Here is a 288,358-nt window from a genome sequence, read left to right on the forward strand (position 1 = left end):
GCCCGACAGCCTTCTTTGCCCGCGCAGTGCTTCGGCCGTCCAGTCTGTGACTTCACCAGCGTCCCCGGGCCAGCGGGGCACCGGAGAGCCCGGGGCGCCGCCCGCTCCCCTAGCCGGCAGGTGCCGGGAGCCAGCCTCGCCCAGCCGAGTGGCGTCCGCAGGCCCGAAGGAGTTAAGGCCGCGGACCCGGGCGCCCGTCCCGGCTCCGGGAGCGGCAGTGCCCGGCGGCCGGCGATCGAGCGGGAGGCGCGGGGCACGGCCGCAGGCGGGCTGCGCTTCCTCCTCCTCCTCCCTCCGCCTCCTCTTTTGTAGCGAGTTCCCGGCCCCTCTTCCTCCCCCCGCCCCCCAGCCCGGGCCCTCTCCCTCTCTCCCTTTCTTCCTGCCTCGCCTTCCTGCGGCGAAGGAGGCTCATCTATTATAAATGCACATTCGGGGCTGACATCAGCGACGAGCGGCGGGCGAGCGCCAACGAGCGGTCCCTGCGCGCTGCCCGCCCGGAGCGCAGCCCCCAGGCTCGGCCGAACCGCCGGCGGGGCGCGGGGAGCGCGCCGGGAGCTGCCGGACCCCCTTCCCGCCGCCTCCCCTGGCCGCCGCCGCCCCCGCACGCCGCGCCCGCGCCCCCGCTCCGCCGCGGAGTTTCTGCATGACTGTCACAAAGGTAAGCGCAGCTCGCCCGCCGCGCCCGGGACCCGCCGGCGCCTGCAGCCCCCGGGCTGGGCAGCGGGGGGCGCGGGGGTGTGGGTATGGGGAGGGGGCGCCGGTGCTGAGAAGGTGCGGCGCGCGCCTCTCTTGCTGCGGGATCCGCTCGAGTCACTCTGGCCCCCAAAGACTGCGGAGGCCAGAGGGAGATTGCCGCTCTGGCAGCCCCGGCGGTTTGGCCAACATCCCTCCGCGCCCGGCCCAACCCCGGGACTGCATTTTTAACCCTTGTTTGGGATGCTGCATTTTTAACCCCTAGAGAGCTGGGCTGGGCGGCTGGCGGTGTCCCTCCGGGGAGTGCGCGGCGGGGAGCGTCGCTGGCAGGGGCTGGTGCTGAGCAGTGGGTGTGGGGATGGGCCTGCCGCCCCGAGGAGGCCAGCGGAGGGGAAACCCCACCCCACCTGCCAGCCTCCGCTGCCCATGCCGGGAGCGCTGGCTCCACTCCAAAGCCACTCTGTGCAGAAGGCACTGCCCAGTCCCGGGGAGCCGCTACCAGAGACAGGGCAGGTCCAGGTGGTTGACTTGAAAATGTGGGGAGGGAATGTGACAGGGGAAGCAAAGGTGGGCATCTTGGCAGCCCCCATATTGGAGGACGATTGTTGGGCCTTGTCATAGGGGCCCACGTTTATTGGAGAGACTTTAGGGGCTTCCTAGTTGTAGGGAGGAAAGAGTTAAGAGGAAAGATGATGGGGCAGTGGAAAGTGTCAGGGTCAAGGGACCAGGGAGACCTGAGTTCAATCCCCAGCTCTATCCCAAATCCCCTGGATGACCTTGGTCGGGGAGGGGTCCACTTTGGGCCTCAGTTTCTTCTTGTGTGCTGTAAGGGTGATAATATGGGTCCTGGGTGGTAACAGGCTGTTAAAGAACCAGTAAAATCAAGGGTGTGAACCCACACTCTTCAGAGAGATCTGTCTGGGTACTGAGCTCACAGTCTGGCCGTGGCCTTGGGCTTGGCCGTCCATTCAAGGGCCAGACTCCACCTTTTCCAGCTGCCCAGCTGGGTCCCAGAATTGGGGAGCTGGAGGCCAAAGTGGGACCGGAGGCCCACTTGTGGTCAGAGCAGTGGGGCCAGATGGAGGGTTGGGGTGCAAGTGATGGAGGTGGGGTGGTTTGGGCCCCTTCTGCTAAGCCAGGGCCTGCCCATGCCCTCCTCAAGTGTGCCCCAAGACTGAATGTTTGTGCGGATTCTTGGGCCCAACTCCAAACTTTGCCATTGGCCCTGGTTCTGGGACTTGGGAGCACTGCGAGAAGATGAACTTGACGGTGCAGGGCCTTCCTCAGCTCTGGCTACTTCTGGCAGGGCTGTTGTGACCCACCGCGGGTAGGATGCTTAGGGTTTTGAAATGATGCGCATGCTGTTCAGCTGGGAGGGATATTAAGGTTATTAATGTCAAAGATGCAAGTGGGCTGAGACAGAGGAGTAATGGATGGACCCGGCTAGAGAGAGAAAGGATGTGAGGTTTGAATAATAGCGCTGAGGATTAACTCGGCGCCTCCCCTGTGTCTCTTTATGTGCGTGAACTCATGCAGCCTTCCTTCCCCGGAGGCCTGCAAGGAAGGTGTGTTCGGTTCGCTTTAACAGTGGAAGGAGCTGAGGCTCAGAGACGTGAAATGACTTGCCTGAGATCACACAGCATGTATGTTGCAGAGCTGGGGTTTGTCCTCAAGTCTATCTCAATCTATGGCCAGTGATCTTTGCACTGCTCTGCTCTGTTGGGCATCCTGGCTACTGGGGGACTTCCATGGCAGAGGAGCACTGCTTGGAGGCCTGAACCTTGAAGCAGGGATGGGACAGGGAGTCCATGAAAGTGGGTGCTTACCTGTTAAGCCCGCTGGCAGGCCTAGCTTCTTGGTATCCAATGACTATTCAACACTCCTCCACCCTGGTACCCAGCCCCCAACAAACCCTCCATGTCGCTCACCTCCTGCTCTAACCAATGTGGCTTTGGCTTAAGCCAGCTCAGAGGATTAAATAAAATCCCCACCTTAACCCTATCTTCTCTCCCCTTGCTGGCCCTTCACAGACCGGCGTGTTCTTGTGGGGAACAGATAGCAGGAGGGGTGCAGGAGAGGTCCTGGGGACTGTCTTGCTGTCTACAAGCCTGCTGGTGGTAGCTCCTCCAGTACTATAGGGAAAGCCACCATGCTCTGAAAGTGTGAAGGCCTGGCCTCTAGTCCTAAATCAGCCACCAACAGGCTGTGTGACCTTGGACAGTCACTTCCATCCTTGGGCCTCTGTTTTTCTGTCTGTCAAATGTAAGACTTGATTCCAGTGATCTCTAGGGCCTCTTCTGCTGAGCCTTGGTGCAGCTTCAGTTCTGGCAAGAAAGTCACCTCTGATGGAGATTGGGAGACTCTTTGTTATCTGGGGGGTGGTCTGTTTACAAGACGGATGTGAAGGAGAACCCTAAAGAGAGTGTGAGAGGTAAGATCGCTGCTGACACACTGGGAGCGGTAGGTAGGGGAGGGAATGGGTTCGAGAGTGAGCTCCCAGGGCAGTGTCTAGGGCTCTAGACTTCTCTGCTGTTGCTTCTCCAGGCAGAGGGTCATGGCTGGGTCCCAACTTCCTGCCCCTTGGACGAATGCCTTAGTCCTTGTACCAGGTCCCCTGAGGGCAGAGTCCTCTGGTTCAGGGTTAGGTATGGACTGCAGGAGCTCTGAGCTCAGAGAGGCCTGGCAAGTGGAGAAGAGGAAGCCAGATGGCAAGTTGCTAGATCCTCAGTAGCACTTCCACAGAGGAGGTCAGCCTGTTTTCCGTTTTCTGCCTCTCTCATACATCCCCTTGCCCCCTTAACCATGAGCTACACTGCTGAAGCTGCAGGCAAACCCTGTGGGTTTCTGAAGGACTCCTGCCCTAACCAGCCTTAGGAACACAGAGCCCCGGAAACCTTCTAGCCCCATGACATTTCTCCTGGTTATGTTTTAAAGGCTATTTGATTGTATATAATTTAGTAAGTTACCTTAATTTCTTTCGGGACGAGAAAGAGAAGAAAGCCAGCAAAAGGGAAGAAAGAGCGGAGGGAAGGAAGGCTCTGATGCAGAGCCCTGAGCATGCACTGGAGGTCAAGGTGCTGCCTTCTCTCAGTCTTAGTCCAACGTGCTTCCTAGGGCAGCTCGGGGTGAGGGAGCCAAGGCTTTCCCTGAGACAAGTAGCTCCAGCTGATTTTATTCTTCATGTTCTTCTAACTGCTTTGCACAGTTTTTCTCTTTGTGTTCCATCTCAGTCATATACCAGACTAGCAGTGCTTCTCCAGTTCTAAATATCTGTTTCTACATTGCTATCAACTGGAAAAGCAGAGGACAAAGTACATTAATAGAGTTGTGTGTAAAGTACAAGTTGATGGGCTATAAGAAAACCTGTGAGCTGAAGTGTAGGCCCTTGCAACCCGCTTTGTCCTGCTCAAAGGCCCTTTGAGGGATTTCCTGGCTGCTGGCTGTGATGTGACCAGAGGTAGGTCTTCCAGGTAAGGGAGGAGGTGGCTTACAGCGATCAGGCTCCCCTGTTTTCAGGTGTGCCGTGTTAAGTTAGATGCTATGAGCTGAATGCTTTTTACCTTCCTGAGCCTGGCTCAAGGGGTCAGTGGTCCAGGAACCAAGTGCCCTGAGCAGCAGAATTGCCTGCTGCACCCCAGAAGGCCTCAGGAGAAGGAGTGTGGGAAAAGAGAAGACCTTGGTTGCCAACATGCTCCTCCCTGCTAAGCAGATAGATTGTAGGTCCGTGAGCAGCACAGTCAGCGGTACCTTGGCCCCTCTTTCTGTGGGCAACCTTCTCTCTGCTGCCCCAGCTGCAGCAGGGCACAGACTGCTGATAGGAGCCAGTGGCTCCTGCTGAATGTGAAAGGACTGAGGATGATGTTATCCTGCCCAGGTAATAGCAGGTCTGCATTTGCCAAAGATCGTGTGTCTCTAGGGCCCCTACAGAGTCACCCACAGGAAAATAAAATTTTGGAGCAGGCACATCCCCCAACCCTTTCCTTGAGAAATGAGGGAGCTGAGACCCTGGAAGCAGAAGTTGTGACGTTGTGACTTGCCCAAAGTCATTCAACAAGTTTGAGGCTGGAGGGGCTGGCACGTCAATCCTCCTGACTGGTGGTCAGTGCTCTTTCCACCTGGCTGCCCTGGGAAGGGGTCCTGGGGCAGCCTGAGCAGGCACAGGTGTTTTGGCCCCACTCCAGTTACCCCACTGCATCGCCCCTGCCTGTCCTGCTGGTGCCTGGATTTCCCTCTGTGGGATACCCTCTGCCCTAGATGGAAAAAGCATTGCGGGGATGGGAGGAGGGACAGGATGTGGGGCAGGGGAGCCAAGTCCATGGGAGCCTTGCTATACCTACAGTCAGATGGCGAGGGGGATTATAAGGCCTCTCTGCCTCCGGTTCCCTGACGCAGAATCTAGGTATCTGGGAGATACCTGAACCTCCTGGCATTCTACATCCCAGCACCTTGTTCCTATCTGGGTCTCCCTGGGAGAGGAAGTGAGAGAGCCAGCACCTCAGGAAGCCTTGGTGAAGAGGAAGCGGGGGAACCAGCACAGAGCCAGCTCCCGGGTGGGAGCCCACTTGCGGGTGGGCAGGAGCTCTGCCTGCTCTGCCCACACACCCTTTATGCCTCCTCTCCCTTCCCGGGCTTCTTCCAGATATCCAGCATTCTCATGCTGGGAGGTGTGCGGCTAGGAGTCATTCGTTCCTTTAGCCAGTACCCTCTGAGCACCTACCCTGGGCCAGACCCTGTGTGAGGCATTAGGAACACAGTGGCATTAGCCACAGTCCCTGGGATCCAGGGCCTTAGAGGAGAAGGACATGGAAAGGCCAAAGCCCTGAGTTCAGAGTCTCGAGGTCCAGTGGGCACAAGCTGGGAGATCTCTTGTCTTGCCTGCATACTGTAAGTGCCTAATGAATGCAGGCTCTTTCCTTCCTTACTGTCTCTCCCTCTAGGCAATGAAGCTCACTCTCCAGAAAAGCACTGTCAGATGCTTTCTTCCTGACTGTGCCCAGAGGCCCTGTGTTCCCCTCCCCCCAGGCACTGCCACCTTGACACCTATGGCAGCTCTTAGAAGAAGCTGGGCAGGGTGTGAGGCTCTCCAGGGCTCCCAGAATCACCCCACACTGGCCAGCCCTGTGAGGTTGGCACACACGAGTTTGGCTGGTTGGGAGTGTGGACGCTGGCTGGGCCAATGTCCTGGCAGCTCAGGGATGGAGTGAGTTTTTCCACTGCTCTCCCAGGCCAACTAGCTGGAGCAGACACGGCCTCCGCCAGGGCCAGTGCTGGTGGAGTCTCGGCTACTGGCACCCGGGCAGCCCTGATTCTGATTTGGATATGCCTGGCCACAGAGATTATCTTGTGTCCAGGAGATGAAAATGTGTGCAAATTCTCTCTGCGCCCAGCCCGGTCTCCTTCCCTCTTTTCCTGATCAGCCCCATTGGGTTCCCATTCCTCCCCCGTTTGGTCCCGCAGGCTCAGGCCCAGGGTCCTGAAGCACCCTGCAGCCTGGGGAGCTTGGAGCAGCTGGCATGGGGCAGGCCCTGCCAGGGAAGGACAGATGCAAATCCAGTGGCTTCCACATGAAAAGAAGCTGTTTAGAATGAGCCTCTCCTTTGTGGGCCTGGAGTGCAGGACCAGCTGCTAAGGAGGCACAAGTGGGGTGGGGGTGGGGAATGGGGAGAAGCCACCACCGCCCTTCCTCACCCCTCCTTTTTGCCCCCGCAGAGGCCCCTGGAGGGATTTTGTAATTGGTTTCTGGCTGGCACCCTCCTTCCAATTAATTAATGTAGCGATGGGAGGCTCCCAGGTTTGCTCAGGCTGTCTTTCGTACAGAATACATCCATGGGTTACTGCCCTGAATCCCATCAGCTTTCTCATGGTGGGGAGGGTCCCCTCTATTTAGGGATGGATAAACAGTGTCTGAGTGGAGAGATGACCACACCCCGGTCCCAGAGCTAATGTGGGTCAGAGGCGGGATGCATGCCCAGATCTTCTGGCTTTGAGCCAGAACCTTTTCAATCCGATCACATAATGGTCCACAACCCGTGAAGATTAATCACCATCATCACGATAATGACAGTTATCAAGCAGGCGTTGGGCATGCATGATCGCATTTACTCGGCACAACCATGGGGTAGATTCTATTATCCATCCCATTTTCCAGAGGAGGAGAGTGAGGCTTAGTGAGAGTAGGTGAACTGCTCAAGGTCACAGGTTGAATGAATGCGAGGGGAGCAGGGATTTGTACCTGGGCTGTCTGACTCCAGAGAACACTTTCATCTCACTTCTAGGCCTTTGGTCCTGGGACATGATCCTACTCTGCTTCCACTCCCCACCAGCCCCCCACCTACAACACAGTGGGCTATTATCTGTTGTGTCTGTGGTCCAGCCACTGAGGATGTGCAGGACAAATGCTGGTTGCCTTGAGGGTGATGCCTATGGTTGTGTCCTGCTTAGATTTGCCTGTGGTCTTTACTGGAGCTGGGAGTCATGTAAATAATTCGGGGAAGGGTGCTGGGGGAGGAGGGTGTCCTATGCATGGTGTTTGACATCAGATCGGGCTGCTTGGGCAGGGCATTCAGCCCAGGGCAGAACAAAGTATGACAGAGGCAGAGCCGCCTTCTCCATTTCCATGAGGGTAGCTTGGTTCAGAGAACGCAGGTCCCTGGTCCAGGCTTGCAGCCCTTACAAGAAGCAGCCTTTTCTCGAGATAGCCCCTGATGATTTGGGGTGCCACTGGCTAGGAATGCTGGCTTTGAAGTCAAACACATGGCAGTCTGTCATTTACTTTCTGTGTATTCTTGGGCAAGTTGCCTCACCTCTCTGAACATCTGTTTCCTCATCCATTCATTGGGATTGATAATAGTAGCACTTAAGAGGATTGTTATTAAGATAAAGTGAGCTGGTCCATGTGAGGCACTTACCATATGCCTGACATGTAGTGTTAGCTGTTATTCTCAGGAAGACAGAAAATTAATGAGTGTCCTGGGGCTTATGAAATGAGCAATACAGAGAACTCTGGGAATAGCAGGGGGCCTGATATAGTCAGAGGGATCAGGAAGTGACTTTAAGTTGAGTCATGAAGGATGAGTGGGAGGTAGCAGGTGAAAGGAGGGGAGCTGAGGAGGGAGCAATAGGCCAGGGATGAATGGGCAAACGTCAGGAGTCAAAAACCATGGACCTTGATCGCTTCCTGCATGCCGGGCATTGATGAGAGCGTGGTACAAGTATCCACTCATTTAATCCTCAGAGCAACATCATGGTATAGGTTACTGTTATCATCCCTGCTTTACAGATAAGGACGCAGGCACAGAGAGGCTAAGTCACCTGTAAAAGGTGGCCCAGTGAGGCAGGATGGAACTGGTCCATGTCCGGACCTCTGGATTCTGGCCTCTTTCCTTCCCCTTGCCTGCTGCTTGGTGATAGGGATGGTGACCTGACCCTGGATGCTTCTAAAACTAACCCAGGCAGGGGGATGTGGAAGTTCCAAGTTCAGTTGCCCACCCCGATGCCTCACAGAGCCTCCTTGGGCTGTGTAAGGAGGCCAGAGGCTCTCCTGGCTCTCAGGCAGGAGGGAGAAGTCATTTATTTTTCCAAAAGGAAACTTTGCTCTGGCAGGAAAATTTCCACCTTATATTTGTAGTGGGCTCAATTATGACCATTTTTGTTCTTTAGATCTTTCTTATTATCTATATTGGGCCTTGGTCTTTAAAGTCAAACTATAGGGAGATATGTATGCGCACACACACAGGCACACATTTTTTTCTAAAGTGTTAAAAGTCCACACCAATAGTCCCAGCTACTCAGGAGGCTGAGGCAGGAGGATCAGTCTGGGAAACACAGTGAGACCCCATCTCTAAAACAAACAAACAAACAAAAACCCCTAAGTGTCTGCAGTTTGGTGTCTGCTTTGCCTGAGCTCAGAGAAGGTGAATGTTTTACGTGGTGTTCATGCCACAGGCTTAAACTTACTGGCCCCTGTATGAGACAAATGCTAACACCCCTGGAGGCTCTGGCTGCCCAGAGTGGTGGTGTGTGGAGGCTCACCCCGGGTAGGTGCTTATGCTAATTCCTGGGAAGCCTCCATGATCGGTATTTAACCCCGGAGATGTCTGAGGTCATCTGGGCCGGCCCTCTGCCTGTACAGCACTCTACACTTTTTAGGAATATGAGAATGATTCCTAATTTTAATTTAGATTAGTTTTAAAAATACTAATTTACTAGTAGGCAGTTCCCAGCCTTTTACCAGTTGCTAGGTCCCTGCTTTCAAGGGACCAACAGGCAATAACAATAACGATGATAACAGAAGCGGCTAACCCTTCCAGAGCACTTAGTTTATGCCAAGCGTATACAATCTGTTTTATATGTATTAATTCATTTAAGCTTCATGACAGTCTATGAAATCTGTGCTATTATTATCCCCCTTCCTATGGTTGCAGAAATGGAGGTCCAGGGAAAGAAGGGAGGTAACTTTTACAATGTTCCCACAGCCAGTCAGGGACTCAGCCTGCCTCGCAGGCCTTCTGTCTTGCCACTTTGTCAGGCTGGTGGGAATGACCCGGAAACATGTAGTCCAGAGCACGGGACCTGGAGGCAGAAGACCCAGGCCTTGCTCTTGCCTCTGCTCCTTACTGTGTGACCTTGGGCTAGTCCCTGGATGTCTCTGAGTCTCTGTGAAAATGGAGTTAGTAGTCTATCTCTGTAGGGTGCTCTAATATTCAAGTAACATGGGAAAGATGTAAATAAGGCGCTTTGTAGATGTCATGGAAGGAAATGGTTTATTGTGATGTCTAATCTGTGCCCCCTCCTTTCTTCTTCCTCACCAGTATTTCAAGGCCCTCAGATTTAGGCAGTTCCTTCCAATAGCTAGCCCACTTCTCCCCTGCTGTAGTCCTTATTTCAGAATTGATTCATACTCTGTGGGTGGAAGAGAAAAGTTCGTCTCTTCCAAACAGCCTCTATCTGTTTTTACTCTGTCAGGCTAGTTTGGTGCGGATGAAAACTTGCTTTTCTCTCTTCCTGTTCTGTCTATTTTGGCTGTTTTAATATGCTTGGGACAAATAATCTGGCTATAAAAATGTGGTGTCCTGCTTTCATTTGAAAAGTGAGCCAAATAAAGCATCCAAACCTTGATCTGTATCATCCCGGCTCTCTGTAGATCAGAGCTCCCTGTGGAAGGCGAGGAAAGGTGGGTCCCAGAGCACAGTCCTACCTGGGTCCCTAGGCAGAGAGACCAGGTTCCCACTGTCAAATGACCTTGATCTTTGCTCCAGATACATCCCGATGCCCTCGGGACTCAGACCTGCTTTTCCTTTAGGTTTATGGAGAGGAATAGCCTCTACTAGCTTGAGGCATTGCAGCAAATCATTTAAACACCTTGAGTTTGATTTCAGAACTAACAGTTTTATAATCTGGAATCTGGTAGAATTTCCAGGATGTGGAACGGCTGATGGAAAGAAAGGTGTTGGTGGAAGGCGACAAAGGGATTTAATTCCTGAGGATTTTTATTTAACTCCCGAAGAAATTGCTGGTTATGCCTGCCTTGCTGACCTCCAGGTGAAAGACCAGCTTGCAGAAATGCATGGGGAAATTTGGGATTCCGAGAAATTTGGAATTCTGGGAAAGGGGATTTCTGCATACCTGAGTGGCCAACTAATGACTTTATCTTCACAAATCTGTCTTCTAGAGACCCTGAGTCTGCCTTCCTGCCTTACTCATTAAAAGATCTGGGAACAAACTCAAGTTCTTATGGATTGAGGCTGTTTCAGGGCCTGAGCTGTCCTGTTAAACTGACCTTTTCAGGGTCCGGATCCACATTAATTTCTCAATCCTTGGAGCTCCTGTAGCATGTGATCCCTGGTATACCAGCCAGCAGGGAAAGGCCTTATGTGCCATGTTGTTTGCCGATTATCTTATGAGCATGATCTTTGGCTCCCTAACTTGTGAGCTTGCTGAAGCTAGAGATCAGGTCTGATTCTTTTTAGTAGCTTTCACAGCGCTCATCAAAGGGCTATGCATGCCAGTAAGAGTGTGCTGTGGATTTTTGGAATACCAGGTATAGACATACAAGATTTGGCAGGATTTGGAGCAAGCCTAAAACATTCCCTGTTGCTGCTTGGGCAAAATCTTTACTATTAGAGATCTGTGGACTGCTGGAGCCGGAAGGGACTTTAAAGATGTAAGTAGACACCCCCATTTTGCAGAGGAGAAAACTGAAGCCCCAGAAAGTTTTCCCAAGGCGGTATAGGGAAGATGTGACTGAGTGGGGACTGGGGCTCCCCCAAGTTACTGGCAGGCTCAGGTTGGGTTTTCCAATTCTCTGGGGTTTTTTTTGTTTTGTTTTGTTTTTCCTAGGCTTCTAGTAGTTGCCCAATGTTGGCAGGCCAAGGAATGATTCAAAAGTGGGGAATGGGAGAAAGTTCCAGAAAGGAGACTTTGAGAACTTAACCTAGATGGGAGGAGGCACCTGGTTGGAGAGACTTGGCTCACCAAGTGACCAGCTAGGAGGGCCCTGACCAGAGGCCCGGTTTGGTGGTGGCAGAGGCAGAGGGAGCAACTTTGGAGGCCTTTCTGCTCAACCATCAGGCTGCGGCTGCCCAGGCCTGGCAGTGCATGCCCTACGTTCCTGGCTGCCCCCCTGCCCTCCACAGTGACCCATGACCCCCGGCTCTCCCTCCTGGAAGCTGGCCGTCCTGGCACACTGGGCTGCCAGCAATCTTTCCCTCCTTTGTTTCTCTGAAACCATGAGAAGGGCTGCTGGGTTGGGAGCCTGGGTTGCTAAGAGCTTTCCTCGGGCCAGACCTTATCACCAGCTTGAGAAGTCTCCTGGCCAAGATTTCCCTGGAACTCTGGCTCTGAGGGAGGGAGACTGGGTGGAGGGAAGGGGAGGTGGTACTCAGGAGCCACAAACAAAGCTGCCCCTCTGTGCCACCGCCCCCCCTTCCAGGACCAGCGTGTAGGAGCAGCCTGGGAGCCACAAGCTCAGTGGGCCTTTGCTTTTTGAAGAGCAGCGGGAACAATGGAACCAGAAAGCTCTTCAGAGGCTGCCCCCCCCCGTGCCCAGCCTGGCACTTCTATTCTCTCAGGTACCCCCATAACTCTGCTGTTACCCCCACTTTTCAGAGGGGGAGACAGCCTCTGAGAGGATGGCCTGCCCTGCTTCACACAGCAGGAAGGAGCAAACTGGACGGTAACCCCCTGACTGCACCGCCCCATGCACAAGCAGGAGATGCGGGCCAGCTGGCCTGGCAGTGGATGGCCGAGGGTGCTGCGGGGCCGTTGGTTTAGAATGTCTTCCCCGACCACCTCGCTTAGAACCCACCATAGAATTCCCTTCCTTTGGGTCTTTTAGGTGTTCTTAAAAATACAAATCCCCTTGAGGGGGTAATAATGCCCTAAGTGGTTGTCATTGACTAGACCCAGCTTCCTGGGAGGAAAACACTAGAGTAGGTGCAGGAGAGAGGTTGCTTAGAGGCAAATGAGGCAGGAGGGAGAGCTGTTACTGTGAGTGAGCCAGTTTTGCCAGGGAAGTGAGTGTGGAGTGGAGAGGACAGCCAAGCTTATTCTGTGTTCCTCTCCACTCTGGCGACCCTGTTCTCCTGTGCAGGGCCGCCTTCCCCACCCCTACCCTTGTGCAAATAAAATGAGGACTGAGATGTATTCAAAAAACATTTGCTGAGCCCTGTGTGCCAGGCCCTAAGTGGCACTGAGGGTGCAGGGATGAACCAAAGCAGTGTCTCTCCCCAGGAGGATCCTGGTCTAGGGGGGGACACAGGCCACTCAGTAGGACACATGGCTGCAGGGATGTTGGGGAAGGGAGGCTGATGGGTGGAGGCATGGAATGGCAGTGACAGGGACATGTGCACAGAATTGTGAAACTATGAGAGATGTGGCTGGATAGGCCAAGGAAGCTCTCTGGAAGGAGAGATCTTCCCTCAGTCTTCCAGGATGAGTAGGCAGAGGCAGATGAAGCGGCAGGAAAGGCATTCCAGGTTGAGCGGGCAGCGTGAACAAAGGCATGGAAGGGGAAACATGTTTGGCTTATTCTAGGAGAGACCAGTTGGTGCTGGGTGCTGCTGGGCTGGAAAGGGAGGGGCTGTGTGTGGTTGAAACAAGGCTGGACAGGCAGGCAGGGGCCGTGGGGAGCTTTGGATGCCAAGCTAAGAAGCTCGAACTTAATTGTGTGGTGATGCTGGGAGCCCTAGAGGGGCTTTAAGCAAAGGAGTGATGTGATCCCCTTCACACTTTAGGTGGTCTGCCCCTACCAGCGTTGCCCTAGAGGCAGAGAGGTGAGTGGACATTCTCAAAGCCTATGTACAACGAGACAGGGAAGGGGTTTTTGAGCCTCCGGCCCAGACTTCCTGAAAGTCTCTCCCTGTGCCTGGGAGCTGAGTGTCACATGTGCCCCACCCCCTACCCTAAGAAGGGAGTTCTGGCCTGGACCACTCCATGGTGTGGGCCTTTCCCATCTGCCTGGGCTGCCAGATGGTTTGATCTAAGGGTTGAGAACATGGAGGGGGGGCTGGCAGAAGGCCAGAAGTTTTATTCTAGGAAAACGTGGTTATAGCATGGCGAGAAGAGCACTGGAGTGGGATTTCAGGAGCTCCTGCCTCAACCCCAGCCCTGACCCTCCCTGGCTGTGTGATCTTGGGTTGGTCACTTCCTCCTCTGGTTGGGGACTACTTCACCTGGTCTGAGGCTGGGTGCAGAAGTGAGCTTCTGGATGTGAGTTTATGCCCTGATGCTGCCCAGCCTTGGGCCCTGTTTCACCCTCCTCCCTTCCTCAGTGTCCGCAGACCCTGCAGCCAGTGTGTCTCCTTCTGCGCCATGTCTTCCAACCACACATCCACTCCAGACTGCCAAGAGTTGTGATGAGTTCATGAGACTTGGGGGTTGAGGACCAGAGTTTGAGTCCCGCCAGCTTGCTTGCTTGCTTCCACTTGGAGGAAGTCTCAACTTTTGTGTTCATTGTCATACATTTGGTGTAAATTCCAGCCCTTGGCACATACAAGGGAATTTTCTGAGTCAGCATCTTTCATGTCTCTTGGATATACCCCACCTGTGCTTATTCTGCCTATTTCATTGGAAGAGCCCTCATCTGATGGAATTCTGTCCAGTTTTTATTGGTTACCTGGGGTGGGGATAGGGGTAGAGTATTAACTGAGGGAGGGTATGAGAGAAACTTCTGGAGTGATGGTGGTTACATGAATGCATACACGTATAAAAATCTATCAAGGCAAACACTTCAGATTTGTGCACTGTAGGCATGTTACATATATATTTTACATCTCAATTAAAAATAAATAAATGAAAAAAAGATTCTTCCCAGCTTTCTGGTTCAAGTTCCACCTCTCTGCATCTATTCATATGTTCATTCACTCTATAAATATTTATGCTCCAGCCAACCCAGGCATACAGAGATGGAGAGGCTGGTCTGTGTACTGTACAGTATGTACAGAATGTACAGTATTCTGGTCTGTGTACTGTCATGGGAGCTCAGAAGCACAGAACCGTCAGGGCTCATGGGGACATTGACCGTGGTGGTGGTTCTCAACCTGGCTGCAAATCACCTGGTGAGGTTTAAATGCCTGTCTCCAGGGCCAGCTTCATGTATGTTTTAGTCCATTTTCTGCTGCTGTAACAGAATACCTCAGACTGGGTAGTCTATAAAGAACAAAAGTTTATTTGGCTTATGGTTCTAGAGACTGAGAAGTCCAAGAGCGTGGCACCAGCATCTGGTTAGGGTCATCTCATGGCAGAGGCATCACATCGTAGTGAGTGTGTGAGACAGAGAGAGGAAATCGGGCCAAACTCATTCTTTCATCAGGAGCCCACTCCCAGGATAATCACATTAATTAATTTGTGAGGGCAGAGCTCTCATGACTTAATCCCCTCTTAAAGGCCCCATCTCTTAATACTATTACATTGGCAATTAAATTTCAACATGAGTTTTGGCAGAGACATTCAAACCATAGCCATGGGCGTGTGACCTGTGCCACATTTGGTTTAATGTTCTGTTGTCACTTGAAATTCTTCAAATGTCTTGAAATTCTTCAAAATTTTTGGAAAAAGGGATCTGCAAATGAAATAGTTGGTCCTCCCTGTCCTCCTTCCCTCAGAACAATAGAAACAGAATCTCTGAGAGGTGGAGTCCAGGCATTCACATTTCTTAAAAACTGAGCTTCCATTCTCTAGCAGCCAGGTCTGGATGTAGCCCTACTCCTAGACACTTGCTGAAACACAATCTGGAGTTTCTGAATCTCGTTCTCTGAACACTTGTGACTGAGCTGGAACAATAAGACTTCACACATGAGAGTGTTAGAAGAGCAATTCCTGGGCAACAGTGGCAGAAAGCTACAAGGGAGCTCAGGATGGAGGGGAAAAAGACCCTCTTTGGTTTTTTTTTTTTTTTTTTTTTTTGCAACTCTGAAAAGAGCTATCAGTCCAGTTTGTCTGCCCCTTGATAGTATTTCCAGAAGTGGATGAGCCATGAAGTGAGTTTGCTCTGAGGCAGCGAAGTGGGTGTAGGATGCATTGCACCATGCAAAGGTCCCATTGTGGGGTGGGAAGGTCAAGGAAGGCTTCATGGAGGAGATGGCACATGAGCCATCCTGACCTGAGAAAGGTGAGAGAAGAGAAGAGGAGACAAGGCAAAAGGACAAATGCATTTAAGAAGGGGAAGGGCTCATTTGGGGGAAAGGGAGGAACTAGGCTAACTGGAGTATGACTTGAACAGAGAGAGATGTGGTTGGGTGGCACAGGAAATGACAGTCTGAAGTCAGAATCCTGTCGGCAATGGGGAGCTGTTGAATGTTCTGGATCCAAGAATAACGTGCTCCATAAATGTCTGAATGAATAAACAAAAGGGGTGTTTGGGGGAGACATAAAGGGGATTGGCCCTCTAAATCGCTGACATTTGCTGCCAGAACTCTGGTCCACCTGGCATGGAAGGCTCTGCACCTCTTCCCCATAGGTGGTGCCTGTCTGTGCAGGAACCTGGTGTCCCCTGAAATACAGTCCAGGGGCAGCAATGACTGAAGCATCCCCAAGAATAGCAGACATGGAGCAGACCATTTCCTCCCATTTCTAGGAACAGCAAGCAGTGGGTGGATGGGTAGGTGGAGGCGCTTTTGGTACAAGCTGAGCTTGCTGTCCAGCTCTCACCAGGTTCCCCAGCCCAGGTGAGCAGCCCTGACAGGAAGGTGCTATCTTGTATCTCCCATGGCCTGGGGGACACTAATTCCTTGGGCGGGGTGGTCCCTGCTTGGCATAGAGGAGCCCCGATTTCTAAATAACCAGCAGCAGATCAAAAGCGGATCTGTTTGTTTCTGTCTCCTGAAATATTTATGCAGGAAGATGAGAAAGGGGCTCTGTTTATTGAACTCATCCTCCAGGGAAGAAGCCGTGGGGAATGAGCCACTTCCCGTGTCTGCGAGCCAATGAGCAGAGATGGAATTTCTTTGGGTTTGAAGCCAGACAGAGCCTGTGTGCTTGCAGAAAGAAGGGGGGTGGGATTCCTGGAGAGGACAGAAAGCCCTCTCAACCTCTTGCCTCCAGTCCCAGGAAGGCTTTTCAGCACATACTTTCCTGGCGACTCCAAGTAATAACAACTGAAATCTCAGCCTTGTTTCTATTCTGGGGTTTGCCTCTATCACGCTGTGTGACCTTAGGCAAGTTATTAACCTCTCTGGATCATTTTTTCCAATTCTGAAAAAAGCAAACTATCAGTCCAGTTCTAGCTGTCTGTGCAGTTCTAGCTATCAGTCCAGTTCTGTCTGCCCCTTGACAGTATTTTCAGAGTCAGTTGAGTTGTGCAGTGAAGTGGGTTTAGGAAGCATTGCACCATGCAGAGTCCCAATTCTGCAGCATTCAAGGCCAGAGAACTGGCTGAGTGGCCAGCTAAGTGGCAGCCAGACTTGTAGGGTCAGGCCAGAGGGAGTGCTCTCTTGAGCCGGGCCCTGTGCTGCCTCAGGTTGGGACAAAGAGGCCCCCTCCCTCTTTCCTCCTCCAGCTAAGCCCTGCTGTCCTGTGTCCCTGAGAACACTGGCAGGATTTCCTCCCAGGAAGGGGGACGTGGATGTCCAGTTTACATCCCTGGGAGTTGCAGAGACCAGAGAAGCAAGGCAGCACTTCCCCATGACAGTGGGATATGCCTTGTCATCAGATGTAGAAGCCGGTGGCTCCAGGCCCTGAGCCATGCAGCAGGCCTCATATCATCTGCTGTCCTCCCTTAGGGGACTGGGACCCCCTGCCTTCAGTTCAGCCCCTTGGGCAGGGCTTCAGGGACTTCTCCCAGGGGTGGGTTCTGTTCTCAGCTCTGTGACTGGCTTGCTCTTCCTGTTTCCCATGGTGGACCACATGAGTGGTAAAGTTAATAACAGTTATTATCACTAGACCAATCCAAATCTTAATACAAAAGACCATCAATTAAGCACCTGCTCCATGCCAGGCTCTGTACTGGCTCAGGGAACACACAAAGGGGACCAATTTCCCCAGCCTTTAAGGAAGTTGAATTCTGCTTGGGAGACAGACGGGCAAACAAACACAGATGAAGCGATTGGCCCAGCATTGAATGCGAGTCCTAAAGGCCGAGGGACCCTGGTGAGACTGAGCGTGCATCTGAGAGGAGGCGGTGTTAGAGTGTGGCTCTGAAGCTAGGTGAGGGGAGGAGCAGTGTGAGCAGGGGCCAGGGCAACGACGCCCTGGGGTGCTTCTGAGCCACGAGGGTGCCCAGTGAGGTTTGAGTGTGGGGGGTCAGGGGCTGGGAAGGTGATGAGGGCTTGGGGGTGGCTGGCGGGGAGGAGAGAGTTGTGCAGGAGTGCCGTTCCTGGGCCTATGTGTATCAGTCCGTCCATGAAGAGCCTTTGAGTAGTGATGATGTCATTAGATTCCACAATAATAAATCTTCATTAAGCATGCACTGTGCCCATGACCCTAGGTGATGGGACAGTCCACATGGGTGAATAAAACAGGAACAGTCCCTGCCCTTAGGGACAGGCCCAGGAGGGTGGGGAGACAGGACAGAACACAATCCTGACATCAGTGGTAGAAATGCTGTTAAAGAAAATACAGGGGCATGGAGGTTGTGGGGTGGGGGGTTGTGAGAAGGGGATCCCCTGTGGAATGAAGGGGGGATGGAGCCCCATGGGATCTAGGGGGATCTTTCTGGCTGAGAGAGAAGCAAGTTTGAGGCTCCAGCAGGAGCCTGCCCGCCATGGAAAGCACAGTGAGCAGGCCTGGTCTGGTGGGAAAGGAAATCGAAGAGGAAGCTGGGTTCTGGCTCCCATGGGGCTGGCCTGTGCTAACTGCTCACTAATGTTTCTTCACTGACTGGGAGGACAGATAGGTGAAGGGTAAGACTGGAAGCCTGGAGCCAGCAGCCATGTTGAGGTGATGAGGATGGAGCCAGGGCAGAGGCAGCAGGCACAGGGAAGATGTATCTTCAGGCCTTGGGGATGGTGTGGGAGGAGAGGGTACAACACAGCAGCCAGGGTCTTCCCGGAGTTCCTGGGAGAAGATCCAGATCCACAAACCCATGGGGAGAAATGGCCACACATCACCGCCGAGCGCTCCCCACGCCCCCTCCCACAGGCCACCCCCGCCACTCTGGCCTCCTGACCTGGGGCCCATGGAGCCCGTACAGTGGCTGTCCTCCTGCCTGCCTTCTGGAGGGTGCTTCAAACTGGGTCGTCTCCTCCTGCAGGGCCAGCAGGGCTCCACAGAAGGCCTCAGGGACCGCCCTCCGCTGCCAGCCTCACCTCGAGTCCAACCTCATTAGTATTTTGAGCAGAAGCATATATATCTTTTTTTTTCCTGCAGGGAATTGGTGGCCTGCTCATTTCAAATTGCGTAAAACCAAAGAGCAATTAAGAGGCACAGCCTCCTCGGGTCAAGGAGAAATGACAGAGAGAGGTGGCTTTGCTTGCCTGGCTGCTGGCACATCTTTTCCAGGCTGGCCTGGTTTTGGGGTAACAGGGAGGGGAGATGCTGTAGGATTTTAATTCACCAGCAACCAAATATACTAATGAGTAGGACAGAATCACTAATGCTTGTTCAGCTCTTACCATGTTCCAGGGGCAGTCCTAATTGTTTTACACGCATCTCATATCACCCTTTCAATACCTAGAAAGCACAGGGAGATGGCTTCTGCTACTATGCCATTCTGTGAAACTGAGGCTCCAAGGGGTTAAGCAGCACGCCCAAGGTCACACAACTAGTAAACGGAAATGGAACCAGGGTTCTGTTGCATCCACAATACGCTCCAGAGCCCATGCTGTTAACTGCCTGGCTGTTTGGCCTCTCGAAAGCATTGCTTTTAGCCAATCACTTCTCCCTAATTTCTGTTTCCCTCCCATAAAGAAATTTAAAAAAAGGCCAAACAAACAAAATGCTCCATTGCTGTGGAGCTCAGAGACTTCACCAGGGTTACTGTGATGAACAAGGGCAGAGAGGAACCTCAGGCAAAAGTCCAGCCTGCGGCTCCCATCCCTGTTCCTCTCCCAGGGGCCTGCACAGTTAGACCCATTGCTCTTGGCGGGTATGGAGGCATCTGACCCATTAGGGGGCCACTGTGGTGGTCCACGCGAGAGGCCTGAGTTGGCCAGGGGGAACCAGTGAGGGCTGAGAGGAGGGCAGGATGCAGGGTGATGTTTTGGAAGTTGATGAGTCTGTGGGGGTGGGTATGAGTTAGAAGTCAGTGGAGAGGCAGTGACTGAGAACCCAGGAGAAAGAGGTGGTGCTGATTTCTCCACTTTGGTTTCAGATACAGACCCCCTCCACCACCTGGATCATCCACCTTGTTCCATAGACTGGACTCTGAGAGCATTTTCACTGTTTCAGAGATCAGATCCCAGAGGCTGTAGCTCAGTGCCCTGGGCTCTGTAGGCAGCCCCTGGAGAAGAGGGCGGGCAGTCTGGCTGGAATTGGAGCGTCCCGGCTCTCAGGGAACTGAGCTGGTTCCTGGCCCAGGCCGTGTGGGTTTCAGGATTTTAGCCTTGCTAAACCCTTCTAGAACTGCTGTGTGTGTGCACGTGAGGGTGGGCATTGGTAGGGGGTGGAGACAAACTGGAAGTTTTGCTGTCTCTGCTTCTCTATTATGCGTGGTCAGTGATTTTTACTAATAGTAACCTTCTGGGGAAAAAATGATCCAAGGGCAGCAGTCCAATTTTCTCTAGAGAGTAGGCCTGCTTTCTAAAAAAGGCCTCAACCTGAGAGAAGCCAGAAGGAGTTCATACCCTAGACTAGAGAGGCTAGTCCCTGGTGAGCACCGGCATGCTTGTCTCCAGACTCCATTCCTGCCCTGGAGCCCACTTGGCCTTGAACGCCCCTCTGCAGCAGCCTAATCCCCCCAGCTCCTTACTTTGGACTTCTAATTCTTCCACAAACCTAGCTCTCCTCTGTGCCTTCCCATCTCTTTACTGGGCACCAAGGAGCTAATCTGCTAACTGGACTTTGTTTAGAAATCTGGGGGTTTGTACAGAAATGTCGCCAAAAGAAAGTTTCTGTTCTGTCCAGACCCTCCTGAGGCCTGGAAGAGTGACTCTGCTTGCAGGAAGCTGGTGGGGATGGGAGCTGGGGCAGCCATGCTGTGAGTCTGTCCTGGGAACAGGCCCAAGCTGGGTCTGGAGCTGGTCTGGACTAGGCGAGTAGGACTAGGGGTTAGGGGATCCACCAGCCTGTATTCCTGGAGCCCATTGCCCCATCCTTTGGCTCATCCCAGCCCAAGCCACTTGGCTGGGCATTCAAAGTCTTCACTCTCTGGCCACTGTTTACCTCCTTGGCCCCTGCCCAAACCAGACACTGGTCAGCTTGGTGCCCCCAAACTCAACCTCTGCTTTTCTGCTCCCTACTTGAAAAGTCTGATTCCTTCTTTCAAAGCCCAGTCAAAGTGACACCTCCTCCACAGAGCCTTCTCTGATCTCTCCTTGCTCCAAACTCCATCCTTCTCATGCCACTGCCCTGATGAGATAGTTATATCTGAACATGTCCTATCTCTCCTGCCAGAGGGCAAGTCCCATGCCCTGAGTGGGAGGAAGCGTGTTGTACCACAGATCCCATTGGGTGCTCCTGCCATGCCTGGCCCTATTACAGATTTTTGAATGATGTATTTATATTCTTTTGCACGGATATAAGAATCTATTCTGTACATGCATCATAGCTTCAGCCATATAAGATGCATTTGTTGGCAAATTCATCAGAGGGTACAGAATAAAGCCACCCAACTCTGTCCCCACAAGGACCTGGGACAGATACAGGGAGCTTATTCTTCCTTTCTTCAATTGCCCCCACCCCCATGCTGCCCAGACAGATCTGGGTTGCCCTTGAGGAATTCTAAAGGAGGGAACGCACTCTCCACTGCCTCTCAGACCTCCCACCCAAGAGAGGCAGTGCCCTGGTGACCTCGTGACAGTAGTGTGCCCTCCCCTGGCTCTGCCCTCCCCTGGGAGGCTGCCATATGCTTTCCGGACGTCCGGGTCTCATTATGCTCTGACTCAAAAATTAATCTTGTCTAATTGTGCTCGAGGCCTGAGTGAATTCAGGGACTATTAGCCAGGCTCTGTGGGCCTGGGGTCTCCATGGCAACAAAGGATGCATCCTAATGAACTGCATCCTTGGAGACTGGCTAGGAGGCATGCCCCTCCCACCCCTTGATGTGGACTGCTGCTGCTGTCCCTGCTGCTTGGGGTCGGCTCCCTCCAGAGGGGACCTGGAGCTGGCAGAGGGAGTAGAGACAGTTTCCACGTGTAGCCTACAGTCTGTCTCAGTACTTCAGGGATAAAAGATACTTGCAGATGAATGATCCCACAGCCTTATTGTTGGCCGAAGATTTCTTCAACAAACAAACAAGGCCCCATCTAAAAACCACACACATAGCACATCAAATTCCAATAGCCTAAGTGCTGCTTGTTTTGCAAATCTTTCTAAAATGTGAAAATTGCACTCCTCCATGGAGAGCTGGCTCCAGTGTCACCTCCTACAGGAAGCCTTCCTGAATGTTTGTTTCTTTCCCAGCCCCATTCTGCCACCTTGCTTGGTTTGTGACCCAGGGACATTTTTCAGCACAATCTGCCCAGGAGTGGACTTCCCTGAGTACGCACTATACTCCCTTCCCACCAGCAGACAAGCTTCTCCAGCATGGGTAACCGCCACTGCCCTCCTCTCTGGGCATACAAGAAGAGGGTATGTAAGACTTAGTTCGAAAGACAAAGGGGTCTTTGTTAACAGCCTCTGTCTGAACTCCATCCCACCCCTGGACCTAGGCTGGGGGGCTTTTCTGTGGATGTGGCTTCTGGGGCCTTCAGAGGCTCTCCTGCCCACTATGACCATAGGTGCTGACCAGTGGGCAGACACTTTGCCTTCTCTATCTAAGGAAGAGGGGATGCCCTAAAACCAGGCCTTTGGGGAAGATGTGGAGAAGAAGAGGACATTTGAGGAAATGGAAACAGTAAATGGGACACCCCTGGCCCAGCCTCCAGCTTCCTGGCCCTTGAGCCCCTCAGCCTGGTCCCCCATAGGGAGACATGAAGCGTGGGAGGAAGGTGAGGAGGGAGAGATGCAAACCTGGCAATTTCCCCACAACCACAGCACCTTCTTCCCAGCTGTCCTGCTGATTCTCGGTTTCTAGAAATGACCGGAGAGAGAGGAATGAGTAGGGAGGAGGTTGCCTGTCTGACTTTTAATTAAAAGGGAGAGGACACCTCCTAGCCAGCCTTTAAGGCAGGGGCACTCCTGTGGTGTGTGTGCCTCCCTCGACGGGGACGGGGTGGCATGCAGGTTTTGTGGGTGTGTGAATGGTTGACAGGCAGAGGTAGCCATTGGAAAAGCTGTCCAGAAAGCTGCGTTCTCTCCTCACTCCTCCACAGCCTCTCCCCTTAGTGCAGCAAACGTTTCTTGAACATTTCTTGGCTTGAGTGCCAAGCTCTGTGCCAGGCCTTGGGATATAGAGATGGTTGAGATACTGCCGCTGGGCTCCAGGGAAGTAGGCGGGGACAGGATGGGGTTGGTGGCACTGGGAGGATGAGGGTCCCACCTGTCCCTGGGCCTCATTCAGCCAGCATCCTCTGAGTGTTGTCAGGTGCCATGCTTTTCGGTAGGCACCGAGGATAAAACAGTGAGTGTGGCAGAGGCCTCAGCCCACACGGAGCTTACAGTCAAGAGTGGTGTGAGGTGGGGAGTGCGGCCTTGAGCGCACGGTGTGAGGAGTGCTAGGATTAGGATGCCTGTGCGGGCCTGGAGGAGGAGCAGCCACACAGTGTCGGGGCATCGGAAGGCCTGCCCCAGGGGTGACCTGGAAGCAGAGATGTGAAGGAAGAGGAGGATTTGGCCAAGAGAACAGCTGGGAAGCGTGACTGAGGTCGAGGGAATGGCTGTGTGTGCGAAGGCTGGAGAAGAAATGAGGGCTTTGAGGAGCAGAAAGAAGTTGAGTGCAGCTGGGGCTTACTTAGTGGTGCTGGGGCAGGGCCCAGGCTCGGGAGGGCCATTGCCTTAGTCCCTCCGTGCTGCTATAATAAAACACCTGAGCTGTTTATAAAGAACAGAAATTGATTTCTCATAGCTCTGGAGCCTGGGAAGTCCAAGATCAAGGCACCAGCAAGTTCGTTTGTTTGGCAAGAGCTGCATCCTCCAGAGGGGAGGATCACTGTGTCCTGGCATGGTGGAAGGCAGAAGACCAAACACCATGGGAAGGGTATTTTTTTTTTAAATAAGGTCCTTAATCCCATTCACCAGGGAGGAGCCCTCATGGCCTAATCACCTCTGAAAGGACCTGCCTGAATACCATCCCATTGGCACCATCTGAGTTCTGGTGGAGACACATTCAAATCACAGGAGCCATCATAATCCCATTTGCAAGGACCATGGGCTTGGTCCTGAAGTGGGGGTGGAGGGAAGTGTTGACTGGCTTTATTCGGGGGAACGACAACTAGGTTTATGTTTTAAGAGACCACTCTGACATGTATTTTTTTGATTAGTAGAAATAATTTTTAAAGACACTCTTGGTGCTGTGGAAGGGAAGAACTGAGAGACAGGAAGGGTTTTGCCATGATTGAGATATTTGGTCCTGCCCAAATCAGGGGCTGATCTCACACACACACACACACACACACACACACACACACACACACACACGTTTTACCTACATGTTGTAATTCACTTTGATATGGAAATTTTAGGTCACTAAGAGAGAGATGAGCAAAAAGCGCTCTTACTGTGTCTTTAACCGCCTCTCCCTATCGTGTACTCTGTTAAACAGGATCCAGCTGTAACCTCCACAGTTCTGTAACCTCCAGGGCTCTGATCAGCCTGGCTGGTGGGAGCCCCATAGCTCTGCCTGCTTTGGGGTTTCCCTTCCTTTTATTGCCCCTCTTGAGGTAGAGACAATAGATGTGAGGTGTGACTGCCAGTTTCATAGTTCTCTACTTCAGTGAAGGAGGTTCTGTGCAACGTGCAACACCCACTTTCTTCCTGAGAACACTAAGAAGCAATTCCTTTCTGTTTTCTAATAAAAAAGTCTCATGGAAGCAAGCCTATTTCCTGGGCAAAGAGGGACTGCCTGTACAAATCTTGCAAGCACACGTGTTTCCCTTGTTGGGATATGTATAATTTTGTTTTCTTGGGGCAAGGGGTGGACACACAGCTTTGCAATCCCTTGCCTAGAAACAGCTTCCACATTGGCTTAACACCATCTGTTTCCCCTGAGCAGGAAGGTGTCAAAGAGCCCCCTGCTCAAGGAGGGATCTGCCAAGGGTCTGTTAGGATAGGAGGTGAGAGAGATTGGTTGCCTGGGGTGAGAGAGTAAGACAGATGGAGAGAGAAGTGGGTAGGTTGTTTGGAATTAGGATGCAGAATTGTCTGCTGTGTCTTATGCACCATGGAAGTCCCAGGGCTAACACAGTGCATGATTGCAGCAGGTGCTTACTAAACTAGTTGCTGGATGACTGTGTTGTCAAACAAATAAATGAACTGAATGAATGAATGAGTGGATGGATGAGAGGGTATGCACAGATGAGTGAAAGTTGGCCTGTAACCTCCAAATAATTATTATCTTACAAAAACACACTTACTGATAATACTAGTGTGAGGCATGAGACAGAAGAGCCTTCGTGGAGGACAAACTGCAGCAACAGTGCAATGTCATCAGCAGATGTCAGGGAGTCCATGTGTTTAGGGCAGAGTTGGGGTGACATGGTGCTGTGGGCTGAATTGTATCCCCCTAATTCATATATTGAAGCCCTAACCTCCAGTGTGTTTGGAGACAGGGCCTTTAAGGACATAATCCAGGGTAAATGAGGTCATAAAGGCAGAGCTCTGGCCCAGTAGGACTGATGTCCTTATAAGAAAAGAGACACCAGAGAGCTCGCTGTCTCTCCATATGTGCACAGAGGACACAGCAAGAAGACAGCCGTCTGCAAACCAGTAAGAGAGGCCTCACCAGAAACCAACCCTGCTGGACCTTGATGTCGGACTTCCAGCCTCCAGAACTGTGAGGAATAAATATCTGTTGTTTAAGCCTCCAGCCTATGGCATTCTGTTAGGGCAGCCTGAGCAGTCTAATACATAGGGGATGGTGGATCTGAGTTTGGAGCTCAAGACAGAACATGCCACGTTGTAGAATTCAGAAGGACATCTGGTCTCCTTCAGAGGCTCATACTAGGACATGTGCACCAGGAGGTTCAGCATAGGAGCCCAGGCTGTGGAGTCAGACTGCTGGAGTCCAAATTCTTACCCCATAGAAGTGTTGTGAGCACTGAGTGTATTTCACATACAGAAAGCATTTGGCACAGAGCCCGGCACACAGTCAGCACTCCACAGGCATGAGCTGCCCCTTGTCATTCTTATTCTCTTGTTATTCTTTGCTTGTCAGTATTGTCACTCTGGGCCCCCTTCCCTTGACGCGTACTCCAGGGCTCCAGCATTGCTCAGAGTTTTGGGACCTTTCTGAGAGCAGCTCTCAGTAGCAGCTTCTACCATCAGGAAATTGGTTCCATTCTTCATGGTCAGCCCCCACCCCCAAACCGCCTTTCCCACCATGAGCAGAACAAGTGTGTTCCTGAATGATTTGGGATTATGGCTGAGAGGACCCTATTAACAAGGGCGAAGATTGCCATCACTGAGGATAGCCCTAAGAATGCCTTGCTAGTCCTAAGCAGAATTTCATACCAGGAAATTTAAAAAGGTGGTTTTTTTTGTTTGTTTGTTTTGTTTTTGTTTTTTTTTTTAAAGGTGATTTGATCTCAATAGCATGGCTAGAATATGTGCGTGTCCTCCCCAGTGGACCACTCTGGAAAGGCTGGAGTCCTCTCTATGTATAAGTTGTGATTTAAAAAAAAAAAAAAAAAAACACCCTTCTGTGTAAATTCAGCCCCAATCCCTCATCCCAGCATTCCAACAATCAGAAATCACACCTTCTGAGAACCTATGGAAAGGTGGGATTATGGGTGCTTTTGTTAACATGGTTATACTTTTCTTTTTGCCTTTGTAGATTGTGCATTTTTTACTTTAATAATTAGGAGAAAATTAAGCAAGCTGTTAAGAAGCTTTGAGGCCGGGCACGGTGGCTCACGCTTATAATTCCAGCACTTTGGGAGGCCAGGGCGGGCTGATCGCGAGGTCAGGAGTTCAAGACCAATCTGGCCAACATAGTGAAACCCTGTCTCTACTAAAAATACAAAAATTAGCTGGGCATGGTGGCACATACCTGTAATCCCAGCTACTCAGGAGACTGAGACAGGAGAGTCGCTTGAACCTGGGAGGCAGAGGTTGTGGTGAGCTGAGATCATGCCACTCTGCTCCAGCCTGGGCAACAGAGCAAGACTCTGTCTCAAAAAAGAAAAAAAAAAGGAGAAGTTTTGAAAAGAAAAACTTCAGTCTCCCAGCTGCTTAGCACTGCCCTGGGTCCTATGGCAGTGTTGTCCAAAGTTGTATAAGCCATTATCAAAGACACATAAAGTGGTATCGCCCTTTTGGAGAGCAATTTGGCAACAGGCACCACAAGCCATAAAAATGTCCATATCCTGTGACCTAGTAATCCCGCTTCTGGGAACCTGTCCAAAGGAAATAATCCAAAGGCGGGGAAAAGCTGTATGCATCAAGATGCTCATCACGCCATTATTTATAACAATGAAACATTGGGAGCAAAATAAAGGCCTAACGGTATGAGACTGGCTGAGTAAATTAGGAATCTTTGATTGAATGGAATATTCTGCAGCCATTAAAAATTATAATACCAAAATGATATAGCAATGTTGGAAAATATTTTTGCTAAGTGAAAAAGGTGGGACATAAAGTTTTACGCATATCATGATTATAACTGTGTAAAAATTATTTGGAAAGTACAGATGCTTCGAGACTGGAAAGTGAAGGGAGAATGGACAGGACCTAGAAATGGGCTGGGAGGAGTCACAGAGGGCTCTTGGGGTTTTTTTGTTTTTGTTTTTGCTTTTGTTTTTTTGAGACATAGTCTCTTCTGTTGCCTGGGCTAGAATGTACTGGCGCAATATTTCAGCTCACTGCAACCTCCACCTCTCGGGTTCAAGCAATTCTCCTGCCTCAGCCTCCTGAGTAGCTGAGATTACAGGCGCCCACCACCACACCCAGCTAATTTTTGTATTTTTAGTAGAGATGGGGTTTCACCATGTTGGTCGGGCAGGTCTCGAACTTCTGACCTTGTGATCCGCCCACCTCGACCTCCCAAGGTGCTGGGATTATAGCAGTGAGCGACGGCACCTGGCCAGCTCTTGGGTTTTGAGGGTGAGCAGCTGGCTGGGTGAAGCCTTGTTTACTGAAAGTCATGGTGGCAGAGAAGCAGACTGGGGTGGGGGGAAGACCAGTCGTTTAGTTCCACCATGTTAGGTCAAAGGTGACTGCAAGAATCCAAAAGGAGGGTCCAATGGCCAAAAAAGAGGCCTAGACCAGTAGTAGGAATTTTGGAGCCATCAGCTTGTAGATGGTGTTTAAAGCCCTGAGAAATGAATGACCTCAGGCAAAGAGAGTTAGGGTGGTGGGGCTTAGCCAAGCAAACATATTAGAGTCACCTGGAGATCCCTCCAGGCCAGTGAATCACAGCCTCTGGGCTGTGGTTGGGCATCAGCATTTATTCCAAGCTCCCTGGATAATTCCAGTGAATCTAGGACTGCAATGATGGTCCCTGTGGTCCCCAGCATAAGGCCTTACATCTGGGCAGCATGACTTATAGTACACGTAAGTACTGTCCTGCTGCACTGAATGGTGCAGTTGTTGCTCAGGCGCTTTCCTTAAAGTAAACATTTTCCATACCCCAAATTCTGGCACGTGGCCTGAGAGCATTTTTGAGCTGCTTCTGAGTGGAAGAGGCTGTGTCGAAAATACAGTTTGGATACAGAAACATTGAAAGGATGGGGATATTTTGCTAGCTCATGGGTAGAGTGGGGCAGAATATTTGAAACTGGGACAGGCACAGAAAAATCCACAGCATAACTGAACATGGAGTTATGTTTGGTCAGCTTCTGATGGCCCCAGATAGAGGGTGAGTTTCTTGAGCATGGAGGGGGGGACATGGAAGACATTACGGGACCCTTGGAGCTGTTGGCACAGGGCAGGTACTTCGTAGGTGCTCAATACATCCTCTGTTTACTGTGGGTTGACTCGGAACCAGGGAAGGGGCAAGCCAGCTGGTCAGAGCCTTCACCCCCAAAGCTGGAGAGTACTATAAGAAGGAGCCTTCTCCAAACATCTTGAGTCTCCCCTGGCTTTCTCCCTGGCTCACCAGGCTTGAGATGGATATTGGACTTTTGAAGTAGGTGGACGGGTTAGCAAGGGGCCTCAAGGATTTTGTAGGCCAAGCACAAAGGGGATAGTTTGTCTCTGTTCCACAATGTCTGGGGTCTCTGCTAGGAAGACCTAAATGACTGGGGTGACATCTGAGGGACTAGAATCATCTGGAAGTGTCTTCACACTCATGTTTGGTGCCTGGACTGGGATGACTTGAAGGCTGGACTGGGCTGGGACTGTTGACTGGAGCATCTACACATAGTGTCTCCACACGGCTTGAGCTTCCTCATGGCATGACCGCCTCAGAGTAGTCAGATGTTTTACATGATGACTTGGGGCTCCAGGAACAAGTGTTCCAACAAACAAGGAAGAAGTATGATCCCTTATGACCTAGCCTCAGAAGTCACATAGGGTCACTTCCACACCCAGATTCCACTGGAGAGGACATGGAACCTGCCTCAAAGTCTTTTTTTATGAAGAGCTTCTTTGGGCCAGGTGTGGTGGCTCATGCCTGTGATCCCAACACTTTAGGAGACTGAGGTGGCAAGATCTCTTGAAGCCAGGAATTTGAGACCAGCCTGGGCAACATAGCGAGAACCCATCTCTACAAAAAATTTAAAAATCAGCCTGATGTGGTGATGTGTGCTTGTGGTCCCAGCTACTTGGGAGGCTGAGGTGGGACGATTGCTTGAGCCCAGAAATTTGAGGTTGCAGTGAGCTAAGATTGTGTTACTGCACTCCAGCCTGGGTGACAGAGTGAGACACTATCTCAAAAAAAAAAAAAAGCCCCTTTAACTCTCATTTTTTCACTCCTCTCTAAGAGAGGTCAGACCAGGACTCCGGGAACAGATGCCATGAGACAAGACCCCAGGGCCTTTATCATCTTCTGGTCAAAATCACATGCCCTTGGGCATAGCACCTCATGAAACAGGACCTTGGGAGTGAGTGGGAGTGAGGGGTCTACATGGGCTCAGCTGCAGCTGCCAGACCACAGCTTGGCAGAGGGCTATGTCCTTTCACACCGGTGAAATGCCACCAATGTGAAAGAACATATCCCACTTTTTCTGCTACCTACCTCTGGAGCAAGGTTTCCTTCCCTTACACTTAGGCAACCCAAACCAGACCTGGGGGCCTGAGCACAGCCACTGCAGGCCCAGACGCTTCCTTTGTGAAGAGCTAGGCAGGGGCCCAGGGTGATGTGATCAGGGCTTGGCCTCCTGTGGCTGGCTGCGCATGGCCAGCCCAGACCCGAACATTGGTGGTTACAGTTTCCAGGCCTCCTGGGAGAAAAGCCAGCAAGGCAGGTTCTCCCTCCCCCACACTGTGGTCCCCTGGAGGACTTCAGCCTGAAGGACAACTCTTCTGGCCAGGCCGGGCAGCCCAAGCTGACCCACTGGCTGGCCGGGAGCCCAGCTCTCTCCCCCAGCGAGCCCCCATCCGTTTCCTGGTATTGCTCTGTGTGAGTGTGCACGCGTGCGTGAGTGTGTGTGTGTTGGGGGACATTCTGTTTTTCAAGGACCTGGCTCTGTGCAGTGAAGGGATCTGTTGGAGAATGATGAGCGACCCGTGGGTCAGGGAACATACTCCCCTCTACTTCCCAGTTCCTCCTCTCCTAGGGAGGGAACTCCCCATGAACAAGCATTCCTGCATCCTGAATGGTTGCAGCCTCATGGCTTTGTTCTCTGCCCCTCCCCTGCCCAGACTCCCGAATGCCCTTTCTCAGGCTTGAAGAATTGTGGGACTCCAGGAGGGGACTTGAAATTCCGCGCCGTCATCATCAGTATCATCATTCCCTTCCACTGTGTTTGCTATTTCAGCCTCCATCCACCCATTCAACAAGTATTTACCAAAACCTCCACTGGGTACTAGGAAGAGAGAGAGAGAGAAAGAGAATGAACACTCAGACTCAGACCCTATCCTCAAGGTGCAGCAGAGAGGAAATCAACTTGTGATTAGAAGCCACGTGCCTGGGAAATGCTGAGGCCAGGGCTCCCGGCTGCCTGCACCGTGCACTGGGTTCCAGGAAGGAAGGAGCAGCATTGGAACTGGGCCTCCGGGGACGGTTGGGATTTGGGTTAGGCAGATGGGCAGAGAGAGGGAAAAGGATTGTAGGTGACAAGAGCAACATGGGCATGGGGCCTTGTGGGGGGAGGGGATGGTCACCTGAAAGGGACACATTTGCTGTCAAGATAATTTGTCCTCCCCCATTGTTCCCTGTCTGAGCCTTATCTAGCAAAGGAGAAGAGGATCTGGTGAACTGAGTCACACCAGGCTGTTAGTGACCATCTTATTTCTCCCGGCAGGGCCTGTATTTTAGAAGAGGGCTGTGGCTGTGCAGGCTTTGGGGCAGGGCATTGGTTTGTGGTCCACATCAAGCATCTAAGTGTGAGGAAATGAGCTTCTGTCCTAGACTTGGATGGAGAGGAAAAGGAAGGGAAATGTCTGAGCTCCAGGGCAGGGGCCTTCCCTCCCAAATCCGTATCTCCCTTGGAGTTGAGGGCATAAATGGGGTTTTCATCTCTCTTTGCTGCTGGTCTCCCAGCTCCTTCCGCTGCCAGGCCTAGCCCGCTGTCCCCTCCCCACTGCTCCCTCACTGCCATTCTTCTCCCAGGACGTCCTGTGACTTAACCAAAGGCATAAAAGCTACTGATGGAAGGCTGTTGCTTTGGCTGCCCAGGGGTGAGCTGGGGTCAGCCCATGCCCTGGGACTGGAGGGCTGTTTTCCACCGTACAGCAGCCTGTGGATGGCCCTTTGGGGCCGTGTCTCTGACTGTGACGGCAGGCAGGGTGGGATGGGGTAGGGGAGCACACAGCGGTCTGGTTCAGTACACTAGCTTGACCTGGAATCCGCATGAATCATCCACATTGGCCAGCTAGCCCATCCCCAGGGGACCCTGTAATTGTGCAACCAGCCTCTCCCCTCTACCCACCCTCCTTCTCTTGATAAAACCTGGCCAGAAACTCAGGCACAGAGAGAAAATGGATATGGCGATGATTCCATGTGTTATTCAGAATTAACTAGGTGAGTATCACTGAGCTCCTCTTAGGTAGTAGGCATTGAATGACGCAGAGATCTTGGGGAAATGGGCCTTATCCTCAGGGACCCTGCAGCCCTCTGGTTCCAGTGTCAGCAGCCCTCACTAAAAGTCAATGGATGCAGCCCAGAAGAGGAGCTAGGACTTCATAGGAGGAGACAGGTTCTCCAGCACCTCATTTACAAAGCAAATGGTTGAACCACTCCCTGCCCTGAAGCGCTGCGCTGGCCTCAAGGCCTAGTGAAGGGCTAGGGGCTGGCTTGGGCCCTGCATGCATCCTTTCCCCGTTTACCCCCCAATTTAGCATCTAAGACCCTTGCTGCCTGGCCCCAGGCTTGTCTTCCTCCCTGATCTCCAGAGCCCCTTGTTCCAGGAACAACAGACCCCTTGCTCTTTTGCTCACATCCCCTCCCTCATACATCCTCTATCCCCTCCTGTTCTCCCATCCTTCCATCACCAAGCCCCTCCTCCAGCATCCTGCGCATTTAAATTTGTAGAAACCTGGTCCCAGACTAGATCCTACGTCTGCCTTCTATACCTGAGAATATGTTACTCCCAAGGCATTGATGTGTTGATTTCACTTATTAAAATGGCTTATCACCTTGCAGAGTAGGATGCTCTGGGGCCCAGCCAAATAATTTCCGTTTCTGTGAGGCGGGTTTGGGAGGCCAACAGGGCATCAGGCTAGTCCAGAATATTCACATAGAGGAACAGAGCATCAGCGTGGAAATGAACCTTAGACACCACTCTGTCCCTTGACTCCCACTCACAAAGATGTGAACTAACACCCAGTGCTGATGGCAGGTAGCACCTTCCATTCCACACCCCGGAAGCGGTCGAGGAAAGAATCCCGGGGGAAAATAAAAGAAGTACTCCGTACAAAGCTTTGTTTGTGTTAGCAAAACAATTGGGAAACATTTCACGTACTGAACAACAACTAAGCTAATCCAACCTCGGTTCATCAACATGAGACAATGCGCCTCACCACTGAGCCACTGAGCATGACTCGTGGGAACCAGTTCTGTATATGTACACGCATGTTGGAGATAATGGAAAAGAAGAATGCAGAGTCTGGAGTAACATGCTCCATGATTCTCTTGTTCCGTTGTATCCGTTTTTATAGATTAAAAAAAAAAATAACAGTGTCTATTTCAGATTATAAAAATGATCTATGTTCATTCTGGAAAATTTGAAAAATCAGGAAAGTGTAAAGATGAAATTTTGAAATCACACTTTATCCTACCCTCCCAAGATACCACCCTTTGCATTTGGTGTTTTCCTTTCACTTCTTTGTTTTTTTCCCCTATGACCGTATATGACAATTTCCTACCTTTTGCTTTTGATGTTACAACATTGCATCAGGAGCATTTCCTCATTGTATTATTCATCCCGTATTTTACTGATTATGATGTTTCAAATTTTTTATCTCTGATTGGATATATCTTCAACTGAAAGCAAGTCACAGTTAATTACTACTTTTTTTTTTCCTAGATGAATGTAAAATAACAGTCAGTTCTACAGTTGATTGAATTAGATTTAATAAGATATGGAATGTGCTTCAAAAGCCTGATTTTTATGCCTATATAATAGTTTATCATATGAACATAAACATATTTTATTAGCCTCTTATATTGGACTTTTAGGTGGTTCCAACTTTCTACCTTTTTTTTTTTTTTGAGACAAGATCTTACTCTGTCACCCAGGCTGGTGTGCAGTGGCATGATCTCGACTCACTGCAGCCTCAACCTCCCAGGCTCAAGTGATCCTCCCACCTCAGCTTCCCAAGTAGCTGGGACTACAGGTGTGCACCACCATGCTGACTAATTTTTGTATTTTTCAAAGAGACTGGGTCCTGCTATGTTGCCCAGGCTGGTCTCAAACTCCTGGGCTCAAGCCATCCACCCACCTCCACTGCCCAAAGTGCTGAGACTATAGGCGTGAGCCACTGCACCTGGCCTCAACTTTCTACTTTTAAGAAGCATCTCTGAACACGAAATGTGTCCACACTGCTCATTGTTTACTGGGGTAGATTCACAGGAATAGATAGAATGAGACAAAACAAACGAGGATCTTAGAAGCTCTGGATGCAGATGCATGTACACATTGAAAAGGTCCAAAAGTAAATATGTGAATATGGAGGGATAGAGATGGGCACTATACTGATTAAGCTCTTATTTTCTGTGGCATTCTTTGTGTATAGACTTTGAAATGATGGTCATAAGGACAAATCAGTAGTGAATGACTGCACTTATGTATGAGAGGAGGTGTGCATGAGAAGGGGCAGAGAAAGGAGAGACAGAGAAAAAGAGAAGAGAAATGTCCAGCACTACAGAGGAGTCCTGGAATACTGGTATGGATGATGTGGAAGTGAGAGCTCTGAGGTCTGGGGTAAAGCAGGAAAACAGAGAGCTGTTGGGTTGAGAGGAGGTTGTTTGGTAAGATTTTTCACACTCTTGAGTTCCTGGGAAATGTGCTGTTCAGCAGTTGGAGCACAAAGTCTAGAAAGAGTACTGAACTGGATGGGGCCAGGCAATCTGAGTTCACACCTTGGTCTGCTGATGATAACTTGCTGTCTAACTGGCCTTGAACTCATGACTTCACATGAAGAAACTCATGATCCTCACGCCGCAGTCTCCTCTTCTGTAAATGAGGCAATGGGGCTGGAAGATCTTTAGGATTCCACCAGCTCTGCAAATCTGTAGCTTGCGAGTTCCCAGCATTTGGGGAGAGAAAGGTGACATTATCTGGTTTGTAACTAACCCCAGCTCCCCTGCTCCTTGTGGCTCATTTTTCCTTAGGGCCTGGAACAACTTTCTAGAATTCCTTTCCCAGGTCCAGGACATCAGAGCCATTCACTCCCATGGGACTGCATGGGGAATCAGTACAGCCAGGTTCAGCATGACATTGGACTCCCCTCTCTCACTTCACCAAAACTCCTGATGGCCCTTCAGAGAAACCTGCTGCTTTCTGTCTTTCCCGAGAGTTCCAGAAGAGGCATGTAATGGAAACAGCCTTTAGTCTTAGTTTGTGTGCTTTTATCTTAAGTGGCTCCTTTCAAAATCAGGGGTCAGAAGTTCTTCTCCCTGCCTCCCATCCTGAGGGTGATGGAAGAGCGAGAAATAGGAGTTTAAAACAGGGCTTTGGTGAGGATATGGTTTTGGCTGCTCTAATAAAGACCCAAAATGGCATAAACGAAATTGAAGTTCATTTTTCTCTCCCATCACAGTCTGGATGTAAGCGTCTGGGCTGTGAAGGTGGCTCAGCTTTTCCAAGTTGTTAGGGTCCCAGGTTCCTTGTCTTGTTGCTCTGTCGTCTAAGATGGCTCCCCACCATGTCCACGTTTCTACCTGTGGAAAGGGGGAAGAAAGGAAGGGGAAGGCTCCCCCTTCCTTCATAGATGACCGGGAGCTGCCACACTATACTACAGCTTACATCCAATTGGCCAACACTTTATCACGTGGCCACATACTAGGTTGCAGAGGCACCTGGGAAATGTAGTCTTTTTCCCTGATAAAAACTAAGACTATTACTGTGTGAGAGAATAGAAGAACAGAATCCAGAATAGAAGAATGGGAAATGAACAATTTCTGCAAAAAACAGATCTTCAAACCTGGAGCTTCAGGACTCCAAAAATCCATGAGACAGTAGTAGCAGCATATCAAAATGGCTTATCAAATTGAGGTTCATCAAAATAGATTGAACTTAATTTCTTTTTTTTTTTTTTTTTTTGAGACGGAGTCTCGCTCTGTCACCCAGGCTGGAGTGCAGTGGCCAGATCTCAGCTCACTGCAAGCTCCGCCTCCCGGGTTCCCGCCATTCTCCTGCCTCAGCCTCCCGAGTAGCTGGGACCACAGGCGCCGCCACCTCGCCCGGCTAATTTTTTGTGTTTTTAGTAGAGACGGGGTTTCGCCGTGTTAGCCAGGATGGTCTCGATCTCCTGACCTAGTGATCCGCCCGTCTCGGCCTCCCAAAGTGCTGGGATTACAGGCTTGAGCCACCGCGCCCGGCCGATTGAACTTAATTTCTTACCCATCTCAACTGTCAGGACTTCCCTTCTTTCTTTCCATGTGGCACATCTTGAAGGACCAGTCTTCAGTTCCCTGGTGGCTGGCAAGGCTCTCCCTGAAGAATTGAGAACAGATTTGGAATTGCAAGCACTTCCTTGGCTTGTTAAGAATCAATGACGCACAATGCCGTAGACTTTTATTTTAATATACAACCAAAAGCTGCTTACAGATATCCTCCTGAATTAAACAGGGGTTATCAAACCATGTCATTTTTAAACCTAAATTAGCACATCGCTAGAGTTTTTCAGGGCCTTGAAATCAGTATTCTACTAAGATGGCTGGCATCTTTGCAGTCCTTGGCAAAGCTCCTACTGTGTGCACCTGTATAGATAGCTGAAACTCCTGAAAGTCTTAGTAAGAACACTTTGTTTTCATTGTCATCTTAGCTCCAAAGTCCATTTGCTGCTATTTTTGCTTTTCAATTATAAATTGCTGTGAGTTTAGCTTCCTTATTATAGATTTAGTTTGTTGTGGGTTCAGTTAGCCACCAGTGTGTCGTACCTATTTGTATATTTGAAGCCTGTAATTTTTCATTCGCCACTGTGCCTTAAAGGTGTCATCAGTGGACCACCTGCATTGGAATCTCCTGGGTGCTTGTTAAAATGCAGATTCTTGGGTTCTCACACAGACCTCCCAAATCAGAATCTCTGGGAGTGGTCCCTAGAATATATGCCTCTGTGCCAGTGAGAACTCGTGAACACATCTTAATGTGTTATCAGAGTGGTTCAGAAACAAACCATCCAGACTTTTACTGTTAAATCAGTTACACATGTAAGTCCCCAATTCTGCTTCTGTAGAGATAGTTGCATGTGGATTTGTTCTATTTAAATATCTTGCAAAAGGAGGGTGCCGTATTATCACATCAAATTGTGCATAGCTTCTTTTAGGAAGTACCTGGGAGGTGATTCATAATGTCCCTCTCTTATTCTTCTTTATTGTTTTCCCACTGATGCATGGGTATGGGTAGATTAGGAGCCTCTGGGCCAGCCAAGATTAGAAACCACCACTAAGACACAAAGGAGCATACCAGACCCTGCCAAGTCAGTAACTTGCTGGAGAAACTATTTTAAAGAAGAGACATAGGGACTAAGACAAGGAGAGCTCCTGAATGACTTCAGAGGGTTATGAGAGGAAAGCGCCCGAGCCCTCACGGTCAAGGATGTGTCTGGAGGCTGTGCTGGAAAGTGCCTGGGAGGATTTCAGGACTCCCAGGAGCCCTCTGAGGAAGCGGCTTCCTTTCCATTCCTGCCTTGTGTGCTGGGGGAGGGGCTGGATCCAGGGCTGCAGCGGGCCCTTTATCCGCTCCTCTCAGCTCTGACTGGAGTGCTTTGTGTCCTGGCTGTGCCCCTCACAGCCTCTTAGTGACGGGCCTGTTGTCCAAGATGGTCCCGAGGCTGGTCCGGGCCTGCGCCCATGTATTATGCAGCAGCAGCTGGGACAAAGCTCCTGTGTGTAGAAGTGGGGTGGGGTGGGGGCTTGCTCCCCACAGAGTCCTGTTTACCAGGCACTGGGATGCGAGAGGGTAGGATGGTGGAGATGCTGTGTACAGGAGCTGGGCTTCTCAATGCCGCCTCTGAGAGGAGAGAGGTGAGGGCATTGTGGGTGCCACAACAGGCTTTCCTGGCTAAAGCAGGAGTGATGGCTTAGTTCAGGTTCAGGGCAGCCAGAGAAATGATCCTCCACCTCCCAGGGCTCCTAGGCCAACTCAGGATGCACTGCCTGGTCATTAACTGGGGATCTCTGACTAACTGTGACCCCAATTAGTTAGTAATTCCCTAGGGCACTCATGAGACAAGACTAATGTCATCCTTCCTAATCAAAGTGGACAGAGAATCAGTCATTTTCCCTGGACCAGGACTCTTGAGGGGTGCAGCCAGGTCTTGCTCCCCTCTGCATCCTCCTAACCCAGGGCGCCTGGTGTAGGCCAATCACACAGTGAATGTGTGTGGGATGCAAAAGGGTTTTCAGGTATTTGTGATGTGCCCATTCCTGAGCCAGTGGCTGTGGCTTAGGCTTAGATGAGAAGCACAAATGCTGTGGTTGAATGTTTGTGTTCTTCCAAAATCCATGTTGAAATCTTAACCCCTAAAGTTACTAAGAGGTGGAGCCCTTGGAGTGATTGGTCATTCACCAGTCACCTTTATGATAAATCATGAAGGTTGAGGCCTCACGAATGGGATTAGTTCACTTATAAAACAGACCCCTGAGAGGCCCTTGCTTCTTCCGCCATGTGAGGATGCAGCTAGAAAGCCCATCAGTGAATCAGAAAGTGGGCCGTCACCAGACACCAAATCTGCCAGTGCCCTAATCTTGGACTTCCCAGCCTCCAGAACCATGAGAAATAAATTTCTGTTGTTCATAAGCTACCCAGTTTATGGTATTTTGCTACAGAAGCCTGAAAGGACTGAGACAAGAAGGAAGACCATAGCCTTCCTTCCTAGATGCTTACTGCTTGATAGAGACATAGACTTCGCCCAGATGAGCAGGGTGGAGGAGGCTGCCGTTTATAGAACACCTACTGTGGGCCAGACCTGCTGGGTGGTTTACATGCAGCGGCTCGCTCCCTCCTCCCAGCAACCCTGTCCAACATGAAGCCTTTTCTCCATTCTGTGATGGAAGAACCCAGCTCAGACTGGTTGAGTAATTGCCCAAGGACTGACTCTATGGCCTGTGCTTTTGTAGTAAACAGTATAATGATGGGCATAATTGGGTTGCTGTTGGGGACATGGCTAATCAGAATTATCACTGGAGCCTTTTCAAAATAATACCTCTGCCTCTTCCCCATCACCTCAGATGCACTTATTGGGGGGATGAAGGGTTAAGAATCTTGGGCAGGAAATGTATAGCTTTAAAAAGCTCTCTGGTCATCCTAGTTTCTTCTCAGAAAAGTACTTAGTGTTATTTTTAGTCTTATTTATAGATTTTGGAACTTTACTATGACTCCAACAGAAGGGGAAGGTCTTGCTCAAGGTTACGCAGCCCCACCAAGGTCTCTTGCTGCCCAGCGTGCTGGCCTTAGTGCCATGCTGCACTCCCTTAAAAGCAGGCAGCTGCCCTGGATCCAGATTCAAACCGCCTGCTGGGTGCCGTGGGCCATCGTGCAAGTCTTCCAGGCCGCGGTCGAATGATTCTGACAGGCGGTGAGTACAGCTGTGTCAGCGCGTGGGCCCCAGCGCAAGCAGGCAATCCCATGTCATCTGCGAGATCTCCCATGGGCGAGGGCCTAGCGTTACCAAAGGCCTCGAGAGCTGGGTCTTGCCTCTTGGGTGCACATGGTCTCATGGGGGAGACAGACAGGTGTGCGCAGAGGGATGGCACTGTGTGCCGAACTGGATTTGGTTCTGGAACCAAACACACACAGCCAGACTAATTCCAGCTGCATGGATCTGAGAAGCCTTGCTGAATCAGAGTTTTGTTTTATTTGGAAGACAAGCCTGAGGATAAAATAAAGGGTTTCAAAGGAAGAAGGGAAAGGAAGGAAGTAAAGTTTGCAAACACTAGGTATTTAACTTGCCTTGTCTCATTTAATTTTCCCAAGAACCATGTATATGGAGAGTAGTAACCCTGGTCACTAGATGAAGAAGCAGGGCTCTGAGGGGTCAAAAAAATGGTCCAGGAGTTGTTGAGACTGAGACAGAGCCAGATCTGTCAGCCTTCAAGCCCGTGCTTTCCAACAACATTGGCTTTCTTGGGCTCCACGGAGCAGGCCGAGTGATATCCTGACACTGGTGGCTGTGGGGAGTGGGGACTGGGGATGGGTGGGAACCCAGAGGCAATGAGGAGGAGACAGGTGCATCAGCCACTGTGGCCTGTGGCCTGTGGCCTCTTGTCTCTGCAGATCTTGGAGCTAGGCTCACACCACTTTTCACTCTTCTGTGTTTTTCAGGCACTTTTCTGTTTAATGTATCTTTTGTCCTCCCTTCACTGGTGATCTGGGAACCAAAGGACTTGGTTCTAGTCCCAGCTGTGCTACTCGCCAGCTGTGTGACCTTGAGCAGGTCACTTGCCCATACTGGACCTCCACATTCCCACCTATAAAATGAAGGGTAGTGTGTGTGTGTGTGCATGTGTGTGTCTATGACTATATATGTGTTGTTGGGTGTATGTGTGCGTGTGTGCATGTGTGTGTCTGTGACTATATATATGTGGTTGGGGGTGTGTGTGTGTGTGTTCATTCTCAGAAAACTCAGTGTGGATAGTAGGACCAAATAAACTCTCGGTCTTTCCTTGCTGTGTTCTCCCCCTGTTGGGTGGACAATGCTGGCGTCATCAGTCTCATTTTATGGAAGATGAAAGTGGAGTCTTAAGAGGGAGTCCTGGGTAAGCAGGGACTAAGCCATACTATGCTCTTACACTCACTTCTAACAACCTCAACTTGAAATCCCCAGTGGGTGGTTGTTATCCCAGTGGGGGAGTCCTGTGCCTGAATGGGGCCCTTAGAGATTGTGGCTGAACATGGGGGTTTGCATTTGAATCTTAGGCTACTGGAATGCCGTAGTAACATGCCATTCTGGATCACTAGATTTTTCAATTCACTTCAATAAATATTTATTGAGCATCTACTATGTCCCAAGCTTCCTACTAAGTGCTGGGGACGAAGTTGAACAGAGTCAGTCCTTGCCTTCCAGCAACCCAGTTAGTGCTGTGGCTTTCAGACTTTTTTGCTATAGTTGCTAGTGAGAAAAATCATTTTGTTGTGACCCAATACACACACACACACACAAATACATGTTATGTATACAAAACAAAACCAAAGGTCATGATATGCATTCTATTTTCTAGTCTTTTCTACTCTGCTTCATTTTTTTAAAATGCTGGTAGCAGCCTACCACTTTGATTTCATAACCTACTAGTAGGAGGTGACCCTCCAGTGTGAGAAACACAGATTGAGCACTGCATATATTACACATGTTGTATTACATATAAATTATGTGCTATGGAAAAAAAGCAAAAAATGCATTAATTTGGGGAAATCACAGAAGGCTCCCAGTTCAAGTGGCACTTGAGCTGAGTCCAGATGTGTGAGAAGATTTGAGTAAACAGGAAAAGGGGAAAGGCAGCCAGATGGAAGCAACAGTGCGATCAAAGGCTGGGAGGCGTGAGTGCACAGCTGAGGAGATAGCACTGATGTGCCTGGCACATGAGCAGCGCTCTTCCTGGGTTATCACACTTGGTTCTCAATAATCCTACAAGACAGGGACTTTCTAGTTTATGTACTGCTGAGGCGAGCACAAGACAGGGACTTTTTATCTCTTCATGTTGCAAAAGAGGAAAATGGGACTCAGAGACGTTATGTAACTTGCCCAAGGTCACATGGCTACTAAGTGGTGGAGCCAGGATTTGAATTCAGGCAGTTACACTGTGATCTCAATATGAGGTTCCTAGAGATGTGGCCCTAAAAATACTTTGAGCTAGTTCAAGGGGATGTTTGAATACAGGCCTGAAAATTTAAAATTTCATTCTGTAGAGAAGAGGAAAACATTTTGCGATTTTGAGAAAGGGAAGTGACGTGGTCAAAAATTTATTTAGGGGAGGGTCACAGCAGCATCAGCATAGTAGATGGGCTTAAGGAGAGGCAGGGATACTTATCAGAAGATGGTAACAGCATCTCCCTAGTCAGGTCAGCAGCCCCAGATACCATTACATCATATTTATCTTTGGGATGCAATTGAGGATGTTGCTCATATAACACATATTAACAAGAATGAAAGGAGGATGAATCATGTTTTCCTTTTTACTTTGACTGCTAGGAAGCTCGGAGCCCCAATCTGTGGTACTCTTCCAGGGAGCATTCAAGAGCTATTAGCCTTCTGTATACTCATTTTGCTTTGCCTTAGTTCTCCTACCCTCACCTTCCTTTAGCCTGAATTTTATCACTTAGATTTTCATCCTGCTGCAACATATGCATTTTAGTATGATGCCTTAGAGCAGGATTTAAATAAAAAACAAATAAAACACACTGAAGCAATTGGAGAGCATTTTTTGTGTGTGCAAGATTGAAAGGTCTTAGAGGGCTAGACTGTCTTATCATCCCCCGGGGCTTCTGTCGTGGTGCTGGTGCCAGGTGTGTGCATCACATGGATGTAAACCTTGGACTGTTGGTGCTGGAAATGTTCCACAGGGTCCTCTCTCCCTCTGCTTCTCAAAAATGGACATAGACCACCAGTAGTACACAAGATAGTTTCAGTGGGGCCTGAATAAACATGGTTGGGTGTAATTGTAAATGCTGGGTGTAAATGTGTGTGTGTGTGTGTATATATATGTGTACACATACATATATGCACGCATACATATATATGTACATATATATGAGTGTGTGCATGCATGTGTGTGTGCACGTGTTCATTCTCAGCAAACTCAGAGTGAATAGTAGGACCAGATAAACTCTAGGTCTTTCCCTGCTGTGTTCTCTCCTTTTTGGGTGGACAGTACTGGCATCATCACTCTCATTTTATAGAAGATGAAAGTGGAGTTATATATTTTCTTATTTTTTCTTTTGAGACAGAGTCTCACTCTGTCACCCAGGCTGGAGTGCAGTGGTGCAGTCTTGACTCACTGCAGCCTTTGCCTCTCAGGTTCAAGTAACTTCCCTGCCTCAGCCTCCTGAGTAGCTGGGATTACAGGCATGCACGACAACACCCGTCTAATTTTTATACTTTTAGTAGACATGGGATTTCACCATGTTGGCCAGGCTGGTCTCGAACTCTTGACCTCAGGTGATCCGCCCACCTTGGCCTCCCAAAGTGTTGAAATTACAGGTGTGAGCCACCATGCCCGGCCTAATTGTTGTGTATTTATTTAATGTGTTTTAGGAAAAACATTAGCTGGGACATCAAACTGTGATGTCATGACTTAAATTGCTTAGAATGATGTTTGTACCGATATTTAAATGTTAGAAAGAGCCAATTTAAAGAAAATTTTAAAATAGATATGGTTCGGGTGATTTGTAGAAATGGCAAGAACATGTTGGCAGTGGTACACAAATTATGAAGTTTGGAAAACACTGATAACACTGATTCCATTCAACCTCTTGTTTGACAAATGACTAAACTGAGGCCCAGAAAGGACAGAACACTTGTCCATGAGTCTGATAAGCTATTTTAAGCCACAGGAGTAAAGAGGGTCTTCCCCTTCCAACCTCATTCAAAAGTCTGCGTTTAGGGATCACCTGGTCCCATATCTTGCTTTTGAATCAGTTTTATATTTCCAAAATGCCTTCTCTGCTTTATTCTCTCGTTCCTTTTTTTTTTTTTTTTTTTTTAATCTGAGTCTTATCAAGCAGCTATAGTAGGGTAGTTATTTCTTTGTTTTGCAGATAAACAAACTGAGACCCAGAGAGGGAGTGTGCCTGCCGTCACTCAGCCAGCCCAGGCAGGACCAGGGCTAGAAGGTTTCCAGGCCTTCCTACTGTGCGTGTCAGGCAGGGTTGGGCGGGGAGCCAGTTTCTGTGATGAAATCCCCCAACAAAGGGTAGAAAGTCTTCTGGGGTAAATGCAAGGCAGTCTGCTGGCCGAGCTCCACTTGGGAGCACAGGGAACGGTACAGGGCCTATTATACGCTGCTCCACTTCCGGGAAGCTATTACTTTCTGAAGGAGCCACAGATGTTCTCCTTGCCTGCTGATTAACGGGTGTGTTACTCAGCTTGGAGTGGACAGATGAGATCAGCCGTGAATATTCTCAACTGTGTGACCACCATAAACTCTGCCAGTGCAGGTGTAGGGACCCTGCAGGCCATAAGCAATTTAGCCACAGCGTTTAATGAGCAATCGAGCATCTTGGAGGTGCCAGGACCTGTGCTCGTGGCTGGAATGGAGGCGCAGACAAATCAGACACTGCCCCCGACCCCATGGGACTCAGTCGGCTAGGGGAAGCAGACACATAAACAATTAGCCACGGAACAATGCAGTGCATGCCAGCATGGAGGCCTGGAGCAAGCACGATGCAGGGAGTGCTGAGTTCTTTCTCAGGGACCAGAGAGGCTTTGCAGCACAGGAAGCATTTGAACTGTACCGTACTATTGAATAGAGTTTGGCAGGAGGAAATGAGGAGGAGGCATTCCTGAAAGGGGACCTGCCCAGAGTTCCACACTGGCCTGAACTGGAGACCAGCACATGTGCACCTGGGATGGGAATGAACTGTGGCTCTGGCTTCATAACTCTGCCTTTCCAGATGGGTGGGTTACCAGAGCCTTGTGAGAACAGATTGGCCTTGCTTTGGTTTGGTTGTTGGTTTGAGATAGGGAGGCAATGTGACTCAAGAGGACAAGCTTTGGGATAATACAGACCTGGGTTCAAAGTCCAGTTCAGCTCCTTGGCAGTCATGTGACGTTGGGCAAGTTTCGCTTTTTTTTTTTTTTTTTTTTTTTTTTTTTGAGACAAGGTCTCACTCTGTCACCTAGGCTGGAGGGCAGTGGTGCAATCATGGGTCACTGCAGCCTTGACCACCCAGGTTCAAGTGATCCTCCCACCTCAACCTCCCAAGGAGCTGGGACTATAGGCACATGCCACCGTGCCTGGCTAATTTTTCTGATTTTCTTATTATTTGTAGAGATAGGTTCTCACTATGTTGCCCAGGCTGGTATCAAACTCCTGGGTTCAAGTGATCTTCCCACCCTGAAGTGATCCTCCCGATCCAAAGTGCTGGGATTATAAATGTAAGCCACTATTTGACCTTCTCAGTCTTGGTTTTCCATCTTTAAAATGGGGATAATCTCTTTTGCTTAGGAGTGAAAATTAAATGAGATGAAGTTGGAGAAGGACTTAACCCATAGCCGGGTTTGTAGTTGGTGCTCCGTACATTAATGACAATTATGGCAATGCTGCTGGGTGAGTGACTGCATGTGGAAGTGGAGTGTGTGGGGGCATGGGCGTGTTTTGAGACCGCCCAGGTGGGTGGACTGTGTGACTGCAGTGTGAGGATGTGAGGGTTGGTTGTACATTCCCTTGAGTGTGAGCTGACTGGGCAAGACATGCCTGAGGCTGTTGAAGGCCACGGGGATTTGGTATGGGGTGAGTTAGCCTGTAATTCACTCTGAGTTGGAAAGGATTCTCCAGTGTCATTCAGTTCCACCTAAACCTGCTATGTGAGTCCCATCCCTGACACCTGTGCCAAGTGACCTCCAGTTTCTTTAATTGCCTTCAGCAATGGGGAACTCACAACCTCCAAATGCAGCAAATCCTATTGTTGGACCTCACTGACTACTCGCTAGAAACAAAAGCAGCTCAGCCCTTTGGAGCACCTTCAGAATCACTAGATTCACCCCCACACGCCATTCATTCATTCATAGATATTTGCTGGGCACCCCTACTACCAGATACTATTCTGAATCCTGGGGATGTAACAGAGGACCAAGGCAGACACAGGCTCTGTCCTCTCAGAGTTTATAGTTTTGTTGACCTTAACTCACAACGCCTCTGTGAGGTAGGCAGAAGAGATTAGGATGAATCCCATTGAACAGACTGGGAAACAGGATGGTGGTGGTGATGGTGATGGCTGATATTTATAGATACTTAGCATGTGTCTGGTGCTTTGTATACTTTAGGGAATCTAATCTTCACATCAGCCCTAGGAGGTAAGCCCTATTAATATCGCCCCTCTTTTAAAGATGAGAACCATAGCCGGGTGTGGTGGTGGGCACCTGTAATCCCAGCTACTCCGGAGACTGAGGCAGGAGAATCACTTGAACCTGGGAGGCGGAGGTTGCAGTGAGCCAAGATCACGCTACTGCACTCCAGCCTGGACAACAAAGTGAGAATCTGTCTCAATTAAAAGAAAATAAAATTTAAATTCAAAAAAGATGAGGAAGCAGAGAAGTGATGTTTCTTGCTTAGAGTCACACAGCAAGGAACCGGCCTGGCTCTTTTAACCCCAGGCCCATGCTGCCTCTTGAATCAAGTCATCAAGACTTGCCAGAGCGATACAGCAGGGGCCTTGACTGAAGCTGCTGGACGCAGACCCTGGGTGCTTTGCACCACCATTGGAAGGTCACGTGGAAGCCCTGGCAGTGTCCATGCATGTGGAAGCCTAACATGAGTGACCTCCAGTCTGCCCCACCCACAGCTGTGTTTACACCACCTCCTCACCCCCACCCTATCCCATCCCAAAGAGCCAGAAGTGAGTGAGGTCAGCCTCTCCCACCCTGCACGTAAACAGAGGCTGGAGGACCAGAAGTCATCTCAGGGCAGTATGATAGTCCCCTGGTGGGACAAGCCAAGGGCAGCTTCAGGTTCCTTTGCTCCAGAAATCCTGTTGGGCGTCTCCATCCCAGCATCCAGTAGCCTGTTGCTCCCAGGAGCAGCAGCATCGGGTGGGAGGGCAGGCAGGGCTGGGTGAGGATTACCGCGTGCTGGATGACGGCTCCTGGGTAATCCCCGTTTGTGCCACTTGCAAAGCGTGAGGTTGGAGGCGGGTGTGTTTGAGCAGCCCCAGCCCCTCCATTGTCGACACCACGGATTACAGCAGCTTCTCTCTGCAGCTCAGCATGGGTCGCACAGATTCCTTGACTGCTCTGTTGGGAAGACGCCCTTTCTCATTCCTCCTGCTCTCTGCCCAGCCCTCCTCAGTTCAGCCTCCAACAGGAAGGAGGATTTTCAACCCTAGAGACTGGGTGATGGAAAGAGACTTGAGATGGACTCAAAGGACTGGGGTGGCAGGTCCTGCTCTTGTGCTGTCTTGAGCAGGTGACCTAACCTCTAATTCTGTCTTCTCATCCCATAAATGAGGATAAAAAATAAAGCCAGCTGCCCAGCTTAAGTCAGGTAATCCATGTCAGGGTGCTCTGTAAACTAGCGGCACCACTCTACCAATGTCAGATATTAGAATCGGCCATGGCACAAGACTTGCAGTGGTGTGAGACTGCAGTTCCATCTGCTCAGGAGGCTGAGGCGGGAGGATCACTTGAGCCCAGGGAGTTTGAGGCTGCACTAAGCTATGATCGCCACAGCACTCCAGCCTGGACAGCTGTGAGACCACGTCTCTAAAACCAGCGACAACAACAAAAATGATATTCGAGTCAACAGTGAGCACAACTACCAACACGAATAACAATGGTGATCAGCACCACATGAGTCTGTGAAAGGTACTGTTCAGTGTTTCCTCCAGCCTGGAACTGATGTTAGGAACTACTGTCTCTTGGGCCTAAAACTAATATGTGATGTATTAGTTGTGCATTCAAATAACCTTAGGGGCTTTTCAAACATCAGACCCAAAGGTTCTTGGGGTCCATGCCCAGAGATTCTAATTCACTAGATCTGGGGTGGGGCTGGGCGTCTGTTTGTTTTGTTTTTTGGCTTTTTTTCTTTTCTTTGAGATGGAGTCTCGCTCTGTCACCCAGGCTGGAGTGCAATGGCATGACCTCGGCTCACTGCGAACTCCACCTCCTGATTCTCCTGCCTCAGCCTCCTGAATAGTTGGGATTACAGGGGCACGCCACCACACCCAGCTAATTTTTGTATTTTCAGTAAAGACGGGGTTTTGCCATGTTGGCTAGGCTAGTCTTGAACTCCTGACCTCATGATATGCCCGCCTTGGCCTCCCAAAGTGCTGGGATTAACAAGCACGAGCCATTGAACCTGGCCGTGTCTCTGTTTTTAACTCCAGTGCTAGTGGTCAAAGACCACTCCTGCCCAAAGTCAAGGACACTGCAGGACAAGTGACTGTATGCCCAGGGTCCCTTCCTCTGCACCACACTCAGCTGTTCCTGAGCCTCCTTGCAGTGGGCGGCCCGAGCACGCTGCTGCATTATGCTGAGGGAACCCAGTCTTCTCAGCTGCCTGCAGGGTTTAGGAATCTCTAAACTTGAAGCTTCTCCACAGTTTATTTTATGCAACTTTCTGTATCTAGAACGGGGACAAATGTTTCTTCAGCTAATTTTTTTAAACTCAGGTTCTTCAAGGTATAATTTACATGCATTTAAAAAATCATCTTTTTTAGTGTCCCGTTCTATGCATTTCACAAATGCAAACAATCATGTAACCACCATCACTATCATGATACAGAACATCTCCACTGCCTCCTGAAATCCCCTCCTGCCCCTTTGTGATCAGGCCTTCCTCCCACCCCCAGGCCTTGCCACCATTCATCCGTGTTCCATCTGTAGAAGATGTTTTTTTCCGGAATATTATATCAATGGAATCATTGGGTATGTAGCCTTTGAACCTGCTTGTGCACTCCGCTTACAGGTTTTTTTCTTTTTTGTTGTTGGGTGTTTTTGAGACAGGGTCTCAGGGTCTTGCTTTGTTGCCCAGGCTGGAGTGTCTGAACACAGCTCACTGCAGCTTCCAACTCCTGGGCTCAAGCAATCCTCCCACCTCAGCACCCCAAGTAGCTAGGACTACAGGTGCACACCACCACACCCAGCTAACTTTTGTATTTTTTGTAGAGACAGGGTTTCACCATGTTGCCCAGGCTGGTCTCAAACTCCTGAGCTCAAGCACTCTGCCCACCTTGGCCTCCCAAAGTGCTGGGATTACGGGCGTGAGCCACCACACCCGGCCCAGCTTTACTATATTTGAGAGTCATCTGTGGGGTTGTGGGTATCAGTAGTTTGCTCCTTTTATTGCTGAGTTTGTGTTTCATCCTGTGGATGTGCCATAGCTTTTCTTCCTGGGGTAATTTAATTGTTTCTAGCTTTCATCCAGAAATGCTGTCTAGCAAGAATTGCAATTTGTTTGATTCATATGTAAATCTTTCTGCACAGGCTGCTTCAAAAGTCAAAAAGACTCATTCGTCAGCAGTTTTTAAAAAATTTTCCTACTACGTGCTGCTGCGAGGGCACGTAGTTCCAGTGCTTACAGGGCTCAGATGAGAACCGTAATGCAGGAGGGGGCTTGGGTGTAACTGAGCATCCCCTCCCCTCCTGAAGGGGCTGCAGTGGGGATGTGGGTGCATAGTAGTTTCTGATTTTTTATTTTTCAACAAAAGAAAGAAGTCTGAGTTTTTCTTAAAGATCCTGACTTTTAAAAAATGTTGGCAACTAATTTAGAACATGCTTAATCACTGTGCTGGCTGCTAGCTGCTGGCTAGATTGAGTTCTGTCTCATGACGTGTGGCTTATGTGGTCCTGAGTGCTAGAGATTCAGACAGATTTTCTCCCCTGTGCCCTCTGGGGACAAGTGATGTGGACAGAAGGGAGAAGCCAGGGACTTGGCTGACACAGATGCAGGACTCCCAGCCTTTGAGTGAGGGGAGGAGGGAGCAAGAGACTCAGAGTCTTCCCGGGAATCACTGCTTCGAAAGCAGTGGCTTTTCATTCTCCCTGTGGGGAGCTCAAGAATACAGAGGCTCAGGCCCCATCATCAAGTCCATTTTGTTGGCTGGGGAGAGACCCAGGTGTCAGTACTTATGAAAAAACATGTCTGCGGGCAAATTTAAGCAGTGAGGGCTGAGAACCACTGCTCCGGAGAGGCCAGGAGGTCTGGTCAGAGGCTGAGGCCCCAGCCCCCAGGCACCTCTCCCTGCCAGTTTCCCTGGGGAAGTCATGAGTTTGAAGAGTAGGCAGAGGTCAGGTGTCATCACTGAGTCACTCATCAATGGCCAATGAGAGTGCAAAGGGTAGCTCTGAGCACAGGATGTGTAGTGAGACTCCTGGGTTTAGCTCCCAGTCCCACCACTGCCAACTGGGGGTCCTTAGCAAGGTACTTACCTCTTTTCTGCCTGTTTCTACATCTGCAAAATGGGCACAATAATGTCAAATTCATGAGGATAATGAGGACCAAATTAGGTAATTCCTATAAGCTGCTTCTAAATGCATTACCTATAAAATTTTATTTTTATTTGTTTATTTGTTTTACTTTACATTTGTGTATTCATTATTGTATTGATCTTGTGCTGGTCTCATATGAGAGATTCAGAAATGACTTAAGACATCATCCCAACCATCAAGGAGTTTAGAGTTAGACCTGAACACAGGAAAAGCAATGCACCAGGGCAGGGCAGCTTGCCCTCAGTGCCTGAGGGTGGTTTATGGACCTTCAAGTGCAGATGGGTCCCCAGGAAGAAAGAGTGTGTTGGTGGGGGGTGGTCAGGGAAGGTGTGTGTTGGGAGAGAGATGAGTAAAATTCCAGGGTGCGGAGAGAAGAGGGCAGGCATCTCTTTGGAGTGTCTTGGGGTTGGGGAGGTGGAGGTAACCACGTGCCTGGGACAATAAGGAGAGCCTGGCTATAGCATAAGGAGCTCGTGGGAGAGGAGACTCTGCATCACGGTGGAGTGACAGGCACTGTGACAAGTGTGGTCTTCATCTGCAGGATGGGATGGGGAGATGTGAGCAAGCAATGGCTTCTGCTCTGAGCCTGTACGATTATATTAGGTGACTCGGTTATTGGCTGAGCTGAATCTTGCAGGGGCAGCCTCATCTCCCTCTGTCTGCTTACCTCTGCCATAGACCCTCAGGCTTACGGGTACAGCCTCCTTCCTGCCCCACACACCCTGGTGTATCCCCATGTCCACGCCTCCCCATATTGTAGCTAACATAACTTGCTGAGCTTCTAGTGTACCAGTTCGATGAGGCTCTGTGCTGAGGGAGTTTGCTCACTCTTACGTCTATACCCAAAATCTTCCCTCCCTGCCCCCAAACTGGAAACACAGCCTTCCATAAAGACACCTCCTCCAACCCCACCACCACCCAAACCAGCAACGTCAGTGCTGGAGAGAGGAAGAAAAGGGGAAGGGCCAGCATAATTTGGGTGGGGCTTTGCATATATTAGTAATAACAATTACAAATATTCAACAATAATGGTACATTACCATAATGACCAAATCTCCGGTGCCTTCTACGTGCCAAGCACTTAGCAGGCATGACCTCATTTAATTCTCACAAGAGTCACAGAGAAACCCCATAGCCCAGTTAAGCACACACCCTATGGAGCGGAAGGCCTGGGTTTGAATCCTTTCTCTGTCCCTTCTTGCCTGGATGACCTTGGGCAAGTTACTGAATGCCTGTGCCTTAGCTTCCTCCCCTGTGATATGGGGAAGATAATAGCGTCTGCCTCACTGGGTTGTGATGAACACTAAGGAAGGCAGTATTTGCAAAGTGCTTAGAATAGTACCTAACATGTAGCAAGTACACCACTAACTGTCAAATACATTAAAATATGTAACATATCACTTTATCCATTTTATAACAAGGGGATAGAAACAGGTGAGTCAAAGGACTTTACAATAGTTACGTGTATTAAGCCCATGGTATGAGCCAAGTAATGTTACAGTCACTGTACATGCATTTTCATTTAATCCCCACATCAGCTCCATGAGGAGGCACCATTATTATCACCACAGTTGATACACAAATGGGGTCCTAAAAGGTAGATCAACTTGCTCACGACAGTAGCTAATAGAGAAAGGCCTTTTCCCAGGGCTTTTCCTGCCTCCTCTGGAGTCTACATGGGCTCACCCAGCCTCTCCATTCATTCCCTGAGGCTAAGCATTGCTGGGTACAAGAGACTTTCTGCTGAGAGGGATGCCTTCAGTTTCCCATGTGATGTGGAAGATAAGGCAAGCTGGGGAAAGGGCAGGATGAGAATGTGGGAGGGAGGGACCAGCAGGTCTCCTGGGACAGATGTGCCATTTGCCTCCAGATGGGGCAGGGAGGAATGAATTGTAATTGGACAGCAGAGATGCTGTAACTTTATTTAGAGTTAGCAGAGGAGAGGCAGGAAGGTGAGGCCAGCGAGGTCTGCTGGGGGAGCCATGGGATCATGTTGGGGAGTGCTGAATGTGTCTTGGAGTTTTGCAAAGTTGTTGCCCCATCAGCGGGGCTGGTCCACATTGGAAATTCTGGAGTAGTTCTGAATGAGTCAATGTCTGAGAAAATCATTTAGTTCAGAAGTTCAGGAGAATAATTGGAAAGACTCCATTGCAGGTCTGCTGTGTACGGTTGTCTGAGTTGTGCCCTGCACAAAGGCCCCTGGCAGGGGGTAAATGGGGTCTGAAATCCAGTCCACATTCCACTCCCTGAGCCTGGAGCTGATTCTGCTGGAGGAAGAGGCACCTTTCTCTATTCTCATAAAAGTGCCCTGTGGACTGGAGTGGTCCTGACTCGGTGGAAGAGGTGAGGAGAGAGACTTTATCCCCGGAGGTGGATTGACAGAGGCCGGACTATGCCAGTGGTTTGGTACTCAGGCAACCACAGCTTTGACTTTCACAGAAACCAGGAGGGCCCAAACAAAGAGCCCAGGTGCTGGGGAAGAAACGATGTGCAGGGAAAAGCTGTGCACTGAGCAGCTCCCAGGGCCTCCGCATGTCCTTATGAAATGGACAGGGGACCAGCAGGAGGGTCAGTGACAGGAGCAGCCTCAGTGGGGATCAGATCAGGAGGACCTGGATGAGGCTGAGGCAGAAGCTAATTGAGAACCCTGACCTGATGACTGGGACCCAGCTCGCTGTGGAGTCAGGAGCTTGGGCTCTTAAACCAGCGTGTGTGTGTGTGTGTGTGTGTGTGTGTGTGTGTGTGTGTGTGTGTTCATGCGTGTGTGTCTGTGTGTGCTGTGTGCATACACATGCACTACGTCTAAGTGGACACCATGAAGGAAAAGCACACCAGTAGAAAGAGTCCTTTAAAAACCAGGAATCCAAAAAGGTAGGTAATGCCCCGCCAGAGGCACCGCTGCCCTGGAGGAGTTGCCTGATGCTGTGTTCTGTCACCCAGCATTGCCATCATGTTGGAAGAGAAAAGGGAGGGTGCTGGTGTTTGCTCAGTGCCCACCAGGCACCGTGCCAGATGTTCTGCATCCATTACCTCATTTTCCTCTCCACCCCTCTTCCTCATGGCTTCTGTAGCAATGACATCATTCAGTGGAATAAAGAAAGAAAAAGAGGGAAAAAATCTCCTTTCAAGGCTCGGCAGTGTTGCTGGACCCAGGGGATGCTGTGTGGGGTGGTTGTGTGCAACGGGCAGTATGAACCTGATTATTGCTCCCCCTGACCCAAGTGGTCATTGTTATCATCCCCTGAGCTGTGCAACTTTTCCAGCAACTGCATGGCAGGCACAGGCAGCTGCATCAGCACACCCCAAGGAACTGTGCTGAAGGATGAGAGAAAACCTCGAAACGAAATGGTTTTCTTTGTTCCTGGCAGGAGCAGGCCTGCTAGGCTTGAGTGGGGCTCTGTGGTCTCTGGGCCTCCTTAAAATAGCAAAGTTCTTTGCTGTGGGGGCAGAGAGACCTCATGGGGACAGGTCACAGGCAGTGTCCAAAGACTCAGAGATCTGCTACCCTCTCCCTCTCTTCTTTATTTCCATCAGTTGAAATGCTTTAGGCTGCAAGTAACAAAGAAAGCCAAGACTGACTCAATCTATAGGATTTTCATGGTTTTTCAAATAAGAGTTGCAGAGGAAGGAGGTCCTAGGTTTGGTTGGTGGCTCCACAGTGTCATCAAGGACCCAGGCCTCTTCTGTGCTTCTGGTCTGTCTTCTCCTCATTTTGGCCTTTTGGTTGTAGGCTTGTTACCTCTTGGCCACAAAATGGGTTCCAGAACGCCAGGATTTACCTCCTCAAATGCAAGCAAAGGCAGGAAGCAAGCAAAGGTGTGTGCCAGTATGCCAAGAAAGAACTTTTCTTATGTCTCTCTCCTTAGTGAGACAAAAATCTTCTCAGAAGCCCCCTAGGGGACTTCCTCCTATGTCTCACTGGCCAGAACTGGGTCTTGGGCCCTCTCCCAAGGGTGAGGGGTGTTCCTGTGGTCGTGCAGGGCAGTGGTGGGGGTGGGGCTTGGAATGGCAGGTACAAGTCCAGTCAGCAGGTCTGCCTGCTCCCTTCTCCAGGAGCTTGTCCCTGTGCTCCCAGGGAACACCTGGATGTCCAGGTTCTGAAGTGGTGAAAGGCCAGTCACTTGCCCGTCAGTGGGTTATGGACAGTCTCCATGTATAGGGCATTGTGAGGAAGACCAAGAGGATGGAGGTTGTCCTGAGAAGGAGACAGTATTACCCCCATTTTTATAAATGAGAACTCAAGCTCCAAAAAGTTAATGAACTTGTCTAGGGCTTGTTATACATTTTATAATATTTTATAGATGAGAACACAAGCTCCAAAAAGTTAATGAATATGTCCAGTCGATACCTAGTAAATGGTGGCACTAGGATTTAAACCCGTATCTGTCTGTGAAGCCATCCTGTGTTTGGCCCACTTTGGAACAGTGTCCTCTCTCCTTCCAGAATCTCAGCCAGGAAGTTGGCAACCTTTAGAGTTCCTGTGCATTCCAGCTCTCAGAGCTGACACCAGGGCCCAGCTTACAGCGTCCGGGAGAAGTTAATCTCAACACGTGTAAAGAGAACCAGTCAACCCTGAAGTACACACCAGGTGCCAGGGGGCAGGGTGGCAGCCAGGAAATGCCGCAGGTGTTCAGGGGAGGGTAGGTCCCTGGGGATGGGATGGTCAGAGACCCCGTAGGGCCAGTTCATTTACCGCTTGACATCAGTAGCCACACCAGAGAAGGTGCGGACGCCTGCACACAGACAACCCCTCCTGAGTTGCCAGGAGGAGAGGAGGAGATGCTCCTGGCAGTCAGTGTAAACAGGCTGCTGGAATGGCCCTGATGGCCACCAGGGAGGGCCACATGCCACCCCTCAGCATCACTGGAGCAGGCTCTCTGTTGGTTGCTAGCAACGGATTCTGTTGACCTTTAGTAAATGAGGGAGTCTGGGCTAGAGAGTGACCAGCAGCCAGGCCGCCCAGGCTCTCAGGCCTCAGATGCCTGGAATTTCAGAGCTAGAAGGTACTCAGATTTCCGTTATCTTGACTGCCGCAGTGGGGTCTCTGGGGTGGTGATGTGAGTGCCTCCCGCACCAGCAGCCCCCATGTGGCATAACTCCTTGGGTGCTATTCATCCACACGGCCCATCTGTGCAGGGTACAGCCCTCATGGTCTTAGCTGGCAGCCCTGACAACTTGGATGTGCAAAGAAGATACAAGTTTATTTCCTCTGAAGCTTGTCTGGTGTCATCCGGGAGCCCCACCTGGTAGGTAGCCGTGATAAAACGCATTCAGCTCGGTCCAGTGGAGTTGGTCTGATTCAGTAACTTATGATGTAAAGGCTCACCCTTTGGGGGATAATTGTTGTTGTTGTTGTTGTTGTTGTTGTTGTTGTTGTTTGAGACGGAGTCTCGCTCTGTCGCCCAGGCTGGAGTGCAGTGGCGTGATCTTGGCTCACTGCAACCTCCACTGGTCCCAGGTTCAAGTGATTCTCCTGCCTCAGCTTCCTGAGTAGCTGGGATTACAGGCGTCTACCACCATGCCCAGCTAATTTTTTATGTATTTTTAGTAGAGATGGGGTTTCACCATGTTGGCCCGGCTGGTTTTGAACTCCTGACCTCAAGGGATCTACCCACCTCAACCTCCCAAAGGGCTAGGATTACAGGTGTGAACCACCGTGCCAGGTGGGGGTAATTTGACATCTGCTTGGATGACTCCAAAGGCATCACCTTTCAGAACTCCTCCTCCCCTGGCCTCTGTGGATAGAGATGGCCCAGGCTCATGTGACTTCAAGGGTTGGAGGAAAAGGGCCCTAGCTCCCCAGTGGACCTTAAACATGTCCTGACTGATGCCCCTGAGGTGTGGCTGGTCTGTCCTCTCCCAGAGCATTCTTTGGGCATCTCCTGCTGATGTCTGCAGCTGACGAACTCATGCTTCATTTTGTTCTTGGCCCTGATAGTGGGGTGCATCCCAAGTGGGGCCCTGGCTGGTCTTGCAGATTTCAGAACCCGAATCTCATTACATCTTGCCCAGGCCTAAACTGTCTCCCTAACAGCCTCTGAGCCCGCACCTTGCCCCTGCCCATGCCAACCTCGCACTAGCTTGTGGCTCTCAGACCTTCCACACCCTGCTTCGGGGCTGTGAGGAGACTGCTGCGTCCTCTCCACCAGCCAGGCGCCAAAGGAGGCTCAAGGGCATGCTCCAGGCTCTCTGGCCACACCCCTCACCATCTCATTCAGTGAAGCCAACTTCTGTTTGACCCACTGCTTGTAATAGTGTCCTTTCTCCTTCCAGAATCTCAACCAGTAGGTTGGAGAGACACTCCTGTGTTCTCAGAGCACCCTCAACACATTTTCCCCTGAGGTTCTGGCCCAAAGTACAGGAACTCCAAGCACACTCCTGAACATCCATGTATCTGTTTCTGCTTCCCTTATCCCACAGTCCTGCAGGCTGCAAGGGTGAGACTTCCCCTTCCTCCTGGTGTCCAGCCGGGACCTCCCTGTGATGGAGTCAGCCAGACAGGACTCTTCATTTGCTAACATGGAGAGACGGGAGTTAAGAAAAGTCCTCTGTCAACAATTCTGTCTCTTAAGATATTTTGTGGCTGCAGAATCCTCTCTTGGAAGTCGGAATGTAACTTTGTTTGAGTCCTGCTTTAACAGTCTGAACTCTCCCTGGATAATGGATATCATTTATTTATTTTGTATTTTTGTAGTGTTTTGGAGGCAGAGTCTTGCTCTGTCATCCAGGCTGGAGTGCAGTGGCATGATCTCGGCTCACTGCATTCTCCATCGCCCGGGTTTAAGTGATTCTCATGCCTCAGCCTCCTGAGTAGCTGGGACTTTAGGCGCACGCCAGCATGTTTGGCTAATTTTTTTATTTTTAGTAGAGATGGGGTTTCGCCATGTTGGTCAGGCTGGTCTCAAACTCCTGACCTCAAGTGATCTGCCTGCCTTGGCCCCCCAAAGTGCTGGGATTATAGGCGTGAGCCACCATGCCTGGCCAATAAATGGATGTGATTTAGAGGAACAGCAGGAAGGTCACACCTAGTAAATGCAGAACAGTGCACTAACATTATTTTAAAAATTGCAGTGATCCCCTTTACATTCTTCTCTGACCTCTTCTCCATCTCGCTTCCCTCTGCTTATGGCTTCTGCCTCTGCCACCAACTAGTGGTGCAATGTAGCCCACATTTAAACCCTTCAAGGGGAGGAGCTGGCTGGTTTAGCTGTCACCATTGAGTGTGGATCACTCCTATGGAGCAGAGCTGTGTGCTGGACAGTCATGTGGAATGCTACGCGACCACCTAGAATGAGGTGGCCTCCCTTGTGAATTGGGGGAACAGAAGGCGTTGTAGGGCGTCGTAGGGGAACTGTTGGTCACAGATCCCAAGAAGACTCCTCTTTCCTTGCTGCATCCTAAATTAACTACTAGATTCTTTTTTTTTTTTGAGACGGAGTCTCGCTCTGCCGCCCAGGCTGGAGTGCAGTGGCCGGATCTCAGCTCACTGCAAGCTCCGCCTCCCGGGTTCACGCCATTCTCCTGCCTCAGCCTCCCGAGTAGCTGGGACTACAGGCGCCCGCCACCTCGCCCGGCTAGTTTTTTTTTTTTGTATTTTTTAGTAGGGACGGGGTTTCACCGTGTCAGCCAGGATGGTCTCGATCTCCTGACCTCGTGATCCACCCGTCTCGGCCTCCCAAAGTGCTGGGATTACAGGCTTGAGCCACCGCGCCCGGCTTACTGGATTCTTTTTACAAGGCAGTGAGTGAGAGGTGGAGAACATCATGAGACAGTCATCACGGATGTTTTCAAACAAAACCCATTGATTTCCTCAGTAACATTGTTTAATTTAAAAAAACAAGTTTCTGCTCTGGTTTCTAGACCCTCAGCTGGTGAGGCCCCTTGAATTGTTTCCAGAGTCCTAGAGGAAATAGTTACTCCTACACACACACACACACACACTCTCTCTCTCTCTCTCTCTCTCTCTCTCCTTGGGGACAGCACAGGGTGGACAGTGCAAAGGGTTTATCTCCAAATAAGCTCTGTGCATGGGGCCTGGGATCTATTTATTTATGGGCAAGTTGATTTATTACCCCTTTTTATACCCAAAATGATTAGCAGTAATATAAAGAACTTCAGCTTCTCCTTTCTCATTTGGGGCACTGAGAGATGGGCCTCCTTTTATTTGAACAGAGATACTACAACAAAGCCAGCAGACGGTCCTTCTCTTCCATGCCGTCCCCTGGCTGTAATGTAGATAGATTATCTCTTGGGAAGGGGAAGGCCCATCACCAGTTACCATATTCCCCTGGGGACAGTTTATCAGTCCATCTTTTTCTGCACTGGCAGGTGACAGGGAGCAAGGTCTTGGTCTGTGGACCAGGGACCAGGCCAGGCACTCTGAACACGGGATCCCAGTTATCCTGAGAGTTGGTCAGGGCATGTCACAGGCAGGGAGCCTCGGCAGTGGCAGCTGTGCCTGGCATCTCCCCAGCTCAGCCTTTAGCCTTGACTATGAAACAGCCTTTTAAAAAAGTTGGTCAGCCTCGCCTACCAAGAGGCTAGAGGCCATGAAGGAGGATGTGAGAAGTAGGACCTGCTGTGGAAAGAGAATAGGGCTGAAAACCAGAAGTCCTGGGTTGAATTCCACCAGCCCTTATTAAGCACTTGCTGTGTGCACGATCTTGTGCATGACAGTCTAGAAATACAGAAGAAAGCCCTCGAGGGATGCATTAGGCCCAGCTCTTTTACTCACTCGCTGGCCGGCAGGGTGGTTGTCAAGGGCAAACCCAAAGCACTTTTGAAGGTGCAGATTGATCGATAAAATAATCTTTGTTGAGCAGTCATGGTTAGCAAAGCACGTTCACACACAGTATTATTTCACTAGATCCTCCTAACCATCCTAGGAAAAACATGAATTATATCCATTTTTCTGATGGAGGAACTGGGAGGTAAAGGGACAGATGCAAAGTCACAGAGCTGAAGCTTCAGAGGGCCCAGTGCTCCTTGCAGTGCCGCTCAGGGACCAAAGTCTGGTTCCGGGACCAGTAGCTTCAGCATCACCTGGCAATGAGTAAGGGATGCAGATTCTCGGGCCCCACCCTCGACTTCCTGAATCAGAAACAATGGGCCTTAGCAATCTGTGTTTTCACAAGCCCACCAGGTAATTGTGATGCACGTGCAAGTTTGAGAAGCACTGAGCTGGAGAGTGATTCTCAATTTAATCATCTGTGTGAACCACCTGGACCACACCATGTTCAACCGTAGATTCTGATTTGAGTCAAGGGTGGGGCCTGGGATTCTCCATTTCTAACCAGCTTCCAGGTAATGCCAGTGCTATTGGTCCACAGGTGGTCCATTGAACAGCAGAGATCCCAAACAGCAATCTCCTGGTGGGCTTGGTTAAAATGCACATTCCCTAGCTCATTCCCACAATGTGTGATTCTGCAGGCTGGAAGTGGGGCCCAGGAGCCTGCATTTCCACAAACACTTCAGGTGATTCTGAGGCAGATGATCTGGGGCTCACACTCCAAGGACCTGTTCCCTGGAGCTCGAGCTTGCAGACCATCCACGCTGGCCTCATTTTCAAAGGTTTTCCACCTTCACTCCTCTCCCCACTGGACTTGAACCACCCATTTGATCTCCTGCCAGACTTTGGGCTGAGGGGGTGCAAGTTGGAGGCCATCTCTGAGCCAGCAGGGCCCTCAGTTCCTCAAAATAGGTCAGGAGTCTGGCACAGACCAGCCTCAGTGGCTGCAAATAGAAACCATCTGTTGGGCCTGTGTTTTGAGCTCCACCGCCCCTCTCCGCCTGGTCAGAGAAACACAGAACTCAGAACCCCAGCGTAGCGTGGATCCTTCCCAGCAGGCCTGGGTTCTGCTCTGCCACTGCCTGCCCGGATAGACTCCCATGGGATCTGCCTGCAGGGAAGAGGTGGCGGCACCAGATTCTACCACCCCAGGGCAGGAAGCTGGCAGTGTGGACCGGCCATCCAGAGACAATACTGTGTGACCTTGGACGAGTCGCTCCTCCTCTCTGGGTCTCTGAAATGAGAGGCTGGATTTAGGGGACCTGTGAGTCCTCTTCTGCTCTGACAGGATACAGTTCCTTCAAACGCCTTTTTGTGTCAGGACCACATGGAGGAAAAGTTAGGCCCAGAGGAGGCAGACATTTCCTTTTCCTGGCTCTCTGTGCAGAGTGAATATTGTGGGATCTGGTCCTGTGAACATGGGGATGGACAAGGTTCGCGATCTGGAGCTCCAAGGGGACTTTTGTAGGCCCTGAGGCAAAGACTTGGGTTGCTCTTCCTTGTCCCTGCCCTCCGATTCCTTCCCTCACTCGTATATTTCGTAACCATTTATCAAGATGATGTTAGGCCCAATGGGAAGCCCGGAAAAATGGGAGGAATGAGGTGCAGTCCCCGCCCGCAACAACAGCCAGGATAGTTGGGGAGCAGACAAGTAAAGGAGAGACCTCGGTGACAGGTCTGAATCAGATCCCAGCTCCTCCACTTCAGTGACCTGGACAAACCCAGTCACGTCTGGAAATGGGGATAATAATTGTACCTGTTTCTCAGGGTTATTTTAAGGATTGTAGGATATAATGAAGGTAAAATGCTCAGCTCATCGTGAGCACTAAACACACATTGGCTGTTGTCAGTGTGGTGAACCAGGAGCAAGGGGAGCACAGCATGAAATCTGGGGGCCTCGGGAAGGACTTCCCAGTGCCCGTCTTGGGGGAGGTGGGAAGCTGTCTTGAAGAGACTGAGGCAGAGGAGGCTACAGCCTTCTCCTTACATGTCCGGCCTTGTTCACCGGAGCAGGAAAGGCTGCCGGGATTCGGGGCAGAGGCCTGGTACAGAATAGACCGTGTCTCTGGCTGGGCTTGCACTGGGTGGTGGATGCATGCTGCGTATCCTCCCCTCTAGAGACTGTGGAGAAGGCGCCGTCCCAGCCCTGCCTGTTCCCACTTGGCTTTGATCCGCTCCCTGATAGCATGAGGGAGGCAGGACAGAGCTGGGTGGCGAGGAGGCATTCCCATTTCCTGGGTGAGAAGAATGAGGGGCTTGCCCGAGAGGCCCTGTGAGTTGGTGGGAGAACTGGTCTGGAACCCAAGAATTCCATGTTTGCCAGAGATGCAGAGAAAGACGGTGGAGTGACTCCAAATTGTAGCCTTCCTAAGTCCCTGTACACCCCACCCAGGAACTTCCAGGAGTGGCGGTTTGGATTGATTCTTGTCTTCTAGGATTTAGGACTTTTAGTAGCTAACTGATGACTTTTAGGAGCTAATTGATGTCTTTTCTCCCAGTGCTGTCCAATGGAACACACTGCAGTGATGGAAATGCTCTGTAATCTCTGCTGTCCCATATGGTAGCCACTAGCCACATGTGCCTATTGAGCTCTTGATATGTGGTTAGTCTGAGGAAGAATTTTCCATTTAATTTTAATTCATCTGAATTTCAACAGCTGCCTGTGGCTGGTAGCTACCATATAGGACAGTGCAGTTTCAGCCTACTCTAAGGTACACAGGCAAGAGGAGATACTCCCAAATATTGGTTCCACAGATCCATGCCTTCAAAACACATTTCCCAGACGATTCTGATGCATAACCGAGTTTGGAAATGGTCAGGGCAGGGGTCTGAGAGATGCTATGCTGAGGGAAATGGCACAGTTCATGCATCTCCCATTGTCTGTTTGGCTTTCTCATTTTACAGAGGAGGACACTGAAGCTTGAAGTCCACTGGGAATTACTGCCCAGGCTGGCGAGCCCCTCGGGACTGTGGGCTGGTTCCCTCTGCTCCCTCCAGTTTGGAAATATTCACTGTGTTCCTCCTGTGTGTCCAGCCTTCCTGGGTGGAGGAGGAACAGATGATCAGCTCTCCCTCACGACCCAGAATGCTGTGGATGAGATGGAGCTGTTGATAACCGTGTCTTTCCTTCATGACAGTGCCACATGATTTTCTCTTGTGTTCTCATGTTCCATCCTCATACAGATTCCGGGACCCAGGTCAGTTGATACCCACATATCACAGAAGAGGACACTGAGCCCGGAGAAGGAAGGTGGCTTGTCCCAGGTCACACAGCTAGTGACCAAACAAGATGGAAAGTGCCAGTCTTTCTCTGACAGCCCATGACCCGGGAGTGGCTCTGTCATATATCGTGATGGGCTGCCCCATGGGAGCTACCAGGGCAGATCTGAGAGGTCTCCTGGGCTCCCCACATTACACAGCTCTTTCCCAGGGGGCTTACTCCCAGCCCTTTGATGTGAATGTAGCCACATTGCCCCTTCACCTGAGTCAGAAACTTAAAAAAAAGTGCTCTCTTACATGTTTGTGTTCCAGTTAAAAACTAAATTTTGCTCATGTCATCATCTAGAAAATGCACCCGCTGTCCACAATAAATCATTTTTGAGATCCGAGGACAGGATACAATTTGCTTCCATGTGGAGTATACATAGTGATTATCTCAGAAGAGGAAAAAATGCTATCCTACATTTCTTGAGAGGCTATAAGGGCCATTTAGCTGCAAAATGAATACTTCTTCCTTCCGGGCCCTCCCCATCTGGGAGGGAGACCAGGATGGCCCTGGGCCCAGGGAGAGGCTGCCAGGGAGCAGGCCCAGCAGCTGTGCACATCTGGAATCCAGAACCTCTCCCTCCCTCTCCTGACCCTCAGACCAGCCCAGCCCAGCCCTGTCCTCCTCCTCCTGGCAAAGCCTGACCTCCCCAAGTAAACATTTGATTATTTGAAGTGAGAGACTCTCCCTCACAGGAGAAGGAGAGAGGGTAGAGCTAGTGTGTAGCAAGCACCCGTCCTGGGCCAGACACTTTGCCAAGGAATTTGTATTTGGTCACTTCATTGTATCCAGTGAGCTGGATGACATTATTCTCATTTTACAGTTAAGAAAACTGATATTCAGACAGGTTGAGTAGGTAGTCCAAAGTCGTACAACTAACAAGTAGCAGAGCCAAGATAGAAACCACAGGATTCTTTCTGACTCCTAAAACCCTTCCTGCTATACAGTTTCTTTACACTTTTGTGTAGGGCCGTGGATTTATGGAGCTATTGGGGAGGGGTAAGAGTTGAGGTGGAGAGGCTGAAGGAGGAGAAGATGCGTGTTGTATTGGAAAGAGAAGTAGACTAAGAGTCAGAAGTTCTTGGCTGAAGTCTTGGCTATACCATTTTGATAGCTTGTGACTTTGGACAAGTCTCTTAACTCCTCCATTAGCCACACAGACACTCTATGTTGTAAATGGGATTGTAGCACCTGCCTAGCTCTGCCTGCTGGACAGCAGCGGGGCTGACTGAGGCGGTGTCTGGAGAGGATCATGACTGCGGGTGGGCTTTTCAGGGTGGTTCTACGGGCACTGGCCCCTTGCTGATTCTGTGCTGTCAACAGCAAGGGACTCGCTAGGCCTCAGCCTGACAGCAGTACTGGGTTCCGAGGCGTCGATATTCTGGTGACAGGGAGCCTATTGGAGACAGGGCTGCATGACCAGAAGGAAGAACGTGGTAGAGGGAGGGCTCTTGAGGGAGGGTAAGGACCAGCCCCTCATCCTGTGGGCAAGGGCAGCACATCAGCCTGAAAATAAAATGCAAAACCACAGCAGGCTGAAGTCACAGCCCTAGGGTGAGTTCCCTGAAGGAGGCACCTCCTTGGGCCTGACCTTGGCTCTTGCCCCCCTACTGTACTGAGAGATGATTCAGCCAGAGTCACTATGAGGCTCAGCTATAAGGGAACCCTGAACTAGGCATGGAGTGGGGTGGGGCTGTGCAGGGGCCAGAAGGAGTTGGATGATCTGGTAACTTACAATCCAGTAACTGGAGACAGAAAACATGCATATCTAAAGCTTGAAATAAGTGCCAAGCATTAATCAGCTCTGTGGGACGCCCTAAGAGGAGGTGGCTATTGCCATGTAAGAGCTGTTGTCATTCAGGGTCACAGCAACCCAACTGGGGTAGGGAAATATAGAGGAGGAAGACCCCCAGCCAGGGAGGGTGGTAGAACCAGGATGGTAGACCTCAAAGCTCCTCTCTGTTCCAACATCATGTGTTTAATAAAGTACAGGAACTCTATTATCTCAGGGCTGGAAGGCGATCTAGTTCCACTCATTAATCCACATCGTCCTTGGTCGGAGGTCATCCACCTCAATCTTGAAACCCCTCCTCCCCCCAGGGATAGGAAGCTCATTACCTATCAGGGTAGCTTCTTTTTCCAAGTTAGGCAGCTCTAACCATTAAGAACGTCCTTTCTTTTACGGAGTTCAAAACCAATCTTGAAACCCAGTCTCAAAACCAATATGTCCCAATCTTGTGTCTTGTGCTCATTTGTCCTAAAAGATTCAGAGACAGTGTGTTCTGCTCTCACTAGAACCAGTCGGGGGGAATCTACTAGTATCTGGGCAGGGCTTCAGGGGTAAAGGCAAAGGGTCAGATTTTCAGGTCACCTCTTGGCCGCCCCCACTGATTTCCCTTTGAGGTCTCGGCAGGGATGAGGTCAGCCCCTTAGTAATGCAGATCCTTCTGCAGACACCCAGCTTTGGCCCACAGTGTGTACTGGTGCCTGGCCTGGCCTTCCAACCTCTGTCCATCACCTTCCAGAACAAACCTTTGGCACTGGCCAGGTGGCCGCCTCACTGCCACCAGCCAGACCAAGTGTGTGCTTACACATTCCCTCTGCCCTCTCCTCTCCTTTCTCATGCTTTACCAAAGCCAAGTAACTAATAATGGAGACATTGTAACCTGAATCAAATCAAGGCCTTAGACCTAACTCTTAAAGTTTACAAGGGATACAGGAACAACTTTAGCCATGCCCTGAAGCATCATGAGACAAATCTTTGGAACGTTTTATAAGACGACTGAGCTGATATCTTTCAAAAGGCAATGCCATTAAAAAAAAAAAAAATACGGCTAGGAGTATTTTAGGTTAAAGAAGGCAAAAGAGAGTTCACAACCAAATGCAATACGGGAACCTAGGATTCACTGAATCTTAGTTCAGAAACTAAAATAGCTGTAGAAGGTATTTGGGGGAAATGTAAACACGGACTGGGCATTACATGGTATTGAGGAATGGTCAGTTTTCTTGGATGCGATGATGGTGATGTGCTAAGGAAATTGCCCTCCTTTGTAGGAAATGCTTAAGGAAGTAAAAAGGAGGCAGGAGTCATGATTTTTGCAAGTTCTTTTCCCATAATTCCACAGAAGTAGAAAGAAAGAGAAGGGCTGAGGTAGAGGGGGAGGAGCAGCTGGTGCTTGGAGCAGCAAAATGTCTTTCCCAAGGTCAGTAGGAGTCTGAATGGGGCGCGGAGCCAGGACTGCAGACTCCCAGCTCAGGGTCCTGTGTGAACACCTGTGCATAGGTTCACGTGGCATGGAGCTCCAGGCCCAGGGATATAGAGCCATTGATCAACAGCAGCCCCTGACCTCCCTTCCCCTGGCCCTTCCAAAGGCCCAGCAGAGAGAATCTCCATGGAGATCCAGCCCCAGCCTACCCGCCACGGTGGAGAGGCCAGCCCAGGCTTGCTGAGAGACAGACACTCTCCATTCTTCCCAGGAAGCAGGCCTGCCTCATTCTAGGGCCTGCCCAGGCCCATCTCCGGGGAACATGCTCAGTGGGAGAACATGCCTGCTCGCCCCGAGCCTGAGCGCTGTGGTCCCCTGGGATGCAGCATCCAGTTCAGAAGTGCTAGCTGGGCTGTGGGGGCAACAGGAGATGGATAAGGAGTCATTCAAGAAGACCGCAAGTGTGCACACCAGAGCCTTCACCACAGATGCTTCCTTCCTGTGTCCACACCCTGAGGACTGGGGAGATGGGGAGATGGGAGAGAGAGGAAACAAGGGCAGAGAGTGGGAGGAAGCAGAAGGAGCAGGGAAAAGGAGAAGGGGGAGGGTGGACGAGGAAGAGGTGAAGTCAGATGGGAAAACAGGCACAGAAACTGCGGGCCGCTGAGCGCTCCACCTGGGGAACCTGGGGTACGTGTGGACTTTGCCAGGTGGGCTCAGGAGAGCCTATCAGGTCAGCATGTCCTGTGCTGGGCACATGGCAAGCAGCTTGGCATTGGCTCCTCCCAAGCCCTTGGAGGTGATGGGGATGATTAGCCACCTTTATTTTTTTTATTTATTTTTTTTGAGACAGGGTTCAGCACTGTCGCCCAGGCGGGTAGTGCAGTGGTGCAACTCAGCTCACTGCAACCTCCACCTCCCAGGCTCAAGCCATCCTCCCACCTCAGCCTCCCAAGTAGCTGAGACTATAGGCGCGTACTACTATGCCTGACTAACTTTGTATGTTTTTGGTAGAGACAGGGTTTAGCCATGTTGCTCAGGTTAGTGTCTCTAACTCCTGGGTTCAAGCGATCTGTCCTCCTCAGCCCCCCAAGGTGCTGGGATTACAGGAGTGACTCACCTCACCCGGCCTAGCCTCTTTTTTTTTTGAGACGGAGTCTCATTCTGTTGTCCAGGCTGGAGTGCAGTGGTGCAATCTAGGCTCACTGCAACCTCTGCCACCTGGGTTCAAGCAGTTCTCCTGCCTCAGCCTCCCAAGTAGCTGGGATTACAGGTGCCTACCACCATGCCTGCTAGCCTCTTTAATATGGGAGTAGATGGAGGGGCATAGAGAAGTTAAGTGACTTGCCCAAGTCACATAGCAGGGTTGGGATTTGAATCTAGGTCTGCGTGGCTTTCAGTCCAGTTCTTGTGACCCTTCCCCTTGTTGTCCCCCAGGGAGAGCCTGCGGTGAAGTCTGCACTGGGAAGAGCACAGAACTGGGCACTCAGTCTAGAAACAGGCCTTGTGCAGACCATCCCCGGTGCCCAGCCACAGGCTGTGCTGGGGTTGGAGACAGAACTTGCCATCCCGGTGGCTCCCTGAGCCTTGGGTTCTGGTGGATGCTGAACTGTGTCGTCTGTCTCCCCACTGAGCTGGACTCCCTTCATGGATGGGCTGGGCCTGCCACCAGGTCAGTTGCCCAGCAGGTCTCCCCATGGCCTCCAAGACTCACCTAGGCTGCCTGGGAAAAGTGCACAGTAGTCTTCAGTCCCTTTCAGAAGACCCTGGTATCACCTCCTGCCATCACAGAGCAGCAACACACCCCCAGGATGGGAGAGGCTAGGACAAGCTCTAGACTAGGAGCCCGCCCGGGGAGAGGTGCCGGCTGTCTGCGGATTCTGAGGAGGTCACTGTGGGCTATGCAGATCAGAGTGAGTCCGGCCTTAAAGGCTGAGAGTTGGCTGCCCAGAGAAGACATTCCAAGCTAGAACTGCACTAGCAAGGAAGAGGAGGTTGGAGTGAGCAAGCTCAACACCTCCTTTCTCTTGTGTGGAAACTGTGGCATCAAGAATGTTCCGCGTGGAAAAGGCAGAGCAATACCTAGTGTCCTCACTTCAGATTAAACTTTTGCCAGGTCCACCAACCACCCATACTATATTTTTCATACTGTATTTTTCTTTGAATTGATTCACTTTTTGAAACTTAGCCTCATTAGCAGTAGTATCTGTGAAACCATGGATTTGACACGCAAGTTATATTTTTTCTAAAGCAATTTAAAATAAACGCATGACTGGCTAAAATTAACTTCATCTCTGTAAACATGTAAAGGACCACCTGGGACCTCACTTTGGGAATAGTTGGTGTCCTGATGAGGAGCCAGTGCTTGGGGAAGGGAGAGCCTTGCCTGCTCTCCCTTCAGCTTGGGGAGGGAGGGGAGAGGCTTGCCTGAGGTCACACAGCCTGGGGAGGAGAGGGGAAGGCCTTGCCTGAGGGCACACAGTCAGCCTGGGGAGGGGAAAGGGCAGTGACCCACCAGCCTCCCAGCCAATGCTCTTGCCTCTCCAGCATGACTTTATCCAGACAGTCTGGGGGAGAACAGAGAGTCAGCAGAGAGAGAAGGCAGGAGGGACAGGGACACAGCGTGGGCAAAGACAGGGAAGTAGGGAGGAGTAGAGAGCAGGGAGACTGGCCCAGTGGGATGGAGGGCAACCTTGGGAAGTGGAGAAGAGGCAGTGGAGAGGCAGGAGTTGGGGCCCAGAGAACTGGTGGAAGAGGATTTGCCTGAAGGTGAGGAGTGACTTCCCTGGGATTCTCCTTCTGGATTCTGAACTTCCTCCTTCAATAAAGAGGCCTTTGTGACTTAGCTCTTGGCTTGATTTAAATCAGATGTAGGCTGGGCGGCACCATGGCTCACGCCTGTAATCCCAGCACTTTGGGAGGCTGGGTCAGATGGATCAGCTGAGGTCAGGAGTTCAAGACCAGCCTGACCAACATGGTGAAATCTGTCTCTACTACAAATGCAAAAATTAGCCGGGCATGGTGGTGGGTCTCTGTAATCCCAGCTACTCAGGAGGCTGAGGTGGGAGAATCACTTGAACCTGGGAGACAGAGATTGCAGTGAGCCGAGATCACGCCATTGCACTCCAGCCTGGGTGACAGAGGGAGACCCCGTCTCAAAAACAAACAAACAAAAAGAAACAAACAAACAAACAAAAAACTGTACAAAGTATATCAGTTAGAACAGGCAAGGATATGCTGTAACAACAAATTAACTCCAAAATCATAGCGGCTTATATAACAAAAGTTTGTCACTCATGCAAAGTCTGCTATGGATTCTGTAAGTGCTCCAAGACAGCAGTGCCTCATGTAGTGACTCAGCAATCCAGATCGCTTTAATCGTGTGCTTTGTCATCACATGAGACTCTCTAGCTGTGATGGAAAAGTACTGATTCCTGGGCTGCATCCTCAAAATATTGGATTCAGTAGGTCTAGATTGGGACCCAGGAATCAGCATTTCTTACGAATGACATAGGAAGCCCAGCGACCTCCCCCACCCCAGATGACTTTGATACAGGTGATCTGTGGGCCACATGCTGAGAAACCTTGCTTCAATGGGTAATCTGGCATAGGAGGAGTCTCGGATTTCCAGTCAAGAGACCTATGTTCATGGCCCTACTTAGCTGTGTAGCCTTGGACAAGTCACTTAACCTCTCTGTGCCTGATGATGTGATGATAACATCCAGGACTCAGAGATTTCTGAGGGTGTATCTGTGGATTAGAAATGCTAGATAATCCGAGGGGATGACAGTGGGTGGGGGGTTGCCTTCTTGCACACGGAGAGACATCTCCCCACCCCACTCCTGCTGTGGGCCTTGTCCTCAATCTTGGTGAACACTGGCCTCTGCTGTCCGCACCTCCCATACTGAACCGAGCACAGTTCCGGATACTCAGGAGGGAGTCTGTCTGTGTTCTTGCTTTGCTCTATCACATGATAGGTTCCTGGGTAGTAAAAGGACCCTACAGCCTTTCTAGAAAGTGGGGTGGGCCTGTGTACCAAAAGCCCCTATGCCAATCTTTGTTCTTGTAAGACTTTATTCAAAGATTAAACCCACTAGAACGGGCTGGGCCTGTGAGTGTGCCCAAATTCTTGGATGCTTCTTCCTTCCCACCTCTTCCTGACGGGGGACCCAGGACCTGCTCACCTGCTGCACGTCTGAGCCGCAGCTTCCCTCCCCCCAGAGCCCAGCCCAGGCCCTTCATGGCACAGGGCCCAGCCTGACCCTTGTCTCTCCTGACCACTTACAGATGTCCTGGCGTCCGCAATACCGTAGCTCCAAGTTCCGGAATGTCTACGGGAAGGTGGCCAACCGGGAGCACTGCTTCGATGGGATCCCCATCACAAAGAACGTGCATGACAACCACTTCTGTGCCGTCAACGCCCGCTTCCTGGCCATCGTCACTGAGAGCGCAGGGGGCGGCTCCTTCCTCGTCATCCCCCTGGAGCAGGTAGGTGGCCCCTACCTTCACTCCACGGGCAGCTCCAGGGCAGAGGAGCCCTCCTTGGTCTCTCTTAGGCCTGTTGACCCTACTTCTCTCTGAGTTCCTACCTTTTACTTCCTCATCAAGCATCTAGTGGCTATGCCTTCTCCAGGATTTTCCTGAGATTCAACAGAACAAGTACAGGCCCTGGATCTGGGAGACCTGAGATCTCTTTCCAGAGCTTGCCTAAAGGTGTGCACTTGGACAAGCCACTCCCTTGGTGTATACAAGGTTTCATTCCCTGAAGGAGTGGGACACTCTGATGTCCAAGACCAGGTCTAGCTCTATCACTCTGTGTCCTGAGTGTCCTCTTGGTTTGGAGCCAGAAGGGATGGAGACCCAGCCATAAGTATTATACACTGAGCAACTGCAAAAATTATACACTTTTTTTTTTTTTTTTGAAATGGAGTCTTGCTCTGTCGTCCAGGCTGGAGTGCAATGGTGCGATCTCGGCTCATGCAACCTCTGCCTCCCAGGTTCAAGCAGTTCTCCTGCCTCAGCCTCCCAAGTAGCTGGGATTGCAGGCGTGTGCCACTGTACCCGGCTAATTTTTGTATTTTTAGTAGAGATGGGGTTTCACCACGTTGGTCAGGCTGGTCTCGAACTCCTGACCTCAGGTGATCTGCCCACCTCGGCTCCCAAAGTGCTGGGATTACAGGCATGAGCCACTGCGCCCGGCCCACTCATTTTTTTTTAAATTGCTCTCCACTGAGAGACTGGAAATAATTTACCTTCTTCCCCATCCTCCACCTCCTAGCTAAAGATTTCCCCTTTCTGCAGCTGCTTACGTGAATATAACAGATTAAATCTGCAAAGCCTAGATCATGAAATTTTTAAGCCAAAGCCATTCAGGCGGAGTCCCTGGAGGCCTGTGGGAGGTCACGCGCTTCAGGGAAAGTGCTCGCTGTCAGTCCCACTTGTTTATGGCTGAGTTCCCCCTTCCCAGCTTGACTCATCCCCACTCCCACCCTCCGCCAAATCGCTCAGGGGGAGGAAGAGGTGCATGTGGAAGGAAGCCTTGGTTCTCAAAATTCACTGTCAGCTGGTGGTGGAGGATGGATTTTTCCAGTCTCTCCTACCCACAGTGGGGGAGCACAGATTTGGAAAAGGCTTAGACCAGATCTTCCTTTCCACCAAAGGGGCAGCTGCAGGGACGCTGAGGACAGAACCTGATGCACAGAGAGGTCCGAGGAGCGTGCACTTGGTGGTGGGAGGTCTGGGTTCTGCACTTGCCAGATTTGGGACCGTGCGCATGTCACTTCACTTCTCTGACCTTTATTTTCCTGTAATGGTAAAAGCAGGATCAGAAATCCTCCTCTGTCTACATCTGCCATGTTGGCCTTAAGTGAGATAATAGATGTGAAGCTTCTAGTGAACCACACAACATGTTAAGGATGTTTGGTTACTTTTTTGGGAAAGTTATCCACTCTGCTGGTCAACCTCGCAAAGGCTCACAGCTGCTCTAACACAGTCGGAAGGATCCTCAAGTGCAGCTTCCCTTCCCTCCTGAATCAGATGGCCTCAGGTCACTGTTGCCTCAGGCGCACACTCAGCTCCATCCACTCAGGCCTGCAGGTCCCCAGGAACATGTGGGCTGGTTCTTACTGAGGCTCAAACCTATTGCCGGCACCCTGCCATACTCCACATTAGGCTCACAAGGGTCAACAGTCAATACCTCACACCATAACAAAAATTAATTCCAGATGCATTAAAGATCTAAACATTTAAAATAAGAAAAGCTACAAGTGTTTTAGAGGAAAATGGAGTGCATGTTTAAAATCATGCAATGAAGAAAGATTTGCTAAGAAAGACAGGAATCCCCAAAATCATAAACGAAATGAATAGATTATAATAAATTTTTAAAAGATAGTTTCTGTACTACAATGAGACACCTAAACAAAATGAAAACTCGAGCCACATACTTGACTACAGTATTTGCAATATAGAATAGACAAAGTATTCCTGTGAAGAGTATATAAAGAGTTCCAGAAAAATCAACAAGAAAAAGAACGTGGCCAGGCGCGGTGGCTCATGCCTGTAATCCCAGCACTTTGGGAGGCCAAGGTGGGTGGATCACCTGAGGTCGGGAGTTTGAGGCCAGCCTGACCAACATGGAGAAACCCCGTCTCTACTAAAAATACAAAATTAGCCAGGCGTGGTGGTGCATGCCTGTAATCCCAGCTACCTGGAAGGCTGAGGCAGGAGAATCACTTGAACCCAGGAGGCAGAGGTTGTGAACTGAGATTGTGTCATTGCACTCCAGCCTGGGCAACAAGATTGAAACTCTGTCTCAAAAAAAAAAAAAAAAAAAAAGAAAAGAAAAGAAAAGAAAAAGAAAAATGGGACTAGGGCCGGGTGCCGTGGCTCACGCCTGTAATCCCAACACTTGCATTGCTTGAGCCCAGGAACTGGAGGCTGTAGTGAGCTGTGATCACTCCACTGCACTCCAACCTGGGCAATGGAGAAAAATCCTGTCTCTTAAAAAGACAGACAGAAAGGAATGGAGGCTGATCAAGACCATCCTGGCTAACACAGTGAAACCCCGTCTCTACTAAAAATACAAAAAGAAAATTAGGCAGGTGTGGTGGCAGGCGTCTGTAGTCCCAGCTACTCAGGAGGCTGAGGCTGGTGAATGGTGTGAACCCAGGAGGCAGAGCTTGCAGTGAGCCGAGATCGCCCACTGCACTCCAGCCTGGGCAGCAGAGCGAGACTCTGTCAGAAAGAAAGAAAGAAAGAAAGAGAGAAAGAAAGAGAAAGAAAGAAGGGAGGGAGGGAGGGAGGGAGGGAGATATGAATAAGCAATTCATAGAAGGCAAAATATATATTTTAACCTACTAATTGGAAAGGATTTAAAAGAGTAATAATCATCAGTATTGCCAAAAGTGTGAGAGAGCAGCTGCTCAAATACACTCTTGGTAAGATGTAAACAAGGCAAGTTGGCAATTTCTATTAATATTTAAAGGTGCATGTCTACTGACCTAGCAATTCCACTTTAGGAATCCATCCTACAGAAATATTCCCAAGTGTATTTAAAAAATATGTGTGCAGCATTTTTTAGTACTCGATTATTTTTACAAGCCTCAATTTTTAAATTATATTCAATAAAAATAAAGTTTCTCTGTCAAATTGCTTAAACGTTTCTAAACGCTTCCTCTCAATTTCTGTAATGGTAACGAAATGTTTTACACTGTCAGTAGCACTGGTCTAGAATATGAACACATTTTGTAAACACTTCATGGACAGCAGAAAAGAATGCTCTTTACAGAGTTTGTCTCTCTATGTAGAAATATGCTCTCTATATACACATACAAGGTGTATTTGATATACATCTTTTTTCAGCTTTATTTGTTCACATGCTGTAATACATTTGGTTTAACTTGATTAATCATGCACTCATTGTGACAACTCACACTACCAACTGATTTCTGTTGTTTTCTCTCATTTCAAGAAGTTTTCATTTTACATGAGTACTGAATGTGCAGCATTTTTATGATAGTGAAAGGTTGGAAAGAACCTGCAGGTCCATCAATCAGGAAATGCGGTAAACAAATGAGGGAAGAGCCACACAAAGGGACACTATGCAGTCATTAAAATGATGCTGCAGAGCAGTCCCGTTCTCCAGCGTTCAGTCTCAGGATCACTTTCCACTCTTAATGATTATGGAGGAGCCCAAAGAACTTTTGTTTATATGGGTTGTATCTATCAATATTTAGCATATTCAAAATAAAAATGAAGGAATTAAAAAATATGTATTTATTAACTTACATAATTATAAGTCTATTTCATGTTCTCCTGAAAAACATTTTTATTAAAAATAACTTTTTTTAAGACAGAAAAGTTAATGAGAAGAATGGCATCATTTTACACTTTTGCAAATCTCTTTAATATTAGTCTGGCTTATTAGAAGACAGACTTCTGGCTGGCTTTGCATAGCACACATTATGCAGCCTTTGGAAAACCCCACTGTACACTCCAGAGAGAGAAAGAGAGTGAAATGGCAGATAATGTCCTATTATTAGGAAAATACTTTTGACCCAGTGGACTGCATAAAATGGTCTCGGGGATCTCCAGAGGTCCCCAGACCATACACTGAGGACCAGAGATGCAGAGTAATATTTAACAAAACTATTTATATGATACACTGTTACGTGAAGAAATGCAATATATGATTAATGATTAATCACATTACAAATATTTATCCCCTGTAATCCCAGCACTTTGGGAGGCCGAGGCGGGCAGATCACCTGAGGTCAGGCATTCGAGACCAGCCTGACCAACATGGAGAAACTCCGTCTCTACTAAAAATCCAAAATTAGCTGGGCATCGTGGTGGGCGCCTGTAGTCCCAGCTACTCCGGAGGCTGAGGCAGGAGAATGGCGTGAACCCGGGAGGCGGAGGTTGCAGTGAGCTGAGATCCGGCCACTGCATTCCAGCCTGGGCAACAAGAACGAAACTCCATATAAAAAAAGAGAGAGAGAGAGAGAGAAGGAGAAATTGAGACATTCCTGGCCAACATGGTGAAACCCCGTCTCTACTAAAAATACAAAAATTGGCTGGGCATGATGGCGCGTGCCTATAATCCCAGCTACTTGGGAGGCTGAGGCAGGAGAATTGCTTGAGGTTGTAGTGAGCCGAGATCGCGGAACTGCACTCCAGCCTGGCCACAGAACGAGATTCCGTCTCAAAAACAAAAACAAAAACTATTTACCTATCTGGAAGCGACTGAAAAAAATATACATCAAATGTCAAAAGTTATGTTATCTCCCAAGTATTGGGAGCATGAGTGCTCTGTAATTTTCTTTTCCCTTAGCTATATGATCTAAATTTCTTACGAGTACTTAACGTTTTGTACTTTGGAAAAAATAAAGGCGATTCGCTGATGTGAAGAGGGAGCCCCTGAAGTTTCAGAGGCCCTGCAGGCCGGAGAGGGGCTCAGTGTAGTGTGTGCACCGGTATGGACAAGAGGGGCCCCATCCGCTCGGTTTGCCTGCTGCCCTCCGGCCAGATGAATGTCTTCATCTACCTTGAACATCAGCCCTCCCTAATGTATGTAGCAAATGTTTCCTCCAGAGTAACACCTGAATCTGGGCTCGCTGCAGAAAGTTGAAACAGAACTGCGGGACCCATAATGAAGGCATGGCGAGGGGTGGGGTGGGTTCTTGACTCCGTGGGGGGGGTAAGGCAGCTCCTTGATCTGCGAGGCTCAAGTAGTTTCAGGCAGGACCCCGAGTCTGGGGACTATGGGACAAAGGGTCCCGCCTCCAAAGTGGAGTGGATTAGGTATTGGAGCCAACACCGGCTTTCCCTGCCGCCCAGGCCACGGCCGTCCCTCTACCGCCCCCTGTGGCCAGGGCTGGGCCTGCAAGCATGGGACAGCCTCCCGGTTGGTGCAGGGGGTGCGGGGAGAGGGAGGCAGTCAGTCCCAATGCGGAACCCTTCCTTGATTTGGCAGCGGTGGAGATGTTGTTCCATGCTACCCGATTTTCTAGGAGGAAGAAGGGTCAGATTATTTTAGCTCCAGTTTTCACCCCCTCAGTTTGATAGAAATTTCCCTGAAAACAGTTTCCTGTATTCAATTCAAACACAGAAGAGATTTTGGCCATTTCTCGGTGACTGCAAATCATCACTTTGAGCGTTAGTTATGAGCTATTAACTGATGGTGGGGCAGTCTTGTCCCTACGCTGAATGGCTCCAGATTTTTGTCTTGAGCAAACAGCAGGCCGCAGAGAATTGTCTTAGTTCTTCTCTAAATTTTTTCCCTCTACTATCATCGAGTGTCTCCTCTCATTCCTTGCTTGCTTTTCTAAGAGATGTGGGCCAGAAGCGAATAGCACCTGCCCAGGATGCCCAAATCCCTGCCCCGAGGCCACACCTCCTGAGGAAGGCTCAGAACCTTCCACAGAGCTTTTCTCTCCTTGCTCCGTTTCCTTCAAAACCAGCTTGCTTGAGATTTCCATATTTATGATTAAAAATTCTTCTGCAGAGTAGGAAGCCATGTCCACAACAACTACAAACAACAACCGCGATGATGCTTTGCCTTGGTACAGCACTCTCGAGTTCCAGCAAACTCTGTGTTCATTGATCCTCTCAGCAGGTGGGTAGAGCCGGGCATACAGTGTGGACCCCAAACCAGCTCACTTATTTCTGAATCCACGATTCTTTCCGCCGCCCATGATGCTGGTAAACAGATAAGTTCTGGCTGGCAGATCTCGAAGGAGTGGCTCTGTCTTCCCCAGGTCTCTTATTCACGCTGCCGTTGTGAAGGCCAGTGCCTGCTTTTTCCCCTAGTTAACATTCAGCCGCCAGCTCTCTGGAGTGGAATGTTAAGCTGCAGATGGGGGAGCAATCAGCACCCTGATTGCCTGGCACAGCTGGAGGGGCCTTATGAGTATTCCAGAGAGCAGGCACTGTGCCCAGCAGCCTGATTAACCACCGGGGCCTCCCCAGGGGCGCCACCCCTTTCCGGCTGCACTTCACCAGGACTGCCTGCCACTTCCAGATCCAGGCCACAGGAAGACCAGGGCTAGAACCAGAGCTACCTGCTACCCCAACTGGCACCTGGCAGAAAGAGAAGAAACCTGGCCTAGATATCAAGAGTCTGGGTTCTCCCTATAACCCAGCCATTCTCAGTCCCAGCTGTACACCGGGTCTCTGGGGCTGGGGTGGTGCATTCTCCCTCCCCACCACAATAGTGTGGCCTGAGGAAATTTTGAGGATCTAACGTACCTGCTCTGTTTGAATCTCACCTCAAATTCTATGATGAAAGTATACTTATTCTCCCCGTTTTACAGATAAAGAAACAGAGGCTCAGAAAAGTCACAGCCCACAAGTAGCAGAGTCAGAATTTAGTCCAGGGCTCTCCCAGTCATGTGCCTGCCCACCTTACAGTGGATTAGAGGGGAGCATTTCTATAAATGTGCCTTGTATTATTATTACTGCCATTTGGATGTCTTAGAGGATTTCCTTGAACGTTGATTCAGCCAACACTTTAGTACACCTCTCTGATGAGCTGACACCCCATGTGTCCATCTCTTTTGGAAGCCAAGAGCATAGATGTTTCCAGACTCCATACAAGTGCAGCAGATCTTGGGGAAGCTTACTCTCTGAAGAAATGAAGCAACAATTCTAGTTGGCAAGGAGAAGCAGGGGTGGGGTCCTGGAGGAGAGGTCCAGACAAGATAGCATGACTCCAGAGGTCAGGAGGCAAAACTGGCCCACCGACCCGCCCATCCATCCAACAGATGGGTGTTGAATGCCTGCTAGGTTTCAGTCAGAGTTCCTCAACCGAAGAGGAAGCAGTGAACAACACCAAGTCTTGACCACCTGGAGTTAGCCCAGTTGGCTGCCTGTCTTGGACTGAGAGCCCCCAGGGGTGGGAAATATATCTGGTTTGCACGGGGACTGGCTCACAGTAGATCCTCAGCCAAGGGGCCATTGGGCTGACCTATGGCCAAGTCACAGAGGCAGGTGCCCATCTACCCTGAGATGGGGTCTCTTCTTTGCTGATCCTGGCAGCTCATCCCCACCAGATCCTAGGGAGAATGCAGCACCCTACAGGGGCTGCCCGGACCGAAAGGGGCTGCATCCTCCCCTGAAAGCCCTTAGAATGATATTGCATGGCCCAGCTGTTCTTAACTCTGGAGTTGAATCTAGAAGTTGGTGGATCAATTAGCTCCATAGCTCACAGCATGTCTTAGGCCTAATATGAAAAGAAGGATTGGGAGGAAAGGTGCCCAGCTCAGTGCTGAGGACTGTAATAAAATAATATTTTGTTTGCTCACCCAAAGCCTTCATTCCCATTCCAGATTTCTGTAACACCCCATCACTCCCCCACAATCAGCACTGAGCTCCTCAAGCCTTCTCTCCCTCAGAAAAACAAAAAACAAAAAAAAAGCCTGAATCTTCATCACTGCTCTGCAGTGAGGTCTCCGCCTCTCCAAGGGAATTCAGAGAGCCTTTTCCAAATCCATTTTTCAGATCTTTCCTCAATCGTTCTTTGTTCTTCAGGCTGCCTTCCGCTTGGTGCAATTTGCATCTCAAAGCCCGTGACAGCCTGAATGTACAGTAAGTGACTTTGGAAAAGGGAGGAGAATTGTGCTCTCAAAGAGAAAAGTCGCAACTTTATTTCATTTGTCTGAGGCCCAAGATTGACAGCCTTGCTTTGTGTTTTTCCTTTTTTGGAAGAATGGCTGCTGATTTTTGAGGAAAATGAAGGCAAGCCCTTCAGCAGAAATGGAAGTGTCGCTCTCTTATTTTATTACAAGGTTATGGGATGCGCATTCTCTGGATTTGGAGTCCAGGGGGCCAGAGATGCAGCCTGGCTGGTGGGCATCATGGTAGGTCAAAGAATCCATCCCTTTGCCTTGGGCCAGGGTTTACAGCTGAGCTGTCTTCCTGGCTCAATCCCTCTCATTCCTTGCAGAGCCAGGGAGGCTGGAAATTATAGTAAAATTATAGTAGCTGGTTCACTAGGACTCTGTGAAGTCAAGCCATGGGCCCTAACTCTGCCCAGAGGCACTGCCCTGACCTCTGAAGCATCGGCCAGTCTGCTTGATCTGCTACCCATTTTCCTTCTAGGGCCTGGAGCCTCCCATACCTTTGGAAGTTGTAGCTCCACCCCTCAGCTGTGAAACCCTAGGCCTCTAATGTCTGCTTCTCAGTTTCCCTGTTTGTGAAATAATAATAGTGCATGCTGCTCAGGGTGCTGCGATGATTAAATAAGGTGCTGTCAAAAGCGCTTAGCATGTAGCCCGGCCCATAGTACGTGCTAGTAAATGGGAGCCATGGTGATGCCAAGGACTGTTACCCATCTCCAGTCCTCCCCATCCTAGCAATAGCCTGTTAGCTTTGGTGAGCTTTGGAGCCCGTGGCCAGCAAGTGAGAGCCTTGTCTTTGGCCTTCCTGCTACTGTTGTCAGGCACAGTCCCTGAGTATTCCTAGCAGTGAGCTACATCGAGGGGAAGGCACCCATAGGCAAGTCATTTGTGCCTAAAAGGGTACAGGGATGGTGGTGCGGGGCCTCCAGGGAGGCATGACTGGGGTGGCCATGCCAGGCTGGGCGCCTGGAGGTGAGGGATTCTAGGGAGGGTCCAGGGCTGCCATGGAGCCTGGTGGTGCCCCTCTCAAGCCAGCCTGCCTGTTTATCTGGATTTGGACTGCCTGCCAGGGTTTAATGAGGGAAGGCATGTAAAGGTTTTACCGCAGTGCCTGGCATAGAGCAAGTGCTCAACAAATCTGAGCTATATTGCTTCTATTATTAAAAGACCCAGGCTGGTGGGAGAAAGCGGTGCTGGAATTGAGACGGGGGCTCTGTGGGGTCTAACTGCCTCAGACGGAAGCACAGCCCCATTGAATGAGCATGAGCTCTGTGCTCTGAGCCAGGCTGAAGCCACACAGTCCTCACAGTCCGTGCCTCTCACCAGCCCACCTCCCCAGTGCCCCAATCCCAGTCTTCCATTAACACAATGCCAGAGTCAGAGGGGACCCCAGGGATCATATATTCCAACCACCTTGTTGTGCCCACGACAAGTCCTGATCCCAAAAAGGAGAAGTGTCTTATCCAAGGTTGCATGACATGCCTGGACACCCTCTGGCCCCCTTCCCCAGCATCCTTGCCCTCAGCCCCTTCTCAGAGTCCAAACTCACATCTACTAAGGTGTTGATGATAACAATGGCTTTCCTTTACTAAGGGAATTTGCATTTGATGGAGGTTAGGGTGAGATTTAAGGAGACCAAACTCTTGAGACCCGAAGGAATGTGTTGATAATAGTGGAATTTCAGTCTGCAGGAGATCTTTCCACAAAGGGCAGCCATCCCCAAGCCCCCCAACAGGAGGCCAGGCAGTGACTTACTGTTGTGTCTCGTCCGAGCCTGTAGCTTTGGAAGCACCCTCCTCATGTGTCAGTGACTCTCAGCACTTCAAGGGACAAAAATGATTTAGGGTGCAGGAGGGGTGTGGGGAGTGGAACTAAGGTTGCCTGGCTTGAAACAGAGCTTCGCCCTGGGGGCAGTTGGGGCCCAGAGGCCTTGGCCAAGGCTCCTACCACTGGCCTTTCTCCTGGCAGCTTCCAGAACAATGGCTGCCTGTTTGCCCTGCCTGAGAAACTTCAGGCCTGATTTAGTTCTTAGGGCAGTTTCCATTTCCAGATGGCCTTCCTCATGTCCCTGACCACCCCCACCACCACCCCACCCTCCCACCACCAGCTCCCATCCCAAGGCTCTTGACTTGATGGAGGGGTGTGGGAGGAAGAACGGTTGATCCCAGCATTCACAGCCTCACATGTCAAGAGACAGCTCTGTGACATCAGCATCACATAGCACTTCTTGTCTCCCCGCTTTCCATTCCACTCAGCCAAGACCTTGATTTCAGTTGCTAAGCAACCTGTGCCTGAGTTTCCAAGTGGGTCGTCAGGTGAGCATGAGAGGTGGAAGGTATGGAAGGGTAGTGCTTAAAACTGCAATTTATGGATGGAGACACAGAGGCCCAGAGAGGGCAAGACACTTGGTCAGGGTTGCACAGCTAGTTAGTGCCCCATGTGTCAGATGATTGATCCTGGCAGCCAATGCTTCAGAACCATCCCATTTCCCACTCCTCCTTCCCCCACCAAGAGAAGCACCCAGACAACAGCAACACCTTAGAGACTTCCCGTGAGAGGCTTCCATCTACCTGGACAGGGAGGCAGTGTGCTCAGAGGTTAGGTGTGCAGGGTCTGCATCAGCTGGCCTGGCTTTCAATCCTGATTCTACCATTTGCCAGCCATGTTCTTTGGGCAAGTTATGTAACTGATCTGTGCCTCGGTTTCCTTTGCTGCAGAATGAGAGCCATGCTAGTCCTAACCCCGAGGCTGTTCTGAGGATTCAGTGAGGTGTTATATAAAGCCTGGAAGGTGCCTGGCTCAGGGCAAACCTTTCAGTGCAAGTCTGCCTGTGTGATCCTGGCTTGCTGGCTCTGATGCACCCTCCCCACCTAGGGTCCAGTGCCCCTGCTCTCCAGTTTGCTCATTTATCTCGTGAGAATTCTGCCTTAATGTTATGAGGTCACAGACGGAGTACAAAAGTTCACAAACTTTAGTTTTTAACACTGAATCATTTTATTCAAATAAAACAGATTAACTTTTGGGGGAGTCAGGCATAGATCCTTTTGGCAGTCTAGAAAAACTCATAGACCCCTTCACAGAATAAAGTTTTTAAGTATACAAAATAGGATTACAAAAGAAGCCAATTATATGAAACACAGGCCAAGCACAGTGGCTCACACCTGTAATCCCAGCACTTTGGGAGGCCAAGGTGGAAGGATTGCTTGAGCCCAGGAGTTTGGGACCAGCCTGGGCAACATAGCAAGACACCATCTCTACGAAATACAAAAAAATGAGCCAGGTGTGGTGGCATATGCTAGTAGTCCCAGATACTTGGGAGGCTGAGGTGGGAGCATCACTCGAACCCGGGGAGGTCGAGGCTGCAGTGAGCCCTGCTCATGCCACTGCACTCTAGCCTGGGTGACAAAATGAGATCTTGTCTCAAAAAAAAAAAAAAAAAGGAAATACAGTTATCAAAATGTATACCAGAACTGTGCTGTAGTAGTGTAAGTGCTTTTCTATCAATGCATTACGCACCACGATTGAGTGCAGGACACAGTAACGACTCTAATTTCAAAGTCATGATGAGCATAAATATTTTGAGATAACAGTAGCAGAAGTGATCTGAAAATATCTGTGATATCTGTTGGTGAACACATTATAAGTTCAACCAATCCTGTTGGGTTTTGCTGCCTACATTTATACACAAAGGAAACGTGAGATTTCAGTTAAAGGCTAGTGAAAATATAGATGTAAGTTTTCTCCTACCCAAGTTCGCAAACCTCCTAACAGGGTCTGTGGCCCCATTCAGATTACAGACCTTAGAAATACAATCAGAGGGGAATATTACTGTATAAAATCAGGACAGGCAGAACTGTGTGGCTGAAAGTTGGTGGCGAGGGAGCAGTGCAATAGACCTGAGCACCCTTCATTCCTGTGGGGCTCCCCAAACTCCTAAGGCTTCACTGGCAGTTAGGAAACCTAGCTTCTCTGCCTGCTTCTTTGTAACCTTGGGTGAGTTCCTTTGCCTTTCTGGGCCTCAGTTTCCCCATCTGTAAAATGAGATTTTGGGCCCCGTTGTCCTCTGAGGTCTTGCCAGCTCTGACATTCTGAAACTCTGTGCTTCTCCTCCCCTGGAGACAGAACCTCCTGAAGCTTGGGTCGGTAGGAGCCCTGGACCAGGGAGAGGGAACAGCTGGGGCCAGGCTGGCCAGCTCCCAATTGTTCAATGGAGGAGGAGGAGGAGGGCGAGATGCATGGTGCTCTCCAAAGCGACAGCTGGGTGAGCCTGGCTGGGGGCCTCGTCCCCGCCTGCCATCTGTGCCTCTTTCCTGCCTTCGGCCAGCGGGGGCCAGTGGGGGGTTGTGGATGGGGCCTAGTCCAGATAACAACCTGGGTAGAAGCAGGAGGGGCTGGCCAAGAAAATGCAGGGAAGAGTCTGGCTGCTCAGTCTTGGGTGCTTAACTCTTTCCACCCACTCCCCACCTTTTCCCACTCTGATCTAAGAATTCTGGAAAGGAAGTAATACACAGCCCTAGGTCCATCCAGGCTGCTTAATGGCTCTGTGACCTTGGGCAAGTTACTTAACCTCTCTGAGCTTCATTCTTCTCTGTCCAGTAGACATCATTCCTAAGACCTGCTCTTTGGGATTGGAACAAAGTGTAAATGAAACAGAGTAGATAAAGTACCCCAGCTCAGTGCTGACTCAGTGCCACAGGCCTGTCCAAACAGAGCTTGTACCTGGGACTGTGAAATGCTCCCGCGGATCGGAATGCAACATGGAGGCCTGATGAGCCCTGTGCAATGTTTGTGAAGTGCTGCCACTGTCCCCAGGCACAGGAGGCTTTGCAGCCAGCTTTCTCTCCTACACGCCTTTGCCCCGTCTGTTCCTTCCTCTGGATTGCCCTCGCCCACCAATATCCACATGCATACAACTCTACCCACTTAGAATAACTTAGACCTATTTATAAATAAGTACTTATATTTAGGCAAAACCTTCATGCAGTTGGACAGCTTAAACTTCGGAAGCAAAGGACCTGCAGTGGACGGTCTGCCTGTCAATCGCAGCTTCCAGTCACTCAGTTCCTCCACTAGGAGGTAATTGCTGTTAGCAGTTGCTGGAGTGTCTTTCCCAAAATTATTTATATATACATACTTAAACCTGGAAGAGTGTGAGGGTTAGGGGCGCTGACCCCTGCACCGTTGAAAATCCACATATAACTTTCAACTCCCCCAGAACTTAACTCTGCTGACCAGAAGCCTTACCAATAACATAAACAGTCAATTAACAGGTATCTTACATGTGATATGTGTTGTATACTAAATTATCACAATAAAGTCAGCTAGAGAAAATGTTATTAAGGAAACTGACTGGAGACAATGGCTCGTGCCTATAATCCCAGCACATTGGGAGGCCCAGGCAGGAAGATCACTTGAGGCCAAGAGTTCGAGACCAGCCCAGGCAACATAGTGAAAGCCCGTCTCCAAAAAAAATTTTTTAATTAAATTTTTAAAAAGAAAATCATAAGGAAGAGAAAATATATTTACTATTCATTAAGTGGAAGTGAATCATTATAAAAGCCTATCCTCCGCCAGGCACGGTGGCTCATGCCTGTAATCCCAGCACTTTGGGAGGCTAAGGCAGACAGGTCAAGTGTTCAAGACCAGCCCGGCCAACATGGCAAAACCCCCATCTCTACTAAAAATACAAAAATTAGCCAGGTGTGGTGGTGCATGCCTGTAGTCCCAGCTACTCAGGAGGCTGAGGCAGGAGAATGACTCGAACCAGGGAGATGGAGGTTGCAGTGAACCAAGGCCTGGGCGATAGAGCAAGACTGTGTTTCTAAAAAAACAGTCTATCCTCATCTTCATGTTGAGTAGGCTGAAGGGGAGGAGGGAGAAGAGGGGTTGGCATTGCTGTCTCAGGTGGCAGAGGTGGAAGTGGTGGTGGAGGTGGAAGGGAAGACAAGAGAGGCAGGCAGGCACCTTCAGTGTAACTTTATAGAAATATATCGTAATTTCTGTCTGGCGTTTTCATTTCTCTAAAATTGTTTCTATATGGTACCAATTCTCCTTTGACCATGTGCTTCAGTATCAGTGCCTGAATCATGGGAGGGTTCATGTCATAAAAGAAGTCAAAAGCAGTCTTGAATAATTGGAGCCTTCTGCCAGATCGTCTAATGTCAATTTGTTTACTGGTGCTGCTGCTTCTATGTCTTCGTCCTCATTGTCTGGCATTGCTTCAGAAGCACTCGTCTCCATCAAGCTGTCTTCTGTTCATTCCTCTGGTGTGATGTCTATTAGCTCTTGGGCTTCTTCAAGATTTGTATCTTTATTATTATTATTATTATTATTATTTTGGCAGGCTCTTGCTGTGTTGCCCTGGCTGTAGTGCAGTGGCATGATCATGGCTCACTGTAACCTCGACGTCCTGGGCTCAAGTGATGCTCCCACCTCAGCCTCCCAAGTAGCTGGGACTTCAGGTGTGCACCACCACGCCTGTCTAATTTTTGTATTTTTTGTGGAAATGGGGTTTCACCATGTTGTCCAGGCTGGTCTTGAACTCCTAGGCTCAAGCAATCCACCCACCTTGGCTTCCCAAAGGGTTGGAATTACAGTTATGAGCCACTGCACACAGCCGAGATTCATATTTTGAACCCTTCACTCCTACACACCTTTTTTGCATATCCACAATCTCTTTCATTATTTCCTTGAATGGCTCTGTGGTAAATCCAGTGAGGTTATGCACAACATCTGGACCCCGTTTTCTCCAGTGGGAATTTATTGCCTCAGGCTTGATGGCTTTCACAGCTTTTTCTGTAACAATGATGGCATTTTCAACTATGTAATCCTTCCAGATTTTCATGATGTTCTCTCTATGGAGGTTCTCTTCCTTAGTGTTCACAATCTTTTCCATACAGTACCATGTGTAATGTGTAAAGAGTCTTTTGTTTTCCTTTATTTTTGAGACAGAGTTTTGTTCTGTCACCCAGGCTGGAGTGCAGTGGAGTGATCTCGGCTCACTGCAACCTCCATCTCCTGGGTTCAAGCGATTCTCCTGCATCAGCCTCCCTAGTAGCTGGGATTACAGGTGCCCACCACCACGTCCAGCTAATTTTCGTATTTTTAGTAGAGATGGGGTTTCACCAGTCTACTCTACTCTACTAAGTAGAGTTTCACCACTCTACTCCACTCTACTAAGTCAGGTTTATGATCAGGACTACCCCTACCTGGAAAGCTGCTCACTCCCAAGTCTTGAAGGGAAAAGATTAACACCAGCTGGTAGTCTTTGTACAACAAGAAGGCCTGGATAACCAGAACCCTTTTTCTGGATTGGTTGAATATTTTGTCCCTGAAAAACTGCCTTTTAAAGTTCTTTTGATATTGGACAATATCCCTGGCCACCTAGAACCCCATGAGTTCAACTTGCTCCTAAACACAACGTTTCTAATTCAGCCTCTAGATCAGGAGATCATAAGAACTCTTAAGACTTATTACACATGGTACTGACCAGACGTGGTGGCTCGCGCCTATAATCCCAGCACTTTGGGATGCCAAGGTGGGTGGATCACTTGAGGACAGGAGTTCAAGACCAGCCTGGCCAGCATGGCAAAACCCCATCTCTACTAAAAATACAAAACTTAGCCAGGTGTGATGGCGTGCACGTGTAATCCCAGCTACTCAGGAGGCTGAAGTAGGAGAATCACTTGAACCCAAGCAGTGGAGGTTTCAGTGAGCTGAGATCATGCCATTGTACTCCAGCCTGGGTGACAGAGTGAGACCCTGTTTCAATAAATAAATGACTAAATAAATAATTAATTAATAAAAACCTGTTCAGGCAGATGTCCTTTCTCTTCAGTGATTTTCTTAATGGCGTCTAGGAACTCATCTGCTGCCTCCTGGTTGGCAGAAGCTGCTTTTCCTGTTATCATGACATTTTTTGAGCCAATTTTCTTTCAAAATGATCAAACCACCCTTTGCTGACATTAAATTATCTGACTTTAGATCCTTCAACTTTCTTTTGCTTTGTTTTCATATAATGACTTCACCTTTTCTGGAATCATATTAGAATCTGTAGGTTATATACCTTTCTTATAGTAATCCTTTACCCACATAAAAGCTGTATTTTCAAAATGAGATAAGGTATTTTGAAAAGTGCAGGGTTTTCACGCCTGCTGGCATAACTCAACAATAACTTCATGAATTTTCTTTTCTTTTTTACAATAGTCCTTAAGCTGGATTCATTTATCTTGAAATGAGGTCTGCAGTTGTTATTCAAGGTTTACACTATTGCACTAAACACAATGAAAAATACAGGAGAACCTCAAAAGATCGTTTTGCATTGCCATATGCAATTTATTGGAGAGATGGATTGAATCATACACATGGAGATGATTAGCCTCACATGCATTTTAAGCAGATACTTGCAACACTTGAGCTTCCTGCAATAGCAACAAGAGGAGGCTACAAAATTATTACAGTAGTACAGTAGATGCCACAGTTTTGTGCACTTATGACTTAATACTGTGTCATTAACATTTGTTTACATTTCTCTCAACTACAAATGGCACCATGTATGATCTGAAAGTGTGTGTATGTTTTGATAAATTTCAGCTTTTTATAATAGATTTGTATATATTTTATGCCAGTAAATGATAAGATAGACTAGTATTTACATATATTCTATGCATTTATGACATAACTTTTTCTTAATTTTTTTTTCTAAACAAGCTAACACAGGACTTTTTCTTAATTTTTTTCAATATTTCTAGGCTACCTGGTTTATCGTGAGTTTTTTCAAATTGTCGCTAACCAAAAACAAATTTCCAATTTATTGAAAAAAAATCTGTGGATAAATGGACCCACACAATTCAAACCTGTGTTGTTCAGAGTTCAATCTTTTTTACACAAAGATCACCAACTACCTACATTGTTCTCGCTACATCTTGGTTTTTTTCATGTAATTATATATCTTGGAGATCTTTCCACAGCAAATATAGAAAGAATTTTCTTGCTCATTTTTATAGCTACACAGTATTCCATTGTTTGGATGGTCACCATTTGTCCAGCCACATTTTGCCTATTAATGAGTTTTTCAATTGTTTCTTAACTTTCACCATCATAGACAGTGCTGCAGAGAGTAATTGTGGACATGCTTTGTTTCACGTGCATGCAGGTATGTCTGTAGATTAAATCCCTAGAAGTTAAATTGATAGTTGAAGAGGTATGTGCTTTCTTACAGGAAACACACACACATGTGCACACACACGGAAGAATTTCTTCCTGACATTGTAGTAGGCAGTTTTCTTAACAGGACACAGAAAGCAATAGCTATAAAACAATCAATGAATTGAACTTAATCAAAATTAAAAACTTTTGCTCATCAAAAGATTCATTAGCAAAGTGAAAAGGCAAGCCACAGACAGAGGAGCAATATTTGCATTGCATGTATCTGACAAGGGAGTAGTATTCATAATATGTGACTGAATTTAAAAATGAGGAGAAAAAGTGGACAAGACATAAGCCTAGGCGTGAACACGGTGAAACCCCGTGAATACAAAAAGAAATTAAAGCTACTCTGGAGGCTGAGGCAGGAGAATGGCGTGAACCCGGGAGGCGGAGAGTGAACTGCACTCCAGTGGGCGACAAGACTTCTGAAAAAAAAAAAAAAAAAAAAAAAAAAAAGTGGACAAGACTTGAACAATCATTGCATGAAAGTGGATATCCATATAGTCAATAGGCCTGTGAAAAGGTACTACTTTCTCAGAGTAGTTTCAATTAGCATTTTTATTAAGACAGAAGTTGAAATCTCTTTATGGCCGGGCGCAGTGGCTCAGGCCTGTAATCCCAGCACTTTGGGAGGCCAAGGCGGGCGGATCACAAGGTCAGGAGATTGAGACCATCCTGGCTAACTCGGTGAAACCCCGTCTCTACTAAAAATACAAAAAAAAAATTAGCCGAGCGTGGTGACTGGCGCCTGTAGTCCCAGCTACTCGGGAGGCTGCAGGAGAATGGTGGGAACCCGGGAGGCGGGGCTTGCAGTGAGTGGAAGAGATCACGCCACTTGCACTCCAGCCTGGGAGAGAGTGAGACTCCATCTCAAAAAAAAAAAAAGAAAGAAAAAAGAAATCTCTTTATGTGTTAAGATCTACTTGCATTTATTTTTGTGTGAATTGTTTATATGCTTTGTTCATCATTACTCACTAGGAAAATGAAAATTAAAACTATGAGTTACTACTGTACATCCACCAGAAAGGCCAAAATTTAGAAAGCTGATAATATCCAGTGTTGATGAGGATGAGGAGCAACTGGAACTCTTATGCTACACTGGTAGGAGCGTACAATGTTACAGCGAATTTGGAAAACTGGATGGCAGAAGTATTCTACATTTTGATCATGGTGGTGGGTTTATGAGTGTACACATGCAAAAATTCAATGAGCCTTACAGTTAAGATCTCTATTTTTTAGGGGGTACAAGTATATCTTGGTTAAAAGTTTCAGAGTCAGGGGAAAGGTGTGTGCTTCTGAAATGTTGACAAAATTGTTTTCCATTGAGACTGCAATAATTTATATTTGAACCAGCAAAGGGTAAGTGTGCCTGTTCATTTAATCTCTTAAAAACTAAGCGTTATCATATGTTTTAATTTTTTGCCATGTTGATGAGTGGGAAACTTTGTCAGAGTAGTTTCAATTAACATTTTTATTAAAAATGAGGTTGAAAATATCTTTGTATGCTTAAAATCTATTTGCGATTCCTTTTTGTATGAATTGTCTGTCCATATTCTTCACCTATTTTTCTATAGGGTCTTTGATTCATTTCTTATTGATGGAAGAAGTCCTTTATATGTTAGGGAAATTAGCCTTTTGGAATAAGAGTTGCAAGTATACGTTTCAAATGGTGCTTTTGGCAATGCAGATTTCTTTGTTTACATTTCAAGTATTTAAGTTTACCAGTCTTTTCTTTTATGGCTTCTGGATCTTGGGCCATATTTAGAAAGGTTTTCCTTTCTCTGAGATTACAAAGAAGTAACCTTTTTACTAGGCCTTTCACTACTTTTAGAATTTCATTCTTATATTTAAATCTTTGGTGCATTTTGAACTTATCTTGGTGTAAAGAATGAGGTATAGATTAACTTTTTCCCCCAGCTATCCATCCAGTTGAAATAATTCCATGTAGTGAGTAATTCATCCTTTCCCCTACTGATCTGAGATTTAGGCTTTGCTACATTCTACATTTCTAAATGTATTTGGGTTTATTTTACAGACTGTCCATTATTTTCTACTCAATAGTCTTGTTATTCATGTACCAGTACCACAATGCTTTATTACTAAGGCTTTATAATATGTTTTGATATCAACAGAGATAGTCACCACTCACTGTGGTCTTTTCTCAGACATAGTTGGCTCTTCCAGCTTACATATTTTAATATTTAACTTTAGGATCTGCTTATATAGATGGAAACATATTGATATTTTTATTGGGATTATGTTAAATTCATAAATTAAAGAGAATGTCAATCTTATGATGCTGAGTCTAAATATCTGTGATCATAGTTTACTTTTTCTAGTCCTTTGTGTCCTTTCATAGTGTGTTAAAAGTTTCTTCACATAGCTCTTACTCATTTCTTGTTACTTGTATTTAGCTTTTTTATTGTATTGTGTATCCTTTTAAAATTATGTTTGCTAATTGATGATTGTATACTAGAAAGCCATAAGTTTCTGTATGTTAATATTTTGCCGTGTTACTAAATTAACAAATAACTTATACTAATTTTCAGTGGCTTCTCTTGAGGTTTCTAGGGATACTGTCTTATCATCTGCAAGTAGTGATAATTCTCCTCTTCATTTATAACTTTTATACCTCTGGTATATCTTTCTTTTTCTAATTGCATTGGCAGGTCCTACAGGAAAATATTAAATCATAGCAGCATCTTGTTCCTAACTTTGATGGAAATGCATCAGGTATTTATCTATTAAATATTTGAGGTTGAGAAAGAAAGATTTTCCTCCCAGCATTTTATTATTAAACTTTCAAACGTACTGCAAAATTTAAATCATTTAGCAGTGAACACCACCTAGATTAATGGTATTAACAGCTTGCTGTACTTCTCGAAGCTGAGTGCCCTATTTGTTTGAGGTAGAGAAGTGGCTCAAACAGATAATTATTTGAGAACATTCTGGGTAGTGGACATAAAACCTGGCACATGGCTAGTCATCAGAGGATGCTCAGATATACAAATACTGAAAGTGAGGCCCCAGGCAGCTAGTTCCCTTTCCAAGGTGTCACGAGGTGTCAGAAGTAGGGAAGAGCCCAGATGTAGGACGTAAGGTGGGTAGGGTGATTCTCAGGTGAGAGGAGGCAAAGGATGAAGGCCTCCCCCAGTCCCCAGTGTTCTGAAATCCACAGGAACCAGGGAGGGGGTGAGTGGCCTTCCAGGACACTGTTCTTTCCTGACAGCTGGTGGGAATGAATTTCCTTTCTCTTTCTTTCTGTCTACTACTCCTTCCCTGCTGGCTTCTCCTGGCAGAGCCCCAGACAAAGGAAGAGAAGTGGCCTGAGCAGGTGCTTCCCTCCTTCCCTGAATGGGCTCTTCCTGGACAGCTGGAGTGGAGAAAGCAGGGCTGTGGGCACTGGGGGTTGGGGTGTTGTGTTGGGGGATGGGCAGGGAAGGGGCTAAGGGAGCTTTGTGCCTCCCTCAACCCCATGCTGGACAGGGCCTTGACATTGTCCTTTCTTATTTACACTATTGCAATCACTGCATTGAGTCCAAAAAGAAGATAAAAATACACAGTTTTGTAGTCAGGCAGATTTGGGTTCAGACGAGATCAGCGTGTTCAGGGTGTTATGGCCGTAGACCAGCCCAAATCTAGGCATTGCCAGAAACCTGCCGCATGTCCTTGGGTGAGATTTGGCTCTCGGCTCCTTCCTGGGCAGTGAGAGGCCCAGGGTGAGGAGCAAAGAAGGCCCTTGGCAAACAGGTCCTAGGCTTCCCTCTCCCCAGGCTCCCCGCTCCTGGTCTCCCCTCACTCTCATGCTCCCTTATCCTTACTCTAAGAGCTCCTAAGGCGTCCCTTTCTGGATGAAGTCCTGCCCCACCCCAGCTCCACAGCTTGGCCCACTCTGCCCCATCCTGATTCACCTGCCCACACCCGACCCTGAGCCAGCCCCGGTCTCTCCCACCTGCCTGCCCTTCTTCATGCTCCTCCCTGCACAGCTCAGGGCACCGCCTCCAGGAAGCCACCTGGAGCCATCCTGCTTCTTCCTCTGCTCTGCCAACAGACTCTACGCTTCCCACTACGTCCCTGCCGTGTTTGGGACAGGGGTATCTTGGTCTGTTTTCACACCTGTTCCTGCTTCTAGGCAATGGGCTCCTTGAGGCTGGGAAACACACCCATTTGTTTTTCCATTCCCAACAGCCGGAGTTCAGCCCGAACACTGCACAGGGATCTTTTTGGACAGCGAAAGCTTTTGAGGCCCAGAGTGCTGATGAGTCTTGGCCAAAGCCCCACGTCTGCCTGATGGCAAAGCCTTGGATTTAAAACCCTGCATGAGGGGTGGGACGGGTGAGGCCCTGTGGACAAGCCAGGTTTGCACTGGGCCTCTCTATTCACCTACCTCCCCCTTCTCAGCCTCAGTTTCCCCATCTGTGAGATGGGAGAGTGCACTGAAGACGGGCGGAGGGATGTGGAGGAATGCAGAAAGAGCTAGTTCTATGTTTTGGTGGAGGGAGTTGCTGGAAAGGAAAGAGACTTCAGACCAGTTACTTCCATCTCTGGAAATAGAATATGGGGCAGTGAAGACCGTGGTCTTTGGGACCTAGAGTCCTGACCCAGCCATTTTCTAGATGAGTTATCACTCCCGAAAGCCTTGGATTTCTTATTTATAAACTGGAGGTAATAAATCCCACCTGGCAGAGTTGTCCTGATGACAGTAATCACCCACACCTATTGAACACGTACAAAGGGCCAGGGACTGTTCTAAGCTCTTGAGACGCCTCGTGCCACTGAACACTCAGCAACCTTGCAGATGAGGAAACAGGTATAGCTTATACAAAGTCGCACAGCTGGAAAGTGTTGGAACTGGAATAAAATAGAGTGATGCTGGCTAAGAGTTTAGCACCGTGCCTGACACACAGCGAGCCTTGGTCAGCGGGAGGGCCTAGGTCATCTGCCCCACAACGTGCTCAGACGTGCAACCTGCAGGCATGGCCCAGGGCAGGGGAGGAGAGGCACTACGGAGGATCCAAGAACCTTCTGGATCAAGCAGACAACACAGACAAGGTCCCTGTTCTCAGGAGCTGTGTGAGCCAGTCAGGAGACAAACAATGAACAAGGATGCAAACAGTCATTAAGATGACATCAGACAGCGATGGGTGCTGTGAAGAAATCCAATACAGTGATGCCGTAGAGCCTTGCGAGGGATATATTAGGCAAGACAGTCAGAAGGACCTCCCTGCAAACTTGAATGGGAAGGAGCCAGTCAAGTAAAGAGCATGGGGAAGAATCATGCCCTAGGAAGAGAGAACGGCATGTGCTGAGGCCCAGGGTGGGGAGCCCCAGGGTGGGAAGCCAATGGTAGGCAGGGGGTGGGCGACCCAGAACCTTGGAGACCACGCCAGTTTGGATTTTCTTCTAGGTGCTGTGGTAAGCCATTGGATGGTTTCAAGCTCAAGGTTACCTCTCACTTGAGCTAAACAAAGAAATATGGTAACAACACACCCCATAGAAACTAGCCGGAGACAGGCCGAGCACACTCACACCTGTAATCCCAGCACTTTGGGAGGCCGAGGCAGGTAGATCACCTGAGGTCGGGGGTTCAAGACTAACCTGACCAACGTGGAGAAACCCCATCTCTACTAAAAATACAAAATTAGCTGGGCGTGGTGGCGCATGCCTGTAATCCCAGCTATTCTGGAGGCTGAGGCAGGAGAATTGCTTGAACCTGGGAGGTAGAGGTTGAGGTGAGCCAAGACCACACCATTGCACTCCAGCCTGGGCGACAAGACTGCAACTCTATCTGGAAGGAAGGAAGGAAGGGAGGAAGGAAGGAAGGAAGGAAGGAAGGAAGGAAGGAAGGAAGGAAGGAAGGAAGGAAGGAAGGAAGGAAGGAAGGAAGGAAGGAAGGAAGGAAGGAAAGGAGGGAAGGAAGCTGGAGACAGGACTCGGCCTTGAGAAGCAGGGAGCCCTGTTCATGCCCAGACCATGGCCTGTTCGCTGTGCTGAGGGGAAGGCGACTTGGAGCCTTTATCTCTCAGGACACAGCTGGGTGTGTGAAATCCACACGGGCACCTTGGCACCTCTGCAATTGGGCAGATTCCCTAAAGGGAACAGGTCTTCTTGCTGGCCAGGGCAAAGGTGGGAAGTGGCTGTGAAGACTGTGGCTGGTTTTCCAGCCTGGTGGGTGGGACGTGTTCTCTGACCGAAATTGCAGTATGCTTTGCATGAATGCATGAGTGGGCCAGGGCTAGGACAGCCAAGAAGAGCAATCCATTCCCGTGACTGACCTTGACTTTTGGCCTCACTTTCATTGAGCTCCATGGGCAAGGCTGGCTCTGAGTTAGCTGTGAGTTTCAGGGAAAAAATTTCAACTTACTAAAAAATTTCAACTTACAATCCAAGGGTGGGTTTTGGGCTCAACAAAGAAACCCCTGACAGTTTCCTGCTAATAAAATAAATGTATTTTTCTTGGAGAAATAAACCAAATAAGAAAAAATAAATAAAGCTGGGTGCGGTGGCTCATGCCTGTAATCCCAGCACTTCGGGAGGCCAAAGCGGGTGGATCACTTGAGGTCAGGACTTCCAGACCAGCCTGGCCAACATGGTGAAACCCTGTCTGTACTAAAAATACAAAAATTAGCTAGGCATGATGGCGCACGCCTGTAATCCCAGCTACTCAGGAGGCTGAGGCAAGAGAATTGCTTGAACCCAGGAGACAAAGGTTGCAGTGAGCCGAGATCATGCCACTGCACTCCAGCCTGGGTGACAGAGCGAGACTCTGTCTCAAAACAAAAGGCAGCGGTGGTGGGGGAAGGGGGAAGAAAAATTTTAAAATTTTTGAAAAATTATGTATAGATAACCAACTAGGAGAGGACTGGATCAGAACCAAAATGGCAAAGCAGAAGTATTTAGTGGTTTGTTTTGTTTTGTTTTGAGACGGGGTCTGGCTTTGTTGCCCAGGCTGGAGTGCAGTGGTGTGATCTCAGCTCACTGCAATCTCCACCCCCTGGGTTTAAGCTATCCTACCACCTCAGCCTCCCAAGTAGCTGGGACTTCAGGTGTGCACCACTAAGCCTGGTTAATATTTTTATTTTTTTGGTAGAGACAGGGTTTCACTGTGTTGTCTAGGCTGATCTCTTGAACTCCTGGGCTCAAGTGATCCTCCTGCCTCAGCCTCCCAAAGTGCTGGGATTACAGGCATGAGCCATCACGCCCAGCCAGCAGAAATATTTAGAATCATTAGTTTCCATAGATGGATCAGAAGTGAAAAGAGGGCAATGAATGTGATAAGGAACTAATACACAGAATTAATATCTCTGATATACAAAGAGCTCTTATAAATTATTAAGAAAAAGATAAACACCAATACACCATTAGCAAATAATTGAGTGCCTCATAGAATCAGAGGAATTACAAGCAAATAAATGCAAATATTTTCTAAGCAAATGAAGATATAAGCAACCTTACAAGGAAGGTTGCAAAGGAAAACAATGAGATATTTTTCATCTGAAAATAAGAAGATAAAAATATTATAATATCAGGTGCTGTCAGGGGTTATAGGGAAATGGCCATTCTCTTGAGTTGCTGATTCAAGAGAGTGTAAATTAGCACAACCATTGTGAAAGACATTTTAAAATTCATAACAAAAGTATTTTTTTTAAGGTACAGACCTATTACCTAGCATTTTCACTTACAAGAATTTATCTTTTTAAAAATTCATGTGTGGAAAGATTCAGCTACAGTGTTTGCCTCAGCCTTTTTAGAGTATTGGAAATTATAAAGCACTATGGATCCCAAAATGGGGGATTGCATAATGTATTGTAGTACAGCCACTGTGGAATACAACACAGCCATGAAAATGATGCTGTCCAAGAATGTTCAATGGCACAGGAAAAGGAACCACAACCACTGTCTCCAGCTGGGCATAAAGTGGAGCTGATACTCACCAGGACATAATAGGAATTATTCTTCTGTATTTCCCAAATTTTCTGGGGTTTTTTTCCCCCTACTTTTTTTAAAAAGTGAAGAGCGATCTTCTGGAATGTCAGGAACTGTGCCCACAGTCTGAGACCCAGGAAAATTGGCTTAACATCCCTGTTGGCTGTAGACCCACATGTAAGCCAAAGCCTCACCCACATGGCTTACCTGCCTCAGTTTCCCCTATCAAAATCTGAGACGAGAATGCCTGTTCTGTCTCCCTCACAACAAATAGAAAATATGTCTGTGTTCGTTTTCTACTGTTGCATAACAAATTACCCCAAAATGTAGCTGGGTAGTTCTGGTTCAGGGTCTCATTTGGTTGCAGTTAAAGCTGTCAGCCAGGGCTGCAGTCATCTGAAGGCTCGATTGGCGAACATACGCTTCCAAGCTCATTCTCGCAGCTATTGGCAGAAGGCCTCACTTCTTTGCAGGCTGTTGGCCAGAGACCTCAGTCTCTCACCACCTGGCCTCTTCATAGGCTCAGTGTCCTCACTCATGGCAGCTGGCCTCCTCTGAGTGATGACCCAGGTGAGAGCAAGAGAGCCCAGGCAGAAACCGGAATCTTGTGTAACCCTGGCCACATTCTGTTAGTAACACAGACCAACCCTGGTGTAATACGGGAGGGGACTACACAGGGCATGTATACCAGGAGGTGAGATTACAGGGGACCATCCCAGGGTTAAAGTGCTTAACAGGGAAAGGTGTGTTCTAAGGGGCAGTCAGGGGCTATCCATTACCTCCCAAAGTTCTGACTGTGCCCATTTTTTGGAAGCCCTTGGGAGCATGATGGGGCCCGCAGGAATAGTGAACAGGGGCAAAAAGACCCCACTCCACTTGTTCACTGAGTGCAGCATGGGGAAGATTTATATCTCAAGTAACAGTGACTATCCCTGAGCAACTTGGTTGTGTGTGTGCGTGTGTGTGTGTGTGTGTGTGTGTGTACTTTTTTGGTGTTTTTTGAGTCATCTTCTTTGAGTACGCATAATTTTCTGGTTTTTAAAATTTTTTGAGACAGAATCTCACTCTGTCACCCAGGCTGGAGTGCAGTGGTACAGTCATGGCTCACTGCAGCCTCAGTCTTCTGGAATCAAGTGATTCTCCCACCTTGGTCTCCCAAAGTGCTGGGATTACAGGCATGAGCTAAGTACATATAATTTTTGTATAATAGCTGGGACCACAGATGTGCACCACCATGCCTGGCTAATTTTTGTGTGTGTACAGATGGGGTCTCACTATGTTGCCCAGGCTGACCTCGAACTCCCGGACTCTAGTGATTCTTTTGTCTCAGCCTTCCAAAGTGCGGGGATTACAGACATGAGCCAAGTATAATACATATCATTTTTGAAGTTAAAACAGAAATGTCTGAAGACAGTGAATTCATCTGACTCTCAAAAGAGACTGCAAGTGATACAGTGACCCAGCTTTGAAGAAACGGTGCCTCAAGGAACCAGGAAGAATCCTGTTCTGGGATGGAGTGGCCTAGGGAGAGGAGGAGATACATCAGACAGCAAACCAGGCCCCTTAGGTTATGAGGCAAGGACTTGCCACCCCATGAACCTGTCCCTCCCCACCCCAGCAAGTGGCCAGGGACGGCAGGTGGAATGTGAGAGCCACAGAGTGTGAGCTCCGCGACCTTGGAGCAGCCCCTCATATCACAGTTTGGATCAGATGCGCCTAATGGGAGGTACCACGGTGTGGGGTGTGGGTTGAAGATGAGCTCAGGTGCAGGCGGATGTGAGGACATAGCAGGCAGGAGAACCCACACCCCCAGGGAAAGGGTCTACAAACAAGTTGTAGTTTACAGGGGTGGTGAATGGGGGCCACTGTGAGTGCGGAAATCCAAGCGGGGAGGTGGGCGGTGGAAGCGCACAGTCTGCCCTCTTCTGCCCTTCCGCAGTAACTGTGAAAGGGGTGTCATTTGGAATGTCAGAGTTAGAAGGAGCCTCAGAATTGATCGGGATTCATCAATCTCTTAAAGACGAGAAATAAAGAGGAGGCCGGGCACAAAGGCTCATGCCTATGATCCCAGCGTTTTGGAAGGCTGAGGTGGGAGGATTGCTTGAGCCCAGGAGTTCCAAACCAGTCTGGGCAACCCTGTCTCTACAAATGAAAAAAATAAAAAATTAGCCAGGCATGCCTGAGTCCTGGCTCCTTGAGAGGCTGAGGTAAGAGAATTTCTTGAGCCTGGGCAGTCGAGGCTGCAGTAAACTGTGATCACACCACTGTACTCTGGCCTGGCACACAGAGTGAGACACTGTCTCAATAAAATAAAACTTTCTTAGAAAAGGAAAGTGTCCTGGTCGGGCGCCGTGGCACACGCCTGTAATCCCAGCACTTTAGGAGGCCAAGGTAGGCGAATCACTTGAGGTCAGGAGTTCGAGATCAGCCTGGCCAACATGGTGAAACACTGTTTCTACTAAAAATACAAAAATTAGCCGGGTGTGGCGGCGGACGCCTGTAATCCCAGCTACTCAGGAGGCTGAGACAGGAGAGTCGCCCGAACGGGGGAGGCAGAGTTTGCAGTGAGCCGAGATCGCACCACTGCACTCCAGCCTGGGCAACAGAGCGAGACTCCGTCAAAAAAAAAAAAAAAAAAAAAGAAGGAAAGTGTGTCCTGCCAAGACCCACAGCACTGTGGGTGACCAACTAGGAAAGGGACTCCAGCTCCCAAGAGCTGGCAAACAAGAGTGGTTGAATTTTTGTGTGGACCCGGAAGCAGAAGTAGGAGCTTATGGCAAAAGTTAGAAGGAGGCGGATTTTCATCTCATTATGAAGAATTTTCTAAGTGATGGGCACAGTTGTGAGCTGGGGTTGACTGGGAGCGGGAATGAGGCTGAGTGTGTGTCTCCCGTCCTGGTCGGCTCAATTCCCTCCCACACAGCCTAGGAGCTGGGATGTGTCTGAGAGCAGCGCAGCCACCGCCCTCTGCTGGTGGAATGCTGGTAGCACAGCTTTCCTGCTTGGCCACGTCGCAATCCTCTGGCCAGGCGAGGCTTTCCAGAGAGGATGCAGCCCTTTGGGGTCTGAGAGCTCCCTGCTGGGGGCTTCGGGACGGTGGGTAGGAGATATCCTCTGCACAGATGTGCCAAGAAGGCAGGCGAGGCCATCGGAATGCCCGCCAGTGTCTGTAACTCGGGAGTGAAGCCAGCGAATGCCCCAGGTGATTGTGTGCCCTGTGTCATCAGGTGACCCTGCTGCCCTTCCTGTGAGCAAGGTCTCCAGAACTGACAGGTGGGATGGGGCACTGGCCTGGGTGTCTGCAAACCTGGGTGTGGCCTGGCACAGCCATCTCCCACTTACTCACTGGGTGACCTCAAGCAAGTGCCCTCCCCAAACTGGCCTTGCACTGGCGGTGGGGTGGAAGAGTAGGGACCCTGACCGCCAGAGAAAGGCTCGTGGGCAGGGGCTTCTCCGTGGAGCACACGCGAAGAACATCAAAGTCAGCTGTGCTCCATGACCTCACCAGGCAGGGTCTGAATAACAGTTTGCCCTGATCCCAGCTACCTTATTCCCTCCTTATCTCTCCCTCCAGCCTTTCCACCGGTGCCCTCATGCTCTGGTCCCTCAGTCCTGCCTTCAGGAATGTTCTCAAAGCTTATTCAGAATGAGTCAACAGTGACCAGATATATCCCCCACTACGCTCTCTTTAGGGGTATTTTTATTTTATTTTGAGGCAGCAAGGTGGAGCACCAAAGGAATGAATCCCTAGGAGTAGAACGTCAGGTATCAGTCAACTAGAGAGTCAGAGATTCTTGTATAAGGCAAAAAGACTCAGGTAAGAAGGAAGAGGAAATCTTCCCCCTTCCTTTTGTACTGGTCAGACCACAGGCTGGAAGTACAGTATTGTTCTCAGCTCCGTGAGCCACACTTAAATTGGGAAATAGAGCAGAAGGTAATCTGAAGAAGGCAGCCATGATGGCGAAAATCCTTCTAGTCCAGCATGAATTGGAATGTTTGTACCCCGCTTCAGCATGCTCTGGAATTCCCCTTGCGGCAGCTGCCTCCCATTTTGCTGTCAGTCATTCATGAGGATTTCACAGTAACTTTGAGGACAGGAAACAAGCTATGTCAATTCCCTTTCCTCAGTCAGTTCAGCCTCTGCTCAGGCCTCGGTCAGTTTAGCCTCTTCCTCTAGCTCACCTTCCCAGGGAAAGTAAAGCCTCAGAGGGCAGGAATAGCATCTTCTAGGCAGAGGAGGGGTGTCCTGTGTCTGGAAAGAAATGGGGACTCGGGGAGGTAGGAGGTGAAGTTGTAGATTCTAGTTTGAGCTTTGCCACTTAGTTGCTGCATGACCTTGGGCAAGACCATGAACTCTTCTGAGCCTCTGTTGTCTCATCTCTTAAGTTAGGGACATAATAACTCCTCCACAGAGGTAGTAAGATTCAAGATGCTTATAGACCTGTTTTTATAAAACCAAGGTTATGGAGATCATAACAAGTTAGTACATATTTAAAGTGCTTGGAAAACATTAACACACTGTAGGTTCTCTGTAAATGTTAGCTGCAATTCCACCTCCTGGAAGAGAGAATTTATTCACTTAACCAATTTTTACTGAGCACTTTCTCTGTTCCAGGCACTGTGGGAAACACTGGGGACCCAGCAGTGAACAACACAGACAAAAACCCCAGCCTTCATGGGGCCTACACGCTAATGGAGGAGACAGATAATAAAGTGGATTATAGGGTATAATATAGTATAATAATAGAACAGAAATAGAATAGAATATAGAATAGAATAGAATAGAACAGAATAATGCTAGAAATTGATTAGGGAAGGGGACAGGGGTGTGGGAAGGTGGAGAGGTGGCTTAATTTAAATAGAGTGGTCAGGGAATCTGATTGGCTCAGTTTGAGTTGTACGCTCATCCTGGCCCAATCAGCTGTGTGTTTGTGTGTGCAAGGGCACAGTGGGGGCAGATAAGGATATCTGATTGGCTCAGCTTTAGTCAGATGCCCATTATGATCCAATCAGTTTAGCGTGTGCTGGCAGTGGCCAACACTTGTGCTAACATGACTGCTGGTGTCCGCATCTATGGGAGAGGGACATAGGAGTCATGATGAGCTGCACAAACCCTCCAAAGGATTCTGAATTGAAGCAGGACTTCTGCCTGCTGGCCCACCTTAGCCTTTAATTTCCAGGGGCCAATCTAGCTTCAAGTCACCTTCCTCAGCTGTCAGGACTGAGGTGCCAGAGGTTGAAGGGTCTGCAAGGATAACCACCACTGACTAAACCTGTCAAATGCCGGACACCTCCACACACTGTCCCTGTTCCCCTGTGACATGGGGCTGTTATTCTCAGAAAGCTGCAGAGGCGGGACTTGAACTAGAGTCCATGAGACTCCCAAGCTGGAGTGCAGGTCTCAGCCGTGGTTCCCAAGTCCTGCTGCCGCCTCTGTGCTAGCGTGTGCACACCGCAGCCACCTGAGGGGAGTGTTTAAAATGCTTGTTCCCAGAGGCCCTGACCTGACTCGGGAGGTCTAGCGGTGGCCCAAGATCTGTATTTTTTGTTTCTTCTGGATTTTTTTTTTTTTTAAGACAGAGTCGTGCTCTGTCACGCAGGGTGGAGTGCAGTGGCGCCATCGCGACTCACTGCAGTCTCAACTTCCTGGGTCAATTGGCCCTCCCACGTCAGCCTCCCCAAGTCGCTGGGACCAGAGGTGTGCACCACCATGCCTGGCTAATTTGTTTTCTTTTTTTGTAGAGACAGGTTTCACTGTGCTGCCCAGGCTAGTCTTGAACTCCTGTGTTCAAGTGATCCTCCCACTTCAGCCTCCCAAAATGCTGGGATTACAGGCATGAGCCACGGTGCCCAGTGCAAGACCTGTTTTTAGCAGCACTTTTGGGACTGTGCTCCCCACCAGGCCTGGAGCCCCGGAGGCACACCCTCCCTCTCCTCCAAGCCATCTGTCAGTGCTCCCCCTTCCTCCCCAAAGCTTGCTCCTCTACCCTTCCTGTAAAGTTCCCAATTGAACCCCCGCCCCCATCACTATATTTGCAGGGTGCACTGCTGGTCATTCCCACTGGGCCTGGGCAGAGACTACAAATAAGAAAATTCCAGAACCTCAAAGGTCACCCTGCACAAAGCCCCATTGTACGGATGATACAAATGAGGCCCAGACAGGGATAGGACTGGCTAAAGGCCACACCGCAGAGGGTGGAGCTGAGACCCTCCCGCTGTCATGCAATGGCTAAGTACAAGGGCCCCTCTCTGCCACAGAGAGAGCATTGCCTTGGGCAGCTGGGGGCAGCTTTTCTGGGAAAGGCCAGGTGGCGGCGGGGGGATACTGAGGCTGGGCTCCAGGGGTTTTCAGGGATTTGCTTGGAGAGGCAAAGGTTATTTGGGAGCGGACCTTCACAACCTCCATGGGCAGGAAGAAAGCAGCTGTCCTAGTCACAGGCCTTGGTGACTTCGTGTTGGGATATTGTCCACCCTGGCTCAGCCCCTGTCCATTCTGCAGATAAAACAACCCTACCAGGTTGGAGGGTTTCTCACACACTGCCCAGCCCCATTCTGTGTGTCTCCGGCCTCCCCACTCCTGGTATGTCTGTTCCTGCCTTCACCATCTCCTTCACCACAGCTGGGTGGCCAAGTCCCCTCTACTGTGTCAAGAACAGGTCCTGATCCCCTGGTTCAGCCAGCCACAGGCTCTCCGCAGCCATGGAAAAACATGAACATTAGCTGGCTTGAGAGTTTCCTGTCCTTTCCTGAAAATCCCCTGCCTCTCGGAGGCCTGGTGAGGCCCAGCCCCCTGGCCCAGGAGACTGCCCTGCCCCTCCATGATTAACAGGAGCCCTCCTTTCCCTTGCAAGGTCTGTTGCTTCCCGACAAAGGCCTAATGTGCACTTGACTTTCCCCCCGGGTGACTTGTACAGCACCCGTGCCACTGGCCGCTGGCTCTTCCTGCAACCCTGGCAGAGTTAGGACCTTTCCCACTGAGTCTGGGAGGACGGCAGACCCAGGTCCTGTTGTGAGAGAAGGAGTCAGCAGAACAGCCTAGGGCTCCATAGTAAGAGCAGGGGGAGGAGAAGGAGGAATTCCACAATTTCTGTGTCAATGGGAGCCCTTTCTCCCCTCTCTCACACTGAGCCCCCAGAAGGGCGCCCCAGGGCCGTTGGGCAATAACAGAGAAAAGACAGCAGGTGGTGGTTCATGCCTGTAATCCCAACACTTTGGGAGGCCGAGGCGGGCAGATCACCTGAGGTCAGGAGTTCAAGACCAGCCTGGCCAACATGGTGAAACCCCATCTCTACTAAAAATACAAAAATTAGCCAGGTGTGGTGGTGCGTGCCTGTTATCCCAGCTACTTAGGTGGCTGAGGCAGGAGAATCATTTGAACCCAGGAGACAGAGGTTACAGTGAGCTGAGATTGGGCCACTACTCCAGCCTGGGAGAAAGGCGAGACTCCATTTCAAAAAAAAGAAAAAGAAAGAAAAAGAAAAGAAAAAAGAAAGCAGCTGAGTGTGTCCAGGGATCACAGCCAGCACCAGGCTCAGAAGAGCTGCCCACGCCGTGTCCCCTGGGAGCCCAAAAACACAGGCACGACACACCTAAACCCCAGCCTTCATTGCTGGTCCTCCAGTGCTCAGGTAGGGAAGAATTAGAGTAGAAAATATAGCCCTAGGTTACTGGAAAGATAGTGGATCTGGCTAGAGGCCAGGGGACCACTGTACCTAGGGTGTGTTCACCTCCCTTCCTCCTCCAGCAGCCCAATTCTGCTTGACAGCAGGACCCAGTCCCTGCCCTGGCCCTCTGAGCTGGTCAGGCGGAGTGAGGGCTTTCCCAGAAATATCACCTGCTTCTCACTTGTGGATGAGTTCAGTAGATATTTCCTGAGACTCTTACTATGGGCCTGGCACTATGCTGGGTGTTGGGATACAGGAGTGACTAAAACAGACAGAATGTGGTGGAAGTGACATCCAAGGGAACCATCCCATCTTATTCATCTCTAGGTGGCCAGCTCCAGGCCCAGGGAGGGTCCTTGTCTGTGTTTGGTGAGCTGGGTGGAGATTCAACGTATAACCCCAGACTGGCAGGGCTGGAAGGGCCCTGATGGTTCAGGTCCACTGTGCAGACACTTTCTGAGCGCATGCACCAGGGAGGCTGGCCATGCTAGGCCAAAGGGTCTGTACAAAGATGGGTTAGACACATGCCCCACCCACAGAAAGCTCACCCTTGGTGAGGGTGACAGCCATGGCAGCCACTAAGCACAGTACAAAGGAGGGTCTGGTCCCAGGGGCTGTGCAGAGCACGGAGGCAGAGGGAGGAAGCTAACCTGCATTTTGCAGATGATAATAATAACTACCATTTATTGAGTGCTTCTGCGGGGCCAGGCACTGTGCCCAGTGAGTTTGTATTTATTGGTTCATGAGGACACTGAAGCCCTGGGAGGAAGGAACTTGCTCGGTCAGTCCTTAGCGTGGGCTGAGCCAAACTAGACCCTGACTTCTAGGGGTTCGGAGTGCAATATGTTCCTTCTCTCACTACCCCATGCCCTAAGGATCAGCCAGTCTCCACAGATACAGCAGAGAGAAAGCTTGGGATGGGGAGGGTCATCTCAGCATTGGGCTGTTCACTTACAATGTGAAGGACATTTTCAAGGTCATAGATATCCCAGGGTCATTGCCTCGGAGGTGGTGCATCTCCTTCTCTGGCCCCTTACATGTCCCTCATGGAGCAAGGCTGAAGGTCTGAGCCAGAGGTCCCCTGCCCAGCCCACAGATTCCATGGATTCCATGGGGACAGTGTTGGCCCAGGGCGGAGTCTCTATGGTGTCTGGGCAGGGAAGATGGTAGGCACTGGGTTCCTGCAAAGTGTGCATGCTCTTGATGGATGGCAGTTCTCTCAGTGGCTACCCCTAAGAGGCAAGGCAGAGTGGCCCAGCCTGGGAGCGAGTGGATGGTGCCATGTGACCCACTCCCACTTCAATGACAACAGCATCTTTGCAGCTGGCAGCATGTGGCTGGGGGAATCATTTGATCCTGAATATAGACCAGCATTGTGTTTGAGACCAGAGGGTGTAAGAAGCATGTCTGTACCTCTGAGGTTTCGTTCGTGTCTCACACTCTGCTGGAAACCCTCCATGATTATCTCATTTAAGATGAAAGTGCGGATAATCTCTTGGGAAGGCAACAAACATCCATGAAATAAAGCAAACAATACAAGACAGTGCTAAATGGAGAAGCAGGACAGTGTCATGGTGAGGCCCAGAGCACCACAGAAGGCTCTGCACCATGCAAATGGTACCCCCTTGGGTTGTACAGTGCACAGTTCATGCAACTGTAGAAGGGATCCTGATTAGGTCCACCGTTTATGGCATCATTAATTCAACAAAATTTGATGAGAGCTTACCGTGGGTCCAGCACGATTCCAGATACTGGAGTTATAGCAGAGAACAAGGCAGAGCGCCACCCTGCATGGAGCTTACATTCTAATTTGAAGGTCAGACAGACTAAGGGCTGAGTCCTGGCTTTGCCGCTGTGTTAGTTAATCTCACTGAGCTTCAGTTTCCTCATCTGCAAAATGGACACAATGACCTGTACTTCGTAAGGTTATTGTGCTGAAAAATGGAAATAACACTTGGCTTCAGGTCTGACACATGGGAAGCCCTGTTAATGATAGCCAGCACGATCACAAATGCTGTGGGAAGAAGGGCTTAGAAAAACTGAGGGAAAAGGGGCTGGAAGCAGTGACTCACGCCTGTAGCACCAACACTTTGGGAGGCTGAGTTAGGCAGATCCCCTGAGGTCAAGAGTTCTAGACCAGCCTGACCAACATGGTGAAACCCTGTCTCTACAAAAATGCAAAAATTAGCTTGGCATGATGGCAGGTGCCAGTAATCCCAGCTACTCGGGAAGCTGAGGCAGAAGAATCGCTTGAACCCAGAAGGAGGAGGTTGCAGTGAGCCAAGATCGTGCCATTGCACCCCAGCCTGAATGACAGAGCAAGACTCCATCTCAAAAAAAAATAAAATAATAAAATAATAATAATAATAATAATGAAAAGAAAAGTTGAGGGAAAAGGAAGACCACAAGATGCGAAGTGCACTAAGTCGTCTCAGTGGGAGCAGGAGTTGGGGCATCTCTCGAGGGGTGCAGAAGCCCAGAGGAGCAGGCCTTTCTAAGGACTGTGTCACAAGGAAGGCAGGGAGGGGGCCAGTGAGGGGCACCCTGATTGGGGACCGTATTTTCCCAAACCAAGGGTCAGGACACACATGATCTGGCAGAGAAGATCTGTGTTTCCTTAGAGAAGAAGTCTGGGAAAAGCTGTGGTCATCCAAATATTGGGATTGGGGCAGATATCACTGTTTTCATGGGACCTGAGACATCACGTTTAAAATTGGGTCTGTCACACTTGAGAAGTGTGACCCCCATAGGGTTGAGCAAACCGAAGAATAAGGTTAGAGGGCAGGTGGGGGTGGGAACAGGGTGTGCGTGCCCCTCAAGGGCCAGGCAGGTAAGTTGGATCTGATAAGACGGAGAAAGGGGAGCTGACTCAGTCAGGATTCCTGCTGCACACTGGCTGAGTGGCCCAAATCTCTGTCTCTCTAGGTCTCAGTTTCTGTCTCTGAAAAGTGGAGACATTGTTGAGGAGCAGAGATAACACAGATGTGGTTATCTGTTGCTAGCAACAGAAATCACTGCCAACCCCAGTCCTTTTATGCAGGGAGGGTTTAGGGGCTTCATAGATTTAAAGGGCTAGGGCTGTGGCAGTGAAGAGCCAGACTTGGAACCAGATCAGCACCAAGACAGCTCCCGAGGGCCCAGTCCCAGCCCACCCTGGGTAGGAGTCTGATTGGCCAAACCCAGTCCCATGACCTGTCCCTGGACAGCAGAGGACCCTGGGTAGGAGGAGCCCCTGCTTCAGCTTTTGTGGTGGGGCACTGCATCCCACCAGGACAGCCCACAGTGGGAGAGTCCTCCGAATCAGGAAGGGGGCTTGGATGCCCAATTGCCAAAAACTCCTACAGATAGTTACGTATGCCGTGGAAGATTCTGGAGGAGTTGCACAAGGAAAGTAATAGTTATAGTAGGTTGATCTTGCTCTGGGGTTCGAGAAGAGACCAGCACCGTGGAGACCAATTAGAAGACTGGAGTGCCTCAGGAAGGCTACGGGCAGGGTGCACCTGGAGAGGAAGGAGCAGATGTAGAGGCATTTGTGGGGATTAACTCATCAGAGGCCTCCGGGAATCCTCTCTGAATACGGAGAGGTACAGGGAGTCTCAGAGGCTTAGCAAGGGGCTCAGGATGTTTACAGCTGTCAGGGCTCTAAGAGATCACATGGCCCCAGATTGACATTCTCTGATCGACTGGTCGGGACTCCCTAGATGCTGTGCTGAGGACTGCTGGGCTCAGGCAGGACTCAGTGAGCGATTGGCAATGCCTGTTATAGTTACAGAAACTCCAGGAGGGGCAAGAATACCACGTTTATTATCCCTGTCCCCCCAAAATGTCTCACTTTTCGCAGGGAGAGACTGAGACCTAGAGAGACAGAGATTCAGGCCACTCAGCCAGTGCGCAGGAGAGCTGAGATGAAAACCCAGGTCCCCTGAATCCCAGGCTGCTGCCCTTCTGCTGTAGCAGTGCTTTAGTAATGCTCCCCAAATCCCAGGTGGGCTGGGCAAAAAAAGCACAACTCGAAACAAGTTTCCTTTCACGCTATAGGAGAGGTGTGGGGAGTTGGGGTGTTACAGGAAGGGCACCTGGCGGGAGAATCCTCTTCCCTCCCCGTTCCTTGGGCCCGATGGCAAACGGAAGGAGGGGTTTTTATACTTTTGGCAGCAGCCCCCGCACACAGGAGAAGTTCTGGTGGGTCCTCTATGGAGAGGGCCCCTGGCATGGCAGAAACCCAGACCTCTGGGCCAAAAAGCGGAGGGCAGACTTAGGAACCTGCTCCTGACCTTGACGGAGCTCCACCTGCCCAGGACCCTCCATGCCTATATGTCTCTCTAGGCCACCCCCAGTCGGGGTAGCTTCCTCTGGGGAGGGGGTCCTGATGTTCAGGAAGGCCTCTGGTGAGGAGCCTGAAGGACGAAGGCCTGTTTGGGGCCCAGTCATGGGAAGATACTGAAGACCCCAGAGCTGACTCCCTTGTTGGTCCAGACCCCGTACCCCGAGCACTCCCACCTGCTTGGAGAACACGGCTCTGTGGCGGGGGAGGAGAAAGCTAGTGATGGCAGCCTCGAGATGGTGCAAGCACTGTCCTTTTCTTTTGATTTTCTGCCTAAACCAGAAATGTGCTTTTCCCACAATTTGCATGGATGCTGTCATGTAACTTTTTTTTGCCGCTTCTCACATTTCCAACAGTTATAGTATTTGTGTACCACACCCTCCCCCCACTGTAGGATATTGAGACATCACGGTGGGACTGGATGTTGGGAGCCTCACCTTCCCTCTGCAGTCTCCCTGCCAGTCACATTTAAGGCCTCGAATGCTGGGAAGCAGGGATTTCACCATCTCAGGACACACCTGCCTCACCTCTCTCCCTGCAGAGCATGTTCTGCCTCTCAACAAGAGAGTGCGGCCTTTGTCAAGACCACTGTCATCATGGTGCTCACAGCCTGGTGGCAGGGCTGAACCAGGAACCAAAGGTCCTTCAGTGTGGAAGGAGCATTGGAGGCGGAGGTGTATAACCATGTGCATGGCATGGGCAGTGGACTGAGGGAGAGTGTTAAGGCAGGACCATGCTGGGATGACAACAGCTCTGATGCCTGGATAAGGAGTTTGGCTTTTAAGGTCTAGGTAGTAGGGAGCCATTGAAGATTTTGGAGCAGGGGAGTTATTTCATCAGAGTTGCATCCTAGGAAAATTAGGCAACAGTGTGTAAGGTGGATTGGAGAGAGAACTGAACAGAGCAGACATTACAGGGAAGGAGATAAACCAGTGGGCCCACTTCAGAAATCCTGCCAGCTCTAGAGTGAATAAAGCCCTTGACTCAAAATAGATGGCCTAGAAGTCTGTCTGAGAGTCTAAAAACCCCAGGAGATTACACTTTTGGGCCAAGCAGCTTTCTCTAAAAGGCTTCTGTCAATATGTACATAGATGACCCGCAAGGAGAAATGGACTAACCCAATGTCTCCCAGTCCTCCTTGGAAGGCTTTTGTTTACTTGATTAATTGGCCAAAGCAAGCAGGGTCCTGAAATAGGGGACACGAGACAAGTACGTCTTGATTGGGATGGAGGGAGAGAAAGAACACAGCCAGAGGCCAGGGCAGAAAGGACCACAGCAGAGGAGCTTGTGTGGCGCACTTGTGTGTGTGTGTGTGTGTGTTGCACGTGCAAGCATATACATGTGTATGTTGGGGACAGTCACTGGAAAATAGGGAACACCCTGTGGTGGAGCAGGCAGCACTTTGGATGAAGGACATCCATGTTTAGGAGCATGAGACCCCCTCCCGCCCCACAGTGGTACCCAGAGCTCGGAGCCTGCATAAACTCGTTCTGGTTCTGTCCCTGCCAAGTGGTGTGACCAGGGGCAAGTGTCCTCATTTAGTTGGTTTCTCTGGGTAACGCTAATTAAGATAATGTCTGTGCAAGTGTTGGGGGTTGTGCAAATGTGAGTTGGGGGCAAAGCCTCCTTCAGGCCCAGGAGCCTGGAACACGGGGAGTCTGATCCCTGCCCGGGACTTTGGGGAGAAGGACTACAATACCTATTTATAATGACTCTCTCTTTTAATATTAACTGCCAGTCATAGAAGAGAGACCCAAGAAGATTGTAAGCAACCTAATCAGATGGTCTGGGATGCATGGGACAGCATGCAGTGAGGGAAAGTGATGATAGGGTGGCCCATGAAAAAACATCTTTCATACTGAGGCTTGGGATTCCGGCAGTAAATCACCCATCCGCTGGGTTCAGCATTAGCCACTGCCCTGGGTTCTCCTTTACATGCTCATCACCTAATGTGACTTCTGTCTTCCTATTTGCTTTACCTGTGGTTTCTACAAATGAGCCTGTATTAAATGTGCATGATAATGTTCTTAATTTTGTTTGAGGAGACAGTCTCACTTTGCTGCCCAGGCTGGAGTGCAGATGTGCGGTCTCGGCTCACTTCAACCTCCGTCTCCTGGGTTCAAGCAATTCTCATGCCTCAGGCTCCCAAGTAGCTGGGATTACAGGCACGTGTCACCACATCCAGCTAATTTTTGTATTTTTAGTAGAGCTAGGATTTTGCCATGCTGCCCAGGCTTGTCTCACACTCCTGAGGTCAGGTGATCCTCCCGCCTTGTCCTCCCAAAGTGCTGGGATTACAGGCGTGAGCCACCACGCCAGGCCGATAATGTTTTTAATTGCTCACCCTCCCCAACAGGAGACAAGACTAACCTTCAGCTGCTAACTCTTAGAATGCACAAGTGTTTCAGGTGCTCCAGGAGGCAGGAGGCCCAGGCCCCAGCAGGCTACGGAGCCTCTAGGGTAGTGGTTCCCAGTCTTTGCTGCTCATTGAAATCAGTCAGGGAAACATGCTAAAAATACCAGTGCCTGGCTCCTGCCTCTCAGATATTGGGATTAAATTGATACTTAATTGTTTTATTAATTAATCACTTTATTTTATTGATAATTTAACTGATAATTAAGTTGATATTGCTCATTGGGTATTGGGATTATTTAAACTCCCAGGTGATGCTAAAATGTAGCCCAGTTTGGCAAGCTCTAGGCGGAGGAGAGAGACTGGGTGAGAAAAAGAGTAGGAAGGGAGGGTCTCCAAGAACAAATCTAAGGGGCTTCACGACTGAGCTGCCACCGACCCGTTGTGGGAACCACACTAGAAATGTTGAGCTTCTACTTCTGATTTTTTCTTTTTCTATTTTTTTTTTTTTTTTGAGACGGAGTTTCACTTCTGCTGCCCAGGCTGGAGTGCAATGGCACAACCTCGGCTCACCGCAACCTCCGCCTCCCAGGTTCAAGCAATTCTCCTGCCTCAGCCTCCTGAGTAGCTGGGATTACAGGCATGCGCCACCACACCCAGCTAATTTTGTATTTTAGTAGAGACGCGGTTTCTCCATGTTGGCCAGGCTGGTCTCAAACTCTCGACCTCAGGTGATCTGCCCGCCTCAGCCTCCCAAAGTGCTGGGATTACAGGAGTGAGCCACCGCGCCCGGCCTCCTGCACTGATTTCTAACGACTTTCCTCCCTGGTTTACTTGGTGTCTCATCTACATCCTGAAACAGAAGTCAGCATAGCAGAGATGCCTTAGAGGCAGACAGCCAAGTGCAGGTGATAGCTCCTCACTTCCCAGCTGAGTCACCCTTGGGCAAGTCGCCTCCAAGAGCTCAGTGTCTCATCCATAAAATGAACTGTTACCAGAGGGTTATAAGGATTTAATAAAACCTTATAGGGTTGTTACAAGGATTAAATTTTAAAATGTCTATAAATTGCTTAACATGGCCAGGTGTAGTGGCTTATGCCTGTAATCCCAGCAATTTGGGAGGTCGAGGCAGGTGGATCACCTAAGATCAGGAGTTCGAGACCAGCCTGACCAGCATGGTGAAACCCCGTATCTACTGAAAAAAATTAGCTGGGCGGCCGGGCGCGGTGGCTCAAGCCTGTAATCCCAGCACTTTGGGAGGCCGAGACGGGCGGATCACGAGGTCAGGAGATCGAGACCATCCTGGCGAACACGATGAAACCCCGTCTCTACTAAAAAAAAATACAAAAAAACTAGCCGGGCGAGGTGGCGGGCGCCTGTAGTCCCAGCTACACAGGAGGCTGAGGCAGGAGAATGGCGTAAACCCGGGAGGCGGAGCTTGCAGTGAGCTGAGATCCGGCCACTGCGCTCCAGCCCCGGCGACAGAGCGAGACTCCGTCTCAAAAAAAAAAAAAAAAAAAAAATTAGCTGGGCACTGTGGCACATGCCTGTAATCCCAGCTACTTGGGAGGCTGAGGCAGGAGAATCGCTTGAACCCAAGAGGTGGAGGTTGCCGTGAGCCGAGATCGCACCATTGCACTCCAGCCTGGGCAACAAGAGCGAAACTCCGTCTCAAAAAAAAAAAATGAAAAAATTGCTTAACACAAGGCCTGGTACTTTGCAATCACTCATCAAATAGTCTTTGATTATCACTATTGTCTTCTTCATGGTAGTTCTGGCATTGCCATCCCACATCTTTTTCATGTGGACTCAATGTGAATTCCTGTGTTCTGTGCTGGTACATCAGAAGCATGGCACTCTGTGGTTGCAGGTATGTCTTGCTTCATAAAGTAAAAAGGGGAACCATGACAAAGTAGTAAGGGTATCAGACCAGGGTCTGGGAATCTGGGAAGCCCAGAGAAGCCAGGGGTTATGTTCAAGGTCACTGGGTCAGTGAGTGCCGGAACTGGGTGTGGAAATCCTGCCTCCTGCTCAGTCTGTTATTTCTGCCTTGCTAAGCTGATTCTCTAGGTAAGAAAACATTTTGCTTCCATGTACAAAATTCACCTCTGCAGTGATGGGAGAATCTAGGAAGCTGAAGCTGCAATGCAGGTTGGTTTGAAACTGTCTCATCCCCAGTCAGTTCATTGGGTTCAAAAAAATCCTGGACAGGGGCTGAGAGCACCCACCACTCCCCTGGACAGCCTGCCGGGTGAGCTACACCCACGGACTCACCATGCCGCCAGCCTTTCCAAGGGAGGGCCCAGCCATGGCTGCCTGAGTGCATGCCACACACACACACACTGAAATGCACTTTCAATTAATTATATAATTTTATTTAATTTCAAAGATGTGTTTTCCCTGGTCTTATTCTGTTTTATGTTGCTGTAACAGAAACCACAGACTTGGCAATTTACAATACACAGAAATGTATTCGGCTTACGGTTCTGGAAGCTGGGAAGTCAAAGAGCATGATGCAGGTATCTGGCAAGGGCCTTCCTGCTGTGACATCCCATGGCAGAAGGTAGAAGGGCAAGAGAGATAGAGCAAGAGAAGACCAAACTCACTTTTATAACAAACCCACTCACAATAACTAACCCACTCCCAAGATAAAGACATTAATCCATGCGTGAGGGCTGTGCCTAATCTGACCTAATCATCTCTTATAACCACTTCCCAACACTGTAGCATTGGAGACTAAGTTTCCAACACGTGAACTTTGAGGAACATATTCAAGCCATAGCACCCTCCAAACCATCCATGTGGTAACAAGGGTGTAGAGAAACCTGTATGAACAAATACATTTATGTTGCACAAAAGCTTTCGAATCATGTAAATCTGGTAGGCACCAGTCTGCATATTATTCTTTAAGACCTGTTTGCTTGAAACCAGAGAGGAGTATTTTTCAATCAAGGCTATGGGAGGTGTGTTTTTTGTAATAATATCTGTTTTTTAATAACAATTTTATATGTTTGTTAGAATTGGAAGCTGCTAGTAATATCCAACTATTCACATGTTGTCACTATTAGCATTTTGATGTATTTTCTTGTAGATTGGTTTTTTTAAAAATAGGGATCCTTTTATATATACAGGTTGAGCATCCTAAATCCAAAAACCCAAAATCCAAAATGCTCCAAAATCTGAAACATATTGATCACCGACATGATGCTCAAAGTAAATGCTCTTAGATTTTGGATTTTCGGATCTGGGATGCTCAACCAGTAAGTAAAATGCAAATATTTCAAAATCTGAAAAAAACAATAAAAATCTGAAACACTTCTGGTCCCAGCACTTTGGATATGGGATACTCAACCTGTATAGAGCTGTTTTACTAAGTGTAGATCTTTAGCAATGCTCATGCCACTAAATATTCTTTGAATATATGATTTTAAATGACCTCAGAATATTCAATTATATGGGTGTACTGTAATTTATTTTGACAATGTCCCCATTGTTGTCCCTATGATAAATAACATGGTGGTGACTGTTTTAGTGTGCTTCTCTGTTGATTTCCCTGGGGTATATTCCCAAAGCAGAATTATTGGTCAAAGGTCATGAACCTTTTAAAAGTGTTGGAGAGGTTCCGTCAAGTGGATCTCCGGAGAAGTTGCCCTACTTGACACTCCCACTCATCCTGGAGCAGGGCATCCATGCCCCTCTCCTGGGGCTGGTGATCAGGTTATATCTAAAAGACACCCTATCTGCCAATAACTCTGTCTGTTGGCATTGGCACTCAGGGTATATTTGAGATAAAATCTGATCCCCAGCCCTGGGCTCTTCCTTGGGAAGACTCAGAGTGCACAACAGCTGCCATTCAACATTTGACATGGAAGGGCTGTCCCAGCAAAGAAGGGCTGGACTTGTTCTGTGAGCCCTCCAGGATAACACCCACAAAAACAGGGTGAAGATCTCCCTAAGGGTTATAAATTCCAAATAATAGGTCTCTTCCTCCACACCCCACCCCAGGCAGCAAGGTCTCTGCCCCAGCTCTGTTGGGACTGAAATTCTCTGAGGTTGGAGGACCAGATGGCAGGTTAGAGCCCTGGACTTCTGAGAGCCCTACCCCTGGGATAATTCTGTGAGCCGACCATCTATACAGTCATTGTACAGTCATGAAACATTGAAAAATCTTGACTCCAGAGAAGCTCACTAAATCTCTGTTTTCTTAGTTGTACAATGGGCTTGTGATGAGGATTAAATTTGATTATATTTGTAAATCGATACAAATGTGTTTATATTAATATGCTATGATATTATCAATAGGCATGTGTTAGTGTTGGTGTTAGTGTATTAGTATGAAGCATGAGAAAACAGTATTGTGTAGCAGTTAGGAACCAGGCTTTAGCAACAGAACCAAGTTTGGTCTCTGGTCACACTCCCTATACAGAAACAGTAACTTGTACAACAGAGGCATGTGTGGAGCTTGGGGAGAAAATTGCTCACATTTTAAAAATTTACAATCAGCTTCCTTTACAACATTTGGCAGAGGCATTTTGTTTTTTCTTTAATTTTTGTGTTTGTTAAAGTAATAAATGTGCAGAGGTCAGAAGGTCTGATAATACTCTATAGCCTGTAGCACTGCAAAGTGATGTGCTGGGGTTGGCTTGTGCTGGCTCATGAGAGCCTATTGGTAAAATTTTTAGGAATTTAGGAGTTTTGCAAGCTGGTTGTTAAACAGAGCCATTATTATAAATTACATTGAATAAACTTACAATTAAGTTATAGTAAAAGCAGAAGTACTAAATATTAAAAATGTATTACTTCCCAATTATTTCACTATTATCTGTGTTATTGAGGTTATCTGTGCCTATTACATTTGCATAGTGGAAATATTCTATAATAGTGTGCTGAGAGCCTCTTCTATCTCCGTATTTGGTGACATTAGCCTGAAATCAGTGATTGTGGGAATATTTACACCACTAAAATTGGCAAACGCTATGAATCAGGGCCTTTTTAAATCTGGAAACCCAGTTGTTAAGCATCTACAACCCACTACTGCCTAGAGCCACAACCCCTGTCCTGTCTTGTGACACCGCTGCATTTCCTACTCTGGTTTTAGCTGTTTCTTTATGCACTTACCCCATATTTCTTAATTACATGCTTTTACCACTGCGTCTTGATTTTCAAATATTAGACATGGCCTATTGGCTCCCTATTATGGAAAATGAGGCTCTAGCTTTTTTCCAGCTCTGTCTCTCTTCTTACTACACACACATACACACTTTCCTTGCCTCTGTCTTCCAAGTACAGCATAGCACAATTCTTGCTTAAGATATAAATATTTGGCCAGGCACGGTGGCTCAAGCCTATAATCCCAGCACTTTGGGAGGCCTAGACGGGCGGATCATGAGGTCAGGAGATCGAGACCATCTTGGCTAACACGGTGAAACCCCGTCTCTACTAAAAAGTACAAAAAACTAGCCAGGCGAGGTGGCAGCGCCTGTAGTCCCAGCTACTGGGGAGGCTGAGGCAGGAGAATGGCATAAACCTGGGAGGCGGGGCTTGCAGTGAGCTGAGATCCGGCCACTGCACTCCAGCCTGGGAGATAGAGCGAGACTCCGTCTCAAAAAAAAAAAAAAAAAAAAAGATATAAATATCTTATTTTTTACATTATTACAATCATGTAAATATTGTACATAAAGCATTAAGCACTGTGATCACGTTAGTTTTCTTTTTTTTTTTTTTTTTTTTTTTGAGACGGAGTCTCACTCAGTTATCCAGGCTGGAAGAGACTGGCATGATCATGACTTATTGTAGCCTAGGCCTCCTGGGCTCAAGTGATCTTCCCACCTCAGCCTCCCAAGTAGCTGGGACTATAGGTGTGTGCCACTACGCCCAGCTAACTTTTTTGCTGTATTTTTTGTAGAGGTGAAATTTTGCCATGTTTCCCAGGCTGGTCTCGAACTCCTGGGCTTAAACGATCCACCTGCCTCAGCCTCCCAAAGTGCTGGGATTACAGGTGTGAGCCACTGTGCCCAGCCTACGTTAGCTTTCTCAGATAGCATTTTTTCTTGGAGGTAATAATTGCATTTTTAAATTTGCTTGATGTCTCTATAGAAAAGTGGTTTTCAAACTTTTTTTTTAAGCAATGGAGCTCATCAGTCTCTAGAAAGATTTGTCTCCTTCCTGAGTGCAGGACTGTGGCCACTCCCCCTTCTAAATAGGCTCCTCTATGTTCAGAATAGGTTCCGGTGATGTTGCCTAACCTGCCCCTCCTGTGTATCACCCGTGGGCTGCTGGCTAGAAGCTCCTGTTATCTGATGGCCACCTATTGACTGGTTTGGTGCCTCTCAGATTTGCCTGGGCTGGGCTGGCTGCCAAACACTTAATGCAGACAGCCTTGCTCAGGGAGCACTCCAATGCAGCTTTTGAGATCAGACGGAAGGAATGACTCTGGCAGAGAGTAAGTGAGCTGTGGAAGCAGATGATACAGGGCCTATCCGCCCATGAAAAGTCTGAGCTGCAGGAGGGGAGCTGGCCAACAGTGACCAGTAGGGTTCAAGAACACTCACTTTTGAGAATCACACCTGTGTGGAAATCCCAGCTGTGCTTTCAGCTGCTTGACCTTGGGCAAGTAGCTTAACCTCTCTGGGCCTTAATTTCCTCATATCTAATTAACAGGGTTGTTTCCAGAGTTAAAGATAATGTGTGTAACCCTAATAAATCTCAGAGTCACATGTGACCCAGCCACTGCTTAGAGTCTCATTTTTAAAAAATCATCTTCAGCTGAGAGCAATGGCTCACGGCTTTGGAAGGCCAAAGCAGGTGGATCACCTGAGGTCAGGAGTTCAAGACCAGCCTGGCCAATACACGGAAACCCCATCTCTACTAAAAATATAAAAATTAGCTGGGCGTGATGGTTGATGCCTGTAGTCCCAGCTACTCAGGAGGCTGAGACAGGAGAATCGCTTAAACCCGGGAGGTGGAGGTTTCAGTGAGCCAAGATCACGCCACTGCACTCCAGCCTAGGCGACAGAATGAGACTGTCTCAAAAAATAAATAAGTAAATAAAAGTTAATGTTAAAATTTTAAAACTTTCTTTTTTATTTTATTTTTTTTTGAGACAGAGTCTCACTCTGTCACCCAGGCTGGAGCTCAGTGGTGCGATCTCAGCTCCCTGCAATCCTCGCCTCCCCGGTTCAAGCGATTCTTGCGGCTCAGCCTCCCGAGTAGCTGGGATTACAGGTGCCCACCGCCACGCCTGGCTAATTTTTGTATTTTTAGTAGAGACTGAATTTCTCCATGTTGGCCAGGCTGGTCTCAAACTCCTGACCTCAGGTGATCCACCTGCCTCAGCCTCTCAAAGTACTGGGATTACAGGAATGAGCCACCGTGCCTGGCCTAAAAAATTATATTCTAACAGCCCAAAAGTAATTTAAAATATATGCCAAACCTGATTACATCTTTCATAGAATATTGAAAGAGTATTCAATATTCATAGAATATTCAGTATTCATAGAATATTGATATCATAACTGATATCAACACTCTCCAAATCCTTTTTCTCTATCCTCTAATTTTCCACAACATACAACATCAGTGAAGTTCTCCTGGGTCCAGCCTCTGAGGCTTTTTTCCCCTCTCTTTCTCTGCCTCATTCTGCATCTTCCTTACCACTGCCATTTTCTCCAGTCCTGTTTTTTCCTCTACCCATCCTGCCATGGCTCTGTTGCAAAAGATCAAACGATCTGGAAATGAGCCGATAGAGATGCAGGCAGGAAGTGGTGGGGAAGAGGTCATGGCAGGACACACACTCTGAAATAACTCTTCTTCATCTCACTGGGAAGTGCTAGGCATGTGCAGTAGCAAGGACTTGGCAGAAATTGGTTCTCTTCCTCCTTCTTATTCTGATGAGGAATCTGAAGGAGAGAGCGGTATGACCTCCTAGACCTCCCTCTTTTCTGACCACCTACCCACTGTTAGCAGATGGACAGTAACTGGAGAAACCTCCTTACTTCCTCTCCTTCAAACTCCCCAAAAAAGTAGCAATGAAAAAGACCTGAGAGATGGAAGCATAGCTTCTGCCTATTCCCCCTCCCTTCTCTGCCACCTTTGTAGCCGCTAAACATGGAACAGCTCTTCCACACCCATCCACACCGCTTGTTCCATCCTTTTGTGGACTCACTCCCCCCAGGAAGTCATGGACTGAGCACCTACTGGGTACCAGGCCTGTAAGGGGCTGGAGATTCAGAGACGAGGATGACACAGACTCTGTCCTCAGTTGCTCACAGGCAAACAGAACCAAACTGCAAATCAGATCTGGTTGTGGTTTTGTTTGCTTGTTTTGAGACAGAGTCTCGCTGTGTCACCCAGGCTGGAGTGCAGTGGCACAATCTCGGCTCACTGCAACCTTCGCCTCCTGGGTTCAAGCGATTCTCCTGTCTCAGCCTCCTGAGTAGCTGGGATTACAGGCGTGTGTCACCAGGTCTGGCTAATTTTTGTATTTTTAGTAGAGATGGGGTTTCTCCATGTTGGCCAGGCTGGGCCCAAACTCCTGACCTCAGGTATTCTGCCCGCCTTGGCCTCCCAAAGTGCTGGGATTACAGGCGTGAGCCACCGCACTCGGCTTGGTTGTGTTATGGAGGGAAGCACAGAATGCTGTGAGAGCACAGAGGAAGAGATCTTCACCCACTAAGGTATCAGGGAGGACTTTCTGGAGGAGGTGTCATCTAAGCTGTACAATAATAAGTGCTGTTATATATTGAGCATTTACTGATATTCTCTTCACTAAGTGCTTTGCTGTGCATATTGGCTCACATAATCTTCACAACAATGCTAAAAAGTAGACATCACTATTCTCATTTTAGAGAGAGGAAACTGAGGCTCAGAGAAGTTCATTAACTTTCTAAGGCCACAACTTTCACTGCTAAAAGGTAGCAGAACTGTGATTCAAACACAGGCCTGTGTGACTCTGAAGCCTATGCTTTCAACCACAGGGTACTGTATACCGGTGTTGAAGATGTACACTGCACAAGGATGCTCGTTCATATCGTGGAGATATGAACAGTGTATAGGCGGACCCAGAGATTCAGGCCTCTCCGCTGACTCCCGGAGCAGCAGGAAAGAGCCTCCTCCTGATCCAAACCTGACTCTGCCCTGGGGGAAGCAGGGAGTGTGGGCCCCAGGGAGAGTAGGTGCACCCCAGCGTCTGGGCGTGCGTGAACGGGGCAGAACGTGGGTCTGTGTGTGTGCCACCAGGGCTACTGCCCGTCAGGCTTTGGTCATTCCAGCTTAACTTTAAACACTTTTACTTCGTGCAGGGGCACCTTTTTCTCATTTGCAGAGGTGTGTATGAACGAGCAGCAGCCTGCCCCCCATGGCTGTGCGGCCTCCCTGCACCGTTCAGTATTGGGGAGGACACAGCCACAGAGCAATGTGGCCCAGCCTGACTTGGCCCATCAGGGCCCAAAGACAAAAATAAAACACAGGTGATTCCTCCAGGACATTCCAGTCCAGTTGAGAGGCCCAGAAAAAAGGCACTCCATTCAAGGCCACCCCAGGGCCATCAAACTAATCTCCTTCTCTCTCTCTCTTTCTCCTCTGCAGACAGGCAGGATTGAGCCCAACTACCCCAAGGTCTGCGGCCACCAGGGCAATGTGCTGGATATCAAATGGAACCCCTTCATCGACAACATCATTGCCTCATGCTCGGAGGACACGTCGGTGAGCGGAGGGGTGCTCCTGGAGGAGGGGGGGCTCAGGCCCTTCCCTGCTTCCTTGGGAGGCCTCTCTTCCTCCCCTCCCCTCCTCCTTCGCCCTTTGCCCTTCTTTTCCTCCTCTTTGTCATCCTTCCAGCAAGCCCTACGATGGGGATGGGATGGGAGCTAGGAAAGAACCAAGGGAAAAACTCTGTGCTGGATTCCACAGATCTGTGTTTTCAGTGTGATTGAGCTTGGAGGTGTTGCTTTTGTAGGTGAGAATTAGAATTTAAAAATTAAGGGTGTGATTCAGCATTCGTCTATGCTCTCTAAAGAAGGGCAAGGGAAAGAATATGAACAAGGAGGGAGGGAGAAAAGGAAGGAACCGGATGGGCGTGAGGAAAGGAGCGCCTGTTCTTTGCAGCCTGGGCAGGGTAAATGTACCCTCTGGTTTGTCCTCTCTGAGTCATGGTTTCTAGGAAAGGAGACTTAGCTGAGAGAAGAGTCCTGACTTTTCCAAGGACCCACACTGGTGACCCAAAATTTGAACTCCATGTGTCTCAGCATTCAATGAGAAGAGAGAAGAAACAGGAGAAGGGAGATAAGTAAGAGAGATCAGGGAGGAGACAAAGAGAACAGGGAGAGAAGAGATAGGAGAAATGGAGATGGGAGGGAAAGGGGGAAAGAGATAATTTAGAGAGGAGGATAAGGAATCCAGGGAAAGTGGCCTGGGCACAGTGGGTTCATGCCTGTAATCCCAATGCTTTGGGAGGCCAAGGCAGGAGGCTCACTTGAGGCTAGGAGTTTGAGACAGCCTGGGCAACATAGTGAGACCCCCATCTCTACAAAAAAATTGAATTAAAAAAAAAAAAAACTAGCTGAGTGTGGTGGTGCACACCTGTAGCCCCAGCTACTAGGAAGGCTGAGGTGGGAGAATCACTTGAGCCTGGAAGGTCAAGGCCGCAGTGAGCTGCGATTGCACCACTGCACTCCAACTTGGGTGACAGAATGAGACCCTGTCTCAAAAAAAAAAAAAGAGTTCGAGCGTGGTGGCACATGCCTATAATCCCAGCACTCTGGGAGGCTGAGGCAGGTGGATCATTTGAGGTCAGAAGTTCAAGACCAGCTTGGCCAACATGGTGAAACCCCATCTCTACTAAAAATACAAAAATTAGCCAGGCGTGTTGGCCTACCCCTGTAATCCCAGCTACTCGGAAGGCTGAGGCAGGAGAATCACTTGAACCTGGAAGGCGCAGGTTGCAGTGAGCTGAGATCGCACCACTGCACTCCATGCATTCCAGCCTGGGCGACAGAGCAAGACTGCCTCAAAAAAAAAAAAAAAAAAAAAAAGAGAGAGAGAGAAAGAGAATCCAGGGAAAGTAAAATTTGAAACTGCGTTCTGCCCACTCCTTCCTCAGACTCTACCAACTTTCACCAGTGGAGGTAGGGTCAGAGGTGCTGGCAGTGGCCTTCCAGAGGGAGGGTCCCATACTGTGTTCCACACTGCCCCTGAGCAGCATCCGTACACCAGCTGGGAAGAAAGAGGAGATTTCAGAGCCTCAGCTGAGCTGGTGAGGAGGGCCCTGGTGTTCCCAGATGAAGGAGGATCAGCCTAAGCCCCTGATGTTCCCAGGCAAAGGAAGATCCCAGCCTTTTAGTTAGGCCACAAGCATCCACCTGATGCTCACTGGCAGAGCCTGGGTACCAGTCAGATTTTCAGGAATGTTGGAATGGAAAGGAACTTCAGAGTTCATGTCTCCCTGTCTTCCCAGACTGGACTGTGAGCTCTTGGGAGCAGAGACCATAACCTATTTGGTTCTGCACTCCATGCATCCAGCACAGGGCCTGGTACCTAATAAATGCTTAGTAGGTGTTGGGTAGGATCGATGGATGCATGGATGGATGGATGGATGGATGGATGGATGGATGGATGATTGGATGGCTAGATGGATGGATGGATTGTTGGATGGATGGATGGATGGATGGATTGTTGGATGGCTAGATGGATGGATGGATTGTTGGATGGATGGATGGATGGATGGATGGATTGTTGGATGGATTGTTGGATGGATGGATGGATGGATGGATGGATGGATGGATGGATGGATGGATTGTTGGATGGATGGATGGATGGATGGATGGATGGATAGATAGATGGATGGGTTGATGGATGGATGGATGGATGGATGGATGGATTATTGGATGGATGACTACATTGATGGATAGAGAGATGAACGAGTAGATGGATGATGGATAGATGAATGAATGAAATAATGGGTAAGTAAGTAGACGACTGTATGACAAGTGGGTAGGTGGATGAATGAAAGATAAACAAATGAACGAGTAAATTAATATAGTCCATCTAATCAGCTATCCAAAGAAAGAGAGATTCACAGTAAATAGCCTCCATCAGTTCACACGCTGGGGGTGAGGTCAGCTGACACAGTACCTAGTACATGGGAGAGTGGTAAGGAGGTAACTGGAAGAGTGGAGTGTGCTTGACCAGCCCAGGGTCCATCACAGAGGGCTCCTGAGAGTGGCAGCAGTGAAGGCAGGGCCCTTGAGAGCAGAGAGAACAAGATGTTATGAAGATGGTCCATCAGTCTTCAGCAGCCCCAAAACCAAATTAGGGACTGTGGTCAGGGGTCAGGACATAGGCAGGCCAGGGCTGCAGAAGGAAGGGCGCAGACGCTGGAGCTGGGGGACACAGAGAGATCACGAGTTGCTTCCTGGGCTGGGAAGGAGGCAGATGAGCTGGTGGAGGCTGGAGAGCCCAATGGCCAGCACAAGAGACCTGGGCTCAGTGGGAGAGACGGCAGGTGGAGGTGCTGCCCATCCTTCTCTAATGGGTTCAGGGAGCCCAAGAAGGAATGCGGTGACCACAGCTGGCTCCGTCCCTGCCTGCTGAGGTGCTGGGAGAGTGGCGGGAAGGACTGACCCCAGCTGGTGTTACCAGCCAGCAGGTAGTAGATGCCCCTGGAACTCAGGACTGCTCCTCTACCTACTCTGGGCTGGGCCTTTCACATATATTTAGCTCTTAGAGCCACTCTGTGAGACAGACATTGCCACCCCCAAACTGAGGATTGGTAGGTAGGTCACAAGCCAGGAAGTAGAGGAGCAGGGATTTTACCTGGCCCACTCGCTGCAGAGCCCATGCTCTGCCAAGCTTCCTCGCCGCAGACAGCCAATGCCATCTCCCAGCGGCTCCTATCTTACCCAGAGACCCAGCTAGGATAAGAGATGAGCAGTGCCCGTCTTGATGTAGGGGGGAAAAGTAGACCAGTGCTCCTGGAATCACTGGCCACCCAGGTTCCTCCTCAGGTCTCAATTTCTCCTGCCTGGCTCAGTGTGAGAAGGATCTGCCCAGTCCTAGCTTGGCATCTTATTTAACCTGATATGTGCCTCATGCTCCAGGACCCCAGCTTGTAAACAAGACATCCATGGTTTGTGTCCAAGAAAAACCTAAGGCTGCTTCCCTGGCCACATGAGCCAAGAGACTCTCTTCAGTTTTACACACACTGACTGAGAGAGCACGGTATGCCTCACACCCTGGCTGCTGGGGTCCAAAGAGCTCAACCATGGGATCTGGTAGACCTGGGCTGGAATCTCAGCTTCACCATTTACCATCTGGGTGGCCAAGGGAGTGTTACTTGGCCTCTCTGAGCCTCGGCTTTGCTCTTCTCTGAAACAGTAAGATACCTCCCTGTGGCTATTGTGATGAGGATGAAGGTTAACCTGTGCCCCGTAGTATGCCTGTCCCTTCGTTGATGCCTGCTCATCTCACTCCTGCTCTGGAAACACCCCTAGCAGAGAGGCAGAGGGGCAGAGGGGCAGGGCCCACCCCACCCACCAAAAGGTGGTGCAGAATGAGGTCATTGCATCCAACAAGGTCAAACAAAGGGCCATGCACACAGAGAAGAGAGAAGGATTAGTTTTGACCAAGATGCAGAGAGGAGAAGAGGTAGTTAGCTGGACTTTGGAGACGCAGGACGTTGACAGACAGAAAAAGGGTTAGAGAAGGAGTCCCAGGAAGAGACCCAGTATATCCAGTGTGCTTGGCCTGGAGAGAATGCATATACAGTGCATTTAGAAAAGAGAGAGTCTTGTGTGGCTGGAGCCCTGGCGTGGTGGTCAGTGAGAGGAGCGGGCAAGAAGGGAGGCTGCGAAGGGCAATTGGGCCCAAGGAGAGAAGGCTTAGGATGCAGGGTGAGCAGCCCAACTTTGCAGCGAGACCTGTGCTTCTCAAGCCATCTGAGCATCAGTGGACCCTACCGAGTGTGGTGCATGGGAGACACTACACGCTCCACGGAACCAGGGAAGGGGACCTGTGTGGATGGAGGGGGTCACAGACAGCTTTATGAAGGACATGGGGCCTGAGCTAGCTGGATACAGGTGAATCAGTGGAGAGAGGGGAATAGCGGAGGGGTGTGGCTGGAGGAGTGAAGGGAAGGGACATGGGCTCAGAGCACAGGAAGGGAGGGGCTGGCCTGGGCTGCTGATCCAGAGACAAGGAGATTAAGTCTCTGGATCAGAGAGGAACTAAGCTCTCGCTCCGGCTGCCAGGCCAGCTGCCCCAGAAGTACAGCCCTGAACCCCATCTTACCCGAGTGTCCACCCCTCCCCACCTCGGGGCTAGGGATCTTGGCATTGGAACCAACAGGTCCCTGAGGCTGGATCCCAGCCTCTCCTGGAGGAGGCACTCTGAGACCCTGAGGGAGGTGCCTTGCCCAAGGTCACACAGAGAGCCTGTGTCCTAGGAAGGTCCCCTGACTCCCAGTCTGCACTCTCAGCCCCTCACCGGTGGCCCTGGTTCCACAAAGGAGGAAACTGAGGCTCAGGGCCATGGTGGACTGGGCTGACAGTTCAGATTCATCCACACTCAACATTTACATCACAGCATCTGCTCTCCTCAGGGCCCAACCTGGGTGCTGGGGGAAAGCACAGGAGAGGCATCCCCACTGCAGCCTGGGAGGGGGTGGGGCGTAAAGGAAACGGAGTTTGCAGCTTCCAGGGGGTGGACAGGAGGTCAGCACTGCTGCCAGGGCCCTTCCCACGGCCTCCCTACCTCCATCAAAGCCCCTGAGGCACAGGCCACCTAGGCACCCTCCCTCCACTCATTCCAGCTGGAGCGGTCAACTTGCTGCACACCAGACACGACATTCAGACCCAGGGTTGGGAGGTCAGTCAGCAAAGCTGCTGTGTGTGCCAGGCACTGTGCTACATACAGGACTGGGGACGGTGCCAGCCCACAGGGGCCCAGAGGGAAGCTCTTCACAGCAAGTCTGGACCAGTTCCCCTGGGAGTGCCTGCCCATTTCACCCCCAGCCCTCCACGTCCCTCTACTTGTCTCTCAGAACATTCAGAGGACAGTGGTGGAATTTCACCAGCCCTGATTTCCCCAGCTCCTTCCCCATATCCCCTAGTCCTGCAACCTCCAGTGAAATCAATCCCCGTCGCCCAGGATCCATCTCCCCTCCCTGAGCAGGAGGAGGTCCTCTGGAGTCTAGCCTCCATCCCACCAGGGATCCAGCAGAACATACCCAGGCTCTTCCCCCGGGGCTTCGGGCCCGAGGGAGGGCTGGGGGCCATAACTCTCCCTGGCATCTGGCAGAATCCAGTTCTTTCCGCTGCTGGGTGATGTCACCTATTGTTGAAGGCTATGCTTTTTATAGCTTCTGCCGCAGCTAGGGAGGGCGGCTGGCAGGCGGCAGGGAAGGGCGCTATCGGTTTCCAAGCCTCGTGCTCCCAGCCCTTCTCCGGGGGCCAGCAGCCGCAGAAAGAGAGAGGTTTCTGTCATCTCAAGGAGAGGGAGAGAGTGATCCCAGGAGAGGAGGAGGAGGGAGAAGAGGCAGGCACCTCTTGCTGGTGGGCCAAGCTCCACATCTTTCCTTTGCCTTTTGTTCAAGCTCCTCCATCCTGTGTCTGCTCTCCTCACCCTGTATATGATGCCCCTCCCTGAGGAGCTGGGGGCGGGATGGACAGGATGTCAGCCCTGCTGGAAGCCACCCACCACCCTGCCTCCCGCACACCCCCGCCTCCCGAGCTCCCGAACCAGTACTTCTTGGGGCTGGAAGGGAGTGATGCACTTTCGTAGAGGTAGAAGGAAGGTAGCTCTGAGGGGCCAGTGAGCTGAGTGGGTCTTCACCAATGATTTAGCAGCCACAGAGAAAGCAGCAGTATGGCTCCATGGCTAAGCTGGTCTTGATCTCCTGACCTCAAGTCCCTAGGCCTAGGTTCAAATCCTGGCTCTGCCACTTCCAGGCTCTGTGATCTAGGACTAGTTTCTTTACCTCTCTGAGTACCAGTTGCCCTACTGTAAAATAGGGATCACCTCGGGCTCTGAGAACTAGACGAATATAAAAGTGTTTTGTGTCCCCTAAGAACTCCATAGACATTAACTGTTACTTTCTTTTCCTTAAGTGAGGGCCCAAGAGTTTAAATAACTTGCCCAGGCCGGGCACGGCGGCTCATCCCTGTAATCCCAACACTTTGGGAGGCTGAGGTGGGTGGATCGCCTGAGGTCAGCAGCTTGAGACCAGCCTGGCCAACATGATAAGCGGAAGGACAGATCATGTCCTCCTCAGGGGGTTGGGTTCAGCCCAGGGAAGAAGGCAAAATCAGGTACGGGCACGGACAGAGTGTGGAAGAGAGGAGGAGGGTAGTCTGCCTGATTCCGGTTCTGAGTTTGAACCCCAGCTCCTCCTTTCCCAGCTGTGACACCTGGGCAAGTCTCCTCACCTCTGTGGGCCTCATTCCCTTATCTGTGCAAGGACAGTCATTAGTAGAGTCATAATAATAATAGGCAGCAGTGTCCTTTCATGCATCCAGCACCGCAACGACCACTTCGTGCATCCTCTAGCAGCGCCCTCCCAGGACTCGCAGCAATAGATGCTCAGCAATGTTTCCTTCTGGGTCCTCAATTCGCCCCTCCTACCTCCCTGGGTTTGGTGGGATTTGTTTCCCATATTGGGAAACAGTGAGTCCGGTACTCAGAAGATGTCAGAATCAAGGGAGACTTTGAGATTCTACCTCTTGTTTAGATGAATGATGATAAACTAATTTTTAGAATGAACAGAATGATTGACAAGAAACGGGGAGGAGAGAGCTCCAGGAGCCTCCTGGTCCCTAAGCAAACACCTTCAGTTTTCTCTTCACTGCAGGAGACATGACAGTTACTGTGCTCTTGGACCCAGGCATCATCTCTGTAGATTGGTTAGATGGAAATCTTGGAGCCAATGATTGTGTATTGTATACAGCTAAATTGGAGGCTTCTTGAGGGCAGAAACCATATCTTTTTTTTTTTTTGAGACAGAGTCTTACTTTGGCCCAGGCTGGAGTGCTGTGACACTATCTCGGCTCACTGCAACCTCCACCTCCTGAGTTCAAGCGATTCTCATGCCTCATCCTCCCAGGTAGCTGGGACTACAAGCTCATGCCACCACTCCTGGCTAATTTCTGTATTTTTAGTAGAGACAGGGTTTCACCATGTTGGCCAGGCTGGTCTCGAACTCCTGGACTCAAGTGATCCACCCACCTTGCATCCCAAAGTTCCGGGATTACAGGAGTGAGCCACTGCGCCCAATCCAGAAACTATATCTTCTTTTTTTTTTTTTTTTTTTTTTTTTTTTTTTTGAGACGGACTCTTGCTCTGTCACCAGGCTGGCATGCAGTGGCGCAATCTCAGCTCACTGCACCCTCCGACTCCCTGGTTCAAGTGATTCTCCTGCCTCAGCCTCCTGAGTAGCTGGGATTTACAGGCACGAGCCACCACGCCCCCCAGCTAATTTTTGTATTTTTAGTAAAGACGGGGTTTCACCATGTTGGCCAGGCTGGTCTTGATCTCCTGACCTCAAGTGAACTGCCCGCCTAGGCCTCCCAAAGTGCTGGGATTACAGGTGTGAGCCACCGCACCCAGCCCAGAAACCATATCTTATGCTATCCTGTCACTCCCCACACTCCCCCAAAACAGATTTGTTTGTTTTTTGAAGTAGCTACTAAGGGGTCAGATATCAGATCTTCTCCTAGCTGTTTAGGCCCGTGGTGAACTCCAGCTCCTCCTGTGAACTTCTGTACCACATATACAGACATTGGGTCCTGTCTGCTTGCTGTAGTGTGTAATAAGCAGCAGATCCCTTAAATGGAGAATTCTGCCCCTTAGGAACAGTGTCATCAGAGGGACTAACAGTCCTAGCCCTAAGTCACGAGCAGTCATGACCCTCAACGTGTCAGAAAGCAGAGATCCAACCAGACACCTCCATAATCATGTAAGCATTTTAAAGATGAAGTTGTTGCTGCATTCCATAAAATGGAGACATACTTCATAACGTATGTATTGACTACACAGGGGGCAACAAAGTGCACATGAAAAATATAACTTGTCCAAGCTCAGTGGCTCATGCCTGTAATCCCAGCGCTTTGCGAGGCCAAGATGGGCAGATCACTTGTGCTCAGGAGTTCGAGACCAACCTGGGCAACATAGCAAAACCCTGTCTCCACACACACACACACACACACACACACACACACACACACACACAAATACAAATATTAGCTGGTCATGGTGGTGCACATCTGTAGTTTCAGCTACTTAGGAGGCTAAGGTGGGAGGATGGCCTGATCCTGGGAGGTGGAGGTTGCAGTGAGCCGAAATTGCACCACCGCACTCCAGCCTGGGTGAGAGAGCAAGACCCTGTCTGAAAAAGAAAAGAAAACTATAACTCAATTACATCTAAAGTTTAACCACTATAAAACTTGGGTATGATCCTTAATTAATATTAAGTAAGCATCCTTAAGTGTTATTCTTTGGTCATCTGCTTGGTAGTGTATGCATTTTATCTTTACTTAGTATTTATAGCAGCTCTGCTGTATGGGTATAATTATCCTTACAGGTGTAAAGACAGATGTTCAGAGAGGCTAAGAAACTTGGGGAAAATCTCACAGCCAATAAGGTCAGAGCCTGGATTCTAACGGAGCTGTCAGACCACAAAGCTTCTTGCTTTTTGGCCAGCTGCTCCCTTTCCCATGTGCAGGGACAGTTGGTTTTGTAGCTTTATTAACTGTGCTTATCAGCTGCCTTGCCTTTGCCTTGTCTGCAGTGTCTGCTGTCTCCCCAACAGGACTGACAGCTACTTGAGACTAAGAACCGTTCCCCCGTATCTAATCTGTTTGGCACAGAGAGGACCCGGGTATGTTCTGTTGGGTTGAATATAACTGAGTTAAACAAGGCTCTGACCCAGGAACCTGTGAAGGGGACAGTCCCCAGCAAGGCTGGCTTGCTGGAGAGAGTGGTTTTGCCACTTCCCCCCACCCTTTCCTTCCAGAAATCCAGTTTGGCAAACGCTACTGAGTTTCCTGTTGAATTGAAGTAACCTCTTGGAGCAACCTCTGAGCAGATCCGCAGGGCTCCTCCCATGCCTTATCCACTCTTTGTTTTCAACAAAACCCTTGAATACTAAGGGATTGGAATTCCTTTCCCAGCTACTAAGGCCCACTGTGAACTCCAGCTCCTCCTCTGAGCTTTGTAGCATGTGGTGCTACTGTTTGCTGTAGCCATGGGTCAAACAGAGCCAGTATCCTTCTCCCAGTAATGTATTCAGTGATGTCAAAGCAGAAAAGTTTGGAAGATTAACTAATACTATCTAAATGTGCAGATGAAGGTGGGGTGCCGTGGATCACTTGAGATCAGGAGTTCGAGACCAGCCTGGCCAACATGGTGAAGCCTCATCTCTACCAAAAATACAAAAATTAGCTGGGCGTGGTGGTGGGTGCCTATAATCCCAGTTACTTGGGAGTCTGAGGCAAGAAAATTGCTTGAATCCAGGGGACGGAGGTTTCAGTGAGCTGAGATCACACCACTTCACTCCAGCCTGGGCGAAAGAGCGAAACTCCATCTCAAAATAAATAAATAAATAAATAAATAAATAAATAAATAAATAATAAAGTAAATGTGCAGATGAGAAAACCAGGACCCAGGGAGGGAAGAGGCTGGTATCAAATGGGGATAAAGCAAGGCCCCTCTCTCCCTCTCTGTGGGATATTTATTCATCTGAGTCCCCCAAGTCCTGCCTGAGACACTACATCCAACAGTTCTTGGTGAAAACAGCTCTCTTGGTTTCCATCTATAGCCCTTCATTCCATGAGACTTGAATCCAGTCAAGGGGCTGGAGCCTGGGCACAGACACAGCTACCCCCACCCCCCATCCCCTGGGCTTAGCCCCTAGGCTCCTAGGCAGAGCTGTCACCCCAGCACATCAGCTCGTGTATCTAGAAGGCTTCACGCTTCCAAGAGCTCTGCACCCAATTTAGTTGAACCCACACACCTCTAACAGGTACAGTCTCTATTTTCTGGATGAGGAGCCTGAGCCTCAAGACAGGTTAACTGGCTTGTTCAAAGTCACCCAGCTATTAAGTAAGATTGGAGCCTTGGCTGGGGCTCACTCCACAGCCCCCCAGGTGACTCTATGTTACCCGGGCATGGGTTTAACCCAGAGATACCTCAGTTACTGGGTTGCTCAGGAATTAGGGTGTCCTGGGAATGAGTTTTTTCTGAGACTCTGGGCCCAAGCAGAGCTTCTTCGAGCCTCAGTGACGAGATATGACACACATGACCTCTGGCCTCCTCTGCCACGAGCCAGCCTGCTACGAGCAAGGCTGACCCCCGTGCAGTTTCCCTACTGCTGCGCCTGACCCCACACACGCTGGGCATTCTTCTGCCTCCTCACCCCTTCCAACATCCCAACCTGTCTTTTCAAACTTAGTTCAACATCCTGTCTTCCAACACTGCTTTCCCAGACCCTCCCACCCCAGTGCCCCTAACAACTGGGTTCAAGCTTTCTGAACAGCTCTGTGCCCCCACAGCCTCTCCGTCTGCCTGCACCACTCAGTGCTGCTCAAGAGCAGGCATGGGCAAGTTCAACACCACACCCCACTGGCGCATAGGAGGCCCCTGGGAGGTGTTAGCGGAGTTAATGAGGCTCAACTTTTGGTTTCAAAGATCTTTCTTGATGGCCAGGGGCAACTATTCTGCTCAGTCAAGGCTTATGTACCAAGATACAGTGTGAGACGTCCCTAGACAGAATCCTCTGCCCCCAAACATCTCATCCCTTTGAGTCTGAAAGCTTCAGAGCTTCCTACTCAAGTGCAAACAAGGGTAGCCAATAGACACAAGAAAAGATGCCTGGTATTTTTTTTTTTTTTTTTTTTTTTAGAGACAGGGTCTCACTCTGTCACCCACGCTGAAGTGTAGTGGCGTGATCATAGCTCATTGCAGCCTCATCTTCCTGAGCTCAAGTGATCTTCCTGCCTTAGCCTTCCCAGTGCCGGGGACTACAGGCACATGCCACCACATCCAGCTAATTTTTGTAGAGATAGCAGTCTCACTGTGTTGCCCAGGTTGGTCTTGAACTCCTGGGCTCAAGCAATCCTCCCGCCTAGGCTTCTTATTTTGAGACAGAGTCTCACTCTGTCGCCCAGGCTGGAGTGCAGTGGCACAATCTCGGCTCACTGCAACCTCCACCTCCCAGGTTCCAGCAATTTCTGCTGCCTCAGCCTCCTGAGTAGCTGGGATTACAGGCGTGAGCCACCACACCTAGCTACCGCCTAGGCTTCTTAAAGTGCTAGGATTACAGACGTGAGCTACCACAGCTGTCCTTGGTATTTCTAAGAATGGAAGGAACACAAATCCAAACACCAGGTGGCATTTTTGACCTATCAGATGGGTAAAAATCCAGCTTTTTAAAGGTATAGTTTTAGAGGCATAATGAAGCAGTCTCAGACTCTGTGGGTTAAAAACTAGGACAGTTTTTGGGGACAATTTTACAGTAACTATAAAAAATATGAAACACTTCTAGCCATTTTCCTACAAGAATATCCACACTAATGCACAAACTTGTATCACGAGCATGTTTGTCATAGAATGAATTGTAATCATGAAAAAAAAGTGAACAGAACTTAGATGTCAATTAATAGAGGTCGATTAAATTCATCATGGAACGGTCATACAACAGATGCCTCTCTGGCCACTTAAAAAGATAAGGTAGATATTCATGGAGTGGTGTGGAAAGATGCCCACTATCTGTTATGTGAGAAGAGCGAGTTGAAAGAGAACGTGTGTAATAGTATCCCTTCTGGGTAAAAAGAAAGAAGTGCGTGTGTCTACGTGTCTGTGTCTGTCACAGGTGGGTGTCTAGCCCAAGCATTAGTCTCCCAATTTCAGGGTCTCCTTTCTACGGTACATTTGGGGACAGAAGGAATGTGTTTTGTTGGTGACTACTGAGTTATGTACTCAGCAGCTTGCTCCTCCTGCACTCTCTCAGCCACTTCCAGACCAGTCTTCATCCCTGAACGCCCTCGTGCAGGGGCTGTTGAGGAAAGAACACTGGGGTATTCCGGGCCCGCTATACATCACTCCCCTCCCCGCATTCCCCCCTTCCACCATCTCACAGGACTGTGTGGGAGTGTTGGACTTTACTCAAGGTTTGGAGCCACCAAAGGGGATGACAATGGAGATGGGAAAATATTTCAAACTCTCCCCAAATTATAAACTTTTTCTCAAGTGGGCTTTTGAAATGGATTTACTGAAACAGAATGGTGCACCCAAAGGTGACCCCAAACCCTTGACAGAACTTGCCTTTCTTACCCTGAAACCTCCCAGTCGGCAGGCACAGGAGCTGGCTCTGTGGGGGAACACACGTGAGGGAAATGCTCATTCTTATAGTCTGAGGAGGCACCAAGGAAGAAAATTTGTCCAAAGAATGCCCTGAGGGGCACCCCAGTTCCTAGCCTTGCTCCCAGGACCTCTGGTCTGCCTTTGACTTTCTTCCTTTTTTTTATTTTTCTGAGACAGAGTCTCACTCTGTTGCCCAGGCTAGAGTGCAGTGGTACATTCATAGCTCACTGCAGCCTTGAACTCCTGGGCTTAAGCGATCCTCCCACCTCAGCCTCCTGAATAGCTGGGACTACAGGTGCATGCCACAACACCTGGCTGATATTTTCAATTTTTTGTAGACACGGGGTCTCACTATGTTGCCCAGTCTGGTCTTGAACTCCTGGGCTCAAGTGGTCCTCCTGCCTTGGCCTCCCAAAGTGCTGGGATTACAGGCGTGAGCCACCTCACGTGGCCTTGGCTTTCTTTAACATGCTTTCTGCGTTTATTCATAGCCTTTGGAATTGTAATCAATTGACTAGTATTACATATTGAGATAATGTATTAAATTGTTCCTTTAATGTTGATCATTTACAGTGCTTCTACATTTTCCATGTAAATGATGTTGCAGTGAACTTCTTCATGCATGGAGATTTTTGCTTATATTGTATTTTAAGAGTGAAGTTACTGGGTCAAAGAGTATAATATAAATGTCTTTATGGCTCTTACTAAAGATTGCCAAATTGTTTCCAAAAGAGTTACTCTGATTTATAATACTACCAACATCCATTCCATCTATAACTTCCAGCATTACCTTGCCAACACTGGCTCTTTTTATTTTTTTGGTTGGCTATTTTAGCAGATTACAAATTATATCTCAAGGCTGTTTTTCCTGTTTTTCTTCTTCCTAGCAAGGGTGGAGTTCAGATTTTCAAAAGGATTTTTTTGTTTGTTTGTTTTATCGTTTTTTGTTTTTGTTTTTGTTTTTTTGGTTTTTTTTGAGACAGGGTCTTGCTGTGTTGCCCAGGCAGGAGTGCAGTGGATTTCAGCGCATTGTAACCTCCGCCCCCAGCCTCAAGGGATCCTCCCATCTCAGCCTCCCGAGTAACTGGGACTATAGCCGTGCGCCACCGCACCCGGCTAATTTTTGTTTCTTTGGTAGAGACACGGTTTCACTGTGTTGCTCAGGCCGAAAGATTCGTTTTTTTTTTAAGGTGTCCTAAATTATAGTCACGTGTGCTCTTTCCTCTTCAACCAGTTAGACTCTAATGAATAATATTAATGATGATAATAACAATTATAATTCCTTTGGCCTTTAGAGCATTTTGCAGTTTATAAACTGTTACACTATTGTGTCTTTTTATTCTACCAGTAGGTGTAGCAGGGCAGGGATGTTCCCCCCACTCCCCGCCCACCTTATTGATGAAATAGTTGAAGCTGTGCAGAGGAGGTTTGGTTTGAGTGACAGAAGCCCACCAGGGCTGATGTAAATAATTAGGGGGGTGATTCCAAGATTGCAGAGAAACTGCTCAGTCTCTCCCTCTCTGGGGCCACATGGTCTCCTCTCTGCTTCTCTCTGCATGTCCCATCCTCCTCTCTGCAGACCATCTTTTTCTGCTTCTTTATCGGTATCCACAAGACTGAAAATAGCTCTATCCAGGTTTTGCCCATCCTTTCAGCTCAGGCCGCACATCTGATCAGTCTCTGTCTCCCAGTCCACCATCTCTCAGGAGAGACCTGGGGCCTCTCAGCCTCCCAGATGCAGTTCCCTCTGCCCAGGGGTCCATCCTGCGTGGGGGACAGAATAGGGGATAAGGCCATGTGGTTCAGACAGCCAAAGTGGGTCTGAGCAGGGTAGCAGGAAGGCAGAGTCTCCTAGAAGGATCTGGCATGTGAAGCAAGGATAGACTTTTTAACACACTTGCTAAAAGAGGCTCATGCGTGTTCTTCTTAGTTGGGCTAGGCCACAGCAGTAGCAACATGCCAGTAATAACAGTTCTTAGGTCTGCAGAGACTTCCCAGAGAAAAACCTCCCACAGGCAGAGAGATGGTCTCTTTCCTCTCTAGCCACACCCTGAGATCTCCCAGCAGGCCTCAGTCGGGCTTTGCCCATCGCCGCAAGCCGGGAGGTGCCTCACAGGCAGATCTCAGAAAGCCTGGTGTCCGAGGGAAGGGGCACCTCTCATCAAGGGCCCTCTTGGCCATGTCCACCCAGCCTGGACCCTCATCCCCCTCTGCAGGTGCGGATCTGGGAGATCCCCGAGGGCGGGCTGAAGCGGAATATGACAGAGGCTCTCCTGGAGCTGCACGGGCACAGCCGGCGTGTGGGGCTGGTCGAGTGGCACCCCACCACCAACAACATCCTGTTCAGCGCTGGCTACGACTACAAGGTATGCAGTGGGCAGGCAGCTGGGTGGAGAGGGATTGGGGAAGAGAAAGGGGCCTTTTGGGTGCCTGTGGGAAGCATTGTTGGTTCCTAAGCAACCAATATTGCCTCATCTGTTCATTTGCTCCTTCATTCATTCATTCACTACACGCAACTGAGCATCTCCTGTGCACCCTGTCATTCCTGGGGTCCACAGAGGCTGGAGGCTTCTTTTCTGCCTTCTCTGGTGGTTGATGGACTGGAGGAGAATGCCCCTTCCATGCCCACACCCTTTGCCTGGCCACTTCTTAACCAAGAGGTGGCAAAAGGGGTAACCAAAGCTGCTGGAGGGAAAAAAGTGGAGCCTCAGCCCCTAGCCCCAGGCACATCCTCAAAAAAGGTGAGCTGCCACATGGGACCTGACAAGGAACATGTATCCTTCTTGCTCTTCCACAAACTGAGCCCAGGCTGTGCTGGGATCTGACCAAGGATATTGATGGATTTGTGTGCCAGGAATGTATCAGCCTTTCCATATAGAACTCAATGACCCCTCCTGTATCCCAGCACACCCCAGGCCCTGCATGGGGTGCTTCTCCCAGGGCAGTCCAGTGTGGACTTGGGACAAACACCCCAGGACCCTAGCAGCCGCTGACCCTGCCTCCCGTGCGTCTGCCATCGCAGGTCCTCATCTGGAACCTGGACGTGGGCGAGCCGGTGAAGATGATCGACTGCCACACGGACGTGATCCTCTGCATGTCCTTCAACACGGACGGTAGCCTGCTCACCACCACGTGCAAGGACAAGAAGCTGCGCGTGATCGAGCCCCGCTCTGGCCGTGTTCTGCAGGTGGAACCCTACATTTTTTGAGATTGAAGGGGAAGGTATTGAGGACTGGGGCTCAGCTTTCAGCAGGCCTGGAAAAAAAAGGCTGTGCCAGCCCCCGTCTCCAATGCATCTCACTGCACCTCTGTTGAACAACTTTGGCTCTCTTGGACCCTTCTCAGCTCATAGGAACCCTGCCTTGTTCTGGGTGGGGAGGGACCTTTCCTGTCCCCACTGCACCCCCTACCTCCAGACAGGATTCTTCTGGCTTGCTTTGGGGGCTGAGCTGGTGACACCCTTCAGTGCATATATCCCCAGGTGTTAACCAAGTCCATCATAGGCACAGGAGGAGGAGACACTGTACTCACTGCCCAGCCACCCAGTAGGATGAGCCTGGGGGAAATGGCTCAGGGTGCCAAGGTTGATGGTGAACTTAGCTCCACTTTTGGTCTTTGAATCTCCTGGGTCTTGGGTTTGAGGAAGGGGTTAGGTGCCACTTGGAAGTAAAAGCAATTACCATTTTTTGGGCACCTGCTGTGTGCTGGTCATGGGGACAGATGGAATGGAAAATATGGATGATATCTGAGGTCTGCCTTTACACAAGGAGGGACTGATGCTTGATCTGGGTTTGTTTACCTTGGAGTAGTCCAATATTACAAGACCAGAAAGTTATCTACTACTGTAGGTTGAGCATCCTAAATCCAAAAATCCAAAATCCAGAAGGCTCCAAATCCAAAACTTTGTCAGCACTGACATAACACCCGAAAGAAATGCTCGTTGGAACATTTCAGATTTTGGATTTGGGGATGTAGGGAGCTCAGCTAGTAGGTATAATGCGAATATTCTGACATCTGAAACAATCCAAAATCTGAAACACTTCTGGTCCCAAGCATTTCAGATAAGGGCTACTCAACCTGTACCACTACAAATAAGAATAATGACAGTTGCTTCGCATGATTAGTGTTAACTGACATCTGCTAAGAGCTCACTGTGTGGCCTGCACTGTGCCCGGGGCTCTGCACATCGTCTCATGTAATCCTCAGGACAGCCCTCTCAGCTAAGCACTGTTACTGCTCTCATTTTATATATGAGAACACTGAACCTTAGCAAAGTTGGGAGACTTGAATCTCACAGTTCCAGGAGGAGCTGGGATTCAAACCCAGAGCCCATGACAAACAGAAAGGATGTTTATGAACAGAGAACCCCCACCTCCAATTCACAAACGGGGCCATGAGCCCAGGGAAGGTGAAGGTCTTCTCTTGGGCTACACTTTTTTGGCAGAGCTAGAACTAGAGTTCAGAGTGAGTGATGCCAGCCAGAATATGTGCACTGCCCCATTAGCCTCTTTTCTGACCTGCTGCCAACTTACCTGATGCCGAGGACTGTTGTGTGTTAGGAGGAAATCAAGTGTCATGAGCCAGTGAGCAGGAAAGGAGGCCCAAGACAACTCAGTTAAGGAGGCACTCCCTGATGAGGCGAGTTGTGGAGCAGTGATCGGCATGAGCCTCTTGTCCTTCTGAGCCTCAGTTTCCTCACCCTCAAAATGAGGATAATGATTTCTTCTGATAGATATTGTTACGAGGATGAAAAGCAATGCCCCTGGTGAGAGCTCCTGGAGTGGTGTAGCCCCCAACTGGACTTGGTGGAGGTTGGCTCCCCTCTCGCTCCCTGTTCCCACCTTCCCTGGGAAACGACAGAGAAGGCATCTGTGGAGCCATTGCTGCACAGTGCTTAGAACAGTGTCCTGTGGCTGCTGTAACAAATGCCCACAAACTAGGTGGCTGAAAACAAAAGTGTATTCTCTCATCGTTCCAGAGGCCAGATATCCCACATCAAGGTGGCAGCAGGGCTGTACTCCTTACAGATGCTCTAGGAGAAAACCCATTCCTTGCCTCTTGTGGAGGTTGCTGGCTCCCGTGGCTGGTGGCCACATCACTCCAGTCTCCGCCTCCAGGGTCACACACCTTCTGCCCTGTGTGTCTGTGTAATCTTACCTCTCTCCCACCAGGACACTCAGGATGGAATCCAAGATCCACCTGGATAATCCAGGGTAATCTCATCTCCAAATCCTTAGCTTAACCACATCTGCCAGGACCCTTTCCCAAATAAGGAAACAATTGCAGGGGCCAGGGCTGAGAACACGGGTGTATCTTTTCAGTGCCACCATTCATCCCACTGCAGAACCCACATGTTGAGGACCTTGGCTCACCACTTCCCTCTGTTCCTACTAGGAGGCCAACTGCAAAAACCACAGAGTGAACCGGGTGGTATTCCTGGGGAACATGAAGCGGCTCCTCACGACAGGGGTCTCCAGGTGGAACACAAGACAGATTGCCCTCTGGGACCAGGTCAGCCACCGGGAGGCCTGCTGGGTTTGGGCTAAAGGAAGCGTCATTGCCTCAGAGGTCACTTCCTCAGAAAGTCAGGAGCCTGGGCCCGCACACCAGCTTCTCATAGCATTCCCAGCGGAGAAATCAGACAGAGACCCCCAGAGGCCGAGCTTGGGTACAGAGGCCTCAAGGGACAATGTCGGCCACGCCTGCAAGATGTTCCCCCTCTTTTTCCAGAGTGGGGGCTGAGCTCCAGAGAGATCAAGAGACTCACCTGGGGACACATAGCAAGTAGCACGTTTGGGCACAATGAGAACAAGTCCCTTGCCTGCTGTTTGTACGACCCTTTCTGCTGCCCCTGGCTGCTTTTTGTGGCAAGAAAGTCAGTCTTGCCACCACCCATAGGACGGGCTTTTTTTTTTTTTTTTGAGATGGAGTCTTGCTCTGTCACCCAGGCTGGAGTGCAGTGGCCGGATCTCAGCTCACTGCAAGCTCCGCCTCCCGGGTTTACGCCATTCTCCTGCCTCAGCCCCCGAGTAGCTGGGACTACAGGCGCCCGCCAGCTGGTTTTTTGTATTTTTAGTAGAGACGAGGTTTCACCGTGTTAGCCAGGATGGTCTCGATCTCCTGACCTCGTGATCCGCCCGCCTCGGCCTCCCAAAGTGCTGGGATTACAGGCTTGAGCCACCGCGCCCGGCCCGGCTAGTTTTTTTTTTTTTTTTTTTTAGTAGAGACAGGGTTTCACCGTGTTAGCCAGGATGGTCTCAATCTCCTGACCTCATGATCCGCCCGCCTCGGCCTCCCAAAGTGCTGGGATTACAGGCTTGAGCCACCGCGCCCGGCCCCCATAGGACGGGCTTTTTAACGTCCAGGGGAGGTCTTAACATAAAGTAGTTGCCGTCCTAAGTGGCCTTGCTGGGATTTGGGGAGGGGCATGCCATCCTGCCTGTAGAGAGGCTGAGACCAGCTCCTCTCCCTCAGGAGGACCTGTCCATGCCCCTGATCGAAGAGGAAATCGATGGGCTCTCTGGTCTCCTGTTCCCCTTCTATGATGCTGACACCCACATGCTCTACCTGGCTGGAAAGGTAGTAGGAGGCGGGGGAGGGCCCGCGGCAGCCTGTGGGAAAGCCCTGCCTTCATTGCACCCCCGCAACTGCCCCACCCCCTTGAGAATAGCCAGCCTAACCTCTCTGGTGTTCCCTGACCCAACCCAAGTTCCTGGGCCTCACCTCTCCCATTCACACCTGCCCTCAAGTCTGACACCCATTCTTACTCAAGTGTCTGCTACCAAGAATTCCTTCAAAGGTGGGCTGGAGTGGGTTTTACATTGGAGTAAAGATCAGAGCCTGCAGTGTAGTCAGTGATGAATGATGGAATTTGAGATACCCACCAGGAGATCCTTTGGTGAATATAACCTTGTTTGTCAGAAAGGCTGTCTACACACACACACACTCACATCAGCCCACCCACCTTCACCTCTCCACCCGCAGTGAGTCCACTGTGGTGCACCCACTAGGAGCCTAGAAGCCAGGTTTCCTTGGTTTTTATAACCACCCATGAGCACGGGGGAGAGCTGTCTTCAGCTGGCTCCTGGGACCAGGCTCTGCTCTGCCCTCCCTACATGCCACCTTCCTCACCTCCATCTCTCCTGACCCCAGGGTGATGGAAACATCCGGTACTACGAGATCAGCACTGAGAAGCCCTACCTGAGTTACCTCATGGAGTTCCGCTCCCCAGCCCCGCAGAAAGGCCTAGGTAAGGGGCCCCCAGGCTGCCACGGCTGGTGTGCTCATGCACGGGAGGACATCTGGCCCATGGGTCACCCCCTCCCTTAAATGGAAAATCAGACTCAGAAGGCCACAGCACATGTGCAAGTTGGAACAGAACCTGCATGAGCTGGCCCTGCTGCAGTTGTCACTGCCCACTGGACCGGCGCTGTCACCCCACCGCGCTCACATCCACCATCAGTAGCAGCTTGCCAGCATGTGCTCTGCGTCTGCACTCCTGATCGCAGATGGGGAGCCTGAAGCCCACAGTGGTTATGACGATGGTGGGAAGTGGTCCATGGTGGGAAGTGGTCCAGTAACTAAAGGTCAGAGCGGGGTCTAGGCACAAGTCGCTTCCTGAGCCTCTAGGAAGCTGGGACTCCCAGACCCCAGCAGCAGCTCTGTCTGCCTGATAGGGCAGGAAGAAGTTCCAGATGTTCCTATGACTGCAGCCCCAAGCTCCCTAGGCTCTCAGGCAGAAACACAGAGAGGGCTCCGGGCTTGACAGGGTGTAGTGAGTGAGAACCCACATTCTCCCACCACTAAAAGTCTTACAACCAATTTTCCCTCCTTTCAACTAACCTGGTAATGCATATGATTCAGCAATTCTACATTTGGGGTCCAAATCACCCAGTGAAACACCTATTTTCAAGGACCTCCCGTTCCCACCTCTGCGGTGATCCTCCTTGGAGCTTGAGTCGAGTTTGCCTTCCTGTGGGTCTGGTATTATGGACAGGGCCTGAGGGCCAGCTTCCATCAGGGCTGAAAGGACCTGACAGCCCACTCCAGTGACCAACAGCAAAATGGAAGCCAAGAGATGTCCAAAGTCCCAATCACCATTCCATCAACTTTACCCTTCCCCAACTCTGTCATCCCCACCTCCTTCACTGTCACTCCTGCATCAAATAGTATAAAAATCAGCCTGAACTTTGGAGTCAGACCTGGGTTTACATTCTGGCTCAGCTGTGCACTTAATCCCTCTAAGTCTCAGTTTCCTCAACTGTAAAATGGGGATAATCAAACCTTCCTTGAATGGCTAATGTAAGGCTTAGAGACCATATGTGCAAGGCACCTGACAGAACACTTGACTCCTTCTGCTCCTTCACATAGCTGTTCAACAAACAGTTATTGAGTTCCAACTGTATACCAGACCTTGCACAAAGTCCAGTGGCAAATAGAACATGGCCTTACTCTCAGGGGGATCACATTCCACTGAGCAGGAGACAGGCAGTAAACAAATAAGAAAAATGTTGTGTAGGGATGAGTTCTAGGCAGAGAGTCAAAGGGTGTGCTAGAACAGAGAGTGACTGGGGGCTACTTTACACAGGTGATCAGGGAAGGCCTCTCTGTGATGATATTTTAGGTTGAGCTCTGAAAGATGGGAAGGAGAAAGAGCAGTCCCAGCAGGGGGAATGGTTAGTGCAAAGGCTCTGTGGCCAGAATGAGCCTGACATGTTCTAGGAACAGAAAGGAGGTCAGTGTGGCTGAACATGGTGTAGACTCTGTGATGTAGCAGGAGATGGGGGTAGGGTGTTAGGAGACCGTTGGAGAGGTGGGCAGGGGCTGAATCCAGGGGATGCATTAGCCTGGGAAAGCAGTTTGCATTTGATTAGGAAATCATTGTGGGGACGGTTCTTTTTCTTGAGTGGGAGATGAGACAACATGATGTGATCTGAAATGTTAGTTACGATTGCTCTGGCAGCCAGGTGTGGTGACTTACGCCTGTAATCCTGGCAGTTTGGGAGGCTGAGGCAGGTGGATCACCTGAGGTCAGGAGTTCGAGACCAGCCTGGCCAACATGGTGAAACCCTGTCTCTAAACCCTGTCACTAAAAATACAAAAATTACCTGGGTGTGGTGATACACCCCTGTAATCCCAGCTACTTGGGAGGCTGAGGCAGGAGAATCGCTTGAACCTGGGAGGCAGAGGTTGCAGTGAACTGAGATCACACCACTGCACTCCAACCTGGGCAACGGAGCCAGACTCTGTCAAAAAAAAAAAAAAAAAAAATTATCTGACTTCAGTAGAGAGAATGGATTTGGGAGGGGCAGGAGGAAGGCAGGGCAACCAGTTAGGAAGAAGTTGTAGACTTTTAGGCAAGAGAGGATAATAGGTGGACAGGAGGAAGACAGGGAGAACAGGATGAATCCAGATGTTTAGAAAGTAATGTCAGCAGGACTTGCTAAGGTATCAGATATAGAGGGCTGGAGAGGAAAGAAGGAGGAAGGACTCAGAATGACTCACCTCATCCTCATCCTCATCCTCCTCACCTGTGACCACTATTGAGCATTTGCTGTGACCTAGGCACTTATTATAGACACAGACAAATTAAGCAGCTCACCAGAGGCAGGTCTTACCTGCTGAGTAGCAGAGGCAGAACTCAGACCGAATCTGCTGACTCTTAATCCCATTTGGGAAACCATTTCACCCCTTCCCTCCAGCTCCTGGAATTTCTTTATCTGGAAGAGCAGGCTTCCAGCCCAGTGGAGGAGAGGCAGAGCCTTAACTCATATTCACAATACAGGGAAAGAAACTAATGTTGTCTGTGCTGGTCACGGTGCCAGGCAGTTAATGAGTATCTTGGCACATATTCTCCTGATCACCTCATATGGGGCCACTGTGTTGTCCTCCTCGAACCAGCCAAGGAACTAGAAGCTCAGAGAGTAGTGACTTGCCAAAGGACTCCCAGATGGAAAGGGGACAGAGTCAGGATTCAAACCCCGTTGGTCCACCCCTAGATAGAACTGTGCTCCTCGCACCGCACTGCCCCTCGTTCCCATGATAGATGTTCAGCAGAGGCAGCTGTTAGGGACACGTGGCAAGTGAACCCACACAGGCAACATGTGCACACATTGTTGGTTGTAGGAGACATAGAACAGAACAGTAATCTCGGGCTGCATCCAGACCTCTTCCAATTCTGAGGGGTCCAATTATAAAGCGTGCACTGTGGTGAGGTAGGTCTGGCCCAAAGAGCTTGAGAAGTGACCATCCAGAGACAGAGACTGATTGAAGAAGCCCGGGTCCACCCTCTGCCCTCTGCATGGGCCGTTGCCTCCAAACCTAAGTACATTCCTCAGCCTTTCCCCGGCCCAGAACATCATGGGGTGATGTCACTGAGAGGCAGTTTCTGGTACCCCATGGAGCCACATGTGTGCCTGTTACAGGGGTCATGCCCAAGCACGGGCTGGATGTGTCAGCCTGCGAGGTGTTCCGCTTCTACAAGCTGGTGACTCTCAAGGGCCTCATCGAGCCCATCTCCATGATCGTGCCCCGGAGGGTAAGTGGGGCTGGGCTGGGCTCCGGGAGGGGGGCCTGCATCGCATCCTAGCCTGCTCACCACTGACCATGACCCTGGAGAAACCCAGGTGAGAGATGTGCTGTGGACTGGGGTCTTCAAACCCAATTTGGGGTGAGGGGCATCCTCAGACGGGACAGTTGGGTTTGCTCATGAGTGCAGGTGGGTAGTTCCAGGAGGAAAACACAGTGCAAAGGCATAGAGGCAGGAGAGCAGGTAGCGTGATTGGAGATCAGTGAGAAGAGTCTGACTGAAGAGTAGGGGCTTTTCTAGCAGCCCCCCATCTGTCCTCTCTTCTGCTCCTCCCACTGCAGTCAGATTCCTACCAGGAAGACATTTACCCAATGACACCAGGCACGGAGCCAGCACTGACCCCGGATGAATGGCTGGGAGGCATCAACCGAGGTACCACAGCAGGGGACTCCACAGAGCACAGGAGGGCTGCAGCCTTTGCCTTCAGCGCAGCTTGCCCCAGTTCCCCTTGCCTATCCCCGTGCTTGAACTTCCCTCCCACCCAGCCTGCTGGACCATCACCTGACAGCCCATGGGATCATCAGTGAGAGCATTTCCCTTGCCTTCTTTAGATCCCGTGCTGATGTCTTTGAAAGAAGGCTATAAGAAGTCCTCAAAAATGGTATTTAAGGCTCCCATCAAAGAAAAGAAGAGTGTTGTGGTCAACGGAATAGATTTATTAGAAAATGTCCCACCCAGGACAGAGAATGAGGTAAGGAATGTAAGTTATTACCTCCATAGGCCCTAGAAGAACAAGACCTTTACATTTCAATTACGGGCTTCAGGCCTTTAAGCCAGTTCCATTCTGAGACGTTTTTCTTTCTGTGACAAATACCATAAGTAGCCTGATACTGGTTTCTGATGCCTCTGACCCCGATAAATAGAAGCTGGGGTGTCTGGAGATATCAGTTCCCCACACCACCCCCACACCTCAAATTCACTAACCTACAGAGTTATGCATCTCCTCATGAATTCATTCCAGAACGTTGCTGTCATTTGGTGTTCCAGAAGTTATAAATTCCTGACTAATAGGGCAAGCCTGGCCTCGTGTATCACAGCCCTGCCTCCCTCACTGGCATTGCAGCAGTGCTGGGGTCTGACACTTCCAGTCTTTGTGGAAGAGACTGGGTGTTTATGAAGGTGCTCTTTTTTTTTTTTTTTTTTTTTTTTTTTTTTGAGATGGAGTCTCGCTCTGTTGCCCAGGCTGGAGTGCAGTGGCGCGATCTCGGCTCACTGCAAGCTCCGCCTCCTGGGTTCATGCCATTCTCCTGCCTCAGCCTCCCGAGTAGCTGGGACTACAGGTGCCCACCACCACACCGCTAGTTTTTTTGTCTTTTTTTAGTAGAGACGGGGTTTCACCGTGTTAGCCAGGATGGTCTCAATCTCCTGACCTCGTGATCCGCTCGCCTCGGCCTCCCAAAGTGCTGGGATTACAGGCATGAGCCACCGCGCCCGGCCATGAAGGTGCTCTTTGTACCACTTGGGACGGGAGCAAGCTCTTTCGGGGCAGCTCGACTGGGCCTTGTCCATGTCCCCCAGTGGTATCTCCTTCCAGCCCACACCCCCATTCCCTGATGCCAACATGGTTTAGCTCAGCTGGGGTTCACAGGATGCCTACTGTGTGCCAGACATAAGGCATGATACAACTGAAATGGAGATGGCTGCATGACCCCACCTGCATTTGAATCCTGGCTTTGCCATTTCCTGGCTGTGACTGAGCAAGTTTACTGATCTTTATAAGTCCATTTCCTTGTGGTAAAATAGGGATATGGAATGCTATGAGCATTAAAGAGATAATTCATAAGTATCTAGCACTCTTCCTGGCTCATGTTAAGTGCTCAAAGGAAAAGGTCAACTGTATCAGCTATCTATTGCTGTGTAACAAATTACCCTAGAACTTAATGGCCTAAACCCACAAACACGTATTAGCCCACAGTTTCTTTGCATGCCCATGGCTGAAGGTCTCTCATGAGGGTACAGTTACACTGTCCACTGGGGCTGGAATCACATCTGAAGGCTCAACTGTGGAAGGATCTACTTCCAAGTTCATTCATGTGGTTGCTGCTGGGACTCATGTCCTCAGGGGCTATTGGACTGAGGGCCTCAGTTCCTCTTTGGGCTGTTGGCCAGAACTTCCCTCAGGTCCCTGCCATGTGGACTCCTCCATAAGGCAGCTCACAACAGGGTGTGTGAGCAGAAGAGCAAGAGAGGGCACCCAAGATGGAAGCCAGTCTTTCTGTCACCTAATCTTGGAAATGGTATCCCACCACTTCTGCCCTATTCTGTTCATTTGAAGCAATCTATTAGGGCCAGCCCATGCTTGAGGAGAGGGAATAACATGGGAGCTATCTTAAATTAGACACCACCTATACCACCAACTTATGTTATCACTATTTTTTTTTTTTTTTTTTGAGAAGGAGTCTCACTCTGTCGCCCAGGCTGGAGCTCAGTGGCACAATCTCAGCTCACTGCAACCTCCACCTCCCAGGTTCAAATGATTCTCCTTCCCCAACCTCCCGAGTAGCTGGGATTACAAGCGTGCACCACCATGCCCAGCTAATTTTTCTATTTTTGGTAGAGATAGGGTTTCACCATGTTTGCGAGGTTGGTCTTGAACTCCTGACCTTAGGTGATCCACCCGCCTTGGCCTCCCAAAGTGTTGGGATTACAGATGTGAGCCACCACGCCTGGCCCATTATCACTATTATTAATAAAAATAAGACCCTTCTTGACCTCTGGGACCTCACAGTCTTAAGGGGGAGATTGGCAGGTAACTTGATAATTGCCATAAAATATGCTTGTATGCCAATGTAGAGGGATATTCAGGGCTGGATGAAATGATGTGATAAATGGCATTTGCTTTAAAATAACCCCTGAGGAAAGTGGTGCAGGGGAGGTGGGTGGTAGTAGAGATGAAGTAAGAATGGTCCCACAGGCTGGGCGCGGTAGCTCATGCTTGTAATCCCAGCACTTTAGGAGGCCAAGGTGGGTGGATCCCCTGAGGTCAGGTGTTCGAGACCAGCCTGGTCAACATGGTGAAACCCTGTCTCTACTAAAAATACAAAAATGAGCCAGGCATGGTGGTGCACGCCTGCAATCCCAGCTACTCAGGAGGCTGGGGCAGGAGAATCACTTGAACCCAGGAAGTGGAGACTAAAGCTGAGTGATGGGTACTTGGGGGTTCATGGTGCTATACTTTCTATTAATATATATATAACATTTTTCATTTAAAAAATGTTTTAAGTTTTTTCTTGCATTTATTTATTTATGTTTTAGAGACAGGATCCTGCCCTGTCTCCCAGACTGGAGTGCTGTGGCACGATCATAGCTCACTACAGCCTCAATCTCCTAGGCTCAAGCAATAATCCCACCTTAGACTTCCGAGTAGCTAGGACTAGAGGCGTGTACCACCATGCCCAACTAATTTGATTTTAAACATTTTTGTAGAGACAGGGTCTTACTATATTGCACAGGCTGGTCTTAAACTCCTGGGCTCCACTTTCGCCTCCCAAAGTGCTGGGATTACAGTCATGAGACACTGCGCCAAGCTATTTTCTTGTTTTTAAAAGAACCCTACTTTTTGAAGATAGAGACACAGGGGTCACTGTGATAGCCCAGGAGGGCAATAACAAGGGCCTGAACTCAGTTCTGGCACTGGGTCTGGAGAAGGCAGGGTTCAATAGTAGTTAAACAATATTTCGCTGTAGATTTGCCTATGTGAATCAGAACTGAGAACCTGGAGGAAAACCTTAAAGGGTCTCAGAGCAGACAAAACAGATGCCACAATCTACACCAAAGTTGTGCATCTTCCTCGTTGGGAAGAAGCTTTCTCAAAACCTGCTGACTCTGGCTTTATCCATAGCTTTAATCATCACAGCAGTTTGGAAGCAGCCAATTAGAAAGTGTGGCTGTCAAAGGTGGACACATTGATCTAAGTGTGAGGAAACAACTCATAGCTTGATGCAAGGGAAAAGACCTACAGTTGTACAACTCAGTAACTTTACTAAAAATCGCTGAATCATATGCTTAAAATGAGTGAATTTTATAGTGTGTGAATTACACCTCACTAACGTGGTTTTTTTTGACAAAAGTGGACAAAAAACAATGCAAAGAAATTTTGAGAACTTGGAAGACACAAGAGTGTATAGAGTCATTTAGTGCAAAGGCAAATAGTATGTCATACCTCTGAACAGATATAACTGGGACTGGTGGTTTGTTAGTTAACAAAAAATATATTTTTTTAAGTTAGTTAAAGGAGGGAATTGTGGCTGGGCGCAGTGGCTCACGCCTGTAATCCCAGCACTTTGGGAGGCTGAGGCTTGCAGATCGCCTGAGGTTAAGAGTTTGAGACCAGCCTAACCAACACGGTGAAACCCTGTCTCTATTAAAAATACAAAATTAGCCAGGCGTGGTGACGCACGCCTGTAATCACAGCTACTTGGGAGGCTGAGGCAGGAGAATCACTTGAACCCAGGAGGCGGAGGTTGTGGTGAGCGGATATTGCACCATTGCACTCCAGCCTGGGCAACAAGAGTGAAACTCTGTCTCAAAAAAAAAAAAAAAAAAAAAAAAAAAAGGAGAGAATCTTAAAAACATACATTCTTTTTTTTTTTTTTTTGAGACAGAGTCTTGCTCTGTCACCCAGGCTGTGGTATAATGGTGCAATCTTGACTCACTGCAACCTCCACCTCCCGGGTTCAAGCAATTCTTCTGCCTCAGCCTCCCAAGTAGCTGAGACTACAGGCGCCCACCACCATGCCTGGCTAATTTTTGTATTTTCAGTAGAGACAGGGTTTCACCATGTTGACCAGGCTGGTCTCGAACTCCTGACCTCAGGTGGTCCACCTCCCTTGGCCTCTCAAAGCGCTGGGATTACAGGTGTGAGCCACGGCACCCAGCCGATAGATACATTCGTTTTTGTTGTTGTTGTTTTGTTTTGTTTTGGGATGGAGTCACTTTGTTGTCCAGGCTGGAGTGCAGTGCATGATCTCAGCTCACTGCAACCTCCACCTCCCGGGTTCAAGCAATTCTTTGCTTCAGCCTCCCGAGTAGCTGGGGTTACAGGCGCCTGCCACCACACCCGGCTAATTTTCATATTTTTGGGTAGAGACGGGGTTTCACCATCTTGGCCAGGCTGGTCTTGAACTCTTGACCTCGTGATCCACCCACCTCGGCCTTCTAAAATGCTGAGATTACAGGCATGAGCCACCATGCCTGGTCAATACATTCTTTAAACCATTTATTTTTGTTTTAAACATAAAACATGCCAGGTGCAGTGGCACCCCTCTAGTCCCAGCTACTCAGGAGGCTCAGGTGGGAGGATCGCTTGAGCCCAGGAGTTTGAGTCCAGCCTGGGCAACATGGCAAGATTCTATCCCTAAAAAATAAAAGTAGGCTGGGATGATGGCTTACACCTGTAATCCCAGCACCTTGGGAGGCTGAGGAGGGTGGATCACTTGAGGCCAGGAATTCAAGACCACTAAAAATACAAAAATTAGCCGGCCAGCTACTCCGGAGGCTGAAGCAGAAGAATCCCTTGGTGTAATCCCAGCACTTTGGGAGGCCGAGGCGGGCCCATCCTGGCTAAAAACGGTGAAACCCCGTACAAAAAATATAAAAACTAGCCGGGCGTGGTGGCGCACAGCTACCTGTAATCCCTTGCAGTGCTCCGGCCACCGCACTCCAGCCTGGGTGAAGAGCAGAAAAAAAAAAAAAAGAAGAATCCCTTGAACCAGGAGGCGGAGGTTGCAGTGAGCCGAGATCGTGCCACTGTGCTCCAGCCTGGGTGACAGAGCAAGACTCTGTCTCAAAAACAAACAAACAAACAAATAAATAAGTAAATAAATAATAAAAATAAAACATATACATCCATTTAGCATATTTCGATGAAGACCTTTTCTTCAAGGAGGCCCTCCCTGGTTGGAATCTGTGATGTATATCAAACAAATCACACCTTAACTCTCATTTCCGGTTTCCATTTCTTTTGGGTAGAAAAATAATTTAAAGTCCATCTGAAAGCAAAGTCCTAGTTTTTACAGTGTTTTCCCTCATCTTTTTTTGAGACATTGAGGTATAATTTGCCTATGGTAAAATTCATCCTCTGTAGTGGGTTGGTTTCAGAGTTTTGACAAACACACGCAGTCATGCAGCCACCATCAGCCAAGATATAGAATATTCTCCAGTCTTTTAGGGCTACATCTTCCACACCTAATTCAGCTGCAATTTTTTTTAGCATCACCTTTATCAAGATTTTCTAAGCATTTAATTAAGTTTTTATAGAAACAACAACTCTCTTTTTGTGCTCATTTCATCAATTTATATCATATTTCATTAAATTATGCAATTACAATAACAATGTAATTCACACCAGAAAGTTTGAGGCCAAACACAATTGACTGTGGGTAACATTCAACTCAGGTGTGCAGGAGCTGCAAGGAGCCTGCTGCTTTCCAGGGCTCAGCGTTTTGTGGACATCTGTCAATATGTTTTACAGGAGAAATGGAGGCGGGTTAAGCTAGAGAGTCGTTGAGGTAAAGATCTGCCAAGATAGCTGTACATGAATCCCTGACCAGTGCAAACTTTGGTATTCTTGTCATAGTTCCTCATCAGTAGGAAAAAAGCTAGATTCCATTCTGTATCCTGAGCCTCCTTAAGAAGAGAATGATACAAAGCATTTTAGAAAGTTCTAAATTATCAACACAAGCCAGGCGTGGTAGCTTACACCTGTAATCCCAGCACTTTGGGAGACTGAGGTGGGCGGATCACCTGAGGTCAGGAGTTTGAGACCAGCCTGGCCAACATGGTGAAACCCTGTCTGTACTAAAAATACAAAAATCAGCCAGGCATGGTGGTGCATGCCTGTAATCCCAGCTACTCAGGAGGCTGAAGCAGGAGAATTGTTTGAACCCAGGAGATGGAGGTTGCAGTGAGCCAAAATCACGCCACCACACTATAGCCTGGACGACAAAGCGAGACTTTGTCTCAAAAGTAAATAAATATGTAAATTATCAATAATAATGTAATACATGTAATAATACATCTATTATTATGTATTATTATACATCTACTATTATGTATCATTATACATCTATTATTATGTGTTATTATACATCTATGATTATGTATTATTGTATATCTATTATTATATATTATTATGGATGTAATAATCAATACATCTATTAATACAATGGTAAAGAAAAGCATTAGGTTAGGACCCAGAAAGGGACAAGCTTGGGATATTTGGAAAACGACTGTTTGGTCACTCCTTTTTCAGTGATCCTGAATCAGTTAATGACGCAGGTTTTGTTTGTTTCCTGCCTCACACGGGAAAGTAAGAGCTGTGGACTGAGCTAGAGATGGGAGAGGTGCAGTGGTGATGAGTGGCTGGGGAGAATAAGTGGATCAAGCAGTGGGAGGCCTGGGGGAATGTGAGGGCACGGGCGGCAGGCAACTGGAAGACTCACCTGGGAAATCCTTGTCTCACCTGCTCTCTCCTGGGCCCTCCTTGGCCCCCTTTCTTCCTCCACCCCAGCTCCTTCGAATGTTCTTCCGGCAGCAGGATGAGATTCGACGGTTGAAAGAAGAGCTGTCCCAGAAGGACATCCGCATTCGGCAGCTCCAGCTGGAACTGAAAAACTTGCGCAACAGCCCCAAGAACTGTTAGCTCCGCAGCTGGGCTGTTTTCTAAGCCGATCTCTCCGTCGTTTCTACTCGTCCCTTAACTTCTCCCTTACCAGTGACCCCAGAGACAGAGCCAGGACAGAAGAGGGGGCCAGCCTGAGGGCCCCCGCCTACCACCTTGAGAACTGGAAGCCAACCTCTGACCTCCTGACCTCATGCTAATAAAAGTCCCCAGCTTCTCCTGGAGACCCCCGCCGGCAGCCCCTTTCCCTGCCACCCCAGGACCCAGGCTTCCCCTCAGTTGGGTGAAGACCACAGACTCTCTGGGGTTGACGGGGACTCTATCTCAGTGGACCAAGAAGCAAAGGGGGAAGCGGGATCTCAGCTAGACTTAGAACTTGGACTTCTCCCCTGTGAAGGGGGCTGCCAGGACATCTCAGCACTCCCACCTGGAGCTCTCAGCATCACTGAAGGTACCACAGCGTAAGTGCTGGACTGCAGGCTGCAGTGATCCCTCTTTCGTCCCACCCCCTCTTCCCCCAGCAGCCCCAGAAGCCTGCCTCACCCGACGAGGGCAGCGAGCGGCCCGGCTTCTTTCTGTCTCTTCCCTTCCCACCCTCTTGTCTTCAGGGAATTCAGAGGATTGCTCTCCAAGGCCATAATGACCCCTTGCCTTCCCCATGATTCTCTTCAAAGCTCTTGCACACCCTTTTCCCATTCAATTTGTGAGCCAGGCAGGGTAGGGATTAGTGTCCCCATTTGACAAATGACAGAACTGAGGGTTGCAATGGGGAAGTGACTTATGAAGTCACCCAGCAGGTCAACAATGGACCCACAACCAGGACCCTGGGTGTTCAGACCCCAAGGCCAGGGCCTTTCCCACTGCATCAAGATGCCAATCCCATTGTGGGCTTCACCAGTGCCCAAGTCTCTGCGGAGAATGAGAACTGGAAGCCACTGCTACCGTCTACCCAGCACCAGTAGTGCCGATGTGCCACACTGCCCAGTTGAGGCCCCTCACGCTGTGCCCCTAGATCCTTCAGGTCCCCACCCTCGGTTGTCACCACCACCCTCCCCAGGGGACTCCATCTGAGATGAGGCCTCATCCTCCTGGAAGCTGAGGCTGAGAAGGGTGGAGCTTGGCCCTGGGGAAGGCAGACCAGGGTCTGATGGCTTCTAGGGATGCTCTGCGTGTGTCTCAGCACCACTATCTCTGCCACTTTCAGCCTTATGCACGTAGAATGACCACAGCCACTCGCATCCGTATAGCACTTTAAAGTTTCTGCAGTCCTTTGACACATAGGATCTCATTGAGCCTCACATCTACTCCCTTCTGCAGATGAGGAAACCGAGAGAAGTGGCCCAAGGTCACGCAGCTCTGAGATGTCACATTTCATTTGATCTTGTACACATGTTCTTTTATTCCTTCTTTTTTCATCCTTTCATTTCCCACTACCCACAAAGAGTTTATAAACACTGTTCTCAGAAGAGTCACAGTTTGGGGTGAGATCTGGAAATCGAGAAATGGGTGTCCACTCTTTTCTTTCATTAGCTAGGATCTACTAGATGCATTATACTCCATACCTGCTTTTCCCGTGGCCGCCCTACGGAAAATCCCATCCACAGAGGCCAGGGCTACCCAAGCCCCTCCAGGTGAGCTGGGCCTTTCTTCTAAGAACCTCCATCCTCCCAGCCAGCTATGGTAGGGCCTCCTCACCCCGTACCCCACAGCTAGACAGTGTCAGCACTCATCTCCTCCTCCCTACATTTCTGGAGCTTTTTTTTTCTTCCCCAATGACCTTTGTGGTCTTCTGTGATTATTTATGCTGCCTCCCAAGGATAGAATTGAAATAAAATGTTTTCAACTTATCAAACTTGGGCATAGCCATCTCATTTGACCCCGGTGGTTCCTGTTCTTGGTCACCATGGTACCTTGATGGTCAGCTCCCCACCCACAGCTCCTTTGCCTTTCTGGAATGACAACCCACGTCTGTACCTACAGATATAATTTCACACTTTCATTTATCTCAGCAATATTGACATCTGGGGCGAATAATTCTTTGCTGTGGGCGCTGCCCTATACATTGTAAGATATTTAGCAGTATCCCTGGCCTTCACCAATCAGATGCCATAGCTACTCCCATCCAATTGAGACAACCAAAAATGTCCCCAGATGTTGCCCAAGGTCCCCTGGAGTGTCAGAATCACCTCCCAATTAAGAACCACTGTTCTACCACTATTCAATAGATGCTGCCCCGTGTTGAGGTCCGGGTGAGACCAACACTCTACACTGGCATGGTGTCTTGCAGTTTATCAGGCAGGATTCCACACACTTGACTCATTTGATCTTCATAGAAGCTCTAAATGGTAGGTCCGATTATTCCTGTTTTCAAGAAAAGCAGTCAGGCCCAAAGTGGTGACATGTTCAAGGTCACTCAGCCAGTGTAGTGGGGGAAATACACAGGGACTGGATCTTCTGAGCCAGAGCCAGAGAAGGTCTGTGTTCCCAGTCCCCAGCCAGACTCAGAGCTGGGCAGAGTCTGTTCTGGGAGGGTGGCCGGGGCCCATTCTGAGACCAAGGATGCGAGACATCCTCACTCTCTCAGTAGTCCAAGTTTGTCTTAAATAATAGTTGTCAGGCTGCAAAGTGAACAGGCACCCGGCAGTGTGGACACCACAGGAAACTCAGAAGAGCCAGAGGAAAGCAGTGAGGGCCTTAGAAAAGGGGTGAGGAGGAACGGATAAAGGGCTGCAGAGGAACAGTGGGCAGGATCACAGGGAAGGGGTGGTCCAGGCCTGGCCCTGCCCTCAACTAGTTGTGCAACATTGAATAAGGCTTTTTTTCTCCCTGGGCCCCATTTTCTCCATCTATAAAATGAGGCAATGGGACAATTTCTAGGGTCCCTTCCTGGTATGTCATCCTAGGTTTCCATTACACCAGCAGTTGAGAGGATGGGATAAATCCCCAAGACCACCTATTGTCTAGCACGAGTGATAAAAAATAAATAAATAAAATAAAAAAGAAATTTATTGGGAAAAGAGAAGCAAAGAATGGCTTCCTACAGGACTTGGGTGCAGAAAATCACTTTTGCTGGGGCTCAGGGAACAGGTAAGATAAGGTGATCTGTCTCATATGTACCTCTGTCCCACCTAATCTCCAATTCTGAGCCCAACGGGGCAGCTGTTTGTCATTATTTATTATGGTACACTGTCTAAGGTCGGGCTCAAACTTGCTTTCTGTCTCCCCACTAGCCCATTTTCCCAACTGCATTTGTTGATTAACTCATCAATTCCCCATTGGCTGGCTGTGTATCCTTAATTTCTTCATATGTTATATATTCCATGCCTAGTCTGTTACACTGGCCCCTCTGCCAGTTACACATTGCCAATTACACTGCCTAGTCCAACACATTGCTTTAATTATCCTAGTCATGTAGGAGAGTGCCGTTCATGGCTCTTTGAACCTATCCTCACTGCCATGCTCCCTACCAGGTGTCTGCTCCCTTCTGTTCTCCAAGTAAGGATATCTTAGGCTAAACTTCAAACCCTTCTCTTCTATGGAGATGTCCCTAATGCCTTTACCATCAGCAAGAGTATCCTCCTGCGCGTGCCTACAACTGTTTATCCCACCCCTGACACCTAATCGAATTTTCAACTCAGTTTAACACACACCAAGTAGCTGCATCTATTTAGGACCAGGTGCTGGGAACCATGACATGAGAAAGAACAAGCCCTGCTCTTGAGGGGCTCCAGTCAGTGATCTATGTATAGACATCATATCATCCAGCAGGACCTGGAGCCCTTGGAGGCTGGGAAGAGCTTCACCCTAGGCTGGGTTCAGTGTGGAGTGGGCAGTTTGTTCTGGGATTGGACGACTCCTGGGTTGTCTTCCAGCCAGCCTCCTGAGATCCCAAGATGGGCTTGGGCATTTTTAGACTCTCTCCTGGTGCTGGGCAAACATCCCAGACTGCCAGTGGACCGTGCAGAACGTGGCTGCTTCTTCACTGTGGGAAATGACTTCATGTTGAAAACACTCCCACCTCCAGGCCCCCGCCCCCCAGCCTTCCTGCTTGGAAGGGCTGCCGTGATGGGGGCTGCCTGGAGCAGAGGCACTTACCTTGGCCACAGGAAACATTACCAGATCCTTCTCCTCACCCTGGTCAGCCTCCACAGGGACTGTAGGGCTATGGTGCAGGGAGGGGAAGAGGCCTGCCTGGGATGTTGGCAGAGGCTCCTCATTCTCTGTGTATGTGTGTTTCCTATTTGGGAACAACCTGCAGCCTGTCTTTCCTTGGAATTTTAATTCAGTAACAAGCACAAATGGGTCAGTCTTACTCAGAGAAAGAAGGTGAGTGTCTAGAGATCGGGTGAGAGGAGTTCTAGCAAGCTCCTGTCCCAGAGCCCCTCCCTTGCATCTGGCTTGTCATGCTGCCCAGAATCCCCCCATTAGCACACAGTTTCTTTGGGTTAAGCATTGCCCTTGCCAGAACCATCTCCATGTGCAAATCCCCCTGGGATTGGGATGCAGGTGTGAATCGGGAGAATGGATCCAGCAAAGGGGACATGGGAACAACGAAAGACGGTGGGTCTTGAGTGAGAGGAGGGAGGTAGGGACACTGAGCAGAGATCTTGGATTTCAAGGTCACAGTGATGACAGCAAGATTCAAAGACCAGGAGTTTGTAGAAACTTGAATCCAGGCCGGGCGCGGTGGCTCAAGCCTGTAATCCCAGCACTTTGGGAGGCCGAGACGGGCGGATCACGAGGTCAGGAGTTCGAGACCATCCTGGCTAACACGGTGAAACCCCGTCTCTACTAAAAAATACAAAAAACTAGCCGGGCGAGGTGGTGGGCGCCTGTAGTCCCGGCTACTCGGGAGGCTGAGGCAGGAGAATGGCGTAAAAACCCGGGAGGCGGAGCTTGCAGTGAGCTGAGATCCGGCCACTGCACTCCACCCTGGGCGACATAGCGAGACTCTGTCTCAAAAAAAAAAAAAAAGAAACTTGAATCCAACCAGCAGGTGGCAGATTATGGCCTTTCTATCAAGCCCATTTTTTCTAAACTGGGTCCCTTTTGCACCTCCCACTCACTCCAGAATTAATGATCCAACCATAGGCACTGAGGCCTCATGGCAAAGCAGGCGCACAGAACAGCCAGGAATCAAAGCACCCCAAGTGGAGAAGGGAGGCTTGAAGGAGGGCAGCCCAGAGACCAGCTGTTTCCAAGGCGCAGCCAGAGGAGGGCACGCACCTCACCTTCCTCCCTCTGGGACTGTGGAGACCCTGCCTGGTCTTCCCTGAAGCACAGGAAAGAGGCTTGGTCTGGGTGTTCTCACCCCACCCAGGCAGCCTCTGACCTGCTCTGTGACCTTGAGCAGTTTCCCTACAGGAACAGTGACAGGGAGGGTCCCTTTCTGCCTGGAGAGTCTGCGTTTGATGAGGCTTGGGCTGAGGGGGTGGTAGAAGGAAGAGCTGGAAAGTGAATGGGGGGCAAAAAACCAGGGGTGGGGGCAGCAGGTGTCCAGGCCAGACCTCTGCAGCTCAGCCAAGCACAGCCCAGCCCAGCCTGGGGCTTACTGCTCCAGCCCACACAGCCTCCAGGAAGCTCCTGATGAGACAAACAGGACCAGTCGTCCAGGGTCTCTGCTTCCCAGGCATGGGAGCAGCCCAGGACACAGAGGAAGAGGCCAGGGCCAGACCCGGGAAGCCCTGAATTTTTGCCCTGGAAGGCTGGACTCCACCCCAGGCCATGCGGAGCTAAGGAAGGGCTTGAATCAGGAGTGGACACCTCCCTCTGGCTGCTTCAGTGGAAGGGATTGGAGGGCAACACAAGCCGGGAAACGGTGGGGGCTGGTGGGTTGTCCAGATAGGAGATAGGAGTGGCCCAGCCTGGGACAGTAGTTATGGCAGACTTAAGAGAGCTTGCTGAGATAAGAAACTGACCTTGATCCAAGGGGTGGGTGGGAGGAGGGGACAGGGAGGCAACAGGGAAGAGGGAGGAAGAAGAGGACAGGTTAGGAGAACTCTCAGAAATGGAACCAGAACTGGGACAGAGATGACCCACCCCCTGCTGTCTAATGGGGCACTCCCCAAAGATAGGGACCGTGTTCTGTAATCCCCTTGTAAACCAACAACAGCAATGCTGGCCACAGCTTGCTTAACAAATGTTCCTTTGGCTACCTGAGAAAGGAAGGGCTGGTCTTAGAAAGCATGTTGGGTGCGGGGCGAAGTGGCTCATGCCTACAATCCCAGTAATCCCAGCACTTTGGGAAGCCAAGGTGGGAGGATTGCTTGAGGCCAGGAGTTCCAGACCAGCCTGGTCAACATCGTGAGACCTTATCTTTATTGGGAGGAAGGAAGGAAGAAAGGAAGGAGAGAGGAAGAAAGAAAAGAGATACAGCTTGTTGGGATTTTTTAATCACTGAAAGACCTGGCAGGCCCTAGAGCTTCTTAGCAGTGTGATCCAAGTGATTCTAAATCCCCCACCCACCAGCCATCTCCGATTCTAGCGTATCCCCCACCAGCCTGAAATTCACAGAGCTGTCTGAAAGTCATTCATAATAATGAAATAATGAAAACAGCTTATTTTTCTTTGCCTACTGGAATTTTGAGACAGTTTTCATTCAAAATTATTTTATCAAATATTTATCAAATGCCTTTTCTGCATCGAGTATTGTCCTGGGTGCTAGAATAAGATGTTAGTTCTTGGTCTCAGAGAGGTTCCAGTCTGATTTATAATTAAAATTCATATTCGATGCAGAGAGAAATGTCTGGAAGGACTGAGATAATTAGCAGTGATTATCTCAGGGTAACAGGATAAGACAGGAAGGTATTCTTTAATTTTAAAGACATTTTAAAAGTATGTAAAGGTTAAGGATTTGCCACAACTGTGTCCCTCGGGATGAAATCTCAGGCTTATTCTGTTCAGTTCACCAGGAATGCCAGGGCTTTTCCTCCCACATCACCACTGTCCCTTTGGAGGGTAGCTGGATGGGGTGAGCAGACAGGGCTGGCCAGGTGTCACTTCCGTTGGACACTTGACAGGTAGGGTCCTGACCAGAAGGCCCAGCCACCACCAAACAGCCCCACAATGCGAGGCATGCCTCATAGGGATCCCAGCACAGGCCACTGTGGCAGCAGATGCTCAGCCTTTCCCTGATCCTCTTGTTGCTGACTCTGCCCTGCCTACCTGATCCCTCCTGATCTGGTTCCACCCACTGATCTCCTCCCACTCCACCCCAGGTGGCCCCAATCCCTAAACTTGCATAAGGTGAGGTACACTGTCTCTTCACCCATTTTCTTCCCAATCTACCACTTGTGGCATAAACCTTATGACCTGCTTTCTCTGGCATTGTGCCCTTTCTTCTCTTCAAATCAAAAGCCTTGGCCAGGCATGGTGGCTCACACCTGTAATCCCAACAGTGGGAAGCCGAGTCAGGAGGATTGCTTAAGCCCAGGAGATTGAAACTAGCCTGGGCAACATAGCAAGACCCCCATATTTACAAAAATGTAAAAAATTTGCCAAGTGTGCTGGTACATGCCTGTTGTCCCAACGACTCAGAAGGCTGAGGCAGGAGGATCCCTTGAGCCCAGGAGGTGGAGGCTGCAGTGAACCGTGATTGCACTCCAGCCTAAGTGACACAGCAGGACCAAGACACTGTCTCAAAAAAAATTAGATAAAAATAAACAAAAGCCTTGGCTTTTAAGACTTCACTGTCGCAGCCATGAATTTTTGCAAATCTATTTAAAAACTCAAAAGCTGGGCACTGACTGTTTATTTATTTGTGTATTCCAGCTATCAGAATCCTGATCCTCCCTTTAGCAATGAAAACTACTGGCTGAGTGGGAGGAGGTACACCAGGAACTGTAGAATCAACTGTGACTACTTCCAAAATCAACCTCTCCCACTCCCTGCACCACACACGTATATATAAAGGGCCAGAGCTATTAAGACCATATGGAATGGAAGAATTTTAATCAATGATAATATGGAACTGGAGAAAAAGTGTCCTTTTGCTAATTTTCAATGAACATCTGCTGGACAATGACACTACAGTAGGTGCCAGTGATATAAAACCAACTGAGATATACAAATCACTGGACCTGGGGACTTGGTTTGCAGAAGGATGCAGACCTGTAAATGAGTAATTACAATTCAGTGTGATGAGTACTAGATCAGAGCAATCAAAATGCAGAAGACAGAGGACAGACCTGGTGGTGACAGGTCATCTGAGTTCCTAAAGTGAAAGCAGTTTTCTAACCACTTCGAAGAGGGATAACGGCACCGCAGTCAGAGGAACAGCATGTGCAAAGTGAGAGAAAGGAGGCAGCTGGCATGTGGGGAGAATCCCAAAGGGCTTTGAGTTTCTGAAGCCAACGAGAAGGCTGGCGAGTAGAACAGTCAGCAAAGGGCCTTATACTCAGGCTATTTACTTGGAATGTACTTTTTATACAATGGAAAACCTCAGGAGGTTTTAAAGCATCAGAATGACCGGATGAAATTTGAAACATTTTTTAATGGTGCACACACAATATTTCTCTCTCTGTGTGTCTCTCTGTGTGTGTGTGTGTGTGTGTGTGTGTGTATGTAAGAGAAAGAGAAAGTGGTGTATTATACATACAGAGATGCAAAATAAAATATGTTTCTCACTATGGGTTACAATCAACAAACTTTGAAAGCCACTGGTCTAGAACTTGCTAATGGTGCAAAGTAGAGAAAAATTGCCTACAGGATTTCCAGGACAGAGGATTTAACCCAGGTGTGGCTGCCAGGGATGGCTTCCCAGAGGCCGTGGGAACTAGGCCTTAAAGGAGGAAAGGGTGTAGGGAAGGGGACAGGGGAAGGCATGAGGGAAAGGCATGACAGAGGAGCCTTAAGAAGTGGCTCCCAAAGCAGTCCTGCTGGATTCCTCCTTAGCCAGAGCCCTGCCTAACAGCCTCAAGATGGTTATCTTGGGGAGACAACATTTCTGTCTCAACACAGAAAAGCTTCTACTGACAGCTTATCTTTTCCTCCCAGCACTTAGTACAACTTATCTGCCACATTGCTCATGTCTCTTTTGACCTTCTGCACCAGGGCACCAAGTTCATTGTCAAAACAGCTGACTTGACTAACAAGCAAGGGCCATTTTCCATTTTCATAAAGACTCCCAAGAAAGAGAAAATTGAATGAGCTCAGATTTGGGTTCAAGTTCTTGCTCAGAAGCTCATTCATCCAGTTGTTGCTAAACTATTTCTAAACCCCACTTTTGCCCATCATAAAATGGGTTAATCATAACTTCCCAGCCTTCCTCCCAAACTTGCAAGCATTAAATTCAATGAGATCTTGGGTGCATCCTAAGTCACAAGGATTGCTGACTGGTTACTTTTCCCATTGTCCAGAAGGCCCAGTTAATGTTGGAGTTCCCAAAGAACAGGCACAGTTTGGCAACATTGTCATTGCAGTAGAAAAGAAGAGAAGTTATTATTTCATCAGCTGGTCTCAGAGTTCCTTTTAGGGAAGGAAGTGTCTTTGTTTGGGGAAATACCTTGATAGGCCCCTTGGGGGTAAAAGGTGAGGCCCTGAAGACATGAGCTGGGAAGAAAAAAAACAAAGGTCGCCAAATAGCTCTGCGTAAGAAATGAACAGGAATCCGGGGATAAGGAAGAACAAAGGAGGGAGGGAAAAAGAAAGCTAAGCAATGTGGTTAGAAACTAAAGCCCTAATAGGTGGGAAACTGGGGAAGCTCTTAGAGAGATATAAGTTTATATTTTAAATTTTCTGGACTGCAGTTTTGCAATCCAACTCTCCTCTCCAATGTAATCCATTCCCCAAATCTCCAATAAATGTCTATGACACAAGCTGCCCTGTAGAAGCAGGGTAGGTAGGCATCAATAAAGAAAGGGCTATGTTCAACTTTTGGGGCAATTCTGGGACAGAGGTTTGGCCACAAGACAGCAAATAAGGAAATTTAGAGCCAGAGATGATGCTGAGGAACCTAAGCCCAGGGAATTCACAGAAATCTTGCAGAAGGCATGGGGTTTCCCCTAGATTGTGGGATGGGGGTTCAAACCAATCTCATGTAGAGTTGAGGTGTTAGAATTACACCAGTAGATACCTGAAACCACTGGCTTTCAATTTTTGTCTATTATGAGGGTGAACCTTTCTCCAGGTTTCTCTCTGGCTAAAGTCAATATTATTTGGCTATTATTGATTGAACTTCAGTCATAACTTAATAATCAACCAGACAAGAGAGGGTACCTCAACTTCTTACTTCTCTTTTCTGACTGCATTCTGATCAGACTACACTCTGGGTAGTGCTTACCTAATGCAAACAGGTAATTTCTTGATAATAATCAATTGCATCTGCATGCTATTTAAAGCTTCTTCCCCACCTTGTCTGATCAGATGCTGGATCTTCAAAATAACCCTACAAAGCAGGAAAGGCATGGATTCCCCAAGTTAGCAATGAGGAAGCTGAGGTCCAAAGAATCAAACAATTAAATGTGGATTGGGCATGAGAGTCAATCTCTGATCTCAAGGAATGCTGGAGAGACAAGATAGAATTGCATGAAAAGACAACAGCATTGAAGAAGTAGAAATAAATATAAAAACAAACGTCTTAAGGTACAGCACAATTCATTGCTGGAAGAATGATAGAGATCACAGGGCATCCAAAATCAAAGGTAGACCAGTTCTACCTTCTCACAGCCCCACCCACTTCTTTCCATCTTCATGATCATCTCCAAGGCCCTCATTGTCTCCACCCAGATTACCACAACAGCTTCCAGCTTTGTCCCTTTAATTAGTTCTTTTTTTTTTTTTTTTTTTTTTTTTTTTTGAGACCTCGCTTTGTCGCCCAGGCTGGAGTGCAGTGGCGCGATCCTGGCTCACTGCAACCTCTGTCTCCCCGGTTCAAGCAATTCTCCTGCCTCAGTCTCCCATGTAGCTGGGATTACAGACGCCTACCACCACACCTGGCTAAATTTTGCATTTTTAGTAGAGACAGAGTTTCACCGTGTTGGCCAGGCTGGTCTCAAACTCCTGACCTCAAATAATCCATCTGCCTCGGCCTCCCAAAATGTTGGGATTACAGACATGAGCCACCGCAACCTAGCCCCTTTCATCACAAGGACACAAAAGTAATTGTTATGATATGCAAATCAAATCACAGTCACTCCCCTACTTAAACCCTTGGTGGTTCCCCATTGCCCTAATGGAAAGTAGAAATTCTTTTTTTTTTTTTTTTTTTTTTTTTGAGATTTTTTAACTTCTTTCTTTTTTGGCCTGGTCCTCTAATCTCTGAGACCTCATCTCTTGCCATTTGCTGCCTGAAACTCTCTGTTCCTTATAGACTGTGGTAATAATAAAATAAATACTTGGCCTTTGTTTTGGGTTCTTGGCACAGAGCTCTTAAAAAGCTGGGAATTTCCTGAAAGATAGGAATATCTTTTGTAATTTATTAGGCGCCCCTTTCCATCATACCTGAGTTTATGCTAATGAGGTGAGTTAGGGTAGAGCCTCAGGATGAGACTGGCACCAGAAAGACCAAGTAATTAGAGGATGGAAACTTGGCTGGGCGCAGTGGCTCACACCTGTAATCCTAACACTTTGGGAGGCTGAGGTGGACATATCACGTGAGCCCAGGGGTTCGAGATCAATCTGTGCAACATGGCAAAAACCCATTTCTGCAAAAGAATACAAAAATTAGGCCGGGTGCGGTGGCTCACGCCTGTAATCCCGGCACTTTGGGAGGCTGAAGCGGGCAGATCACAAGGTCAGGAGATCAAGACCATACTGGCTAACATGGTGAAACTCTGTCTCTACTAAAAACACAAAAAATTAGCCAGGTATGGTGGTAGGTGCCTGTAGTCCCAGCTACTTGGGAGGCTGAGGCAGGAGAATGTCATGAACCCAGGAGGCAGAGCTTGCAGTGAGCCAAGATCGCACCACTGCACTCCAGCCTGGGCGGCAGATCGAGACTCTGTCTCAAAAAAAAAAAAAAAAAAAAAAAAATTAATCGGGCATGCTGGTGCACACCCTATAGTCCTAGCTACTCGGGAGGCTGAGAGATGGGAAGATCGCTTGAGCCCAGGAGGTCCAGGCTGCAGTGAGCTGTGATCATCCAGCCTGGCAACAGAGTGCCACCCTATAAAAGAGGATAGAAACTTTTCATTGGAATAACATACAAGAAAAAAAAAGAGAATGCAAACTTTCAGCGCCATCCACTGACCTCAAAGTGGAGAAGGGGGGCCTGGAGATAGAGCTCTATAAAACTTTTGATACTATTTTTATTTTATTTATTTATTTATTTTGAGACGGAGTATCACTCTGTCGCCCAGGCTGGAGTGCAGTGGCATGATCTTGGCTCACTGCAACCCCCGCCTCCTGGGTTCAAGCAATTTTCCTGCATCAGCTTCTGTAGTAGCTGGGACTACAGGCACGTGCCACCACACCCAGCTGATTTTTGAATTTTTACTAGAGATGGGGTTTCACTATGTTGGCCAGGCTGGTCTTGAACTCTTGACCTTAAGTGAACTGTGCGCCTGGGCCTCCCAAAGTGCTGGGATTACAGATGTGAGCCACCACGCCCAGCCTTAATTTTATTTTAAAGACAGGGTCTCACTCTGTCACCCAGGCTTCAGTGCAGTGGCATGATCATAGCTCACTCAGCCTCGTTAAACTCTGGGACTCAAGAGATCCTCCCACCTCAGCCTCCTGAGTACCTGGAACTACAAGTATGTGCCACTACACTAGGTTAATATTTTTACATTTATTTATTTATTTATTTATTTATTTATTTATTTTTGCGATGGAGTTTTGCTCTTGGTGCCCAGGCTGGAGTGCAATGGCATGATCTCAGCTCACCACAACCTCCACCTCAAGTGAATCTCCTGCCTCCGCCTCCCAAGTAGCTGGGATTACAGGCATGCGCCACCATACCCGGCTAATTTTTTGTATTTTTAGTAGAGACGGGTTTTCTCCATGTTGGTCAGGCTGGTCTCGAACTCCCAACCTTAGGTAATCTGCCCACCTCGGCCTCCCAAAGTTTTGGGATTACAGGCATGAGCCACTGCGCCCAGCCTACTTTTATTTTTGTATGGAGACAGGGTCTCACTGTGTTGCCCAGGTTGGTCTTGAACTCCTTGCCTCAAGTGAACCTCCCATCTTGGCCTCATAAAGTGCTGGGATTACAAGCATGAGCCACTGCTCTATACACCTTTTTATTTTTTTGAGATGAAGTCTCACTCTGTCATCCAGGCTGGAGTACAGTGGCACAATCTCAGCTCACTGCTACCTCCACCTCCCAGGCTCAAGAGTTTCTAATGCCTCAGCCTTCCCAGTAGCTGGGATTATGGGCGCCCGCCATCATGCCCAGCTAATTTTTGTATTTTTAGTAGAGACAACATTTTGCCATGTTGGCCAGGCTGGTCTTGAACTCACAACCTCATGTGATCTGCCTGCCTCGGCCTCCCAAAGTGCTGGGATTACAGGTGTGAACCACCTCGCCTGGCCTCTATACAACTTTTGAACGGAAGCTTCTGAGAGCTTCTGAGTTGGTGAATGCACCCCAACTACCCAGGGCCAGAAGCTCCTGCACTCAGGACCCTCGCAGACCTGGCCTATGTACCTTTTCATCTGGCTGTTCATTTGTATGCTTTAGGATATCCTTTATAATAAAAACTTAACTGTAAGTAAAGTGCCTGTCTGAGTTCTGCAAGCCATTCTAGCAATTAACAAACCTGAGGAGGGGTTCATGGGAACCCCTGATTTACAGCCAGTTGGTCAGAAGTACAGGTGGTCTGAGATTTGGGACTGGAGTCTGAAGTGGGCGCAGTCTTGTGCAACTGAGCCCTGAAGCTGTGGGGTCCACACTAATTCTGGGTAGGTAGCGCAGAATTGAATTGAATTGCTGGGTACCCAGCTGGTGTCGGGGAATTGGTTGGTGTCAAAAAACATCCCAGACAGACCTTTTTGTTTTGGTTTGTTTTTCTGATTTCCTGAGCTGTGTCCAGGGACTGTCTTGCCTCCTAGTCATCATATAGCGCATTCCTTCTGCATGGATCACCTGCCTACTCTCTTGGTCTGGCGAATTTTGTCTCATCTTTCAGGTCTCAGGTTCAATGCCACCTCCCAAGAAACATCCTTTACATCACTAGAATAGTCAGAACCTACACCCTGGTAATCCCATAGCATCCTCGATTTCCCCATCCCAACACTCATCACACTTCACCGTTGTTACTGATATAATTGTCTGTCTTCCCCAAGAGTGAAGGCAGTTCTGTAAGCCATTGAGAGATGGACCATGTCTGTCTTGTTCACCATTGTATCCAGCATCTGGCACAGTGCCTAGTAGGTCATAGGCACTCACTAAGTATGTATTGAGTTCAGAATGAATGAATAAATGAATGTTGTAGGAATTCAGAAGAAACAAGAGATTAGTATAGACTGAGGAAAGAGGTAGGCTAGGACTTGAATAACAAGTAGAGGAGCTTCCACCATCACCTAATACATCAGGGACAAACCACGGCTTCCTACCTCCAACCCAGGAGGCAACTACAAAAACAGAAAGAGCATTGAACTACAAGACAGAAGAGCAGGCTCCAGTCCTGCCTCTGTGCCTCAGTGTGTAACTTTGAACATACCATTCAATTTCTGAGCCTGAGTTTCCTGGTCTGTAAAATGAAGCCTCTATAACCCACCTAGAGGGATTTCTCTGAGGTTTGGTGAGGTCCTGAATGTGGTAGACCCCCACACAAAATAGACCTGACCAGATGTGTGTGGATTTATTTTCAGCCACACTGCCTCTGTCTCTAAGATTTCCCAAAGCACTGGCTGAGAGCCCACCTGAGAAAAGCCTGCATCTGTCAACCCAGCTTCCTGGACCTAAGCACACTCATCTGCCCAGGCTTATGTGCCATCTTGTCCCTCTTCCCCAGCACCAGCACGCAGCACCCAAAGCCTTCCTCACACCGAAGAGAACCACGCTCTGAAGACTACCACCTGCAAGAGCGGAAGACTTGAAGGCATTTACCTCCCACAAGGGAGATACTTTCCTCTATCAATTTCTGAGTAAAGTATATTTTCAGGGTTGGGCACAGTGGTTCACATTTGTAATCCCAGCACTTTGGGAGTCCAAAGTGGGCAGATCACCCGAGGTCAGGAGTTCGAGACCAGCCTGGCCAACATGGTAAAACCCCACCTCTACTAAAAATTCAAAAATTAGCCAGGTGTGGTGGTGCATGCCTGTAATCTCAGCTACTTAGGAGGCTGAGGCAGGAGAATCGCTTGAACCTGGGAGGTACAGGTTGCAGTGAGTTGAGATCGCGCCACTGCACTCCAGCCTGGCTGACAGAGCGAGACTCTGTCTCAAAAAAAAAAAAAAAAAAAAAAATTCAAAATTAAATTCTCCGGAATTTTAACTCTCCACTTTAATTCCTGGTGTCAGACAGCAGGACCCCCCAAGTTCCCCATGGGAGGCCAAGGTAGGTGGATCACTTGAGGCCAGGAGTTCAAGACCAGCCTGCCCAACATGGCAAAACCCTGTCTCTACCAAAAATACAAAAATTAGCCAGGCCTGGTGGCTCATGCCTGTAGTTTCAGCTACTCAGGAGGCTGAGGATTGAGGCAGGAGAATCGCCTGAACCCAGGAGGTGGAGGTTGCAGTGAGCTAAGATAGTGCCACTGCACTCCAGCCTGGGTAACAGAGTGAGACTCCATCTCAACAAGAGAAAAAAAAAAAAGAAGAAGAAGAAGAAAGGGGAGGAGGAGGGGGAGGAGGAGGAGGAGGAGGAGGAGGAGAAGAAGAAGAAGAAGAAGAAGAAGAAGAAGAGAAGAAGAAGAAGAAGAAGAAGAAGAAGAAGAAGAAGAAGAAGAAGAAGAAGAAGAAGAAGAAGAAGAGGAGGAGGAGGAGGAGGAGGAGGAGGGGGAAACCAGAGATTCAGAGCATGAGGGGTACTCAACTCACTGTTGCTGGGATGGGTGGGGACATGAAAAGCGTGAGAAAGAATGAAGACAGCCTCTAGGAGTAAAGATACCCCCAAGTAACCACCAGGGAGGAAACAGGATCCTCAGTCCTACAATCGCAAGAAACTGAGTTCTACCAACCCGAATGAGCTTGGAAGTAGATTCTCCCCTAGAACCTACAGATAAGAGCCTAGTCTTGCTGACACCTTGGTTTCAGCCTTATGAGAACCCTAAACAGAAAACCCAGCCTAGCTTCCCTAGACTGCTGACCCACAGAGCTGTTAGATAATAACTAAGTGTTGTTTTACGAAACTACATTTGTGGTAACTTGTTACTATAGCAATAGAAAACTAATACAGTGGCTGGGCATGGTGGCTCACGCCTGGGATACCAACACTTTGGGAAGCTGAGGCAGGAGGATTGCTTGAGCCCAGGAGTTTGAGACCAGCCTGGGCAAAGTGGTGAGATCCCTATCTCTAATTTTTTTTTTTTTTTTTTTAATAACAAGATAAAACTAATACAGGGAGACAAGGTCTGTCTTTGGGGGGTCCCTTGACCAAGAGCTTAGTCCTAAGCTACCTCAGCTATAAATTGCTGTATATCTAAGCATGTCTGGAGGGTTTGGAGTGGGGGTGGGGGGCTAGGCCAGAGACAGAAAGACTAAAGGAGGGAGAATCATTTTTCATAAAGGTCAGAAAAGCTTCTCTCAGAAGAGAAATACACCCTACAAGGCTGTTCCAAGGACCCAGCCCTGAAGGTGAGGAGCAGCAGGAGAGCCCCTCATGTGTGGAGACGGTTTCGATCCTGTGAGGGCACAGGATGAAAGCCCTCCCCAGGGAATATGTGACCGCTGGCTTTAGGCCCACAGGACAAGCGAGGGACAGAAACTGACTGAGGAAGGGTCAGGTGGACTAATTGGGAATCACATGTGAGATCCCTTGGGGATTCCCTAAGCTGGTTGAGAGGGAGTTGAGAGGCTCTAAGATTCCTGCAATTCCATGGAAGAGACTGAGTCAGAGAAACACTGTTTTATTCATGCTCTTTATGATGTAATTATATTCTGTTACCCAAGCTGGTATGGCTTGGAGAAACGGAGTGCCCAAGGCCTACTAATCCCCAAGGGCAAAATAAAAAGTTTTAAAGAGTCAGAAATGGCTAGTTGCGGTGGCTCACGCCTGTAATCCCAGCACTTTGGGAGGCCGAGGCAGGAGGATCATCTGAGGTCAGGAGTTCGAGATCAGCCTGGCCAACATGGTGAAACCCCGTCTCTATTAAAACTACAAAAATTAGTTGGGCATGGTAGTGGGTGCCTGTAATCCTAGTACTCAGGAGGCTGAGGTGAGAAAATCACTTGAACCCAGGAAGCGGAGGCTGCAGTGAGCCGAGATTGCGCCATTGCACATTGCACTCCAGCTTGGGCAACAAGAGTGAAACTCCATCTCAAAAAAAAAAAAAAAAAGTCAGAATGGAGGCTTAGGAAGGGAAATATAAAGGGGATGGCTTTGAGTCAGACACAGCTGGGTACTAACCCTTCCTCCAGCGGCTTGCACAGGTTTCTTTAGCTTTCTGAGATTTAGTTTCAAACCCCAAAAATAAAGAGATGATAAAAGGACCTATATCACAAAGGACTATGAAGAAACAGAAGGCAGGTTATTTATTGATCATCACATCACATGAGGAAAAATACACTCCATACTATATTTTCCAATTCAAAAACCCTGATTTTTCCCACTTTAACATCTTCAAATCATTCAACCATGCAGCAGTTCTGAGACACTTTTATTGCTTGCACTTGCAAAATCAGTGTTACTCGTTCGGGAGAAAATTCCAAAGGCAAAATATGAAGTGTCCTATTAAGAAATGCTGGCCGGGCACAGTGGCTCATGTCTGCAATCCCAGCACTTTGGGAGGTTGAGGTGAGCAGATCACTTGAGGTCAGGAGTTCGAGAACAGCCTGGCCAACATGGTAAAACCCCATCTCCACAAAAAATATAAAAAAAAAAAAAAAAAAAAAAATTTAGCCAGACATGGTGGCACACGCCTGTAATCCCAGCTACTTGGTAGGCTGAGGTGGGAGAATTGCTTGAACCTGGGAGGCAGAGGTTGCAGGAAGCCAAATTATGCCACTGCACTCCAGCCTGAGTAACAGAGCAAGCCTCAGTCTCAAAAAAAAAAAAAAAAAAAAAAAAAATGCTGCCTCTTCAACTTCTTGCTAACACTGAGTATACAATCTTGTGTCAAAAAAACACAGACATCAACGATGCTGAGCCATCGTGATTCAGAAGAACCAGACTCTAATTGTGGAGAAGTCTTAGGAGAGCCATAACCAATTTATTTTGCTTATATTTGTTTTTTATGTGCACACAAGAGAGACACAGGATCAAAGAAAATCTGTCTAAATAAGTCTAAAAGAGCCCTTCAATAAGTACAAAAACTTCTTAAAAATTTCAAGTGATGAAGAGATGCCGAGAAAATACAAGCATTATTTATTATGCCCAGCTAACTTCTAGGAAAATCAAGGTCTAGGGAATATTCACAGTGTAGCCAAGGCCTTATAGTAGCAAACAGCAGAACTGAGAAATGAAGCAAATGGTCTCAGGCCTACCACAGAGGCCAGTTTGGTGTGGCTGGCATCTATCAGCTATATCCTAAATTCTTCACAAGGAGCCTGAGAAATGTGACCTTAGCCCACCAGAGGTATTACGCTTCAGTTTCGTCCGCTGAGAGTATGTGTTTACACATACACACAACTTTCAAACAGAGGAACTGGTTGAGAAATGTAAAAACACTGTGAAGAACAACATTCCGAGGAAATAACAAAGCCACTTGCATTTGTCCCTCAAGGGCAAAGCTTGAGAAGATATGTTTGCAGACCCTTATAAAAGACTGGGGTTTCCTAAGCCCAGGGTTCATTGACTGGAATGCAAATTCACTGTATGTATAGCATCCACTGACTACTGACTGTGGTATGAGTTATAAGGTTCTTTGTCTTTGACCCAGGATGCACAAGTTCAGAGTCTTTTTTTTTTCTTTACTTTTTATACCATCAGTAGAGGCAGACAAAAACATCTTGAATCTTCTACTAGCATAAAATTGTGGCAGGCTAATTTGTATGCTTGCAAGTAGAATATTACCTCAGAACCTTCATGGTTCTTGTTAACTATGTGAAGTTGTTTCTTTGTGTGTTTTTGTTTGTTTGTTTGTTTTGTTGTTTTGTTTTGTTTTGTTTTTTCTGAGACAGAGTCTCACTCTGTTGCCTAGGCTGGAGTGCAGTGGCACAATCTCGGCTCACTGCAACTTCCACCTCCCAGGTTCAAGTGATTCTCATGTCTCAGCCTCCCAAGTAGCTGGAATTACAGGCATGCACCACCACACCCAGCTAGTTTTTGTATTTTTAGTAGAGATGGGGTTTCACCATGTTGACCAGGCTGTTCTCAAAATCCTAACCTCAAGTGATTCGCCTGCCTCGGCCTCCCAAAGTGTGGAATTACAGGTGTGAGCCACTACACCTGGCCTATGTGAAGTTTTATACCATTATTTGGAGTTAGACTGTGATAATTTAAAGATGTACATGGTAGACTTTAGAGCAATCATTCAAAAGTAAAATACAGATAGAGCTAATAAGCCAAAAGTAGGGATAAAATAAAATCATTAAAGTATTTTACGAATTAAAAAAGAAGTAAAAAAGAAAAAACAAGGAAAAATGGACAAAGAACAGTAGGGACAAATAGAAAACAAATAGCAAGCTGGTGTATTTAAATACAACCATATTTATAGTTACATTAAATAAAAATGGCCCAAACTCTCCAATTAAAAGGCAGAGATGTCAGACTATATAAAAAGTCTACCTGAATAAGCCCTAAATATAATGCATAGGTAGGTTAAGAGTAAAAGAATAGAAAAAATACAATATATATGAAGCAAACACTAATCATGAAAAAAGCTGAAATGGATGTATCGATTTGTGCAAAGTGAACTTCAGGAGAAAGGATTATAAGCAGAAATAAAGACTGACATTTTATGATGAGAAGTTTATGTCGTCAAGAAGACATAACTAAATATGCATACACCAAGTAATAGAGCTTCAAAGTACATGAAAAAAGAACTGACAGACTGAAAGACAAAATAGACAATCTACAATTTCAGTTGTAGATTTCAACACTTATCTCTTACTAATTGACAGAACAAGGAGATAGAAAACCAATAAGTATATAAAATATTTAAATAATACTATTAAATAACTTAACCTGATATACAGTTACAAAACATGATACCCAGCACTGGCAGAATACATATCTTGTTCAAGGGTGCATAGAACATTCACAAATATAAACCATATTCTAAGCCATATACAATCTCAATAAACTTATAAGGAATGAAATTATACAAAATATATTCTCTGAGCATGACAGAATTAAATTAAAGAGGAGGGCCAGGTGCAGTGGCTCACACCTGTAATGTAATCCCAGCACTTAGGGAGGCCAAGCGGGACAGATCACAAGGTAAAAAGTTTGAGACCAGCCTGGCCAACATGGTGAAACCCCATCACTACTAAGAATACAAAAATTATCCGGGTGTGGTGGCACATGCCTGTAATCTCAGCTACTCGGGAGGTGGAGGTAGAATTACTTAAACCTGGGAGGCGGAGGTTGCAGTGAGCTGAGATCATACCACTGCACTCAGCCTGGGCGACAGAGTAAGACCCTGTCTTGGAAAAATAATTAATTAATTAAAGAGGAAAAAGAAAAATATCTAGATAATCCCTAAATATTGAGAAATTAAACAGTATAATTCCATGTAACCCAAGAGTTAAAGAAGAAATTGCATTGATGGCTGAGCATGGTGGCTCACGCCTGTAATCCCACCACTTTGCAAGGCCAAGGTAGGTGGATCACCTGAGGTCAAGAGTTCGAGGCCAGCCTGATCAACATAGGGAAACTCCATCTCTACTAAAAATACAAAATTTAGCCGGTGTGGTGGTACATGGCTGTAATCCCAGCTACTCAGGAGACTGAGGCAGGAGAATCGCTTGAATCTGGGAGGTGGAGGTTGCAGTAAGCCAGCATGGCATCACTGTACTCCAGGCTTGGTGACAGAGTGAGACTCTGTCTCAAAAAGAAAAAAGAAAGAAAAGAAAGAAAGAAAGAAAAGAAAAGAAAGAAAGAAATTGCACTGAAAAATAGAAAATATTTATTACTGAATGAAAATAAAAACACAATAAGCAAAAATTTATAAGACACATCTAAAACGGTGCTAATAAATTAGAGAGTAATGTATAGCTTTAATTGGTTACTTTGGATAAGAAGTGCCTAAAAGCAGTGTTCTAAGCCTCTATATTAAGAAACTAGAAAAAAAGAGCAAAATACACCCAAAGTAAATGGGAAGGAAATCATAAAGAGTAGAATTAATGAAATAGAAAATGGACAAAGAGGGCAAGTGCAGTGGCTCTCGCCTGTAATCCTAGCACTTTGAGAGGTCAAGGCGGGCAGATTGCTTGAGCCTAGGAGTTTGAGACCAGCCTGGGCAACACGGCAAATTCCCTGCCTCTACAAAGAATACAAAAATTAGCCAGTCATGGCGTGCGTACCTGTAGTCCCAGCTACTTGGGAGGCTAAGGTGGGAGGATGGCTTGAGCCCAGAAGAGACTGGTGCCACTGCACTTCCAGCCTGGGTAATAGAGACAAACTCTGTATCCAGAAAAAAAAAAAAAGAAGAAGAAGAAGAAGAAGAAGAAGAAGAAGAAGAAGAAAAGAATGGAGAATGTTAATTAATTTGGTACAAAATTTGTTTTTTTTTTTGTTTTTTTTTGTTTTTTGAGATGGAGACTCACTCTCTCGTCCAAGCTGGAGTGCAGTGGCACAATCTCTGCTCACGGCCAGCTCTGCCTCCTGGGTTTATACCATTCTCCTGCCTCAGCCTCCTCAGTAGCTGGGACTACAGGTGCCCACCACCAAGCCCAGAATAACTTTTTTTTTTTTTTTTTTTATTTTTAGTAGAGACGGAGTTTCACCGTGTTAGCCAGGATGGTCTCAATCTCCTGACCTCGTGATCCACCCACCTCGGCCTCCTAGAGTGCTGGGATTACAGGCGTGAGCCACCGTGCCTGGCCTTTTTTTTTTTTTTTTTTTTTGACAGGGTCTTGCTTTGTTGCCCAGGCTGGAGTGCAGTGGCCTGACCATAGCTCACTGCAGCCTCAAACTCCCTGGCTCAAGCGATTCTCCCACCGCAGCCCCCCATCCCCTCAGTAGCTGGGAATTCAAGCACATGCCATCCACCTGGCTAAGTGTTTTTTGTTGTTATGGAAATAGGGTCTCACTTATGTTGCCCAGGCTGGTCTTGAACTCCTGGCCTCAAGTGATCCTTCCACCTCAGCCTCCCAAAGTGCTGGGATTACAGGTATGAGCCATCGTGCCCAACTAAATTTTTTTTTTTTTTTTTTTTTTTTTTTTTTTTGAGAAAGAGTCTTGCTCTGTCACCCAGGCTGGAGTGCAGTGACACGATCTCAGTTCACTGCAACCTCTACCTCCTAGGTTCAAGTGATTCTCTTGCCTCAGTCTCCCAAGTAACTGGGGTTACAGGCAAGTCCCACCACACCCAGCTAATTTTTGTATTTTTAGTAGAGATGGAGTTCCCCCATGTTGGCCAGGTTGGTCTCAAACTCCTGACCTCAGGTGATCTGTCTGCCTCAGCCTCCCAAAGTGCTGGGATTACAGGCATGAGCCACCGCACCTGGCCTTAAAACTGGATCTTTGAAAAGATGAACAAAGTTGATAAACTAGCTCAACTGATCAAGAAAAAAAGAAGACTCAAATTAACAATGAAAGGGAAATTAAAAAGGGGACATTACCACAGATACTTCAGCTGTGAGAAGGATAATAAGGGACTACTATAAACAACTTATGCCCACATATTCTAAAACTTAGATGAAATGGGCAAATTCCTTGAAAGACACAGAGTACAATTCTTACTGTAGAAGAAATTAAAACAGTCCCATATTTACTTGAAACATTAAATTTGTAATTTAAAAATCTTTCCTCAAAGAACACACCAGAACATTTGGCTTCACTGGTGAATTCTAGAAAACGTTTAAGAAAAAAAAAATCTATAAACTTTCTTTAAATTGAGGAAAAAGTAACACTTCTCAAGACATTTTCTAAGTCTAGTAATACCCTGATACTTAAACCAAACAAAGGCATTACAAGAAAATAAAATTACATACTAATATAGTTCTTGGACATAGATGGAAAAAAATTCTAGACAAAATTTTAACAAATTGAATTCAGTAATATATAAAAAGGATAATACATCATGATCAAGTGGGCTTTATTCCAGGAATTCAAGGGTAATTTGATAAAACAGATGATAAAACCCATATAAGTATCTCAACAGATATAGAAAAAGCATGTGAGGCTGGCCTCGTGGCTCACGCCTGTAATCCCAGCACTTTGGAAGGCCAAGGCAGGTGGATCACTTGAGGTCAGGAGTTTGAGACCAGCCTGGCCAACATGGCGAAACCCTATCTCTACTAAAAGTACAAAAAAAAAAAAAAAAAAAAAAAATAGCTGGGTGTGGTGGTGTACCTGTAATCTTAGCTACTCAGGAGGCTGATGCAGGAGAATCACACGAACCTGGGAGGCAGAAGCTTCACTGAACCGAGACTAAGCCACTGTGCTCCAGCCTGGGCAGGCAACAGAATGAAGATCTGTCTAAAAAAAAAAAAAAAAAAAAAAAAAACAACAACAACAGGCCGGGTGCAGTGGCTCACACCTGTAACACCAGCACTTTGGGAGGCCGAGGTGGGCAATTCACGAGGTCAGGAGTTCAAGACCAGCCTGGCCAACATGGTGAAACCCCGTCTTTACTAAAAATACAAAAAATTAGCTGGGCATGGTGGCATGTGCCTGTAATCCCAGCTACTCAGGAGGCTGAGGCAGAAGAATTGCTTGAACCTGGGAGGTATAGGTTGCAGTGAGCTGAGATCATACCACTGCACTCCAGCCTGGGCGATAGAGCAAGACTCTGTCTAAAAAAACAAAAAACAAAAAACCAAAAAAAACAAACAAAAAAAATACCAGAAAAAGTATGTGACACAACTCAACACTCAGCCAGGCGAGGTGGCTCATAACTGTAATCCCAGCACTTCAGGCAGGAGGATTGCTTGAACTCAGGAGTTTGTGACCAGCCTGGGCAATAAAGGGAGGCCTCATCTCTACTGAAAAAAATAAATCAGCCAGGTGTGGTTGTGTGCGCTGTGGTCCCAACTATTCAAGAGGCTGAGGTGGGAGGATTGCATAAGCCCCAGGGATCAAAGCTGCAGTGAACTGTGAAGGCACCATTGCACTGCAACCTGAGTGACAGAGCAAGACCCTGTCTCAAACAAGCAAACAAAATATCTCCCCATAATATATATTAACAATTCAACCTCATTCACATTTAAAACTCTTATCACACTAGGAATAGAAGGGAACTCCCTCACCCCGATAAAAGGCATCTAAAAACAACTACAGCTCTCATCATACCTAATGGTGAAAGATGAATGCTTTCTTCTAAGATTGGGAACAAGGGTAAAGATAGCCATTCTCACAACTTCTATTCAGAATTGTACTGGAGGTCCTAGCCTGTGTAATAAATCAAGAAAAAGAAATAAAAGGTAAGCAGATTGAAAAAGAAGAAAAAGGGGAAGTATCTGTTGCTGTGGCTGTGGGCCTGGGATTCCCAGCCATGGCAGGTTCCTCCGGGGAGCAGGATAAAGGCCAGAGAGTACGGCCTCCATGGTCCCTTTCTACTGGGCCCAGCCAAGCCATGTAAGCTTCACCTTTGCAACAGCCTCACTGGGAGCAAGGACACATTTGTACCTCAAGATGGGAGAAAGGTGACATGGTCCAGGCCAACCATCTAAGATGTATGTCCCACAGGGCACGCCAGGTCCTACATCTCTTTCGTTATCTTGAGAAGAATGTTGAAGGATTACTTCAAATGTGATGTCCTTTATTGCAAGAACATTAGGGACATTGGTGATAAGAACTACTTGTTGAGGAGTATAGGGAGAAGAAGTCCCAGGTGGCACAGTTCCTGGGGCATGTTCACATTGCCCTGAAGCCATTTTTTTTTTTTTTTTTTTTTTTTGAGTAAAGTTGGCAATGAGTTCACGCCATTCTCCTGCCTCAGCCTCCCGAGTAGCTCGGACTACAGACAACCGCGCCCGGCTAATTTTTTGTATTTTTAGTAGAGACGGAGTTTCACCGTGGTCTCGATCTCCTGACCTTGTGATCCGCCTGCCTCGGCCTCCCAAAGTGCTGGGATTACAGGCGTGAGCCACCGCGCCCGGCCCCTGAAGCCATTTTTAGTAAAATTCAATGAGACCACAGATCCTGATAAAAAGCAGATGCTATAATGAATTCAGCACATAATGAAGCTTGACACAGAACCGCTTGAGAAAGCTGTGTAGTGCAGACTTGCTGGAGAGAAAGTCAACAGCTGTGTGCAAGGATTGTTGGAAGAGGCCAAGGATTTGCTTTCTGAGTTGCTGGATTCCACATTCTGGAGTCAGGTGACTGACAATTTCATTTTCTCCAAACTGCGCAAGTTCTGGGATGGGGAGTTCCACAAATATGTGGAAACTCTGAACGTCCTCTCTCTGGATGTTTTAACCAGTTAGTGTGTATGTGCCAGAAATTGTGAATTTTGGCCAGGTGTGGTGGCTCACTCCTATAATCCCAGCACTTTGGGAGGCTGAGGCGGGCGGATCACGAGGTCAGGAGATCGAGACCATCCTGGCTAACACGGTGAAACTCCGTCTCTATTAAAAATACAAAAAATTAGCCAGGCGTGGTGGCAGGCACCTGTAGTCCCAGCTACTTGGGAGGCTGAGGCAGGAGAATGGCTTGAACCCGGGAGGCGGAGCTTGCAGTGAGCCAAGAGCGTGCCACTGCACTTCCGCCTGGGCAACAGAGCGAGACTCCGTCTCAAAAAAAAAAAAAAAAAGAAAAGAAAGAAATTGTGAATTTTGTCCATAAGATTGTGAACAATGGTTGGGGCTATGCTTCCAATGGGTCCACTTTGATATAGCAAAGTTTGCTTCTAGTGAGAAACACTGCTGCGGGAAGCTGGTGCCCAAAAATGTTGGGGATCAGAAAGCTCTTCAGGAAGAGGAAGGTTAAAAAAAGAAATGAATGAATATAATAACAAAAAAGATAAGCTGTGGACTCTCCTAGTTGTACACAATCTGGATTGTGTTTACCCTTCACGGTTATGGTGGAATGTGCTGAATCTAACACTCAGTCACAGGAAAGTGCTTTTTCACCTAAATAAATTTTAGGGGTTGGGCATGGTGGTTCACGCTTGTAATCCCAGCACCTTGGGAGGCCAAGGCAGGCAGACCACATGAGGCCAGGAGTTTGAGACCAGCCTGGCCAACATGGCAAAACTCCATCTCTACTAAAAATACAAAAGTTAGCTGGGCGTGGTGCCGCATGCCTGTAATCCCAGCTACTCAGGAGGCTGAGGCATGAGAATCACTCAAACCCAGGAGGCAGAGGTTGCAGTGAGCTGAGATTGCACCACTGCACTCTAGACTGGGCAACAGAGTGAGACCCTGTCTTAAAAAAAAAAAAGAAAAGAAAAAGAAAAGAAAAGAAATTCTAGGAGTTTTCTATACTAAGACCATGAAACGCAAAGATTTTTTAAAAAATTGATGCATGGTAATTGTACTTATTTTGGGGTGTATACAATATGTAGTAATCAAGTTACAGTGGTTGGATATCCATCACTTCAAATATTTGTCATTTCTTTGTGTTTTGAGTTTTTAGTTTTTTTAGAGGCAAGGTCTCATTCAGTCACCCTGGCTGGAGTGCAGTCGTGGGATCTTAGCTCGCTACAGACTCAAACTCCTGGGCACAAGCAATCCTCCCACCTCAACCTTCTGAGTAGCTGGGACTACAGGCTCATGCCACCATGCCTGGCTAATTTTTGAATTTTTTTCTAGAGACAGCACTCACTATGTTGCCCAGGCTGGTCTCAAAGTCCTGGCCTCAACGGATCCCCTTGCCTCAGCCTCCCAAAGTGCTGGGATTATAGGTGTGAGCTACCACACCCAGCCCGTTTAGGCAATTCTGAAGTATAAAACAATTTGTTTATGGCTGTGGTTACCTTCTCTGTGTTAGAAAAAAAAGAAAGGAAAAAGGAAAGAAAAAGAAGCAAAGCTGTCTTATTTGCAGATGATATAATAATAAACATAGGAAGAAAATTTAAATGCATGTATTAAAAAGCTACTAGAATTATTGAGTTTAGCAAAATTAACAGAATACAAAGTCAATATGCAGATATCATTTGTTCTTCCTCCCCTCCCTTCCCCTCTTCTCCTCTTCCCTCTCCTCCCCTCCCCTCTCCTCCGCCTTTTTCTTTGTCTTTTTCTTTTTCTTTGAGACACCTGTACCCTCTTTGTCTTTTTCTTTTTCTTTGAGATGTCCCTCCCCTCTTTGTCTTTGTCTTTTTCTTTTTCTTTGAGACAGAGTCTCACTGTCACCCAGGCTGGAGTGCAATGGCAAGATCTCAGCTCACTGCAACTTCCGCATTTTGGGTTCAAGCAATTCTCCTGCCTCAGCCTCCCGAGTAGCTGGGATTACAGGCACACACCACTATGCCCAGCTAATTTTTGTATTTTTAGTAAAGATAGGGTTTCACCATGTTGGCCAGGCTGGTCTGGAACCACTGGGCTCAAGTGATCCACCCACCTCAGCCTCCCAAAGTGCTGAGATTATAGGCGTGAACCACCACACCCAACCAGTACTTTTTAAAATGCCACAAATAGTTAGAAAAAGAAATTAAGAATCAATACTGGCTGGGTGTGGTGGCTCACACCTGTAATCCCAGCACTTTGGGAGGCCAAGGCGGGCGGATCACCTGAGGTCAGGAGTTCGAGACCAGCCATGGTCAACGTGGTAAAACCCCGTCTCTACTAAAAATACAAAAAATTAACCATACGTGGTGGCGGGTGCCTATAATCCCAGCTACTGGGGAGGCTGAGGCAGGAGAACCGCTTGAGCTGGAGAAGCAGAGGTTGCAGTGAGCCAAGATCATGCCATTGCACTCCAGCCTGGGCAACAAGAGTGAGTTCCGTCTCTAAAAAAAAAAAATCAATACTATTTATAGTAGCATTTAAAAAATGAACTACTAGGGATAAATTTAATAAAAACTGTGCAAGATGACCTATGTACCGAGAAACTAAAGACCTGGTGCGTTGAGCTATTCTTGCATTGCTATCAAGAAATACCTGAGGGTAATTTATAAAGAAAAGAGGTTTAATTGGCTCACAGCTCTGCAGGCTGTGCAGGAAGCATGGTACTGAGCATCTGCTACGGTTTCTGGGGAGGCCTTAGGAAGCTTAAAATCACAGAGAAGGCAAAGAGGGAGCCAGCGTATCATATGGCAAGAGCAGGAGCAAAAAAGATTAGGGAAGGAGGTGCTAGACACTTTTAAACAACCAGATCTCTTGTGAACTCATTCACCAAGGAAATGGTGCTAAACCATTCATGAGGGATCCGCCTCCCACCAGGCCCCACCTCCAATAATGGAGATTACAATTCAACCTGAGAGGTCGGCATGGTGGCTCATGCCTGTAATCCCAGCACTTTGGGAAGCTGAGGCAGGGAGATCACCTGAGGTCAGGAGTTCAAGGCCAGCCTGGCCAACATGGTGAAACCCCATGTCTACAAAAAAACAAAAATTAGCCGGGCATGATGGCGGTCGCTTGTAATCCCAGCTACTCGAGAGGCTGAGGCAGGAGAATTTGCTTGAACCTGGGAGGTGGAGGTTGCAGTGAGCCGAGATCACATCATGCACTCCACCCTGGGTGGCAGAGCGAGACTCCGTCTCAAAAGAAAAAAAAAAAGAAAATTCATCATGAGATTTAGAGGGCCGATATCCAAACCATATCACCTAAGTAAATGGAGAACATATCGTGTTCATGGATTAGAAGACTCCATATTTTTAAGATGCCAATTTTTCCCATATTGATTTATAAACTCAATTAAATCCCAGCAGACTCCTTTGAAGAAATTTATATGCAAAGGATTTAAAATAACCAAAACAACTTTGAGAAAGAACAAAGTGCAAGGATTTATACTTCCTGATTTCGACTATCTCACTATAAATTTACAGTAAACACAATTGGTATTGACGTAGTGATAGATATTTAAATCAATGGAACTTAATAGAGAATTCAGAAATAGGCTAGGCAGGGTGGCTCAGGCCCATAATTCCAGCACTTTGGGAGGCCAAGGCGGGCGGATCACCTGAGGCCAGGAGTTCCAAACCAGCCTGGCCAACATGGTGAAACGCTGTCTCTACTAAAAATACAAAAATCAGCTGGGCATGGTAGCAGATGCTTGTAATCCTAGCTAGTCAGGAGGATGAGGTAGGATGGATGAGGCAGGATGGATGAGGATGCGCTAGTCGGGAGGATGAGGCAGGAGAATAACTTGAACCATGTTGGTGGACGTTGCAGTGAGCCGAAATCGTGCCACTACACTCAGCCTGGGTGACAGAGTGAGACTCTGTCTCAAGAAAAAAAAAAAAAGAGAGAGAGAATTTAGAAATAAAATTCCCTATACGGGCAACTGACTTTTTTACAAAGGTGCCAGGGTAATTAATTTAATGGTAAAAGGGATAGTCTTTTCAACAAATGACACTGGAATAACTGGAATCCATATGGGAGAAGTAAATGCTGTGCTCACCCTCAGCTCCAGGGCAGTGTACAGAGGTTCTCCTCAGGGGAAAGGTGGACCAGAATAACCGAGTTCAGCAGCTCTCCCTGACTTTATTTGCAATGGAGCTTGGGGAAGTTCATGCCTAAAGGCATTGTGGGAAACAATACAGATTTTGGTGGTGGAAAATTAAGAGGGAGTTAAACTATAGAACAGCTAGAAATGTTACAGAGAGAATCAGAGTAAGACACAACTAAGAACTCTTCTAGGGTAGGAGCAAGCCTTAATGCCTTGCAACACCCTGCCACTGCAAAGGGGCCCACCTTTAACTGGATCAGACCATAGAGCAATTATACCCTAGGGTCTCATTAAAAACAACAGAGCAATTAGTGAAGACTAACAGCTCAGAGTGATACCAAGAGTGCACACCACCTTTCCCCATATTATGTATTCCCTTCTAACTTATTACATGATGTACTTGTTTATCATGTGTTTATTGTATGTGGCCTTCTGTTAGACTGTAAACTTTGCATGGACAAGGATCTTTGTTTTATTCACTATTGTCTGACCAAATGAAAAAAAAAATCTTTCAATTAATACAATAGTTAGTGAATGAATTAGTGAATATGAAAATACTCCCTACAGATAAATAAGAAATAACGCCTCACTAGAAAAGTGACATGCAATAAGAAATGAACATACTACAGGAGATAAATGGTTAAAAATATATGAAAGGATGCTAAATGTCATTATTAACAGTGAGATATAAATTTAGACCTCAATGAGATATCATTTTACACTCATCAGATTGGTAAAACTAAAGAAGTTTCACAATAAGAACTATGGTAGAGAATGTGACTGGGCCGGGCACAGTGGCTCACGCCTGTAATCCCAGCGCTTTGGGAGGCCGAGGCGGGTGGATTGCCTGAGGTCAGGAGTTCGAGACCAGCCTGGCCAACACAGTGAAACCCTGTCTCTACCAAAAATACAAAAATTATCTGGGCATGTGGTGGGCTTCTGTAATTCCAGCTACTTGGGAGGCTAAGGCAGGAAAATGGCTTGAACCCGGGAGGCGGAGCTTGCAGTGAGTGAAGCTGGTGCCATTGTACTCCAGCCTGGGACAGAGGTTGCAGTGAGCTGAGATTGTGCCACTGCACTCCAGCTTGGGCAACAGAGCGAGACTCCGTCTCAAAAAAATAAAAATAATAAATAAATATGAGTTGTCTGTAACATACACTATTAAAATTAAATAAGAAAAAAATGTATGAACTATAAGAATAGTGTTATCTGGGTGGAAAGTGTGAGTGATTGTGATTGTGAATTATAAAGAGGCTTCAATTGTATTGGTCAGGCTTTATTTCTCAAGCTGGGTGGTAGATGCACAGGTATTCTCTAACCTGTGTTTTGGGCATTTTCTAAATATAGGCTTGGGGAAGCAGGAGAGAGAAACAGAGATATAACATAACACTAAAGAACAAGATGGAAGGCTGATTGCCCTTCAACAGGACTAAGCTGAAAACATTTTATTGGGATAAAAAGCTGCTTTGCAGTAGTTTTTGTTTGTTTGTTTGTTTGTTTGTTTTGAGATGGAGTTTTGCTCTTGTCGCCCAGGCTGGAGTGCAGTGGTGCAATCTTGGCTCACTGCAACCTCCACCTCCCGGGTTCAAGCGATTCTCCTGCCTCAGCCTCCTGAGTAGCTGGGATTACAAGCGCCCACCACCACGCCTGGCTAATTTTTGTATTTTCAGTAGAGACGGGGTTTCACCCTGTTGGCCAAGCTGGTCTCAAACTCTTAATCTCAAATGATCCACCCACCTCAGCCTCCCAAAGTGCTGGGATTACAGGAGTGAGCCACCGCACCCGGCCACAGTAGTCTTAATGATCCATTCTCATGGCCCCATCAAGAGGCTACCAGAGGTGAAACAACAGAGGAAGCAATCATCAGGGACTAAAGCTACAAGATGACTTCCAAATAACCTGTAGGTGACAAGGACAAAATCAAGTAGGGAAAGTGTTGGTTCCCGAGACCCATGAAAAACTGGACTCCAGGAAGTGATGTTACTGGGAAATTACATATTTATGTATAGACGCAATCCAGGAGACATCCCTGATGAGAGCCTGCATGGGGAACTTCCTGAGCAAAGGCGTTGCGGAGCTTTGCAGCAGTATGCCAGGGCTGTGGAGAAAGGAGAAGGAAGACAGGGCAGGATGTCCCACCTGCTGAGGAGGTGGCAAGCCCGGAGGAGTGCCTGATGAGACACCAACTACAAGTATCTTCTTGAGATGACACAAAACCAGAATACAGGCTTCCTCAAAGATACACGTTTGCCCCTCTTTCATTGTGAGAGAAGAGCAGCTGAAAAGAATAGCTGTTTTCGGCCACGTGGGTGGCTCACACCTGTAATCCCAGCACATTGGGAGGCCAAGGCCAGCAGATCGCTTGAGCTCAGGAGTTCAAGACCAGCCTGGGCAATATGGTGAGATCCCATCTCAAAAAAGAAAAAATATATATATTAAAATAAAGCAGAATTTTTTTTAAAAGAATAGATGTTTAGAATAGTTCTATAAAGCAGAAGAAAATCAAGACACTGTTGGCCAAGTGCAATGGCTCACACCTGTAATCTCAGCATTTTGGGAGGCCAAGGCAGGAGGATCGCTTGAGGCCAGGAGTTTGAGACTACCCTGGGTACCATAGTGAGACCCTGTCTCTACAAAAATAAAAAGATAGTGTTTTGGTTTAGGAAAATAAAGAAAAGGAGAGGAAAAAGGAAAAGAAGCACAACCACAAAGCACCAGTAGCAAATATCTACCAGTGAGGATGAGCACTGCCAGAAAAGGGCTAAAAGAAGGTAACAAATTCAATCACTTTTTGCTGTAATGCCCTGGATATGGCTCAAAACTTAGGGACTCCAGTGATGGCCAAAGATGCAGATTCCTTTGACCTCTGGACAAATTGAGTGAGGGCTCAGGAACCATATCAGCTCAAGAAACCCCTCCCAGCACCAGTAAGACATCTGGGAAAAGTAATAAATGGGAAGGTGAGTAATAGGACAGTAAAACAGGGTCCCCCAAGACACAACGAACATCACATTTTAAGATAAATGGGAAAGAAGGCAGAACCAAGAATCTTTTTCTTAAGAAAGATTTCCAGATGGCCCATACTCCAGAAAACTCAGCAAAACAATGGGAGCAAGAATATGCTAAGGCGAAGGAGGAAAGCAGGCTGAGTATCTCAGAAAGTAGGGAAAGGATGATAAAAAGGAAAAGAAGCTTGGAAAATTAGGATTCCTCAGATAGAAACTTTATCCAGAGCCTGAAACTAGAAGGTGCAACAACTTTGTCCTTAGAGGGTCAGGTGTACTGAAATAGACACTTCCTGCTGACAACTTCAGCAGCACAAAAATTCTTTATTGGCAGATGAAGCTTTATCCTCTCCTCTGTTTTCCTGGTAGGAAACTGATTCCCTAAAAATTCCCTTTATATGATTTCAAACGACTTTCTCCAAAGATCAATTCTTCATTTTTCAGTGATTCTCCTCCTGTCTTGAGAACAGTCTTTGTTCCCCAGAAGCAATGGAGTTCATTGCACACCACCCCCAGCGGTGACAAGTGGGCAGGGCAGGGTTCATTCGTGAGTCGGAGATGGGCTATCTTGGTAGGAGGCTGCTATCCTCTGTAGGCAGCTGCACCCTGTATTCCTGAAATACTCTTGACTTTCCTCTCACCAGCATGCCCAGGCCTACTCACTCCACCCTCTCAGCCTAGCCTACACCTTTCAAAAATGATATTCCCTTTAGGATCATTTATACACATGTCCTGTTATAAAATATCTTAATTTTACTCTAATTGGTAGATGCTATGGTTTGAGGGATGTGATTCAAGAGGGTTCACCCTCATGAATGGGATTAGCACCCTTATAAAAGGGCTCAAAGGCAGGGCGAGGCAGCTCACGGCTGTAATCCCAGCACTTTGGGAGGCCGAGGAGGGAGGTTCACCTGAGGTCGGGAGTTCCAGACCAGCCTGACCAACATGGAGAAACCCCATCTCTACTAAAAATACAAAATTAGCTACAAGTGGTGGCACTCTCTTGCCCATTCCCTTTCCACCATGTAAGAGTGAGGCAACAAGGTGCCATCTTGGAAGCAAAGAGCAGCCCTTGCTAGACACCAGTGCTGGCACCTTGATCTTGGAATTCTAGCCTACAGAACTGTGAGAAATACGTTTTCTCTTCTTTGTAAATTACCGATTCTGGGGTATTTTATTATCACAGCATAAACGAGCTAGAGACAGTAGATGTTTCCAGAGAGAGATTCAAGTCAGGTTAGGAAGATTCTAGGGAGTAAAAACTACTTAGAAATGGAGGAAATCATACTTTAAAATGCTAAAGAAAACTAAATTACTTTTTTTTTAATTTTTAAATTTTTATTTTTATTTTTTTGAGATGGAGTTTCACTCTTGTTGCCCAGGCTGGAGTACAATGGCATGATTTCGGCTCATTGCAACCCCCGCCCTCCCAGATTCAAGCGATTCTCCTGCCTCAGCATCTAGAATAGATGGGATTACAGGCGTGCACCACCACACCTGGCTAGTTTTGTATTTTTAGTAGAAATGGGGTTTCTCTGTGTTGGTCAGGCTGGTCTCAAACTCCCCACCTCAGGTGATCCGCCCGCCTCGGCCTCCCAAAGTGCTGGGATTACAGGAGTGAGCCACCGCGCCTGGCTGAAAACTAAACTACTTTTAATCATTTAAAGAATATTTGTATTTGAAAAGTGCCGAGCAGGTAGGGCCTACTTCTGTAGGTGATAATGCCGAATCATTTTCTAGGTAATATATTAGCACAAGTCAGTGTACAACCCTCATGAATCGAGGTTGGTTGTTTTTCGTTTTTCCTTCAACTCGCAAGGTCCATAGTGCCCTTTTATACCCAACCATTTCTTGGTGTTTCTGATAACACTGGTGCAGGAGTAAAGTAAAAGTTAGGAGTCAAGAATTAAATGTCCACGACTGCTGCCTCTTAACAACAATAAACTCATTATAAGAACAAGTCTATCATAGATATTCAAATAATTTGGAAGTATACAATGTGAAGTCCCCCTTCCCTACCCTTCTCTCATGCAGAGATAATTGTAGTGAATATCCTTAATTGTTTAATTATCCTTTCAGACCTTCTAATATTATGTTATCTATTTATGTACCTATTCATCCATGCATCCATCTATGTGATTGATACATTACATACATGTATATATTGAAATGTACTCATGCTGTTCAAGCTGCCCTGCAGCCCCCTTTTGTATTTTTTTTTCCTTTTTTTTTTTTTTTTTTTTTTTTTTTGAGACAAAGTCTTGTTCTTGTCCCCCAGGCTGGAGTGCAATAGCGAGATCTTGGCTCACTGCAATCTCCGCCTCCCCAGTTCAAGTGATTCTCCTGCCTCAGCCTCCCGAATAGCTGGGATTACAGGCGTCCGCTACCACGCCAGGCTAATTTTTGTATTTTTATTAGAGATAAGGTTTCACCATGTTGGCCAGGCTGGTCTTGAACTCCTGGCCTCAGGTGATCCGGCTGCCTCGGCCTCCCATAGTGCTGGAATTACATGTATTTTTTTTTTTTTAACAAAGCAATACGTTATGGACATAGGTTGATATTGGTGTGTAAAAATTTGCCTTATTCTTTATCATGGTTGCATTGTTTTCCACAGTGTGGGAGAGGGTCCATAGTGCACTAGCTCACTTTGGGACTTTCAGGCTTCACTGTTTTTTTTTTTTTTTTTTCACTGCTTATTTCAAAATAGTGTATTTGTATGGTTAAGGGCACAGACTTGTACCAGGCTAGTTTGGTCCAAGCCTAGTTCTGCAGATTTTTAGCTTTACCCTGTCTGTGTTTCAAGTTTCCATATCTATAAAACTGGGATAGTAGCCCCTACCTCAGAGTGTTACTAGAAGTAGATGCGTTCATTCCTGTAAATTACTTAGCCTTGTGCCTGCTCCACAGTAAGCGCTTGCTATCACTATTGCATATGTCTTTGTAACTTGTGCTTGTATTTCTCTAAGATTGCTTTCTTTTTTTGAGACGGAGTTTCGCTCTTGTTGCCCAGACTGGAGTACAATGTCATGGTCTTGGCTCACTGCAACTTCTGCCTCCTGGGTTCAAGCGATTCTGCTGCCTCAGCCTCCCAAGCATCTGGGATTACACGTGCCTGCCACGACGCCCGGCTAATTTTTGTATTTTTAGTAGAGACAGGATTTCACCATGTTGGCCAGGGCTGGTCTCAAACTCCTGACCTCAGGTGATCCACCCACCTTGGCCTCCCAAAGTGCTGGGATTACAGGTGTGAGCCACCGCACCTGGCCTTGTAAGACTGCTTTCTAGAAGTACAATTGAAAAAAGGAAAAGAAAAAATTTTCCAAAAATCTGACCTATTTACATGAACCCCAGAAATGAATGAGAAAGTTCTTTCCCCCATACCTTTGGGTGGGATTCTTCTCATCAGGCCCATCCTTTTCAAACATTCTTTTTTTTTTGAGATGGAGTCTCTCTGTGTAACCTGGGCTGGAGTGCAGAAGTGCAATCTCCTCTCACTGCAACCTCTGCCTCCCAGGTTCAAGCGATTCTCCAGCCTCAGCCTCCCAAGTAGCTGGGACTACAGGTGTGTGCACCACCATGCCTGGCTGATTTCGTATTTTTAGTAGAGATGGGGTTTCATCATGTTGGTCAGGCTGGTCTTGAACTCCTGACCTCGGGTGATCCGTCCGCCTCAGCCTCCCAAAGTGCTGGGATTACAGGCTTGAGCCACCGTGCGTGGCCCAAACATTTTTGATCCATGATTTCCTTAGTTTGAAGTGGCCTGGCAAGTTAAAACTTGAGCTTAGTGTACCTGCCAAAATTTCAAATATGTTTACTCTTTGACCCAACAGTGACAATTCTGAGAATTTATCTTGCAGATACACCGCAGACTTGCAAAATGACACGTCTACAAAGTTATTCATTGTGGTATTGTTTGTAACAGCAACAGACTGGAAACTAATAGGACACTGGTTAAATAATTTATGGCTCATCCACACAATGGATTACTATATAGCCATTTTTTTAAAAAAGGAGAAGCTCTATTTGTACCAATACAGAGCAATATCCAAGATATATTTTTAAGTAAATATAAGAATGGAGTGGCTAACACTTATATCCCATATTTCATCAATTCTAAGATGTGCATTTTTTTTTTTTACTTCGTAACATATTTGAAATGTGGATGTGTTATAATCAAAGGCAGGTCATAATTTAATTGTAATGGTTTTTCTTTCTTAGTACATAAAATAATGATGTGTCTTATAATCCATGGCATCTTGGATCTGATGAAATAGAATAGTGCTTGCCCTGTGCAAGGCACTGTCCTAAGTTTTATATACATATAAATACATATTTTACATATATATATATGATCATTCAATTCCACAACAACCCTATGAAGGTAAGTACTATTGTTATTATTCCCACTATTTGAGACAGAGTTTCACTGTTGTTGCCCAGGCTGGAGTGCAATGGCATGATCCTGGCTCACTGCAACCTCCGCCTCCCAGGTTCAAGCGATTCTCCTGCCTCAGCCTCCTGAGTAGTGGAGATTATAGGCATGTGCCACCACGCCCACCAAATTTTTGTATTTTTAGTAGAGACAGGGATTCACCATGTTGGCCAGGGTGATCTTGAACTTCTGACCTCAGATGACCCACCCACCTCAGTGCTGGGATTACAGGTGTGAGCCACCGCGCCCAGCCCAGCCAGGTAAGTACTATTATAATCTACGTTTTACAGGTAAGAAAATGAATTTGGCCTTGGGCAGTCTGGCTCCAGAGTCCTTAGACTCATGAAACCACACCTCCCTATGATAACAGTACCACAGATAGAAGGATCCCCATGTGCCAGGCCCTGTCATAAATGTTTCGTACATATATTAGCTTAGTTAATCCTCAGATAGCCATATGAGACAGATGCTATTATTATCCTCACCATATGGATGAAGAAATTGCGACACTGAGTGGTTACAAAACTTGCGTAAAGACACACAGCTAGTGAGTGGAAGAACTGCAGTTTTGACATTGTCAGTCTGGCTTCAGAGTTCATGTTTAAATGTTCTTTATGCTACTTTTTGTGTGAAAAAAAAGTGGGGGGGTGGAAGAGAAGTTATAATAATATATTCATATTTGTAAAACAGGATCTTGGAATAAAAAGAGAGTGATGCAAGTGTGTCACTTGTAGGGAAGGGTGGGGTGGGAACAGAGGAATTGGGGGATGGGGTGGGAGTGAAATGTTTTGTTATACACCTTTTTAATAGTATCTGGGTTTTGAGCCATGTGAATGTATTACCTATTTAAAACAAAAGGGAACAAGAATTTTAACTTTGCTTCAAATTAATATACCAATGATATGAGAAAAGTGGTCCTAGATATTCAGCTGATGAGGTTTCTGTATCCATTTGTTCTTTCAATATTTTGATATTTACCTTTTAAGCCTAAGAAGTATTTTATTTTATTATTTTAAAGTAGCAAGGGATAAGAGATAAAATTTTTCATTAATCCTGATCACAAATGCCATGATTTCAAGCCTTAAATCCCATTATAGTGCCTCATATATAAATCTGCCAGATGAGGCTGATAGAAAGATAACAACAAATTTAAGAGTGAAAGCCATGCAAAGTTTATTCTTTGAACACAATGGAACCCAACTAGATATTGATTTAAAAAAAGAGAGTAAAAATTTCAAACAATTATAAACACAACAACACATTATTAAATAATCCATGAATAAAAAATGTCTCAACAGAAATTTAAAAAAAAATACAAAGAGCTGAATGAATATGAAAATAAAGCATAGGAAAAATTGTGGCCCAGTGTGGTGGTTCACACCTATAATCCCAGCACTTTGGGAGGTTGAGGCAGGCATATTGCTTGAGTCCAGGAGTTCAAGACCAGCCTGGGCAACATGGTGAAACCCTGTCTCAACTAAAAATACAAAAATTAGCCAGGCGTGGTGGCATGTGCCTGTAGTCCTAGCTACCTGGGAGGCTAAGGTGGGAGGATGGCTTGAGCCCAGGAAGTGAGGCTGCAGTGAGCCGAGATCACACCACTGCACTCCAGCCTGGGTGACAAAGTGAGACCCTGTCTGAAAGAAAGAAAGGAAGGAAAGAAGAAAGAAAGAAGAAAGAAAGAAAGAAAAAAAGAAAGAAAGAAAGAAAGAAAGAAAGAAAAGAAAGAGAAGAAGGAAGGAAGGAAGAAAGAAAGAAAGAGAAGAAAGAAAAAAAGAAGGAAAGAGAGAGAAAAAAGAGAGAGAGAGAGAGAAAGAAAGAAAGAAAGAAAGAAAAAGAGAAAGAAAGAAAGAAAGAAAGAAAAAAAGAAAGGAAGGAAGGAGGAGAGAGAGAAAGAAAAAGAAAAAGAAGGAAAGAGAGAGAAGAAAGAAAGAAAGAAAAGAAAGAAAGAAAGAAAGAAAGAAAAAAGAAAGAAAGAAAGAAAGAAAGAAAGAAAGAAAAGAAAGAAAGAAAGAAAGGAAAGAAGGAAAGAAGAAAGAAAGAAAGAAGGAAGGAAGGAAGGAAGGAAGGAAGGAAGGAAGGAAGAAGGAAGGAAGGAAGGAAAGAGAAAGAAAGAAAGAAAGAAAGGAAAAAGAAAGAAAGAAAGAAAGAAAGAAAGAAAGAAAGAAAGAAAAAGAAAGAAAGAGAGAGAGAGAAAGAAAATTTGCGGAAGACAAAGTTGTGTTGAGAGGAAAATTTTAGCACTAAATACATACATTAGAAAAGAGGGTTAGATCCCATCTCTATAAGAAAGAAAAATAAATAAATATTCCAAAAAAAAAAAAAGGCCAAATATGGTGCCTCACACCTGTGATCTCAGCACTTTGAGGCCAAGGCAGGAGGATTGCCTGAGCCTAGGAGTTTGAGACCAGCCTGGGCAACATGGTGAGATACCCCTCCACCCACCCCCACTCCCACCATCTCTAAAAAAAAGAAAATAAATAAATATTAAAGAAAAGAGGGAAAGCCCCAAACCAACAATCTAAGCTCTCACCTCAAGAACCCAGAAAAAGAGCAAAATACTCTCAAAGCAAGAAGGAAGGAAATAATAAAGACGAGGAGAAATAAACGAAATTAAAAACAGAAAATATAGATAAATTGATGAAACAAAGAATTGGTTCTTTGAAAAGATCAATAAAGTTGACAAAACTCTAGCAAGATGTACAGAAAAAAATGAGAGAAAACATCAATTCTAAATAACCTATATCAGGAATGGAATTGCGGATATTGCCACAAACCCTGCAGAGATCAAAAGGAAAATAAAGGAATACTGTGAACAACTCTACATACATAAGTTTGACAACTTAGATGAAAAAGATCAATCCTCAAAAAACACGAATTGCCACAACTCGCCTAATATGAAATAACTTGATTAGACCTTTATCCATTAAGAAAATTGGATTCATAACTTAACTTCCAAAATCAGGCCCAGATGGTTTTACTGGAGAATTCTACCAAATATTTAAAGAACTAACACCAATTCTAAACAAAGTCTTTCATAAAACAAAAGTGGGAATAGTTCCCAATTTATTTTATGAATCTAATATTACCCTGATACCAAAATCAGATTTAAAATAGCACAACAAAGAGAATGACAAACCAATATTCACTATGAATATAGATGCAAAAATCCTTAACAAAATATTAGCAAATAGATTCAGCACTATATAAAAAGAATCAGGTCGGGCACAGTGACTCAAGCCTGTAATCACAGCACTTTGGGAGCCCCAGGTGGGCGCATCACCTAAGGGGTTAGAGACCAGCCTGGTCAATATGGTGAAACCTCATCTCTACTAAAAATACAAAAATTGGCCAGGCAAGGTGGCGGATGTCTGTAATCCCAGCTACCTGGGAAGCTGAGGCAGGAGAATTGCTTGAACCTGGGAAGTGGAGGTAGCAGTGAGCAGAGATCACGCCACTGCATTCTAGCCTGGGCGACAGAGCAAGACTCTGTCTCAAAAAAAAAAAAAAATCCTAAAAAATAAAAAGAATCATACATCATAAAAAATCCAGATTTATTTCCAGGATGCAAGACCAGTTCAACACTTAAAAATCAATTCAATACCCATTCCTGATAAAGACTCTTAGAAAAATAGGAAAACAGGAGTACAAAAAACGTACAGCTAACATTATACTCACTGAAGAAAGACTGAGTGCTTGTCCCCAAATTTTAGGAACAAAGCAAGGATGTTTGCTTTCGCCACTCATATTCAAGATAGTACAGGAAATTCCAGACAGAGTGGGCCGGGCGCGGTGGCTCAAGCCTGTAATCCCAGCACTTTGGGAGGCCGAGACGGGCGGAACGAGGTCAGGAGATCGAGACCATCCTGGCTAACACGGAAACCCCGTCTCTACTAAAAAATACAAAAAACTAGCCGGGCGAGGTGGCGGGCGCCTGTAGTCCCAGCTACTCGGGAGGCTGAGCCAGGAGAATGGCGTGAACCCGGGGGTGGAGCTTGCAGTGAGCTGAGATCTGGCCACTGCACTCCAGCCTGGGCAACAGAGCGAGACTCCGTCTCAAAAAAAAAAAAAAAAAAAAAAAAAAAAAAAAAAATTCCAGACAGAGTGTTAAGGCAAGGAAAGGAAATTAAAGACATAAAGATTAGAAGAAAGAAATAAAACAGCCCTTACTTGCTGATGATATGATTGTGTATATGGAAAACTCCAAGGAATCTACCAAAAACTTTTAGAATAAGTGAGTTTAGCAAAGTCGCATGATACCAGATCAAGATAGAATAGTCAATTGTAATTTTGTATACTGGTAATAAACATGTGGACATCAAGATTAAAAATAAAATACCATCATCACTCAAAAAATGAAATACTTAGGTATAAATCTAATAAAACATGTACAGAACGGGTGTGCCGAAAGCCGCAAAGCACTAATCAAAGAAATCAAAGATATAAATAAATGGGGAGATGTACTGTGTTAATGGATTAGGAGACAGCATAGCAAGGATGTCTCTAAATTGACATATAAGCTTAATGCAATTTCTGCCAAAATCCCGGGAAAATTTTTCGCAGACGTAGATAAGATTTCTCTAACATTTATATGGAAAGGCAGAGGAAGTAGAATAACTAAAAACAGTTATGAAAAATAAGAATGAAGTAAGAACAATCAGTCTATCCAATTTCAAGACATTATATAGCTACAGTAATCAAGAGTGTCTGGTATTGGTGCAGTGATAGACATAGAGATCAATAGAATAGAGTTGAAAACCCAGAGTAGACTCACACATACATGCTCACTTGATTTTTGACAAAGATGCAAAAGCAAATCAATGGAGAAAAAAGAGGCTTTTCAAAATACTGTGCTGGAGAAACCAGACATCTATAGCTTAAAAAAAAAAAAAAAGAACCTCAACTGAAACCTCACACTTTATACAAAAATTAATTCAAAATGCATTGTGAACTTAAATATAAAATGTAAAACTATAAAACCTTTGGAAATGAAAACATAGGATAAAATATTCTGGATGTATAAGCAGAGTTGTTGGACTTGGCGCCAAAAGAATTGTTCATAAAAGGAAAAACTGAAAAATTAGATTTCATCAAAATTAAAAACTTTTGCTCTGCAAAAGACCATGTCAAGAGGATGAAAAGACAGGCTGCACACTGAGAGAAAATATTTGCAAATCCCAACTTCAATAAAGGACAAACTAGTATACATAAAGAACTCTTAAAACACAATGGTTGACCGGGCGCGGTGGCTCACGCCTGTAATCCCAGCACTTTGGGAGGCCGAGACGGGCGGATCACGAGGTCAGGAGATCGAGACCATCCTGACTAACACGGTGAAACCCCGTCTCTACTAAAAATACATTTAAAAAAATTAGCCGGGCGTGGTGGCGGGCGCCTGTAGTCCCAGCTACACGGGAGGCTGAGGCAGGAGAATGGTGTGAACCCGGGAAGCGGAGCTTGCAGTGAGTGGAGATCGCGCCACTGCACTCCAGCCTGGGTGACAAAGCAAGACTCCATCTCAAAAAAACAAAACAAAACAAAACAAAAAAAACTCAATGGTTAAAAGAAAAAGAATCCAATTAGAAAATCAATAAATGGGGCCAAGCATGGTGACTCATGTCTATAATCCCAGCACTTTGGGAGGCCGAGTTGGGTGGATCACTTGAGCTCAGGAGTTCAAGACTGGCCTGGGCCACATGATGAAACCCTATCTCTACAAAAAATCCAAAAATGAGTAGGGTGTGGTGGCGTGAGACTGTAGTCGCAGCTACTGGCGACGCTCAGGTGGGAAGATTGCTTGAGCCTGGGAAGCAAAGGTTGCAGTGAGCCAAGATCGTGCCATGGTACTCCAGCCTGGGTGACAGAGCAAGACTGTCTCAAAAAATGAAAGAAAGAAAGAAAATGGACAAATGACATAAAGATATATTTCATTAAAGATGATATACTGATGGTAAATATGTACATGAAAAGGTGTTCAAAATTAATCATTAGGGAAATGCAAATTATATCTACCATGAGCTATTACACACATCTATCAGATGTGTGTTCTAAAATCAGTTCTAAAATAAATTAGCTGGGTGTGGTGGTGAAGTAATCCCAGCTACTCCGGAGGCTGAGGCAGGAGAATCGCTTGAACCCGGGAGGCGGAGGTTGCAGTGAGCTGAAATCATGCCATTGCACTCCAGCCTAGGCAACAGAGTGACATATCATCTCAAAAAAAAAAAAAAAAAAAAAAAAAGAAAGAAAGAAAAGAAAAGAAAAAGAAGTTCTAAAATAAAAATAGTGTCTGAGCACAGTGGCCCATACCTGTAATCCCAACACTTTGGGAGGCTGAGGCAGGAGAATTGCTGAGGCTAGGAGTTCAAGACCAGCCTGGGCAACATAGTGAGACCCTGTCTCTAGAAAAAGAAAAAAAGTTTTTTGCCTGGCATGGTGGCATGTACCTGTAGTTCTAGCTACTTGGGAGGCTGAGGTGGGAGGATCACTTGAGCCCAGGAGTTTGAGGCTCAGGTGAACTATGATTGTGTCACTGCACTTCAGCCTAGGTGACAAAGCAAGGCCTTATCTCTTTAATTAATTAATTAATTAATTAAACAATTAAAATAGTGACAACATCATATATTGGCAAGGATTACAGAAACTGGATGACTCATATATTCTGGTGGAAATGTAAAATGGCATTGGCACTCTGGAAAAGAGTTTGGCCGCTTTTTTGAAAACTAAACATGCAACTGTCATACAGTCCAGCAACTGCACTCCTGTGTGTTTATCCCACAGAAATGAAAACATGTTTACGTGGAAACTTGTACATGAATGTTTATAGCAACTTTATTCATAATACCCCCAAACTGGAAACAACCCAGATGTCCTTCAGTGGGTGAGTGGTTAAACTATAGTACATTCAGATCATGGAATACTACTCAGAAATAAAAAGGAACAAGCTACTGATCCATGCAGCGGCTGGGATGAACCTCCAGAGAATTCTGCTGAGTGAAAACAGACAATCCCAGAAGTTTATGTAATGTTGACTTCATTTATATAAAATTCCTGAAATGACAAAATGATGCAAGTGGAGGATAGATTAGTGGTTGCCAGGAATTAAGAAGGGATTAGGGGCTGGAAGGAAGTGGGTGTGGCTATGAAAAAGACAATATGGGGAATCCTTGTGGTGATGGAAATGTTCTATATCTTGACTCTATTATCAATGTCAATATTCTGGTTGTGATATTGTACTATAATCTTTTTTTTTTTTTTTTTTTTTGAGACAGAGTTTCACCTTTGTCATCCAGGTTGGCGTGCAATGGCATGATCTTGGCTCACTGCAGCCTCCTCCTTCTGGGTTCAAGTGATTCTCCTGCCTCGACCTCCCATGCAGCTGGGATGACAGGCACCAACCACCATGCCTGGCTAATTTTTTGTATTTTTAATAGAAACGGGTTTTCACCATGTTGGCCAGGCTGGTCTTGAACTCCTGACCTCTGGTGATCTGCCCACCTCGGCCTCCCAAAGTGCTGGGATTACAGGTATGAGCCACCTCACCCAGGCTGTACTATAATTTTGCAAGATCTTACCATTGGGAAAACTGGGTAAAGGGTATGCATAATCTCTGTATTATTTCTCACAACTACATGTGAATCTATAACTATTTCAAAATCAAAAGTTTAATGGAAAAGATAAGCAATAAGCTGAGAAATAGCTGTAGCAAACACACGAGGCATGAGATTAATACACTTATTTTACAAAAAGCTTCAACAAATCAATATAAAAGTAGTAACAGCCTCCCCCACATGATAGAGAAAGGATATAAACAGATAATTCAGAGAAGAAATACAAATCGCTAGTAAGAATTTGGAAAAAAGAAATGTTTAAATTTAATAGTATTCAAAGAAATACAAACTACAATGATAACACAATACAATTTTTCCCCTAGATTGGCCAAAAAAAAAAAAAAAAAAAAAACCTAAATTTAAAAAAATACCCAAAGATATCAAAGTTGCAGGAAACAAACACTCTAGTATACTACATAGGGTATGTAACTGGGTATAATCTTTCTGGAAAACAATTTATTAGTACTAAACATTAAAAATGTTCCTAACCTCTGACCCAGTAAGCCAAATTTAAGGAATCTAACCTAAAGAAAAATCAAAATGTGGTCAAAAATGTATGCACAGTAATGTTTACCCTAGCTTTGTTTGGAATAGAAAAACTTGGAAACAAGCCAACATCTAACAATAGGGAGTGATTAAACAATTTATATATAGTACATACATGCAATGGAATATATTACCATCCAAGAATCATTTTTTTAAAGAACATTTAATGACAGTGGAAAATTTTCAAGATATGCTAAGTAAAAAAAAGAAATATACTAATATGTTGTAAGTGATTTTCCATGGGTCATGAGAGTACAGATTTTTAAGATGTTATTTCTACTTCTCCGCATATTTTAAAATTTCTTTTTCTATTTTCTTTCTTTCTTTTTTTTTTTTTTTTTTTTTTTTTTGAGACAGAATCTCACTCTGTCACCCAGGATGCAGTGTAGTGGTGCGATCTCGGCTCACTGCAACCTCCGCCTCCCTAACTCAAGTGATTCTTGTGTCTCAGCCTCCCTAGTAGCTGGGACATGCATGCCTGCGTGACCACGCCCGGCTAATTTTTGTATTTTTAGAAGGGACAGGGTTTCACCATGTTGGCCAGGCTGGTCTCAAACTTCTGACCTCAAGTGAGGTCGCCTGCCTCGAACTCCCAAAGTGCTGGGATTACAGGCGTAAGCCACTGCGCCTGGCCTCAGAATTTCTATAATGAGTTTTGGGTTTTTTTGTTTCTTTTACTCATAATACAAGTATTATGTTAACGTTTTAATTAAATATAAAAACACAAAATTAATGTTTTCTGTGGTTTTTAAAAATTGGCCGTAATCTTAATTCTGTATCTTTGTTTTGCATATTACCTTCACACCATTATTTCGCCATGAAATTTTTAATATATACTGAAAGCCTGAAAATATATTTACTAACTAGATTCTATAATGAACATTCTGCTATATTTACTTTACCATATATACATCAATTCATCTTTTTTATGCATGTCAAAATAAAGTGCAGAAATCAGTGCACTTCATCTCTAAATGCCTCAGCATGTATATCATTAATAACAGTTCTATATATTTTTTATTTTTGTAGTGTACACACAGTGAAATGCACAAATCTTATGTGTGTGGTAAATGCACCTGATAGCAATAACTTAGGGGTACCCTGAAAATGACCCTGTATGGCAGACACACCTGAATGTGTGTTCTGAGCTAGGGAATCTGGGGGTGGCCAACCTGGAGATTTGTTCCTTATGTATGAGCAATATCTGAGCCCCAGTCCCACCCTGTGGAAGACAGCCCATACGGCAGATTGAGTCTCTGAGTTCTGGGCTGAATGAAGGTTGCCAGGTGGAGGTTGTGACGGTGCTAAGTGGAAATGCTGTATCAACTGCATGCCATTTGCAAGCAGTTGCAGTTCTTTTGCCTGCCCCACCACCACTGCACTCTCTCCCCTGCATGTAAGCCCCCAGTAAAACTCTGTGTCACATTTGGTGGCTCTGGGTCTCTTCTTTGGCCTCTTGAACCTGGTGCCATCCTCACTGGAGTTGATAGGGGTTAGCACAACAACATGTAAATTTTTTTTTTTTTTTTTTTTTTGAGATGGAGTCTCATTCAGTTGCCCAGGCTGGAGTGCAGTGGTGCAATCTCAGCTCACTGCAGCCTCTGTCTCCCGGGTTCAAGTGATTCTCCTGCCTCTGCCTCCCAAGTAACTGGGACTACAGGCATGGGCCATCATGCCAGGCTAATTTTTTGTATTTTTAATAGAGGCGAGGTTTCACCATATTGACCAAGCTAGTTTCGAATTCCTGACCTCAGGTGATCTGCCTGCCTCGGCCTCCCAAAGTTTTGGGATTACAGGCATAAGCCACTGCACCTGGCCAAATTTTGACAAATGCATACACATGTGTAATCCACACTCAAATTAAGAGATAGAATAATTCCATCTTCAGGCAGTTCCCTCATGCCTCTTTTCAATCAGTCCCCATTCCCATGCTTGCAGAGGCTTGTTGTTAAATTTCATATAAATGGATGTGGGATGTACACTTTTGTGTCTGGCTTGATTTTGCTCAGCATGATGTTTCTGAGATTCTTCTGGGTGGTGCTTATCAGTAATTCACTGATTTTTATCGTTGGGTAGTATTCTGTTGTATGGATATGCTGCAATTTTTTTTTCATACATCTGTTTTTGGACATTTGAGACAACTCAGTTGTCTCGGTTTTGGGCTATTACAAACAAAGTTGCTATAAACTTTCTTGTACAAGTCTTTTTGTGAATGTATTTTACTTTTGTTGGGTCAATATCATGGCATAGAATGGCTGGGTCTGGCTGGGCGCAGTGGCTCACACCTATAATCACAGCACTTTGGGAGGTCAAGGCAGGTGGATCACTTGAGCCCAGGAGTTTAAGACCAGCCTAGGCAATATAGCAAGACCCTGTCTCTACTAAAAATACAAAGAAATAATAGCTGGGTGTGGTGGTGCACAGCTGTGGTGGTCCCAGCTGCTTAGGAGGCTGAGGTGAGAGGATCGCTTGAGCCCCTGGGGGTCAGAGGGGAGTTGGGGTGGGGACATGCAAAGATTGCAGTGAGCTGAGATCGTGCCACTGCACTCCAGCCTGGGTGACCTAATGAGACCCTGTCTCAAAATAAAAAGAAAAAAAAAGAAAGAAAAAAGAAAAAAAAAATTTGCTAGGTTGTAAGGTATGTATACAATTCTAAAATTAAAAATTGCCAGAATGTTTCCCTAGGAGGTTGTACCATTTTCCATGCCCACCAGCTAATACATAGCACTCTGATTGCTCCACATCCTCACCAACTTTTGGTGTTGTCCGTCTCCTTAACTTTCACCACTTTAGTGAGTGAGTGATAACCCATTGTGGGTTTCATTTGCATTTCCCTGATAATTCATGATGTTGGGTACTTTTTCACATGCTTATGAATTTTGACAAACGTATACACATGTGTAATCCACACTCCAGTAAAGAGATAGAATAATTCCATCCCCCCAGGCAGTTCTCTTGTGCCTCTTTCCAATTAGTCCCCATTCCTGTGCCTGTAGGAACTCTTCTTTTGTGGTCTGTTCAAATATTTTGCCGATTTTTAAATTGTTTTTTTTCTTATTGAATTTAGAGCATTTAACTTTTCATATGACAATAAACTTTACATACTATCCCCATTTGTATGCACAGTAATTGTTTTCTCTTCTTTTCAATAAATATTATAGCATCCCTTCCTGTACCTTTTTCCTCCTAGAAAGCTAGAAACTGCATTTTAAAGTGTCAGAAGCCTCTTTCCATTCTGAGACAGTTTTAAGAATTCTCATTTTTGGTGGCTGCTGATCAAATTTGGCAAAATTTTGTCTGTCACTATAAAATCTCAAGGGACACCTCAAGTCCAAATCGTGCTTCAGTCTGCTGTCTTGAAACAGCGGAAAATAAACCTCCTTAAACTTTGTAGCCCCACCCAATACCTACTCCAGTGGTTGGTATGGTGGTCAGTGTCTGCTCTTGACCAGGTGGGAGGTGGCTCATGCCTGTAATCTAGCACTTTGGGATGCCGAGGTGGGTGAATCACCTGAGAGCAGGAGTTTGAGACCAGCTTGGTCAATGTGGTGAAACCCCATCTCTACTGAAAAAAAAAAAAAAAAATACCCAGGCATGGTGGCAAACACCTACAATCCCAGCTACTTGGGAGGCTGAGGCAGAAGAATCACTTGAACCTGAGAGGTGGAGGTTGCAGTGAGCCGAGATCGTGCCACGGCACGCCAGCCTGGCGTCAGAGTGAGATTCCGTCTCATAAAAAAAAAAAAAAAAAAAAAAAAAAAAACTCTCTTTCTATATCTTTATATATCTGCTCTCGTTTACCATTTTCTGGAGTGTGGTCCATTTCCTAAAAACCAATCTGTCGAGAAGTTTGACTCCACAATGTCAACAGAACCATGGGTTTATCCTCTTGTTTAAGACTCCTCACTGCAGAAACTCCATATTTCTGCCCCGCTTTGCCTGCTAAGGAATTGAATGGCGACAGCTTGGAGCTGGTAAGGAGCAGTAAGGACTGTGCCAGGAACCAAAATGACGGAGGTCAGAGAGACTTTCAGAGGCCAGTCAAGTCAGGTAAGCATCTGCAGAATATGAATAGGGTTCAAGGAAGCCAGCAAAGACAGGGGGATCTAGAGTGCTGAAGTGTGGGCAGCCAGACTCAGGCACTCTGCTGCCTTAGACAATCCGTGGAGCTCCAAGTGGTGAGCACGCCCACAGCCTCTTCTGGGAAAGTGGGCCCAGGCAGTTCTTTCTGCACAGTTGAGGGGGCCTATAAATTAAAGCAGGAGCCCCCTCACCAGATGATTGAAGCATGGGTTGGTGTCCAAGCCAGAACCTGACCAATCAGGGAGCTTCCCAGTGTTGGTGACCAACCAGCTTAGGCAGCTAATTTTTGCCTGGGTCATGCAGAGAACAGCAGAGTGAACTGAATGCCTGTGGCCCTGGAGCTGCCATCATGTTTAGGTGACAGAGGAACCTTGGTTGCAGTTGTGCAAAACACCTGTTGTATGGTCTGGATGGGGCTTGGATGGTACTGTGGTGTTCCTGATTTCCCCCTGCCATTTGAATTCTAACGATGAAGTTTGGAACACTGGCCAGAGGTGACAGGGGGCACCTGACTTATGTATCTGGAAAGTGAATGCTCAGTCAGTGAACTTCTTGCCAGAACTGGTCTGAGAGGGTGGGTGGATCGGAGGCAACAGGCGGTGACTGCCATCTGTTCCTGGTTAGAACAGAGAAGTGAGGGTGTGAGGCTGCAGGAAGTTGGGCAGCCCTCAAAAGGAGAGGCCAGCAATCTCCAGAGACTCAGAGAAGACAAGCAAAACCCAAGACAGCCAGCATCTCTGTGGACATCCATAAGCACTGGAACAGAAAAATCTGGCTCTGTAGCCTGCCCTAGCCCTGCCACATCAGCAGCTTAAAAATACTTCCTTCCATATATATGCTCAGGACCCTGAAGCGCAAAGCCTAGAGCTGTGTTGTCCAATATGATATCCACCTGTGTCTCTTTACACTTAAATTAATTAAATATAATTACAAACTTCATTCCTAGGCCAGGTGCAGTGGCTCACGCTGCTAATCCCAGCACTTTAGGAGACCAAGGCGAGTGGATCACTTGAGGTCAGGAGTTTGAGACCAGCCTGGCCAATGTGGTGAAACCCCTTCTCTACTAAAAATACAAAAATTAGCTGAGTGTGGTGGTATGCACCTGTAATCCCAGCTACTTGGGAGGCTAAAGCAGGAGAATCACTTGAACCAAGAGGTAGAGGTTGCAGTGAGCCAAAATCGCGCCATTGCACTCCAGCCTGGGTGACAGAATGAGACTCCATCTAAAAAAAAAAAAAAAAAAAGAGCTCCATTCCTTAGTCTCACTAGCTGCACTGCAAGTGCTCTGTGGCCAGATGCAGTGGCTCATGCCTGTAATCCCAGAACTTTCCCAGCACTCTGGGAAGCTATGGTGGGAGTATTGCTTGAGCTCAGCCTGAATAACCTAGTAAGACCCTGTTTCTACAAAAAATAAATAAATTTTAAAAAATCAGCCAGGCAGTTACTCGAGAGGCTGAGGTGAGAGAATCATATTTGCCCAGAAGATAGAGGCTGCAGTGAGCTAAGATCACTTCACTGCTCTACGGCCTGGGCAAAAGAGCAAGACCCTGTCTCTAAAAATTAATTAAGAAAATACATGAACATTATAGCGGGAAAAACAAGGGCTATTTTCTACTTTTTTCACGTCCTCAACCTGCTGGGACCATGTGTGGTCCATTGATAAGCAGTTGATGAACCTCCTCTTTTGCTCCCTGCCTGATAACTCCACTCCCCCTGCAGACTTCTCATGAGGAAGCCAGAGGGACGGCTGCCCCTCCTTCCTGGGCCCCAGAGCCTGGAACTGGGGCATTGTTCTTCGTTCCACATTACTGCTTCCATGGCTCCTCCCTCCTCCTTCAAAGAGGCATGAGTGCCTCTTCGTTGCTGCAACTGGCCTCTGCATGAATGAGGACTAGCTTTGATTCATTTTTTTTTTCTAGTATTATTCCTATTATCATTCTCAGCAATGTCAACAATCTCAAGAATGAACTGTCCAATACCTCAACTTCTCAGTTCTGCAACCTCCTCATGTCCAGTGAAGGTCAGCTCCTCTATCCTATGAGATACCTGCTCCCATGGTCACATCCTTGACCTTCTCACCATCTTCTCACCTTGACCTTCTTGATGTTCCCACCCCAGCAACCCTTCAGCCCTAGCACATGTCCATCTGTTGACCTTCCCCACCTTCTCACTATCAATGCGGACTCACTTCCTTCCCTAGCCAGCTTAGAACTCATGGTCCATCCTTACAGTCTTCTAAATGCCCTATCCTCCACGGCCTGCGCTTTCCTCATTAGAATCATCTGGCTAGTTAACGCAATTGTCTGCCTCCTTGGTGCCTGCACTCAAGCTGCTGAGCCATGATGATGGGCCTCCTCTTAACATCATGCTCACTGGTCTCAAATAAGTGGGCATTTATCTCTCCCATGCCTCCCTGGTGTAGTAGTTTCCCGCCCCCAAAACAACTCTCATGCCTCCTATCTCTCAAACTTCCCACTCCCATTCTGCCCTTCTGTGCCCCCATCTCCCACTGATGACCTTGCTTCACATTTCCTTTAAAAGCCAACATGAACTCTCCCATCTTCCCTCCACCGAATCTGCCCACCTACCTGTACCTACAGTCTTTCTCCTACTCTCCTGTTATGAAGGATGAAGCGTCCTGTCCTTTTCCAAAGGTCAAACTTCTATTTATGTGCTAGAACCCATGCCTCTGAATTTCTCCAAGATTCTCCCCCTCTCGGCCGGGCACAGGGGCTCATGCCTGTAATCCCAGCACTTTGGAGGCCGAGGTGGGCGGATCATGAGGTCAGGAGTTTGAGACCAGCCTGACCAATATGGTGAAACCCCATCTCTACTAAAAATACAAAAATCAGCCAGGCGTGGTGGCATGTGCCTGTAATCCCAGCTACTCAGGAGGCTGAGGCAGGAGAATCGCTTGAACCCAGGAGGTGGAGGTTGCAGTGAGCCGAGACTGGGCCACTGCACTCTAGCCTCGGTGACAGAGTGAGACTCCGTCTCAAAAAAAAAAAAAAAAAAAAAAAGATTCTCCCCCTCTCTCCTCTATCGTCGATGCATCCCTCTCTACTGGATCATTCCTATCAGCATGCATGGATGTCCTGTATCTCCTGACACTCTGGGAGGTGGAGAGTAGAGAGAGGTAGTTAGTCCAAGGTGACACAGGCTTCCTAGCTCTAGCCTAGGATGGTACCACCAACTGTGTTGCCTCTTCCTATTTTTCAGGCATTGAAAGGAGCTGCTGTTGATCTTTCACAACATCTAGTGTCCCTCTCTCCAGAAGCAGAGATCCATTATCCTTGTTCCTGAGGTTCAAGACATTTTTTGTTGCAAGACATCTGTTCCCAGGGACTATGGAGAGACTGGTTTTGTCACAGGCTTGAAAGTCTGGAGAACTGCAGAGATGAGTGGGAGGACCGTGCTGGGCCTGAGAGCTGGATTCTTGAGAAAAGGTGTGAAATTAATCAAGCCAAGATTTGGGTGAGATGAATCTTGCTGCAGTTCGTTGTAGGCTGCATAAGACCTAAAAATTGAGGAAACAGCTTCATACTTTAGACCAGGAAGCTACGGGTTCTAATACCAGCTGGTGCCTTCCTGGCTGTGTGACTTTGAGCAACTTAACATAATGTCTCTGAACATCAGTTTCTTCATCTGGAAAGTGGAAATCATAATAGCTACTTCAAGTAGAATTCTGCTGTGAGAATTACATGAGATCATGTGTGTCAAGTTCTGGGCACATAAGGGGCACTCCAGACAGATTAGTTTTATCTACACTTCCTTATTGAGCCAGTTGGATTACCCAGGCAATTGTAGGTGTGTATAGATCAGGTTATCGGTCTACACTTTGAGACCTCAGAAAGCCGTTTTGCAAATTCTCCATCAAAACACTCCTGCCTCACTAGAGAGGCTACTATTTCTCCCACGTTGACCCTTCCTACTGCCACTGCAGAGTTTTGGCAGGGGAAGGCTTTATTTTGTGTTCAAAATAGATGTAAATACAGGCCCCAGGGCAATGAGGGAAATAATACAACAAACTATCGACTAAGACTGTCAAAGTCATTTAGTTCGCATCACTGTTTTTGTAGGACACAGAGGTGACTTGGCGACTACCCAGCTAGTTAGTTTCAGAGTTAGGATGAGAATCCAGGTCTCCTGACTCCTGAGCGCCTCACCAAAATGTGTAACACCTGCAGAAGGCCATCAGCAAGATTTAGGATACTCCCAGAGGGCAAATCCATTGCTTTTTATAACCAAGATAGTCCATGGAATGTATCATGACTGTGGTGGTTGATACAAATAAATTATTTAATGGATACAATGTATATTATTCAGGTGATGGTTACACTTAAAGGCCCAGACTTTACCACTATGTAATATATCCATGTAACAAAACTGCACTTGTATCCCTTACATTTATAAACAAACAAACAAAAAACAACAGAGTGGATTTTGCTAATGTAAATTTTTAAGGGGAAGGGAGGAAAACTTCTAAGAAGCTTGTCTTAATTACCAAGGGCCATTGAAAATTTTGTTTTCTCCTTGTTACAAAAAATATTTGGGTTGCCTGGGCTTCTTTACCATACTTTTTAAAAAAATAGAAATTTTCACTTTCCACTGCTCTTTCCCATCTGGTATGGTTTGGATATGTGTACCCTCCAAATCTCATGTTGAAAATCTCATGATCCCCATTGTTAGAGGTGGAGCCTGATGGAAGGTGTTTGGGTGGGGCAGATCCCTCACGAGTGGCTTGGTGCCATCCCCATGGTAGTGAGTGAGTTCTTGCTCTGAGTTCGCTCAGAGATCTGGTTGTTTAGAAGAGCAAGGCATCCCCCCTTCTCTCTCTTGCTCCCTTACAATGTGACGGACCTGTTCCTGTTTCACCTCCACCATGAGTAAAAGTTCCCTGAGGAGGCCGGGCGTGGTGGCTCAAGCCTGTAATCCCAGCACTTTGGGAGGCCGAGACGGGCGGATCACGAGGTCAGGAGATCGAGGCCATCCTGGCTAACATGGTGAAACCCCGTCTTTACCAAAAAAATACAAAAAATTAGCCGGGCGTGGCGGCGGGCGCCTGTAGTCCCAGCTACTCAGGAGGCTGAGGCAGGAGAATGGCCTAAACCCGGGAGGCGGAGCTTGCGATGAGCTGAGATCCGGCCACTGCACTCTAGCCTGGGCGACAGAGCGAGACTCCGTCTCAGAAAAAAAAAAAAAGTTCCCTGAGGACTCACCAGATGCCGAGCAGATATCGGGACTACACTTAATGTACAGCCTGCAGAACCATGAGCCAATTAAAACTCTTTTCTTTTTTTGAGATGGAGTCTTGCTTGCACTGTTGCTGAGGCTGGAGTGCAGTGGTGCAATCACAGCTCACTGCAGTCGTGACCTCCTAGGCTCAAGCGATCCTCCCACCTCAGCCTCCCAAGTAGCCAGGACTGCAGGTGCACATCACCACACCTAGCTAATTTTTGTACTTTTTGTAGAGACAGGGTCTCACCATGTTGCCTAGGCTGGTCTCTAACTCCTAGGCTCAAGAGATCTGCCTGCCTCAGCCTCCCAAAGTATTGGGATTACAGGCATGAGCCACCATACCCAGACAGGCATTTCTTTAGAGTGAGGTAAGAACTGACTGACACACACCATCTTTCCATCATCTCACAGCCTGTGAGATACACAGTTGGCTATTATCATCCCCTTTCTACAAGAGGTGTAAAAGACATGTTGACCCAGATTTGAATTCTGCTTGCCACTTGTGTGATATTGGGCAGGTCAGTTAACCTCTTTGAGCCTCACTTTTTTGTTTAAATGAGTATGGCCATATTAGCTGTGGCTATTGAGTTTAATGCAGCATTTCCCAAACTTTCCTCATGATGAGAATCCTCTGGGTATTGTTAAAATCACAAATTCCTGGGCCCTAGTCCAGGGCTACTAAACTAGAATTCCCAGGGATGAGGCCTGGCAGTCTGACAGGCCCCAGGGATTATCAGGGAAATTTGGGAAACACTAGGTTGATTTTTATAAAGCATTTATTGTTGTGTCTGGCACTAAGCAGCCAATATTGAGCGCTTAGATGGGTTCAATCTTTGAAATGTGGATAATAATGATTACCAGATAGGGTTATGATGAAACACAAGAATAATAACGTATAGTGCCTGGCAAACAGTAAGTTGTAAGTATCTGTTGGAGTCCTCACTTCATTGCACTCATCAGGACTCCCAGGATGGGATGGGATCACCTGGAGGTTCGCTGGTTCTCTGTCCTGGCTCTATCCAAGTGCTGTGCCTCCTCAACTCCAGGCCTCCATCCTCTAGCCCAGCACCTCCCATGGGAAGATTCTTGTTTTCTAGATTTCAGGCAGCAAGCCTCATTTGACCAATTTGGGTTTCAGGTCCTTCCTTGTACCAGTCACTGTGGTTAGGATTTGGACTAGGCTGATTGGCCAGGACAAAATAACTTGCTTACCTAAGACCCAGAGGGATGGGGGCCAGCCCATCTGAACTTCAGGAGTGGAGAATGGTCCATATCCATGTGAGTCTTTCCAATGGTCCATTGGAGTTGTTGCTAGGCCAAGAAAAACGGATGGTTGGCAGGCAGCCCCACGGACGTTCCCTGCATCAGCTCCCCAGTTCGCAGTTAGCCAGCAGCCTCCAGATGCCTCAGTGACTCCGGAGCTTCTGGCAATCTCTCCTCTGCTAGTGCGACCACCGCCAGACTTGAGGGTCTCAGTCAGATAACCCAGCCTTTGACCTACCCTCATCGGTGCAACCATCTCCAGCCCCCTCCTTGGCCTGTTCACCCTTGGGCCGGCCTGTCCCAGGGGCCTGTCCAAGGGCTGGACCAGGGACTTAGAGCTGCTGTTGTCCAAAGCTGCTTATTAGAGACCCACTGTGGGAATTCTTCCAACCATGAACAATGAGTTTCTAAACCAGGATAAAAACAGCCTTTGCAAGTCAGCAAATGAGACAAACTGAATTGCTCAACCCCCCTTCCCTCATCTGCCTGGTACTTTGAACACAGTGGCTAAGAACAAGGTCTCTGGAGTCAGAAGGACGTCGTTTTGAGGCCCTTCACTTACTAGCTGGGCTAGTTGTCTCACTTCTGAGCCTCGGTTTCCTCTGTGAAATCCGCAAAGATTAGAGGAGGCAATGGATGGAAAGCACATTACACACAGTAGCTCATAATCAAGAAGCATCGTCATTACTGTCCTCTCCAGGCACCGGTCTGCACCAGGAAACACGCAGCCCTTCAGTGGTGATCAGTGTCAGATAGGACAATGTCAGGGAGCCAAATTTTCCACTGTGAATAGCAAGAACCTATGATGCATTCCAAAGCCACCTAAAACACATACCTGGCCATGGCACTCACTATATCCTGTTCACTCAAGGCTCAGCTGTTTCCTTCCTGGAAGACACACTGCATGGTGTGTCTTCTCACTGCAGCTGGCCTCCCCCAACCCAAACAGTACAGCTGTGTGTGAGACAGTGCAGAAGCCCACGGATGGGAGTCCTGGTTTCCAGGCTTGGCTGTCACTCCCCTGCAGTGAAACCTTGGGCACGTCACTTGCCTTCTCTGGGCTTCGATTTCCTCTTTGGTCAAATAAGAGGGTTGCACGGGGTGACTTAGAAACCTAAGTCCTTCTATCTCAGGGGTCTGTCCTATGGCATTTACTAGCACACTGAGTGGTGAAACTTCCCTCGCTGAAGCCATGATGGTCAGGGTGAGGAACTATTCCAACACACCTCACTCACACAAGTGGTCTGATCTGGGGAGCAGGAGTCAGGACGTGGGAGGCACTTATGGTACAGGCAAGAGGGCCGGCTCTGGAATCGCACACCTGGTTAGTTCCTGATGGTGCTCTTCTTCCTGGCTGTATGGCCTTGGGCATTACCCTCTAAGCCACTGTGTAGCAAGGGTAACAGCATCTACCTAAGGTGGCTGTGATGATTCGGTAAGATTAATGAGATGCTGCATTTGAAGCAAAGGGCCTAGAACATAGCAAGAGCTCAGGAAAAGCCAGCCCTGCCCCTCTCTCCTCTTTGTCTGAGCTTTCTGTGCCACTCGTAAGTTCCACGAAATGCAAATAGCCCCAGATGGGCCTGGGTTGCATGCTGATTCCACTTTTTCCAAGTGACTTGACCTGTTTTCCTTATCTGTTAAATGGGCATAATACGATCTTCCTCAAGGGTTAACACGAATGCTTGGCATGATCAATACAGAAAGGGTTCTCCTCCCCGAGGCCCATTAACATCAACCTGTTCACCACCTTCCCTTTTTCCTTACATTTTTTAGTTCTTTCTTTGTGAGACAGGTCCTCAGCCTGTCGTCCAGGCTGGAGTGTAGTGGGGTGATCACGACCCACTGCAGCCTCAACTTCCCTTGCTCAAGTGGACTACAGGCATGCACCACCATGCCTGGCTAATTTCTGTATTTTTTGTAGAGACGGGATCTCCTTCTGTTGCCCACATGGGTCTCAAGCGATCTCCTAGGCTCAAGCAATGCATCCGCCTTGGCCTCCCAAGGTGCTGGGATTATAGGCATAAGCCACCGTGCCTGGCCTATGGTATTTATTGCTGTATCTGTTAGTCACCTGATCCTTAAAGGCCCCATGGAGGGAAGTCAGGGCCAGAAAACCTGAGGCCAGACCAGAGTATCTCTCAATTTCACCCCACTTCCATGTTCTTTCACTCTGAGAGGCACAAGAACATGCTTGCCTAGTTCATTTTCACAGCCCAGGTGCTTATTAGCACAGCACTTGGCCCGGAGGAGGTCACTTCTCCATCCCATCCATCCCATGCTTGGAACCACAGGCAGCTTGCTCCAAAGGGCAGTAGGTGCCAGGGTACCACCCAGAGGGTGAGGTGGGTCACAGACTCTTCTGGAAACACTTTACACTGCTGGAATCACACAATAACTGTAAGACACTGTAAGGAATTAGGGCTTGTTGTGGGTTCAAGGCTGTAAAGAATGAATACATAAGAATGAGTATATGTGAACATGTATAAACAACCACAGTAAATTGGCTTAACTCTTCTGGAAAACATGGAACCTTGTACATGAGCCTCATAAATGTTTTCAGCTTTTGGTCCAATGACTGTACTACTTCTAAGAGTTTGTACTAAGAAATCCACAAAAAGTATGAATAAGTAGTAATATAACAATATCCACTCTAGGGGTAAGTTGGACATAACGAAAACATCTAACCATTTGGTTAAAATTAAGTAAATCAGAATATAGTTGATGGACTACTATGTAGCCATTTAAGATACATGCTTTTGAAAATTAAAGGTACAAGGAAATGATTCTAATACTGTTAAGTAAAGTAACAAAATAAAACACCATATGTAAACCTCTGGGTTTGTGAAATAATTTGTTTTATAAACATTCCTGAGTTTTCAACCATACATTCTTTTTACAATACGACAAACAAAACAATGAAAGATATTCAAAACAAGGTTCCAAGGTTAGCCCAACTTGATTGTTTGGGTACTTGTTTTTTTAGTAACTCTGTAACTTTTTTAAAGGAAGCTTTTAATGAAGATACACCAGAGTCTTGCTTTAAGACCAAAAATATCCAAACTTAGTATCACATTATATATATATCTCATAAGAAAAGCTATTCTGTCAGGTAACAAAAATGAAGCCTCCCCCTCACCTAGCAGTTCATCTGGAATGCATCTTGACAAGATCAATGGCCTGTTGGACTCAAAGAAGCCATCCCCAAAAAAATTGTATAAAAAGATTTATTGAAATTTATCAATGACAAACAGACATAAAACTCAAAGTTTGGCTCTTCTGAGGGGCAGGAGAAAAACTGGTGCAGATGTTCTTTTATACAGATGAAACATGGGTTCAGAAATTACACGTCACTTCTAAAGCAACCAGAAGAGGGACACGAAAGCAAACCTGTACATTCACTAGGAATTTGCAGTCATTTCAGATTTCCACTAGGTAAGAAAATACAATTTTGCGTTAGTTTTTCCGTGCTCGGGTGTATGAAAAAAAAACCCAGCCGACATGCAGCAACGTCTCCAGCGCTTAGGACTGTAAAAATGTTCTAAGCACAGAAGTACATGTGGAAGAATTCTCTCATCATTTTTGTAAAACAAAGCGTTCTAATATTTTACAGAACAAGATAGGACAGTATTTTTTTTTTTTCTTTTAAAGAAGTTGAAGTTTGAGGGTGTGTTTCTTCTCTTTTAATTTTAATTACCAAATCCATTTTCCTTGTAACTTACAAGCCTGCCGTTTTCAGCTCTCTGGCTCATAAGCTCTCAAGAGTAACATCAGAGTCCTCTTTGTAGAGCAAAGCCCACCACCATCTGTGAAGGGGGAAAAGGGATGAGAGATGGGGAATGTCCCCAGACCAGTGCCAAAATACGCCTTTAGGTTGCTATTTACAAACCAGGGCGTTGGATGCCTCTAGCAGGCCCGAGAAAAGCAGGTATCACATGAACCAAAGCAAAAAAACATGGCTGGTGCTCAGCCCCTCCTGGGCATTGAGAAACCAAACTGAGACCAGCCACAGCCTTCCACCCAACCCAAGAGACTTGGGAAATACCAGGAAACGTAAGAGAACTCCAAACCATCCTCTTTGAGAGTCAGGAACAAATGCTCACTTAGTGTGTACTTAGCTATCGCATTTACAGGGACAAAAACCGGACACAAAGAAAAAGTAGGGGGAAAAAAATAAAGAGTGGCAGTAAAAATAGTATTTTATTCCACCCCCACCCGCCCTCCCTCCCCCCGCAACCCCCAGTACACTTTTCCCCTCTCGTTCCCACAGCAACGTTACAATCAGAAAAAAATAAGTTTCAGGGGGCAGGATTGGAGGAGGGGGAGGGGATATGGGTAAAAACAGTCAAATCACAATAGGAATTTTTCAAAATAGGTTATTCCACTTAGTCATCATCTTCTCCCTCATCTTCAGGTTCTCGTTTTCGCTTCTGACCCCTTTCTTCTTCTGGAAGAGCAAGAAAGTGGCATTTAGATTAGTTATGAATCCCACCTCTTTAACTCAACCCACCCAATGAGAAGCCACGGGGCCCACGACTACCAAGCTGTGCCATCCTTGGAAACCAAGGCAAGACATCTGCACAGCTGGAGGGGGAACCTGAGGCCTCTGACAGGAGTGTCCTGCCCACTGCCAGGGGACTCAGAGCCTCAGCGATCTAAGGCCAAAGTAAAAGGGCCAGGCTGCTACCAGTTGAGAGTAAAAAGGCTGCCATACCACCAAGCTCTTCTTCATCTTCCTCGTCATCTACCTCTCCATCATTATAACCTTCTTCATCCTCCTAGGAGAAAAGACGGACACCAGAACATTAGAAACGCTCCGCCTTGAGACACGCTGAGGAAGCCACACAGAGCACAAAAAGGCCGGGGTCACCCCCAGCCTCTCAGAGCCCCCACCAAGACTTGCCATCTCGGGAGGAATGTAAAGCAAAGGTTCTTAATTTATTTTGGATCAAGGACCCATTGGGGAATCTGCAGAAAGCTTTGAATTCCTTCTCCAGAAAATGTCCGCATCATTTATAATATTTGCAAGCAGTTTCAGGGGGTGATGGATTCCAGCACCCAGGTTAAGAACTCCCATCTGAAGTCCCTGTAAGGCAGGCAGCTTTCCCGTCTGCGCGTTCTCTGAGGAGAGCAAGTTCCCGAGCAGACTCCCTGCTGTGCAAAGTAGGCCATCCTTTCTTGCATCTGTCCTCAATCTAGTTTTGGCTTCAAGGGAAGACCCCAGTTTCAGCAAATCCAGATTCTGTGGGCAAGTCCAATGTCACCCGATCCAGTCCCTTCCCTAGCTTGCAAACCTGGACCACCTGGAAGGGATGGGGAAGATAAATTCAAGACCCCCCTGAGGACATCATTGCCAACCAGCTTGAGGTTCAGCAAGGTATACGACTTTCCTCCTCAACACAGGACCGTGGCTTTCCTCTGCTCCTGAAAGTATATGCAAGCTGAACCTCTGCTTGTTAAACCCAGTTCCTGAAGTTTAAAAGAACTTGGTGACAGACTTCTTTTTTGTCAAGGGAAATACTCTTTTAAAATGTCACCAAAGAGTTCCCTCATAAGTCTGTTTGCTAAGGTTCTGGGTTTTTCTGCATGTATAAGCTCTCCTTTACTGAAAGTTGGAAATATGCAGATGGTCAGTGAGATTATTCAAAAAAAAAAAAAACAAAAAAAACCCCACAATCCTCCCCGCCCTGCACCGCCGCCAAACCCCACATGCAGCACTTCTGTGACAGGAAGGGGAAGACGAAACAGCTATTAGCCAATACAACTTACTGCCCTGTTCTAGGGAAACCTGTTTTACTAAGACTTTATTTTTAAAATACAATATTCTTTAGAGATGAGCCTAAGAGTCTAGACCTAGGGAGAAGACAAAGCCAGCAGCACAACTAAACAGAAACCAAGCTCATCTCGCCAGCTTTTTTTTTTGGACTGAGTCTCGTTCTATTGCCCAGGCTGGAGTGCAGTGGTGCCATCTTGGCTCACTGCAACCTCTGCCTCCCAGGTTCAAGTGATTCTCGTGCCCCAGCCTCCTGCGTAGCTGGAATTGCAGGTGTCCGTCAACATGCCTGGCTAATTTTTATATTTTTAGTAGAGAAGGAGTCTCGCCATGTTGCCTAGACTGGCCTCGAACTCCTGACCTCAAGCGATCTGCTCACCTCGGCCTCCCAAAGTGTTAGGATTATAGGCATAAGCCACCGCGCCTGGCCTCCGCTTTTCTATTGTCATTGGCCTGTGTCTCTCAAGCCTGGGCCGGCTGGCTGAAACTGGAAGACACTATCTGAGTGAGTCCGTGTGGCAAGCGGATGTGTCTGCATCCTCCATTGAGGGAGACAGGAAACTGCGGGGGGAGTTGGGAGGGGACACAGGTACCTTGTCCATGCTATTGTCACTTTAAAACTCTCTAGGTCTAACTTCTGCAATTAGCAAGAGTTGATTTAGAATTCTGAGCAAGTTATAGAAAATGACTCTGCTACAGAGAGACTCAGAACACACAAACACAAAACCCAACACAGTGCCAGGAACCTGGAGGAGGGTGTGAACGCCTACAATAAGCAGTCAGACACTTACCCCTTGTCAGACATTGTCCTTAAGCATTTTACTTACACTTCACTTTATCCTCTTAACAACCCTGTGAGAAAGCTATCATGATCCCTGTTTTACAGATGAAGAAATAGGCTCAGAAAGGTCAGGTAAATTGTCCGGGGACACACAGCTAGTGAGTGGTAGATCTAGGACTCACCCCCTCACAGATCTTGTTAAAAAACTGGGAACCAGCCAATCTGTTTAGGAAAATGGCCAACTCCTGACGCTCTATTTCCATAGTGTCACTCTCTGATTTGGGATCCAGCAGTGTTATCCTGCTACCTATCAGTTCAAGGCAGTCTTTGGTTTTCCCCAGCACAGTTTAAGTGCTCAATGAATATCTTAATTAGCATATGAAAGCAAAAAGCAGAAAATGGGGTCATGCATTCTGTACTTCTTCACACAGAAACAATGGCCAGGCTTACCCCAGCAGGTTCAGTCCCTGCCTCTAAAATCCTCTTCCCCTCTTCTAATCCAGCCTCCCCAGAGCTTGCTGCAAGTCTTGTCTCCCCAGAAACAGTCCAGTGAAAGGCTCTGAAATGGACTCACTTCACTACCCACGGGGGAGCGACTTTCCTAACCAGGGCTCCAGGGTTGCCAAGACTGATCACAGAGGCAGTCAGTGGGACTGCCTCAAAGGGGCAGACGGTGGCCCTGCCCTGCCCAGCCCAGCCCAGCCTCCTTACCTCCTCCTCTCCACTCACATCCTCCTCTTCACCTTCCTCCTCCTCATCCTCGTCCTCCTCGTCTTCCACTACCTGAGCATCTTCATCATACTCCTCCTCTGTGCAATGGAAATGGGGAATGGAAACAGAACTAGTGGTGAGCTGGCTCCGCCCCCACACAGCACAGGCCCCTGTAGCGTCTTCAGTGTGGGGCTCACGACCCTGCCACACCCACCTAAGCCCAAAGATTGAACACACTAACTCTCATGAAAACAATGCCGACATAATTAAACACATCCTGAAGTTGTGCCAAAGATAAGCCCCCCCCCACAAGTGTTATGAATGTGAAAGACCCCTTCTGGAGGTCTCTCACACTGAGACCACCAGGAAATTGTCAGAGCGGAACAATAAGTTCCAGGGCCCGGGAGAGCGGCAAGGTCAATCCAAACTCCTCACATTAAAGGTGAGAGATCCCAGGCACAGAGAGAACTGACTTGTTCAAGGTCACACATTGAGTCACTGGTTGAGCTGGGCCTAGGGGACCTGGTACTGGGACTGCCAGTTTTGGCTCCTTTCTGCCATATCACAAGATCCCCACCAAGGCAAACACGGTCTCTGAGTATCTTGCAACACACTCCCAATTGAACAAGGAAAACCAAAATCCTGTATCTGAATCAATCAGGCAAGTGTCTCCATTCTCAACTTTATCTGGCCACGAAGACCCATGGGAAAGCTGCACTGTGCTGGTGGCAAGGGAGAAGGGGATGTAACAGGACGAAGAACCCCATTCTTTTCCCTCTTTCCTTCCTGTAGGCCGCGACTGCACACCACACTGCCAGGGAACCCTACAGGCGGCCTGCAGCCCTCAACTTCCCAGCACTTGTGGCTCCTGAGCACCTGAGCCAGTGCCCCTAAGTGTGGGGCTGTGGGCTGCAACTACCAGGGGGCCCCACAACCCCTCTAGCTCTGGACCTCCTCTCCACTACTGAATACCTAGACAGGAAAGGGGGGTCTACACCCTCTTCTCTCTCTATCCCCTCCCTCCCTCCCTGAGAGAGTGTCTAAGTGCGGGTCACACTATAGGATGACAGTAGAATACCACTCCCTGAAGGGCTTTGGAAAGGGACAAAAATTGAAGTGGGGATTCAGCTGGATGATTTTAAAGGAGTTATTACGCAGTTGGAGAATCTCAGGATATTTCCATGAGCATGGGACTCATACTTTGTTCTTTTAGGGAAGACAACCAATGAGACAGGTTAGGGACTATGGAAAATAAAGCAGACAGCCCCACTCCCCTCCCTAGCTTTGGAAGGAGGTAGCTGCCAGCTAGCCAGCCAGCCAGCCAGCCAGCCAGCCTTCAGTAGCTGGGTGGGGGCCTCCCAACACCCAGCCCACCCACCTCTGCAAAGCCAAGGAGGAGCCCCAAGGCCTCAGCTGGGCCCCTGCAGCCCTGGGCCACCCCCTGTCACCCACCATCCTCATCCTCCTCCTCGTCATCCAGGCCCTCCACGTAGCCCTCAGCATCCGAGTCAGGGGCCTCCTTGTCGTCTCGGTCGTAGCCGTCGAGATATGTGAGCTGCGGGAGGAGCTTGAACACATTTTCTCGGTAGTCGTTCAGGTTGGTTACCTCGCAATTGAAAAGGTCTAAGCTCTTGAGGTTTTCTAACTTTTTCTGCAAGTGGAAAAATGAAACCAACAGTAAGTGATTTGTGGGAGGAAGGCGGGGGAACAGCCCTAGCAAAAAGGCAAGGATGCCATGAGATACAGTGGACAGACCACGACTTCCAGGTGATAAGGAAGCTTGGATTTGGCTCTGCTTAGCCACAGTGTTTGCCCAGACTTATCACCACAATTTGTGGGCCTCAGTGTCTCCATCTGGAAAATACGGGGTTGGACTGGAGGATCTTTGAAGCCTTATCTAATGTTAACACTTTTATTTTGCAATTATAGCTTCTCTTAACAGTGATTGACTTGAAATTAGCCTGGGGCTTTCTTGGTGCATGAGCCAAGAGGTTTGCTGCCTTTCCCTGAGACTAAGGAACGAGAGGGAAACCAAAAGCAACTTGAACTAACAAACTAACTCCTTCTGTATCTGATAATGATGATGATGAGGGCAGTTAACATAGCACTTCATGTACTGAGTCACTTTATCTCACAACCCCTGTAAGGTAGAAATAATTATTAGTTCATTTCACCTATGTGGAAATGGAGAGTACAGGATTTGGTAATTCATCAGGCAGCCCAACTTCAGACCTGTGCTCTTACTCTTTGAAATACTACCTCTCAGAAAAGGATAAGAGAAAAAGCGATGGAGGATTCCAATTCTGTCTGTAGTATCTGACATCATGTGCTCTGTCAAAGCTTTACACCAGACGGGTTCTAGCCAATGTTATCCCTATTTGATGGTAGAGGAAACTGAGGCCCAGGAAGTGAAGGGTCATACTGCTTGAAAGTAACTGATTTGCATTTTGACTTCCCACCTCACCCACCTTTGAGGCACCAGGTACAAAAAAATCCCATCCCAGGCTGAGTCCCCATTCCAAAGGGGGCCAGGTCTAACAAGGGAGTAAAACACTGCTCCTTGGAGTCAATGTCGGGAGCTAGGTTGCTCTCTCTCTACGACCTTGCAGTTGAGACCTGGGTCATTCTCAGCAGAAGCCAAGGGCAGGGAGGAAGTCTTGACAGTGGACTGTGTAGGCAAGCCCAGCACCCCCTACCAAAAGCAGCTTCCTGCCCCAGGGAGGTAAGGTAACACACACTGACAAGCAGGGGCAGGGAAAGCACTGAGACACGGGTGATCTGGGCAGGGGGCAGTGGAAAGTGTGAACATGGGCGTGCCTGAGTGCCTGATCCCTAATGGTGACCGAATCACAATGTTTTACAAGGATTTTATATACTCAATCCCCATACCTCGCCCATACACAGAACTTCAAAGACGTTTTCCTTTTGTAATAACATAAAATCAAGACTTCCAGACAGATCAGAATAGTTTGGCTTTCTCCTGGAAGACCAGTGGAAGGCCTGAAAAGAAGTTCTGTGGGAAGTACATTCTACTAATTGGCCCCAATGCCATTGATGGACAGGTAAAGAGCTTGGAAAAGAAATGCCAGTGTCCTGTTCTGCCACATTGGCCACCAGCAAGTCCCATGAGCATCCATGGAGAGCAAGGAGTGCCTTTTGGGACAGAAACCCTGAAAACTCCAACCCAATCTGAGGGATACCCCACCTCCCCTATAAACCCAGAACGGAAATTTGGCAAACGTGGTCAATTGTCCTCCTGGTCTTTCCCCCAATTCTAAGATGCCTGAGGTGCTGCTGCTGCCCCCCATTTTTTTTTTTTGGAGATGGAGTCTCGCTCTGTCACCCAGGCTGGAGTGCAATGATGCGATCTCAGCTCACAGCAACCTCCGCCTCCCAGGTTCAAGCAATTCTCCTGCCTCAGCCTCCGGAGTGGCTGGGACTACAGGCACCTGCCACCACACCCGGCTAATTTTTGTATTTTTAGTAGAGATAGGGTTGTCACCATGTTGGAAAGGCTGGTCTCAAACTCCTAACCTCAGGTGATCCACCTGCCTCGCCCTCCCAAAGTGCTGGGATTGAAGGTGTGAGCTACCACGCCTGGCCTTATGAGGTGACTCCTGTATGTATATTCACAACAGGTGTATTTACTTCATGTGGTAGTATTTCCTATTCCAAAAGAGTTGTTTTCAGTGACACATCTTACAGTTGATTTCCTTAAAAATCAAAGGAATACAGCAAATCAGATCCTGGTAATAAAGAAAGCATTGTTCTGAACATGACCTGCCCCTTTCTGGCTGGTAAATCGGTGAAGCTTAGGGGATGTCCATCTCTACAAGGATGAGCAGAGGAGCCAGAAATGCTGCCCAGGCCCCTGAGAGCCTGTTCACTATTGCACCAAGGACTGGTGACCAGGGGTCAGTCTTCTCCACACCACATTGAGGAAGGCCTGCCTGCATGAGGCTCTCACACCACACGGCTCTCAGTCATTCCAGGGTTCTATGTCAGGACTGACTCATCTCCCACAGTTCAGGGGCCAGTGACCCAAGGAGAAAACTGGAGTCCACCTCCAGGGACAGTTTAATTCTTGGATTGCTCCTCCCTTCCCAAAAAGGGGCAACAAGCCACGCCCAGAACCTGAAGACATTACAGCTCAGGTTTCCAAAGCTGAGCAGAAACTATGAGTGGAAAAGCAGGAGCAGAAATTGAGACTAGGGTTCTACCCTACCCATACAAAAGCTGCCCATTCTGTCTGTGTGACCTTGGTCAAGGTATTTAACTTCTCTGGGCCTCAGTTTCTCTATGGACTCAGCAGAAACAACAGCTCAATTCTATCTCATAGCACATCATGAGAGTCAAAGAAATTAAGTGGGAAAAGGATAAATGCAAAAGTAGTATTCGCTGATGCCAATTCCTCCCACCTCCTACCCCTGCAGGGAGGGGAGGGTCCGAATGACTTACCAGTGGCTCTATTGTGCTGAGGTCTTTAATTTTGTTGCCACTTAAATTTAGATGCGTGAGGTTCGGACACTTTTCTGCCAATACTTCCAGGCCCCCTGAGACTCTGTTATCGCTTAGTTCAAGCTAAACAAGGCAGGGAGAGAAAAATCAGAAAAGGCTTTTAAAATGAAGGCTCCTGGCTCAGAGCTGCCTGGCTTTCCCCAGACGGGCAAGAAGGGAAAGCAGTCTCAGGGAATTGTCTGGCATGTTAGTGCAAGCACCTGGCTTTCCCTTCAATTACGCTTCCTAAACACAGGTAATAACCCTTCCCCTCCCCACCCCCGCCTCCCAGCACACACAGACTCCAAACACTCTATTTACCTTCTTAAGTTTGTTTAACTTTGGTAAGTTTGCGATTGAGGTGAGGCCTACGTTGATTGTACTTAAGAATTCCAGTTCTTCAAACTCATCTGTGAGGCCTTCGAGTTTGCCTTCATTCGACCGACTGTTGTCCAGGACAAGTTCTTTCACCTGAAAGAAGGCCCAGCTGTGTGAGTGGGGGTGAGGAATGGGGCTGAAGCAGGGGAAGGGTGTTAGAGGACTCCTTAGGGGACAGGGAGACAGAGGCAGGAAGCGGTCCGTCATTCCGTCACTTCTTCTAGCTTTCCGGATCACTGTGCTGCCAACGACCACAGGATGGAGTTGCCCACCCTGACTTTTCTGCCTTTTCAACATTGGGGTGAGAAGAAGTCTGTGGTGAGCTAAGCTGCAGAACCAGGGGGCCACTCCAGACAGGGGCCTTGGTTGGACTGCAGAAGACAAACCCAGTAAGCCCTGCTGCCTTTGCAAGGTTGATGGTCTCATTCCAACCCTGTTCTCCCATTATCCCAAAACGCACACACATCAGCCACAGCGTTGTTAGGGACTTCTGGGCTTGGCCCGCCACCCCAATGCCCCCACATGCCCATTTGCTTTCACCCACTCCTGCCATCACAGCAGAGCCTGCCCCTGTAGCTGGCATTCACACAGCAGTACCCATGTGGCCTGTCCTGAGGCAGGGGCAGCAGACCAGGGGCTCCTCCAACTCTCCCACCTCTAGCCCAGCACTGTCCAATAGAACTTCCTTCAAGGATGGCAACAGTCTGTACTGTCCAAGACAGGGGCCACTAGCCACGTGTGGCCATGGAGCACTTGCAGTGTAGCCAGTGAGACTAAGGAATGGAGCTTTTAATTCTATTTAATTTCAATTAATTTAAGTATAAACAGACACAAGTAACTATTATATTGGATAGCACAGCTCTAGACTTTGCTCTTCATGGTCCAGCATAGACGTGGAAGGAGAGTGGAAACCCACAAACCTAGGATGGGCCCATAATGAAATGCTGAGGTCTGTCTCAAAGGCTGCCTTTGGAGGCACTTCTGTGGCTGTCTTTTTCCCCACTCAGCTCCCTTACCCACAATTTGGGTCCTAAATCCTTTATTTCTAATGAGGTAGAAAGAACGAATAAAAGGCCACCCTCTCACGGGGCTGTTAAGAGGTAGACTTAGCTGAAGGTGAAACTGCAGGTTCTAATGAAGGTAAGAAGACAGGCCGAGAAGAGTAACCAGGTCGCAGGCACGAAATGACCCTTGGAGTAAGCCAGGGAGACCCGGCGTGTGGTAGCTGGCCCAGAGTTCTCCATCCTGCCCCAGAGCAGCCAGCTTCTGGGAAACCTGGCCTCTCTGGACTGGAAGACACCTTAAAGGTGATCCCTGCCTGCACCTGGTATCTGAAAGAGTCCCTTCAGCCCAAGACGCAGCAGCCCAAGCTCCCAGTAGGTGCCAGGAAACACTTACCAATGTCAACAGGATTTGTTGCCTCCCTCCCTGGAACTTCCATCCACAGGCCCTGATTTCTCACCAATGGGTCACATGGTACAAGCCTGTCCTTCTCAACAGCAGTACGGCATTGTTCAAAGGGTTGCTCCTGCCCCTCAGGGCCTTTTCTTCTCTTGGATAAGCAGCCAGGCTTTCTAACCTGTCCCTGTCCAGGGCCGCTCCTGCTCCTTTGAGCAGGCCAACATGCCTACCTTCTTCCTTCTGGGCCCAGAGTGACCAGGTACCCCTGTTACTCAGGCATCTCTGGGCCAAACAGAGATATGGGTGGAAAGGAGATGGAAACAGAGTCCACGTGAGGCCTGCTATGCCCCTCCTCAGCCCCCTCTTGCCAGTGGGCAGAGCAGGGGAGCACTGGGGTACATCTGGATCTCAGAGTCCTGCAGGGCCCTGCAGCTGCCCTGCCTTCATTCTTCACTGGTGGGTGGAGGCATGCCGCTCCGCCAGGGACAGCAGCAATTTGTGGCTTTCATCTAGCACAGCCCACAGAGCGGGAGAGCCAGGGAGCGCAGCCCTCTCCTGGAGCTAAGGCGTTCTCAGCCTAGGAAATGGTCACCAAGGCCCACCTCCCTGTTTGGGTCTGGGAGGGGGAGGTTCAGTCCTTTCCCACCCCCTCAGTCCCTGAGATCCAGATGTCCAGGTCAAGCCACCTTCTCAAGGTCATGGCAAGAGTGCCTGGGAATAAATCCTCTAAGGCCTTCTGCCCTAGGACAGGAAAGCAGTATAGAGCCAGGAAGCCAGGCCTTAGGGGACCAGTGCAGATGGAGGGAGAGTAACTGTATTGGGGGAGGGGAGACATCTCCTTCGTTTGCAGTAAACACTGGAGTCACATGGCCCACAGTCTTCTTTAGTAATTGGTTTTCTTGGAAGGCCTGGGAATTCTTGAAGCTCCACCAAAGCAAGGCAAATATGAGAAGAGATTCCAGTCTACCCTCAAAGACTGCAGACATGCGGTTTTTCTAGACAGGTCAATGGCTTCTCCTCTTACTGCTGTTTGCCAAGGAGAGGAGGGCCTCAGAGTGCGGTGCTGGGGAGCCCAGGGAATTCATCTAGGAAGTTGGCCTCCTTCCTGGAGAGGAACAGTGCTGCCTGTCACCCCTGCCCAGGAATGCTACAGATAGACATAGGTTTCGGAGTCCTGACGAGGCCAGTCCCCGGCTCCTACCACCACACCAAAACTGGTGGCTGCTCCTCTCGAGGACAATATGCAAGCAACCACTATCAATGCTTTTATTTTATTTTATTTTATTTTATTTTTTTTTTTTTTTTTTGAGACGGAGTCTCGCTCTGTCGCCCAGGCTGGAGTGCAGTGGCGCGATCTCGGCTCACTGCAAGCTCCGCCTCCTGGGTTTACGCCATTCTCCTGCCTCAGCCTCCTGAGTAGCTGGGACTACAGGCGCCCGCCAAATTTTTTTTTTTGTATTTTTAGTAGAGATGGGGTTTCACCGTGGTCTCGAACTCCTGACCTTGTGATCCGCCCGCCTCGGCCTCCCAAAGTGCTGGGATTACAGGCGTGAGCCACCGCGCCCGGCCTCAATGCTTTTATTAAAAATAATCATCGTACCTTTCTCGAACACTCGCTAGGCACACTCTAGGTGCTTCATACACAGTCTCGTTTAATCTCCATAACCATTCCTTGGGGTGTGTTCTCTCTGTTTTAAAGGCATATCCGAACTGCTTATCCTAAAATCCCAAAAGAAGGTCACAGGAGGGTGGGTGTCTACTGCACTCAGGTGGCTGGTGTTAGCCAGAAGATGCGGAGGGGCCCCTGGTGGCTTCTTGGGACAGGAAGCTCAGGCGCAAGCTCTCTCCAGACCCCCAAGTCAATTCTACAAGTTCTTGACTGTGTTGGGGCTCAGAACACAATACCCCCAATGTAAGGGGCTTTGGCGTGCTGGGTACTTTGAACTAAAGAAGACTGGAAGGCCTCAGAAGCAAGCTCTGTGAATTTATCTCACCCTCTCTCCCCAGAAGTCATAGAATCCAGAACTTCTCTTCCCCAAGGCAGGCCACAGAAACTAGAATTCCTGTCTCCCAAAGCAAAACTGAGAAAGGCTACTGTCTCCTCTCCCTTCTCCCTTGAAGACCCTCATTCCAGAGAGGTCCTGCCCCATATCCAGGAGGAAGGAATGCTACACTGGAGGCCACAAATTATCTGAACAGACAGGCCTTTCTGGGTTCCCTCTCAGCCTACACCCCTTTGTCCAGTCACATTTCTTCATGGCTGTCTTTTCTTCATCAAACCTAAGTATAAAAATAGGCAGTTTCCCTGGGTCTTTGGGTCATCTTCTCTGAAGGTTCTCATGTCACAACTTTAATTAAATAAATTTGTTATGCTTTTCTTTTGTTAGCCTTTCTTTTGTTAAGTGTTGGCCATGACTCTTACGATGGGTGAGGAAAGGGAATACACCTTTCCGCCCCTACGGCTGTAACGGTTCCTTTTCAGCTCCTCTTCTAACTGTTCTACCAACCAGGTGGGCACCACCCCCAGAGGTCTCTGCTCTGGTTACACATCCTTAGCAACCAAAGCACAGAGCCCAACCCTGCCCTGGCTCAGATGACACTGCAGGAGTGGGCAAGGATACAGAGAGGGACCTGGGACCCTGCTCTTCCCCAAACAGCAAGAGGTTGCTTCCACTCTCTTGGGAAATCCCCATCTTTTTAAAGGTGAGGTCTTCAGAATCCCCACTGTTTCTGCATTTCCTCCTTGATTGGTTTCAACACTGTGCAGGGTGGGATCACAGAGGGGAGGGAGGGGACAGGGCTTAGACCTGAGGTTGCTGATACCACCCAAAAGCCCAAATCACATGGGGGAAAGACCCACTGCTTCGTTGTGAGGTGAAAAGGGGTCCCAATGGGAGCAGCAGGTGAGCTGTGAAGTATCTGAAATGCATCAAACAGGACAAAACAAAAACGCCAGCCCAACAGCTGCCTGTGAACCCATCCCCTTCCCTGCCTGCCTCCACGAGGGCCACACTTTCCTACTGCTCCAGTTTCAAACACTAGACCCACCCCTGAACTCTTGCTACAATACCAACCCATTTCCTCTGTACTTGGCTCTAACCCTTCCATGCGAAGAGAACATCCCTTTTCCATCCAGGGTGTGTTCCGCTTTAAAAAGAAAAAAAAAAAAAACAAGGCCCACTTCCCCTGCCAAGTCCTGGATGTGAGCGAAGTGCAAAGTTAAAATTAAACTGAAAATTTGTACTTTCGTAGACTTTTCCCCAATTCCACTGGCCATTTAAAAATATCCGAATGTGGTTACTCTATCTAGTTGAACTGAAATTACTCTGCTTGTATCAGGAGCTTTTCCAACACCCCAAAGAGAAACCTACACAGGACCCAATGCTTCATTCCTCAAGTGAACACCTAAAAGGGGCCCTCATACTCGTAAGAGAGGTCAGTGAGGAGGCAGTGAAGGTTCCCAAGATGTCAGATTGCTGGGGGTCCTGTATTTCCTGAAAAACTTGTCCCCAAAGCAAAGACCTGTCAGTCATTTTTCACCAATGGAACCTGAAAATTCCATGATAAACACAAATACGTGATTACTCCAAGGAACAACTTGTTGTTTAAAACTGAAATCTTGTCTTTACAAATCTCTCAAATTTGGCCTTTCCCCTCTGTTCCCAACATTGCACTGTCACCTCAAGTCACTTCAAGCCTGCTTTTGCCTCCAAACCAGGTCTCTATGACTATGAGGATGGAAGTGGTCAAGAGGCAGCCTCGATTACTGGGAACAGGCCTCGACCTAGAGGGCAAGGACCCAACTGGCTCAATGATCTCAGCTCTTTCCCCCAGGCCTCAGGCTTCTGCCTCTGTAGAAAGGGGATGATGAGATCTATTTAACCTATAAAGGGTAAACTCCAGCCTGAAAAACGTTCCTGGTTTCTCACTGCCTTGGGAAAAATTCAAGTTTTCCTACACATGACCTCCAAGGTTCTCCACTCTTGCAGCTCCCTCCCCTTCATCCAGCCTCAGCACCCCCCATCTCTCACTCTTACCCTACAAATCCAGTTCCCCTCCCCAGGAAGCCTTGTCCAGCCCAGCTCTGTGCATCCTGGGGCACCAAGGGCAGCTGCTGCATGAATCATTTAATCGTGTATTAAGCATCCGATCCTCCTAGAGGTCAGGGACTGTCCTCCGTAATCAGCCTAGCAGGGAGCGGAGACCAGAGCAACTGCTTAACAAATGTCCTGTTTATTGCGCCAGGTATAACATTAGGTACTGGGAATATAGAGGTGAGTCAAACTGTCATGAAACGTATTCAACAGTATGACGAATAAATGTTGAGTGAACCCTACCTTTTATAAACACCAGTGTTTTTTTTTTTTTTGGAGTCTTTCTTGTGCCCCAAGACAAGCATAAGCCCCTGAGAGGCAGGTCAGCTGTGCACACTCCCCCCGACCTGACTGGCCCAGTGTTCTGCATGCAGGTCTCCAGCCCTCTCCACATGGGGCACGCCTGCGACATTGTTGGCTGAGGGGACACGGAAGAAACAGTAAGCCAAAGTCGGGGTCCTTGCCAGCAAGAGGTGTGGTGGCCGGCTGGGAGGAGACAGCCACCAGTAAACAACTCCAGTCCAGTGTGCCAGGTAGCAGGACATGGGCCGGGCCAGGGTGCATTCTTCAAATGCCTCTACCAGATAGAACAGGCACGCTAAAGGCAGATGAGGGGGACCCAGAAGGACCTACAGAGGAGATACACTATATCAAAAGCCAGGACTGGCTTACAGGGCCCAGCATAAAATGAAAAACACAGAGCCCCTTGCTTAAAAATTATTAAGAATTCCAAGACAGTGACAGCAGCGCATTAAACCAAGTGCATGCTGCAGGGGTCGCATGCCTGTGAAGCTGGCCCTGATTCAAGTAGACAGTTTGGGCCTGAAACAGAGCCCTTTGAAGGACAGGACCAGAGAGAAGGAAGCTTACAGTAAGAACTGCTCCTTCTTTTTCTAGTACTTCCTGAGGCAACATGGAAAGGTGGACAGAAGGCAGGCTCTCGAGTCCAAGAGAACTGGCTCAAGTTCAATTTTTCTTCTTTTTAGCCCAGCTTACCTTTCTGAGCTTCCGTTTCCTTTAGTGACTATAATGTCCATCACCTAGGGTTGGATTAAATAAGAATTTACTTAGAGCATCCCCAGCTTGGAAAAAGCCACTTGCCTTCCCCTTTTTCCACGGCCATCTTTACTGTTGTGTACAGTCAAGGCACAAGAATGGGAACAAAAGGCAGGTTAGCAGATTTGAGTCAATTAAGCTGTCTGTACAGCTTCCTTACAGAAATACGAGGTCTCTTAACCTATTGGGGAACCAGGAATGGTGTGCTCAAAACAAACCCCTTTGGATATTTACATTCACACCTTGTTTTGTTTTTCACACTAACCCTGACTACCCTTGATTTTCTTTTCCTGCACGGAGCAAGAATTCAGTAAATATTTGTAGCTTTGGTTTCAACCTTGTCAGTCCCTGACCAATTTGGTTTTCAGGTTCCAGTCTTTGCACACAAGAGAAGACTCATATCAAATTGACCCTGTGTTTTTTGGTGCTCGTGGGTTTTAAATAGGTCAGCTTTTAAATGGGCCATCCCCTGTTGCAGATCCCATTTCAGCTAGAAGGCCAAACTGTCTGAGACACCGAGGTTTTAGACTGGGGTGATAGATGCTTGTGATTTTGTTGTTTTAACCATAAAATCGATTGTTTTACTGAACAGCCAGTGTGGCAAAACCTGCAAAAATCAGTCAGGTTCCATGTTAGGGAAAAGCAACAGCTCTGGGAGAAAAGTTAGACACTTTGAAAGCTAGAAAGGTCTTAGGGATCTCCTAGGCCAGTGGCTTTCCACATTTTACAGCGTGGCTCAGTACACACGTTTTTATGTGTACATAGACACAACTGAAAACAAAACTTAACACTTGCAATTACTTTCTTATGTTACTTAGAACAAAATATGTGTAGCGTGACCCACAGTCTGCAAAACTCTGGTGTAGCTCAGCTCTCTTTTTCCAGAGGAAGAAGCAAGGTCCAGAGTTGGGCCCAGAGTCACTGTGAGCTGGGCGATTCGTTTCCTGGCAGAACACACCACCACTAGGCATCAGAACTCACATCCCCAATGGAAGACCATGGAATTAACAGATCACCCATGCAGCTTTCAAGTTTCTGCTAACAGGAGGCCTGTAGCCTCAACAGTAGTAGATCCGGATCTCTACACCTCTCAAAGATCTTTTAAAATCTTAACTAGGGGCAGAGTCCCCTATTACTTTAAAACAAACAAAAAATCTCCCCAAGAAAAAAGCATCCATGTCTCTGATGTTTTTTTTGTTGTTGTTTGTTTCCTACAATAGAGCTCTGAAGGCAGGCGGGGAGCACATGGCCCGGGGAAGTCGGTGACGCCATCCTTATTATTTTAGGGAGCCAAGGAACACAAGCTGAGGCGCGCTGCAGCGGTAATTAAGCTGTCTGCCAGGGCCCCAGCTCATAGGCTAAGCCGCCAGCGCGGGGAGGGCCCTCATTAACATAAACCCTGTGACTTGCTCCTGCACCGCCTGGAACCGGCTTCCTCTCTCTCCTCCCGTGGGTGTGAGAGGGACTTGGGTTTCTGCTTCACCAAAGCAGAGGAGCTGGTTCCACCGCAGATGTTCCTCCAGCCAGAAACAGACTCAGGGCAGTACTCTGCAGGCTGGGGTGGCTGCCGGACCTGAGTTTTGGGCTTGCCAAATGGGCCTATTTAGCTGGTAAATCCTAGCTGGGCCCCTCCCTGATATTGTTCCTTCGCTTCCTCCCCTTAAACCTCCTTCCTATCTACCAGCTGGTATAGACTCTACATCAAGGACCTGTCAGTTCTACCTCCTGCAGGAAGCCTTCCATGATTGCCCAGCCTCTAGCCCAGGCCTGACTGGTTTAAGAGCATGTATAGCTCTTAAAAGTGTTCACAGGAAGAGCAGGAACTGTTTTGGGGTCTGAAGAAGGGAAGGAGGGGTCTTGGGTCTAGCTTTGCTGGGGGATGTGAGCTGCAGTATGGAAAAGGGGAGATGAAGGTTTTAGAACTGGCGGGTTACATGACCCAGTGAAAATCTCACAGACTCGACGACTCTTCTTTTTTTTTAATTTTATTTTGAGACAGAGTTTCATTCTTGTCACCTAGGCTGGAGTGTAGTGGCATGATCTCGGCTCACTGCAACCTCTGCCACCCAGATTCAAGCGATTCTCTTGCCTCAGCCTCCCAAGTAGTCGGGATTACAGGCACCCACTACCAGGCCTGGCTAATTTTGTATTTTCAGTAGAGATGGGGTTTCACCATGTCAGTCAGGCTGGTCTTGAACTCCTGACCTCAGGTGATCCACCTGCCTCAGCCTCCCAAAGTGCTGGGATTATAGGCGCCCACCACCACACCTGGCTAATTTTGTATTTTCAGTAGAGATGGGGTTTCACCATGTTGGTCAGGCTGGTCTCAAACTCCTGACCTCATGTGTTCCACCTGCCTCCACCTCCCAAAGTGCTGGGATTACAGGCATGAGCCACCGCACCCAGCCACAGACTTGACTCTTCTAAATGGTTGTTCCCTTCCTACCTTCAGTGAATGCTGGAAGACTGAAGTGGTAGGCACTGGAAGTAGAGTCCCAGCAGGTGGTGTGTGAACAATAACCAGGGAAGAGAAGGAAAGGGGGCCAAGATGCACCAAGGTGTAGTGCACAGAATACTTGTCAGGCACTCTGATGACCTGGGCTCTGGTCTGCCTTGCCACTAACTTGCTGCGTACCCTTCAGGAAGTCACTACCACTCTCTGGGCTTCTCCAAGTTCTCTAGTCCACACACTGGACAATAGAGTCTGAGTACAGAAATAAGGTCCCTCTAGTTTCAAAATTCTCTCGGTACATACACTTTGAGCCTGAGTGCCCACGCCACATCCAAACTCAGTCACTGTTCCTGAAAGAATGTGGCCAATTTCGTGGGCCAAGGGGCCCAGGATTCATCACTGAGGGATGCCAGAAAGGAAATCTGGGACACGGGGCAGTTACCCTGGGTGAGTGAAATGGGAAACTCAATCATCTAATCTCTTAAAACATATCAGCACCCCCAAAGTAAGTACAACTATATCAATTTGTAAAATTAATTACAAGTTTTTAAGAACCACACATCAGGATATAAAAACACCCCCCAGAGGCCCCGGGTGCTGGGTTCCGAATGTGGGAGTCTGGCATTGTCCCATCTGATGTCTTTCCTCTCACAGGTCATTGCGTGGCCTCCAAGATGCCTGGGGTGGGAGGAGAGGAGAGACTAGGATCACCAATCACTACTCAGATCCGTGAGCTGACAATTCGGTGATTCACAACACAAACCACAGCCATTCTTGGTGATCTTATTACAGAGCCACAGCACTGCACCCATGCAACAGAAAAGCCACAGAGAATGAAGACCAAGGCCTAGAGAGCAAAGAGGGTAAATCCTGCTCAATCTTCCTAAAATGCTGCTTTGATCACATCACATCATGTCTCATTACTCCCCTGTCCAAAAGCTTTTAATGGCCACAGGGATCAAGTGTAAATCCAGAGTAGGATTCCCAGGCCCTCCCCCCATCAGTGTCCTCTGGCAAAAACCCTGTGCTTCCTCCCATCTCAGCCCTCTGCTAGCCTCCCTGATGTGCAGCAAAAATAATGACACAACTGGGTGCTGCATGTTACAGTTTATAAAGTGCTTCCCCTCATAGACAATGGAAATTTTACCCCTTCTGTCCCTCCCAGGCAACCTGCCCCTGTCCACCAGGGCCCTGAGAGCTGCTGAAGGCCAGTCATTCTTCCTCCTGTCTCTCCCCCAACACAGCCTTGCTAAGGTCCGAGGTCTCAGGGTCACCTTGGTGCCCTCCCCAGTGGGGCTGGCTTTCAGTAAATGCCTGCTGAATGGCCAAACAGGCTAGGGGAGGGGTTGGGGTGTGGGTGGGGAATGGCTCTGGAGAATCATCTAGATTATAGAAGGCAAACCCTTTATTCACTTTCTGAGGCAAAGCTCCCCACTAAAACCACTCAGAAAAATCAACTGTCCCAGCTGACAGATACAGATAGGGTTAATTCTGGCTGCTGAAATCAGATTGGGAGATTGAAGCCCAACTTGGCTGGGACCGCTTGCGGACTGCGGGAGCTGTCTGCTAAGGAAATCCCATTGGAGTCTTCAGGGAGCAGCCCAGGGTTTCTGCCTCGGAGTCCGGGATGGACCCCCGAGTGGAGGAACTGTCAGCAAAACAGAAGTTAATTCATTTCCCCAGTGTTACTATTCAGAGACCCAGGAGCTGGCAGTTCAAAGTTTCTGCCTATTCCAGCCCCCAGCGTAACCCATCTAAGAAAACATGCCAATCAGACTCAGAGGCCGGGACACATCCCACAGCCGTGGTGTGAGCGTCTGCTCCATTTCCAGATAGCTTTTAAAAAATGCTTCAAAGAAATAAAGGACCCCATCAATGCCACTTTTCGGGAACCACTGTATCTAATCCAACTTCCCTAGCAATTGATGAAGCTGGGTGGAAACTAACTCTGACTCACCCAAGGCTACACAGTTACCCCATTGTAGAATCGAACCTTAGGCCATTCTCTCAAGACTCCTAACTTAGGGCCCACAACCTCAAAGTTACAGGCCTCTCCATCCTCCTTGAAGCAAGAGGAAAGAAAGGTGAAAAACAAAATTAGCTGTTAGGAAGAGCCCCGGCCTGAACTCAGCCCCTGCTCTCCCCTCCCACCTTCCACACACCCAGGCAGGGCTGCAAATGCAGAAGAGGCAGGGAAAGCTAAATGGCCTCATAGATGAAACCTCGACCTTGGCCTCCTTCCCTGCCACCTCTATGCAAAATGACAGCAGCATCAGCAATGACAGAAGCAGAGCAAACGCCGCCTCGGCACTGAAGCCCTAGTGTCCAACCACCAATGGGAAATCGCTGATTTGGGCAGAAATGGGAACCAATCATGCAGAAGAACCTAAGGCTGGGGCTGAAAGTTTTTTCTATCCAAGGCCACAAAACAAATTAGCCAAGGGCTACACATAAGAAGCCATTTAACATTAGTTATTTCTCCCTTAGACAAGTGTGAAATGTGCAGCTTCCTTAATCTGTAAATTACACATGTATGGCAAAAAATATTAGTGATGGAAGTGCAAGAAATGCTAGCAGTATATGTTAGCTCCATATTTCTAATTGGAAGGAGGATTAATAAAAGCAATGGAATGAGGGAGAGCAAGGAAGCTATGGCAAAGTGAGGGGCTGCTGGAAGGAAGGGGAGAGGGAGACAGACGCAGAGAAAGACACGGAGAGGGAAGAAAGGAGTTAGAGGCTTTGCAGGTATTGCTGAACTTCCAGAGTTCCATCTCCTTCCCCTGGGTTTGGTGATAGAACTTTACCTACACTTGTTGTTTTTTAAAAAGAGTGCAGGTTAAGTTTATTGTTGTTCACAAGTCTATGGCTGCTTTAATCTCAAAATGCTAAAAAACAAAACCCCCAAACCAAAAAAACTATGAAGAGTCAGGGAGGGTCCACATGACTCGAGACAATGTAAAACGGAGCTTAATGATTTTAGTCTTCATCAGAGGCTCATGAAGGAGGCTTCTACCATGGCAGCCAACACAGACGAGCCATTGAAGGCTATGCTGATAGGAACACGTGGGATGGACCAGGGTTCCTTGGTCCCGAAACACTCTGCACTGACAGGACTAGACCTGAAATTCCAACATTTGAAGAACCAACTTGAGGAAGGCAACCAGGGTAGGAAGGCATCTGAAAACTGGGATACTAGAAGAATAACTGAGGGAACTAGTGATGTTTAGGCCTGAGGGTAGGGGAGACCATGATCTCTCTCTCTCTCCACTTATTTGAAGGAGTGTCATGTATGTTTATTGTGTTTTCCAGCGGTCCAAGAACTAAGATCAGAGTGCAGGAATCATAGGGACAGCTTTCTCCCCAGTGTACTTTGTAAGAAGGTCCCCAGATCATTATGGCTGTCTCACAAAATAATGGGCTGCTCTGAAAATTTGGGAGCTTCTCATCCCTGTATGAATCAGAAGGCTGTAAGTGACTGTCTGCAAAGAGCTTCATACATAAACAGTGCTGGATGCTTATTAGATGAATTAATAATATTGTATGATAAAGCCCTACAAAGAGAGCCCTGAGTCTTTTCCCCTCTTAAAATGCTATGATTTGATTCCTTCTTCTTAAATATTACTTGCTTTAGGATGCAGGCCTGATACAGTCATTCAACAGTCCATATAGAGTATATACTACATGCCATGCTAGGTACCATGCTAGGCATTAGTGATACCGTGGTAAACAAAACTAGGTGCCTATCTCACGGGTTTACATTCCAGTAGGGGAGCCAAATAATAAACCAATAAATATATACATGTGTATATAATGTGTATGAATGCTTCAAAGAAAAAAAAAAGGACAGAAAAGCAATAGTGACAAGGGATACTACTTTAGAAAGGGTAACCAGGAAGGCCTATCCAAAGTGAGCTTTCAGCAGAGACGTAAGGCCAAGTCTACAACCGGGAAGGGCCTTCCAGGCAGAAAGAAGGAACAGCCAGGGCAAAGACCCTGAGTGGGCAGCATGCTTGGCTCTATTGGGGAACAGCTAGGAAGCCAGCTTGGTACGAGAGAATTTGTGGAAGGGAATGAAAGGAGGTGGCAGCATGAGATTGGGGTGGAGAGAAGGCTGCTGTAGGTTACACAGGTTACACACACCTTTACCCACATGGGACATTCCGCATGCAACTGGTGGTAGGATAGTGGGTTTCACAGGCAAAGCAAGAAGAATTGCTTGGACCACAGGAAAGGAGATAAGACCTGAGATCTGGCCATAAGCCTAAGAGTTACCTTGCTCTGCCTTAAAGGAAGAAAAAAAGCAATGGAAAAAAGTGAAGGAGAAGCTGCTTTAATCAGGACTGTGCTTGCCCCATGTTTCCAGGTGGAAACCGGCCTAATCTACACCCCAGATATCTCCTATGGGAGAATGTTTTGATTACGGGGGTTAGGACACGTGAGAAGTAGTCGGAAAATCTTGTTTGGTTCCAAACTGTGTGGCTTTGAGCAAGACTTCAGTGCGAGTCAGTTTCTTCACCTGTAAAATGGGAAGAATCCCTACCAATCCCACATGTCTCCATGGGACCCAATGAGAGCATGGGTAAGCCAGGCTGTCCTAGAGGTTACTATGATGAATTTTATGAGCATGTTTCTTACTTAAGACTTTGCACCCCGGAAAGCAGAGGTGAGGTATTACGCAACTGATTCTCCCACACTGCCTTGCACTTAGCTTTCAATAAATGTTTGCAGAACTGAGAAGCATTAAAAATAACCCGGAAAATGTTCTGCCATTTTTTTCCTTCCTATTAAACTGTAGCACTTTGCCAGAATGCTCCAGAACAGTCTCTCTTCACTGAAATCCTTCACTTTGGAGGAAGAACCAACTGAGTCACATCAGAGGCATGTGCTCAGAGGATAAACTGAGGAAAGGGGACAGGAACAAGGCCTGACTCCTCTGGGGAAGGCTCCTTGCTCTCTGTGGCCTCCAACCTTTCTCAAACATCCTGAGAGGGCCAGGCCAGGCCACCAATGAAAGGGACTGCAGATTACCCTAGCACAAGGTCAGGATCTCCTGGAAAAGTCCACGAAAGCCTGGGAAATACAATATTCACAACATTCCACTTCAGACTAAGGAGTCACAATCTGGTCCAACTGCCTCACATACAGATAGGGAGACTAACGCCAGGTCAGTGGAATCGCTGGTTCGAGGTCACCTCTTTTATTTTTTTTCTTTTCAATTTTTTGACTAGCACATTCATTCTGATGGTTTTAAAACTAAAAAGTATAAGAAGATACACAGTTAACTCTCCCTCCCATCTTATCCTCTGTCTGCCCAGTCAACCATACTACCTGCTAAGTATCTCTCTAGAACATTCACACACATACAAGCAAATTCAGAATCTTATTTCTTCTCCCTTTTATTAAAAATCTAGCATATTATCCTAATCATTGCCTTGCCTTTTTTTCATGGAGTTTGTGTAACAGAGCACATAAAAACCTTCTTCGTTTCTTATTTGCAACTACATAGTGTGAGATCATTTTTCTTAACCAGTCTCTTATTGATGAATATCTGGGTTGCTTCCAATCTTTTGCTATAATAAATAATTTTGCAATATCAATAAGCTTGGGCATGTCAGTTTGCATTCCCCTAGCTTATTGATAAGAGCTGGAATGAGATCCCATTTCTGACCTACAGGGTGGCAGTCATAGAGCCTCAGAGTCCTATTATCTTATTTATTTATTTATTTATTTATTTATTTATTTATTTGAGACGGAGGTTTGTTCTAGTCGCCCAGGCTGGAGTGCAGTGACGCCATCTGGGCTCACTGCAACTTCCACCTCCCAGGTTCAAGCGATTCTCCTGCGTCAGCCTCCCAAGTAGCTGGGATTACAGGTATGTGCCATCATGCCCGGCTAATTTTTTATATTTTTGGTAGAGATGGGGTTTCACCATGTTGGTCAGGCTGGTCTCGAGCTCCTGACCTCAGGTGATTCACCCACCTCAGCCTCCCAAAGTGCTGGGATTACAGGCATGAGCCATTGCGCCCAGCCCAGAGTCCTATTATCTAATGTCTAAGTTACTTAACCTCCATTCATTCAATACACGCTCCTCGGAACCTACTAAATCCCAGGGACTACACCAGGTGCTAAGGGTACAATGATAAAGGTGTCTTTGACTTCTGCTCCCAAAGTGTCCAGCCTGGGAAGGACAAACAGAAGGGACCATTACAACACACAAGGGCTGCTCAGTGTGCCCTGGAAGCCATCTGGACCTCTAGGCCAATCTCTGTCTGGAAATGGGTGGCCATACCTACACCTCAGGGGTGTTCTAAAAGGTCAAAGAGATGCTGCTTGCCAAGTACCTGGCAAGCAAGGACCATACAAAGCTCATGGTAGATAATCAACAACGGGTAAGCCTCCTCTTATCCCAGAATGGGTCTTAAGTGATGGCAGCAGCAAGGTGCTCCAGGCAAAGGCACTGCATTGCCACACCTGTTCCACAATGAGCAATTCTCTTTTCTTAGAGGAGTCTGGAATACGCTGCTACTTATTTTTTAAAGCAGCACCTAAGCCCCTAATTATGTCTTAGCCTACTTTTATTGGAAAACTATTTGCCTTTCTCCCACATTCCAGACTCTCTTCGGTATCTCTGAGGCACCTGGGGATGCTTCTCACCTGCGTGCACAAGCCCTGGTGTCTGATGGAGTGTCAGAGCCACAGGGGAAACCCAGACACATTTCTAACGCCCTAGCACAGAAAGGCACAGGCAGGCACAGGGAAAGTCGCTTTTACTAGGATATCCCTGAAAGTATTAAATAATAATTTAAATAGAAAAAAATAGGCAAAAAAATCATTAAATTTCACACATATTGTTTGGTTTTATGTGCTCTATTTCACAATCAAACTTTTTTTTTTTTTTTTTTGAGACACAGTCTTGCTCTGTTGCCTGGCTGGAGTGTAGTGGCGCGACCTCGGTTCACTGCAACCTCCGCCTCCTGGGTTCAAGCGATTCTCCTGCCTCAGCCTCCTGAGTAGCTGGGATTACAAGTGTGTGCCACCAAGCCCAGATAATTTTTCTATTTTTAGTAGAGATGGGGTTTCACCATGTTGGCCAGGATGGTCTCGATCTCCTGACCTCGTGATCCACCTGCCTTGTCCTCTCAACGTGCTGAGACTGCAGGCGTGAGCCACTGTGCGCGGCCGTGTCTTCCTTTTAGAAGCTCCAAAAAAAATATTAGGCATGAAATTATCCAGCCCTCATAATACTGGGAAGCTGTTTTCCTAACAGGCTAATTAATAAAGTCTTACTTCAACCAGAAGCTCCTTTCAAATTGATGTAGGATGCCTGCTTCTAGATGAAACTATTGGCCAATTATGGCTCAGCCTGGTCCTTGGGAGAGGTGGGGTCCGCTGCTTTATTTGTGACCTCTGATTTAACTGTGGGCCTCTCTCTCCCTGAAATAAGCCCTGGAGGCCCTCTGAGTCCTGCTTCACCATCTCTGGTCAGAGGCATCAGTAGGGTCTCTCCAGCCTCCATTCAAAAGCATCTAACCCCCTAAACCAGGTCCAGATGGAATCCAGAAAGTACTAATGGGGGTCTTCCAAGAAACACTGCTATTTCAGAAACACCAACAGAAATTCCACTCTGACAGACATTGACAGCAGCTGGTGGTACAAAATTGGGCCGTGTCTCTGCCTAGGCAGGAAAAACACCAGCTCCAGGTAGTCAGCCCTTGCCTTACCTGGAGGGCTGATCAACCATCACAAATGTGTTCAAAATTTCTACCCCATCCCCACACCCAGCCATGAGAAAATACATTTATTATTGTTAATAAATGCAATTTGGAAGTCTAAATCTTTCAAAGGGCTGAGTCTTGAGGAAAATAAAACACATTCTGGGATGAAAAGGCAGATGGCTAGAGCCCAAGGCTGGTGTGGGCAGAGCAGTGGCCAGCTATTATACTTGTCCTTCTTGGATATAATTTCATCTTTCCCGTGAGTCGTACCATGAATTCACACCTTAACCTCACTGGACCCTAGCTTGCTTACTGGGAAAAGGACTTCTAGAGGTACTTCTAGATCAGATATCCTAAGTTCCAGCTCATGGGGTCAGAAATCCAGTGTAAGTCACTTGAGTGCTCAAATGCCACCTCCTCAGAGAGGCCTTCCTGGACCACCCATCTCCTTTAACACAGCTTTATGGGTCTTCATGGAACTCATCACACCAGCAGCCATGCCTTTGCTTGATGGCTTACTACTGACTGTCTCCCCTAGTGGAACAGAAGCCCCACAAGAGCAGCATAGGTGATGTGTCTTATCTAGTTCCTAGAACAGAACCCAGTACAGAGTCGGCATTCATCAGTGTGTGTGGAATGGAATGAATGAATGAGTGAGTTAGCCAAGCCAAGGGTCAACCAGAAAGACAGGGATTCCAATCTTGCACCTTCATTTGCTATCTGGGCACCTCTGGGTAAGCCACATAACCCCTCCACAGTATTGTGTATTTGCAGAAACCACCCCCATAACTCTGGTTAACATCAGACAGTAGTGGCCAAGTGCTGCTCACCATCAGGGACATTTGTGGCCGTAAAAAGCCTCCTGGGGCTAACAAGCCATTTGCTCAATACAAGTCTAGTTTCTGATACAGTGGGCACCTCTCAGACCAAGATCCTCATCTTGCTGGAGTCTATGGCTACTGGTCAATCTCAGAGGCACATTCTCACTCCCACATCCGACCTTATCGCTCCTGATGATGACCACACTGGCCGCTGGAACTGAAGGAAGGCTCCTGAGTGCCTACACATGCCAACTGCCTGCCCTGAACGAAGTAGGCTTTTGGCTTTAAGAGGGCAGCTAGCGTTCCATTTCCGCTCCCACTACTCCCACCCCAAAGAGCAACCCTGGAGGGCTCTCCTCTAGGAGAAGCTTTCCCAGACTCATAGACCACACCTAAATGCCCAGACACACCAGTACTTTTAACCAAGACACAGAAAGGCATGTCTGCAACACAGTCATAAACTAGACAAGGGCTAAAAAGAACAGAACTGCTCATTATGGCTTCAGACCAACCTCTGCAGATAGGCTTCATCGGGCCTACCAGAGAGAGCAGAAAGCTTCACAAAGTACATGCCTGCCCAGTCTTCACAGGCCACAAACAGGGTACACCCAAATCTTCACGGGGAAAGGAAGACGTACAGAAGTGGAAGGAATGCCTGGGTGGCTGTGAAGGCCAGTTCCTGGCCCTCCATACGGAACAGGCCCCTGTGCCAGAGCAGACAGGCTATTCCCACTGGCAGCCAGGCGGGAGGCTGGAGAACCACATCTGCTATCATCACAGAGCTCTTCTATGTCCCCAGCTGCAGGAGAATCACACTGGGCTCTGCACACCCTCAATGCTGCCCTCTGGCAGGGGGTATGGACATATAAAGGAGCACTGACCAGACACAGAGAAAGCCACAGATGCACACCTAAGTGAGTGGTACCGGACTTGGCTGAGAGGCGAACGCTGCTGTGTGCCCTGGAAGTCCCCAGGGTGGGGACTTACATCACCTGGGTGGACACAATTTGCTCCCTTTCTTCCAATGAGTTGAGGAGGGCTTCCCAGAAAAGGGGACCTCTCAGGAGCTGTGTGAATGAAAGATAAAGGACAGCGAGAGGCTTGCCCAGAGTTCTGCAGCCAGAAGGGGAGTTTAGAGGCAAGAAGGCTAGGGTCACAGAATAACTGCTACAGAAAAGGTGAGCCAGGGCGAGAGCCCACACTCCAGAAGAGGCCTGGCAGGGGGCAGGGGATGCCTGCAGCTTGGCTGGTATCCCTCCAGCCCCAACGCCCCAAAAAACTGGGGGGAGTCTCTCCTTTGCCCAGAGCCTCCCTGCCCCCTCTCCTCCGCTTCAACAGCTCCAGGCGAGGCCTCCTCCTGGGGCAGGCCGAGACAGCTCTTCCGACTTTGCTCCCACCCCAGCAAGCGCCTTCTGGATAGGGGCTGACTCCACCCCACCCCCACCGCTGACCAAACAGCTCATTCAAGCCCTGACGGGTAGAATTTAACCTTCAGTCCTTCTACGACACATACCTGGCATAAAGGATATCTCTTTCAGTCCTAACAATAAGCCCTGGGAAGCAGGTAGTACTGTTATTCACCATTTCACAGATGTGCCAACTAAGGCTCAGTGAGGTGACTTGCCAACATCCTCAGGCTCAGTAGTCCTCAAGCCCTACTGCCCACTGTATCTGATTGCCTGGGTCTGTGCCTGGGCCCCTGCCATTTTACAAAAGGTCCACGGCCTCTCAAGGGCTGGACATGAAGGATGGGCCAAGTCCAGTCTTGATCAGTAAGGCCCACTCGACACTCCCAGCAGCAGCATCCTGAAATACACGTAAATGAAAAATTCCAAGTGTGATGAGCAGAACGTGCTCGTGTGAACCCCGTGGTGGTGGGGATGTGGGGGGCAAGTCAAGGAGCAGATCCCTATACCCCAGCAGATTAAATCCTGCATCCTTCTTTCCTATTTCCTGGTTTCTCTGCTGCATTTTCCTCTAGTTTCCACTTAGTTACTTCTTTCTACCTGCTGTGAAGCTCTGCACCCTGCTCCATGGGGTGGTTCCCAACTGTGCTTTAGAGTCCCCTTTAGAGCTTTCTAAAAATACACGGACTGGGGCAACACCCTCAGAGACTGATTCAGTTCAGGCAGAGCCTGGGTATTGCTTCAGATGCTCTCCTGGCAGTTCTGATCCACAGCTGGGGTTGAAATCTGCTTTACTAACCACACACCTTCTTCCCTCCAGTGTATGTGCTATGCTCCATCACCCCAGCTCCACCACGGGAGCCAGACACCACCATCCTCTATAATCACTCTTCCCTACCCAGCCCAGGATGCAAAGACTGGATTCAAGAAATGAAATTTGCTACAAAAATACTTACACAGCATTTATACAACTCCTTGCCTCATTCTGGATGCTGGGCACACAGGCCATGTCAGTGGACTCCCCTCACCCCTCCATTCAGTTATACTACTTAGGCCTGCCTGTGAAGCCAGTGGCTAAGGTGACAGTTGGTTACATAAAGTGAAGATGAGTCCCTCCTCCAGATGCATGGTCCCTGAAGAAATCTGAAAGTAATTCCTCTAAATTTAGAATGACAGGCCCTTGCCTCCACCCTATCACCCCCTGCACACGCACATGCATACACACATAGTTCTCACGAATTCTATAGGAGGCAGCAGAATCCAGAAACCCGGGGGTGGGCACTACTGGCTGCAGAGTCCCAGCACAACTTTGCTGAAATCGTTCAGCAAAGAGACTCTGCGGGCCTCTCTTTCAAGCTTCACTGTGTACCTCTGTCTCTGCCCTTCCAGCCCACATATGCTGCCTCTTACCTGTTCCCCACTCCAAGATAACTAGGAGAAAGCCACGTTCCCACCCACCCTGAGTCTATGGCTGATGGAATCCTTATCATAGCTACTTCTTGGCCTCTCAGGACATGGGCAGAGAGAACCTGGGGATTTATCAACGTGGGAGCCCAGGGGTGACTGGAGGGGACTTTGGTGGATCTGTCCACACAGCCTAAACAAAGAGTACCAAGCTGACACATGGCAATGGAGCCTTGATTCACCAAGGATCTCAGGCAAGCTAGCTTATTATATTAAAGGGGGACTGTGAATGTCCCCCACCCCTACTCATCACACGCTAGGGCTGGAGAGATCTTAACAAGCAAACAGTGTCTGGGAAGGTATGAGCATTTCTTTTACAGAGTGAACTTTAGTAACTGAATTTAAAATAAAATGAGCAATTAATTAGAACAGTCGTCTCTTATGTGGACTGCCCAAGACAAACCACTGGGATGCAAGAATTTCAGGACTTCTTAGATTTTTAAACGCAGCCTTTTTAATTTATATTTTTGGTGTTACATTTTATAATGTACATATTTATAGGTAGTGTATGTGAATAACTGTAACTGCAAGATAGACATACTGGGGCTCAGGTTCAAATTGTTTACTGGTAAGGGATGTGATAATGAGAAAAACGTGATGACCAGCGACCTGCGAAGTATGCATCACCCACCCAGAGGCAACTCCAATCAGAAACTCACACCAGCATGGGTGGGGGTGGGGGTGCGAAGGTGTGGGCTTCGTTTCAGTGGCTTCCCTGCTTGATGTACCAACCGGTAGGTGGTGAAAGTGACAAGAAGGTGTAAGTACCGCAGATCTTTCTCTCCATCAGTACTTCTAGAATGCTTACCATGTGCCGGGCACAGTGTGGAGCTCTGAGGACTATAATGATCAGCAAAAGCAAGTCCCTCAAATCGTGCAGTGTACCCACAAGGCAAGGGGACAGAGATGCTAATTAAACACTCATAATCTGGAATATGTAGTTATAAACTGAAGCACTCTGAGGGAAAAGTTCTGTAAGAGTTTTCTGGCAAAAGAACTAGATCTAAACCTGAGAGAGGAGGCTGGAGACAGTAAAGATGACTAGATGCTAACTGGATACAGTGGCAATCTCCGTGTAGTGCAGACTTGCAGGAATGAGAGGTAGCCGGGAAGGCCCAGAGAGGGTGGGGCAAGGGAACAGATGACAGGAAGAGGCCAGCAGTGGCCAGACCATGCAGCACCTTGTTGGTCTTTATTAAAGATTTGGGACTTTATCCTAGGAACAATGGTGAATTTTAAGTATGGGGTGACATGGTTACATGTGTGCTTTGATAAGATCATTCTAGTCGAAGGTCACAGCATGGCTTCAAGAGGACTAGACTATGATACAGGGAGATCAGTGGCAAGCAACAGAGCATGTTTTAAACAGACAGGACTTGTAATGGTGATGGATGGAAAGAGGATCATGTGTGTGTGTGTGTGTGTGTGTGTGTGTGTGTGGGTGGTGGGGGGCAAGGGACAGAGGACACGGGTTCCCTTTGGACTTAAGAGTAGGACACTGTTGGAGCACCCAGGTGGAGACATCAGGTGGGTCTCGAGCTTACCCAAGCAGTAAACATCAAACCTCAGGGAGCAGCACATAGTACCTGCAGCTGTCAGTGAGGGAGGGCAAATTTCCCTTTGGAGAGAATACAGGGTAAGAAGGCCCAGTGCCCACGTTTGACTAAGTCAGTACTTCATGGCTAAACAGGAGAGCAACAGGACACCAGAAACTGAGGAGTGACTAGAGCCGTAGAAGACATACCAGAGAAAGGGAGAGCCAAGTGGGGAACATCTTTCATAAAGTCAAGAACGCTGAATCCCGGCCAGGCGTGGTGGCTCATGCCTGTAATCCCAGCACTTTGGGAGGCCGAGGCAGGTGGATCACTTGAGGTCAGGAGTTCGAGACCAGCCATGCCAACATGGTAAAACCCTATCTCTACTAAAAACAGAAAAGTTAGCCAGGCGTGGTGGTGCGCACCTGTAATCCCAGCTACTTGGGAGGCTGAGGCATGAGAGTTGCTTGAACCCAGGAGGTGGAGGCTGTAGTGAGCTGATATCACGCCACTGCGCACTCCAGCCTGGATAGAGCAAGACTCTGTCTGGAAAAAAAAAAAAGAATGCTGAATCCCGCCACTGAGACATCATGCAAGATAAGAAATGAAGGCTGTTGGGATTCTTGGCACTATCTGAAAACAAACCAGACTTCACGGGGTGGAGTCAGAGAGGTGACAGGGTGGAGAAGATAGACAATTCAGAAAGTTTAGGGAATAGGGAGACGAGTGTGATGGGCAGTAACTATAGCACAACACAGGATCAATTAAGGGAGTCTTTGCTTTAAGATGGGAGAAGCATCCCCAGCTGGAGAAGAATCCAAAGGACAGGAGTGGCTAGGTGCCCAGGAGGAACAAAGGAACTAGGCAGGGGTGGCCAAGACAAGAGGACCGCTGAACTGGGAGGGATTAAGGCAGGTTCAGCCTCACAGTTGCTTAGGAAACCAGGAGGTTTCCATTTTCTGTGAGGAGGATGTCCTGGCTGGGAGGGAATGGGTGGAGGCCTGAAATAGTTGCTGAGGGCAGTAAGAAGAGCTGCCCAGAAGAGGGACGAGTCGCTTTATCCTCAGTAGAAACTACCCAGAGTCCAATATCATGACTGTAGTGAATTCCTAGTGGGAAAAAGTAACTTCTGGTAAGTTTGAATCTCTGGCTTCTAAACCTCTTTTCCCATTGAAAGAAATGTCACTTTTTTTATGTAATTTGTCTGTGAATAATATAAGCTGGTTATTTTCTTGAGACAGAGTTTCGCTCTTGTTGCCCAGGCTGGAGTGCAGTGGCATGATCTTGGCTCACACTGCAACCTCCATCTGCTGGGTTCAAGCGATTCTCCTGCCTCAGCCTCCCGAGTAGCTGGAATTACAGGCACCCGCCACCACACCCGGCTGATTTTTTTTTTTTTTTTTTTTTTTGTATTTTTAGTAGAGACAAGGCCAGGCTGGTCTTGAACTCCTGGCCTCAGGTGATCTGCCATCTTGGCCTCCCAAAGTGCTGGGATTACAGGCGTGAGCCGCTGCGCCCAGCCCTAAGGTTTTGTTTTTTTTTTTAAGTGAATACCAGTTATGGTATTCCAGCTATGGTGTTCTAATGGCAACAACAGCTAACATTTCTTGAGAGCTTACTGTGTGCCACCCAGTGTGGCAGGCACTATTACAACCTCATTTTGCTGAGACAAAAAGGGAAGGTGCCCTGAGAGGGGCATGCCCAAGTGCCACAGTTGGAAGTAGGGGAGGCAGGACATACGCCCACGCAGTCTATGTGGGGAAACCGGGTGCACTGTCCTCTCTCCACAGTCTACCCTGACCCAGCACACAAAGTGTGCAATGCACTGAAGGATGGGTGCCCTGGGTGACAAGAGTGTGGAGAAGGGGCTAGGGGAACATGGCTGATGGGGGGCCACTGGCACCAGGAACTTTGGAAGGCACCAGTCTGGGGTAGGAGCCTAGGATTGAGTCCTTATGCTGTGAGGTCTGCGGGGAGAGGAGCAAGACAGAGGAGAGCAGCTGGAGAAGATGGGGTGGGCTGGTTTAAAACAAGTCATGATTGACCCTCAGTGGAGAGGCCTCACAAAGTTACCAAGGGCATATCCATCTTTTAATGGCTTTCAAACATTAACAAGTAATGAAACTAATTTGTAGGTCCAAGCCAGTCAGTTTTCTTTTTAATGAATAAAAATATTTTACATGTAGTAAGAGAGGAGTGTGGCGTCGGTTTTTCACAGAACACAGGAATGCATGTACACAACTGATAGTGGTGTAAAATGGATTTCTTACTATTAGGACCAGAAAGTTTGAAAGCCACTGATCTAATTCAACACTCCCATTTTAGAATGGAGAAAACAGAGGCCCAAAGAAGCCAAACAACTTGTTCAACTTAGTTAATAGCAAAGTATCCAAGTCTTTAATAGTTGTCCGGTAATTTCCTTACCAAACCAGAATCTCCAAATGTAAATACCTCTGGGAAAAACAGCGCTGACTTTAATCCACATTAGAGTAAATAACAGTGGAGTAGTAAGTAAGCTGATCTTTTAGATCTGCTGCCTGGAGCAAGTTTTGGTAAAGGAAACAGTAGCTGAATGAATTCAGGGGGCAGCTGTGGAGCTAAAAACAAAATAAATCCGAGGGAAAGCAGGGGGTTGCAGGGTGTGGCCCAGCACAGGGCTTGGTATGGTAGAATAAAGGGACGTCTATCTTCTTTAGAGTCTGTATATCATCAGGACAACTAGTTCTAGACAAGGAGGCTGCTTCCATGTCTGAGAAGGTGGCTCAGGGCCATGGTGCTTTGCTCATCTAGTTTCAACAAATTTTATTAAATGAGAAGTTCTGAATAACAGATGCCTTCACAAATCTCTGTCCCTGCCAGACTCCATCTCTTTAATGAAAACATCATTGTTGGGTATTTATCATTTGTTGTATAATTATATTTCAAAGCAATAGAAGATTCAGAGTCAGGTCCATGTTTCTCTACTTGAAGGCAGCGGTGCTGGGAGAGGGTAGTTCCTAGGAGACCAGAGAACTAGCTAGAGCAAGGGATGGACTGCCAGAACAAGGAGGAGGGATCCTGGTGGCAAACGTTTCTAAAGAAATGCCTCTCTGGACACCAGAGCTATGAGCCTCCTCTTAAACTAAGTTAGAATTCAGGCCAGACAATTGGACCACGTTCACTGGGCCAGGGCCCAATCACCAACAAGCTCCCTGCTCCTTTCCTAAGTGACTGCACCAAAATAGAGAAGGCATGAGATGTCTGAAGAGTATCCTACACAATTTCCAGGAAGTTTTTAATTTCAGTGTGATGTAATTAATTTGGACCCAAGTTCTGGGATGGCCAGCTCTGAAAGCTCAAGCAGGTGTTTTCCAGTGGTACTGAAGAAGGGGGCCAGGCGCACTGGCTCACACCCGTAATCCCAGCACTTTGGGATGCCAAGGTGGGCAGATCACTTGAGTCCAGGAGTTTGAGACCAGCCTGGTCAACATGGCAAAACCCCGTCTCTACAAAAATTATAAAATAAATAAATAAAGGAAACAAGTCTCATACTGCTAGAGGAAAAGAAAAAAAAAAAAAAAGAAGGATGGCCAACTGTCTAAGTCTAGAGTAAGTCACCCTGAGAGGCTGGTGGTGCAGCAGCAGTACGAGAGAGGGAACTGGGGTTGTGGTTTGCTGTCATAACACAGGCTGCCGTTACGGGGACTAGAATTTGTCCCCTTGAATTTATCTCCTCCTTCCCTTGACCTGGCCAATTTTATAACCATTCCTTCTGTTCATTAGCTCAGGCATAAGAGGCTAGAGGGAAAAACTGTTCTGAAACTCAAAGCCACTATGCTGCTGGTTCATTCCCCAGGAAACACACATGGTAGAAAAGCAGCAGGCCAAAAACTAGAGATTCCAGGATTATCTGTTGTTTTCAAAGATCTGTGCTCTGAAAGGCTGATGTCAGCCACTGGGGCCCCACCTTTGGTTCAAGCCTCAAAGCTCTAACTGTTGCAATCCAAAGCTCCTTCTGTCTGAGATGACATCTAGAACCTAAGAGTGACCATTCAACTACAAGATACACAGAAGGCTTTGACATGTTCTGGGTACACAACGAAGAATTTCAGTTGGCTATACAGAACTCTAGATGAGAAGTGCTTCATATTAAACCAGTAACAAGGATAATTTCTCTTCCTGTGGAGGTTCCTGGGTTGAGCCTGATTTCCACTAGGCGCCAATTACTTAAAGGGCACAGAACACATAAAAGGACTTAAAAAGACCCTGAGAGTACCACCCAAATATATGGCTTGCCATTTGCTTAAACAAAGCAAAACACCAGATCCCAGGGGCCAATCTACTGAACCACCTTTTCACCAAACCTCTTCTGCAAAGGAGACAGATAGTAAACTTCATCAAGAGCCAAAATTGAGAACACTACATAGGCACTTTTACAAGAGAAAAATCTAACACATTTCCACAATTCTTTTATTGATAAAGTTCAGAATATATTGAGTACTTTTTTTTTTTTTGCAATGAGATCTGCTAACGAGACAAGTGGATTTCTTATTTCGGGAGGGAATAACATCTCGTCATTGGGATTCAAAGATAGTGTTCCATACCATCAGATTGACTGCAATGTTTGTATGTACAAATAATTCTTAGCTCATGGCTGTACAAAAACAGGGAGCTCAGTTACAGTTTGGTGATCGCTGTGGTACTCCTGTGACTAGGGGTAGAGCCCAGAAATCCACATTTTACATGCCTCTCACATGATTCTGGTAATGGGCCATGGATCCAACGGACTATCCAATCCTCGGAGTCTCTGTCCACTGTCCACCAAAGGGGACTGTGGTTTTGCAGTGCGAGAACCCGGCTGTGCCACCTACCAGTTGCTCAACCTCTCCAAAAATCAGATGATTCATCCTCACAACAGGGATGGCATTGCACTGCTTGGCCTACCCTTAAAGAGTTGCTGGGATGATTAAGTGAGATGATCCATGAGGTGTTATGAGTATACTATGTCCCAGATACTAACGACATGCCAATTATGTTGAGTTTTTTTTGGCTGCAGATGCAGACTGCCTGAGCAGCTCCTGCTTGTCTTCTCCTTACTCAAAACGTGTCCCCCAGCACCTTAAAGGCCAGATCCACTTCAATCTAACCCACTGTGATGTGCTAAAGTAAACTCAATGCATGGCTTCATAAAATGATAATCCAGAGCCCCTGGTCCTGAACCTCCTGGCCCTCTAATATCTTCAACTAGGATGCTATCCACTCTTCATTTCAGCATCTTCAATAATAGAAAACTCATTCTCTTTCTAAGGTGGCACCACTCCAAAGCTGGAGAAGTAATAGCTCTTCCTTACGGTATCTTAAGAAAAAAGGGTGTTTCAAAGGAGTGTGTAGAGGTTGAGTATGCAGACTGGCTGAGTTTGAGTCCTGGTTCTGCCACTCCCTGGTCACATGACAACCCCTGTATGCCTCAATTTCCATATGCACAATAATGATGATAATAATACTTACCTCACAGTGCTGTTGTGGGGACTAAATTAGTTGATACATGTAATCCACTTAAGAAATGTGCCAGACACAGCGTGGCTGCTATGTAAGCATTAGCTAATATTGTTATTATCCTAAACCATGGAGGAGCTCAAAGTAATGCCTGGAAGCACCCTGATATGTCTCGGAGACTAACACTGTCATATAGACAGCATATACTGAGAGTCATATCAAACCAGTTTTGTCATCGTTTACTGATTAAATGGAATTATTTCATTTTACAGGTGAAGAAACCAAGTTTCAAAAAGGTGGGTTAAGCTCACCAGTCCAAGGTCACAAGGGCAGGTAAACGTATCCTACCTCCTTGTGGCAGGGGGAATTCAAACCCAGGTCTGTGTAATTCCTAAGCCCATCTTCATCATGGAGCCCCCCAGACTCCAAACTATCAGCAGCAGAACTCAACTGACTATGACCATACGGGAACTTCAGGCTCAATTTTCTGCCTGTGAGTTCCTGGTTGGCTTGCATAAACTGGAGTTAATACCATGCTACTTGAACCCAATTAGGCAGTAAGTCAGCCTGGAAAACATCATGCGATGTATTCCAAAGGTCAAAGTAAAAGCTGGCTTCCAAGGCAGTCTCTGCTGGACACTGCCATGAAAGTTAGTCTCTGCACAGATACCAGAGTTCAGCTCGTGAGGTGCTTAACCAGCACCTAAATACCGGCTTTTAAAAATTCTCAGAGACGCCAGCACCGGAGGACCCGACACGACGAATTGCCTGGCTCCTAAGTCAACAGCCGGAGAAAGGCGGTTTACTTTTTTCAAAAGCAAACCTTCATCCCTCTCTTTCGGTTTAGGACCTCATTACTATTGTAGCTGTCTTCCCCCAGGCAAAAATAAAAGGGCGAAGGAGCAGGTTAAGACCGAGGAGGGTTCCCCTAGCCTGCAGGGCGCTGCAACATCCACCTGAAACACGGAGCTCGACCTACCTTCCCGGAGAGCCCAGCCCGGGAGGGCGTTTCCCCAACGGATCGACAACTCTTCCCTCCCGGGGAAGAGGCTGCTGTCCTTGGCTTCAGTCAGGGCCACTACAGTCGCGTGCGCGACACCCTTCACCCCCGCCAAAAGAACCTCATGTTTAATGTTCCCCTTACTCTATCACTTCCGCCGAAGGAGCAAACACCAGAGCGAACGGTTAGTCCTTAAGGCCACATTTAACTACGTCTGAACGCCTGCAGGAGGAACAGCGAAACCCCGGAGAGGAGGGCGTGGGAGGCAGGGAGCGCGTGGGGGGGCACTTGCACAGAGGATCGTCGTCCTCCCGGCGCCGCGGCCGCCGTGACGCTCCAGCACAGCCTCAGGCCGCTGGCGCCGGGCGGAAACCCCCATCGGGGCTCAGAGCACAACTGGGGGTCCCCAGTGCCGGCTCCCCCTGCCGCCTCCGCGCGGGAGGCCGTCGGGGCGATGGCGCAAGACTCCGCTCCCCCCGCCCCCCACAGCGACAACAGCCACGGTGACAAAATGGCAGCCCGGCGCCCGGCAGTCGTGCCACAGGCGCGCAGGGCCCTGGCGGCGGCTCCTGCCCCCCAGTAACGCCTGGGCGCCCTTCGGGCTCAGCCCCTGGCAGGCCTAGCCGTTAAAATAAATAAATAAACAAAAACAAATAATAAAAATAAAACCTGGAGCTCGAAACCAGCCCGGGAAGCCACAAGGCCGGCCCCGCGCGTACTGCACCCCCACCGCCCGCCTGCCCGCGCCCCGCGCCGCATGGAGCCCGGAGCCCGCATTCTGAGCCCCGCGCCCCGCGCCGGGGAGGAGGGGCGGGGCGTGCGGCGCGAGCCCCGGGAAACATGGCTGCTCGTCCTATTTCGGCGTCGCGGCATGGCCACCAGCTCCCGGAGCCCAGTTGGGAGAGGTGCCTAAGGTGGGTGTGTGGGGGGCCCGGGAGCAGCGCGGCGGGGAGGGGCGCAGGGGGCGCGCTCTGGGAGCCATTTGTCTTAAGAACGTTTAAAAAAATACAGTTCCTCCTCCCCCACCCCTTTTGTCCCTCTTTCGCTAGCTTTCTCCCCCACCCCCGCAAATGTGCAGAAAGTGCCCCCTCCTCCGCCACCCGCGCCCCACCCCGCCTCCAGGCAGGGGGCAGGCGTGTGGGCCGCGAGGCTGGGAGGCGAGGGGGCGAAGCGTGAGAAATCGCTCCCAGAACGGCGCGGTGCGCTCCCCTCCCCAACACACACACACTCGGGGAAGTTTAAAGAGCCGGTTCGACCCGCTTTCCGGCTCGCTCCCGGGGGGCCGGCAGCGTCAGTCGGGTTCGCCAGGCCAGCCGCGCCCCCACACCCACCCGCGGCGACCCCGACCCCGCGCTCGGCGCCCTTCCCCCTCCGCGCAGGGGGCTTCCGGAAAGTACGCGGGAAGACCGCGGCCCCGACCCCCTCCCCCATCACCACACCCAGCCCCCAAACGCAAGGCGCCGGGTCCCGGCCAGGACGAAAGCGGCCGGAGAAAAGCAAACCAATGGCAAATAGTGCGGGGAAACTCCGGCCTCCTCCGGCGGCGCCCCCTACTCTCCCGCGACCGCCCCCTCCCCGCCCTGCGCGCCATAAGGCACTCGCACGTCTCCAGTCCACAGCTGCGTTAAGGCGGGGAGGGGGTAGACAAAAAGGATCTTGTTTTCAAAAGTCTCACTCAGGTTTGGGGGGAGGAACTAGGGAAAAGAGGAAGCGAGGCCTGCCTTCGCGGGGAGTCGGGTTTAACGGGCTGGAGGAGCGACAGGCCAGCGCACGGTGCTGCCCAAACTCCCAACTCCGTGGAGCTCGGGCCACCGAGACTGGGGGCGTCCTCCCGCCAGCGCGTCCCCGGTCCCCCCGAGGGGCCAAGAGGGGAGTTGGCCGGGGTCTCCGCCCCAGAGCCGCCAACTCGCCGAAAACACTCAGGTTTGAAAGCGAGAGGGAGGCAGAAATAAAAACCAGCGTTCGAGTCACCCACCCTCACCTTCCCCCTCCTCGGGGGTGGGCTTTCGCTCGAGCCTGGCGATTCCCACCCGTGTAAGTTTCCTCCGGCTGTGCTCCCGCCGCTGCCCAATCAATAACGGCGGCTAGCGGGCAAACTCCCATCCTAGAGCTGCGTGTTTGCCATGCCCGCATAAACGTGGACCCAGCCAGTACCCACCACCGGCGCCAGCTCCGGGCAGCTCGCGTCCTGACAAAGTTTCCCGTGCCCATTTATTAAGCAGGCGCCGAATGGCTGCCGACGAGCCCAGCCCTGAGAAAGACGGGCCGGGGGTTCGAGCTGGGGGACACCAGGGCCCAAAGGCTGGCATCTTGGGGAGGCCGGAAGGAGCTGGGGCGAGGGGGGACCGGGACGTAGCCTTTGGGCAACTTGCACCAGCGATCACTGGAGGCAGGGAGGCGCGGGGATTATCTGTGCCTTTGCACGTTCGAAAATCCCTCCCCCTCCTTCTAATTTATCCTCCCTTCGGAAGGAAAGGAAGAAACATCAGCATCTGGCCCGAAGGTGGGGTGGAAAGAGTGAGGGAGAAAGAGGAGGAGAGGAAGGGAGGCAGAGAAAGGGAGGGAGGGAGAGAAAGGGCGCGTTCACGAACACTACAAAGTTACAAATATGGCTCCCCCGTCTCTCGCCTCATCACTGCAAAGAAATGAAGACGCACTTTAAACTCCAGCCATTCCCAACTCCGCTGCAGCCCCCTCCCCACGCGCTCTCCCCGGGGCCCTCGGCCCACATTTATCAGAAACTAAACCGGACTCGCGAAGCCCCAAACTTATTGTGTGTGCGAGCGAGCGAGCGAGAGAAAGGGAGGGGGGAGGCGCGGGAGGGGGGCGGAAGGGGGGATACATTTATAAAATGTAAAACCCCCTTTTTTTGTTGTTAAATTCAGGAGGCAGCCCCTTTCCTCCTCCTCCCTCGTTAATCTTCCCCCCAGACGGAGTCACGGGAGCAGCGATCTGCGAGGGTGATTTCGCCTCATTCTCTCCGACCCAAACGCGTGCGCCCGCCGGCCCCCGATGGGTGCACACTCGCACGCACACTCTCGCACCCACACTCGCACACGCGGGAGCACACGCACAGGTAGTCACACACCAAGGGCAGCGGCGGCGGCAGCCGGAACATGCTCGGATGGCATTGCAACCCCCCAGCCTTGCCAATTCGCTTGCAGTCCGACCCCCAAACCCGCACCTCCCGGGCGCCCCCCCCCAAAAAAAGTGCCTCCCCCCAGCGCGCACACACACACACAAAGTAGGAGAATGGACCGACAGAGATATTTTTGGCAAATGCTCACATCAGAGGGCGTCCTGTTCCGCAGCTCTAAATGAATCCGTCTGCCCATCTCCATCTCTCGCGCTCTCTCTCTGCAGAGGCTCCCGCGCCGGCGGAATTCAATCAATAAACCCCGAACCCACGGCCGCGCGTTTTAGGACTTTGAAGGCTCAACCAGCTCCGCTCGGTTCTCGAGCCCCCAGCACCCGCGGCGCACACTAACCTGATCGCCGTGGAGGCGGGATCTGCGGCTCCGCGGACGAGCGGCAGCGGCCCGAGCCAATCGCCGCCGAGGGTCTCCGGGCAACAGCCAATGGCAGCGGCGGCGGGGGGGGAAGGGACCAATGGGCGGGCTGCGCAGCCGGCCAGGGAGGCTCGGCCATTTGGTTGTGGTGCCGGAGACGGACCCCTTTAGATTTCGGGGCGGCTGAGGAGCGCAGCGGCTGCTCTGTGGCTGAGTGAGGGGGGTGGGCGGAATGGCGGGGGAAGGGAAGGTGACTGTGCCTCGAGGGCCGAGCCGCCCGGCCTCGCCAGCCCGCCGCCGCCTCAGCGTTCGGCCGGGGGCGGGGCCGCAGGTGCGTTCTACGAGGGGGAGGGGCGCGGCCGGAGGGGTCGGGTCGGGTCGGGGTCCCCGCCCGGCTGAGGGCTTCGCGAGGCGGCGCGACGGGGTTGCGGAAGGAGGCGGGAGGCTTGAGGTCCGGGGGCCGCGGGCTGCCCAGCGGGAGGGCAGATGAAAGGCCTGGAAGGAGGGGAGGGGTCAGGGTGCAATGCGGGGAGGGGCTCGTCGTGTCCCGGGTCCGGCGGCTAGCGCTGGGGAACGTGGCTGCCCCCGTCACCCCCGCCGCGGCCGCCCAGCCCGCGCCCCTCTTCCCCTCCGGCCTCGTCCCGGTCAGGCCGCCGCCGTCGCCACCCGCGTATACATAAGTCAGTAAAAGCAAGATGCTTCCACTTTTGGATGACTTACCGCGCGGTCGCGACCCTTCCCACGAAGAGGCTTTTCAGTTTGCTGTCACATAAGGTCAGCTTGGAAGAAGTGATCACCAAGAGACACCCAAGATCTTGTTTAGGCAATAAAGGAATGAAGACCATGGATTAAGAACTGTTGCTGGATATACAGAATATTAAAAGGTGGAAAAGGAAGGTGCTCATAACTCCTGGTTTTCTGGACCAAACATAATTTATGGGCTTTATAGACCTAGTGAAAGAGAACGGCGCACGGTTTATTCTAATCGTCCACCTGAGTCATTTGGTTCGGTTTGGGTTGCCAAGGAGGCTCTAACTGGAGCACTTTCTCCAGGTTTTTCGGCGTGCTTGCCTTGGGTATTTTTGAATCACATTAAGTTTTAAGAGACCCTAAAGCCCTGATGCCCACTGGGTTACCGACTTATGGCACTAAGTTGGCTGCCTGTGGCTGTTAATAAACCACGGGGATTGTTGTCAACAAGGACAGATACATCCTTACCTTTCCACACAACTGTATTTTAGTGTCTGTTTCTACATGTCTGCACTCTTCCCCACACACCTCAAGATAGTTTTTCCGGATACATTGTGTTTATTTTTCAGGAACACGGGTTCAAAGGAGAGAGAAACCAGTATGTATGTTGCAAAGTTAAAATACTGTTACATAATAGCAATACAGTTTCATTCTTAGACATATAAAGTTGAGGAGGAAGTAAAAAGTGACAATGTAAATAAAACACATACAGAATGCTTACACTGGGGAAGAAGCTGTAGTAACTTTAATGTTGCAACCTGATGGATTGCAAGTGTAAAGCCCTGCAACTAAGGATTTGACTGAGGAAATTCTTTCAGATAAAATGATAAATGGAATTTGAAGTCTGATGTTTACTCTGAGTAGGTGGGAAATGCAACATAAAAGTTAGAAGTCATTGTTTTATTTCATCTGGGTATAAATAGTATAATTTATTTAACTTGTTGACTTACCTGTCATCCTCAGATTTTGTTAATCTTACTGAAGCCTATTTGTATAGTTGGAATTTATTCTAAGTTTTATTGGCTTCTTTGTAATACACGAGAAACCCCAAATTACCGATTTATGCCATTGAGACAGTTGTTGTTTCTGGAGATGGTGTTTAGGGTTGTATTCAAACAGAACCTTATCAAAACAGGTCAATATAGTGTGTATGATCTGTGTAACACAGGAGTCCTGAAGTTTGTGTTCTCTTTGATGGTAAATGTTCATCTTCTATTTAAAAGTTGAACCACAGTTAAGACCACGCTGCTAGCAATTCGATATGAGACAGTGTCTTTCCAGAGGAGTAATCCCTTAAAAACCAACCAATCAAATGCAGAGATATGCCCCATCCAACTCTGCTAAATAGAAGCAAATAGCTCACTTTATTGTACAAAGACTCAAGAGGAAGACTTAGAAGCCCACCCCCTCTCCCATTAAAGAGAAAGTACAGAAACAAATTAAAGTTAGAGTTGAAAAAATCATGACCTGATTACTAAATCACAACATTAAATGTGACAGTTGTTTTTAGAAGCATCTTACTTTTATGCATTTTGATAACTTTTGTATTAATGTTAGAAAATTGAAAGAAGGCTTCACTGGATGTCAGTCATTACAGAGACTGAAATATCTAAAAGTATATGTATAACCAATTGAATACTTTCCGCTTTCCTTACATACTTGAAATAAGAAATTTTCTTTTGCTTTTACAAATAGATGTATTTGTAAGAAAATTTTCATATGATTTTGCTTTTTTATTATTAAAAAAAGGAATATAGCTCAGCCAAAGCGGAGCTGTATTTGCCCCACACAACATGACCAAATACAAAAAAAAAAAAAAAAAAAAAAACACTGCTCTTACATACCTTATTTTACAAAGTGGTTTTTTAAATTACATTTTATTGTATATTATAGGAGTAAATAAGTGTTCTAAGTGGCAATGCAGAAAATATAGAAAGAAAAGAAATCCTATATCAAGGAATCTTGGCTGAATTTTGAAACGGAGTTGGGAACAGGTAAGAGTTCCTATCTACTGTGTAATTCTACAATAGGAATTGTGTTTGAAAGATGTAGAATCTCTAACCTCTGAAACTAGGTTTGAGTCACACTGAGAAAAATAAATGAGATACAATTCAAAGTTTGACCCCCTAGAGAGAAAGATGGCCAAGGGAGGAAAGATCTTCCCGCCTTCCAGAATATCCTCCATCAAGAACCATTCCAAATAAATAAGCAGCCTATTTTGTTCTTAAAGACCTGTGATCTATGAGTATCTTTAGGCTCTTTTGAAATGTGTAGGAGAGTACTGTTTTACAAATAACCATATCGTTACTATTGCCATTTTATTAGGTTGGTGCAAAAGTAATTACCATTTTAAAAAAGGCAAAACCACAATTACTTTTGCACCAATAGCACATTTGCCCTTGTTTGGTCTCTGAAGATGGAGACCTTTTGGTTAACATCCTTTTTATGAGTCAAGCTAATATACCCACAGCTCAGCTTTTTGTTTTTGAACTTGAATCACATCACTGGCAATCGGCCATAGTACTCTTACCTACATCATGGTTCTGCTGCTTGAACCCCAAAGACAATGACATGGAAAAACTCCAGCTTAATTATATTCTCTTTTGTTTGTATATGTAAATAGTTTTTAGGAATGTAGATTATTATTTTGAAATCTGTGGTAACAAATGTGAAAACTACTACATTTTTATTTGAATAGCAAAATAATGTTGAAGCCTGGGATCTAAAAAGTTTATTCCTTATTTTCTTTTGCTTAATAAAGTATTTGATAATTTAGAAAAAGGATTTTTTTTTTTTTTTTTTAATGATTGGGTAGTTACTTTATCAATGGGTTGGTCATGGACAAAAAGCACTGTTGGATGAAAACAGTCATATATGTGACTTTTAAAATTAATAAGCCAGGCATGGTGATGTGCCCCTGTAGGCCCAGCTACTTGGGAGGCTGAAGTGAAAGGATCGCTTGAGCCCAAGAGTTCAAGAACAGCTCAGACAACATAGCAAGACCTGTTTCTCTAAAGACAAAAAATAGTCAAAATCTTTACAAACAGCTTTAAGATGGTTGGTTTCTTTTAAAAAGGAAAAAAAGGCCTGGGTGCGGTGGCTCATGCCTGCAATCCCAGCACTTTGGGAAGCTGCAGGCAGATTGCTTGAGCTCTGGAGTTCGAGACCAGCCTGGGGAACATAGTGAAACCATCTTTACCAAAAATGAAAAAAAAAAAAGAAAAGAAATTAGCCAGGCATGGTGGCGTGCACCTGTAGTCCCAGCTACTCCAGAGGCTGAGGTGGGAGGATCACTTGAGCCTGGGAGGTAGAGGTTGCAGTGAGCCGAGGTCGCACTTCTGCACTCCAGCCTGGGCAATGTAGCCAGACCCTGTCTCATAAAAAAAAAAAAAAAAATGCCAGGTGTGGTGGCTCACGCCTGTAATCCAGAGCTCAGGAGTTCAAGACCAGCCTGGCCAACATGGTAAAACCCCATCTCTACTAAAAATACAAAAAAAAAAAAAAAAAAAAGCCGGGCTTGGTGGCACATGCCTATAATCCCAGCTACTCGGGAGGCTGAAGCTGAGGTGGGAAAATTACTTGAACCCAGGAGGCAGAGGTTGCCATGTGCCAAGATTGCGCCATTGCACTCCAGCCTGGGCAACAAGAGCAAAACTCCATCTCAAAAAAAAAAAAAAAAAAAAAAAACACTTGCACACTTGTTTGGAAGTCTCTAAAAATTTTGTGAATCAGTTTCTTAAATATATTAAAGACAATTTTGAAGTAGCAATGAGGGAAGTTTGTTTACCATTCATCAGGAAGAAAACCAGAGCTGTAAGCTCTTACTTTTAGTATTAAAATATGACTGTGAAGGAAAAAAATAAATGCCTTAAAGACAGATAATGGAATGAGGAGCTATAGAACAAAGTGACCTAAGGCAATTTTGGTTGTAAAATAGAAATACAATTAAGTTAGATTCTACTGATTTGTTTTAATCCATCTGGAGTTGAGGTTTACCTCTATGAAGAAAAGAATACTAAAATCTATTAAGATGTGAGGTAGAGATCAGACTTTTTAGGAACTTTTAATATTTTTGCTATTTGCAAATGGCATTTGTAACTTTCATATACATAGTAAAATTATGTGTACAATAATTAAATCCTCTTAGATTCTCTGCTTTGTAATGGCAATTGTTATTTGTACCTCTTAAGTAATGATCTATCTGTAAAACATTTTCTACAACGCCTCTTGAATTAGAAATCAATTTAATGCATTCTGAGAAACTAGTAAATTTTTAATGTATTTCTAGTTGAAATATTGGGTCCTTTCAGGCGAGAGTATATGTATACCCTAAACTTTCTTTGGAAGTTCTGGATCCTAGCAACTATAGTATAAAAACTTTGAATTCATTTGTACATGACGAAATGAGATAGCCATGATAGGTGTTAGAGGACTTTTACCCAGTGGAGGAACATGTTTCATGTTTTAGTCTGCTGCGTTGGTCTTTTTTTTTTTTTTTTTTTCCTTTCTTTTTGAGACAGGGTCTCACTGTCACCCAGGCTGGAGTGCAGTGATGCGATCATGGCTCACTGCAGCCTTGACTTCTTGGGCTCAAGCAATCCTCCTGCCTCAGTCTCCCAAGTAACTAGGGCCACAGGTATGTGCTAGCACACCTGGCTAATTTTTAAATTTTTATGGAGATGAGCTCTCACCATGTTGGCCAGGCTAGTCTCAAACTCCTGGGCTCAAGCGATCCTCCTGCCTGGGCCTTCCAAAGTGCTGGGATTACAGATGTGAGCCGTGCTGCCCAGTCTTGCATTGGTCTTATAACTCAATAATGTACGTGAAATTATTGTATATGCCTTCTTGTATATGAGAATTACCACTTCTACATCTATTTGTTGGAGGGCAAGTCAAGTAAGTGTGACAAACATTTTTCACTAGGCTAGACCAACTCATGTCTGTGTTCATGTTGAGAAGTAATTCTATAGATGAGGCAGAAGAGCAGACAAACTCAGGATACAAGTGTGCAAAGATGTATAGCAGACGTGTTGATCATCGTATCATAGCACTTTTATAATAGCAAAAAAAAGAAGAAAAGAAAGGGGAAGAGGGAAAATGAAAAAGAAAAAAAAAACAGAAAAGACTCATATGCCCAGGAAAAAAGTCTGGGAGAGTATGTACCAAAAAATGTTTTAAAACTTTGATTACAATGGTTTTGCATGGGTGATGAGGTCATAGTGGTTTTTGGTTTTGGGGTCTTTTATTTGTCTATATTTTAAAAGTTTTCCATTGATAATTTTTGCAATGAAACAGTTATTTTAATGGAAATTATAGGTGTAGATGATATGTGGAATGTTTATGCTAGTCAGAATTTTTGGTGAAGACAACAGAAATGTACCCTGACCAACGCAAGAAAAAGGCAATTTTTATAAGTCTGTCACAGAGCTAAAGAAGAAGAACAAGGTCCAGGAAAGAATAAGCAGCCAGGGAAGCTGGCAACCTGGAGCACAGCCAAGATGGTCCCTGCCCTAGGTACAGTCTTCAGAGGACCCCACACCTCAGAAGTCATCTCTATGCTGTGGGCTGTGAACCCCACCATACCTACAATGATCTCAGCATCCTGCCTTTTTGTGTCACTCCCTCGAGGTTGAAAGCCCTTGGCAAGAACATTTGCAGATGCCCCAGCTGTCAGAGAAAAAAGATTATCTTCCTCCTTCAGCTTCTACGGTGGGATGTGTGACCCTGCCTCCTGCCTATTTTAGGACTCTGCCTAAACAAAGTGTTCTGGTGCTAGGTGACCAAAACCAAAAATCCATGAACATGTTCTAACAAAATAATGCTGTGAAGGTTTCCTGATGATCCATGTTACTCCCATAGTATCTCCTCTCTTCCTCCCTACTACTTACCAGCAAGAGACCATATCACCTATTTAGGATCAATGTAAAGCAGAGCTAATATCTGAAATCCCAATTTCTTTTCAAATGCTTGCCTTCCCAAATTTGAAGTCAGAAGAAACAATGTATTCCTGCTGATGTCAATAAGACTTCCTCAGCTGGGCATCGTGGCTCACACCTGTAATCCCAGCACTTTTTGAGACCGAGGTGGGCAGATCAGTTGAAGTCAGGAGTTTAAGACCAGCCTGGCCAACATGGTGAAACCCCATCTCTACTAAAAATACAAAAGTTAGCTCAGCGTGGTGGCGCACACCTGTAATCCCATCTACTTGGGAGGCTGAGGCAGGAGGATGGCTTGAACCTGGGAAGTGGAGGTTGCAGCTAGCCAATATGGTGCCACTGCACTCCAGCCTGGGTGACAGAGTGAGACTCCATCTCAAAAAAAAAAAAAAAAAAAAAAAAAAAAAACAAAAAACTCTACCAAAGCAGAACTGGTGATAATCTTAAGACTTGGAAAAGAAATATCCCTAGTAGAGATACTTGATTTTTAAATTACAAGGAATTTAGTTCTAAGGGATAATCTATATATTTCATAGATAAATGGAAATATCTCTAGATATCAGATGATAGAAGATCTTGAGCAGTGATGGATTACTGCTAATGGATTTCTGTCTGCTACTCTGAGCACAAGTTCAGGCTCAAGTGCAGAACTAACATGAAGGGTTTGAGAATTTAGTCAAAATCTGGAAGTAGGCAAGTGGTCACAGGCTAAGTAAGGGTTCATAACAGGATGCAGTCATTGAAGGACAATTGTGAAGAAAAAATGCTGATGGTGAAGCGAATGCAAAAACCACAAACACATTGAAGAGGCCTATATTCCTGGGAACAAAGAGGAAGATTATCAATGATGTGCTTGTAGAAAACATATTAATACTGGAATATTGTCTTCTTTCCCATCATTTCAGATCAGTTAGCTTAGATTACTATTCAGCTAGAAAAAAAACAAATTACACCCTTGCAAGGACTCTGAACAATATTGGAATTCAGCTGTTTTGTTTCTAATAAAACATGGTTTAACTGTTACCTGGATAGAAGTTCCTTATAAGTGCAAATTACTTCAGAGAATCAGTGCTAAAGATTCTGTTCATTGGTACACTAAGTGTTCTTCATGACCCAGTGTTTTATTTCTTATAATTTAACTTTTTTTCTCAGATAATTTAATGAAAATTATGGCAGTCTGCTCATTGTTCAACAAAATCCATTTCCTCTTCTCCTTGAACACAAAACTTGACTATGTTTCCTAGATGACCCTTGCAGTTAGATGGGGCCATGTGACTGGGTTCTAGCTTGTTGATTATAAGTGGAAGTGATGCTGCCACTTAAAGGCTTGAAAGTGCCACTGCATACTGACTGAGATGCAGTGACCCTTGGAAACCTTGTGTTTATGAGGTGGACCCCCTCTCAGGCTGTATCTCTTAAGAGTCATTTCAGCAACCTATTTACTTGCCCACCAAGAGATGAATTGTGACCAAGAAACTTTTATGGGGCTGTGCCATTATGTGCTTGTATCTGTTTGTTACTGTAGCCTATGCTAGTAACTAGTACAATAATAAAGGTTTTTTTCGGTCTTAGTTTTCTATTCATTTGTAGACCAATTGTAAATGTGAATATTGTATTTCCATTGTATCTTGGCTTACATGTTCAAAGCACCATAAAACAGATAGAAGGATTATATTAACAAGTACTTATTGAAGAAAAGGTCAGTGCAAGGGAGTCTATAGAATAACATGTAAATGTGTCTCTTTCCCCCAAACTTAGTGCTTGGCTCATAGTAAGTATAAAATAAATGCCTGTTGTTTCATCAATAAGTAACCGTCCCCTCCCAAGCTGCAGACTCACATTTTAATTGCTCATTGGGCATTTCCAAACAGCTGTCTTACAGGAACAAACTACATGACATTTCCAAAATGAATCTCTTCCTTGCCAGCCTCTGCCTACTCTGCCTCCACCAAACTACCTTTATCCTCCTGGCTCTCCTGTTTTGATTAATGGTACCCTTGGAATTGTCCTCTGTTGACTCCCATAACCAAATAGTTACCTCGTCCTCTAAATTTCCAACTACCTTTCCTCCTACCAGCCCCACTTTTTCACCACTCTATCCAAGCAAGCTCGCCCCACTCTCTCATGTCTAAATTGGCACCGTGTGCTAAGAGTTCCCAGGCTTTGGGTTTTCTCACCAATAACATTTCAAAAAAGGGTTTAGGACCAACATAGAATTCCAAACTTTTAATTTTGCCAGATAAAGACATTCTTTAAAAAACTTATCTTTTATTCTATAGACTATTTTAAGAATGGTAATGTAGAGAGGACTCAGCTTTAGAATATAGGACACTCCTCTACATTGAATTTAATTTTATGAGAATTCACTACCTTGTTCAAGATTGGGTAGTTGGAAAGTCTTGCCTAGATCAGCACTGGCCCTGAGGTCTTGATGTGGTCTTGTGGCCAGATGAATGTTTCTGAGTTCCAGTTCCAGTGCTCCTCTGGTCAACAACAGCCTCTCTGGTTCCCTGTGGCCTGCTTTCCCCAACCTGGCATTAAAACTCCCCAAAGAAGACCTCACACTACCTTTCCAGTGTTATCTCCTAATTTCCAGGCAAATTAGACCTTCCATTATTCCTTTTTGTTTCCTCTCTTTGACTATGCAGTTATTGCACCTGTACAGTCTATCCTTTTTTCCCCACCACTCAAAATTCTACCCAAAATTTAAGACCACATTTGATATCACTGCCTCCTTTGAAACCTTTGATCCACTTTACCCACACAAACAAGAGCTTTCCTCTCCTTGAACTTGCATAACATTGTAAAGTATAGCAAGTGGCTGCTTTCTTCCACATGCTGTGCTTATTTACCTCTCCCACAAAATTACAATAAATCCTTGAAGAAAAATGTTTGATTCATTTTTATTACCCCTCCATTATTTGAACATTAAATATTTAATATATATTTAATGACTTAATGAATACTTTAAACATAGTGAGCTCCAGACTTTAAAAAGTATCTTTGAAACGTTTAAATAACTTTAATCTTCAATGTCAAGTAAATAACAATAGGGTATTGGGGAAACAGATTGCTAAGTAACTTGTTTATTCTTTCCAAAATGAAGGAAACAAAAATAAATTCCAGTTTCTATGACCATAACACAGAAGATTTTTCTACTATAAAGATTTTATTTTGGGCTCCTACCCAGGAATTGTCTTTTATTTTAGGGCCCTAACCAGGAATTGAATTGTCTTAAAAGACAATTTGTAGGAGAAATAGGAATTACAGATCTTCCTAACTCTGATCTAATTTTGTGTACAAGCCATTTTTAGTGAATGTACTTGGGCACGGCTTTTATTCCTTTAGATTTTGTTTTCACCAAAAAGCAAGAAAAAAATGGGGTGACAAAACTCATCTATTTCCCTCTTATTTCACTTTTGAAGGAAATCTGAGCACTTGTACTTCCATGTTCTGTCTTTGACCTAAGAAATATTTTTTTTTATAGTGTGCTATTATTATGAAAATCAATATTGGCCGAGCACGGTGGCTCACGCCTGTAGTCCCAGCACTTGGGAGGCTGAGGCCGGCAGATCACCTGAGGTCAGGAGTTCAAGACCACCCTGGCCAACATGATGAAACACTGTCTCTACTAAAAATATAAAAATTAGCTTGGCATGGTGGCACACACCTGTAATCCCAGCTACTCGGGAGGCTGAGGCAGGAGAATCGCTTGAACCCTGGAGGTGGAGGTTGCAGTGAGCTGTGATCGTGCCATTGCTCTCTAGCCTGGGTGACAAGAACCAAATGTCTCAAAAAAAAAAAAAAAAAAAGAAAAAAAGTAAATTTTAAAGTTTTATTCCTCTTATAGGAATAATAGAAAAATCCTCAAAGATTAGGTCAAATATATTCTATCTTGTTATTAATCGTTTTGGGGGTTGTTTTTTGTTTTTTTGAGATTGAGTTTCACTCTTATTGCCCAGGCTAGAATGTGGTGCTGTGATCTCAGCTCACTGCAACCTCCACCTCCTGGGTTCAAGCGATTCTCCTGCCTAAGCCTCCTGAGTAGCTGGGATTACAGGTGCCCGCCACCACGCCTGTCTAATTTTTGTATTTTTAGTAGAGACGAGGTGTTGCCATGTTGGCCAGGCTGGTCTCAAACCCCTGACCTCAGGTGATCCACAAGCCTTGGCCTCCCAAAGTGCTAGAATTATAGGCATGAGCCACCGCACCCGGTCATTTTTTTGTACTTTTTAGTAGAGACGGAGTTTCACCATATTGGTCAGGCTGGTCTCGAACTTTTAACCTCAGGTGATCCACCCACCTCAGCCTCCCAAAGTGCTGAGATTACAGATATGAGCCACCGCGCCCAGCCATGATTAAGTGTTTTATGGAAGGTATGAAAATAAAAGACAGAACCCTATAAAAATATAGAACTTTCTTGGCTCTTAGAACTGGCCAGGAAAATACAACTTGTAATCTGAATTTTAGTCAGAGTATGTGGTAAGAGCCTTTTTATGTGTAGCCGTGCACTACAACTAGAGATGGGGAAAGCATAATGGTTTTTCAAATTTATTGCTTTAAAAAAATAAATTTCTTGACATCCAGTTCCAGTCATGATTGAGGAGCTGGTATTGGATTCACCTTTCTGATGTAAACAACAATAGAAGCTAGACACATTACGTAAAATGACAACATGCGTCACTGGATTATTATCCTTCAGAAAAAGGAAGCCTGTGGCCAACCTCACATTCATCCCAGCACAGAGAGATGGAGCCCAAAGAGAGAGCAGCAGTGTCTCTGGGCAGAAGAAACAAAGATTGGAGCTCAGGCCTTCTAACACAGTTGGGTTTGGAGGGCAAGGAGACAGGAGCTATAGAAAAGGAGCCCTCGCAAATTGCATTAAAATTTCCCTCAGCTATTCAGCGCACTGTTAAGATCTGTATTTTCAGGGCAAGACTTCAGAATGTCTAGCAGACAATAGTTTTTGGGAGGCTGAGAGCTGAACAGAGATTTCAGAGGTTGCACAATAATGTGGATATGCAAGCCGTTAGGCTCATTCTAATGTACAATGTGTAAACCTTCACGGATGCCGAGGTATTCACAGAGACTGGAAAGCCCACATCCTAGGATTATGGACCATGAATTACCAGTGTTACACAGTAGGAGTGAAGGCTAAATTTATTTATTTATTTACTTATTTATCTATTTTTAATGTAATGCCATTTATTTAACCTCAAAAAATTTCAACATTCTAAACATACAAAAAATAACAACAAAATAACAAATTGTGTTTAAGTATGGAAGATTCTTGAACTTTCATTCATACAGTGGCTCTTCGCTTTGCTGACAGTGAAGAGTTCTACAATTTGTTTAGAAACAAAGTTTAAAAACTACCGCACTTAACTAAAACAAAACAAAAGGAAACAAAAAAGCTCCTCATGCCAGCTGATCCCCCTTTGTCCACAGCTAAGATGGCAGCAGAATGCTGTCACTATATACAGAAACAAGACAATCTGAAGCTAAATTGATGCCACTGCAGAGTCAACAGGCCCAGCCTCGCAGTGCACGCCCTGAGCTACCGCCCCTCCAAAAGGCATCTTCTCCACTGCCTCGACGCCAAGCAGGGAGTGTCAAGAATTCGTCTCGTTTGTTTTGTTCTTTTTACAAATATATATAAAATATACAATATATGCATATTATATGTTATATATGCATATTATATATACATATATGCAATATAATATATACATTACATATATTACATAAATATTACATATATAATATATACATGTATTATATGTATAATGTGTATATATTATATATAGGTATATATTATATATAATATATGCACATATTATATACATATACATTATATATAATATATACGTGTATTTTATATATAATATATACATATATACACACACAGTTGATAACTTAGAATTTCTAGCCAATAACCACATAGTTAACACCACCTTACCAAAAAAAAAAAAAAAGCCAGAAACATCTTTAGATGCCTTGTCACACCAACAGCAAAGTGCGCAGAGGGAGGAGAACACGAGAGTGGCTTTTCATTTTGAAAATGTTTGCGTGGGGTCAACGACTGAGGAGAAGCTGGGAGCGAGCCCAGGCGGCAGTTTTTAGGTTCATCAGCACTGCACTGCAGGAATGGCAGACCTCGGGATCTCTGCTAGCCAGTTTATGGCAGTGGTCTGGGATAAGTCATCCCCAGTGGAGGCTCTGAAAGATCTGGTGGATAAACTTCAAATGTTAACTGGCAATAAAGGCCGCGTGTCTGTGGAAAACATCAACCACCTGTTGCAGTCTGCCCACAAATAATCCAGCTTTGACATTATTTTGTTGGGTTTAGGCCTGGGAAGTACCACTCTGCACAGTGCTGAGATTTTTGCCTGAAATCGCCGGGATCCTTCAGCCTAGTGGATGTCTTTTTCTGAAAGAACCATAGAGACAGCTGTAGGTAACAATAGCAAAGCGAAGACAGCAAGCTGTGTTCAGCCTTGACTCCTTCTGGTCTTGTGGAAGTGAAAGAGCTGCCGTGGGAGCCCTTAAGCCCTGAGGAGGTACAGTCTGTTCAAGAACACCTGGGTCATGAAAGTGACAGCCTGCTGTTTGTTCAGATCACAAGCAAAAAAAGCAAACTTTGAAGTAGGTTCTTCTAGTTAGCTTAAGCTTTCCATCACCAAGACGTCATCTTCAGTGAAGCTTGCTGGTTACCCTGCTGCTGCCAAGCTGTGGACCCTCTCAGCCAATGATATGGAGGATGACAACATGGCTCTCATTGACTCAGAGGAGCTGCTGGATCCAGAAGATTTGAAGAAGCCAGATCTGGCTCCCCTGTGGACTGCTTGTGGGGAAGGGAAAAAAAGGAAGACCTGCCAGAGCTGCACCCATGGCCTTGCTGAAGAACTGGAAAAAGAGAAGTCAAGGGAGCAGATGAGCTCCCAACCCAAGTCAGCTTGTGGAAACTGCTATCTGGGCGATAGTTTCCGCTGTGCCAGCCGCCCCTACCTTGGGATGCCAGCCTTCAAACTTGGGGAAAAGGTGCTTCTGAGCGATAGCAGTCTTCACCATGCCTAGGAGGGACCTGACATGGGACACATCTGCTCCTCTGGCCAACTCCTGTTCCTCAAATCCCACCACTGTGCTCCTCCCACCTCCTCTGGATTTCTTCTCTCTGTTTGAGATCCGTTTGCAAAGTGGGTGCTTAGCAGACAGAGTGAAGCTGGCTGGGGGGCACAGTTGTGTGTAGTGCTGCTGTGTATCAAAAGACCAAGGTATTATGGGGCCCCGTTACCCAGAATGAGATGGGTTTCTTCACCTCGTGTTAAGAGAAGGGAGTATGTCCTGAAGAAGCCCTTCTCCTTGTGTTAAAATGCTGACCAGACACTCTTGAGCCCAGGCATACTTGAGCATCAACACTCTGTGACAAAGCTCCAGGCCCTGGCCCCTAGTCTAATCTCAGCAATGCTGCCACCTTACTTGTCTTTCAGAGTTGTTCGTTTACTTCATTCTTTGTGACACAGTCAAGTGTCTCATGACCTCAGGGCACCAGAGGAGTCATTCACTGGTGGTTGTGATGATATCCAGTGTCCCTCTGCCCTGTTCTACCCCCAGCCCCATTTTACTGTAGCATTGCATCTGTGTCCTGTTGTCATTTCTGTTAACCTTCAGGTATTAAACTTGCTGCATATCTTGAAAATAAATAAAATAAAAGTGTTTGGAAATATGTACAACTTTGATACAGTTTCAGGGTGCTCCAGACACCCATGACCACTTCATGTAAACCACTGAAAATTTCTAGAGCACTTTGATAGGCTACAATATGATCATGATCCAATTTTGTAATTCTCAAATAAGACGTGTCAATTATGGCATGTGAGGGCTAAATTTCAATTTGCTGCTAGAACAAGATTAAACATGCAGAAGAATATAATCTAGAGCCCATCCACTGTTTTAATCACTATATCCAGCATACAAAAAAAAAAAAAAATCACTGAACATGCAACAAAAAAAGAAAAAGGAAGAAACAACCAATCATGAGATAAAACAGTAAAAGAAGCAGACCCAGAGATGATTCAGATACAAGAGTTAGTGGACAAGGACTTCAAAATAATGATCATGAGTATGTTTTAAAAAATTGGAAAGATGGATAACATGGATGAAAAGATAAAGTACTTTAACTGATCATTTGAATCTCTGAATAGGAGTCAAATGGACATTTATAAATGCAAGTTGAAATATCTGAAATTAAGAACTATTTGAATGGTTACAGCACCAGTCTAGATTCAAAAATAGTCATATAAAATATTCAAATGGAACACAGAAGGAAAAAACATAATGGGGATAAAAAATAACAGAGAGATGTGGGGCATAGGCAAAAGGTCTAACGTATGTGTAATTAGCATTTAGAAAGAGAAGAGAAAGAGAAAGAACATAAGTAATCTTGAAAAAATAATGGCTGAGAATTTTCCTAATCTAATAAATGATAAAGTCCACAGATTTGAAAAGCTTCAAGCAGGATAATAAATGCACACCTAAGCACAGCACAATAAAACTTCTGAAAACTTAAGATAAAAAGAAAATATCTTTTTTTTGAGATAAAGTCTTGTTCTGTTGCCCAGGCTGGAGTGCAGTGGCACTATCTTAGCTCACTGCAACCTCCACCTCCTGGGTTCAAGCGATTCTTGTGCTTCAGCCACTTGAGTGGCTGGGACTACATGCACGTGCCACCAAACCCAGCTAATTTTTGTATTCTTAGTAGAGATGGGATTTCGCCATGTTGGCCAGGCTGGTCTCAAACCCCTGACCTCAAGTGATCCGTCCTCTTTGGCCTCCCAAACTGCTGGGATTACGGGCATGAGCCACCAAACCTGGTCCAAAAAGAAAATCTTAAAAGCAGCCCGGGGCCAGGCGTGGTGGCTCACGCCCATAATCCCAGCACTTTGGGAGGATGAAGCGGGTGGATCACCTCAAGTCAGGAGTTCGAGACCAGCCTGGCCAATATGGTGAAACCTCGCCTCTACTAAAAATACAAAGGTTAGCCAATCGTGGTGGTGGGTGCCTGTAATCCCAGCTACTCGGGAGGCTGAGGCAGGAGAATCACTTGAACCGGAAAGGCGGAGGTTGCAGTGAGCAGAAATCATGCCACTGTACTCCAGCCTAGGCAATAGAGTGAGACTCAGCCTTAAAAAAAATAATAATCGGCCAGGCGCGGTGGCTCAAGCCTGTAATCCCAGCACTTTGGGAGGCCGAGACGGGCGGATCACGAGGTCAGGAGATCGAGACCATCCTGGCTAACACAGTGAAACCCCGTCTCTACTAAAAAAATACAAAAAACTAGCCGGGCGAGGTGGCGGGCGCCTGTAGTCCCAGCTACTTGGGAGGCTGAGGCAGGAGAATGGCGTAAACCCAGGAGGCGGAGCTTGCAGTGAGCTGAGATCCGGCCACTGCACTCCAGCCTGGGTGACAGAGTGAGACTCCGTCTCAACAACAACAACAAAAATAATAATAATAACAATAAAGGCAGAGAAAAAAATGATACAATTTCTCTTGGGGAACAACAGTAAAGATAACTGATCTCTTATCAAAAACCTATGGACAGCAGAAGACAATAACATCTTTAAAATGCTGAAAGAAATACAAAGCTAAACAAAAACCCTGTCAACCTAGAATTCTGTTACCCTCCACCAAAAAAAAACTTCAAATATGAAAGTGAAAAAAATGTCCTCAGACAAATAAGAACTGTGAAGTTGCACACCTAGTAGACTAACATGAGAAGAAATCCTAAAGTAATTTATCAGGTCAAAAGAAAATGATCCCATGTCATCCTGCCCAGTAAATACGAAAGAAGACCATTCTCCTTTTTTTTCTTTTTTTGAGATGGAGTCTCGCTCTGCCACCCAGGCTAGAGTGCAGTAGCATGACCTTGGTTCACTGTAACCTCCACCTCTTGGGTTCAAGCAATTCTCCTGCCTCAGCCTCCCTAGTAACTGGGATTATAGGCAGCTGCCACCATACCCGGCTAATTTTTATATTTTTAGTAGAGACAGGGTTTCACTGTTTTGGCCAGGCTGGTCTCGAACTGCTAATGAGACCAGGTGATTCATCTGCCTTGGCCTCCCAAAATGCTGGGATTACAGGTGTGAGCCAGCATGCCTCACAGCAGACCATTTACTATTAAAACAACAATTATAACAAATATTTGCAAGGTTTATAACATAAGTAGAAAATTAAATGTACTATCTTGGGCAACATAGTGAGACCCTGTCTCTACAAAAAAATTCAAAAAATTAACCAAGCTGTGGGAGGCTGAGGTGGGAGGATTGCTTGAGACCAGGAGGTAGAGATTGCAGTGAGCTGAGATTGTGCCATTGTACTCCAGCATGGGTGACAGCGCCAGAATGATACTTCCCTAAAATTAGGAAAAGGTAAGACTATGCATTATCACCACTTCTGTTTGACATTATATTGAAAGTCCTAGCCAGTGTGATAAGACAGGAAAAAGAAATAGGTATGCAGATTGAAAAAGAATGAAGCAAGACTGTCTTTATGGCAGTCATGATTGTTTACATTTAAAATCCTTAAAAATCTATGAAAAAATACTAAAACTGAAAAGCGAATTTAAAAATATTGTGTAATACAAAGTCAATATACAGTCAACTATATTTGTATATGCTACCAACAAACAATTGAAATATAAACTTTAAAAATACCACTTATGATACTCTTCAGAAGTATAAAATATTTGAGAATAAGTTTGATAAAATATCTTCAAAACATTTATACTCCAAACTATAAAACATTGTAAGAAAATTTAGCAAATACCTAAATGAATGGCAATATATGATGTTCATAGAATAGAAATTTAGTATTATTAGGGTAACAATTTTCCCCAATTTGATATATAGATTCAACATAATCCCGATCGAAATACCAAGCAGTACTTTTTTTGTAGCAAATCAAGCTGAGTGTAGAATTTATATTTACATGGCATTGGATTGGAATTAGAAGTGTTGGCATAGATGGGCATGATGGTTCACACCTGTAATCCCACCCAGCACTTTAGGGGGCAGAGGTGGGCAGATTGCTTGAGCCCACGAGTTCCAGACCAGCCTGGGCAATAGGCTGGGAAACCCTGTCTTTACTAAAAATAAAAATAAAGAATTGCTGTAGACTCATGGTTTTCAATACACATAGTTAGATATAGAAAATTCAAAGACCTAGGAAAAGCAATCTTGCAAAAGAAGAACAGAATTGGAGAGCTTATACCACCTGATTATCAATGCGATAGTGGCCAGGCACAGTGGCTGACACCTGTAATCCCAGCACTTTGGGAAGCCGAGGCAGGCGGATCACCTGAGGTCAGGAGTTTGAGACCAGCCTGATCAACATGGAGAAACCCTGCCTCTACTAAAAATACAAAATTAGCCAGGTGTGGTGGCACATGCCTGTAATCCCAGCTACTCGGGAGGCTGAGGCAGGAGAATTGCTTGAACCCGGGAGGCAGAGGTTGTGGTGAGCCGAGATCGTGCCATTGTACTCCAGCCTGGGCAACAAGAGCAAAACTCTGTCTCTAAATGAATGAATAAATAAATGCTATGGTAACCAAGTACCATGGGATATTGGTGTATTGATAGACTACAGATCAATGGAATAGAATAGAGTCCAGAAATGAATCTCCAATATATGGCAATTTATTTATTTACTTGTTTATTTTTTAGAGATAGTGCCTTGCTCTCTCTCAGGCTGCACTGCAGTGGCACAATTATAGCTCACTGCAGCCTCTGTCCCGTGGGCTCAAGTGATCATCCACCTCAGCCTCCTGAGTAGCTAGGACTACAGGTGCACACCACCACACCTGGCTAATTTTTAAATTTTTGTAGAGAGTCTCACTGTGTTGCTCAGGCTGGTCTTGAACTCCTGATCTCAAGCAGTCCTCCCGCTTTGGCCTCCCAACATGCTGGGAATACAGGTGTGAACCACCATGTTCACCTGGTAATTGATTTTTGACAAAAGACCCAAGGTCATTCATCAGGAAATGAATATATTTTTCAATAAATGGTGTTGGAAAACTGGATATCTGCATTAAAAAAAATAACTTTGACCTCTGTCTCACAGCATACACAATTTATTTTTAAATGGGAGAATATCTTTCTGAATTTAGGTAAGTGTTTCAGACAGGACACACAAAAAAGCACACTAGCCATAAAATTAAAAACTTACACATTGGACTTTGTAATAAGTAAAAATTTCTGCTCAATACCATTAAGAAAATAAAAAGCAGGCCACAGTGTGGTTGAAAACATTCTCAATGTATTGATTTAAAAAGGACTTGGATCCAGAATATATGAACTCCTACAAACCAATAAACAAGAAAAACAACTTTATAAGTGGGCAAAAACCCAATCAGACATTTGACAAAGGAAGATGTATAAACGGCTAGTAAGAACATGCCACATGATGGGGATTTGGTGAGGTAGGGGGAGGCAGCTGCAATAGGTTAGAACAGTATTATCAGAGCCTGAGAAAGGTGAGTAAAGCATCCCCACAGTGGAAGTCCTGGCATGGTCAGAGCCCAGGTAGGGAAAGAAGGCCAGTCATGTAGGAGGAAGCCTGGCATGGAGGAGTTCAGAGCTCCAGCAGAGAGAGAAAGAGAGGTGGTCATGTCCAGGGACAGTGCAGCATGGCGTACTGGAGTAGGAGCCCCAGGGTGAGACAGATATCCAGATAGGGGCAGCCCAGTGTTGCATATCAGAGCCTGAACTAGGAGAGCAGAGTCCATAGGAGAGATAGCCCAACCCGGGGAATTAGAGCCTTAGCCTGGTGAGAGGGGTGTTGCTGTGAAGGTGGCCCAGCATGGGGAGTCAGAGCATAAGTGGAGTAAGGAGGGCATCTACTGGAGGGGAGGCTCAAAGAAGATTTCAAGGTGAAGATTTCAAGAGGCGAGATGAAGAGGGTACACTGGCAGAGGGATGACCTGGAATGGAGCGTCAGAGAGTGGGCGCGATGAAGAGGTTACCATGCTGGGGAGGGGATGGCAATGAACATGGGAGATTGGATGCACTTAGCATATTGACCAAATAAGTGGATATAATAAGGACAGCATGTGTCAGAGAAAGGAGCTATGAATGCAGAAAGGAGAAAAACTAAAGTGAACTCTATGGTGTTGGATTGGATTTAGAAGTACTGGCATAGGCCGGGCACGGTGGCTCACGCCTATAATCCCAGCACTTTGGGAGGCTGAGGTGGGCAGATCGCTTGAGCCCAGGAGTTCAAGACCAGCCTGGGCAACATGGCAAAACCCCGTCTCTACTAAAAATAAAAAAAGAACAAATATTAGTGTACACTCACGGCTTTCAATACACATAGGTGTAGAAATAAATTCAGATGTAAACGTATATGCTTGTGTGTGTTTGTGTATCCATCCATATATTCTCTAGCTATGTTCTGAGAGACGCCCTGGAAGCAGTAACATGCCATAAAATTGAGCACACCAAGTGCCTAAATTTTGGTTTCTAGATACAAGTTTTCACTAAAAGAAACTAGGCTTCCTTGAAGAAATGGCTGATTCCAGGGTTGGATAGAAAAAATATAGGGGATTCTGGATATTCTTGTTCCAGAAAGGAATAGGTTGTTCCAAGAATGATAGGAACATGTGCGTCAAAAGGACACAGAAGCCAGTTTGGAGAGCCAAATTTAGCACAATTTGAGTATTAAAATAAATGATAGATTATAACTCACTGAAGAATATAGGAAACCACAAGTTTATGCAGATATAAATAAATAAATGAACAAATTAAAAATCTGTCTGGGAAACAACTTGTTAACTAATCTCAGAGTACCTCTGTGCAAAAGTATTACTTACAAAGGGAAAACAATAACTTTAGTGGAGAAGACTTGCAAACACCACCTAATTCAAGTGATCGTGAACATCATCAGTAAAGGGGCAAATGAAAGTGATGTGCCTTCTATGATAATCTTGCCAAAGCTGCATAATCTGAATGTAATTATGAAGAGACATTAGATAAACCCAAATTTTGTGGACGTGTCTAGAAGTGAAATTTCTAGATAAACCCAAATTTGGGGCTGTTCTTCAATATGCTTGGCTTGTAAACTTCAAAAGTAGCAAGATCATGAAAGTCAAGGAAACCTGAGAACAGTTCCAGCTTGGTGGAGACTAAAGAAATTTGACAACTAAATGCAGCATATAATTTTTGAATCATCCTTTTACTAGAAAGAATATTATTGGGATAATTGTTAAAGTTCGGGGCTGAGCACGGTGGCTCATGCCTGTAATCCCAGCATTTTGGGAGGCTGAGGCAAGAGGATCACTTGAGCCCAGAAGTTCGAGATCAGCCTCAGCAACATGTCAAGATCCTGTCTCTACAAATAAAATAAAATTTAAATTTAAAGAAAGCTTGAATAGGGTCTGAGAATTAGATGGTTGTTTGCATCAATAATTTCCTAATTTGTTGGCTGTATGTGGTTAAGTAGGAGAATGTCTTTGTTAGTATAAAATGCACACTAAAGAATTAGGGGGAATGGAGCAGGTTGGCAATTTATTCTAAAACGTTCAGAAAAAAAGTTATTTGTTTTGTTCTTGCAACTTTCTCTAAATATGTGATTATGCCAAAATTTTGTTAACTATTATCATCACACACATACACACACACACACAAATAATACCAAGTGTTTGTGAGGAAAGGGAGCACCTGTCCCACTTAGGAAAATTGTGTGTCTGTTTCTCTTAAAGTTACACCTAACCTAGGTGTAACAAACTTTTGCTTCTAGACACATCCACAAAAGGACCTGTGTATTCTTAAGTTTTATTCAACATATCCCCAAACTAGAAAGAACCCAAATGTCCATTAATAAGCAAATGGATAAATTGTGGTTTGTCCATACAATGTGAATACTATTCAGTAATAAATAGGAATGAGCTGCTAACACACGGAACAACATGGATGAATCTCAAAAGTGTTATGTTGCATGAAAGAAGTCAGACACAGGTGAGTTTGTACTTATGAGTCCATTGATATGAAATTCAAGGACATTCAAAGCTAAACTATAGTGATTGAAATTAGAATAGAATAGTTGTTGCTTTGGGGAAAAGGAGATTGACTGAAAAGGATTGTGGGAAAATTTCTGGGTGCAGAAATATTTTATATCTTTTTTTTTTTTTTTGACAGTCTCTGTTGCCCTGGCTGGAGTGAAGTGGCATGATCTAAGCTCACTGCAACCTATGCCTCCCAGGTTCAAGTGATTCTCCTGCCTCAGCCTCCCGAATAGCTGGGATTACAGGCTACCGCCACCGTGCCCAGCTAATTTTCGTGTTTTTAGTAGAGATAGGGTTTCACCATGTTGACCAGGCTGGTCTCAAACTCCTGACCTCAAGTGAGCCACCCACCTCGGCCTCCCAAAGTGCTGGGATTACAGGAGTGAGCCACCGTGCCTGGCCATGTTTGATATCTTGATTGGGTGGTGGTATATATTTGACAAAACTAATCAAATTGTACATTTAAAATCTATGCATATTGTTTTTGTAAACTATATCTCAATTTAAAAAGCTAAAAACTTTAAAATGTACTAAATCCTCAGCAGTGGTTATCTCTAGGGAACGGGATTCCCACATTATGTATTTCTGAGGTTTTGAACTATTTCAACCAGTATGTCTTAGTTTTTAAAAAGAGCCACACTGAGCATCTAAAAATATAATTACATGAAGATAGTGGGATTTGTCCAAATTGCACTCAAGCAACTAGTTATTTTGAGGAAAACTTAAGTTAGATCTTCTTTTAATATATACAAAAAATACTTAGGTAAGTCAAAGAGGTAATGTATAAAATCAAGCCACAAATTTTAAATTAAGTCATAAATAATAGAAAACAGGGGTTAACATTTATCTGCTTTCTGAGTTGCAAAGAAACTTTCAATGGTTAAAAGTAATGTTAGGAACTCTAACCAAGTAAATTTTTGCTACATTAGAATACCCCAATACATAATGAAATGGAAGCAATTAAATGTAACAGGAAGTTGGGGGAATCTACAAAAACAGAAGGACATTCAACAGATTTATAAATAAAGAATGTAAATCTAGAAAGGAAAAAAGAAGGGAAGAAAGGAGGGAGGAAGGTAGGAAAGGAACAATGGCAGGAGGGAAAGAAAAAAAGAAGACAAGAAAAAAAAAGGGAAAGGAGTTAAGGAAGAACAGAGTGGGGAGAATACAGATGGTTAATCAGCAGGTGGATAAAAAACCTGAATTTTTACACCCAAATTAAATCTATCAAAGTAGCAAAATTATTGTTAAATGATAGCATTCGATGGCAGCCGTGGCGTGGCGAGATGAATGTATGTTCAATACGTGGAAGGGTGTAATTGTTACATTTCTGAAAGCCAATCTAGGGATGTGTAGTGATAATCCTTAATATGATTATATATTTTGAACCAGAAATACCACATTTTGGAATCCGTCTAAAAGAAATAATAAAAATACTTTTCAGGATTATTCATAAATCAAAACAAGAAAAATTAAATGCCAACATTAAGGGACTAATTCTTAAATTATGAGACATCCGTTTGATGGATTATTATTCTACCATTAAATGGTGTTTACAAGGAGTTTTTAATACTACGTTTTTCTTTTTTTAATGTTTTATGCTCACGATAACTTAAGGACAGCAAGGCTGAACTCTGTGTGTGTGTGGGCGCGGGGGCGGGGGGGAGGCGGGGTGGAGGCAGTATTTAAATACAATGAAGGAGAACAAAACTGAAGCGTGTCTTAGAGGCCAACTGTGCTTTCACCACCCGTCCGAAATAGAAACTTCCCGGTGGTGAAAGCACAATTGGCTTCTAAGAACACGCTTCAGTTTTGTCCTCCTTCACTGTATTGAAATACTGCCTCCACCCTTCCCCGCCCCCGCCGCCCCCCCCCCCCCACAACACACACACACACGTGTGTGTTTCAGGGGCTGCTCAGGAGACAGGCGGCTCTACGCTGCCGCCGTGGCGGGCTCCGTGCACACCGCGCTAGGCTCACAGGGCAGCTGGCAGGTCCAGAGAGCGGCGTGGAAGCAGCTGCTGCGACGGTGGCAGCGGAGATGAAGGTGTCAGCCTGACGCGGGCGGTTCCTGAGAGCTCGCTGGGGCGCCTCAGCGACTCTCACATCTGTTCAGCATCTGGCTGCCACCCCCTCAGGAGAATCATAGATCCCCTTCCCTTCTCCCAAATATCCCTCAAGTTCCTCCCAAGGCAAACTCCAGCTGGAAGGGGGCATCCTGGGAAGTGTAGTTCCCGTTGCTCTGCATTGCGGAGGAGGGGCGGGAAGGATGCTGAGCGCTGTCTGTTTATCCAACACAACACGCCAGGTCCGGCTGGAAATCGTCCCACCTTACCTGTCAGCCAGGGAGTCAGAAGGTCACAGGTTGAGTCGGAAAAGGATCTGGATTATAGATAGCAGAGCTTGGACTATATATAGTTTATAAGTAAAATAGTTTTTTTTTTTTTTTTTTAATGTGTATGGCATTCCCAGTGTATTTTATTATACATTTGCAAAACAATACAAGGCAAAAGCTGTATCATTTAAACCAAATTATACAAGCTTTTAGAAGTTTAGAAAAGAACAGCATTAGAAACTTTTCACTTGAAACCCTCATATATTGGAGGGAATGTAAAATATGCAGCCACTGTGGAAAACAACTTGGCCGTTTCTCAAAAAGTTAAACGTAGAGTTTTCATTATAACCCAGCGATTCTATTCCTAGGTATGTTCATTTTCATGTTTACAAAAACATTGTAAACATGTGTTCACACAACAATTTGTACACCCATGTTCACAGCAGCGTTATGCATAATAGTTCAAACATGGAAAGTCACCCACATATCCACCAAGGAATGAATTAACAAACAAAATGTGGTATATCTAGACAATGAAATACTATTTGGCCATGGAAAAATATGAAGTACTGATACATGCAATGATATAGATGACCCTTGAAAGCATTATGCTAAGAGAAAGACACAGGGCCACATATTTTATTTCATTTATATGAAATGTCAAGAATAGGCAAATCTGCAGAGACAGAAAGATTTGTGATTGCCTGGGGCTTGGGGTGGGAGGAAACAGGGAGTGGTTGCTAATGGGCTTGGGTTTCTTGTTGGGGGGGATAAAAATATACTCAAATTAGATAGTGATGATGGTTATACAACTCTGTGAACTGAACAATGTTTTAAAAATTGTGGTAAAATATACATAAAACTTACCATTAACCATTAAAATATTAACCATTTCAAGTGTACAGTTCAGTGGCATTAAGCACATTCATATTGTTGTGCAAACATAACCAGCCACCTGCAGAAGTTTTTCATCTTCCCAAACCAAAACTTTGTGCCCGTTAAACAATAACTCCCCATCCCCCTCTACCTGCATCCCCAGGCAACCACCATTCTACTTCCTGTATGAATTTATTATTCTAGGCACCTCATATGAGTAGAATCATATAGTATTTTCCCTTTTGTGACTTGCTTATTTCACTTAGCATAATGTCTACAAGGTTCATTCATGTTGTAGCATGTGTTAGAATTTCCTTCCTTTTTAAGGCTGAATAATATTCCATTATGCATTTATGCCATGTTTCATTTAACCATTCATCCATCATGGATACTTGGGTTGCTTTCACCTTTTGACTATCGTGAATAATGCTGCTATAAACATCGATGTACAAATATCTGTTCAAGTCTTTGCTTTCAGTTCTTTTGGATATGTACCCAGAAGTGGCATTGCTGGATCACATGGTGATTTTATTTTTAATTTTTTAGGGAACTGCCACACTGTTTTCCATAGTGGGTATATCATTTTACTTTCCCACTGACAGTGCACAGGGTTCCAATTTCTCCACATCCTCATCAACACTAATTTTCTGATGTTGTTGTTTATAATAGCCATCCTAATGAATATGAAATGATATCTCATTGCAGTTTTGATTTGCATTTTGAATTGTACATTTTAGGATGAATTTTATATGTGAATTATATTTCAATGAAAAAATGTTCATTGAGAGACCCAAGTAGCACCAAGCACACCTTGTGCCCAGAGTTGGGTTTCTAAATAGCTTCCTTCAATAAAGGGGGCCCAATATGGGGCAGAGGAAGTACAAGGTGAGCCTGGGACATTTCACTGTACAAGAAAGCAAGGAAGTGCTCAAAGAATGGCAGGCATGTCTAAATGACACTAGTCAGATCTGGGAAAATTTGAGCATCAAAATGAATAATGACCATAATTATTTGTAAATACTGCATAAATAACAATTCATGAATCCATGGTAATAGAAATAAAGAGAGAAAAGGGCAATTTTTTTGTGGAAGAGTGCTAATAGATGTAGTAGCTAATAGATGTAAAAGGAATGATAGAATTTTAAAGTCACCATTTTACAACTTCTAATGAAATAATTTTGGTTCCAGCTGGGATTGGATGGCAATCCCATCCCAATTGCTGGGATTGGCAATGGATGTTACAGTCATTAGGTGAACAATTACTAGGGAACCAAATATTCACATGATTATTTGAATCATGCAGATTATTCGTAAACTGCAAACTGAAACATATCTTTGCAATGAAGAAATCTGGCAATTACCACCTTAAGCAAGTAATCAAATTCAACATCATGAATCATAGAAAAACTTGATATGTATGCGTCCTAATATGATGCAATATTAAGCGTACAACATCAACTACAAAGCATTTTTACTACAATGTGTGGCCTGAGTGTAAGCAAGCTCCTCTAGACCAGATCTCTACCTTTCAGGAATTCAGGGAATAGTGGGACAAGTTAAAGAACACCATGCAGAATATTTAACAAGGCAACTGACCTGGAATCTTCAAAAAGTCAATGTCATGTAAAGAAGCAGGAGCAGTAGCAAGGGGACTGCTGTAGATGAAAAACACTTGAGGGACCTAATTAAACAATTGCAACAACAAAACACACCTGTTCAGTGAGGGCCTACTGCTAGCTGTACTTAGATTTTATAAATTAATGCAAAAATGATGCAGGCACATTCATTTATGATGTGTTAGCGATAATCAAAAATATTTATTATTAAAACTTTTTAATAAATGGGAATTTTTATTGCAATTTGCTTTTGTATTCCTTCCCGTGGGAAAAGAAACCATAATCATATAAATGGCTATCCTTGAAAGCAGATAATATAACATGTGCTCCAAGATATTTGTATGATTTATCACTAAATTACAGATTCAGCCTGGGAAGAAAATAGAAATGTATGGAACAATTTTTCATTTCACTGGACATGAGAAACCTTTCTACCTGTTAATGTCATTAATTGCAACATGGGCATCTCCATAACATAATATTTCTAGATATAATATGCTTTTTTTTGTGTGAGACATAGTCTCACTCTGTCACCCAGACTGGAGTGCAGTGGCGCGATCTCAGCTCACTGCAACCTCTGCTTCCTGGGTTCAAGCAATTCTCCTGCCTCAGCCTCCCGAGTAACTGGGATTACAGGCGTGCACCACCACAACTGGCTAATTTTTGTATTTTTAGTAGAGACAGGGTTTCACCATGTTGGCCAGGCTGGTCTCAAATTCCTGACCTCAAGTGATCCACCTGCCTCGGCCTCCCAAAGTGCTGGGATTACAGGTGTCAGCTACCACGCTCAGCCCATAATGTGCTTTTAAAATAGCACTGTCCAACAGAAATACGACGTGAGCCACAAATGTGAGCCCAGATATACTTTTACACTTTCTAGTAGTCACATTAAAAAATGTAAAAAGAAAATAGGTAAAATTAATTTTAATATTTATATTTTACTCAATATATCCAAAATACTATCATTTAAATAACTAATCAGTATAACATGATTAAAGAGATCTTTTATATTCTTTTATTGTACTAAGTCTTTGAAATCCAGTGTATAAATTACACTTTCAGCAAATCTCAGTTGGGACTGGCCACATTTCAAGTACTCGGTAGTGGCTTACATGTGGGACAATTCTGGTCTGAAATAAAATTACTGGGCCTAGTAGAATTGGCTTTAGGTGTTGCAGGTGAGCAGTATTAAGTACAACATTTTCAAAGGTGAACTTTCCAAATAGGTACTTTTGTTTTGCATTTGTTCTAGAATATTTTCAAGAATGGAAAAATAAGCTGAAAAATTCTATTTACCCAGCAAGCAACTAATATTTTTGCATTTAGGATAAGATAGTGGAGATAACAGTGAAAAGAAAGAACCTTCGACTTTGTACGTATATGTCGGAATCATGAAACACTGAATTAACTTATAATGCAGTTTGCCACTAGGGTCTGAATGCAAGGGACACAGAAATTCCAAATCCTCTCTATCCTTCCTTCAAACAAGACTTTGCATTTCCCATTGGGTTCCCACTGCCCAGGTCTTGTTAACCCAAACACTTTTCCACCAGTGCCTGGTTTGGTAAAGAAGGCTTTTCTCTGTTGTCTCCGCTCCTGAAGTTGCCCCAGCTCTGCCTCACATATACCACTAGATTTGTCCTTCTTTTCCATACCCCTGCCTCGAAGAACAGGTGTAGCCCCAGCTGCCTCATTGTGTCCCAGCCATCCTGAATGGAAGGTTTACTATTATCTGGACTAACCTCATCTTTCCACCGTGAATGCCATCTAACTCCCCGCAGCAGCCCAGGCTCATGCAGTTTCCCTCAGCTAAGACATTCTCCCCGCACTCCGTCTGGCTACTTAAGTCCTATCTCTTTCCCTGCCTAGTATACATTTCATTGCCTTCAAGGCGCCTTTGCTGTCCTGAGTGTTGGCAGGTTGCTCTCATCTTTCTCTGCCCGTGTTGGGGTCACTTGTGGTTCACTGCCATTCACATCTCCTGATTGTTCCCATGTGTATCTTATCTCGCTTGCGAGCCTGCAGAGACAGCTTACTGATTCCTATAGATTCGTGCCTCTGTACGCTCCTCAGCCTCACAGTGGTGCTGAGCTCACAATAGCCACTCAGCAGGTACTTACAGACCTTTCCAAGGCTTCCCCACAGTTTAGAGAGGAGATGTCTAGAATGCCAAAAGACAAACATAATACTTGCACTTGAAAAAGTGTGTATGGGACCCCCTGCTACTTTGCCTGGAGAAAAGATCAGGGTTGTGGAAGATATTGGCCATTTGTGGTAGATTAATTGCAAAAATATTCTGGAGTCTTCACCCTGTCCTAAAGCCATATCTGTTGCAATGTGACTTTGCAGGTACTCCTACTGGGAGGTGGAGTCCACTTCCCCAGCCTTGAATCTGTGCTGCCCATGTGACCTGCTTTGGCCATTACAATGAGACAGGAGAGAAAAAGTGCCAGTTATGAATGTAGGCTTCCAAATAAACATGATCTGTGTGGACACATGGGACGAGAGGAGAGTGAGGAGTCTGGACCCCCACAAACCAGTCTTGGCTCTGCCAATAAACTAGGAGGATACCCAGGGAAATGCCTTTCACCTCCTGGGCCCAGTTTCCTCATCTATGAGACAAAGAGATCCAACCAGGATAATCCTACAGATTCTTCTAGATCTTTATGATTTCATGTTCATGAACACTTTTAATGTATGTATGTTACATACAGCCATTCTCACCCAACTAGACTAAGGAATAAAATTAATTGCCAGCCATTGTGGAAAAATATTCTCTATGTGGAAAGTATTCTGCATGTGGAAGTGACACTCTAGCTGTTGTGTTCACATAGTTTTAGTAATCACTAACCACATCTTAAACCATCTTTGAAAATAGTCACTAAAAGAGGAAATACAATTTGCCGGGTGCTTTCATGCACCATTGTCTCATTTAATTCTCACAACTCTGTCAGTTGGATTTTTCTTTTATTGAGACAGAGTCCTACTCTGTCGCCCAGGCTGGAGTGCAGTGGTGTGATCTCAGCTCACAGCAGCCTCCGCCTCCTGGGCTCAAGCCATCCTCCCACCTTAGCCTCCCAAGTAAGTAGCTCAGATTACAGGCATGCACCACACTCCTGGCTAATTTTTATATATTTAGTAGAGACAGGGTTTCGCCATATTTCCCAGTCTGGTCTCCAACTCCTGGGCTCAAGCAATCCACCCACCTTGACTTCCCAAAGCGCTGGGATTACAGGCATAAGCCACCATGCCCTGCCTGTAAGGTGGACATTATTAGTATCATAATTTCTCTTAATTTTGGGGGAAACAAACTCACATAGATTAAACAACCTCTGTGAGGTCACACAATTAGTGAATGGTAGGTGGGGCTGGGATTTAGACCCTGGTCCTACCCAGAACGCATACCCTCCCCACTGGGCCACAGGGCCCTGCAACAGTTGGGATATTCACAGTGACACATGTCTGTTAAATTAGTTACCTATGTGCATTCTAGTGTGAAGACAACCCAGTGATACACCTTTAAAGCTGGACATTTTTTTATACCTTAATTATTTTCCTCCCAACTTGAGGCCTAGGGATAAGGCCATAATCAGGGTTTTCTTCTAACTCCTGTTTCTTTGGAACAATTCTCCCAGGTATGGTCTGTCATGGTCAGGGATGCACATTTCGGAGAATCACATGTGAATGTTGTTTCCAAATGAGATGATATCTGACTTCGTAAGGTACACTGATGAGTGGAAGAAAAAGATGTTCTTACAACTTTAAACTTTATTGGACACCAGTGCTGATAGTGTAGAGTAAATTAATACTCTAATAATTCTACGATTATCTTAGAGTAAATAATAAAATATAAAGGTTGTACCTGTTTTGTATTTTAAAGAAGGTCACATTCATTACACGTAAAAATGTAAAATGCGCTTCAATTTTTGTAACCCTTGCTTAAAGTTTCTCTGTTTTATAATATAGACTTGATAAAAGGAAGAAATGGGCTTCTACTAAGAGAAACAGTTTCTGCTCATATCCGAGCCATTCTAGGTACAGATAACCCTATAAGGATGGCTGGTTTCATGTTAGCCCCTTTTAGAGAGGAACAGAATATACCTAATTTCTTCTAGCACCAAAATAGATAATTACTCTAGAAGGATGGTTGTCTACAACTACTCTAATCCTACTCCGGAAACCAGGCAGTGAACCTATTGACTTCCCAACTCAGAGAAACTTTCAGCAAAAAACACAAAAACAAAACTCAAACGTAGATTTCTGCATCTAGGTGTGACAGAGTAGTTGATACCATATTTTCTCTCCTACTGAGAACCACTATGAAAACTAGATTTAAAAAGCTATTTTATGAAAGCTGTTCGAAAGCGCTAGAGAGGAAGCGGATAACTAGGATTTGAAGGACCAATATCCTGAAACAAAGAGAAGTGAATTGAATTGTTTTCTAAATGCGTTCTCAGTAGCCTTTCCCCTTGGGGTGTTTGCAAATTCACAGTTCTGGCCATGGAAGCTGACTAGAAAGCAGCAGCCTGGAACCTTCAGCAAGTTTACTGGGACAGGGAGACAAAAATTGCAGTTCAGTGCTACCTATACAGCTAGGATTTGAGGGGTCAAAAATCCCAGGAAAAAGGAAACTACAAAAGAGTGAGCCTGAAATTCTATTTATAATCTTCTTCTAAGGCATTTGCTGACACCAAAGTTGAGCTTATAAGATTCCAAAAAAATAAAATAAAATAAAAATAAAGAGGTGCAAACAGGCTAAAAAGCTAAGCAGCGATTTTGGCAGTTTCATATTTATGAGGAGACAGATATTGAAGTTCAGAATTCACCTTGGATGAAAGACCCTCATAAAGCCCAGGCCCTTCACTTGAGCCCCCTGAACAGGCGATGCCTTAGGCAAACTGGTCGTAGAGCAGCGTCAGGGGGACAAGATGATCTGCCTGAATCTCTGTCTGATAGTGTGAGGAGGGTGTCCAGTCTGTGGGGTTTGGGGTGTCAGAGCTGGAACAACATGAAGACAGCTGCCCAGCACAGGGTGGGAAGGTGTCCATGCAGCAAGGGGAGGGTGAGAACCAGACCAGAGCCAGGTGAGAAGCACATTCACAAGGGGGAGCCCATCCTAGGCGTGCAGATCCCAAGCAGGGTGAGGAGGATACCCAGGGTGAGGGGCAAGAGCTGTCACGGGTGTCAGAGCCTAAGCCAGGTGAGGACCAGCATTCACATGGGGGCCCGGGAGGCCCTGGGTGGGGTTTCAGAGCCTCAGCAGGGGAAAGGAGGGCCTCCGTGTCGAAGGCCAGCCTGGCATTGGGTGTTGGAGCCCGAGCAGACTGAGGAGGGTGTTCATACAGGAGACTGGTCTGAGGGGAAGAGTTGACACCTGGACATGAGTTTTGCATGAGGGAGGAGTGGATGGCAGTGATGTCAAATTGATTCCATACTGAATAGCTAGACATTTTAAGGATGATTGAAGCAAGGTTTCTCACTGTCAGAGAAGAGAGTACAAACCTGGAAAGGGATTAAACTAGAATGAGCACTGAGATGCTGGACTGGAACTCAAGGTATTGGTGTAAGCTAATAGTTCTCAATTTACATAGATAGATATAGAAATAAATAGAGATAGAAATATATGTATCTTTGTATGCATATATATATACATACCATATACCCATATATAAGCATACATACGTATTTTGTGTGTACACACATAATACATATGCGTATATTTATGTTATGTAGACGCGTGCTCTGTCTACTGAAAGGGCCTGGGAGAAGGAGCCCCCCAATAGTGAAGAGTCCAAGGGAAGCCTGGGACATACTGTTGTGCCTGAAAGCCAGAAAGTGCTAAAAAAAAATGATGAGGATATGTCAAAAGGACAGAGAAACCAGCTTGAAAAGACTCCTACCAGCCAAATCAGGGACAATTTAAGCGTCAAAATACATAGTGAATAGTAATAGATTATGACCATTGAATTAAATAGGATGGATGAGTGAGTATGGAACATGAGTCCATACTGATATAAAGAGGTAAACAAATGGAAAGTTTAATGAGCAGCAATACATTTACGTACTCAAAAATGATTTTCCCATAGATATTCATTAATTATGAGGGACAATAGAGTGGCTTTAGCTACATATTGCGTGATTCTACATACATTCTTTAGCTATACACTGTATGATTCCATTTATATGACATTATCCTCTAAAGCACAAAGACAGTATGGAAAAGGCAAAACTGTAGGGATGGAGAACACATCAGTGGTTGTTTGGTGTAAGGGGTTGACGGAGGGCTTTACTGCAAAGAAGCAGCATGAAAAACATTTTCTAGAGTGATGGAACTGTTTTATATCTTGACTACAATGGCGGTTACATTGTTTTATATATATATATATATATATATATATATATATATATATATATATGTCAAAACTCACAGAACTATGTGCTAAGAGTGATTTTTGCTGTGTGCAATTTTTTTTTTTTAAACCAAAAGGAGCAACCTTAGAGTGGAAAAGCCTGGGAGACAACACTTTAATCAAGCAATCAAAGTGAACTTTGTCAGTGATGAGACAAATTGAAACCTAAAGACTGAGAGGATGTAGCAAGAAAAACCAGCACCCACTTTTGTGATATTCCTGACAAAAATGCATAACCTGAATCTATGAGGAATCACCAGAGAAACCCAGATTAATTGGGATTCTACAAAATACCTGCCCTGTAATCAAAAGTGTCAAAGCCATGAAAGTAAAAAAAAAAAAAAAAAAAAAAGGCTTTGTAAATTTTGTATACATATCCTTTACTTATTTAGTTAGACTTACATCTATATATTTCTTTTTTTGAGTGATTGAAAATGCTATTGTGTTTTAAATTTGGTTTTCACATGTTTGTTGCTAGTATATATGACGGATTTTTGTGTGTTGCCCCAAGGCTTTCTTAACTCATTTATTCTAAGACGTTAGCTTTTTTTTTTTTTTGAGACTCCTTGGTATTTTTCATATAGACAATCGTGTAATTTGCTAATAGAGACAGTTTTATTTCTACCTTTCCAATCTGTATGCTTTTTATCTTGTTTTCTTACTTTATTGGTCTGGCTAGGATTACCAGTATTGTTGAATAACAGTGATGAGAGGGGACATCTTTGTTTGATTCTGATCTTAAGATAAAAGCATTCAGTCTTTCACCATTTAATACAATGTTATCTGTAGGTTTTTTGTAGGTTCTCTTTATCAAGTTGAGAAAATTCCCCTTTATTGTTAGTTTGGTAAGAGTTTTGGGGTTTTGTTGTTGTTGTTGTTTAGTTGGTTTTTATCATGAATGGGTGTTGAGTTTTGTCAAATGCTATTTTTGTGAATTGACTGATGTGTTTATTATTTGTTTACATATTGCTAGATTCAATTTGCCAACATTTTGTTGAAGATTTTTCTTCTATGTTTGTAAGACATATTGGTCTGTTTTACTTTTTCTGTGCTTTCTTTGTCTGATTTTGGTATTAAAATGATAATGGCCTCATAAAAATGAGTTGGAAAGTGTTTCTTCTTCTATTTTCTAAAAAAGATCGTATAGGATTGGTGTTAATTCTTTTTTAAACATTTAGTAGATTCAGCACAAAATGATTTGGCATCATTTCTTGCTGCTCATCCATTCTCATCCACTGAAACCATCTGGGCCTGGAGATTTATTGTTCAGACTTAAAAAAATATAAATTCAATGTCTTTAATGGTTATAGGCATCTTTAAATTACCTATTTCATGTTGGATTAATTTTAGTAGTGGTCTTTTTAAATGAATTTAATGAATGGCTTCACGAACAATTTACCTAAATTATTGAATCTATGTGGGTAGAATTGTTCCTAATATTCCTTTATCATCCTTTCAGTGTCTACAGAATCTGTAGTTTTATTCCTGATATTAGTAATTTGTGTCTTTGTTCATTTTCTCTTTGTCAGTCTACTAAATGTTTGTTAATCTATTGATCTTTTCAAAGAACTGGTTTTAGTTTCACTGATTTTCTCTGATGTTTTTCTGCTTTTGTCTTTATTCTCTCATTCCTTCTGCTCATGTTGCATTTAGTTTTCTCTTCCTTTTCTAGTTTCTTAAGGTAAGAGCTTAGATTATTGATTTGAAACCATTTCTCTTTTCTATTATAATCATTTAGTTCTATACATTTGCCTCTTACCACTGCTTAAGCTGCATCCCACACATTTTAATATACTTTATTTTTATGGCCAATGCATTTAAAAAATTTCCCTTAAGACTTTCTCCTTGATCTATGTATTATTTTAAAGTGTGTTATTTAACGTCAGGTGTTTGGAAAATTTTCTCTTATCTTTCTATTTTTGATTTCTAGTTCGATTCTACTGTGGTTAGCAACACACTCTATATGATTTTTACTTTTTAAAAAATTCGTTGGTTTGGTTTTTTTTTTTTGTTTGTTTTTTTGAGACAGAGTTTTGCTCTTGTCCCCCAGGCCGGAGTGCAATGGTGTGATCTTGGCTCACTGTAGCCTCCACCTCCTGGGTTCAAGCTGTTCTCCTGCCTCAGCCTCCCGAGTAGTTGGGATTACAGGCATGCCACTACGCCTGGCTAATTTTTGTATTTTTAGTAGAGACAAGATTTCCCCATATTGGCTAGGCTGGTCTCGAACTCCTGACCCTGAGTGATCCACCTGCTTCGGCCTCCCAAAGTGCTGGGATTACAGGCATGAGCCACCACACCCAGCTGTGAGGTTTGTTTTATGACCCAGAATGTAGTCTGTCTTAGTGAATGTTCCATGAGCTTGTTAGAATGTGTATTTGGCTGTTGTGACTGGAATGTTGTATAAACATTAATTAGACCCTGTTGATTCATGGTGTTGTTTAGTTCTGCATTCTTGCTGTTTCTGTTCATAGTTCTTCCAGTTGTTAAGAATGGGGTATTGATGTATTTTAGTATAATTGTAGATTTATCTCTCCTTTTAGTTTGGCCAATTTTTGCTTTATATATTTTGAAGTTCCATTGTCTTGGGCATAAATATTTAGGAATGCTATGTCTTCTTGGTGGATAGACTGCTTTATCACTGGGTAATGACCTCTTTTTTCCCTGTAAAATTCTTTATTCTTAAATCTACTTGATCTGATGTTAACATTGCCACCCTTGCTTTCTTTTGATTGATATTTATATAGTATATCTTTTTCATGCATTTACTTTTAATTTACCTACATCATTATTCTTATAAATAGCATATAGTTGAGTCACATTTTTTGAAAATACATTCTGCCAATTTTTTCTTTTAATTGGTGTATTTAGATCATTTACACTTAATGAAACTATTGATACATTAGGGCTCAAGACTACCATTTTTTTTTTGTTTGTTTTCTGTTTATTCCTTCTGTTTTTCTGTTTCTCTTTTTTGCTTTTCTGTCTTCTTATAGGTTGCTTGAACATTTTTAGTCTATTTGATTTATCTATAGTGTTTTTGAAGGTATCTCTTTCATAGTTTTTTCAGTAGTACTCTAGGTATTGTATTATTCATTCATAACTTAGCAGTGTTCACTGATATCAAAATTTTACTACTTCGAGTAAAGTGTAAAAACCTATAGGTTCCTTTATCCCCTCCTTATAATATAATTATCTTAAATATTTGCTCACATATATTGAGAACCATATCGCACAGTGTTATAATTTTTGCTTTGATCATCAAATATAATTTAGAAAACCCAAGAGGAGGGTAGCTTATATTTACATATTCTATTCTTTTTGTCATCCTTTCTTCATTCCTCATGTTTCACATTTCCTTCTTTTGTCATTTCCTTTTTGTTTGAAGAACTTTCTTTAGCTATTCTTTTAGTGTAGGTCTGCCAGTATCAAATTCTGTTAGCTTTCCTTTATCTGAGAATGTCTTGACTTCCCCTTCCTTATTGAAGGACATTTTTGATGGGTATAAAATTCTGAGTTGACTTTTTTTTTTTTGAGACTGAGTCTCTCTCTATCGCCCAGGCTGGAATGCAGTGGTGTGATCTTGGCTCACTGCAACCTCCACCTCCCAGGATCAAGCGATTCTCTTGCCTCAGCCTCCTGAGTAGCTGGGATTACAGGTGCCCACCACCACGCCCAGGTAAGTTTTGTATTTTTAGTAGAGACAGGGTTTTGCCATGTTGGCCAGGCTGGTCTCGAACTCCTGACCTCAAGTGATCCACCTACCTCGACCTCCTAAAGTGCTGAGATTAAAGGTGTGAGCCACTGCACCCGGTTGACAGTTTTTAATCTCAGCACTTGAAAAATGTTGTGCCACTTCCTTGTGGCCCCCATGGTTTCTGATGAAAAATCCACTGTCATTCAAATTGTTGTTGCTCTATAATTAATGCATCATTTCTCTCTCACTGCTTTTTTTTTGAGACAGAGTCTCGCCCTCTCACCAGGCTGGAGTTCAGTGGTGCGATCTCTGCTCACTGCAACCTCTGACTCCCTGGTTCAAGCGATTCTCCTGCCTCAGCCTACTGAGTAGCTGGGATTACAGGCATGTGCCACCATGCCCAGCTAATTTTTGTATTTTTAGTAGAGACAAGGTTTCACCATATTGGCCAGGATGGTCTCAGTCTCCTGACCTTGTGATCCCTCTGCTTCGGCCTCCCAAAGTGCTGGGATTACAGGCATGAACTACTGTGCCCGGCCCTCTCTCTCACTGCTTTTGAGATTTTTCTTTGTATTTAGTTTTTAGAAGTTTGAGCATAATGTGTCTTGGTGTGATTTTCTCTGGGTTTATTCAATTTGGGATCTTGCTCAACTTCCTGAATCTGTAGGTTTATATATATTGCCAAATTTGAGAATTTTGCAGCCATTATGTTTAAAATGTTTTTTCTGCTCCATCTTTCTTTTTCCTCTCTTTTTCAGTCTTAATAAGGTGACATTTAATATTTTATTTTTCTCCTATAGGTCCCTGAGTCTCTGTTCATTTTTTTATCAGTCTATTTCCTGTCTGTTGATCAGGTTTAATCATTTTTGTCCTTTTAGCTTTAGGTTCACTGAGTCTTTCTTCTGTCTTCTCCATTTTATTAAGCAATCACTGAGTTTTAAGAAATTCAAGTTGTTGCATTATTTAATTCTAAAATTTTCATTTAGTCATTTTTTGTATCTCATATTTCTCTGAATTTTTGTTAAACAACTTAAAATATTTCATCCCTGAATAGTTCAATACACATCTGTATCAATCAGCTTTTACTACATTATACTGCTATAAAAAGTAACCTCCAGACCTCAGCAGCTTTCAGGAAAAAAAGATTTACTTTCCTTCACATTACATGTAAGCTGCTGGTCATACTCCAGCCTTTGGATAGGATATGGGTCTGCTCTACTTGTTTCTTCATCCTGGGACACAGGCTGAAGGAGCAACCTCTATCTGGGTCATACCATTCTCATGGAAGAAGGAAAAGAATAAGAGAGCAGACAGAAACTTGCAGTGCCACTTCAAGCTTCTGCCAGAACCAGCAAACTGTCACCTTTGCTTACATTTTACCCATCAAATATCAGCATGATGTCAATGGAGTAAGGAAATAGATTCCTTCTATAAGAAAGCTACAAATCACAGGGCAAGAGGAGTGGGGAGGGAAGGATGTATAATCCTCACCCAGGGAAGAGGGATTATGTAATTGAGAATAATAATAGATTCCTACAGCATTCGCAAACAGTAAGTACATTTTCCTACTTAATCACAACACATTGTCACCTCTAACAAAATTAACAATAATTATTTTTCTTTTCTTTTTTTTTTTTTTTGAGACTAGTTCTTGTGTTGTCACCTGGGCTACAGTGTAGTGGAATGATCATAGCTCACTGCAGCCTCAAACTCCTGGGCTCAGCAATCCACCAACCTCAGCCTCCTGAGTAGCTGGGACTACAGGTGCATGCCACCATGTCCCCTGTAGATGGGGACTCACTATTTTGCCCAGGCTTGTCTCAAACTCTTGGGCTTAAGTGATCTTCCCATTTCGGCTCCCAAAGTGTTGGGATTACATGCATGAGCCACCACACCAGGCCGACAGCAATTCTTTAATATCATCTAATACCTAGTCTGTGCTCAAATTTTCCAGTTATCTCCAAAATAGACTTAAAATTTAATTTATTGAAACCAGGATATAACCAAGGACCAACGTAACATGATTATGTGTTTTAAAGAGAGTGCAGTGCTGCAGTCTTGGCTCACTGCAACCTCTTCAAGTGATTCTCCTGCCTCAGCCTCCTGTGTAACTGGGATTACAGACATGTGCCACCACGCCTGGCTATTTTTTTGTATTTTTAGTAGGGATAGGGTTTCACTGTGTTGCCCAGGCTGGTCTCGAACTCCTGGCCTCAAGTGATCTGCCAGCCTCAGCCTCCCACAGTGCTGGCGTTACAAGCGTGAGCTGCCATTGCTGACTGAGAGTTGTTGTTTAAATTACACCATACTAGGAGGCATGTGATGTCTTGTTGTCTCACCATGAAGGATGACAAGATTGATCATTGAGTTAAGATTTTTAGCAACCTAATTCCTCCAATGTAAAGATGATTTTTTCCCTCTTTTAATCATCAAATGATCTGTTGTGTGAGACTTGTGAACTACGTGAATATTCAGTTTCTCACCAACTTTTCATTCAAAGGCTTTAGCACCCACAGATAAGTCTATCTGAATTAATCATTTTTTCAGCTGTAATAAAATTATAACTTTCTATAATTATTTTTACATTTGTTAGCTGTCAAACAATATGCCCT

At 47.0% G+C, this 288,358-nt stretch overlaps 2 protein-coding genes, 2 long non-coding RNA genes and 1 pseudogene across 4 annotated transcripts; 4 read left to right on the plus strand and 1 right to left on the minus strand.

Annotated features, from left to right (window-relative positions):
• The first annotated feature begins 312 nt into the window (after positions 1-312).
• On the plus strand, positions 313-150,982 carry CORO2B (coronin 2B). The gene is made up of 12 exons (XM_050796338.1): positions 313-658; positions 68,774-68,974; positions 118,163-118,279; positions 133,138-133,287; positions 133,944-134,108; positions 136,316-136,432; positions 137,396-137,500; positions 138,074-138,170; positions 141,346-141,458; positions 141,791-141,881; positions 142,061-142,200; positions 149,020-150,982. Exons 1-12 carry the CDS (start codon positions 644-646, stop codon positions 149,149-149,151), a joined length of 1,443 nt encoding a protein of 480 aa, XP_050652295.1. The 5' UTR covers positions 313-643; the 3' UTR covers positions 149,152-150,982.
• A 57,235-nt stretch (positions 150,983-208,217) lies between these two features.
• Positions 208,218-249,080, minus strand: ANP32A (acidic nuclear phosphoprotein 32 family member A). Its single transcript, XM_050796368.1, has 7 exons — positions 248,853-249,080; positions 217,090-217,239; positions 216,730-216,852; positions 213,724-213,922; positions 212,272-212,369; positions 209,721-209,784; positions 208,218-209,453 (listed from the first exon to the last, which is right to left on the minus strand). Exons 1-7 carry the CDS (start codon positions 248,904-248,906, stop codon positions 209,392-209,394), a joined length of 750 nt encoding a protein of 249 aa, XP_050652325.1. The 5' UTR covers positions 248,907-249,080; the 3' UTR covers positions 208,218-209,391.
• Positions 246,374-249,012, plus strand: LOC126958183 (uncharacterized). Its single transcript, XR_007727125.1, has 2 exons — positions 246,374-246,479; positions 248,451-249,012. It is a non-coding gene; the product is annotated as an uncharacterized LOC126958183 (long non-coding RNA).
• A 463-nt stretch (positions 249,081-249,543) lies between the features above and the next one.
• Positions 249,544-256,783, plus strand: LOC126958191 (uncharacterized). Its single transcript, XR_007727134.1, has 2 exons — positions 249,544-251,818; positions 255,240-256,783. It is a non-coding gene; the product is annotated as an uncharacterized LOC126958191 (long non-coding RNA).
• A 4,943-nt stretch (positions 256,784-261,726) lies between these two features.
• On the plus strand, positions 261,727-264,003 carry LOC126958164 (anamorsin-like; annotated as a pseudogene).
• The last annotated feature ends 24,355 nt before the right edge of the window (positions 264,004-288,358 follow it).

Source organism: Macaca thibetana, chromosome 7, assembly GCF_024542745.1.
Source record: "Macaca thibetana thibetana isolate TM-01 chromosome 7, ASM2454274v1, whole genome shotgun sequence".
Taxonomy (NCBI): domain Eukaryota; kingdom Metazoa; phylum Chordata; class Mammalia; order Primates; family Cercopithecidae; genus Macaca; species Macaca thibetana.

What these genes read in the sequence shown, in the direction of transcription:
- ANP32A (XM_050796368.1), bottom strand. Translation starts at nt 248,906, where the DNA reads ATGGAGATGGGCAGACGGATTCATTTAGAGCTGCGGAACAGGACGCCC. An exon ending in ATGTGAGTGGAGAGGAGGAG is followed by an intron (nt 209,785 to 212,271) that starts GTAAGGAGGCTG and finishes CTTTTCTCCTAG; the next exon opens with GAGGATGAAGAAGGTTATAA. An exon ending in AGATGAAGAAGAGCTTGGTG is followed by an intron (nt 209,454 to 209,720) that starts GTATGGCAGCCT and finishes TTGCTCTTCCAG; the next exon opens with AAGAAGAAAGGGGTCAGAAG.
- CORO2B (XM_050796338.1), top strand. An exon ending in TCGTCATCCCCCTGGAGCAG is followed by an intron (nt 68,975 to 118,162) that starts GTAGGTGGCCCC and finishes TCTCCTCTGCAG; the next exon opens with ACAGGCAGGATTGAGCCCAA. An exon ending in GCTCTGGCCGTGTTCTGCAG is followed by an intron (nt 134,109 to 136,315) that starts GTGGAACCCTAC and finishes TGTTCCTACTAG; the next exon opens with GAGGCCAACTGCAAAAACCA.